Source organism: Battus philenor, unplaced genomic scaffold (assembly GCF_028537555.1).
Source record: "Battus philenor isolate CCGP_79_NKW_IND1 unplaced genomic scaffold, ilBatPhil1.0.hap1 SCAF_15, whole genome shotgun sequence".
NCBI classification, from domain to species: Eukaryota; Metazoa; Arthropoda; class Insecta; order Lepidoptera; family Papilionidae; genus Battus; species Battus philenor.
In genome coordinates this window covers 11,658,528-11,872,819 of record NW_027181677.1, presented here as the reverse complement: position 1 = coordinate 11,872,819, position 214,292 = coordinate 11,658,528, and the positions used below count along the sequence as shown (strand labels likewise).

The 214,292-nt window shown below is 33.5% G+C and overlaps 11 protein-coding genes across 15 annotated transcripts; 5 read left to right on the top strand and 6 right to left on the bottom strand.

The window, feature by feature from the left end:
• Positions 1-15,299: 15,299 nt before the first annotated feature.
• Positions 15,300-18,545, top strand: LOC137918764 (glyoxylate reductase/hydroxypyruvate reductase). The gene is made up of 3 exons (XM_068761661.1): positions 15,300-15,761; positions 16,451-16,712; positions 17,219-18,545. Exons 1-3 carry the CDS (start codon positions 15,607-15,609, stop codon positions 17,852-17,854), a joined length of 1,053 nt encoding a protein of 350 aa, XP_068617762.1. The 5' UTR covers positions 15,300-15,606; the 3' UTR covers positions 17,855-18,545.
• A 926-nt stretch (positions 18,546-19,471) lies between these two features.
• On the bottom strand, positions 19,472-20,954 carry bug (thioredoxin domain-containing protein bug). Its single transcript, XM_068761792.1, has 2 exons — positions 20,771-20,954; positions 19,472-20,341 (listed from the first exon to the last, which is right to left on the bottom strand). Exons 1-2 carry the CDS (start codon positions 20,820-20,822, stop codon positions 19,515-19,517), a joined length of 879 nt encoding a protein of 292 aa, XP_068617893.1. The 5' UTR covers positions 20,823-20,954; the 3' UTR covers positions 19,472-19,514.
• A 4,831-nt stretch (positions 20,955-25,785) lies between these two features.
• Scp1 (Sarcoplasmic calcium-binding protein 1) lies at positions 25,786-38,558 on the top strand. 2 transcript variants are annotated; one of them, XM_068761803.1, is made up of 4 exons: positions 25,786-25,916; positions 30,952-31,118; positions 34,359-34,592; positions 38,211-38,558. In XM_068761803.1, the coding sequence occupies exons 1-4, from the start codon at positions 25,856-25,858 to the stop codon at positions 38,331-38,333; spliced, it is 585 nt and encodes a 194-aa protein (XP_068617904.1). In that variant the 5' UTR covers positions 25,786-25,855; the 3' UTR covers positions 38,334-38,558. The 2 variants fall into 2 exon arrangements, with proteins under 2 accessions (XP_068617904.1, XP_068617903.1); XM_068761802.1 differs by having other exon boundaries at positions 30,952-31,130.
• Positions 38,559-43,664: 5,106 nt separating this feature from the next.
• Positions 43,665-146,853, bottom strand: Npc1a (Niemann-Pick type C-1a). 4 transcript variants are annotated; one of them, XM_068761835.1, is made up of 23 exons: positions 146,644-146,853; positions 118,717-118,836; positions 81,613-81,832; positions 80,266-80,345; positions 79,664-79,876; positions 78,265-78,457; positions 75,231-75,305; positions 71,168-71,362; positions 69,566-69,844; positions 68,011-68,197; positions 67,291-67,456; positions 65,964-66,225; positions 65,677-65,878; positions 65,103-65,303; positions 64,336-64,504; positions 62,989-63,211; positions 62,454-62,591; positions 61,502-61,974; positions 60,631-60,726; positions 58,062-58,253; positions 57,012-57,099; positions 52,555-52,637; positions 50,209-50,543 (listed from the first exon to the last, which is right to left on the bottom strand). In XM_068761835.1, the coding sequence occupies exons 1-23, from the start codon at positions 146,722-146,724 to the stop codon at positions 50,532-50,534; spliced, it is 3,948 nt and encodes a 1,315-aa protein (XP_068617936.1). In that variant the 5' UTR covers positions 146,725-146,853; the 3' UTR covers positions 50,209-50,531. The 4 variants fall into 4 exon arrangements, with proteins under 4 accessions (XP_068617935.1, XP_068617936.1, XP_068617934.1 ...); XM_068761834.1 differs by lacking the exons at positions 50,209-50,543; positions 52,555-52,637 and adding an exon at positions 43,665-45,362; XM_068761833.1 differs by having other exon boundaries at positions 50,209-52,637.
• A 455-nt stretch (positions 146,854-147,308) lies between these two features.
• LOC137918902 (uncharacterized) lies at positions 147,309-149,428 on the top strand. The gene is made up of 2 exons (XM_068761837.1): positions 147,309-147,599; positions 148,863-149,428. The coding sequence occupies exons 1-2, from the start codon at positions 147,390-147,392 to the stop codon at positions 149,322-149,324; spliced, it is 672 nt and encodes a 223-aa protein (XP_068617938.1). The 5' UTR covers positions 147,309-147,389; the 3' UTR covers positions 149,325-149,428.
• A 2,716-nt stretch (positions 149,429-152,144) lies between these two features.
• On the top strand, positions 152,145-153,125 carry LOC137918894 (G patch domain and ankyrin repeat-containing protein 1 homolog). The gene has a single exon (XM_068761826.1). The coding sequence runs from the start codon at positions 152,161-152,163 to the stop codon at positions 153,076-153,078; it is 918 nt and encodes a 305-aa protein (XP_068617927.1). The 5' UTR covers positions 152,145-152,160; the 3' UTR covers positions 153,079-153,125.
• A 623-nt stretch (positions 153,126-153,748) lies between these two features.
• On the bottom strand, positions 153,749-155,220 carry colt (carnitine/acylcarnitine carrier protein colt, mitochondrial). Its single transcript, XM_068761745.1, has one exon. The coding sequence runs from the start codon at positions 155,071-155,073 to the stop codon at positions 154,177-154,179; it is 897 nt and encodes a 298-aa protein (XP_068617846.1). The 5' UTR covers positions 155,074-155,220; the 3' UTR covers positions 153,749-154,176.
• A 618-nt stretch (positions 155,221-155,838) lies between these two features.
• Positions 155,839-171,382, top strand: Marcal1 (SWI/SNF-related matrix-associated actin-dependent regulator of chromatin subfamily A-like protein 1). The gene is made up of 14 exons (XM_068761688.1): positions 155,839-156,243; positions 156,568-156,683; positions 157,318-157,418; positions 158,306-158,440; positions 159,757-159,862; positions 160,091-160,174; positions 161,211-161,391; positions 164,597-164,747; positions 166,033-166,197; positions 168,397-168,553; positions 168,775-168,906; positions 169,513-169,638; positions 170,147-170,206; positions 171,023-171,382. The coding sequence occupies exons 1-14, from the start codon at positions 155,925-155,927 to the stop codon at positions 171,215-171,217; spliced, it is 2,028 nt and encodes a 675-aa protein (XP_068617789.1). The 5' UTR covers positions 155,839-155,924; the 3' UTR covers positions 171,218-171,382.
• Positions 171,383-175,074: 3,692 nt separating this feature from the next.
• On the bottom strand, positions 175,075-177,947 carry LOC137918869 (serine protease inhibitor dipetalogastin-like). Its single transcript, XM_068761796.1, has 2 exons — positions 177,861-177,947; positions 175,075-176,240 (listed from the first exon to the last, which is right to left on the bottom strand). Exons 1-2 carry the CDS (start codon positions 177,883-177,885, stop codon positions 175,591-175,593), a joined length of 675 nt encoding a protein of 224 aa, XP_068617897.1. The 5' UTR covers positions 177,886-177,947; the 3' UTR covers positions 175,075-175,590.
• Positions 177,948-199,792: 21,845 nt separating this feature from the next.
• Positions 199,793-203,032, bottom strand: LOC137918824 (serine protease inhibitor dipetalogastin-like). Its single transcript, XM_068761743.1, has 2 exons — positions 202,929-203,032; positions 199,793-200,466 (listed from the first exon to the last, which is right to left on the bottom strand). Exons 1-2 carry the CDS (start codon positions 202,942-202,944, stop codon positions 199,814-199,816), a joined length of 669 nt encoding a protein of 222 aa, XP_068617844.1. The 5' UTR covers positions 202,945-203,032; the 3' UTR covers positions 199,793-199,813.
• Positions 203,033-211,092: 8,060 nt separating this feature from the next.
• LOC137918841 (mitochondrial coenzyme A diphosphatase NUDT8) lies at positions 211,093-212,307 on the bottom strand. Its single transcript, XM_068761765.1, has one exon. The coding sequence runs from the start codon at positions 212,246-212,248 to the stop codon at positions 211,592-211,594; it is 657 nt and encodes a 218-aa protein (XP_068617866.1). The 5' UTR covers positions 212,249-212,307; the 3' UTR covers positions 211,093-211,591.
• Between the last annotated feature and the right edge of the window lie 1,985 nt (positions 212,308-214,292).

Below are 214,292 nucleotides of genomic sequence, written 5' to 3'. Positions count from 1 at the left end.
TTTTTTAAATCTAATAAGTATAAATATGTAAAAAAAAAATTATAATTTTGCAAAAAGTTGCAGAATACGGACTTAGCTTCCGCCCATATGCGGACAATCACGAATTCTTTGTAAAGTGTGTGTGGTTTACACATGACTGTAAAAATAAGATGTTTTCTCTCTGAAATTTCTATCGGAGCGATGATTGCAACAGATGATTTTTTCAAATGTATACACTATTAAAAAACCGATTGCTAATTTTTTTTTTTTTTCAATTTAATTCATGTAATTACTTGCTGGCTATCTGTTAAATACGTTCTAAATTTAATATTATTGTTAATAATAACATTTTTTCTACAAGCTTCTGTAAAATAGCAAACATTAATGTTACGTACAATTGTTAAATATCATTAACAAAAAAGTCCGTAACTAAAGTCAGTAAAAAAACTTAAATAAAAGTGAAAATATAACAATAAATTATAATCTGGGTATCGAGTACAGGTTTCGATTGTTTGAGATTTAATTTACATCTATTAAAACTATTGCATGATTCAACAAAAGTAAGCTGTTCTAATCTATGGCGAAACATACGCGTAGCAAATTACAGATGTGTTTAATTATGGACTATAATAACAATACTCAAATTAACATCTTCGCGGCCACTGAATACGAAACATGATCGTTTTATAACATCTTATTTAATATTTATTTTATTTAATCGTAAAAGTGTTAAAGAGAACAATTTTTTCTCTGCTTAAGGAATAATCAAAGTTAAGCAAAGGATAAAGTTTTTATTTTTTTTAGAATTCTATCCAATGCACTGAAAAAATACTGCAAATTTTTATATTTTCGAACCATAATAAAATAATATCTTAATGAATTTATTCATAGTGCTATGGATACCAATTTTCTTCATACATTACTACCACCGCAATATTGACTCTATCTAGAACCCGGCAAGAATTGCGACACTTACTCTTCTATAATTAATCTAATAATTCTAAGATAATAAATTTAGTAAACACACTTGTAAGAACTAATGGCGCATAATAAAGCCGTTATTTTTTACTATTAAGCATGTATTATAGTTTGAGAATGTTTTTTCAACTTTTTTATTTAACTTATGTAGCCCCATCCAACTTCACGTGTTTATTTGTGAACATGATGCATAAAGATAGTCATGAATAGCGGATTCCTCGCAGAGGCACGGAGTTCCAACTTTATTCTTCAAACCAAGACCTTAAAACAGAAAGCCAGAGCTTTTGAAACAAAAGGTTATACGACCAAATTAAAAAAGACAGATTTCCATCACTGTTATCAATACCTATGTAATACAGACAAAGCTTCTGGTATTTTCAAGGATTTTCAATTTGCATTTGCATTACACGGGTTCTATATAGCAGGGTTTAGAGGACGTCCATCCTAAGACTTGTTTTAAAAGAGCGAAGTTTGAAGACTCGTGGGAAAGTCTCAGCTCGGAACTACACACTACTATTTCATCAGAGTGGGAAGTCGTCGAGCTTTTAGATCATAGATAACTATATCTACAGGTGTCTACAGGTGGACACATATCTATCCCATTGATTTAAAATAGGACCGCTTCTTCCAATATTCTTCTATAAACAACACAGAAGTACCATTGGCGGTCTTAACTTTAAGCAATTTTTTACATACAACCTTTGCTTGGATCTGTGCTATAAATATGCTGTAATGAAATGTGCTATAAATAAAATATACTTTAACTGGTCAAACTCAAGCATAACGTAAACATTAACTTGTCAATAATTCCTTCAATAATTAGTGAAATGCTTTCTTTTTTTATTTTGTGCCAATTTTCCCCAGCCAAGCGCCGGTAGTTTGAGCAGTTAAAAATAACACTGGCATGAGAGATTTCGATTGGCTAACCTTAACCGATTAAACGGACTAAATAACGTTCGATCTGGCACGCAATTAGATTCTTATCCACTGGTCGCATTCATTAGGAGGATGTTTTATTTATAAAATGGTTATTGGTGTTACTAAGGAGGAATCTGTTTCGGCAAGCACAGCGCCTCTCGTCAAAGTGCGCATACGTCCTTATTAAAATCATTGGAAGATCCTAGATACAGGATGTTTCGTAAAGGTCTTATTGGAAATCTAAGGGGGAGTCTCACGATCAAAAATAAGAGAAATATTGTAAAGTCAGGAGATCGCGATCTTAGAAAAATTTTACCATACCGTGAGTATAGGCATGTTATAATCTCACTATTTTTCTTCTTTCATTCTTCTCGAGATCTTTCATACTTTTTCTTTCTTCATAACATCTTTCATTGGCATTCTTCTCTTCTTTTTACACATCTTCTTCCATTACTCTTCACCATTATCAAAATAGCACAATTTGTCTATAACTATATATTCTTATTTACCATCGAATTTTTAATGTTTATCTAGTAGATTCGTCCTAAGTAAGAAAGGGATTAATATATAGCTACTTCCGCTATGCAGCAGTAGTCAGCCCGCCAGCCCGCTGATAAATGCGTGTTTCACCCCTCAACGGGGCATCCTCAGGAGATGTTACACCGACCAGTGCCAAACACCGAGTCACGAAAAAGACTCTGAGAGGTGAAACGCGTGTTGAGTAAATTAACAGTTGTAGTTGTGTTTCGTATTGTTTGTCGCTCGCGCATTTATCAGCGGGCTGGCGGGCGGTGCATTTCATTGCACGACTACTGCTGCATGTCGGAAGTAGCTACATATTAGTCCCTTTCTTAATTTTTAATATTTGGTAATTTTAATTATTTATACCTCTTTTATTTTGACTAGATTTACAGCCTTACAAAAGTAGTCTGACCATCTTGTAGGTGTATGTCCCACGCTGCGCTTGACGGTTCAATGTCTCATCACCAGAATATTAAGGCCCCAACTGCCTTCTGTTCTGCACTCCGTGGCTTACCCACTGTCACTTCAATTTGCCAATGTATATGCAAAACTGGGAATCGCGAGCCACATGCGGCTCTTTAAACGATTATTTTTGACTCCGATTGATTGTCAAATTATTTCAATATTTAAATTTATATAACCTATGTCAGCTCCTGAGAAATCGAAACAAATTACTGGAACGATTATTTTTGACTCCGATTGATTGTCAAATTATTTCAAAATTTAAATTTATATAACCTATGTTAGCTCTGCTCAGCTCTCGAATTACTGGTGTGAAAAACTATTATTATTCCACCATTAAATTAGCGAATTCAAAACGCCGATCATAATTAACTAACCGGCATCTTAAGTATTATTAGTAGTGCTGTCATATACGTGTGCCATTATATCTAACTTCAATACACATATTTTATCCTTTTATCAAAAAATTTCAATAAATATGATTTTTGTAAAAAAAATATTTGTTTGCGTGTTTTAAATGCGTATTAAATTGCGACTCGCGAAAAATTCCAAATTTCGAACAATGGCTCAAACTATCAAGTAGCTTGGCCATCTCTGGTATATCGGTTACTTTCGTTTGTCTATGGATCTTCTCATTCCTGATTCGATCTCGTAAATAAATCCTAACCTTAGGCCTCACCCTAGCTCGAGTGACTGTCAGTTTGTCAGTAACGCTCGAAGTGAGAAACCACGCTAAGTGTAATATACACACATAATACACAGATAATACACTGGAGAAGCATTATTAGTGTCTCAAAATAGATTAAAGTAATATGCGACATCCGATATCCCACTGGACCCGCAAGGTTACAGCCCACACCCAATCAAATAGGAAGATTATGCGCCAACAATGGGAACTTGCAGGCATAACAAAACATTACACAGGTTTATTGTTTATACGTGTAAAAGCGGGTGACTGCACAACTCATATGCAGTCATTTAATGTATATTAAATAATATAGTAAGTATTAATATAGTAAGAATAAACCATTTTACAATTCGGATTAGTATATATAAAAATGAGTTATTGATTACTACATATCCCAGCAGACGTATTGCATAAAGTAATTACCCCATCGCATTCCAAAAGAGAAATAAATAGCGTCTGACTGAGTCATTCAAACCTTTTTATACTTATACTTTGTTTTTTACACTTTTTATATTGACAGTTTGTGTCGCGATGCAATTTTGCATTTTCATTTATTCTGCCAGTCTATTCTTACGTATAATTTCGCAAAACATATTTTAGAATGATAGAGACACAGAATGATTATAAATTGGCTGTAAAAACTTTAAAGTTTTTTCAACTTTAATCAATCACTAACGTATATTTGAATGAATTGGCAAAATGACCGGTAAAATTAATTTCAATATCAACAACATTTTTTTAAATTTCGTTAAATGATTCTAATTTTTTTGGCATACAGCCAAATTTTATTAAAAGTATAATATATTCTGCATTTATAAATAAAATCCAAATTTAAGTTAGTGACAATGCTATCATAGGTTATTAATTTAATAATACGTTTGTTGTCTATTATAAAAGGCAAATGGCACAACAATTGAAAAACGACGTTCATTACGGCATCCTATACACCGCAAAATCATTACGTCAATTGAATAGGGAATAAATTTTATTCATCCTCGTTCAATTGAAGGAATGAGGCATTCGGTCACGAGAGGAAGGCGTGTGACCAACTCGCATACGACATTAATAAAATGATTTAACTGGCGAAACTAATCACGAATGTCGTTTGCCGCCATTTTGTTTTTACAATTAATTACGCTATGTATTTAAAAAGCGAACATCTAATTTCTTTAGAGGTTATTTAGCTATAATTTATCGAAATGGTCGTCTAATATTTTCCAGATACTGTTTGATTATTTATAGGTGTAAAAGCTTTAATAATTTGACCTATTTACAATCCATGTAAAGTAATCATACATTTTTTTCTATGGGAATGCGAGAGGGCAATAACTTCTGCCAGTATAATCTGCAGGGACAGATAGTAAACAATGGTTTATTTTAATATGTTTCCAAATTTTAAAATTATTTTTCTTACTATATATATATGTATATTATTTCTGAAACATAATATGTGAACACAGTATACCATGCAGTATTTTACAGGAAATTAGCTATACATTCACTGTTTTAATGTTTTAAAGAGAGTATTTACAGTGATGACTGATCCAGCAATAATTGCAGCGATTATCTTATTGTTAGCGACCGAATTCAAATCGACGGTGGAATATGAATTTCAAAGAATTTTTAAATTAAGTCTAAAAAGTATTGATGTCTGTAGTGGCCATATATCCCACTCCTATATTCACCTCTTTCAATCATCATATAATCACCTGTATAGCAAGGATCGGGAACATTCTCAACGGCGGAAACACGGGACATATCTACTAGTGGATCATTACAAAATAGACATTATTACAGTACCAATATTTATTTATTCGATAAGCAATTTATTAACAATGGAAATATGCGTAATGTTTGCTTAGTTTATGAATCCTCTGAAAGATATATAGCCAAGCGTTACTTATTTTGTACGATGGTTCGTGCGAGCCATGTACCAATACCAGATTTAAAATATATTTATTAGCAATAATGTATTCGTTATATTGGGCTTTAATCACAAAATAAAGAAATATAGAGACTTTTGACACATTGATTGATTTAAGTAAAATAATGATTTGTCGATTACAATAAAAAATTACGTAAACATTAACCATTCACGTTTTTAAGCTTCCGTTTTAATTATTAGACTTAATAAATATAAGAAATTATAGGCATTTCTACTTCTATAAACAATATTACGACGTATGCTAGTCAAAAATACACCTAAAACCGACACCACGGACCAAATGTAGCGTAGAAAACGCACCCACAAAGTGGACAATCGATCTTATAGGTTCGTATAAGCCTGGATGTTATGATATTAAAAATCAATGGGGAGGCATATGCCCAACAATGGGCTTCTTACAGCTGAAATGACAATGACGAGACTTTTATAATTTTAACAACAATGAAATTTTATTATTTTGTGTATTTCACACGTATTGAGTATTGACGCTGTTGTCAATATGACTTTCTTTAGAAATGAAATTTTCTTTCTTTTAAAATGAATCTAAAGTTATCGAGCAGTCGAAGTCCAAGAGTAGAAGACTGAGATGTGCGATGCGGCAGCCCCATATAATTAATTCAAAGTGCGAATTATGTATCAGATCGTGTCTCGGGAATCAAACCCGCAATCTACAACCGTAAGTCACAGTTCTTTATCGCTGGGCTATCACTGCATTTACTTTAGGATAACAAATCCATCAGAGATTGTCTTATTGTAAATACAGTCAAAATACGCAAAAAGACGAAAGTTTTCCATTAGCTCTTTCTCTTTTATCTATATGAGTCATATCGATAAACTAAATCTGACATCTTTAATTTAAAATAAAACAACAGATAAATAATCTATAAATTTCGTCATTATAATCAACAATTGGAATATTATTCGTTATCTGTCACAGAAAACAAAGCGGGCGGTGACCGCACGGGTCGCTATGGGTCACAGCAATGATTTAAGCATCATGATGTCCTTTCTTATATAATGGAACATGCAACCGTACGTTTATTTAAAAATTTTCGAAGCGACAATTGAAATAATATTCGTCACACTGAACATGACCAAATAAAACATATCGTTACATTCAATTGACAGATATATTACGTACATATGTTTGACATGAAAATACGCGACATTTATATGGGTCTAAACGCATGCATATACTATTAATTTCTCAAAATATATTAGATTAGCTTAAGACCGTTCTCAGTTTTAAATTTAAAATTAAAATCTTATTTGTGAATAAATCTTATAACATTCAAAAGTGTTTAGATGATCGAAATGTGTGAAACTTGATTTGTTGATACATTTGCATTATTATATAATGCATACATCAAACAGTTTTAACTTCGTTTAAAAAGAACAGCTGTTGAGTTTCTGGCTGTTTCTCTTCTCAGCAGATCAGCATTCTAAGCCGGTGGTAGCTTAGTTCTAGATTTTAAAATAACCGACGACAACAGTGCTTGTAAATAACCACTTGAATAAAGATATTTTGTACTTTTAATTGAAATGGTAAGCTTTCTACTTATTGTCGGAGTAAAGAGCGCTTGGCGTAATGTTCACTTTTTTAAACCAGGACTTACATTGTCGTCTTATTGGTATTTACATGTATTATATTTGTGATTAATTTTCCTTAGAAATGTGTTTTTTTTTTAAATACATTCTCCTCCTAATAATCCTTTCGTTCCTACTAATTTTCGATTAGCAGCGTTACAACGTCCTGTGTGGTCTGAGTTGAGGTCTTACAAAATATTCGGATATCTTGCGAATGATGTAAAATAAACATTTTTAGAGGGCTATGTTAAAGAATTCATCTAAACAACCTGAAGTTTATCAAAATTTTACCGATTGTCCTAATAACTGCGACAAAACAATATAAAGATCGGAAGCAAAAACAAATTACTTGTTTCTAAGAATTGACTTCACCGATTCAACAAATCTATCTACAGGCCATGTATACGTTTTTACAATATAATTCCAGATAATGTATAAAAAGCTTCTATTACTAAATTTAAAAAAAAAAAATTAAGAATATTTGTATTCTAACACACCTTAGGAATAAAGTGTTCGTTAAAATATATTAAATTATGTAATTTAAAATTATATTAACATTAACGAATAGTCCCGTTGAGTCTCTTTCCCCTGTTTTTCTCAAGTATAAGAAATTTCATCGGAACAGATGGTAGTCTTCACGTCAACAAGAGATACACCATTATGTTGAAAAAAGAATTTCGGAATTTGAATAATCTATATTCATTTTTTATAACGACAATTTCCAGTATACACCAAGTATAAATAAAAACTATACACTAACACATAAATAAAATTAGGTATATAAATATATGGTATCTATGGTGCTACGAGCTGACCATATCATAGCAGTGACTATAGGTATAAAACAATATAAACAGATACGTATATAAAAACAATAAAAGCCTTGATAGAGACCTTCTGCAGCAAGGATATACGCACCGATGCTCTTCAGTCTGATATATGTACAACGTTTACCAAACATTTTATAACAACCATATTTTATAAGCATTAACAGCTACAATCCTTTGCAAAAACGCAAACATATTTTTGTCATATGTTACCGGTATTGTATTTGTTTGGCCATTTCGTGCCAAAACCACGCGTGCGTATGAAATATGGTTATGTACTGTATCTACGGTTACTTATTTAGGGCAGCCGGTAACATAAAACCTACGAATGTAACGTGAATTATAGACAAAGGTATAATACAAACTATAGCGATCTTACGTCATTCATCATCTCCATGTCAATCGATAGACGATCACTTCAATGGTCTCCACCAAAGATCACCACCTCGTCTGGTCTTGCGCTTCCCGTACACAGCGTTTTCAACGGCCTTAACAATGTCGTCAATTCACCTTGTGAACAACGACCTATACATCTTAACATGACTATGTTAGTTACATCCTTTCGTCTACTGATCGCGTCATTCTTGATTTCGAAGAGAAATCCCGATCATCGCCCGTATTCACATTTTGGATCCACTATACTTGTCACAAAAATTCGTAATCACGTAATACGTATCACTATCGATATATGAAAAAATCAAATAGCTAATGGCATTATAAATTTAAATGTTTTTATAATAATTTCACACATGACATCACACCAAAGAGGATATTTCCTTCAAGGTGGTCGCTTTTACTGCTTGATAAATGTTTGCTATTGAAAAGTAATCCATTGTACGTTGAATAAGGAATATTTAAGTTGAATCTAAAAAGACAATAATGTGATAAGGAACCAAGATTAGTTTATCCATGTAAGACCATAGCTCTGATATGTGTATTCCGCAATACCAAAGCACGCGTCACGCACAATTTGCCAAATCATTATACAACCGATACAGCAACTAGTTCGGCTAACAGTTCCGCGACCGTTAAAGCCAACGCTTTACGCACCGCAGTGTAACAAACCGGATAATCGTTACGTGAGAATAGGAGTAATGGGATTTTGGCGCGATCTACCTGTATACGTAAACTATGTTGTGTTTTTTTTTTTAAAGACAAACCAAAAAAAGACAAAGGAAGACGATGAAAGCAAGAAGGAGTGAAAGAACAAAATTAAAGATATTGTGATGGAAATAAGGTAAGAATAAAAGAAATTGAGAAGAATGGCAGTGAGTGAGGAATAAAGATGAAAGATCTGAAAAACTTAGTTGTAAACAAAATCCCTGATCCCAACTAATTAGGAGTACGAGAGGCCTCCAATAGCGAGAGTCGTTATAAATAAAGCATCATGAGACGGGTCATCGTGGCGATCTTTAGACAAGACCTGTGTCTTGCAGTGAGCATCTATGGGCTGACACGGTGACATTGGGACAAATTTTATCAGTCTGTTTGGTGTAAAAAATCCGTCATAACAAGACCGTCATAACAAAAAATGCCAGAAAAACCCAGTTTTTTAGAAATTAAAATAAGATTGAGCTGATCCTATAATGATGTCCTTCATCTTAACCCTTAGTAGGCTGATTCACGAAAGTGATTTTTTTTTAATATTCATACTACTCATAGATAAAATAAAACAATAATGACATTAGATTTTTTTTTAATTTCGTTGGAAAGAATATTATACAACAGTAAAATACGTACAGCCAACCTATAAAAAAAACTAATAGTAATGTGAACATTCGGTTTAAAAGATTGGCATCAAAATTGAAACTCCAGAAAAACTTTGAAACTCTAACCTATTAAGGGTTAAAGCTATGTCGATCCCGAAGCATTCATCTGAGAAGAACACACAGCAAACTCAGATGAATTTTGTTTTTGTGGTCACTTTTATAACACTAGCGATAAAATCTTTTAACCACTTCTTTGAAGTAACTAATCTCAAGGGATTGTAGCTCCCTCTGCTGGAGCAGTTACACCCGATTAGCGGGCGAAGTAGGGAACACATCAGTGATGACATCCGAATTATTATTTCACTAGAATCAAAAGGCACCAAGCTTCACTTATGAGAATATTTCATAGACTTGGACTTTGCGTTTAGCATTGCAGTTGTCGCAGTATAAGCTAAACATATATTGCATAACTTTAACCCACGAGCCCTGAATAACTACACGCTTTAATCGAAGGCGACTCCCTTAGCACGGCGACTTCCCAATCCGGTAAGATGGATATATAGAGGTCCGAGACGAGGTTCCCCCGGGAGCCCTCGAGGTCTTAGACTAGGCGGACTCTGTCCCCTGCCACCTCATGCCTGGGAAATCTGTTGGGTAGCTGGTAAGAGTTTAACAAAAAAAGAGACTCCCTTTTAATAAAGCAAGGAGGCGTGGTGTATACAAGTACACGCCCAGAAGTAAAAAAGTGCTCAAAAATAACCACACTTCATGTACTGCTTACCACATTAATTATGGATTATATATTATAATCACACTAACGATTATAAATGCCATTCTAGATGCTTGCGAGCGTACAATATATATAATAATAACTTTTAATTCGCGAGTCCTGAACGACGGTACACTGAACAAACTTAGTCTTAGTCTTATTCGAAATGCGCCTCCAAGAACGCTTCCGCAACGGACCGCGCGACTGTAGGATCCCTTCATGAAATTATTCCCATAAATTTATAAATCGGAATATAATAAGCATTCCTACAGGAACAGTCATTTGGTTCACTCACACAACTGTGTTTTATTTCAGCTACGATAGAGAATCTATCTAATACTTAAATATTCTAATTTGATGGTGCCGAAAGCTGAACATCGGCTTGGTACGTTGCTATTGTTATAATTTTGTTATTTGATAATTCTTACAAAACAAAGTTCTCGGAAGTTTTAATTCCGGAATGAACAACATATACACTTTTCTTAATTAAAAGCAGACGTGTTCGCATAGTGAAAATAATTAACACATAATTTAACTGTATATATCCGTTGAATATAAAACTGTAACTAATTAATATACAAACTTCTTAATATAGTACAACAAAATACCACATCATCCCCATCATCACTACTGATGGGTGCCTACTCCAAGGCATAAGCAACCTCTAAAGATCACCAGGAAGGCCTTCCGACGCGTTTACCGGCTTGTGGTCACCAGTCAAGATTTTCGACACCACGGCTGTCAGCTATCACTTCAGGGAAGCAATTCTTCGAGTTACGTCGATGACGTTGATTTTACTACGAATCTCCTCATTTGTGCTCACGCAGAGAAGCAATATAATATCACAATACAAAGCCTAAATAGAAAATTAAACAATATTGCTTAGGGATTACTAGACGGGACTTGTAATTTTAGCTCACTGTAGAAACAACTATAAAATAAATTTGAATATTTTTTTAATCGCTATATATTACTAATCCCGTTTACTGTTATATTTTCTAAATTAAAAGATAATTAATAATTTTCTTTTTACTGCGTTCTGATTTAATAAAAGAACGTAAGGCATCCACGCACAAGGCAAGACGAACTTGTTAAAGCTTTCAACCAGTCCTATTGGAAATCTATTAGGGGAACCGTCGTACTGCCGTGGACGACCTATGACTAAAATTATGATAATGACGAAATGTCAATGTCAAAACTACCGGACGTAATTGAATACGATGATATTTATCAATTTGTTTTTAAATCCAGTACGATGCTATGACCAGAACGCATTAAACACTCCCCTACTCGTTATCATAAGTACCGTAATAAAATTATAATATATTATACCACTATAACTATCAACGTTAATTGAAAACACAACTATACTGCAAAAAAGCGTGAAATAAAAATGTAAATCGTACAGATTAAAATGGCGGCCATTAATCTTGCATTTCCCGCGTAATCTTGTCGCATTGGTAAATAACATCAGCGTACTTTCGTGTGCGAATCTTCTAATTGCTAAATAGAAAGTAGGTGCGTTTTTATCAAGCTACATTGTTTCCGTGCGGTCGGGAGTTATTGCAGTGTTATTTTTTTACGAATTTATTTATTATCTTCGTAAATTATTCTTAAAAATATAAACGGAGATAACGTTTCTTAAAAAAAAGAAGAAAATGTCAAAGAAGTCAATGACATAAAAAATTTTCAGCCAAATATTCTGTACACAATAATAAAAATGTAAATAATAAATAAAGACCATGTTACTATGATGTTACAAATTGTAATAATAATTAATATTTATTAGACAGGAAATGTAATAAAAATAAACATACAAACGCATTATCGTTAAAGCGTCAAACCGTATGTGTAAATATTTAGAAATAACACTAACGAGATGAAAGTAACATTGGATAATAAATTCCGTGTGAAATTCCTGGCCGGCTGAATATCTCGAGTCTTCAGAATGAAAGTCTCGCATAAAACTAATCTTGTTAATTAATTTTCGTGGCGAAAATAATTACACTAGTTTATTACGACGCGGTAAAACTGCAATCGTAACTACGTAAAGTCAATTGAAAGAATAATAACTTGCGGTTCCGTACACATTCAACGCACAAAAATAATGTGCTTTTATTATTACATATGTATTTTGGAGATATAATAGCTATATTTTATATGTTTATAAAAAAAATAAACGATGAGTTTTTAATAATTTAGAAAAGAAAGTAATTTTTTTAGATACAAAGCCATGGTAAAATCACTTGCACACGACAGATAACTTTATTTGTTTTGTCTTTTTTACTTACACGTTGTTTATTATTCTGGGTGCCACTACAGTGGTTTATGTTATTTTTAATCACACTATAAGCAACAAAGTTGTGGATGTCGTTCGAAATATACGCCCACGCAAAACACTAGGCTCAGGTGGCATTATAAATTAGTTAGTTAAACTCCTTCCGACTGATGTCATCCAGATCTTAATCCTTATCTTTAACGCGGCCATGACCAATGGATTCTTTTCCAAACAAGGGGCACAGGTTTCTTAAATCCCTCTAAACCTGCAAACAACCCCACAATCTTTCTTCCCATTAGTCTCCTAAAGACTTTTGGGATATACTACCAAAGATTAATCCTCGTCCGATTTAGGATAATGTTTCAAACGAAAGATTTTCCTCTTGCCGAACAGTTTGGTTTTCATACCAAACTCTCCTGCATCCATCTAGTGCACCATGTTCTGGAGGACATACTCGATAAGCGAATTAAAGGTTCCGTCAGGGGAGCTGGCCTCCACGACGTGGCTAAAGCGTTTACAAAGGTATAATGGACTTACGTATAAGTTATACGAGACTTTCTGAGCGATTGAACGTTTCATTATTACGGCGAAGAAGTTTTTTCCTGACCACGACCAGTCCATGTGGATGCCACCAAAGGGTGAAGAAAAGCAACGTTAATGAACCTCAAAATTTTAAGGATTATGATGAAAATTGGTGATATCCATACTATAGTTTTTGCGGAAGTGATAATCAACAATGAGACGAGGGAGAGCGCGACTGACAAGACGCACACGAGATATTTAATAACAGATTGGCGTATCGCTCCCGCACACATTCTTAAGGAGGTGACTAACACTTGCTAGCACATTATTTATCTATTTGTTTACTTATTTTAAATAGGTGCGAAAAGCAAAAGATAATATTAGATTACATTAGTTTCGTATCATATTGTAGAAAGTTAAACATGTTTGACCGTTGTAATCTTACACAGCCCTAACCACATTTATGCTAGCTAATTAGCACTATAGTATATCGTTAAAAATATTAACATCCCCGGCGTTAAATTAGTTACTAACAACCAAAATATCTCAGTTTATTTCCAATAAATTTATTAAAATTATCATAGGAGAAAGAATTTTAAAGACAATATAGAAAAAAAATATATTATGTAATATATAATTTATAATAAATGTAATATCAATATAAGTCATCAATATAAAAATTGACTTTTAGCACTATATCTATTTCTACCGAACACAATAAAATAGCTAAAAAAGTGAACTATCATTTACAAATTCAGATAAATTAATTATACACACGTTTTCAGTTCCGAGGAAGAATACGATTTTTAATTATTATACAAATAATTAGTAATCTATGTAATAATAATATGTAATATTTAATATTCCTGACATTATGCATGTTTTAAATGTCTTATAATACCTATTAAATTAAATTTTAAAAGTATTTATTACTTATTACATAATAAATACTTTCGAAGAGTTATTATAAAAAAATCATCTAAAGGATTAAACTATTCTATCCCAGAATATTTTTTCTACTATTATTATAGATGCCCAGGAATTATATATTCCCAGTAAACCTCTTTTAATAAATCAATTGACTATGTGTGTGTAAATTATATTTATCTTTTTTATATGTAAAACAGAAGGAAACTGAGTTAATGCCTATTAAAACTAAACAAGGAATAAATTACTTAATACTGTTACAGATGTAAGCCAAAATTGGTTGCCCGATGTTAGGGATGTAAGCCTATTTTAAAAAGTAACTCCTTATCACGTCGACAGCTGTTAATGTCACGCCAGTTACGTCAATAGCGAAGCGATGGCTACTTCCATGATTACGATTCAGTGAAAAAATATCGAATGCAATTAGTCAATTTTAATTTCATGGAACAATAACAAGGTTTTTAATTTTTTACTGAATATTTGAAAATTGCCATTAACAACCCAATACAAATGCTCTTACAAACAGTTTACTTGTGTAGACAAATTATATTTCTACCAAAAAATAAGTAAATTATATTTTTTATTAATGGACGGTTCTGATAGTGTAAAGATAAAACAAATAAAAGGTTTTTTTATACATGGCGTATTAACGATTACAGCAGAAGAATGGTATTTCTGTTTATGCTATCGGCGTTGTATAGCAAGCGATAAAAACGGGGATTTCAATATCAAATTAAATGGGATAAAATATGAAAAAGTTTGTTTTAAAATTCTTAAACATTAGTCTGCTTAACCTGCATATTCAGTACCTACGAGACATTGTTTAATATATTTTACTAGGTGCAATCATAGTCTTTAATTTACCAATGGTTTTGAAACACATTAGCTAACTAGAAAACTTTGCTTAAGTCATAAATTCAGTTATAGCGCGACAATAAATATTTTACAAATTCGTAACTTTTCTATAAAGCTATAAAACATATTATACGATAAAGATTTTTATTGTTGCACCGTTCCTCTTTCCCTACTCTAAATCTTTCAGTATGTCGAAATAATTATTACTATAATTTTTCGTTGATTTAGTGTTTTAGATCGATTCTTTGATCCGATTTTTAATCAATAAAATCGATATTAAATCGCTGTTCTTGAAAGTTCAAGGCTACTATTATCTTTAGTATGTCAGTATAGTAGTGATAACCGTAGTTAACCTATTTTAGTTACCTAATTATATTTATATTAAATTTATATCTATTTAAACTACAGTATTATGTCTGGTTTGTCATTTATAAAATCTACCAAAGGCAAAGTCATTCTCGCAACTGTCTTTGCTCTACATCTTGCTATTTACGCCGCGAAACCGTCTTTTTTTAAAGAAGAAAAAGATAAAAAATCGCTACAAGCTCCGCCGAAATACTTGCCATAAACCAGAATGACCTTTCAATAGGATTGATACGGAAGTTGACGATTGTTATAAAAAGTTAATCGAAGTGTATTCATGATTTATAAAAGCATTGTGGCAGCAGCACCTTACTTATTTAGTAAACGTGTTCTAAACAATTCAGTTAGAACCATGAGCAGCGCTGGGAAATTCCAAGTCTACGTCACTCGATCGGATATGCCTCAAACTGGCATAGAACTACTTAAACAGCAGTAAGTTCCATTAACTTTTATAATTCCTTAACGCGATTTTACAATTTTATTCTCTAAGACCCCATTCCCTGAAACGAAACTTAAATGGACAAAATACTTGCAGTGCCTATTTCTCTAGCCTGAAAAGCACAATATAGTTTCAGTTATCATATTGCTTTCCATTAGACAAACAAATTCCTGCTTAGGATGTCGCTTTATTGAACAAATTAATTGTTAACATGACAAGAAATTTGGAGCAGTGTAGTTGTTAGGCTCTGCTACTTATCATAGTAAGTTATAGATTTAGATCGTGGCAGGAGCAAGTTCAGATTGTATAATATTGCCGCTGTTAACAAACACTACAACAAAATGTTGTTAAGAAAACCAATATATCCTAGAATCAAAAATATTTAAGTAGCTATGTGACCTCCACTGATCCAACTTGGGTCATGATGGTTAATTTATAACTCCCAATAAAAATAAATGTATTAAAAAGTAGGAATGGTTAGTCTATTTTTAAATTGTACAATATTTTATAAATTTATCACTACTCAACAAAAATTAATTCAATGTAAAGAGATATTAGGTGTATGATGATTTATAGTTTCATACACTTTTGTTGAGAAGAGACTTATGTGTAAATATTAAAACTAATCAAACAAGATTGAAACTGACATCCACTCTATTATGTATAATGTTTTAATTTTCAGATGTGACTTAAAAATCTGGGAGCAACCATCCCCAGTTCCAAGACAAGAATTCCTGAAAAGCATTGCTGGTGCAAATGGAATATACTGCTCATTGACAGATAAAATTGACAAAGAATTACTTGATGCTGCAGGGTCTGCTCTAAAAGTTGTAGCGACCATATCTGTGGGATATGACCACATAGATGTGAAGGAATGTAAAAATAGAGGGATCAGGATTGGATACACCCCTGATGTATTAACTGATGCAACTGCAGAGCTTACTGTAATAATTTTTAAATTATCAAATAGATATAATCATCATTTCAGCAGATAAATGCCCACTTCAAGTCAGGCCTTCCCCAATGATCATAATAAAAAGTCTTGTGCTTGCACTTCCAGTATATACTCCCCTTGACTTTGTCTATTTTGTTGGTCCACCTAATAGGGGGTGAACTCATGCCACAACTACAAGCTTTGGAAATATGCATAGGATATTATTTTTAAATAAATAAACACTGAAACTTAGCCACAATGCAATACTTAAGAACATTTATTTTAAGCATTTTAATCATATTCCACAAATTAAATGGTTATTAGATAATTTAAAAGTAATGCTTTATATTTAAGTAAAATTGTAATTAATTTAGCATTGTCACTTTTGAATATGGCAATTTCTTAACACTTTCTTTCTTCATCAATTTATTAGAATCATTAATAATAAAAATACATTTTATTGCTTGTCATACAGAGTGATATTCTTGTAAAAATGTATTTTATTTCTTATTGCAGTTGGCTTTACTGTTATCCACATCAAGACGATTGCCTGAAGCACAAAATGAAGCAAGAACTGGGGGCTGGGTTTCATGGGCACCAACTTGGATGACTGGACCAGGTCTTGCAGATTCCACAGTTGGGATTGTTGGATTTGGTAGAATAGGTCAAGCAGTAGCTAGAAGAGTAAAATCTTTCAATACTTCAAGAATTCTTTATTACAACCGTAGCGAAAGACCAGAGGCGAAGGAAGTTGGAGCAGTTAAGGTTAACTTAGATGAATTATTAGAACAAAGTGATTTTGTTATTTGCTGCTGTGCTCTTGTACCGGAGACCAAAGAAATATTCAACAAAGAGGCATTTGAGAAAATGAAGAAAACTGCTATTTTCATTAATACAAGCCGTGGTGGTACTGTAGACCAAAATGCATTGATAGAAGCATTAAAAAACAACACCATCAGAGCAGCGGGCTTGGATGTTACTACACCAGAGCCATTGCCACTAGACAGTCCATTATTTAAACTTCAGAATTGTGTAGTGCTGCCTCATATAGGCAGTGCTTCCATTGAGGCAAGAAACAAAATGAGTGAGCTAACTGCTAAAAATATATTAGCTGCTCTGAATGACACCAAAATGCCAGCGGAGCTTAAATAAAATTGTAATTGATTGAATTATTCAATTGTACTTGTAACATATGTACAAAATAATAGCAAATATATATTTATAGTATGTCACTAGTTTTATATTTAAAAATGTGATAAAAGTTCCATTCGGATACACTACTGTGATCAAAAAATAAAATGAAATTGTGATTCAAAAACTTCCGGGCAGTAGGTAGACAAGTCAATATTTTTCTATGTTGCCAAGTGTCTATTTTACAAGTTTGAGTATCATTTGGCTCAGCCCAAACCATTTTGAAGGATATTCTGTCTCAAACTTGTCAATCGTCTCAATTTGTCCCAACTCTACTCATATTATTCTGCAATTACCTTATTCCCCTGATTTAGCTCTTTATGACTTCTAGCTATTCCACAAACTCAAAAGGCCAATGAAGGGACGCCATTTCAGATGGAAGTGATAAAAACCAAATCTGTCATGAATATTATACCAGAATAAGATTGTTCAGATTCTTTCAAGGACTTGAAAAGACCATTGGCCAAAGGGTATTGGAAGGGGATTACTTTAAAATTTACCAATAAAGAAGGAATTTACATTTTATAATTAAACTTACTTTTTGATCATAGTATTATGTCTCAAACTGGACACCTGGTATGGTAGGTCATACAATGTGAATATATAACGTCGCCAAACCAAGTATTAGAAGTTATTATCAATAAACTAGTCTATCCATTTTATCAGCAGTAAACCTTTATGCTTTGATCATTCAACATATTTTAATTTTGAGGTATGATTGTATTAACAATTAAAAAATTAACTACAGTTACAAGTAGTGTCTCTACATAAAAAGGCTAAAGCAGATTAGTATGTAAAATTATCTCTTTGGTTGTAAAACATTGGAAGGTGTTGGATTCAAGTTGCTTCTTATTGGTCCTTTTGGAAATCTATGGCAGAAGCCTCTTTCCAGCAGTGGACATCTGACATTAGAAATATTTTTCCTTTTAACTAATACACAATCAGTCTGGAGACTATAAGCAGATATTTTATGTGGAGTATATTCATAGTAGAGGTGACTCAATTAAAGCCACTCTGTTTTAACAAGAGCTACATCCTTTTATGCAGCTACAGGTGATACCTTTCGATGATTTGGCGAAATTTGTGTAAGACTTTGGCAGCTAACTGGTGATGGCTGAAATGATATGTTGAACCCTATGCCTCAGACGTGCTGATATTTTTAACCTTTGGTACAACTGATTGGGCTCTCAGATATGTTAAAGGTAAAATTTAGTATTACTCAAACATAGGAAAATGTATTTCAAAGGTTAGTGACAAATGAGTAATCAAATTAGGCTCCCCACTAGGTGGACCGTTGACATAATTAAGGCCCTTCATCATAATGATTTTAGCAGTAGGTGTTTATGGACTGAAAAAAATATAGTCCCAAATGTACAGCACCTAAAGATTTAAGCATGTTTTTCTATTTTTTTTTTGTATAAATTCACTTACAATTTGCTTTGAAATTTAGAGGTTTGTATGCATTATTCACTGTAATGATTAAAGGAGGAATACTCGAATTCTACTGTAATCAACTACCAGCTAGGGATCAATTTATCATGTTTGTTATTGTAAAAATAAAAAATATAACAGAACAAAATAATTTATTAAACAGTCTTAATATCATAAAATGACTATTAAACTAGTCATTGTGTTCATGTTGTGCTTCAGATTCTCTCCAATTATTCTGCACCATCTCAACTATCATGTTCCACCATTTGGACTGCATGAAGTAATAAATCGAACATATTATGATGAACAACCATGACAGCACTAGGAAATAATCTGTGTCTTTTTCAACAACACTAGAAACGGGTCCTTGAAAATCTTTGGAAGTAACTAACAGCTCAAGTGGATATTGCCCTGTAATTGCATGAACAAACTTGCTGAATGACTGAATGTTGTATTCAGTGCCATTGAATTTACCAACCGGTCTACCATTATGAAACATTTTGAGAGTTGGTACACCTACTATTCCAAACTGCGCATTAATCCCATGATACTTTAATGCATCAAGTGCTACCATTTTAATGTTAGGATAAGCTCTGGCTAGTGCATTGAAGTAAGGTGCTGCATGTGCACTAAAGGGGCAAGCTCTTGCATAGAACAATACTAAGACACAGTCTGCCTCGACATCTCTGCTCGTAATGTCAGGTTTCACTTGTAAAAGTTTAGCCAAGTGTGTTCCATTAATAATCTCGACCTCTATATCCTCTGTTTCAACATAAACAATTTCCTTGCATTTGACAAGTTTTCTTGTTTCATTGGTTGTTTGTGTTCTATTCTCAGCTGTGATATTCGCTGATGTAACATGATTGTAAAGGTTAGTCAATGTTTTGTTGACATCTGATACAACATTTGAAAGTAAAGATTCTGAATCATCTACATTAGGAATGTCAGGTTCGTCAACTTTTTCTATATCAAGTTGTTCTTCATCAACATCAAATTGTCTTGTTAATATTGGTAAACCTTTAAAGTAAAAGAAAAATTTTCAATTACATATAAAAAAACAATGACAAAAAATAACAACAAACTATCAATTGAAATTGTAATTTTGTAGCATAAATTAGTAAACACTAAAGTATATAATTATTGTGGAAATAATATTACTCTTTTATAACAAAAACTATATTCTCGGCATACGCAAATACGGTGATACTATAAGATTCAGTATTTCATATCAAGAAGAATGACATGTCATGAAAAAGGTGTAATCTTTACAATAAGGTAAGGTGAACTGACTTGTTTTTATTTAATGGGATTAAAAATACCTCCTTCGAAACAAATGTAATCAATATTCCTACCAAGAGAGCTCGTAGTTTATTAATTTGTTAAGTTAATATGTAATATTAGCAAAAACATCCTGATAATTTAAAAAAATACTAAACAAATACGTACTGAACACTAATATTATAGACATAAACAATTCACTTTTTTTACTAATGTACATAATGGCGTAATTATCGATACTAAGGAATGAAAACAATCTTTACATTTATTTCCACCTTACAGTAACAATGTTAATATTCATGAAGGTTTTCTAATATGAATATTCCGTATTATTCACTTGGGTTTAAATATTGAAATGTCAAAATATTGGTGTGGTCAGACTTTGTTTAACACACCTACTAAAACCAACACTAAATATATTGATTTATAATCGGTTTTAGTAGGATTGTAGCAAACATTGTAGAAATTTTGCTTTGAATTTTTATTTTATGAACATTACGTCTAAATTAGAAAATAGATATTTTTAACGCATAAATCATTTGAAAATTTTTAAATTGATGTAATAATATTAATGAAAGTATATTCCCATACTTTCTTCTTCTTCTTTCTTGTGGCGCTACAATCCTTTACGACTCTTGTCCTACTTCTAGATCCTTTTCCATCTCATTTTATCTTTCGCTGTTTTTTGCCAAAATGCCTTCCTTTCGGTACTCGAGAGATCTTCGTCTACACATTCCAGCCACGTCTTCCCGAGTCTTTTTTGTTGCGAGATCCACTTGGAGATGGTATTAACAGCCCTGGTGTTTGTCGTTCTTTTCAAGTGGCCTGCCTATTTGTACCTTGGTGACTTGCAGAACTTGACAATCGTTTCGTTGTGAATCAAATCATTCAGCTTGTGATTAATTCTTACACGGTACACGCCATTATCTTTTCGATCGGGATGGAAATCGTTTTCAATATTTTTCTTTGTAACATTGCTAGTTTTATTTCATCTTTATGTATCATCGTCCAGGTTTCATACGCATCGGTCATAACTGGGCGGATTACCGTTTTATAAATGGCTAGCTTAAACTTGGCAATTAATACCTTGCTACATAAGTGATGTTCAGGAAGTTTAGATTAGATCTCGAGTAACGAAATTCATTCACAACCTCATTTGAAACCCAAACTTGGCGGAAACGGATTCTGGCAATATTCCGTGGTTAATTAGGCTTTGCTTGGATTGGCTAGTTCTTGCTATGTCGTCCGCGTATGCAACCGCCTGGGATGTAGTATAGTCTACAAGCCTGTTGAGATTGACATTTCGTGTGCTGGCCTACAGTAGTAGGTTAAAGATAACTGTCGAGAGGGCATCGCTGTTTAACTCCGAAGTATATACAGAAAGGTTCGGAGTGTCCATTTTGGATAGCCACTGAAGATTGAGAGTCCCATATAGTCGCATTTATCAAATGAACTGTCTTATTCGGTACTCCAAGTATCACGCTTTATTTATTTACGCTTTCAAAAGCCTGCTGGTAATGGACAAACAGATGATGTAAGTTAATATTGTACTCGTACGCTTTCTCATGCGTTTGTCGCATAAATGGAAATTGGTCTATGATGAAGCGGTTAGGTCTAAATCCGAACTGGTATTCGCCTAGAATTTTTTCGGCGTACTTCATCGGTTTTATGTAGATGATCCCCGAGAAAAGTTGGTATGCAGCAGATAGAAATGATGATGAAAATGATGTTGTTGCAACAGCCTGATTTATCACTTTATTAAATGTAGGTACCGAGGTCTACCAATCTTAAAGCGTCTATCTCTTCAGCTATCCTAATCTTTTTGATGAATAGTAAGAGCACTTCAAAATCACGGCCCCCAGCCTTTAGTGGTTCGGAGGTAACGGTATCTAAAGCAGGTGATATATTATATATAGTATTCAAGTGTTTTATGCGTGCTTGAACCTCCATTAGAGTTAGCTCTGGTAGTTCCTCCTCGACATTATAGTTAATTGGTACATCACAAAGTAGTTCTTCTTGGCGAACAGGTTGAAGTAATTTTAGAAAATGTTCTTTTCATCTATCTGTGATATCTTGTCTTTCCGTTAAGATGTTGCCAATGCTATTACATGCGCAGATGCGCAACTCTTGACTGGAATTTACCGCGTATTTCTTTAAGTTCTTGAACCCTATTATTATTGGGGACGCGCTTTTTCTTCCGTCTACACATTTCTTGTTTTTATATGTAATGCTTTTTTAGCGTCTGTGTCATTTTGTAGATTGCTATAGAATTTAAAAAAAAATCAGTATCAATTCAATGAAATGAATAATATATGATTGTTTGAAGTTAAAATTAATGTTTGTTTTAAGCTCAAATGAAAAACAGTGTTGTCAATATTATTAGACCCATTATTAATGATGATTAACGAAGTAGATAGAATTTGGTAAAAGTCATGCGAGTAGTATTATCTACTTACATGACATAATGGGCAATGGCCCATACTCAGACAACAATTTAAACATCACCTACTTATTTTAAAAGATGAACACCGCTGGCTTTTCGGCTTATGTCGTTTCAAAGTAAGTCAAATCACAGGGCGGATGTATTTTATTTATAATGGAAATTAACCCACTTTTATCAAAGTTATTAATGCAGATACATTGTTGCGAAAGACGTTATTTTAAAATCCGTAGAACCACTACTACAGCTGTATTGTTTCTTTTAGCATCAATGTATAGCATGAATGGTTACAAGAATTATTTATAATTAAATTAAAATATCTGAACATTAAAAATTAAACAAGTGTAGAATAGGTAAGGTTAATTAGACTTTTATATTTATTAGTTTTTTTTAATATGTTAAAGAACGTATTATTGAACGAGGACCTAAGGCAGTTTTGATCTATTTTTATTTATTATTTTTACAGCTTCATTACATTACCAATTTATGCAAATGTCATTTTCTTCAAAAAAATTTCAAATATGTATAGGGTAAACACGCTAAGAAATATTAATCCTATTTAATCACAAATAATTATAATTAATACGGAAAATGTTTCTGACGTGTTAATTCAAATGCCGGTCTAAGAGATAAGGTCAATTTACTCAAATATATATCACACTTACTTTTTCCCAATGATCAATACAACCATATTACGTATTATTATCATATTCATAAATAACTATACATTTATCGTAAACGAAATAGAAAACCACTTATTGTAATAAAGTAAAAACATATTCATTTTTTATCGTGAGTATATCGAGTAATTTAGTTAATATGCTCTTAATTTATGGCAATGACATTAATTCCGTCGACTCAAAAAATTATGTTGTGGAAGAGATATATTTATCCTAGGTGTTGTAGTGCGACGCGACTCGCGAATGCTTCTCCCAGTATTGTTTTATTTCGTATCGAAATCGGAGCTGAGCGGGCTAACTAGTGATGAGAAGATAAAAGTATCGATAATTTTTTTTTTAATATAAAACGGTATAACGTCACATTTTTATATACAAATTATCGTCATGTTTGCCGAAAGACGTCCACTGTCATGCAGACGAGCAATTCTTTAAGCTACATCAATGATTTACATTATGTTTTAATGCTTGACTATTTTATGGATATCATGAAATTTAAAATAAATTATAGGTTTTGTTTTTATCAGCCATTTTTTTAAAGAATATTTATGATATACACACAAAGCAGAAAAACTAAAAAAATAAGGTTAAATATTACTTTAGCATTTCATGCATTCACATTATTTATGTCCAAATATCTTTTCTAGACAAATACTATTCTAGTTTTGTTGTAACATGTCTTGTGGGCCAAAATAAATCCTAATTAATTTTAATGACTTTCATTGTAATATGCAAATAGCGAGATTTGACAGTTAAGCTATACCTTTTTGTGCACCAATCACAGTCTATTTTTATGTATTTATTTAGAAAAGTACAGATGTAGGTGCATTATAATTAAACAATTAAACTTTATAAAAATAAAAAAGGCTGATACACCTGCTCATTTAACGTGTACAACAATAATATTATTTATGATATACGACAGCAAATATTCAAGAAAAGTAGGTTATAATCTAATAATTAGGGCTGACAATACCGGGATCCCGTATACCGGACGATTTTTGTCCGGTACTCAAAACCGATATTTATGTAAAAATACCGCTATTTCGTTATTACATAAGTTGATAAAAATTGATTTTTGCACAATATAAATCCAACTTAAAATAATATTAATTAATTACAAGAATTTTTTTAAGATATACAAAGAATTTGATTGTATTAAAAAGTTTTTCAGGCACATTTATTACATACACCGAGCCGATGAGCCGAGTATGGCACCATCGAAAGCGGCGGTGCCGACAATACGAAACGATTGTTTATGTTTTACGTCTACGGTCCTATGAATAGATCTAGTTTATACAAATACATAAAGTATGTTATACGAAAATTATTTAATTATTTTAATTAGATTGTTTCATTTTTCAAATCAGCTGTAGTGTTTATAAGTAAAAAATAAACAATTGATTGTTTATGTTTTTGAAGAATTTCATAAATACTTTCTATATATATTTTATACGAGCCTATTATAGGTAAAATGTAACATAGAATTTAATATTGGATTTCATATATTATTTGTTGACAAGTCAATATAGCAACCGAGGTAAGTAAAAATATAACTAGTAAATTTTTTATTAATTATACCGGTATCCCGGTATTTCAAATACCAAATACCGGTATTAAGATTTTGGTTCGGTATTGTAAGCCCTACTAATAATTATAAGAATACCTAAATTATACATTACAAAATAAAACAATTTTTTTCCAATTTTATCTAGTAAATCTGTTATAGTTTCTTTTCGGAATATGCATATCAGGTCAAAGATGTCAGGACCAGGCGACTTAGCGTTGAGTTCATTATACAATCTGCATAATGTGAGTTTTGGAGAATTTAGATCTATGTTGGTATGGACAGATGGTTTAAGAAAAGTTTTTTGAATACAATATCAAAGAAATTCGTGTGGGACTAATAAATATATATAATTAAGGATATCACTGTATAGTGCCATTTACTAATTTTTAAATAAACATAAAATCATATATCGAGACTTGTTATAAAATCTCGATAAACTAAAAAGATGCACAATAGATATTTTGAGACCGCTGCAGGCAGTTCCCGTGCGAGCAGCGCCGCGTACGCCGGCCAAACGCGAGTTAAAATAATCTAAAATCATATCAGTCGTTTGGTATTTCTAATCAATGAACGGAATGGCTTCTTCGTGGGATAACAGAGTGGCGTTTGTGGTACGATATTTGTACGGTAAGCTGTTTTCACTTGTATTATTCAATTGTCATATAAGGGCCTCGCGAACAATTTAAAAACGAAAAAGAAATATTAATGAAATCTATGTGTTCATATTTAATTAAATACCAAACTATTATTAACTAAGTAATTCATAAACATTTTTTTTCTAAATTTACTGCATTAAAATTACATTTATCACGTACTCTTTTTTATAGGTTATTCTAGTCAAATTTAAACTAAAACAATAATAAATAAATTCACAAAATTATAACAACCTGTATTTAAAATCGTTATAATTTTTAAAAAAATTAGGATTTAATTTTACATATAATTTTGTGATGCAAAATCCTTCGTTTTAATTAATTTGCTTGAGATATAAAGTATGTTTGATTATAAATTAAATATAGATTTTTAATATTTTACTAAATCTCTATTTTCATTATTAAAAATATTCTTGTTTTATCAAAGTAAAATAAAATTACTAAAGAATTTGTAATATACATCTATTAGCTTTAAATATTCTTTGATTTTGAAGGACTGATGTTGATTTTCTATTTTGCACATACCTAATCCAACTAATAAATTTTGATTTATTAAATCGCTTTTGATTATCAGCAATAGATATAAACATAATTCAATACCCAAAAGCTTTTAATAATTTTACATCACGAAACATCCAATATATAACAAATAAACATACATTTACAAATGAATTACAACATAGGTATCTCTGGTATCATTTGACATTAATACAACGTAGTGTTAGTAAAATAAAAAAAATAAAAACTTTTTTTTTCTATTTTGACGATCAAAAGGGTACTGTTAATTGGTTATCCATATTTTATTGTTTAAATATTATCTAAACTTTATGCAATTATCAAAATTTTAGTACAATAAAGCGCATATCAAAGTAAATATATTCTAACTTCCGAAATATCTTATAGATTCACGTAAGACATCAGCTGACTGACGTCTGAGAAAATTGCATTTTATTTGTGGTTATAAATTTGTTTTATTCTTTCTGTTGATTTTGTGTAGGTATTATACATTATAACGTTGAAGTATACAAAACATTAGCGTGTATATACTTCTTTACTTTTAACTAGTTTAATGCTTGTCATGTGATGGAATACGATGCTATAAATATGTGTAGGATTGCGTGGTAGATTATGCATATGTGACGTCACCAGTGATCGGAATAGGTGGATTTATTTTTGTTCTTGATCTGTAAATTTTTAACAAGAATATGCATTTTTTTATTAAAAATAAATGGCGGTCATTTTTAAAAACTCCTATCTGTTTGTACTGCCAGAAGTCAATAGTTTGTTACGTTCCAATTAAAAAAATTAATTAATGTTATATGTTTTATAGTGATCACTTCATTTATTGATTAAGTGTTAAATAAATAAATTGATTTTGTAACCGATAAATGTTCATTGATGGAATTGTTAAGCGACAAAATAATTTTTCATTGTCTGAACTGTCAAACGCGCGAAGTCAATTGGGAAGTGTGGAACACTAAATTTATTTAATAGTTTTACATAATCTGCGCAATTTTGTAATTATTTTTTCTATTACAAACTTATTAAAAATTTTAAGGTATATATATAAAAAATGAATGAAATCAGTAAAGTCATTTAATTTCTAAACAAGCACAACAATAACAGTCACATGTCACCTTAATCATTAACAGTTTTTGGAACTTTGTTTTACAATTTCGTATTCCCCGACACATGTCATTATTAAGACATAACATCATTAGCAAGTCTTTGTTGTCAGATTATTATCTGTCATGTAAAACTTTTGGAGTTGACATTTTGACACTACACCAGCTTATTAAATAAATGATCGTATAAAAGAATGCATCACCTCTTTTACCATTACTATCCAGTTCTAGATCAGTTAGTTCAATGTTGCTAGTTGTCCAATCTGGATGAATTGGCGTAAATAATATAAATGTATATATATATTTATTCATTTAATTTTCTTTATATGTTATATGCTATCTCCAAATTCTACCCGGTATTGCGACCGGTGCTATAGGAAGTACAAGGAGACCTATGTTTATCAGCAGATGTTCAATCACTAAAATGATGATGGTTGCGATTTGTGAGCAGTAGCGGTCGGTCGTGAAAAAATAGAAAAATATAAAAAACTGGCACTGCAGTACGTAGTTCCCATTGTTGGTAGTTTTATGATATTATGCATTGTATTTGTTTTAAGTAAAGTCAAGAACGAAAATCTTTTTTCAACAGACTCTAAACACATTTTACGGTGCACTTTGGTCACTGACGAAGTAAGATCAACCATCGAATCAGGAGTCCCACCCCCCTAGAACTACCTCTTTCTTTATTAGTAGTTAAGTTAGTTTTGCGATACTTGCAAAAGGAAACCCGGCCTTCATCATCATCTAGGAAACTTTTTACAGCTGTATAACACTCTAGAAAAATATAAGATGTGAAATTTTATAAAGTCTCTTAGTAAATTTATGTAAAAATTATATATTATATTGTTATATTTTTTTTGCTAAAAAATTACCAAGTTTTTTTATGAAATGTGAACATAATCTAATGTTAACATAAAGTAATATGTTAATAAATCTAGTATAATTGCCTTTTGTCCCTCTGTCACCCCAAACGTCGTTGTAAATGCCAAAATAATATATCATATCTATGATATGATATGATGCGCTTATTTTTTAAATTGTTGTGGATCGATAACATAGTTAAAGTAATCAAAAGTCTTTGGATGTGGGCAGCGAAGAGCTGTCGGCGATCTTTGGGGTAGACACATGCGTTGCAGTCGGCATCTATCAGCTGACAAGGTGATGATATGATGATGACAATAGTTCTCCGTAAATCGTATTCTGATCATATTTGTGTTACAATTTAATTAATCCGTGTATATTTTGGCAGAGGGATTAATGAAGTATTACTGGGTATTGTTTCTCGTCTCAGCCGGCCAAACGCGTCGGTTGCGAAACGGTTCAATGGAGGCGTGGCTACAATGCCAGTGACGGCCGACGGTGCCAGGATTAGATCGGACTTGACCCGTGTCGTTTCTTTGATATTGACTTCTGGCAATATGACCGCTGTTTTTTTTTTAATTGTTACTCGTACTGGTTACATTTTAGTGTTGTTACATTATTACAGGAATCGTAATTCGTAAATCGATTTTTGATACTTGCACCGTGAAATTATAATATTAATATAGTCGATGTCAAACCAATTCATTTTATGTGTTTCGAGATGTACGTTTGATATTAAGCTAAGGTTTTAGACCCATAGTAATGCACGTGCTACTTCTGCATGCGTCTTCATGATGACAGTTTGACAGCTCCTGCTCTACCTTAAGAGTTCGAAGCACTAAGCCGACTTCTTTAAAACTGTGCTAGTATATTAAAGCGTTTTCATAGTTTTGACAAAATGTATCATAAACTGCCATTTTATCAGGGTTTTAACTAATATTAGTCTTATAAAACCCTTTCGTTGTGATCACAACAAAATGGTATCCCATGTAGAATTTCACTACGAGACAAAAAGGTCGGGCAGTGTTTAATCGGTGTGTTAGTGTGGTTATCAATTTTGAGGTTATGTTTCATTTGGGCACTCTACGATTTCTCTCCAAACCTGGAACAGATTAAATTACACATATAATATAGATCAGTATACCTAGTAAATTCTAATTTTTAGGGTCATTCACATATTGGTTTCCTCTCATTTATTAAGCATATTTATCAACATTAAATCTAAACGAGTATCATATTTTCTTCAAATTCAATATCACAATAGATTTCTATGAAAAACTACATCTCCAGTGAGTAAATTATATAAGAAAAGTGAGGTTTTTTTAATTTTACATAATTAACCTCCTTGCAACATAAAGTTAAAATAAAATACGTCGTGTTAATACTATGTCGTGTAGCTTGATGTTTTTTGGAGTATGAGCATTAACTTACTGAGTTTTTAGTCTGTTTTGATTGAAATCTGTCCATCTCGTTGGAGAACGTACAACAGATCGTTTGCCTTCCACTTTTCATTATACCGCGGCACGTGGTGATGTGCCATCTAAGTTCCGAAAGCTTATATAGCAGAGTTTGTTTAAAAATATTATACTTAGGATGTAAACTTTTTTAAAAAGTGTTCAAGCATCAACAGCATTACCCGGTAATGTACACTGGAAACAATATAACCGCGGACAAACGTTCTTTGATATATTTTATTTGGTATACTACCATTATTTATCAGCCTTCATATTCCTCACTTGAACGTTTCTGGCTATCTGCGTACTTTATATCGTCTTAAAAACTTTCTCCCTTTCCAAAACTTATGCAGTGCTTGTGTAATTGCTCATTCCTCCTGTAATTGGCTATGGTGATATGTGCCATTCTTCTGATTGTAGATCTAGTCAATTAACAGGACAGCTTTCTGTTTATAACATTCGATTTATTTTCAATCTCCGCAAATTCGACCATACATCTTCTTACTGTTCTTATCTAAAATGGCTGCCGTGATAGCGCCGTTCATTACGTGCACTAACTACATTTTTCTCTTTACTCTCCGTTTCCAGTACGTCCAAAAAACACTTCGCCCCTCGAGCAATATATACTCAATGTCCCTGCTATCATGCTGACTTCACTATCTCCTTCGCAATACAATCTATTCTTCTCTGGAACATGCTCCTACATGATATTTGGAGGATCAGGAATCAAGACAAGCTGACGAAAAAAAAGATAGTTAGATGTTACGTAGATGATACGTATTATATTATATTTACATATAATTATAGCTAGCAGTAGTCATTAGGATTTTAATATTAGGTGTTTTTACCTTCGATGCTTTTTTCCTGCTCATTTTGATTTTACTTTTATCATATTTACCTATTTCACCTACCTTCATCAGTTTATCTTTGCACCGTCCAAACTGTTAACTGGTAGATTATTCCTTCGGCGTGTTATATATGTACAATAACATATATATATATATATATATATATATATATATATATATATATAAAGCCGTTGTACATTAACGTTTTGTTTCTTTAACAGACATCGACTGCAACGGATACTTGGATGCGCATGACTTCCACTGCCTCGCGCTGCGCTCGTGCGTGCTGGAGGGTCGCGGCGAGTGCAGTTCCTCCCGGCTCCAGAAGTACCAGCACATCATGCTCAGTCTGTGGGAGGAGATAGCTCAGCTGGCGGACTTCGACAAGGTGCCAGACTATGTCGGTTATCAAGTCACTACATTGTACTGCGCTGTTCGCAAAGCTCTGCACACTGAAGGGATACAAGCTTTTGTAAATGCATATTATTTTATTATAAAAACAATAATACAAATTACAAAAATTTTTAACCATCTATTATAAATCAGAAGTTTTTCTGTACGTATGTCGTAGACGTCCATCATAAAATTTTTGTTACAATAACACACAGTGAAGGTTAGGCGTTACAATTACACAAATAAAACGTCAATCACATACAACCAAAGTATACATATCAATAATTCCCCTATTTTATATAAATTAATGAAAATTGAAATTTCCTGATGTAATTTAATATAATTTTCCCTTTTCACACTCTGTCCGGATCATTCTGTATTTAAGAAGGAACACTGCGATCTCTCTTTCAGTCTGCTACATTTAGTTTCTAGTTAAAAGTAAAATAAATAAACGTAAATAAAAAAACTAATAGGATAATTAAAAAACGATTAATGTATAGTTTAATTAATTGAAAGTTAGCAAATAAACCCAAAAAACTAATTAAACCTAGTTAATTATAATTTTGTAGTCTTTTCACGGTTGTACTCAAATTAATATATAACGAAGATGACAATGAACATAGATAATATATATTTTTTTGTTTTTAAACGGCCCTCTTTTCTGGTTCTAGTTCCCCCTAATTTTATTATTGGGACAGGGAAGTATTTCCCAAATAATTTCTTCATCATTATTTTTATTTACATTCTCTTCTATAGTCCTTTACAATATCTATCATTTTATCACGTTTCAAACTTTACAGTTTCTTACATTCTCTTTCTTTCATTCACATTCCTTATACACGTCGCCTCTCTTTCTTCATCAAAATCTTTGATATCTCAGTTGGTTACAATTATTTCCTATATTTATTTCTATTTTTTTATTTTTGTTTTTAATCATATTTTTAGCGTTTCGCTTTACAAACTTATTATTGACTTTTTCTTATTAATCACCTTCTTTAAAATTTTGTAACTCATATCTTAAGATACGATGGCGAGCTCTGTCTCCCTTTAGGGGGGCGATAGTGTCACTTCTTACCATGTATTCCAGTTCCATTTCGCACTAGAATCTTTCTATAGCAAATACGGAATAACAAACAACATAGATATTGTTCGACCTTTTTTATTATCACAAATGTACTGTAATACGTGGCCATACAAAACAATATTATACACGCGAAACACGTGTCCAAATTGGTCTGGTAATCGAAAGGAAGAAGGGGGCTTGTCTTGGCGCTCACAGCTGTCCCTTAAACAATTAAGTCCATATCTGGTTAATTTTAAAACAGCACACGTTCTAGAATTTTCACTTTTTAAATTAATCAACTGTTCATTTTAGGATGAAAAACTTAAGTGTTAGTAATTACGTATACTATTTCTTACACATACCGTACACAGCAGCGATACACACAAAAACAAAATACAAATATACAGAAACACACAAAATAAATGAACACACAAAAACTTGTTGCCCTTCAGAACGCGCCGTATCTGCATGTAACGCATGCGTTGTATATCGATGTGTTTTATGGTGGGTATAGATTAGACCAAACTCTTTAATTGTAAATGCTGTTACATTACAAAACAATTCCTCTGGGGACATTCAAAGGTCTTGGTGATCTATGACACACTCTTCGGTCGAAGCGACGACAAAAGCATAAATAGCTCACAAAGCATTTGCTACCAAACAAAAGCCATCCTCGCTTTGGGGGAAGTTTAACGTAAAGAAGGGAGACGACCATTGAACATTTTAGATAGAAGAATTCTGTTTTTCTCAGTTTATTTTCAAAGCGGTAAAATGTTAGATAAGCAATAGCAACCGACACGGTCGAAGTTCAACCCTCCCGGGCGTCTTTAAGTCCGAATGCTGACCACGTACTGAATGTCTGGTCAATATGGAATGGCCGCCTAAAGCATCTATAAGCTCTACAGTCTGGAAGTCTGTTAACATTGCATGTTATGCAATGGCTCGAGGTACTCGAGGGAGTCCTAGAGCATAGATTTGTGGACTAAATTTACGCTATGCTCGCGGAATCTGTAAATGGCAATAGTATAATAATTTGCCTGAATCCAGACCAAAAAAAGATTATACTGGCCAATAGTCACACAATGAGAAATGGATAGAATATCTGTATTCTTGTCATTATATTTAATTATTTAATCTGTAACGAAGTGATACAACAGAAAATTAAAGTTAATCCCACCCAGCTGTCAAAATGACCGCCGTCAAAGACAAGGCGAATACGGTCTGCCAACTGACTTATCTTGGCAATGGAGTAGAAGAGGTTCAAAGGAAAAGTCGCGTATGATATTTCTATATTTTTATATATTACATATTTTTATATATTACATATTTTTATATATTTTCATATATTCAATAGGCGCAAAATGTCTATTGAACAGACAGACTATACCAGGGTAGCAACAAGAACAAAATCAAAACAAGAAAATTTTGTTAGTATTTTTTTTAATAAAACCAATTTTTAACGGATGTCATTGATACTTGTGGAGTTTTTTTCTCTTGTATACATATGCTAGCTAATCCGGCAGCCGGTGTCTTGTCTTAGGAACTGTCAAAAGCGTGAAATTAATTCTTCTTCTCCTTTTCAACCGATGGACGCCCACTGCAAGGCAAAGGCCTCCCTCAAAGATCGCCACGATGACCGGTTCTGCGCTGCTCGCATCTAACATTTTCCCGCAAAACTACGTCGTCAGTCCATCTACGCTTTCCCACGCCGCAAAGTTTCTACGCGATTTTCTTGATTTTTCCATTAGAATCTTCAACACCAGGAAAATTAAACATAAAAAAGATGCATGGAAGGTAAAATCGTTCTCAAGTTAATGCATCTCTAGAAGAAAGGTGTATTAATTAAAATAAATGTTGCAACTGTCTCATATGGAAATCTTACCACAGTGTCCGACGATTGAGAGTTCTCAAGCCCTTAAAACGTCAGAAAAAAAAAGTTAAAAGTAAATATCCATGATATATACCGTTAAAAATTGGTTTTATTTCTCGAGTAATATTCGTGTAAACTCAATAATTTTGTATTGTATTAATAACATAGCATAAAAAATAAATATATTGCTTATGTACGTAGTGCTTAACATAAACACGCTGCCGCTATGCGCACGCTTCCCGCCAATTTGCATCTGTCAATTGTCAGCCATCTTGATTTGAGAATTAGTTTATTTTTTTTAGGACGGTATAATAACGGTGGATGAATTCAAACAGGCAGTCATGAATTGTTGCGTCGGACGACGGTACGAGGACTTCCCGCAAGCGATGAAGGCATTTATTGAATCAAATTTCAGGTTAATAGACCTGAACAGTGATGGGGTTTTAGCGTTAGAGGAATATAGGTACGACTGCGTACAGAGAATGGTGTTGGAGGACATCAAAATTATCGACGAAGCCTTCTATTCCTTGTTAAATGTAAGTTTGTTTATATTTTAATTTGCTTACATTCATTGTATGAACGAATTCATTGGACAGTCGATACCAAATAAATATATAACTTACTTCACTATTATCATCTAAGCCGTAAGATAATTACTGTTGGATATAGGACTTGTCCAGAATTTCACGATAGATCTAACCCGAAGCGACCTGCATCCACAGTCATCGATGTTATTTTATGGGTGGACATCTTACGTTTATTTTACTGGCAACCCTGGCTTTACCGGCAATCGTGCCGGCCCATGGTGTCCGTATCAAAACCTTATCCCCATCCATTCCGCAAAGGGCGTTCTTTAAACAATACAAGTATTTTTTTTTAAGTTTGGCTAGAATATTTTTTCTAGCATGTAAAAAAATTTCAAGAATGTATTTTTTGGAATTTCACCCACAAAAGGCAACACGAAGCAGGCCGAGGACAGCTGGTTTAAGGCACTTAAAGCAGAAATTTCTATTCGTTTTAAGTTACATAGATTTAATTGTTTTTTTTTTATTAATACTCTTCAATTATTGCTTTAGAATAAATATAGAACGTCGTATTTCAACGCAAAATAATAAGAAATAGTTTAAACGTAAAATTTATAATATTTTACAACAGTATACGCTCAAAACAGTTTTGTCCTGTGGAAATATACACGAGCAGTGGTAGCCTAGCTTTAGAGGACTTAGACTTCTTAAGTTCGATTTTGGGGGTACAATCTCATATAATTCACACTTTGTGCATTAATTATATAGCATTACTATTGGTCATAAACGAATTTCTAAAGGATATGTAGCAGTCTCCTACGCGTAACGTAATACCACGTTGCGATCGCCTGCTCGTCAGCCAAGCCTGGCAATTATGTTATATCACTCATACATATCTTTGGTAGGAGATCTCATACAGACATAATATATGTGCTCCCTATAAAAGAAAACTCATAAAATACTAAAATTAACTTCACGAGTTAATAATAAAACATTAAAAAATATTTTTATGTTGTGATCAAAGAACGCACAAAATAAATAGTCTCAATTTGAAAATAATTCAAAACCTTACGAAATAACTAGGAATTTCTGAAACGTATAAACATTAGCATTACTTCATAGTTTGAAAATACGAAAACTTTCCTGAGGTATACTGTTTAAACATATCTTTCGTCGCTTGAAGATTAAACTACCTCTCCATGAGAGTTGACATTTTTTCAAGTGTCATGATATACAAAGTCAAATCAATTTTTAAGTTGATAAGTGCGTTTTTTATACACCATACTGTAAAAAAAGTAACACTGGTCTCTGATATTGTTGGCGATCGTGTGGACTGTATAAACGGATTAAATAAATGCAAATGATGGTGGTAATTTAATTACAATTTTACAAAGTAAGTAATAGTAAAATGAAGCGTAACAATAGACTGTCGAAAAAAAAAACATGTAGAACTCATAGCAATACAAACTGTCAATATAAAAAATATAAAAAAAAACCAAATGAAAATGTAAAGAGATTTTAAGTATCCCAGACACTCGCTAAGGTATATTCTCGAATAATTTGGCAGACGACGTCATAAAGATTTACGACGGGTCAACTGGACCGTTTAATAAGTAATTTCATTTTATACATGCAATTAAGATGCGTTCACAGAACACGATATGTAATGCATACACGAATAGATCGTTGAAATCTAATTTTGTGAAGGAAAACACAAATTTGTCATCTCTAAATCTGAAAAACATATCCTCAAAGATATTTATGATGGGATATACTATAATCGCCACGCTTGGCAGGTGGGTTGGCGATCGCGATGTGGTATTATGGTATGCAAAGGACTTTGCCTTCTTCTAGAAACCTGTTTGTTATTTTAATAAAACTAAATCAAATTGAGTTTGAATACCGACGTAAACATTATAAATCAATTTCCATTTTGATCTCCTGACTTCGCCTTCAATTGGCAAACACTATTTCCAATAATAGACCATTGTTCCTAAAATAATTATCAGAAAAACACAATTTTTTTTATGAATAAATGATTTTTATCTGTGGATGCATAATATTAGCAAATTTATTTCCTTTTTTTTATCTAAACTTGCGATTAAATTTACAATTTGTAATTAGTCTGTTAACTATCTTTAAACATGAAATAAATGGAATGCATCTTATCTTTATACTGTATACATTTCATGTACCAGGTTGGTTGGTTGGTAGGTGCAAAAGCTTTGAAGAAGTATATACGAGTATATCATTTTCTGTCCATATTGTAAGGTATAACCTATTTAAAAATCAATAGTAACAGAAATAATAAATAACATTATAATAATAAAGTAATACAACGCCTTTTCAAAATTCGAATTGCGGCATATTTAAATCATTTATTATTTACTCTATCGCATTTCGATATAAAAAATAATTGACGTAACATTTTTAAAGCGATTATTTTGAATCGATTATGTTGGATCTGTATGTCAACACTGGCAACACACATTGATCTTCGTCTTCAGACATTGCGGTTATTTTGACCGTATTATGCATAGCTTATAGGTCAGAATTTTGTTAAAGCTTATACATCTATTTTCAATGACGCTGAATGAAGTGTCATTTTTCTTGTCCATATTCATTTTAATGCCTGCTTGTTTTGATGCTTTACGAGATTATGGAGCATTGTATCCAGGTCTTCCACGGTCCAGTTATTATGACTTTATGTTGTTGCCGAACCCGCTGTAGTCCATGAGCACATAATATTTTGCTGGTAGTCATTCTTAGCTATTCCAACAATAAAAAAAAATAACTTTTTGCTTTCTTTCTACGTGTTTAGTCGCGTACAGTCCAATAAAATTATGCAATCGAACGAAAAGTTGTAAACGAACGTTCTCACCTGGCGCGCGTCCAGCCGGGGACGTCGAGGTTTTTTTTACACAAATTCTCATTTTGAGATTATATCTACGTAATATTAACGACTTTTTAACGATTATTTTGTATTAATTTATGCCGAATGAAGTGATATCAATGAAATAAAAAATTCCATGCCTAAATATAAATTAATCATTACTAGATATCGTATTAGTCGATTGTGTTGCTTAAGTATATAGAACTGGATAGGCCACACGTTCAAAAGGCACTCTGATCACATATCGAGGTGTGCCCTAGAATGGAATCCTCAAGGAAAGCGAGGACGTGGCCGCCTAAAGTAAACCTGCCGGCGGATGATAACTTCAGAAGTGATGGCAGTTGAAATAACAGAGAGCGAAGTAAAGCGCGAAGTTCAAGACCGCTCGGGATGGCGACGTACTGTGGACGCCCTCTGCCTTATCTTGGGGACATAGGAATAACAGATGATGATGAATATAATCTTGATACGTTTTGGACATCTTTTGAATACTCTGGAAATGGTTTCAAAATAGCATCCATAAACATTTTTGCTGACGTACTGGTAAATTAAATAAGTAATCTTTTCATCAATAATATTAAGTATACTATATTGTCATAATAAACTATATTGCCTTAAATGATTTTAGTAAAAATTAATTTGGTATTAAATATTAGTAGCTTTCATTATTATTTAAATCATTCATTAACGTTTAGTTTAAGACTCTGCAAGTTTAAAAAATTGGTTTTAATTTTCAGGATGACGACAGGAGAAGAGGCGGTTTAACTCTCTCACGATACCAGGAGCTGTTCGCTCAATTCCTGGGTGACCAGAGCGAGGACTGTCCAGCGAAACACCTGTTCGGACCACTAGAACTATAAGTGCGTGTGTGTACGACAGTTTCTTCGAAAGTATTCTTATATCAATGGACGAATTATTTACCTACACTTTGTTATGACGTGCACTTGTTTTGAAATCGAAACGTATTTCGCATATTTCGAAAAGTTATCTATTTTTAAATTAAAAATTATTATTAAATTTGAAAATGAGATTTTCAATCAGACGTAAACGTCTTCCGTAATATAGCGCAAGGTATGTTGACTGAAGCGATGCGATTGTCTTAATTACAAATAAATTATAAGTATTTTTTATTTAATTTTTATTTCAACAAACTTTCAATGGAACACATTTTCGGATAATGTTCTAACATTCAACTAACAGCGAAACAACGCCCGAGATCCGAACGCTACGGTGGTTCAATAACAACTGTGCAGCCGGGAGTCATTATCCCCACCAACAAGACTAACAAATTTTCGCCTACCGTCAAAAATGAATAATTAACAAAAAGGTAATCTAAATCAGGTAAAATTATTATTTTAGGATAATGATTTAATAAAAAATGTATGGACATATGTATTTATTCTACAATTATCAATTTTTAAAGTCAAGTTACCTACATACAGTGAGTGTTACATGTTTATTTCTAATTCTAATTAATAATAGAATAAACATTTTTTTCTGTTTGCATACTGTTATATATTAATAATATATTATAAAGAAGTTTAATTAATAATAAATAAAATTGTTTGAATTATTCAGAAGGGTGTAGAAATAATTTTAATAAAAGTAAACGCTATATTTGCCATTTATCTTTTGTTTACTAAATTACTGAATGGTTAAAATTTTTATCATGTTGGGTTAGCTTTTTCATTTTTAATTAATTTGTATTCTATATTTGTCTGTTTATTCATATGAGTTTTTGTTCGACAATAATTTATTAACACACAATGATAGGTTAGAATACTTGACGGTTCTAGATCTGTAGGATACTAAAATTAACGTATTGATACTAAGAAATACGGACAGAAATAACCACCGCAACATCGCGGGTGAAAATAGAGCGTGATATCTATATTCGTCATTAACATATAAACAATTTTTATATTTCGCAACTAATATATGTTCTTGAATAACAATACACCTATCCCCCAATTTACACGGTAGATCCTGAGAAAAACGTGTAAATCGAAAATTAAAAATTTTCAAGTCAAAACCGTTTAAATCGAAAAACTTGCAGAAAATGCATGATTTTGCTATTTAACAGTTGTGATTTTTTGAATAATTTTAGGCGTACACAGAAATAAAAGAAAATACATTGACAAGTTAAAATATTTAATATGTTGCGGAAAAACTGTTTTATTTAATTACAATATATTATGCAGAAGAACAAAAAAGAAATTACTCTCATTCTTTTTTTCGGAATCGAAGGTTCGAATTCACTTTCATCACTCGAAGTTATTTGTGCCGATTCGATGTTTGAAGCAGAAATATTTACATTATGAGAGATGGTAATAAAATCGGTTATTAAAACAAAATAAAACTTATTTGGAAAACCGTGTAAATCGTGGGATAGGTGTATATTGCAAAATTTTTGATTTTGTACATCATGTACCACACTTTAAGCGAAGTGAAAACAATCGTCCTATTGACAGACAATTTACCAAGAGTAACACCGCGTTGGCAAACTTCTCCAGAACGAGCCAACAAGTCGCCTATGGAAACCTTTCACTTCACCACGTCACACAAGAGGGAAAAAATGAAACCATAAAAAATAGACAAAAGATAAAATGCAAACGGCAGTCGTTTCGCAGACGGCTATTTCTTCCAGACAAATATTAGATGGATTTTGTCACCAAAGTAATTAAAGTATAATGGTACTTAACTAACGAGATAAGAATTCAGCAGTGATTTTCGTGGTCCCACCAAAGGAGATCCATTTTCACGCACATAAGTCAATTATGATTTAGTATGGTGCTATAATACAGAAGTAATATGGATTACCTCGTGAATAAGTTATCGTATATATCATAGTTTACAAGTCATACAAAGTAGACAGAATGTCTTTTATTTTCATCATGTTAACTGATTTAGCCCAGATCAAAGTATAGACAATGATCAATCAAGGTATAGATCATCACGATCATCGGTGGGGTGAAACTCCAACAGGATCGACTATACCGTCTGTTCGTTCACCTAATAGAGGGCATACCGACGCATCGTCTATTTACTTGTGAACCCAACAGCTGTCGGTCGCACGAATGAAGTACTCCACCCATGATCAATTCTTACGAGCAATTCTTCTACAAACCTACCTACTTAGATGAAAGCTTAATTACTAATAAAGGTTAATCTCTACTTAAAGATATCCCTTCGCTTAAATAAAACCAATAAATGAATTTGACAGTTGACAATAGTTTTGACAGCTGTCATTATTGCCAATGTCACTTATTGTTGCAATTATGAGAGCATGTCGATTACTTCTGAGGTTTGATTATCTTATGAATCGTTGACAGATAATAAATGCGTCTTTATAATTTTGTTATTAAAATATGGGAGAGATAATTAATTAAAAAGTAATATATTCTTACTTATAAATATGAAAAGGTAAATAAAACAAAAATAAATTTCTGTTTATGTCATTTATTAAAAACACTATTACACAGAATTTATTAAAAGATCAATTTTCGCTTTATATACAGAGTAAACAGCAAATATACAAATTACAATAATATAAAACATCGGAGCGGCGGAAGTATGTACAGTTAAGTTTTTTAGTTCGAGAATTTGTTACACGTTTCATATAGAAACTATAAGGGCATGTGCACACTGACGACACATTTTTAGGTGATGAGAGACAATAATATATACACTGATAATTGATAGCTGTAGAACAAAAGTAGTGTGTTCAATGGTCACAATGCTTTTCGAACAAGCATCTCAAAAGATTTGGATTTTGAGATATATCTAAGCCGTGTTTACAATATTATAGACATAATTTCCAAAGATTTATTGATTGATTATTTCTTTAATCATCAACCTATAGACACTCGCTGCAAGACATAGGCCTCCCTTAAATATATTTATGGGGGGATAAACAATGTGGTCTTGTATTACTGCGGTACAGCGAGGATGCCCGGAGAGACACGGCTTCTCTCCGGGATGTGCTTTGATATAGCAGTGAGGTAAAGGTATCGAAGACGACCACCGAGGAGGTTTTAGTTAGTAGGAACCTACCACCACCACATGTCCTTCTCGCAGAGGGCAAGGTATAATGTGTCCATTCAAAAATTTTTCCCCCCGATACAAAAAACAGGCTTCCGCAAAAGCTGTCTATGGGGGATATATCATAATCATTACGCTTGGAGGGTTGGCGATCGCAGTGTGGTATAATGGTATGCAACAGACGCTGCTACCCATCTTCTGGTAATTTTTTGAGCAGTGGCAATCCAAAATATTAATGCAGTGTGTGCATTATACAAGATAGCATAGAAACGAACCCGCAAGCTACGATTTCAAGCTCGGTCTATTACTGGACTACCACTGCTCAGTTTTTCTTTCTCAGTACACATATTTGAAATATATTTTATATCATATTTTGTTTACAGACAATTATTATTTTGTTCGTCTATGATCTTTGTCTAAATGTTGTTGAAAATTCACTAATAGTACACCTGTTACCTTCCCACACAAAATATTTTATGGAGTCGCGTATATGTATTTACTAGTTTTATAATAAATCCGGTAATATAGTAGATTCATATAAAGCTGTTTACATACATTTGAGATGATTTCTAATATCGTTTTGTGTAAACACGAACTTATGTTACAAATGCAAGACAAAAGTGTATAGACAGATTATAAAATTTCTTACATACTAACCATTCACCTTCTATGAGAATTTTTCGTAAGAAAATTTAATTATATATATAAGCATGTTAACCGCCAAAGATCGCCGCCGTATCTGTGGTAGACTCCAATAATTTCTTACACGGTGTACACCGATCTAAAGATCTTATTGTGTGACATTCTTAATTTGATATTTATATTCCACGTTACAATAGACATGTAAAATGTATTACAGTAATCACTACAATATAGTCTAAACGTTCAATATAAAACGTGGAGTATATACAGTATATTATCTAAAAATAGATTCCGTTTAAGGCTAATCGGATATCAAATGCATACAAAATTTCCTACGACACAAAGCTATAAATGTATATTTCAAAATTGAGAAAATTGTTTTTCATTTTTTCTAATCAATTTACTTGTAAAAGCTGATTTGCACTACACAGTAAATTGCCACTCTGAAGAATCGTAATACACACATCAAACATTTTTATACTGTTCCAATTATTAACAAAATATACAGCATTACTAATTTAAAATCATATTAACATTATTGCCAGTGCAAAATTACATAGTCGTACCTATAAGTCGTTCGCGTTAATAATGTAGTCATAATTGTCCTCTGGCTTATATAAATCTTTGTACACAACTATTGCGTTCCATTGTATGTTTTCAAATGCTGTGTTAATTTTGAATTTGGAACGTTATTTGATTGGTTACGGGGCGTAGCTAGGCAAGCGGACAATATTAACGCGGACAATATGTTACGTCGTAAACATAATAATTTGGGAATTTAATTTGTTTATCGTATAATATTAAAACAAAAAATATACAAAATTTTCAAAACTTTTTTTTTTTGGTAAATTTTTGTTTTGTTATCACTTCTCACAAACGCACAAATGCCAAAGCAAGCTTTGAAAGCCTTAAGCTTTTTTATTTAAGTTTACTAACATTTACAATGACTATGATTTATATTTCATAAGTTAATTAAATAATTGTAATTATTGAAATAAACTTTGGTCCATTTAAAGTCGATCGGCAGTATTAAGTTGAGGCCGCGAACATTTGACCGTAAGTAAAAATGAAAATTTAATGTCAAATAGGACTATGTCATAAAACATTAGAATTTTTTTTTGAAAATTATGAATTTTTAAATCAATACTTTTTATCGAAATTCTAAATACAATAGACTATATAACTACAGTAGACATTATTATATTTTTATTAATAGTAACATCAAGGTATAATACTTTCAAACAGTTTCACAGCAATGATATTTTAACGACGCTTCGGTAATATCACGAATAATTCATACATTTGTTATTGATCAAGATAATTTCATACATTAAAACTATTTTTATCATTAATTACCTCATAGATTAACTTATTGATTTTCCTAGTTTACGAATAAAAAAAACATTTATATTAAAATTGCCATCAAGATACGATAACTCCCTAAAAGCAATAAATTTAAAATAAAAATCTTTTCATTGCTATTAATGAAAATTTATTTCAGCGTATAATATTTCTTCAGAGTATTTATATGTATCAAAATATCGTATGTCATTAATTTCCTAAAATACTTCGAGACTTTAAAATGGCAACATTAATAATACTTAAAGTATATTAAGTGGAGGTAAAGTATCTAGATGGGTATTTACCTATAGTTTACGCGTTGGCGTAATATGGAAAAGGCTTTTGTATTAAAAAAATTCTCGAAGTACAAATGAGGATTCGCGTCTACGGCGACTTTCTGTAGTAATGCATAAATGCATGTTAGTCGCATTTGCAACGCGCTACTGCTTCACCACGGGGAGAGAATGAAGGCAATTGAATCGCGAGACAATATCTCGTTTGCAACGCGATTAAGTCATGGGTGACCGTCGATGAGGGGCCGGAGCCTTAGTGGATCACTGTTTAGACCCCAAATTACACTAATTTTTGCACATATGGACTCCGAAAAGAGTTCCTATTGTTATCCTCAGGTTCTATTGTTATGTAACTGACTAAAGCCGATTCCATATTTTTTTAGCCACAAGCATAGATAAACATCCAATTGTATATAAGTCCTCACATAATAAGAAATTAAAATAACATCAAAACCTCTAATTTGAATTTCGTGACTATTTTTACATCCGGAAGACATGAAATAGCGCCGAAAATTTTAATGAAACTGCTTATCTAGCAAACACATTATTTATACTTAGAATAAATGTAATATTAGAATATGATTTATAATTTAACCATTAGATAGATATTTGAAACGATTCTAGATAACGACGTACCTGATTAGTTCCATAGGCAATGCTTTTCTTTGCACAATTTCAATAATTTTCTTCCAGCTGATCGTTGTGATCACAGAGCATATAAACTTGACTTTAATATCACTATGCACCATAGTCTAGTCCATTCACATTTCACTAGATGTCGCGATTCGCAATTGCTTAAAACTTATATACTGCATTAATATATTCTACGTCACGAAATCATCGTGTTACTAAATATAACATATTTATTGAATATTTTATAACACTTAGTGTTTTTTTTAATTCAATATTACCTTTAATTTTAATACTATTATTAAACTATAAATTTCTATATAAACGAAGTTACATATTTTATAACATTATAGACAATATACTTTTTTTATTTTAAAATTCGAATATAGCTTGCATGACATCCCTATATCCGGTAAATTCCCGTTTCGGGCTGTAATAATTGTATAACAGACGCCGCCATTTTTGCAATAATGTCATCGTCTGTCAGAAATTCTCAAATTCAAAATATCTTTATTTAAGTAGGCATTTACACACACTTTTGAATAATAAGTTTTTATTTTTATTTTAAAAAGTAGTGAGTTCGTGGGTATACTGAAAAGATCCAGCCAGTACCAGTAGCACATATCATTTCTTTTAAGGTTATGTTTCATTTGAAACTTTTTGGTATAATAAGTTTATAATTTGTAAAGGCCAATAATTGAAACAAGCGTGTTATGTGTAGATTGTCAAAATGGCGGCGTCTCTTGAAATGTTATCGATAATTATTTATCTACACGTAATTGTTATTGGTTAGCGATTGCGAACCGCGAGAGCACCGGAGTTACATCTCGTTGGTGAGGGGCTCCGCGCTGCCGGAGGGCTGGGGCTCTGGCGTCGTGTCTAGACTGCCGTAGGTGTGACCGCGTCCCGACAGGCGCCAGCGTCCCCTCCGCCGGGTTATGCCTGCCAACAGTCGCATTACACTCACCATCTTATCAACTCCTACATTCACATCACACAAAGTTTAATGACGGTATATAGTTTCAGATGTGGTATGTCCACAGCTGGACTTAGGCCTCCCTCAAAAATTACCAATAAAACCGGTCCAAAACTGACAGCATCCAGGTCTATCAACCGTGTGGGTGGAGGTTCTATATTGTTACCGTCACTTCGAGCTGAAACTATAGTGCTACCGAAACCGCTGTACCGCGCTTAAAAAGCCGCGGCGGGGAGGGGTCGAGGAAAAAGGATAATGAACACTGCCGACTGCCAGAATGTGACATCCGACACTACCTTCATTTCGCTGCGCGTTACCTAATAAACGGGATAGAGATTTTAGTAGCAGTGTTAGGCCATTATTTCCAGAGGCGGTTTACAGAACTAGGTATGTTTCTGTATGTTGGTAAAGGATGTGTATATGTTATTGTGTCCAGTATTAGTGCATCGTGTCCAATGTGATTATTGGACTAATAAGGTGTACCATCTCAAATCATGACGACATGCTATTGCGATAAAATTTTGTACCACTGTACCAAATACATCACTTACCACCAAATTTGGACACTTCGTCTTGATACATTTATATAATAAATACAAAATTTTATGAGAGGTATTGTTGGATATTAAATTGTTCGCATGACATCATACGTGACTACTTCAAGTGACTAACTAAATATACGCGTAACGTTATCTCTAATTACGAAGCCATTAACAATATATATATATATATATATATATATATGTATATATATATATATATATTTATACATAAATATATGTGTGCATGCAAACATCGACTTGCTAAGCGAATATCTTTGCATTGTATGAACTGGCCCACCACCCAAGCATGGATGGGAAAGAATGAGGGTTTGGCAGGAAGGACTATACTTACCGTTAAAGATCAAATCCGAGTATCATCATCATTATTTCAGTCGTAAGACGTCTACCTCGACATACACCTCGCCCAAAGGTTTCGAAGGTTATCTGTGCAGCTTGCAGAACGTCATACGGTGCGCTTGCCGACCCATGGTCTCCGAAACTTCAACTTGCCTATTCCTTGGGCGGCGGATAATAACTTGACACCATAGTCAATCAAGACTTACTACGCAGTGATTGTAGATACTAGTTCTCCTTACAAAATCTGACCTTGAAGAACTTGAAGCCTACCAGTATTATTACATTTCCAAGAATACCCTCTCATTATTGTGAGAGATCACGATTATTCGAATTGAGAATGAGGTAAGGACGAGGAGATGTGGGTGAAGCTGCGTGACTACTTTCCTATTGGCGAAAAGTCAAAAAATTATTAAGTAAATATTATCTTCTAATGTCGCTATCTTTTTACAGATTTCACACAACTATAGGCACAGTGCTAATCACGGAAAGGGAATAAATGTAAATAAATTGCTATAAGATTATATAAATATATTAAATAAAGAGTTATTATGCTAAATTTATATACGTGGCATATTTTTTGTGTACAGTTATTTTATAAATAATAACAGTTGTAGAACATTATTCAAGATATCATATATAAATAATATCATTATGTTCCTCCGTATAAGCACCATCAGCGCAGTATCACCTCAAATATGGAGTAACAGTAAAAGCCAAAGTACAAATGAAACTGAAAATAAGTTGTACTAATTAAAATAATTTTTATTTTTTGACCAAATTGTCAGAGGAGTGGTATTATTAAAATTCGAGATGTCCGATGATGATTGTCCTAGCGATCGTGCTGAATGGAATTCTTGCCGCATTCGACCGATCGTCAATTTAACACGGCCAACTACCGCGAACTACCAGTGTACCAACTACCATGCATAATCTGATCTAATAAGATAAACCTCACAATATACACGGCATTCCGTAATAGTTTTGTGCATTCGACCGATCGTCAGATCAACTCGGACCACGTGCTATGAACGACACGTTTATAACCTACCACGCAGATATAATTTTTGTATTTTGTAAGAATAGCATCACAATACATACGGAATTTCGTAAAGAAAACTTTTGTGCACTCGGCCGATCGTCAGTCTATCTCGGCCGGCGTACCGCGAACAACTCATATGCAAACTACCATGCATCATCTGATCTAATTTTTATATATTATAAGATAAACTTATATAGTTAATATAGTAGTAAATATAGTTTTGTATAGTACAATCGAAAGAGAGCACTATGAAATGAAGCCAAATTGAAGTGGTCATATGATGCATATGTATGTTATTTGTAACTAGTATCCGTAATTGATATGTCACTTAAAAGAAGGCGTTCACGTGTAGATAAGATGTTTATAAATAATGATATTTCGTTATCCGCATCGATATTTAAGTATTTCGCCCTTGTTACTTAAATTATTGTGGTAGCCGAGCGGTAGACCAGAGACAAGCGATCGTAGGCTTTTGGGGGCCTCTCGTTCCCGCTACCTTATAGCTATAACACAGAATTTGAGCAAAATTTTTATCATTTTGTTTTTATTAACATTCTTTCTTTACGTACTTCAATATATCTTCTGTTCTATCCTCTTTCAAACATTACATTTTTTACTCTCTCTGATAGCATGGTTACTCTATAAATGCGACTAATAAGAAGCGACTCGGTGGGAGAATTTTTTAATTATTTTTTTATTTACATAGGAAAAATAGAGCAGATGGTTATCACGTGATAATCTTTAGATGTAATAATAAGTATAGTATAATAGTAAGTTGCTATTATGAAATCGAAGATTTTATTAGAAAATTAAATTTAATTTAAATTATTTAATATGACTACATATATGCATAAGGAAATATTTAAACCTCAATTTCTCTGTCGCTCAAGAAATTAAACGTTTATATTGCAATACTACCGTGCATTACCTATGGTAGCTAAACATAGACTTTCGATCTCAAAGTCAGGAAAAACATTCAGATTACACAGAGAAGAATGAAAAGAAATTGTCTCAGTCTAAAATTGAAAGATTAGTTAAAGAACGTTCACATTTGAAAAAGGAAAATGAAGACTTAAGGACTTAAAGACTTTTACAAGGATGACACAAGAACCCTAAGGTCAGTAAAGTGGTCAGGGTCAAGACGTATCAGGTCGAACAAATGGCAAATGGGCCGATGAAATTATAACGAATGCCGTCAAAAGATGGCTGGAGAAAGAAACGTTGCATGCCTTGGGGATACCTTTTATCCTAGAGTCCACATGTACACTTTATAAATAATTAAAAATTAAATAAAATAATAACTAAAAAATTAAATTAAATTATAATTGTAACTTAATAAATATCGTTTATGTACTTATAATTTTATTGTAATATTTTACGGAATTAAATAGCTTAAATAAAGGTAATATGAAATTCAATAATATATAATTTGAATATTTTTAATGCGGAACTCTAAAAGATAAAGCTTTACGCGGAACTAATATTACGGAAGAATAATTCTTGTTAGTAACATTGCGCCATAATAGCAGCTGAGTGGTTGCTGATAAGAGATAAGGAAGCATGTAAAGTACTTTACATATAGAATACCGGTGGCATTGTGAAAGGTTGTGTGTAAAGTTAAATATTCTTTTTCAAATACATCAAGCTCGCTTCACCGTACTGTGATGGTTTCATTCGTTTTTTTTCCACACTCTTTGGATATAACCAGGTCTTTTTGGCACTTTTTTACGGGCATCTTATTTTTTTTAAATTTTAAGTCCATACATATCTGTACCATCTTCCCGTACCTCTTGCTTGTTTTATGTGAAAAAAAAATTCAAACTGAATATTTTTTTTTATAATCTAAAATTAAACGATTTTAATCTATTAAAGATAATTTTAACATTTTTGTAAAGGTTACGTAAACTCTTTTTAATAACGCTTTTATTGGTTTTGAGGCAATATTTTATTTCAGCCTATTAAAGCCCTGGTCATAACGATTATCTTTTTAAGCTTTATAAAAAAGACAAAAATAGAATTGTATGAATAAAACCATACACTGTATACAAATTGTGTATATATATATACATACATATAATATACTATGTTCACCTGACAGGAAGTGCAGTGCTGATAAAAATGCACTTTTATAAGCGAGTGAAAGGGACATATGCTTATAGTGAAGGTCAGCAATTGTAAAGAACTTTTAAGATGCGTTTACACATGGCTACAGTTTAAAATGTTTCTTAAAAAAATACAAAAAAGCATCATAATCAGGTTCAGTGTTTGATAGCTATCAGTGTCTAGGTTATTCACGTTAATAACATATTATTTTTGTCTTTATATCTGTTTATTTATGGTACAACGAACTTTATTTTCAGTCAGTTTCAATTTCAGTCCAAAAACACAAAGAAAAAAAGTCAACGCGAGGATTTATACATGACATTTTGTAAACTCATCTTTAACTTATTATCATTAAACAATGCTATTATTTGTGCAATTCATTGTATCAACCCTGTACGGTGAACTTAATATAAATGCTTTTCAAAATTTCTGTCAGCTTTTAATCCTGTACTTCTAATTATATTGTTTTTAATAAATACATTTCTTACGTTGTCGTGACTCGTACAAAGAAGCTCCTTTAGTATAGAAATAGAAAAGAAAAATCACATTTTAGTGTTCTACTAACCAATCTATATATATATGTATATTGGACCTTTTATATACAATCAGAGTCGTAATTTTAATAATTGTTCCCCAAACTACAGTAATTATTTAAGAATCATTAATAAAGATACCGCAGTAATATGCAGAACAAGCAGAGAGCGTAAAACTAGCTATAGGTGTTTCATACCATGCAGGTGTGCTTTAAACTAAAAATAAAACAAAATTAAATAATCGAAAAAGCATTATTTTTATTTCTATTACAATATATATGCTATTACAACATTTACCATTAACTTTGGACATTTCAAAGACCCCTATAAGTACTTATTTTAAGTAGGAGATTCCCGGATGTGTTCTATTGAATTGTATTACAAATTTTTATTTGTTAATATTCCAATACATTATTAATTATTAAACACAAGGGCACTACATATCTCTCAACTGCATCACTCACAAAATACTATTAATACAATAGAGAAATCACATATAAATCCAATAATGTGAAATGTATGTCTAAAATAAATAATATTTGTTCTTAATTCCCAATTGCTTTACAGATGTACCTGCAAGAATTACATGTCCTTGGTTATATGTGAATAATATTAATAAACTCGCCAACACCGCCATGTTTTTACATTTCAAAGTGCCCATAGAGTTAGTAAAGAGACAGATAAAAAAAAATATTACCATACCGAACCTTTATTACAAAATAATACGAGATATTAAACGCTAATGCAATAAGACATGCTCTGTGGTCCAGAGATAAATAAAAATAATTTAATAATACCACGGATAGCAAATCACATAAAGCAGTCTTATTTGCTAAGCGTCTTAAACACTGATCATTATTGAAAAAGGAAAAAAAAATCTAAAGTGCCATGTTAAATTTTAAAGATAACAAAAAATACATGTCAGTCTATGTCGGACTTTCGTGCCTGCCAGTGTGATAAACAAAAAAAAAAAAGCCAATAAATATTGAATTAAATTGTAATTTTCAAAGTTTCTTTTTTAATTATAAAGCAATTTTTAATGTCCAGTAATATTGATTAAAATAGCCATATATAATTGACATATATATTATCATTTTAAAAATTTATTACAAAGATGTAACAAAAATATTTTCATTTGAAATGATTACTAAATTTAATAATATATATTTTATCTATAACTTTACAATTCGAATAAAATGTAATCACAAAAATGTCTATTCGAAAATATATGACTAAATGTAAATACTCCAAAATTTATTTCTTTTCTCTAGAAAACATATTCACAAAAACACGACACCATTTGCGCACGCTTCCGCCAAATATACAATGATATTTTATTAATGGAACCATAGAAATAAAGATTAATACACGAATAGCCTAAGTAAAACAAAAAGTATTAAGAATTAATCTGCAAGGTATTTCTACCAGCGCCAACAGATGGCGTTCTTATCGTTTTTAAGTACTCAAAATTAAGTATCATAATAAGTAAATGTGCAATTAACAGGGCAGTGGCGCCCGAAGCGAAACTAAAAATCAATAAAATAAATAAATTCGAACAACATAGGAATGACTATTACTATACAGCTAAACATTTACATGCAAATCGGGGAGAAAACTATAAAATATAACAGCGTGTACCTTCAACCAAACATTGGTTAGAACCACACCCATCAAATGTTTTGAAATCCGTTATACATTCATATGTAACGGATTCCTAAACGGTTTAATATAAATAAATGCATTTTACCACTTAAACGGGAAGAGAACTTGAAGAAAACCCTTTTAATGTTAACGCGTAAGGCAATTTTCACTGTTTCTAGTCATGTGTAAATTGCCTTACAACGTAATTACAGTTACGTTTCGAAATTACCGATTGAAAAACCAACCCACTACCGGTAAGTTAGTAATCGATACGAGAGTAGACAATGCACATCACTACGCTCCATCCAGGCGCACAGATTATTTATTTCAACGAAAAACGATCAATGTTAGAGTTGATGGAGATGTATATTCTATATATAGGAGAGATATATGCCTATATACTCATCACGATATCTCTGAAGGCATAAGACATAGAGACTTGGAATTTTAAAGGAATATTCCTTTAACAGAGTAGACGTCAGCTAAGAATTTAATGAAAATTCAACCCGCAAAGGAATTGAGAGAGCATTCATTAAAAATGTATATTTTTAAACTATAGCTTGTATAGGTAATATATTGTCAAAATAATTTTGGTACCTTAAAAATTACGAAGGATAAATTTTTTTAAATTATACCCACAAAAGGCAGTGCGGGTGACGCGTGGAGCGGATATGGGACAGCTAATACAATACTCGTAAAACATAACAATTAGATAAAAATGAAAATTATTAATACTTCAAAAGGATGTAACATTATTATAGTTTTGATCGATAGATAATTCAATGCTTTAATAATATTAATCGAAAATCGGGTAATATTAATAGAACTTCCCTGGATGGATATCGCATGATCAAATATTCCCCATAGTTACAGAGTCGAATCTCGCACGCTCGGCAAGCTAGTAGACAAAGTTATACTGCGTATATGTCTCCCCCTGGCTTACTCGTGTCAATGACGTCTCCGCGACGCCCCTCTCGTTCCCCCGCAGGAGGTGATTGGCCAGCTTCTGTTTGTTGACTGGCGAGCCTGGAAAGGAATCAAGTTACCTGCCTGACGGGTCAATGAATTTTACATCTAATTTTAGAACATATTCATAATCCAAATAAAACAGTGGTTCTCAATCTAATATAGATTCACTATAAAATTATATCAAACGAGTATTAAGTTATTTCACTTTTAAATACTTCAACAGCACAAAAGTTAATCATTTAACAGTTAAAAAATAATATACAAATCGTGATAATATCGCAAAACTCACACAGACAGATATTGGATATTAATATGTAGGGGTGAATATATGCATACACGCCTTTTGACTATTTAAATAATAAAGCTGTGTTTACATTCACCGATTGAAGCTCTTTAGAAAATACTAATGTAGCATTTTCTCTGATTTACAAGGTAGAATGATAACGACATTTCGTCATTTATTTAACATATATAGACAATATATATGGTACCTTAAATCCGTTGAAACTTAAGCATCAACAGTTAATTTACATCATAAACAAAAAATTAATCGTAGAAAAATCATACGAAGATTTTATTGATTTATTTCTTAACCCTAAATAGATTGAGAACCACTGTTTGAATATATATTATGTTAAAAATAAATAAGTGCCACCTTTAATTATTACCTGATTATTGTGTTATACATTCATCTACTTAAGCCCAATATTATAAACGTATAAGCAATATTACCAATAAGTTAGTTGTTACGAAATTCAACTAAAACTTTGTATACATAGGTTTCATATCTAAACCTATAACAGTTTGGGTACTGTCTGTACACAACACACATGAAGTTAATTATTCAATCAATAGATATTTCTGTATTGATTTAATTAAATGAGTAGAGACTTTGTTATGACCAGTGACGTCTAAATACTGTAATTTAGGGTCAATACAACAGTGGTAACCTAACGGTAGAGGATTGAAACTTGCGATTGAAGGTAGCGAGTTCGATACCCGGGATACAATCGCACATAAATCACACTTTGTGTATTAATTATAAACAATTGCTACTGCTCACAAACATGTTTCCAAAGTAGCAACAGCGTCTTTTGCGTACTAAAATACCACACTGCGATTGCAAAGTCGTCTGCCAAGCGTGGCGATTACGGTTTATCCTCCTATAGATATCTTTGGGGGAAGCCTATTGTCTTGCAATGGGTGTCTATAGGCTAAAACGACAAGAACAAATAGGTAAGCTTGACGTAATAATTTTTTTTAAATGTTAATTACTAATTACAAAAATATTAATAAAATTTCAAGATTTCGATATAATTTTCTAATTGTTTACTTTAATTGAAATTTAGTAAATAATACATACATATGTATATTATATTTAATTCTTGGGCAAGGTTGTCCCGTATTATACTGTATTGTTTCTGAAGATGTTAATGCTGTTAGCCCTAAGGCTTTCACAGCTTCATCGGTACTGAGTTCAGTTCAGGAGCGGAAGGGTCCGTGAACTAGATTGTTGTCTCGATAGTTTAGACTTATTTATATGGTATGGAAAGTCATGTTGTAAAATGCCATCACTTCTTTTCAGCCAATAGATGGAAGGTATAGACCTCCCCCAAAGATTCCCATGATGATCAGTCATGTGCTGCCCGCATCCTCCGACTTCCCAGGATCTTAATTATATCGTCGACGTGGTATACTTGGATGGTCTACCGTATCCTGGTCACCACTCGAAAACCTTTCGATTGCACGAGCGATGTGTGTGATGAATCAAAGGCTTTCTCATAGTCCACAAACGCTAATCATAGTGGCCCTATAGCATCATCACTGAGTATATTGATATGTGATTTACCAATTATAATAATTACATATCGACAAAGTTCTATTTAGACGTCAATGGTTCAAAATAACTTGGTCTGTCAATGAGTAAATTCCTTAATTCCGCTGTAAATAGCAGTCTGTAAGAGTTTATATAACAACATGTAACAACTTTTGAATTAGAATTTTGTGTTACATATATTAATGTAAATAGTACCTCTTAACATCAGGTCTTGTTCATAAAAATATTACTTAACAAATTAAAAAAAAAAAATTTCAATTAAAAATATTAAATGAATAAAAAATATATACACTTCACTATTTTTGTGATTCATAATAAGAGAGTTTTAAGGCAAAGGTATCTGTAGTTGACTGCCACATGTAATTCTAAATTTAACTGTGAACAACGGTTAAATTTAAATGTGAATTTAGTTAAGCACATTATACACTTTAGAAATATGCAAGTATTTATTTAATTTTAAATAAAACTACCATTTAAAAATACATATTGCCTGTTCGTATGTTACGTACATATATTTGCGATTTGTATTTATTAATTATATTTCTAACGATGGACAACTTAAGTTCTTTTAAAAGTATTAAATACATTTATTTCAACTTGAACATAATAGTTGATTAATTGTTAAATAACACCAGTTTCAAACTATTATAAATATGGCTGTCAACTATTGATACCTAAATCGGCATTAAAGTCATTTACATTGGTCGTTAACTATCGTCTTACTGCATGTGGGGATTCCCCGAAAACTGACTTACAACCAATTAAATTCATATTTGGTATAAAACTGAGGTGTGAGGACTTGAAATAATGAAGAGAACAAAAATACAATCTGCAAACAGACCCCATCGATTATTAGAAATGAAATAAAAAATAATTAAAGGTTGTCTCATATTCCTATGGCATGCATCAATCCTCCTGATCCCGTATGCAAGCTCTAACGACCAATGAAAATAAATCATAAAGGTTAGGTTATTAATATAAAGCTAACAGATAAACCAAAGTTAGTGTTGCCTGTGATTAGTGCAAAAAAAAAAAAAACAAAAAAAAGTTTTTGTTATTAAAATGACACTATCCCAATTCACATTAATATCATGTTAGTTAATATACGAAAAAAGCATTAAAAATACGACACAAACATGTTTTTGTAGAATTTGAAAACGTTTTCCAATTGAATTCAAATTCTCAATTACAATTCAAACAAAATAAAAAAAAAATCAAAAAGCGCTTGCTGCAAAAAAAATAAAATAAAACAGCCTACTCTGGTATTTCAAAGGTCCAATATACAAAAGCAGATTACAATTAAAATAAATATGCATAAATAACGAAATAATAAAAAAAAAGTCAAAACAACATAAAAAATGAAAAGCATGCAAAGAATTCTGAAATGTTTTTAAAATAAAAGATAATGATTTATGAAGGAGAACTTTTATGAAGTTCATTATACAATAGGAAAGGTTTCTTTTAGTTGATAATAAATACCAACATAAAATGAACTTTTGCTTCTTTTATCTGGATACAACTAATGTAAAAGAACATCCAGTATGCACAATACAGTTTGTACTTGGTCCACGTTTTATTTATTTATTTATAATCTATATTCCGAAACCAAAACATCTAACATTAAACTTTTGTCTTTGCAAATGTCCCGAACATTGGGGGCTCTTATCAAAGTTACCTTTGACGTTTTTTAAATATAGTAATAGTTTAGAACTACAACATGGTGAGCATATTGCAATTTTTTCTATTTATTTATTTACATTTACACATTGTACGCTAAAACTCTATACCAAAAATAAATAGAACAAAATAACAAAGGTAATAACTAAAAAAAAAAGAAAAAATGTAAATGCTGGTAAAAAAGCGGTCTTATCGCTCGAGGCAATCTTTACCAGACACCCATGAATATATAGAAAATGAAATAGCAGATATTTCACTTTATTATCTCCACTATGTGTTTAAAAATGGCTTTGGAATCTACTGTTACTATATATATATCTTATAATGTCTCAGAACTTAATTATGCAACTTGGTATGAAAATGCACTAAGTTTACAACTTTTGTCGCATTTCCTTGCAGACCTGTTAGATTTTAAACAGTAATTAAATCAAAGAATAAAGAAAAAATAATAATAAAAACAATGAAGATTCCTGCTAATATTCTATATGTTAATATCAAAATTCATATATGTAAAACTTTTTTTACATATTTCGTTCATTTTTCGCAATAAATAATATTATTACATGACTTAATAACATAAGGAAGAATTTTTTTCTAAGCATTATTGAATTTGAGTACCTAATATGAAAACTAGGATTTATTTGGATTTAGAATGTTGCCAAAATTAAATTAAGCAGAGATCAAAGAATCAGACATATTAATGTTCATAAACCAAAAATGAATTTTCAACTTTTTTTTTACCATATTTATTGTAATTGCTAAGCATTTTGTGAAACAGCACTCTAAATTTTACTTTAAATGCTGTGCTATATTGGTTACTACTTATTGCGTATGTGTGTTTCAGGGTGTGGTGATGAGATATGGGATACAAGGAGCGGAGAGTCTTTGGGTGTGGGTAGCGAGGGTGTGGAACTCACCGATATAGCTGAGCATGACGGGCAGGAATATCAGGCCATGCGCCGCTCCGAACAGCACGATGCCCAAGTACATCCGGAAGTAGAATACCTGTTATATATGTATTTATTTAAAAAGCATTATATTAGGCAAATTTATTTTTTTATGGAACTTTGATCAGTTGGTTTAGCTGGGAGACCGCAGAGGGCGCCTAGCCACAAGTTCAACTAGTAGATTCCTTGGGGGTTTCGGTCCGCTATGTTTTACTATTTCAGCAGAATTAGGAGCCGCCGTACTCTTAGGTATAAGGTCCCCCTGGAGGGTACCCTGACTTCGGCAGTCGCTCTTCGATAATACCCGTTCAGCATTTGGACAAGGGTGTACGTGACAGTCGAACCTCGACTTGGTCGATTGATATTACCGGTTTAATAACACTTCTACCATTTTGTAAAACGCTGGTAGAATTTGCGGTCGATAAACTTATACTCATTGGCATTATCTACCAGTCATCTTTGAGCGGTGCAAACGTAAAAAAGTGGAGTAAAATACATATAGCATTAAATGGTCAAAACAAATACAAAGAATTAAAATTAAAAATACCAAAGTTATATGACATCTTAATAAGCTTTATATTCATACTATATGTTTCTGTTGGTGTTATATGTAGTATTATAAAATTTTATACATAGTAAACCACCAGCTTAGTGTCCGTATGTCACTGGGCTCATTACTGAAATCAGTGGTGGGGTATGGGTAAGGCTGTCTCGAACCATAGCGATGTCAGCTTCGTATAAAACGCATACCCTGGAACTGGCTATCCAGAATAAAACAGCGCAAGGGATTGTGGGAAGAATAAAAAAATCTTAATTGAAACACTGAAGTTACCCACACGTTGTAGAGGACCATTGTGGAGGCTTTAGCGAGTAGTAATTCCATGTATCATATTCAAGATTCTTCCCTCCCCAACAAACCAAAAAATTAAGAGTTTTTCACCACAAATTACATCACAAATTTTTGCCAAGTGTAATCAGAATGTATATAAGTGTATGTGCGATGTTTGAGCGCAAGTGTACCTGGAAGATTTGGCTCTTGGCGGTAGCGAGCACTATGATCCCGCCGAACTTGGTGAGCGTGATGCCGGATAGAACGGAGGTGCCCATGCGCGTTAGCGACGCGGCCGCCCGCTCGCCTCGCGACCCGTGCGCCACACTGAAGCTGTGCACCAAATGCGAGCAAAACTCCACCGCGATACCCACCGCCATCACCTGCAAACGAACCCATGCTTAGCAACCTAATCAACGACCAACAACTATTTAAAATTCCTTTCAATGTATAACAATAATAATAATTATCTTAATTAGGAACAAATATAATGAATAAGAAAAGCACCAATATTTAGCCACTTCCGCACATGCAGTGGTAATCGTGCAATGAAATGCATCGCCCGCCAGCCCGCTGATAAATGCGTATGCGGCAAACAATGCGAATTACACAACTGCCACCACCAAATTACTCAACACGTGTTTCACTCCTCCACGGGGCATCTTCAGGAGTTATGTTACACCGATTAGTGCCAAACACAGAGTGAGAGTGAGAGTGACTCTGTGTTTGGCACTAATCGGTGTAACATAACTCCTGAAGATGCCCCGAGGAGAGGCAGAGTGAGAGTGAGAGTGACTGCATTTCATTGCACGACTACCACTGCATGTGCGAAAGTGGCTAAATATTGGTCCTTTTCTTACTTAGGATGGACTTCCGCGAGGTAACGCCTGATTCCATTAAATATAATCAAGTCTCTGGATACGAGCAGCACAAATCTGGTCATGGTCACGACCTTTGGATAGGTCCATGCCATACAGTGGGCGTCTATGCTGGTATTATAAGGCGTAATAAAATCGAATAAATTCAATAATAATAATAATCATTATTATATATAAAATATTACATAAATATATACGATAAATACTAACCCGCAGTAGTTAAGAACTCTGTATCGAAATCAACTGCCTATACCACCAGATAGGAACAAGTATACAAAAATTAAATTTAAAAATAAGCATTTAAAAAGAATTTAAAAACTATAAGCTATACAATAAAAATGAACAACTGTTAGTATACATGTGTATATATATGTGACAAAACATCTAGTACAAAGGAATAGGTATCTACCAGGGGTAGCCAGCTCCTTGATAGTTCGAGCCATTGCTCTAAATTTGAATTTTTTCGCGCAATTTAATTTAATACGCATTTGAAACACGCAACGAATATTTTTTTAACATAAATTATACTTATTGAAATTATATGACAAAAGTACAAAATATGTGTATTGAAGTTAGATATAATGGCTCACGTATATGACAGCACTCCTTATAATACTTAAGATGGCGGTTGGTTAATTATAATCCGTATTTGGATTTCGTTAATTTTATAGTTGATTAATAATAATATGTATTCACACCAGTAATTTGTTATTTTCCGAAAAGCTGACATAAATTACATAAATTTAAATATTGAAATAATTCCACGATCAATCGGAACCAAAATCTAATATATAAAATTCTCGTGTCACGGTGTTCGAACTTGAACTCCTCTGAAACGGCTTGACTGATTTTTACCAAATTTAATATGCGTATTCAGTAGGTCTGAGAATCGGTTACTATCTATTTTCTATACCCCTAAGTGATAAAGGTTGTTCACACTTAAAAAAATTTATTTATTTTTTTAACGAAATTTTTTGTTTTTATTTTTTTATGATACAGCATACAAGAATATATACAACCATAAATTTTCACCCCTCTGCGATCAACCCTTATTTTTTATTTGTAAATTAAAATATCAATTTTTTATCGCAAAACAACGTTTGCGGGATCAGCTAGTATAGAATATATATATAAAATTCAAAGAGCCGCACGTGGCCTGCAAGCCGCAGTTGAGCTACCTTTGGTATATACCAATAAAGTAGGCTTTACTACATTCATTAGTGGACATGAATCATAAGCCACTATTTTTTTTAAACTTTATTTTTGCTATAACATGTGCATTTAGATTTTAATTCACAAGATCTTGTGAAGGATGAGCGTTCACTGACTACTGCGTGATGCGCGTTCCAGTGACACTTAATTCTGTACCCTTATTCTAAAACAATACCTACTAGCCAAATTTCCAACTATTATTATTTATATTTACAAAAGCCTACCTACCTGCTACTATTACCAAATAGAGCCTTTATTAAACTTAGTTACTGCGCTCCTTTACCGTGCAGACATACTTTACATTTAACATCAACAATTATATAAAAAAACTATGTATATCTCACATTTTAAACGATCTTTATAAGTAGTTTGCGTGTTTACAGACATAATATAATAAGGCTAGTGTAAATATTAAAAAACATTTTAATACCATTTTTTAGAAATATTTCATTAATGAACAGACAAAAGATGCATAAAATTTAATTCAAACCTTAAATACGATTGGTTTCTTTTCAAGCACAAAGTGAATGGTATTACAAATTAGGCTATTAATATATATCATATTGTCACACCTTTAAAGAAATAAACAATTAATAATTACATTTTTAATGTAAAAAATCAGTACAAAATAGTGGAGATACTTTATTTGATAAATCACAACATAACTCACCAGATTGACGAGCGAAACGGCATTCAAGCTAATACCCCACCAGTACATGAGTCCGCCGAGGTTCACCACTATCATTGTTATGGTGATAACCACCACCTGGAAAAAAAGGTCATTACTTGTTTTTAAACTTCTTCTTAGAGTGCCATCTTTTCATGAAGGTCAACAAACTACTGGCGCAAGTTTTACAGGATATTTATCTTCTACCAACACTTCACTTTCCGTGAATCTAACATTGTTCTTTCATTAAGTTATTATAGTTTTTTGGAGTTAGATCTCATTTATATGAGACCGTCGGTATAGCTCGAGCTAAAATTTTTATCCTTTTCTGAAGTGTGATCAATGCAACTATAGCGAATTGAGGAATATATACAAGCATTATTTTGAGAGTATAAAAAGGTCTAAGTAATTAACAAACATCATGATAGCGTGCTGCTTTAATATATCATCACCATCATCATTTTAACAGCAGGACATCTCCTGGACACAGGTCTACCATGTAGATAGTCAATATGACTGGTAGTAAGTGCTCTACATCCGTCTTCCGAAGACGTCCACTATGGGAACGTTACTCCAGAACCTAAAGACTTCAGGTGCTAACAGTTGTTCATTATTTAAAAAAAGTTGTAGATATTATTGTCTCATTGGCCAGTACGGCCATAATATTTTGTTTTAAATAATTCTTGCATGGATTTGAATTCGGATGCTGACCATTTATGTCGATGCCATAGAAGAGTCATGTAAATTGTAAATATGTATATGTACCATCTCACTTCTAACACCACATTCACCTCGCCTTCATAAAAAAAACCACAGTTTGTATCCCACCACCATTCGCTAACCTCATATAGATATATAATAATAAAAGACTTACCAGCGCTGAGAACAAATCAAATCCCATCAATATGAAGGTAACGATGAATATAGACAGTACAGATATGCCCATACTCTTCAGCGTATCAGGCCACATAGTTAAATACTGTTCATAGAAGACATAGAACACGGAGTAAGGGAACACGTGAACTGTGGTTGTCTCTCCCTGTTCCTTCAAATGTCTGTTCAAGGTCTCTGTAAGGTTCGCCGCCACAGTCCTAGCTGCTCGCAGAGCTGAATAATAGTCATGACTTGTTTTAAGCACTGTATGGTATCCTTGGTAGAAGGTGGCACCGACTTCTGCTAATGAATTGTTCACTTTGTAGTTAACTGCTTGCGCGTAAGCAGCGTGTCCGCCTTTGGAGCAAGTGGGCGTCGGATTATCCTGAAGGAAGAAGGATACGTAGCGCTCGAAGTTGATTGGACTTGGCCGCTGCTCAGGACCTTCCAGTGGAATGTTACATTTCTTGCAGCCTGTAATATATTTAGGTAATAAATTACGCCTTTAGTCTGTAATGTACTTTAAAGGGAGACCCTTTTAAGGTCGCCTGAAAACCTTTAGTGCCTTTAGGAAGCATATGGGGGAGGCCTATGTTTGACAGTGGACGTCCTACAGCTGAAAACGCTACAATTTAGGTATATGCACCTGAAATTCCAATCTCTGCGGATCATATACAGGATGTTTGGTGATTTGACTCTGAATGAATGGTACAACTTAAGGAAATACCATGGATATATTAATACTTTTCACTTTTTTTAATGGTATTCACACTTTTTTACACAAATTATACAATTTGCAAAAAAAATTACTTTCATGGAGGTAAGGAAATCGGTTTGCTTACGGTTTACTTACTCTGTGTTGAGGTGGAGCCTGCCACCCAATGGTGGGAAAGGTAGGTTAGGTTGACATACATTACAAGTTTCTTGTGTTAAAATGCATGCGAAAATCTTACTTGAGAACGTGTTTGGACAGAAGCTGGAATTTCCCGGGAAGTATTTGCAACAATTTGGTAGCGACGCCCAGTCGAGGAAGTCGTCGAGCCATGAATTTGGAGGCTGCGCAAGATACGTTTCGTTTGACGAGAGGAATGCTGTGAAAAATTATATTTGTCAAATTTAATGAAATATACAAAAGTGTACCCGACATATAGCTATGTTGTTCGGTTTTGTAGAACGTTGTCTTTATTGCATAGTGGCTTAATAATTGTGATAGACCAAGATAATACTACAAAGCAGAACATGCAGTAATTTGTTTCCCAAGTGCCAAATCAATTGCCAGGTACTATACAATGATTTATGAATTGGTTTAAACAAAAACATCTGTAAGTTTATTAGACTTTATGTAAACGGAAAAAAATTATATAAATCAAGACTTAATTTTTTGCATTTTCGATATGATTTTAAATCAAAAGGAGCGTTTTTATATTTAAATACATGAAACTAGTAGACTAATCACCGTTATATTAAAATTAATAATAAATAACTAACCGGAATACAATTGCATAGACACACTGTCTGAGTTGCAGAATCTTGTACCGCAGACCATGTTTTGGTCTTCCTTCTTTGAGTAGTTGAGTCCTTTGGTCAACACAAAGTATACAGGCGGGCCGATGTTCAGATACCGATTCAGATGCTGGAAGTACTTCAACTGGAAACTGTCCTGTGGCATTGAAAGCTCTTGGTCCAAACCTATCTCTATATGTGGAGCCACCTGTAACATTATTATCATGGTCGTTTCAAGAACTCTTACATATATCTCTTATATGACGAAGAAGACATTTGGACGATATAAAGAGAAATATGAAGGTAGGTGAAATTAATATGTACCATAAAATAGAAAGAAAAATGAATTTTCTTATTTCTCTAATGGGATAATATAAATATATTGTACATCAATTCTAATTATATAAATGCTTCGGTAGTATGTTCCTTTAAGATAGGGATGAACAACACGTGGCCCTTTTAACATGTTTATGCAGCCTTCCAAGTGTTTTAAAAATTGCATTTATTTTCTAGACTTTTTCTCCCCAATACATATTTATAAAATTATTCAAATTAGAACGGGACGAGTTACTCACACAGATATTTTTTTTCTATTGAATTTTAAATGAAAATATACTAGTTTTACTACTAATACTATGAATACTAACTTTTTTATTTCAATTTAAGGTATGTCATAAACATAGGTTTTTAGCCAGCTAGCGTTACTTTCTGAGCGGCCCGTTAACAAATTTAAAAATTTAAATTGTCCCATTGAAAAAAAAGTTGGTCACTCCTGCTCCATGAGGTCTACACTATGTAAAGTTTGTTTGATCCAAACATCTCCAAGTAAGTCAATTCAGCCAAAAGGATATATAAGAAAGGACAAATATTTAGCCACCTCCGCACATGCAGTGGTTGTCGTGCATGAAAGTGCACCGCCCGCCAGCCCGCTCGTAAATGCGCATGCGACAGACAATGCCAACTACACAACCGCCACCGTAAATTCACTCAACACGTGTTTCACCCCTCCACGGGGCATCTTCAGGAGTTGTTACACAGATTAGTGCTAAACACCGAGTCGTCAAAGGATATATACTTAAAATATTTATTCAAAAGGGAACCGTCTGATTTTAGGATAAATTTTCATTAATTTAATTACATAGAAATTATAAATAAATTGTGTTATAGGTTAAAAGAGAGATTTTCGGGTCATATGAATATATATTTCATGATTACAGTTCGACGTTTGATGTCCAAAATGGCTGTTAAATATATTAATTAAAAACATCATAAAGTAAACAGTAATTTTTTATGTGTAATTTAAATGGATTATCTTAAACAAGCGAGACTTACAGCGACAGAAGAGCAGAGCCACGCGAAGAAGATGATCATGACGGAAGCTCGAACTTCGCGCTTCATGAGGAACGGCACATACACGTGGCTGAACAGCTTGTACAGTGCACCCTCGCCGGGGGACTGCGCGTCCGCCTTGCTACCGCTCAGGCAGCACAGCACGTCGAACCTGAACGGGTGTACAGCGTAATGTTTTATTCTTCCTTGTACACAGGGTGATTGATGCCTAAATTTCGTCTCAAAAAAGTTACAAAATCCTCCATCGGTACCTATATATAATAAACTTTCATGACATATTTTAGAATCAATACTAAAATTAAAAGAATACTAAATCATATTTATGGCATTCAAAATGTTTTTGTTGATCAAAATGTTTTGCAAGTTTCATTAATAGGTTGGATATGATTTATCTCTTTAGTTTTTTGCCGGCCCTTCTCAACAGATCAGCATTCCAAGCCAATGGTTGCTTACTGCTTATGTCATAATAATTAACGATTTCAAAACTGCGTGTCAATGCTTACTTAGAAACAATATGATTTCCAAATACATGTAAAAGCTTTAATAATGTAAATGTGTTACTTATTTGTCAGTTAATACAACCTATCCAAACATAGGAGGTTTCAAAGGAATCATGGATATGATAATTCGAGATAAACTTATCATAAATGACGTAATGTGGAAATATCCCAATAAGTGAAGCTTTATTTTTTTTACACATATCATAGCCTCAAATCTTTCCCGTCTTACTATCGTGAACGATTAAATACCTGTTGGCATTCTGTCTGTGCGTGTCGATAGCGAGCAGAGCCACGAAGCAGGTGACCTGCAGCAAGAAGTCCACCAGGAGCGCAGCCCCGGCGTACAGTGCGAAAGCCCGCACGGCCGGCATGTCGCTCAGGGCGCCCAGGAAGAAGCATACCGACTCTGACACCGATGTGAGGAACATAGACGGACCGACTTGTCCCAGCCTGTGGACAATTTAATGATTTATTTACTTTTACAGACTTATTTCTACGGTCTACCTACACCACGTCTTATCTAGATGAGAACATATCGGCCCCAACAGCTGTCGGTTGCACGAGTAATGTACTCCGTCTATTGCCATTTCAGACGGGCAATCGAGGTACTGATTCGGATCTCACAGAGAAACTGAGCATAGCCCCTCTCCATTGCTCTTTTTGAGCAAACGTATTTTATTAATGACCCCCTAACATGTGCTTAAATTTTTTATCAAAACAATTATTATGATAACGATTAGGAATATAAAATTTAAGAAAAATTTTCATGTAAAATGATGTTCCCTCTAGTTCGAAAAATAAAACAAAGTAATATATCACGTACGTTCTGCCGATGTGTTCAGCGACGGTCTCGTTGGGACGACGCGGCTCTCGCTGGCTGGTCTGCACCAAGATGAAGATATTGTCTACTCCCACCGCCAGCACCAAGAACGGGATCACCTCCACGATAATCAGCGTGGCGGCCACGCCCGCGAACCCAAACATGCCCACGGAGCACACCACTGATGCCAACACGATCATAACGCCTGACAATAAATAATTATTTATTGCAGCAAATTCACAAACCAAAAATAAGATAAAATAGAATCGGTTATCTGCAATAAAACTAACCTCCAAGACCCAAGGTGACTTTACTATCGATGAGAAGCCTTGAGCACGTGGTGAAGCGTCCGAGCGAGATGGCGATATAGGCGAACATGATGAAGTAAGATACGAGGATAGTGGACACGTCAGACTGCGATTCCCTGTCTAGTTCATCCTCTATCGAGCGCTCTGACGTGTACGCGATGTCCATAAACGACGGCATCTCCTGTTCCGTGTAGTTCTTCATGAATTCAATGAACTCCTTCTCCCATTTGAGGGCCGGTTTTAGCTGTGAAGCAGAGAAAATAGTTTTTCATAACACCTCATACAAAGGTGATGCGCTTATGGCGAAAAGGCAATAATCAAAAGAAACAAATTATATTATGATTGTGATGAAAATGGAGAACAGTTTAAAATAAAAAAAAAATCACATGGAAAGGAGACACTGAGACTAGCCGACAGAAACTTGAATTTTAAAAAGTAAATTAAGTAAATATTTTTATCACTCTCATATGTTCACATAAAAGATCAATTTGAAACAATTACCAATTGAATAAATGAGGGAGACGCATGTCCAGCAGTGGGCGTTCTATGATTAAAATGATGTTGATGAAATCAAATAAACCCAATAAAAACTTTCGCTTACCTTTCCCTAGAATATTAATATAAATTAAAATTTGTATGCGTTAGTAAAAAATATCATTTTTAATCTGCTTCTAGTAATAAATTTGATAACGTAGAGATTTTAAACTATATAATTTTAGATAAAATTTAAGTTAGGCAAAACCCTGAAAAAAAATGTCGTAAATAATAAATAAATAAGTGAAATATAAATAAAAATGTTGTATTAAGTAACCATTAGAGATTATGACCGATGATAGAGGTTAAAAATGGGAGACAAAAGCTTTATCAAAGGATTACAGAAGCTATTATTGAATTTTAGCTGTCATTGTATCCTATATATTAATAATTACTCTATAATCTATGACATAAGAAAAAAAATCACTTTTCAACATTGGAATTTTTAGTAGGACTCTTATTGATCGTCAACGTACTATTTTTTCAATCTATTTTATTTTTGTCTCTACTCTACTTCACAAAGTGTTATAGTTGTGGAAAAGAAACAGGAAGAAGTTGATGTCATTAACGTGTTTGATTTAAAACATAAGATTAACTGTTATATGATATATATTGTAAAATCATTTAAAAAAGAGAAAATCGGTAATTGTTTTATAGGATGATTACAGTTGTGACAGTATTTCAAAACTAATAAAGTAACTTGGGTTTAAGTTACAAAATAACTCCTAAATTTTAAGTTGACGAATATAAATGATTTGACTATGTAAATACTGACCTGGTTCTTATCGTGCTTGTTGTTGACTATGAAGGTTATGATGAGCGCAGTGGCCTCGTGGAAGCGCGAGGTCTGAGTGAGAGGCTCGCCCGGCGTCAGGAAACCGCCCAGCGCCACGCCCGGCAGCACCGGTCCACCGTACGGCGCCAAGCACGTGTACGGATTGCTGACATAAACCAAATAAATACAATTATAGATATTTAGCGCAATAACATTTCTTTGCCAATAGCAGTATAGCACAGAACAGGTACAAATGGAACACAAAAACACATACGCGGACTCGATTCCATTCGGAACAAATAGGGAATATTTATGCGAATTGCTACTATTACTTTATGGAGCCTAAAAGAGGGTATTTCTTTTTCAAGTTTTCAGCCGACAGACCCCCGCTGAATAGCATAGGCCTTCTCTAAAGATCACCACAATAGTTGGTCTTGCGCTGTCTGGATCACGTGACTATTATTTTTTTATTTTAGGGTGTAAGACGTTTTTCACACATTGATTGTTGTCTTATCAGGAAGGGAAAGATTAAAATGATCTAATAATACGCATTTCAGTACTCACATGGGATCCAATGACTTACTATGGAATCCTTGTGTTCTATAATAGTGAGTTTTAGCATGTTGTCCCATAAAAACCAACAACTAGAATACCTAAAGTTTCAGTCTTTATCTATAATCAGTTCTTGTTCTAGGCTTGTGCCTAGTCTATTTTCTGTACCTTGAGCAGGAGAGTATGGTGTCGAGGTACTGGTTGTCCTCAAGCGAATCTATGAAGTTGTCGATGTTGTTGTCCCACCAGCCGTACACGGACTGCACGGCGCAGCGGTCCGGGGACATTGGCTCACTAAACGGAGACGTCAGCGGCGAGAAGCAGATGTCCTGGATCTTGGTTACGTTGTCTAGGGCTGTGAAGAGATTTTATCGCACGTGATTATATTGTTTTTATTTATTTTAGGTATACATGCAGTGACAAAAATAGATAAGTATATAATAACAAGTTCCCGTCTATACTTCGACACAAATATTTAAAAAATATCACTGAACAGGTCAAAGGATTCAACCGCGGCATTTAGTTATTAAACTAATAGTATGTGATATGTGATCCGCAACTGGAAGAGGTTTATTTGGACTCTGTGTTTGGCACTAATCGGTGTAACATAGCTCCTGAAGATGCCCCGTGGAGGGGTGAAACACGTGTTGAGTGATTTGGTGGTGGCGGTTGTGTGATTCGCATTGTTTGCCGCATGCGCATTTATCAGCGAGCTGGCGGGCAGTGCACTTTATTGCACGACTACCACTGCATGTGCGGAAGTGGCTAAATATTGGTCCTTTTCTTACAGAGGTTTATTTGTTGATGTAGATGGCTAGAAGATGGTCATCAACTCGCTGAACTGACGCAGTTACAAAATACAGAAAAGTCTGGCGAAAAATTGTAGTCGAGACGGAGATGTTTGACCACGACCCTTAGTTACAAGAAAGCGACCAAGGAGAAGATTTGCGATTAATAAATTTTTAAATTCGCTTAATAAGAAGAGTCTACTCTGTGAAGGTGATCTACAAAACATTGTAGTGTCTCTCCCTGCGTAATTGACCCAGCGACTACGCGATAAATCCAAGAAATTCTGACAAGTAACATCTCTATGGCTCAAATACAGGATGATTAAATATAGGTGAAAGATTTATTGAGAATGTTTAACATATTTGATGTCAATTAATATACATTTTATCTAAAAACCAATGATTCCAGATATAATAAATAACTTAATGATAATATTTTTATGCTTATTTATTATTATAATAATTGTTTATTGTCTACACCAAATAAATTATTTAAAATTTGTTATTGTTGTCTGTCTACACATTTCGCACAGTCAGAGGTTACTACGGTTTCGTACTTCAATAGAAAAAGATGGATTAATGTAACATATTTTAGAGTAAGACAGGAATTGACCTTGTACCAGAAGTACATGTAAACTTCTCTTCCATAGGACAACACATAATTTCACTTCTTCGCCATGACTTTAATCTTACTTTTCGTCACAAGTTTTTATTCGCGGTGATGTGTCTTCTTTTTTCATTAGAAAAAAGATAATGAAGTGTCATTTTAGAGAACTCTTTTGGCAATGGCAATATCTACAGGGAACAGCGTTATAAGTGTCACCGAAATCGCTGACCGTGCATTAGGTATGCTCATTAGAGGTTTCGATTGCACTATAATAAATAATAAATCTATAATAATAGTGAAAAATTAAATAATAAAATTTAAAACTTACCCATAATCCGAGTCTGCAAATTAAACACCTCAAGCATGAAGGTAGAGTTAAAAACTGGTCCAAAGTAAACAGTGCCGGACGGCGTCTCGTGTTCGATCTTCGGCAGACCCTTCGAGCTAATGATAAGCATCTCCGTGCGGTAGAACGGCTCGAAGTGAGAGTCGAAGAAGTTGCGCTCAACTCGCGAGCGGGAGTTAGGCGCCGCCCACAGCTCTACCGGGTTGGTGGTCACTTGCATATACTTGATGCCGTGACCCAAACCCACCACCAAACATAGACCTGGAAAACGTATTTCATTTAATATCATCTATTTTTATCATAGTGGTAATAACAACTTTGGAGTAAGATACAGATGTACAAAGCCAAAATTGTTTTATATTACGTAGTGCAAATAAATTATTTCGGCTCTCATGTTATTTAACCACTTACACTACCAAAAAAAAGCGATAATTAAATACAAATCTTATAATTCTACGCTGCTTCCCAACAGGACAAAAAATAACTTCACAGTCGCTATATGTATCAGAATCGAAACTAATAATTAATCGCGTTCTCCTTGTAATTGTCAAAACTATGTAACTGAGTTCTCCATTTTACAATATGGGTTGATGTGAAAAAAATAAAATAGATTTATTATTGTGTTACGCCGTACATTCTAGACATTTGTACTCGGAATGCCAGTACTGCAGTGCAGGCATGAAGTTTTATTCCGGCAACTCGGGTTGTCAGCAGTGGTAGCATTAAGTTTTATTTCGGATATTCGAAATGCAACTGTTTTTTACGGCTGAATTGTTGAGCAAAGTTGTTGCTGAACAAATGCTTATGTAACAAATGTTATACAAAGTAGAAAAAACTATCAAAATCTTCTATTTCGATACAATGGAAAAACGTTACGGAATGTGAAATAAAAACACTCTTCGGTGTTATTACGAATATGGGTCTTATAAGAACTCCTTAGTTCACTAAATTATTCGATAAACAAATTTTTATCGAAAATACCTTTTTTAAGGATACACTCACGTGATCGATTTATGCAAATATTTTGGTCATTACATTTAGCCCAACTGGCAGTGTTGGACTAATTTTGCAACCCATTTGCAATTTTAAACCATACAATATTTATATATTTAATTAAAAATTATTAAATATTTTTCATGATAAAATATATATATCATTATAGAGTTGTTATAAGGAAAGGTGAAAATAATCTCAGAGTGTAAAGGGCTAGAGCTGTATCACGAGAAATAAACAATCTCGTTGTTAGGCGACATGTGCCACCACGTTATTTTCATTTTTGCGTAAAGTGCTCAACCGTGGTGTACACGTCCCTAGCTATTTTGAGACAAAAATATACGTACCACGCATGTCTTTTTTGCGCAGGTGGTTAAACCTTTATTTATTCTGCTATTTAGGGATGCATTCAGCTCGAAACTATATTCTTAGACCTTTATATCTTGAGTCCATCTAACGGGATGAACTTCCCACGCTAATTCTACCAGCTCCTGATTGCACTTATCGGTGATCACCTTATTTTTGGTTCGATATAGCAGCGAAGCTCGGATGACTATGCTCTCCGAGCCTTTGTACATATGTCACACTCACCAAGAAACAGTACAATCCAGGGCCGCGACGCCATGATACATCCCCACCACTGGAAGAAGTCCTCGAGTTTAGTTTCCGTCTCAGCACCCAGCTTCTCGAAGAATGTCGCGTCGCTGATGCCGTCTGGCTGGTCAACCCTCCATCCGACGGACGTTGGATTTGTTGTCATCTCTTGATTTGTTTCAGAAGCTACACCTGAATCACGAAATTCAATTATAAATTTAACTATTCTAACGAACCAAAAATATTACAACCAACATATTTTCTTTTCTACTTATATAAGTATATCTGTTATCGTTAAACTTTTTTTTCTAAACCAGTCCTATCTGATGTTATACGGCCAGTCTAAGGTGTAATTTCAAATATAATTCACTCTACGAGATAGATTGTGCCTATTGTAGTGTTTTTTAAGCTGTTTTAATATAATTTCGTATAAGTAGGAAAATTCTAATTCTAATTTTTCTTTGTACTATTATTATTACGTCTCTCGGTTGTACAGACATACAACTTATTTCTTTTTTTATATACCTGTTCCCCGCCTGCTTTGCGTTGCACACACTGATTTTTGTGGGTGCAATTATATTGTTACATTACAAGAATTTTTCTGAAATCAAATTTGCCTAAGTTACTCCTTATTACATTAGTTACCTGCCAGACATAAGTCGCGTCAAAATCAATCCAGCCGTTTCAGAGATTTAACGGAATAAACAGATTGACGAAAATTTAAAATAATGTAATTTTGGCATATGTAACATATACATATTTTATTATTGTCTTTTTTAAATAACGGCTTTTTGAATGTTACATACAAACACTGTAAATTTATTTATTTGTATAGACATAGTCGTAATAAAAGCAAACTCTTCAGTAATATGTAGTCATCTATCCTTTTGGCACGCGTGCTAGATAGAGCTTTTAGCCAGGGTTGAAAACCCATTTTTAAATAAAAAAAACTATAGTGTTCATGCAAGTACTTTTCCTAATACTGTCGTTTGAACTTAATCATCATTTCAGACGGCTACTACCGGACTTATGCCTCCCCCAGTGATTTCAATTGATTTTTTTTCATAAACGTAGACTGACATTTGGCCTCCAATGTAAACACATCTTTACCTCGTTATAATTAACCAACGATATGTTGTGCATTTAATAGTATTCTTTGGCGAATATAGTATCCCTACATTACCTACCTCGAAGGCCTTATGAATAGACATTACAAATAACATACAAAAAGCTTAACACAAATGACATTGTAAAAAAAACAACACACTCAATGATAATGGCTTGAACGTAGCATTGCGAAACAACATAAAGCTTAAAGTTAAATGAACACGCAAAAGATCTTCTTCGAATTCTAGCATACTTAAAGTTTCGTAATATTTAGTCAACGGTTCAGCCCATAGACTAACCCACTGCAAGCCAAGGCCTCCTATATCTATGGGACGATACACCATAATTGCTGTGTAGTTTTGGGTGTAGTTATTAGTTGTGGTATCCCGTAGAGGATTGAGATTTGCAATCGTAGGTCGCGGGGTCGATTTCCGGGATGCAATCTTATATAATTCACACTTTGTTCACTAAATTCAACTGCCACTGCTCATAAACAAGTTGTTAGAGAATATAGCGAGACAACAGCGTTCTCTGCGTATAATAGTGTATCCCCCCAATAATATCTTTGGAGAAGACGCATGTCTAGCAGTGAGCAGGAGCATTGGCTTAGGACGCTACATTCTACTTTATTAACAAGTTAGAAGGTCGCCAAACTCTTAGATCGCTTAGGGGTACGCGCCTTGGAGTTGCCTGGCGCTGTAAACCAAGGCGACTTTGGTTAGGGCTGTCACTCAATACCAGTTTAGCATTTCGGTCCAAGGGTGCCCGAGATGGCCGAACCTTTATTGCCTGACGAACATTACTACTAGTCAGGAAAACGTTAGCACTGGGCAGTAGAAGTCGCGTAAAGAAGTTCCAGTAACGCTTGTATCTGATATTCGGGAGCCAACAAGGCCGTTTAGTCACTAAACAAATATATAACTCTTCATACAAATATTTGACATGACCTATAATAAGCAGATATGTTTCGGCTTAATATCTAAGATGGACTCTATATCTTTTTTCTCCATTTTTCATGACAATAATCAGACCCAAAAAAACAAATCGACGTTATTACTATAAAATTTATGTAAAGTTATATATGAATAAATTTATTTAAAATATATAGCTTTTTTGAGGGTACGGGAGTTCTTGAAAGTATCAAGTCCGTCTCCCTACTTCTTGCCACTGTGCTTTAAAGGAAAATCGAAAAAAATTGCAAAATTTTCTTCAAACATATATTTTACGGTGACTAACAAGTCAAGCTGTACAAAATTTTGTATTATTTTCAAATACTTTCTTTTTTAATCAATTTAAACGCGAGGTACGAAGATCGATATTTCTTTCCACGTGCCCCAACATAAAAAAGTTCCTGAGCTTATCCAATATACCTCGTCAATAATTCTGTTAGTGTATATCATCCATGCAAACTCTGGGTTAGCTGAACATGCAGTTACAACCAATACAAACACTTGCAAACTACATACATAAATCTACGATCAACAATTTATTAAATAACCTAGAAATTGGTTATGTATTGTCATTGGAGCCAGTAATTGTTGATCGAAGACAAAAACATAAATGTGTGTTGAAAGTGTGAACCCAGTTTCCTTAGCCGTGTTAGGTTTTGTAAAGACATTTGGGCCCATAGATACATACAATGAAATACAATATCAACATTTTTGACACGTTTCCAGAAATATGTTTAATTATTAGATTAACACTTAAGAGATAAGATCAGTGGTAGCTAGCTTAGCGATTCAATTTTTGCAAGAACCACATTTTTTTATGTAAAAGTATGTTATAGTTTGGTGGTTCATTTTGCAAATAAATATTATGGTCCAGTGTGATAAATTACGACATAAGGGGAACTATATGAATATGATGTGATGAATTGTGAATTTATAACTCTTTTATCAGCAAAAACTTAAAGATTTCTAACCTGTTTACAATGACCTATATGTGATCATAATTATTTTTTTTTTATTGGAATGCGACAGGCAAATAACATCTGGCAGTGTACAGATAATACGCTTTTCAATGGACGAAATAAGTGAGATCACTCACGGGATAGTGTGAATTTATGCAACAGAAATCCCTCGGAGAGAAAGTAATGACGGAGGACTGTAGTAAGAGAGCAACAATCAACATGATCACGTGAGCTGCATACGTCTACACCACTTGTACCCTCGAGCATGAGTTGGTGATACATGTATTTGGTACAATCATTATTGTAGTTACAAATATCCTAAACAAGAATACAATACTTATGCACCCGTCAATAGAGATTGTCTGTTTTTGATACGAAATCATAAGCATGCAACTGAACAAGCTGTGGTCTATTCACGGACATCTACGACTTAAGCGAATCAATACCAACAAATAAGAGAGATTAGAAGACGAACAGAAGTAACTGAGATATCCCAGCAAATTAGTATTTGAAGTAGAGAGAAGTAGAAGAAGGCAATGGGCCATAATAACAGATTGCTACAGAGGCCTTGAGGTAATAGAGTGACCTACAACGACAGTCCTATATGTTAAGATCGTCGGAAGACGCTGAATGCAGGTCGCTTCTAACCAGACCTGTCAGAAAACAATGGGAGAGGGTCTCCAACAGAGAATGGCCAACGAAGGACAAGGACAAAGATCTCATGAGGACCAAGGGATCATGATAACGTAAGCTCTGCCAACAATATTAGTCAAATAATTTCTCTAGCTACGAGACTTCCACAGAGTCTACAAAAGAGAGTAAGTGTCAATGATCTGATAGTGTGACAAAAGTAACCGAACAAGCCATTTCGGCCATCTCGGATATCTTTAACTAAAAAGCGCCATTCCGAGGAAAATCTATATATAAACGAACAAATAGTGACGTCACAAAAATGATTAAATGATTGTGACAATGTATTTTGGTATGTATCACATAGGGCCCAAAGTCGAGTGTGGTGTGGTGTGGTGCGGTGCGGATACGTACTAGATCGGTGGTTGTGCAGCGGACTGGTCTCGGGCCCGCCGCCCCGCCGCGCCTCCGCGCCGCGCACCCACCCGTCTGTCCCCAAGCACCACGTTAGCACCGTCGAATTCATACGCTCATTGCCAGACCGTTCAATAATCCATCTTATTTGTATACCCATAAAGCATATAATCGCCCGCGCGGTAAACTCTACCACAGTTTTTAATTAATTTAGATCGTCATTTTCGTTCGCAAACTGTACCAGAGCTCTAATATAATTTTCATAACATACGGAGACAAAGGTTTGCATATTTGTCTTAAGTTATTTTTTGTAAAATGTATGGAGACGGCTTCAAAGAGTTGCTAACAGATAAATTAACAAAGTAAATAATTTTCAGAACTATCAGACACTGTGATATTCCTCATCGCAACTAGGATTTCATTTGCTACACAAGTGCTTTACATATGAAGTAAAATTTAAGCTAATATTTATCCGTGTATCCGAACTCAAGAGCCGTAAAGATCAACTCTGATCATCACCAAATATAACTCAAAATGACGTTATTCATAAAACTTGTCAAAATAAACTCCTAAATTAGTTACTAAACTTAGGATGAAACGGGTGATTTGCTTATTTGTCAGCAAAAAGCTATTAAACTTTTTTACCTGTTTTCATATACCTTGTATAAAGTGATCAATCTGAAATATGGTTAATTTATTTATTTTTCAGTATTATTTTTTGGAACGTAACATGCCAAATTGGCCTGTCAAAAAGTGTGCAGGGACAGATAATAAACAATTATTTATTTAATATGGAATAAACAAAATTTTGAAAATATTTTTTTTGCTGTATGTATTATCAGCAATTTATTTTTTCTGAACTATTTGAATTTGAATAGGGTAAACCACATAATAATTTACACTCATAAATAATCACTCTGTATTTATAGATACTAAATATAGGTAAAAAATCAAATAGTACAAAATAAACCTCATTGCATAACTAACACAGTTCCAATTGTTTCTGTAGATACATAAGTTACATACATAAGATTAAAATAGGAAAAAAGTTGAAAAGAATGGTCGCTACAAATAAGATGGATCTCTTAAGGTCATGTCCTCACTAAAATTACTTAAACTATGTGTCCATGAGTGTCCATGCAATATATTTGGGATTACATAGTTTTTGTATGTAATTAATATAAACATCAATAGCCGAATGTGAGCTTATACTATAGTGCATGGCATCTCATACCCTCCACCGGGGCAGGTCCACATTAAGTATATCATTATTTTCCTTTACATACCGATATATATGAGATGTCAAGGTATTAAAATATTAAATCTAGCTCATATTTATAGAACAGACCAATATTACAAACAGATAATTATTGAATTTTATGCAATCCATTGTTTTGTATAAAAACTATTTATCTATATACATATTTTTTTATTTTTTGATGCTTGGCAAGTTTGTATTATTTTTCTATGTATTTGTGAAAACTTTTAAATAGCCTTCCCATGACCAATTTGTGTTTCTAAAAATTTTGTACCATTTTTCTTGTAATCAGATTTCAAAAAGACACTTCCTGCACAAGCACAGATGGATTATTCATTTCTACCACACTTCTAGAATGTCATAGATAGTTAGTCTTCTATTCCTGAATTGAAACACCTAAAGGTTAAGCAGATATTTAGTATGACAATGCTACCAGTTCAAACAGTACTGGCTTGATGCCAAGACGAGGCTTGATCACTCTATGGGACATACTGTGCTGCATAGTGTATTTAGTTCAGTCGGCTTAGATGTCTTCAATAAATTGTTAATCGATAAATTAACATATAACGGTCTATCTTGTCGTCTCTCTCATACAAGCGGATACAGTTATCTGTCTCACTCACCTATTCACATCCCGGGTTTTTCTCGAGACAAAAGTGATTTCCATACTAAGCTAACTCTTCTTATTTAGATTAATATGTATTCGATTAATTAAAATATTATATATGAGATTAATTAAAATATTTTAATTTAAAATTATACATCAATGTAATATTGTTCTGTTCTTATATTTACTCGTGCATTGTTAGGTATTGGTAAAAAGTCAGATTCCTTCACCTACCTAACATTCTCATAAAGCATTCAATGCTAAACCTTCATTGTCATATTAAAGGTATATGTGAAAATGTTAAGCGTCTCATATACCATATAATAGATATATACATAAATATGTACATATAGTAAGATATACCAGTGTTATCGTGTTAATATATTTGTGGTGGTATTCTGAAAATTAAATTTAAAATTATATATAAAGCGATTTTTTCATATTAAGTGTCTTTTTTTACTTTTAAGTATTTGGCCAAAATATCCAAAGGAGATACAATATATTAGACGAATTAATTTTTAATTACTTATTTTAATAATTAACGATTATTTCTTATTGATTATTACAATAACAACTTTTTAACTTTTGTTTGAGTTCCTTATTTTCATATGGCATGTTCCACCGAGTATAACATAACATTAATATTTTTTTCTTTTCAATCTATTAAACTTAGATAAAATAAGATTATTGACCTCAACCATCTCTATACTAAGTCAGTTTCACTCTGTTGACATGGGATGGCATGACATATCAGTTTTATCAGCTTTTATTCAAATTAAAAATTAAAAATATCTTTTATTCAAATAAGCATTTACATTCGCTTTTAAATCGTCAACTATTATAACATTATAACAAGTTTCTGAGAAATGCCGGCTAGAAAATCAAGGTAAAAATAAATAAAATTTACCAATTTTTTATCATCAACAATTTAAATTCCACACGTTTCGATCAACTAAAAACTCTTGAATGCTATAGTAAGATATTATTAAATAATATACTTTTAATTTTAGATTTAAAACTAAGCAATAGGGTTTGACGAATGTTGTGAAACTTTAATATTTATGATACACACAGACTGGTTAAGAATTTGTTAATTTTTTGAAGACAATATTTAGGCGGTTTATCCATTTATATTTTTTTTTCGATATAGAGTAAGAGAAGTCACTTACCGACAATGTTCTCCTGAGGGTTGCAGCAGTATACGCCGCTAAGGAACAGTGTGGTGAAGATGAGGAAGACGATAGCCATGACTAGAGCGTAGCCGTCCACTCCGAGCATCGTGAAGGGACGCGGCGGCGGCGGTCGGGGCGGAGGCACCGGACACGACGCTCGGCAGTCCAGGCACGAGCAACCCGGTTGCCCCTGGATCAACAACCAAAATATTTCCACTTAAATCTTCAACATATAACTTGTGGCAATGGACGTATAGACGTAAAGTATACATATATGTAAAAATAATATAAAAATCAGGGAGGAATCAATAGCCTCCCTGATTAGAGAAGAAGATACAAAAGAAGAGTTCCTCCTACTGTGTAGATAAATAATAAGCATATTGATAGATAAAAATTAAAACCTATAAAAATGTAAATAACCAAAATCAATAAAAATAATGTGATAATGTAATAAGCTTATAAAGAAATAAAATAAAAATATAAAATAAAGAAAATGTAAAATAGTAATGAAGGATGAATGATAAGCGTTACAGAGCGAAAGAGAATGACAGAAGAATTGTGGTAAGACAGAAACGAAACGAACGATAGATCATATGATGCACAAAAGAAGAGTGAGAAAATAAAAATGTTCGTGAAAAATTAAATAATGTAAAATAATCCCTGTCCCACACGAGATAGGGGGGTACGAGAGGCTCCCAATAGCGGGGGCCATTATAAAAAAAAGTATACATATATGCCTGCTGATTTAAAAGTACCGTCCTAGCAAGAATAGTTATAATAAAAAAAAATATTAACTAGTTACATTAAAGTGCACGTCGATGCGAACGCGGTGTTATTATATAATAATTAGGATTTCGTATTAAAAAATTGTGTACCATTTTTCTTGTAATCAGATTAATTACCTTCTCATTATATTTTATTGTGTTATTTTTTATATTACCTGCGAGCTGGTAATCGGCTTTATTGAGGATTATTTGAGTCCTCAGTAAATATTGCTAGTGCAGTATACGAAACGTAACAACTCTTACGTAATCTTAGAAATATATACATGTATTGAAGATTTTTTACTTGCGGATTCACAATTAACTGTATAGATAAATAAAATTTGCAATACAACCCAGATAACAATATAAAAAGAAATAATGTGTAGGTCATGTCTACTGAACGCCAGATGAGGTTCGAGTTGATGATTAACTTTTTTTTTGAAAAGTAAAAATCGATACAAAGATGAATATCACCGAGGACGTCCCAAAATCTAAAATTAAAATATATGTATATAAGACCATTAATTGTTATTTGATTTGAAAGCATAATAAACGACTTCAGGATGGTAATTACGATAGAAAATATTGTTGATCCAAATTAAATTATTTGTATAATAATCAATCCGTCTTACGTTGATGCCGGCACTGCAGGGTCTTGTGGGCGGCTGATAAGGAGTGAAACCATCTACAGGCTCGTCTCCAGAGATGTAGTTGATTTGGAAGGGCACGAAGGCGGTGGACGCGTCGCCCATGAAATCGAACCACCGCTGCGGCGTGCAGAAGTCTGCGCTCCACGAGCCGCACATCAGGTCCAGAGCTCGCTGGTTGCTCGACGGCATTTGTACCTGAAACCATAACCGTTACTTTGTGTCATTCAAATCTTTCCTCATTCGATCATTCGTTCCGTAAAAACATGCATAATACAATCATGTTTTCAATTGACACAGTAATCATTCTATACCCTGTATCATACGATCGTTCATTCATCTGAAACAATAATCAATTATTCCACATCGTGTCGGTCAATCGTTCACTTACCTTTCATTTTATAAATCTTGTATCATTCAATCATTTAAATGTAACCAACGATAGCTTGTTTGTTTACTATAAACAATTCACTCTGTTGTAAGTTTTTCTTTTAATTATACGGTTTTTTTTGTTGTGTCTTGTTTTTTGCAACGTTGCAATCAAGATGTATGAGAATATCGATCCATTGTATATAAACATAAGTTACCTGTATACAAGAATCGAACGTAGCATTCATGTAGGTTGCGCCGAGGTGGAAGTCAATCTCGTCTATCTGTTGCGTTGTGGCTGAAAGTAGAATATTCAAATGTGTAACATTTACCGAGAGATTTATTTGTAACTCTAATTTCTTTATTTTATTTTCATAAGCTCGTTTTTACATAAAATCTATAATATCTGCTGTATAGCTTGATTGGTGGGTGTAGAACCTTTAAAAATGAGAATATATACTTCATTTGTCCGCAAAAGGCTTTAAAATTTTATACCTATTTCCAATCACCCTGCATAAAATGATCTCTCGGAAATAAGTTATATTTTTTTTGTTTTTCAATGCGACGGACGAATAAGTTTTGATACAATGTCTGTACATAATTCGAATTTCGAAGATGCTTACTATAATTGCGTTACTAATTATTTCTGAAACCATTAATTTTTGAATAGGGTGAACCAATTGACAGCAAATGAGCTAAACATTCACCCATTTAAAGCCTTGAATATTTAAGAATGTATATTTTGTTGTATTAATGTCTTGCCCCTAATTATTAAAGATTATATAGCTGTTTATGAAATTTAAATGAAAATATTGTTATTTAATGGAATCAGGCGTTACTTCGCGGAAGTCCTTCCTAAGTAAGAAAAGGAACAATATTTAGCCACTTCCGCACGGTGCCAAACACAGATCGATTATTGCCAAACACCGACTCTGTGTTTGGCACTAATCGGTGTAACATAGCTCCTGAAGATGCCCCGTGGAGGGGTGAAACACGTGTTGAGTGATTTGGTGGTGACGGTTGTGTGATTCGCTATGTTTGCCGCATGCGCATTTATCAGCGGGCTGGCGGGCGGTGCATTTCATTGCACGACTACCACTGCATGTGCGGAAGTGGCTAAATATTGGTCCTTTTCTTACTGAAAATATTATTGTTAACTTTATCTACATTATCAGACTTAAAACTATCGGCGGTCAGGGATCGATATATATATATACGAGATTTATATATATTAAGATATATATATATTCAGGTTTACATATAGCGATCCCCGCGACATAGGACATCCAGTCCAGTCATAAACCTTCCACATGAATTTCCAAGTCCTTGCAAGAACTTTAACAAGGTCGCCTGTTCACCTTGTGAGTGAACGAACTTCGCTGCGCTTTCCCGTATCACGTCTCCACTTCAGAACGATAAGGCTCCGAAAATCATCTGTTCAGCGCGTTATATATGTATATGTTATATATGTGTAATTTTATGAATTTAAAGTGAGTGGAGGTCGAGCGATACGCTTGCCGTTCGTTGGTCCGTGACCTATAATATTTAAAACATAATTTAATTACCATTAAATGGAGAGAGTTTGACCGGTTTGAGGTATTTGCTGTGATCTGGAGCGCAGGTCATGCCGCAGATGTGCTGGAGGAAGTTCTCGTAGCAGGCGGGGCAACGCACCAGTAAGTTCTCCGCCATTTCGATCTTTGACGCGAAGTGATCCAGCTGTTGCTTATTACAGCAGGACACGCCGCCCGCGGCGATAGCCGGGCAGTACTTCTGGATAATTGGCTGTGGACAAATTGATCTACTTAGACTTCAAATATTACACAAATAATTAGTTTGTTTTGAAATACGTATAATTGGTCACTTTGAAATATTTATTCTTTCTATTGGAATGCGAAAGACCAATCACCATACACTAGCCAATATATAATCATCGGAATTTTTAAAACGCTTTTTCTTACTATTTCATCATTACATTATTTATTATTTCTGAAACTATTAATTTTTGTTAGTATGTAACATATATTAATTGACAGCAAATATATTCAATCATATTGAATATATTTAATAGAATTAGGCGTTACCTTGCGGAAGTCCAGGAAGGAAGTAAGAAAAAGACCAATATCTAGCCACTTCCGCACATGCAGTGGTAGTCGTGCAACAAAGTGCACCGCCCGTCAGCCCGCTGATAAATGCGTATGCGGCAAGTAATGCGAATCACACAACCGCCATCGTCAAATCACTCAACATGTGTTTCACCCCTCCACGGGGCATCTTCAGGAGTTATGTAACACCAATTAGTGACAGAGACTCTGTTTTTGGCGCATTTATCAGGGGGCTGGCGGGCGGTGCACTTTGTTGCACGACTATCATTGCATGTGCAGAAGTGGTTAGATATTGGTCTTTTACTTATATTGTATATAGTAAGTCCCGTGAATATAGGTGACATAGAATTTTTGGTTATTTTTTTTGGTTTAGTGGCATTGTGCGCCTGCTTTATCACTGGATTTCGGCTTCATATTGATTTATGGAATATTTTTATGCAGTATAGTTGACCCAATTCTAGACATGGAAACTATTGGCCTTGGTGGGTTTAGACTGAATGTAAGGGATAATTGTCGTCCTTCTGATAAGAGATCAAAGCTGGTCCATTGTTTAGACGGGATTTGATGACGTAGCATCTGTGCTTTGTAGAGTTATCATTATCATTACTGTTTTCCCTGTATTAGATAAATCACGCAAAATGTTCACTATTTATTGTAACGATTTTTAAATATAAATATAGAAATTATCAATTTATTTATTTATTTACTTTATTGGAGACAAACAGTAACAAAAGGCAGTAAGAAAGTACAAACTTAGAAGCTTAGAAATATAAAATTAAAATTGTTACCTTATAACTATCTTACTGAGAACATATAATGATTTATAGTCAAACAATGAAAAAACATAACTAAACAGGGATCAAAGATTATGGTTTATATATTTATATTATGTTTGTTTATATATTTATATTATGGTTTAAATTGTATTGTATGTACTCAATAATTTCGAACGAAATTGTCTTTTAAAAGATACGAGAGAACACGAGAATATATCAATATCACTAACATATGAATTGTGGAGGTCACACTTTCTGTATAAGGGAGCACGTTTACCGATATTTGTCCTAGCCGTTGATAATAAAAGAGAGATCTAGAACGCGTTCTTGCTGCAAGAATTCGAAAGTTTACCTCGGACAACAGTTCCGAACAGTTAACATTACCACCACAAATATTTTAAAGTGAAGTGGCCATTAGAGAATATCGATCCTTCGATGATAACATTCGGTATCTGTTTAAAAACATTTTATAAGAATTAAATATGTTTGTGGTCACTGGTCAAAACATCAACTCTTTTCTTTATCACTCTCATAGAAATCTAAGAAAAGGCTTGTCACCGTGCTGCTCTCCGTATACTGATTAATACTTGGACCTTAAGAAATGCGGACAGATTACGCGTCAAAAAGTCGTCGTGAATGGTACGAATTCCGTAGACTGCTTGCAGAATAAACACATCGATACTAATGAAATTTGGAGTGTATATTCGCTATTCCAATACGCAAACATTTATTTTTAGTTTTTGTTGAAGTTGCAGTGTCTTGGCCATAAAGCACGCAGAAGAGAAGACAACGTCGAATGTTCATTCGCAAAGTGGACAGACGATCTCAAGATAGTCTGAAGACGTATGCCTCTTCCAACTATAGCCGGACGTCTTATGGCTGATATGATGATTATGGTGATACAATATAAATAAAGAGGACATCCGAATCAAACAGGAAGCCTTCAATTGAACGTACACCGTTATTAATCTGTTATATAAACGATACTGTTATTATTTAATCAAAGTATCAGCTTCCTATCTCGTCGGTTTCATTAAGGAAGTAATAAGCGATGTTTTTGTTTTATATCAGGTTGGTGTGACGCATCGACGATTTAACGTGATATATCTGTATACACGAGTCTTATCACGAGTTGACCAGCTGCGCCGAAATAAACAAAATACACCGAGAGATACTAGAATACATCGTGTTTTTATCGGTACGACACCGTGTCTTACTTAACCAAAATGAAGTTTCACGACTGATCAAGGTACATTATGTCTTAACGATATCTTAACAGACTTTGAACACCTTACAAACATGTATACACGTGCACAAACTTATATTTTATCTTATTATGACGTACGGTGAATACCGCTATTAACCTTTACAGATTTCGAGGCTTTTAGGGCGCAAGTCACATAACCTAAACCTTGGTTTTAATAGCAAAGTCTGTAGGCTCGCATACATGGGCATGAGCCATCACTCAGAACGCGTTTAAAATTCCAGCTCGAGGATGCCCAGAAGTAGAACTTTGACGTGGTCGGTTGCTATTACCACTTTAGAAAGAGCTGGGAGAAGTGACGAAATAAACTCTAGCAACGCAGGCTACCTTTAATAATTGGGAGGTTGTTTTCCTTCGTAATTTAAAGGTCGATCTCTCCGGCGAAGGTGAGCTGTTCTTGACTGGTTGAATTACTTTAGATATTTGCTTATTTTATTTTTAACGCGTTGTTCAAAAACTCAAAGTCACGTCTCAGTTTACGGCAGGCGCGACCTTCAAAAGTCTCTGAAGGTATTCTGTTGTAGGTAATGACCCCTGCGTGCTACAGTGCCATCATGATTATCATACTACTTCGAGCGATGCCGGTGCCGTATTAGCTCATAAAAGTTGGACGGTAGGCATCACGCGCCGGCGCGAGACCGGCAGCTTTGTTGTGTATGACGGCAGAGCACATAGTTGTCTGTTTTATAAATTAGGTTATTGTAGCAATGTCCAGGTCTACGTGGAGGTCTTCAGTTTTTCATCACTTACGAACCAGGATATATCCTCATCTTCTTGAATCGTTCTGATTGATTTATTTGTTTTGTTGAGTAGTTTAATCATATTCTATGTCCTATTCCACCTGTCGTGTTGTGTATGAACCAAAACATACCTTACCATAATCATATGCCCTGATAGATAAGCACACACCTGTGATAATTACACAAACATCGATTATCTACATTACAATTATTATCATCTCTAATAGATTAAAAGACAAACTAATTATCAAAAGTAAATCTACATTGATTTCAAATTGAAGATACCTACATTCGACAAATGTCTGGAATTATTGTTGAAGAATCAATGGTGATTAATTGTATGCATTCTTAAAATGTGGACATATAGACGCATGCTGTCCATAAGCTGGACTCAGAAGGTGACTAACGTCGAAGTTCTGAAACGAATCGGCCATATACGCGCACTAATGCTCACAGTAAAACGAAGGAAAATCGCTTACTTGGGACACGTTCTTCGTCACCAACGATACAATCTCCTTCAACTTATCATGATGGGAAAGGTCGCTGGTAAAAGGAAGGTTGGTAGGAGAAAGAAGTCGTGGCTTCGTAACAGAGTGGACCGGAATCGCCAACGCTGCTGAGCTATTACGCAGAACCAAAAATAAGGAAGAGAGCAGGAAGCTGATAGCCAACCTCCACTAGTTGGAGAGGCACTTCAAGAAGAAGAATTCTTGCACACCTATGTTATATATAATTGTAAAAGCTTTAAAGGAGTATATGTACAACACATTTGCTGTCAATAAATGTGTGGTCCGTATCCAAAAATCAGAGTTTTCAGAAATAATAAACGACGTAATAATAATATAGTAAGAAAAACTTTTTTGTTTTCAAGATTATGTCTGTACTGCAAGAAGTTATTGGCTAGTGGCATCCAAATAGAGTTTCAAAGTCTTCAGTTGATACAAGCTGATTGGAAACAGGTGTAAAACTTTTAAAGCTTTATACTCACAAATGAGATATACATTCCTTTTAAAACTTTTACATCTGCAGTCAATCAACCTGTTTACATTTGTTTATTATATTTCAATGTATAACAAAGTAATTCGATGAAGAATAATGACCCTCGTATTATGTTTAAGGATTACTGGCAAACACCTGATTACTTTACTATAGAGAAAATCGATCAGGAGTATATTGCTATAATTTTATGCTACATTATAACTAAATAAATTCAAAAGAATGTTTGGCTTATCAGTCATTATCATACAGGTTTATTGCGCCGTAAAAATTGTTATGGACGTTATATAAACAGAACTATTTACGATAGAACATACATCTAGAGTTTTTGTGCTTTTAAAATAATTTACACGGACATCTTTATGAATTTTCTTATATTTTTTAGATTATTTCTTTTAGTTGTGTTATCTGACATCCTAACCCTCTAGATAATCATCATTATTTCAGACGTCCACTGCTGGACATAGACCTTCCCCAAAGATTTCCACTAATACCGATTAAAAGTGAACTGTAACTAGCGTTTTCCGCCGTCTGCCCTCCACCTCAATGATGTCAGAACATTAAAACCATTCGCTAAATCGCATAACCGGTTAATGTAATATAATCGTGTTAAAGACATTTTTTGCCGTAAACGACCTTCAGCGATTTTCCTAGTAACCTTCAATCTGGGGTTCCTTAAAAAGGCACAGAAAGCACTCTTTTTATAAGTAGAAAGTTACAAAGAAAGTTAGTTATTTTACACAAAATTGTAAAAAATAGTCCATTTAGTAAGTGAATACATCATTCGTATGACATATACATACGGAGTAACGAACAGAGAAAATAAAGCATTGAACAGTACTTAGGATATTAGGAAGCAATTGAAAACGTCACATTTATACTAATCAATGCTCATGCTGATCACCATTGCTCTTGATAATGTATATTACTGTGATCTAAAAGTAAAATAAAATTGTCAGACAAAACTCCCTAGCATTATAAAGGAAGGTAATTTTTTTTTCTAGGTTAGTAGAATTGTCTATAACATTTCAAGCGCCTGTTTGTCGACAGGTTTAATTACCTCCGAGTTGCACGTGTTTTTGTCAAAAGCATCGAGTCTCGGTTGGTGCCAAAATCGTTCAATTTTTTTGGAAAAAAAGGCGTCAAAACTCGTTCCGCGTTGACTACGTGCGATTTCTGATTATTCAGCAAACTCAAAAGGCCGCCGGAGACGCCATTTTGACACGATTGTGGAGATAAAAACCGAATCGAAGGAGGTCTTGAAGGCTATACCGCAAAAAGACTATTCCGACTGTTTTCAGGACTGGAAAAAGGGTTTTCAACAGTACGTTTTGCTTGAGGGGGTTTACTTTGAATAGGTTGAAATTAATTTGAAATAATAAATAAACAACTTACATTTGATAAACAAATTCACTTTACTTTTTGAACACAGTATTATATATTTCGATGTATTTCATATTGCTAAGAAACAAATAAGGCTTATTGTAACAATATGTTGTTAAGTGACTAAGTACATAACAGTACACTAATATGTAGAAATAACTTTAAAGCACTAAATGTCATATCTATTGATACAGATTCGGTTCAGTTACCTTCACCATGTTTGAATAGGGGCGGTATCGATTTATAAAATGAAAACAGATTTAGAGTACAACACTCGTGACGGTGGCGTGTCGTATAATTGTAGGCATGCTCGACGTTCAACGAAAACTATTTTAAGTGAGATTGTGATTTACAATTGGTTTCACCGCAAACGTGGCTTTCATTTTATTTATTTACAGTTTTCATTCTTTGTGCACCGGATTTAAGACTTTATAGATGTTCCTTACTAGTCAGTCTATAGTAGTACAGAGACAACTAGTAGGCCGGTGTAAAACACATAAAATACTATGTACTAACTACATATAAAAATCGGTAAAAAAAACTTTTAAGTTAAACGGTTTTATTTGATACCCATATTGTGGTGGTTGTGGAAAAATATGTACGTATTCCGCCATATTGGAACGGCGTCCATCTTGAATTTTAAATTTTGACATAATCATCGTGTTTTACTAGTGTAGCCCTTTCATTTGATACCCATATTGAGGTGGTTAAGGAAAAATATGTAATCCGCCATTTTGTATCGGCGGCCATCTTAGATTTATAATGTTATTGGTTTTATTATATTGTATTGTCATCTAAATTAAATGTGTGTACCAAATTTCAGATCAATCTGACAACGGGAAGGTGCTTAAATTTCAATTTCTAATTTTGACCCAAATAAATAAACAAATAAATTCCGTACGGGTCGAAATAAATAAAACCGTTTAATAATAAATAGAATTTGATGTTTGATGAGCAATGGTAGCTCAACGTTAGAAGACTGAGACTTGTAGTCACAGATCGCGGATTCGATTACCGCGATACAATCTTATGATTCATACTTTGTGCATTAATTATATTCGATTGTTATTGCTCAAAAACAAGTTTCCAGAGGACGGGCAGCAGGGTTCTCTGTGTAACATAATACCATACTGCGATCGCCAACCCTCCTACCTATAGATATCTTTGGCGGACGCCTATTGCCTTGCAGTGGGCGTTTATAGGCTGAAACGCGACTACTATGTATGCATAATAATTACTATACCTAAGATTTAATTATTAATAATCATTTACAACAGAAAATAATATAGACATATATATACTCTATAATTTGCAAGTACAGTGAAGATGATTACGTCAATTTTCTTTTACTGATTTAAAGTTCATTCAAATTAGAAGTAAGTGTAATTGAATCGTATAAATACATTAAATAGTAGAAGGATGTGATAATAAAACAGATTATGATTATTTAGAAATACTTTTGTTAACGTTTTTTCAACTATTCATATCATGAAAATGTACCACTAACTGCTCTACTGTTCTAAAAGTGTACCCGACGCAGCTTCGTTTCTTAGAGGTTTTACCGCAATTACTAAAAAACTTAACACCGTGAACTAAAGTACTAATAACAAATGTATCTACAATTTTTCTTGTATAACACAGTCAACACTCAATACGTCAAGTGTTATACGATTTTTGTTATGACTTAGGTATTGTTGAAGTTAAATATTTTAAAAAAATATTTATTATCTATTCTTATACAAACTCTGTAAGGGCTAGACTACGCGAAACGGTAGGTTCCGGCAAAATATGACAAATTTTATTCAAATTCATAATATCTTTATTCAAGTAGACAATTTTACATGCGGTTTTAAATCGTCGATTATTTTACCATTATGAGTAATAACCTACTACCGGCTAGGAATGTTTATCTGTTTAAAACATCCGACCAGAAATCAACAGCTGATCCCATTAATGAAATTTAACAATTTTAGATATATACAATATGAGTCATGTAAATGAATTAACAAAGTTCCAAATATTTCGATCTTGAGTACTGGAACAACACATATGATTTACATGTAAAAAATATTTATGTACATCCTTAAAAGCAAAATTGGAATTCTTTTACCAGATCAAACGTTTGCGAAGAAAGCACTTTATACAGCACCAACGCTTGCTTATCTATTCTAGCTTTGGTAGCAGCTAGGCAATCTTAGCTTTGACGATACTATTTAACAGAATTCCACTAAAATCGCTTCAGTTAAGAATAACCTTTTTAAATATCTGTTGACGGTCCACCTCGTTGGAACGAAACTAGTTTAAAGCATTATACATAATTATGATCATAAAAAACAACAAAAAATTGCCATTTTTTGGTATCCTTTTATCTAATAACAGAGCATTGAGGCAACATGATATAAATCCTAGATTCCTATTAGGAAAATTGACATTGAAGAAACTCTTTTTTGTCTTATAAAAATGTTTTTCGTAACTTATGTTTCGTTTTGAATTTCGTCGTCATTACAGTCCAAAGGCATAAATCTCCCCGAAAGATATCTACGAGGTGATGTCCCATAACTGTCACGCTCGGAAGACAGGTTGGCGATTGCAATGTGGTTTTCTATGGAAAGCAGAGGACGTTGCTGTCCATCCTCTGGAAACGTGAATATGGGCAGTGGCAATCCTGTAATTACCGCGCAGTGTGAATTATATAAGATTGTAAGCCTAAGTCTTCTATCGCTACCACTGCTCGAATTTGAATGTATATTCGCCTAGATCAAAATGGCCTAGATAGATCTCCGGGGATCCACGGACGATCCGACAGGGGTATACTTTGGCATGACAAAGAAATCAGAGTTCACAATTCGTAGCGAAATCCATAAAAATGTATCTGCTTTCGTTATTGATGAACTAAGCCATTAGCTTGACTTCACTTATTAAAGTAAGCAGATAATATTTCAAAAAGCTCTGCTAGTGTTATTTGTGAAAAGCACATTCCATATTCAAACCGCAAAACAAGTTTTCAAAGTTAGATTAATTTTGACACTATGAGCATTACCGATATGAAACTCAATCTACACGATTGACCTCTTTAACAATCCCATGTTCACGCCACACAGAAGGCAGTCTCTGTCTATAAACAGTAAATTTAATATGCAAACACCCCCAGTGGCCCGGAAACATTGATATGAATATTCATAACGGAATAAGTAACAAGTAGAAAATATTTCTATTAATGCTTAGATATCGATTCTATCGAGACTTACAATGACGCGTGTTGACACCGAGATTAATACTTAATTGTACGAATGTATTAGAATAATCTAAAGTTGTATAATAACATCTCCGTATAAGATAATATGTAGGAAGAATCCTATTGTAAGAAGACCAGATGTTCGAATGACAATGGCGCTAAAATGAAGTAATGTAGGATGCTGTTGTACGAAGAAAAGATGTATGAGTAAATGTCGGTTGAAAAGAAAGAATCTCGTAGCACTCTACTTATTGTCAGTGCAGTTCGGCCCGCTTATCATGAACGTCACGTATTTAAACCATCGCTTAAAACATTCCTTCAACGCGCCCTCGCGTCCGTTTACGACCGCACACACCGGCGACTCAAATCGATCCTCCTACAACTCTGATATTGATTCAGCTAAAATGTCTTCGGAAAAAAAGATAACACCTTTCTCCGAAAGCCGAGTAGATATCATTTAGTCAATACTATACGTCAGGTAACGAATCAGACGAAGATTTTTTAAATTTATGACTGCGGATTTCGGATCCGCGAGCCCTAGTCTGAAGAAGCTTGGCTTAAAAACTTTTTACGAGGAATTATCGTGCAAATAAATGCCGTGATGTCTTCAAATTTAAGGAATAAGTCACAAAAATTACTAACAAAAAGCTATTCGTGTTATATTTAAATAAAAACAACAGTAATGATAATTACCCACCTATACAATTGTAAACTATTAGTTTTTCATAATATAGGTCACTAATGAAATCCAAAATCTATAGATAAGCCATATAATAAAACTATTTTTTTCATTTCCGTTCAAAAAATCTTCACTAATTAAAGCGTAGGAATGTTAATTAAAAAAATTAAATACGCACGCGGAAGGACATTACGTCACACGGCACGGAGAACTCTATCCTTAACCATCCTAATTGAAGTTTACGCAAGTTCATAATTAACGCGCGGACTACATCAAAGCATGCCGAATATAACTAGATGAATCGACCAGTTTACATACCAATATACCATATCAGATTTTCGTTTGAAGTTGTTCATGTCTGTGTAACAATAAACTGTACTCACAATTTACGTCTGATAGTATCAACCTGATAACTTATTTATATACTACTTCGATAAATTATCAGGGCAAATAGTATTAAAGTTGAGTTTAAATCATATGTACGTGTATAATATATATTGGATTATAGATTGTCTTTTGCCTCATGTGAAGTTTTTGCTGTTAGCCTTGCGGCTTTTACAGCTTCATCAGAAATGAGTTGACGGAACGGAGGGGTCCGTGAACTATACGATTATAAATCTAAATCTCTTTGTATATATTAGAGACTTCATGTACCAACTCATCGGGATATCTATGAAACTTATCTTGGAAATTGGTAAGAATATTCTTACACCGCTGCGTAGATGTCAGCCAAAAACGGATTTTACGAAATTACATCCGTTAAGAACGACTGGATTAAAGTCCTGATTAGGCTTTCAAAAAGAACGAATATTTTAAAATGATATCTCTTAAAGGTTTCAAATTATTATTTACTGTATTTAACACCACTACAAATGAGAGCAATACTATTTGATTAACGCAAAAGTGTGTATTATATAAGATTGTATCTCGGGCATCGAACCCGCGATCTACAATTACTAGTGTCATTCCTCTACCACTGGGCTACCGCTGTTCAAATAATTAATAATTGAAGAATTACAATGACATTATAATCGCATTATTACTAAAATCTAAGTAATCTTTATAATTAAAACATTAAATCAATGTAATCACTCTTATATACATTTTATTGTTCTTTTTCTCTTGAACTGTACCATGCCTATTACTTTTCAAAGAACGAAGGCTTTTGGGACAACTGGATATTCAATATTTTGGCTTGACCGACAACTTTGTAGTTATGGCTGTTAACCCTTAACTTGGCAGATTTTTTTTTAAATATTACATTAATATTCATACCACTTGACTTTTAAGACCCAAGGATGCCAACAGAAAAAACTGAACAAGCGTACATTCACGTACAAATGATTACTTTGCGTTCAAAATTGATGCCACTTTTTTTTTAATTGTGATGTATCTCTACAGATACATTATCAAGAAAAGGGTTATAAATATTCAATAACTCATACGTACGCAATAAAGAAATTGATTAGAAAGCTGCAGCGGCCCGCAGTTATATATACAATAAAACGTAAGATTGTGCCGCATAGCCTGACCCCTTCCGATAATCCATTACGCTTACTGATATGATTGATGTACAGTCGCAAACAACAATGCTTTGCTCATAAATTCCTATGGCATGACTATGACATACCCATGATCCTTCGTCTACCGTGGCAATAGAGGTTATCATCACCGGACATAAGCTTCTTTTAAAGATTTCAAATATGACCGGTAGAAAGAGACCTGCAACCGACAACGTGGTTGTTTTAATTCTACAACAAACGAGTAAACAAATGTACTTGTCGACATAATTTTGACATATGGTCGTAAAGAAAATTATTTAACAAATTTCGCGCCCGACTGTACAAATTTTCATACTCGCTCGGGCTTTATCTTCATTTGCCGAGCTGCCGAGTCACGCGTGAGTTGTACACAAACAATAGTTTGCAGTCTATAAGCCGCGATTACAGCCCCGCGATGCGTTATGTTGGAGCCGCTTTCAACGATAGCGACGTGCGTAATGAGTATAAAGGATGTAAACATGTACTAGTTTTAAACAGTTGTTGGTTTTCTGGGAATGACTGTGTTGAGGGAATTTTACTACACATTTTTCGCTAAATGCGATATCATTTAATTTAAGTAGTGTTAAAAATTTATAAAAAAATATTTAATTAACCCTTATCGGTCGTAGCATTTCCTTATACGAAACGTTTTTCCAATTTTGCCAAAATGATATCGCGCATAATTCTTTCATATAAGTTTGCGTTATAATTTCCGTTATGAGTTCGCCAGTAATAAATTTTTTGAAATAATCTATAGGCTCCTGAATATTTACAAAAATTTGTCGATTGAAATTTGTAAAAGGAATCCTAGTAGGGAGACAATCATCATCACTCTTGATTTCGATCCAATCATCGTCGGAACTATCAACATTTTCTATTTCTACATTACTTTCTTCTTCACTTGAATAACTTATAGGCATAATTCTTCTTCTTTTAGAATTTTTAAAATCACTTTGAGAATTATTTTCAAAACATTCACTGCCACTATCTACTGGGGCCGAAAAGTCCTGAGAAAAAGTCCTCACTAGGATAATCTGCGACATAATCAATGTCGCGAAAAGTCATTGGATACGGGCTCAACCTCGGTCATCGAGGCGATCTCTGGAGAGGCCTATACCTATAACTGAGAATGCTTTATTAACGCCATATTTAGACGGAAACACTGAAAAACTATTCCACTCCTTTATTGCAATAGACGACAAAGCAACACTTCTAACAGATGTTCCGCTTTAACTCAAAACATACTTACCATATTGCACCATCTTCCAACAATTTATATTCTAAACAATCGAGCGGTATGTACATATGGTTATGGTTACATAAGCCACGACAGCAAGTGCAATTACATTAACTAGTTGCATAATCTAATTGCTTATGTAATGCTGACGTGCACGCCAGTGCCTTCCTGGGGGAACTTCGGAGACCAGTGGTCGGAGTAATTGCGATGGAAAGAGGAAATACGTAACAAACTCGGTAAAGCCGATGCTTTACATAGAATAATCTAAAAAGATTATTTAATATTTTCTCATTAATAATCTTTATTTAATACAGCAGAAGAAAATACAAGACGATGGTAGAGCATACGGAGCATTTTAAGACGTACATTATTTAAAAAGCATAAAATTAATTTTTATATTTAATAACAGAAATTGAAACAATATATAAAACTCTTAAATTTAGATGTCATTTAAAAATATTAACTCTATGGTCCGAAAGTAATGTCTTTTATAATCGTCTTCTACAGATTTCAGTAGAACCATTTTTTTACGCATATGATCAGTTCCTGAAAGTGTAAAATGAGAGAAAACCAAAACTGTGCGTTAAATTATTAACACAATATATAACACATATAGGTTAGGTTACACATATTTCGAAAATAGCACGGCGCGAGGAAAGACCGCGTGGCGATCCCTGACCGGGAGATACCGCAGTCCCCCGTATAGCGCAGACGACAATCACCGGGGGGGGGGGGGGGTTTAGTGGGTAGGAATCCCACATACTCCTGTCCTCCCCTCAGAGGCGTGGCACCTTGAACGTCCGGAAGATCCCCCCCCCCCCCGAAACAAAAAAAAGGTTACACATATTTTCTTAATAAATGTATCTATATAACGCTATTATATATGTACCTCTTTGTCTTACAAGTCTTTTCCAACCATTTTATGCCATGCCCTACCTTAGCCTTTCTAAAATTCTTACACCCTCCCATTTAACAAACATAATTTTTAAATTAATGCGAAAAGGTTAAAGTCGTGCCGAGGCCACTTTCAAATTGCCCCCCTTAACAATGAAATAGCTCCCCTGTGGGGCGAGGGCCACAGGTTGAGAAACACAGGTCTATATCGTACGAAGGTTAGGAATGTTAAAACCTGTACGTCATAAAATTTAAAAATTAATCAATTACATTACAGAAACACGGCATATTGACGCACTTCCTAATGCTAGATTGAAAGTGTGATGAACATTGTGTCTTCCGACTTGTGTATCCTGCTTGACTGTTTGAATGTTTATTAAGAAGACACCTCCGATAAATTTGAAAAAAAAATCCCAAATAGCAAATTATTTAAAATTAGAATGTGCAAAAATTCGAAGGCTGAATTTCGATCATCGGTATAAATAAACATCTATAAAATAGTCTCTTGTGTACACAACAATACGCAATTCGGTTTGTTGACAGTGAGAAATTTGTCTTGCCTATGAATGGGGGTAATGACTTGAGTGTTTTCTAGTGACGTCATCATTGTGTCACTTGTGGAAATGCATCCGCGAGAGCGTACGACAGCATATATCTACACAATACAACGTTACTACTGCCACCGTTAGCTAGATTCATTTTCATCAGCTATTTTTCTGTATAGAATACAGTAGGTCACATGGTACTACAAAGTGTTAAATATTAAAAAACGGGGATTCTTTGATACTTTTAAACACACCAAATGTTTGTAACAAAAATCAATTCGTTCAAGCTTAATAAAATGGAAAAGTTAGGCCAGTAAACATTTATAAATTTGGAATACATGGAAACAGAATAGTTTATGATGATTATAAAAATGTATGTCGTTCGACGCTGTGTACAGCCCGCTTCCAATCTGTCTTATTATCAATCTCTGGGAAAAGCCTTTATCTAGCAGTGGACATAATACGATTGAAATTACGATTATGAAACAAAAAAACGGTCTCTGAGCGAATAACGATTTATAACGACAACAATTACCGGAAATGAAATAATCATTATCACAACTGCAAACATCATCAGGATACACAACCAAAATACGTCTGTGGTCAAGGTCCAAGCGGCAAGAAAATATATAATTATTATAATATAAAATTTAAACACAATGGTAGAAATGATATACAACTGTGTAACAATCGAGGTTTGTTCAATGCCACTAATATTCATAAATAATGCTATTATAATGAGAGGATGAACAAATCACACACAACTTTATTGGGTGTAAATATTTAAATATAAAAACTTAATAAGCTCTTGAAAAGTTTTATTCTTCTTCATGCTGCACAGACATCGTACTTTCAATTGTAATGGTCTTTCGCGGTTCAATGGAAACAATAAATAAATTACGTATTTAAGAGTTTTTAATTTGATTAAGGGCAAAGCATATAACCCATGGATGCACAGACCGCGGCCCGCCGGTCGAATACTGGTGGCCCGCCAACAGCAAAAATAATACTCTCGTACATTCGAAAAATATTGAATTCTATTCCAGAATAAAACCAAAAAAATTTAATTACCTATACTTCTGGCGGCCGGTCCGCCATCAGGTCATGATTTGCCCGAGTGGCCCCTAGTATTAATGAGTCTGTGCAACCATGATATAACCTCTGTCTCGCCTGATATTAAATGATGAGGTCTACGATGCTACATATTTGTCTAAAAGACAACTATTCACTCTTGACTTGAAGTCTACTTTGTTATTGTCTCAATAATAAACAATGAGAATAAAATACGTTTTGTATTTCATGTTCTAATAATCTTAATAACTGAATAAATAAATCCCCTTTTTTGTTTTGAATGACATCAAATGGACGGCCAAGGTTAGGTATTCTAATAAATCTATGAACGTATTTACGTCTTGAAACTGGAACGCGACAATGATATAATTCCCATTACCAAACTTTGGCAAAAGCAAAATGGCCAGCCATCAGTAATGTAAAAACAGATTTAGATTGAAAATAATGACATTAAATTACTGTCTGATAAATAATGTAGTCAAAACATGCAATTAAGGCTTTATAAAAAAGTGGTATGCTTGAATAAAAACGTAATTGCAGGAAAAGCATCAAAATTTAACATAAGATCGTAAGCGATAATATTCCAAATGAAGGTCGTACGTCATTTACTTCAAACATATTTTAATGAGACCTAACAGATTTAAAATGTTACATAAAGTTGTCACTATGCAATTTTAATACAACGTAATAAGCTCAGAGGGACTTGCGATGTGCAAGGAAAACGGGTCTTAAAATCCACCGGCGAAACTCGTTTTTGACCAATTTATTTTGGCCGGGTTTCTCTTTTAGTTTATTTACCTTACCTGAACGAGGTGATTTGGTAAAAATTGATGTTTGGTAAAAAGTGGTCATTCAAAAGACTTCAAATTGAGTCTACCAACTGTTTGGATGATAAATTTCTCAGAACGTAGAAGAACATGCAAAGAAGCTTAACAAACATATTATTTTTTATATCGCATTACATATATTTAATAAGCAATTAACCCCTAATAGCCTAGAGTTTCAATTTTGATACCGATCTTTTAAACCGAATGTTCACATTATTATTAGTTTTTTTTATTGGTTGGCTGTACGACATTTACTGTTGTATAATATTGTTTCCAACGAAATTAAAATAATATATATTTTTCCCTTCATCTAGACCCTCAAGCAAACACAGTAATATTAAAAAAATCACTTTTGTTAATCAGGCTATCGAGGGTTAAATAGCTTGAAGACGAACACGTCATTTCGAAACTGTGCTATCGTATATGAAACAAAACATCACATAAACGTTCTTTGAATTTCTTTTTCATCTCTCAATGGACTTCCATTCTGAACATTATCTAACACCCCAAAATCTATACAGTGCTCATGTATAGATTTGCTAGATGAAGTAATTATACACTATACTTGTACAATATACGTATAAATAAACAATAATAATAAATGGCCTGCTACAAACTACATCGGGCAATTCGAAACATCGAGGTCTTTCTAAAATTGATATTTATCACTTCAATTATATTCCTCAACGTCTAGGCATACGCATACGTATATAGTGACAATATTGGCCAACTCACTTTTGCTGATTGAAACGAGCCAATAGTATTAATAGCTGGTATACAGGGCATAGCAACTACAGTTGCTAAGGTGGACATGTGATACATCGATTGTACATAGTATACGCCCCGGCACAATGTACAATATCAAATTATTTATTATTATTTATTTACTTTATTGGAGATACACAGTAACAAAAGGCAGTAAGAAAGTACAAACTTAGAAGCTTAGAAATATAAAATTAGTTACAGTTGTTACCTTATAACTATCTCACTGAGAACATATAATGATTTAGAGTCAAACAATGAAAAAAAATAGGTTCAAATAATAAAATAAAATGCATTTCTAACGTGTTAATTACAAAAATGTATACAAAAATAAATCTTTTATGAATAATTATGTGCCTAGCAACACTAAAAAACGTGAACAATATATTTTACTATATTACATCGTATTACGCCATATTTTATTTTGATCGTCAGTTATTTAACAGCTACGGACATATGTTTCAATTTGCTCTATGTTATGTTTAATCGAAATTTTCCAGTTCTTTTTCTCTTATGAATCTTACTCGGTGATACCGTGTATCATACCGTATTGATTGAACAGTTTCTTCTTTTTTTACCAGGGTTACACTGCTGACCAAGTAGCATTTGCAAAATATGCGGATGCGATAGGAACGCAGATCACATAGGTCGCTTAGCCTAAAACTTTTAAAACAGCGAAGCTTGTTCTCTGGGGAGATACGTTTGCACACATACTACAGTTTCAATATATTGAGAGACTGATATTCTCTTAGAAAGTTTACGTGGACGCTTTATGCCGTGGCTAAGTTCGAGCGACCCCTTAAAGGGATCTCGGATTCAGTGGGAAATGCCGATAATACTCGTTTAGTATTCTAATTAAAGGACTCCCATAAGGATTGTATCGTTTTCATCTTCTTCACTTATCACATTATAAAATTCATTTCGATTAATGAAACCTAACAAAACCTTTATATCCACGTAAAGATTTGTGTTGTTAGAATTTTGTTGTTTTGTTATTTCACAACTTTTCTTTTGAAAAACGAAACTCGATTGGAAATAGCAACATATATTACGTTTATTAGTAGACTAACATGCGGGGCATCCTAATCCGCTTTGCATTTAAGCCGGCAAGCTACTTAAGAATATTAAGAAAAATGTTAGAAAATCAATAACGTTATACAGAATGAAAGTATAGCAGTAACAATAATTCAATTATAGCAATTTATCGATCCGAGCAGATCGGGAAGCTTTCGATCAGAATGCTAAAGGTATAATCCAAGCCAGAATCCTCTAGTGAACATTAAGCACCCTGGAACGCCCACTTTAACCACCTAAAAGCTTGGCTGACCTCTAATTCGCTAATGTAAGTGATTTTCATAACCCAGGACAAAGATAAGCACGCGGCGGTACGGAGGAAGAGGGTGAATCAACCGCTCTGTTCCATCATTTCGCCTTAAACATTTTCAACGACACGACCCTCCCGCGCCGCCGCCCTTTCCTAAGACGCGGTACAGCGCTATTAGTAGCATTATAGTGCATTTTTGGAAATATCTAGTTTACCGAGTAAATATACTTAAGCAAAAAATTTTATATATCTTTGTATTATATAATGAATTTAAATCAAAATTCTTTTTATCCTCATAAGAGTTGAACGTTTCAATCAATATCTAATTTATACATTTTACTACGACGAAACGCATGCCATTATTGAAACGTCGAACTTTTCAACCTAACGAAGTAGTGAATTGAACGAATGCTCACGATAGTTCGAGTGAACCCGTTTTAATGGGTTCACTTCTGTTGCAGACGGGCACGCTAGTCTCCATACCGAGTTAAACGTTTTGTACCTAAAAATATTCAGGACAGACTGAGCAAAACAATACCAACTGACTAAAGTATTTACATTAGAATATGTTGATAATATTCAAATGTTTTAATATAAACAAAAACTAATCTAATTTTTTCTAAGCAAAAAAAACTTAAAACCGGTCAATCGAATCGTCATTTTTTTTATATTCCTAAGAGAAAAATATAACATAAATAATTTGATTTCTTAAAAAAACACAGAACTATTAGAATAACATTATAGCTAAAATCATAATTAATCGTTGTAGTACTATATCCAGTAGTGGCCATCCTGTAGCTGAAATGACGATAATTAAATGTCAGCCATAGGAGTAGAGTAACTACTATCAAATATGCTAAATAAATGTATATAGACTATGAAATATATATCTGAAACGTGGTTGCTTACGATTGGCCTCATAACAAGATTCAAAGTCACCCAGAGAGCAATAGAGTTATCCTCGGAGTTTCGCTTCGAGGTCGAATCAAAGACGTAGATCGAATAATTGAAGTGGCAAGCTTTTCCGAAGTGGCATTGGGCGGGCATAACTAGTGCAACCGACGATTGCTGAAGCCTAAAGATTCTTAAGCGACGATCACGAGAAGGTAGACGTGACGTGGGTAAACTCCCTATTAGATGGAGCGACGACATAATCCAGAGCGCTGGAAGTCGCTAAATGCAAGCACCGCTTGTTATCGTGGCGATCTTCGGAGAAGGCCTATGTCGTCTTTCGACTGAATGAATAAAGCGACAGGGTAAATGTAAATTAATTGCAATATGTTATTAAGAGAGATAAGTTATTGTATAAATCAACAATTTATTGAAAGCCATTTGTGTCGTTGACGAACAAAAGTAGAAAATTCGCTTGAAAAAAGTTTTATTAAATACATTCAATTTATTTCTTTTGTTTAGTACCAACGTACTTAAGTTTCTATATTAAAATAGCAATCATACATGTATCAAAATTGTTTACTACATCTTTAAGAACGAATACGGAAATAGGGCGTAAATTTAAAAGAGATAAATTTAAATTGGTACGTTTTATTTAGTTATACCGTGTTTAAAATATTGACAAATATAATCATTTAAATAAATACAATACTTCTCTTGTCTTGTCTGAACGGAAAGCGACACTGCGCTCATGTTGGGGACATTTATTCGACATTAAACGAAATAAAACTGGAATTTGTTTGGAATGCTACCATAATTTTGATATATCAGAATTTAAAAATAATTCTCATCAATATGAATAAATTAAATACCTCATCACCGGCCCCGTTCTTTATCTGAATTTCAAATTTGCTTATCAAATGAAACTACGTTTTATATCGCGAGACAAAGAATTTGACAGAAACAAAGGAGCTTGTTATCTTTTCTCGAAAATTAAAAGGACTTGCGTACAAAAGAATTCCCTAATATTTATAGAGTGAAACAAAGGAATAAAAAATGCTTAACGAATCCTCTGACGAGATATTCGGGCAAACATTTTTTTACTCTGCTGCCCAAATGGCGTTTGCAGATTTCGCGGAATGCTAGCTTATCCTGTAACCACACGATAATACTAGTTTAGCATTCCAAACCTCGACTTGGACGGTTTATATTACCTGGCTAAGAATTAGGGTTGGCACAAAAAATGGCAGAAGAAACTCCAGCAACGCTTCTGTCTAGATAAATCGGGTTTTGACGACCCATACAAACTGCGCACAAAATAAGAACAAATCAGAAAAACCTTTTCCAGACTAGAAGAATACCTGTCACTTTATTCTTTATATTTTATCTCTCAATCACACTTCAAGAGTATAGTATATAGTATAGTATTTCTCTTCTTGTGACGTCGGACTTATTCTCTTCTTGTGCAGACGTCGGACTTTGAGCAACGGCCAAAGTGCAATAGGGCTATGACTCTTGCGACTGTCGGAACTCAAGGTTATTATTCCTATAGATATATAAATAGCAATGCAACTTTGTCAACACAAGCGTTCAGCAATATCGTTCCGTATGGAACATTCATGCGGTTTAACTCATATCTCGTCTTACATTTCAATTCGGATAGAAAATCTTTATATACTATGGTTCCCTTCAGTTAAAAATAAAATTTGTCAGAGTATTCTGGTAGCTAACACCACAATCATTAAGTCTATAATGGAATACATCTACAAAATGTGTAATATTAAACGAGTTAGGTTATAAAAGACGAAACACAAGATCAGAACCGCGATTAAACCAAAAGCGGGTCTCGAGTTTCGTCAGCGGCCGTTGTTTGACAACGCGAAAGCTGATAATGTCCCGCCATTTTATATTCTGTGCCAAGAACACACAGATTATAATGGCGGTAACAGATTATGCAAAATTTTCGTGCGTCGACCGATCCTTTAATACAGGGATTACAATGTAAACTATATATAACCACAAAACTTTGAACTAGTAAGTCTAACGTAATATATACTTTTATCTCACATGGTTTAGCAAATCTATATTTAATTCAATAAAAAAACCCTTTGTCAGTAATATAGAAATGAACAACTTTAGTTTTTTTTTTGGGCTCGGGCTTTCATCGCTGCCCCAATGTCATTGGAAGATTCTGCGTATTCGAGGCGGCGTGGTTCAGATAACAAACCAGCCTGAGACCTCTTTTAAGATAGCGAAACTAGAGGGACCACGAAATAGCCTCGATTCGGGCTGCTATAAATACAATACGTACTACTATTTCACCGGATTGGGTGACTTAGATCGCTTGGACTGACGCTCTATGATGAGACTTCGCTCAAACCACCACGAAGGTACCTCGAGCTGTCCTCTTCGATATTATCTTAGCTTAGCATTCCTACACAAGGAGAGAATGCTCAAGAGGGCTGAACCACAGCCTCCCTTGCCTGGCTTATAACACTCCTATTTCTTCCGAAAGCGATAGCGTTCGCAGAAACGGCGGAAGATATTCTAGCAAAGCTTCTATCTAATATAATGGGGGGTTGACGTCCCCTATGATATACGATCCGGCCTCGTTTCCGACGGCGGTGCAGTGTCGTTCTAAAACTCAACTACGTGTCTTGGTCTAGTACGGTACGGTGTTTACAAGCTGTAATTATTTTAGATCTCGGCACCTACAATCAGTGCATTCACTTTTATTTAGACAAATATTTTATCTTTGCTATGAAATTCCGTCCTCACCTTGTATCCAAATGGAGTAAATTACTGTGATGTACTTTACAAGCATTTACTTTAAATTTTTACCTTATTTTAATTTTGTATTTGCTTATTATTTGCTGTCTAAATTATTCCGAATAAGTGTGTAAGCGCTATATTATTGTAAATTGTGACATATGTGGGCATTATTATTAAAAACAATAGAGATATATTCAGAGTAAACATTATTTATGTCATCGACAAAAGAAACGTGTTCTTGGAGACGTGTTTGTCTATGTATCTTAAACTCGTTTAAAAATATTTCCATCATTTCGTCCACCGCTATTTACAAAACAAATCCAACAATAAAATTAACAGCAATAACAACAACAACAACTCAATTAACGTTCGTATTTTGAGTTTAAGGAAATAATTTATAAACATGAATATTTTTATCACTACGGCGCAATAAAAGCTTTGTGTTTATCACCGTTTCATCCGCAAGACTTCTTCTACTAGTCATAGACATCACCTATTTCCAGACCGATTGAAAGCGGCCTGCAATCAGAAACTTCCGACGACATTAACAAGGTTATCCACAGTTGCCCACAAGAGTTTCACACGAATTTTTAAAATGTAACACTTCAATTTCGAATACATTTGATATATCGGCATTGACGTTTCAATTCATTCTTCGTATAAAATTATTAAACCCATTATTTGAATAAATTTCTACCATATTCGCCGGCACAATAGATTTCCACGAAGTCCGTCGCGGCGACGGCGTATCACAAATAATAAACAGAGAACAACACTACATGCCAAATGTTAGATTTAATATGCAACGAGAGAAAGGGACGGTTAAACATTTCAGACGTGAAATATGTAGACAGGATAAGGACAGAAGGTTCAGACATCGATCTGTAGTTTTAAACGTCTTTTGTTTTTGGTTTGGTGGCCAAATTTTACATGGCATGCCTTTCTGTTGCGGAAGCAACTAAAGGGTTATGCCAAACTCTTATCGGATAAAACCCTTCCTTCTTCGAAGCCTTTCATAAAGGTAAATACTACAGGAACGCTTTCGCATACTACTGCGATTTTAAATGGTTTGGTCTAGTGCAATTAGTTAGTGTTCCAGGACCTTAGTCTTGACGAGAGTCAACGTTGACGTGACAACAAAAATGAGGGTTCACAATTCTTAAGCAAGGGTCTACAAAATTTTATCTATTTTCAACAGAGAAGAACTAAAATGTAACTTTAAAACTTTTGAAAACTTCCGCTTTCCATAATCAGTACAGTGTCAAGACTTGCAAAGTGCCGCCGTCCGCAACGCACGTTCAGACTTGGTGAGAGACGAAAAAGGATCAATTCTCACTTTTTTTTTTACGAAAACTCAATTCATTATTGGAACTCAACACAAATTTCCATAGAACTATTTTATATATTTTTTGCAAATGCACGGTGTGATCTGAAATTTCCAAAAATTTTGAAAGTGAAATAAAGTCTGCAAACCTCTGGCTTAATGCATCAACCTTTAGGGTAAAGCCGGATCTCTCCGACAATGTCAATTGTAAGAATAAATTAGGTAAACATCGATGTGGATTCAAGTGAATTCACACCGATATTTACCTCCTCGTTAAGGAAATTGTCTGTATGTGTTAACGCAGGGCGTTAATGTTGTTGCATGTTTGTCTTGAAGTCTGCATGGCGTCATAACTTAGCAACATTTTATGTTTACTTTTACTCGCCGACTCCTAAGTTCGTCAAAGCTGTAAAAGCCGTAAAGATTAACAACACGCATCTTCATTTCAACCATAAGACGTCCGCTAATAGGTCTCGAACCCACATAGTAAACTACGATTTGCTCCCTAATTTTGAGAGTAATTTTGTTCAAAATTGCTACTTTTACTCTTTAGACAGGAAAAAAACATGGTATGATTTTGGCATGGGAGGCGTGAGGTCCCGGGTTCATATCTCGGACGAGCCCCCAATCGCTGTTCGTCGCAAATAAACAAACGATATTCATCTTTCTTTATGACTACTCGAATAACTCGATGTTACAATAATCGCAAATGCTTATTGCATACGAATATATGAAAAGTACGAAAATAAATGTACCAACAAAGTGAATAGTGGGTTTTCAAATACTTGTCTAAAGTAGCAGTGGGTTAGACAAATAGCTCATGCAACTGACAACCATTGTAGACGAATGGTTCTCAAGTGGAGAAGGCCTTTCACTAGTTGAACCGACGTCAGTTAATGTCGCAGGGAGTCTCTGGATGCGAGCAGTGCATGGCTAGTCCTCGTGGTAATCGTTATTATGATCACAAATAGGTATTCTGAAACATAATATTCCCCAATCTTCACTCATATTCTCTTACTGACAGAAAGCTAATTCGTACATTAAAATGCTAGCAAAAAGCCAACGATTTTGCACTCGGACATTAGACCTCCAAAATGTACACAAGTACATCTGCGAAATAGGCATCGCGCCAAGCGCTTCATCGACAAATCATATCGGCTTCCGAAAGCGTTCATAACAAAGTTTATTTTTAACAAAGTTCCGACTGCACGGAACGCAACGCATTCGAATAGATTTAATTTCGCCTACAGTTTGTTTTGATTCGACAATACAACAACAAAGACCGACTGTCGTCACTATGCGCAAATAAACATATCATCGCATTAAATAATACAAGTTTAAATAACAATCAATATTTTAATATAGCATCATACCGACATGTATTAAGGATTTCATCATCATTATAGCAGTAAGCTTCCACTGCTAGACGAAGGTCTACCCATAGAATTCCAATAGGAGCGGTTAGAAGCACTCTTCTTGCAGCGTTTTCCGAGGAACTTCAGAACGTCTCAGCGCCTTGTGAGTGGACTTCCTGCTCTGTTTATGCCGATGGTGTTAACTCGAGAAGCTTACAAACCAAGAGACTGTCTATTCCAAACACTATGTAGCCTGTTCACTTTCAATGTCATCACTGGGTTAAGTCGGCTTGTTTTGACCCTTAGTCATTTATAAGTAACTTCGTATTGTTAGGATTTACTGGCCTTTCACAATCCAGATGGGCTTTAAGGTGTGGACGTCCAACCATACAAGTTGGACAGGCCACTATATAAATACTAGATGCAGGTGCACACGTCAAGCATTAGGTTGACCGGAAAGTAATGTCGTTTTTTTTCGACATTTTACACAGAAAAACCGATTGATTTTTCCCGCTCTGGCAATGAAAATTTGTATACCAGATGGCAAAAGGTTGTTAATAACGAAGTCGCGTGAATTTAACTTAAGAAAGCGACATTTCTTTCCGGTTCCCCTAATACATAGTTCATATATAAAGAACAAATTAAAAATCAATGTAGGCTAAAGCAAATATAATGAATTTAAAAATACGAATTACGAAACCAAAAATAATAAATAACCTATGAAATGTATATGGATGCATAAGTATGTGTATGTGCGAGTGTGAAACAAAGCTAATAAACAACGGAGTAGTATAAGGAAAATATAATTAATGCACTCCATGTTAGTAATTTGTCACAATTGCTCTAACCAGATCGCATGTCGACATGTATTTCAAGCAAAACACTAAAAACATTTCGCAACTGAATAACAAATGTAAAAACATTAGCCGTTTTAAACTCGTACCAACTGATATAACCTGTTTTAAATTTACAAATTGAACCTTACCATCGCTATGTTTATTGGACGTATTTTAAAATATGACGTCACTCGGTGAGATCATTAATACGTAAATCGATAACAGCCTTCGTATACATGTGAAAATATAGGCTGTTAAGGAAATAAGGACACGTTGGTTTTTGGGAATTCTCAATTTCCTCTCAGTATTGAAAAATGATTCACCTTTGAGTTTGTTACAGTTGACTGATATATATTATTCATTTCTCATCGCCACTGAAATATATCTAGGGGGGAGATATACCATAGTCGTCACACTTAGCAGGCATCGACAACAGATCGCAGTGTGATATTATAGTAAGCAGAGGATGCTGCTTCCCATCCTATGGGTACTAATGTGCAGTGGCAATCCTGTATACGAATACATCCCGGGAATTGAACCCGCGACCTACGATCGCAAGTATCAGTCATATACCGTATAGCCACCCCTGCTTATGTTCGTGTACATATATAGAGCGAGGACGTTTCGAGAGATGTATTTATTATATGTGTGTATTAACACTATTCCTACCGACACTTAACGTATACCTATTCCTACCGCGGCTGGTCAAATGACCTGTGGCGTGCATATCGGCAGTGCATGCGGCAGTGAAACAGATAAATAACAGATGACGCCACAGTAGACGCAACGAAAATCTGCATCGCGCTGTTGAGAGTGGTCTCGGCAATGCATGAAATACCAAACAAGTAAAGTTCGGTTCGGTCATCACAGGAAGAAGCAACCGACGAACAAGAAGCAACCGACGAACAAGAAGCTACCGAAGAACAAGAAGCTACCGAAGAACAAGAAGCTACCGAAGAACAAGAAGCTACAGTACTACGACCACTCCTACAGACCGGTCTTTCACAACTTATATTTTTCAATATTGAATGCAGACCAATAGCCAACTTACCAGTATAATAATATATTTTCTTTTATTCAAGAGTACATAATCTACATTCTATTCTTTTTCGTCGCATTTTTTACAAATGGGCTTCTCAACTGTACATTTTCCGCGTACGTACTTTTTACATTTTAGACAGATTTTGTTCGTCTTAATATCTTTACCTTATCTGACATGTTTTCCATTCACGAGAACCTGCACTTGTACTTGTGATGGCAAGTTCTTCTGCCAATTGAAATAGAAATTCCTGTCTTGTAATTTCTTCTCCCGTAGTTTCTTTATATAACACCCATGCATTTATCCCGGCTAAATCCAAGATACTAAAAAATACTTGCAAAGGCCATATCCGAGATTATTTATTATATATTTATATTTCGATTTTATCGAAAAATTTCTGGCCATTTGGTCGGTTACATCTACGCCAAACTAAGTGCAATTATATAATTGAATTGTCTCCGGTGTTCGGGTGTCATTTTTTTCAATTTGTACGGAGTTGTGCATTCCATACCAAATTTGTCCGGTTTATTAGGCATGTATTGAGTGAATCTACATCTTGCTTTCGTTGGAAACAATTGTTCGTCAATAGTAATATATGATCCTGGTTTATAACAATTTTGACTGATGTCAATAAACTTGTACCAAACTTCGGAAATCATAGAAAATTTATTGGTTTGTAACCGTTGGCTTCGTTGATTTCTGTCGTCAAATCGAATAAATCTCATAATCTCCGTAAAGTCATGTCTACTCATAGTATTTGAAAAAAAAGGAGGGCCCCACTTTTTATTCCATAGAAGTGCTATATCTATATTCTTAGCCTCATATGCGCCGCGTGCATACAAAATTGCAAAAAATGCATATGACTTTGCAGTAGACAGTTCCCATTTATATCCCAACACTCTGAATGCCTTTGCCTCTGTGCACTTTCTTATAAGTTAGATTATATTCTTATCAATTATCACAGAAAATGCCGTCCTAACTTTGCCTTTCATAATATTACGTTTACTATACCCAGTCGGGCATGACTTTTCCCTAAAAATATTATAACCAGGTGCTCTTCCAGGATTAGACCCTATTTTTACTTCCTGCCAAACAGTTCCGTCCATCGCAATTTCGCTTACTTCTTCCTCATTCTCACTATCGGAACTAACTAAAAATCTCCTTCTATTTCGTCGTCTTCGTACTTTCGAAATTTTCTCTTCGTTCTCATCGGTGTTCGAATCTGTTTCAAGTGGATCATAATTTTCCGTATTGTCATTTTCCATATCCATAATTTCCTGATCATCTTCAGAACATTCTGCATCGATATCATTTATACTCTCGATTTAATGGTTATGGAATTGAGTTTTAAAGAGAAACTATTACAAAAATGTATAAATCGTACTACCGGTCAAATGACCGGTCGTGGAAGGTAAGACAGACTACAAATTTTTCTCATGGTGAACATTGAAAAATATATTATACATATATATGAGGAAAAGTGGTAAAGTTTAAAGGCGATTCACATACGTTGAATGTAGGAAATTCCAATTGAAAATTTAAAAACGGTCATTTGACCGGTCCTGATAGGAATAGTGTTAATAATAAAATTATTTTGAAATTTTTGCGTTATTTCTCATTTTTGCTCTTGACGTTTAACTGACAAGTCGATGTAATGTCACGATATATATTGAGTGAAAAGATTGTTACGCTGCTAAGAATAAAATAAAGACTTTTGTTCGTTATATATATATATATATATATATATATATATATATGCATGTTTTGTAAGACTAAGCACCTTCTTGATTAAAAAAAAATTCTTAACAATATTTACTTTTTCGTACCTCTTAAATTTGAAAAATGCATTTATAACAGAAATATTCCACAAGTAATCTCCGTAGCCTAATAACATTAACAAACTAAAGTCATTACCACTTGACTCACGATTTTCACAACCGCACATTTGGTCGTAGATAACGATATACGTAAACTGTTTCCAGTAAATTATTTAACTTTATCAGACGACGGGCGTAAATCGAATAGTTGACTAATAAAAACGTAACGGAACACGCTATCATTATACAATATTAAAATTATTTATGTGATAGTGATGAATGCCGCTATCTGTAATGACGAAGACATCTTGAAAATTAGTGATCCTATAAAAAAACTTAAATGACTAAACCTCATAAATGACATCACCATCAACATTCCAGTCCATCGGAAGTTCACTCCTGGACAGAGGACTGTCCCATCGTCTTCGCTACAGCCCGTAGACGCCTTGTGTTGTTCGTCAGGCAATAATATCCGACCTTGGGCTCCAGCTCTAGGTCACTCCATGGATTCCAAGCCTAAGCTATTTAAGAGCAGGCGGCCTCGGAATCCAGTAATATAGTAGAAGCCAAGGCTCCCGTAGGAGCCCTCTAACTTACGTCGCCTTTTTGCGATATTACGGTAAGCAGAATATCCTGCTTTCCATGCATTGGAAGCTTATTTGCGAACAGTGGCAATCCTATACAATTAACAAAGTATAAAGTATGTAAGATTATATCCCAAAAATCGAACCCGCGACCTACGATTGCTAGTCCAGAGAGAGGAGAGAGAGTAGAGGACTCTATCGCTCGGCTACCATTGTTCAGCTTCAACCTGTCCTATACGACAGACTTATAACAAATAAAAAAAGGTTTCATTGTCAAAACATGATAAGGAAAACGTGCAACAAATAAACGTTTCTTTTTTAATTTAAAACGACTTACGTATACGTTATCCTCCTACGGCGCTTATTAATCTCTCAGTAAAGAAGGTAAATATTTAAACCTACGATAACATCAGACGCAATCAATGTAACAGTCTAGACTTTTTAGAACATTTGAAAATTGTGATTATTTTCGAAATTCAAAATAAAGCGATCATCGATTTATAAGCAAAGAAGGTTCGAGATCTATTCACGGAAGATTTTACGTGATGTATATGTAAAAATCTCTTCAGCCCGCACTATGCGTTTTGCTCATACCATTATATTGCGAATAACTGAGGAATATAATAGCCTACCAGCACGTTGTTTCCAGCTAACTATTACTTGAAATCCTTCAAGTTAAGGATGAATAGGTATCTTCTAGGCAAGCATGTAGCATCGTAGACGCTTTCATCGCTTAACATCAGACGAAACAGAGGTATTTGACCTCTTGCTCTAGCTTTGCCTATTACTAATAATAAAAATGAGTGATTTGTATCTACATTATATCCTCCTATTTAAGTTTTGTTAATAATATAACAGTGAGAGTATTTAAATATTATAATATCTTCGTCATTTCAGCGGCAGTACATCTACTGGTGGACATACTCCTTACCCATAGATTTGTAATAGAACCGGCTGAAAGCGTTCTGCGATACGTATATGTGATCACAACATTGACACACCTCTCTACATGTAATTTCATCACCACTCTGATTAACTACTAGAGACTATCTATAAGGATTTAAGCCCGTCGTGTAAATGTGCTAGTTGAATTTGCCAGGATATATCTAGATATACATATCAAGATATATATATATATCTATTCATTATTTACCTCACAAACAAGTATTAAAATAATCATCACTTATTTTAAAACATATCAAGTTTCTAAACCACTGCCAAAGTCCACAAAACAAACATCTATTAACAACATGAACGAAGATAAACAATAACAAGTTATGAGCTGTCAACGTTAGTCGAACTGTTGACTTAAGGAAGTGACGTCACAAACGACCCACTTTCGCGGAGGCTTTGTAGGACGAACGCAAACGCTGCTTTCATTCTACAATATTTCACTTAGATAAATTAATTCATGATCATCATTTTGAAGACTTTGTTTTCACTCAACCGATAGATGACCACTGAAGGTGTGGCCTTATCGAGAGACCTGGACCATGTCGTCTGTCAACCCAAGGGGGGGGGGGGTCTACCCACGCCGCGTCTACCTACCGACTTGTGATACTTCTGGCCACTACTGCCTTGTCAACCTGCCACTTCAGACTTCAAAGGCAATTCTCCAAGCTACTTCGGAATGAAGCATTAGTAATATAATTTCTCGAATGTTGTTCTAAATTACGCGAGATTAGTTTTGTGAGTAGTGGATCACTTCAATGACATCATCTATTTGTTCAAAACAAAACAAACATATACCGATCCTACTGGATCTATGAGTAAGGCCAAGTAGAAGACTTACGGCTGAAATGATGAAAATTTGAAACCAGTTAAGATATAAATTACAGAGTTGATATGCATACGACGCGGTAATAAATACCTAGGCACAAATAAGTAATAATAATTGACATCGACACTATGTAATTATTATCAAATAGTTGACAATGATGATTTTTAACTTTAACCATGTTTACAATATCGACATACATACCGGAGTTATAAGAGAATCACAACGCATCAGAAACTACAATGTAGTTATCTTACAATGCTTTCTTTATTTCTTTATGTTATTATTTGCCGTTTCTATGTGAACCTTACCACTGTCAACCTGCAAAAGCTATCTCCCGCTCGATAACAGACATTACAATGTATTAAACATTAATTATTTAACATCTATTTACGTGTAGATGACGTTAATGTAGGGATTTAGTTTAACACATTCCACGACATTTGCAGTTCTCAGTGAAAAACAAAGAATTCTTAAAAATAAATTGTAGGGTATATAACTTCACGTATGCGCGTACGTAATGCATATTAAAATTTATAACTTTTTTCCGATAATTATAGCTTTACAGTATTGAAAAAGTGTAAAGCATACGTCTTAAACGACTTTATATAATTTTAAAAGTATGGGTCGTATACGTCCAACGCGGCCTGAATGTAAAATCTTCAAAAATTGAGGCAAGAAACGTGTTAAGTAGTAGTAAGGTATTGTAATGTAAAGAAGTTGGTTTTAAAGAGATTTCTTACTGAAAATTCAAACATTCGATCCTTGCTGTATATAGTCAGTCACACCATACAGCATCCGTCTAGGCAACCTCTTAGATTTTAACTCAGTGGTTTCTAAATCCGCAAACTCATTTCTTAAATGCAAAGTCTAGACCAAGCGTATTCATCTCTAAATATTTATCAACGCCAAAAAAAAATAATTCTATTTTTATCAAAAGAACAATAAAACCGACACACAACCGTTATCTCTAGTCTGCAGATCTCGCAAATAGAGTCATGTGGGATATTAAAAGAATCTGGTGTGTCATGACAGATAGCGTATGTGAAGACTACACAGGTTTTGATTGTTATTACGCAGTTAACGAAGCGTGCAATCTTATAATGACTTCGCCGGGGCTTCTAAGCCCCTTCTAGACGTATGGTAATTATAAATCGCATTTATGTGATCATATTCCATGACTTAAGGAAAAGTTGCTCATCGAGTGACAAAGACAGCTATATCATGCTCAGGATTATTTTGTGAACTTCTCTCTAAGTAAGAAAAGGACCAATATTTAGCCACTTCCGATCAGTGCCAAACACAGAATCACTCTGTGTTTGGCACTAATCGGTGTAACATAACTCCTGAAGATGCCCCGTGGAGGGGTTAAACACGTGTTGAGTAATTTGATGGTGGCGGTTGTGTGATTCGCATTGTTTGCCGCATACGCATTTGTCAGCGGGCTGGCGGGCGGTGCACTTTGTTGCAGGACTACCACTGCATGTGCGGAAGTGGCTAAATATTGGTCCTTTTCTTACTTAGGATGGACTTCCGCGAGGTAACACGCCTGATTCCATTAAATATTTAGAACTTCTCTCTATTTAAAACATTAATGAAAGTAACCGTCATAGCTGCGCGAATTAGCTAGATGAAGTGACAGTGGGCAGTTAATATGGCGCGCAGAACAGGTGGCCGATTGGACCACTAGTAGACAGACGACAAATACCTTACTATATTTAGACCACTTCTATCCGGTCCTACTGTATGAGGCCTAAGTCCAACAGTGGACTGAAATAATGTATGATGACAATTAAATATTAAATATCCTCTTTTCAAACATTATATTCCTTTGGGCCTACACACGTCCAATATTTTGTTTTAACGCGTAAAATCTACTTCGTCAACATCATGTCCATACTATAAGTAATTTTCTACAAACTTAAATAAAAAATAAACATTTCTCCAAGGTTAACTGCGAGTTCGAAGCCCTTTTAGTGTAGGTGACACAGGTTGACGAGCGAGCTTAGCTTCATACCATAAACAATAAAACTTTATGGTTAGAACCACAAACACTAAACCTGCGTTTATACAGCTGTTCAGACGGATTGTTCTAGACATATATGTAAAATATATATTCATTTACTTCATTCATTGTTTCATAATATTTTCTATTACAAGTGAGCACTCGTGTAAGCAAAAATGAATGACAAGAGTCTAATTTCAGAGAAACTATGATCAAATAGAGATCCCCATGATGAATCGTCTACTTAAAAATGAAAGCTTCGAGGGTACGAAACGCGTACTAGTTTCAAGAAGAACCTATTAAAAACTGAGTACCATCATCGTCGTTTCAGCCCTAGATACACACTGCAAGGCCTCGGCCTTCACCAAAGACATCTATGGGGACATATATTAACAGACGGGTAGTACGCAGAAACGGTGTTGCCCATACCCAGGAAACTTTTTTATATAATTAATACACAAAGTGTGAATTAAGATTGAATCGCCGGAATCGACCCCGCGACCTACGATCGCAAGTCTAAGTCCTCAACGACTAATCAAACTCGGTGTACTTCTTGGAGTCTTGAATGCTAAATAACAACTATTAACTTTTAAAAATTGTAATTATCGTAGGGTAAACATATATTTTTAAAATCACCCGATTAAAAATTAATTGTTGAGGTCGTATGAACATTTTATATTGTATTTTTGCATAAATAACGTAACATCAGTGGCATAGTTATCGATGAACAGTGTAGGCGTTCAAATCACTCGAGACATTACTACGCCGCTTGTTGAAATAAAAGATTCTCTGAAAATCCGTTAGAAGGTTATCTACAAAAATAATTTTAGAAATATCAATATTTAATGGAATAGAACGGCGACGGAGTGAGCTCACTCTGTTTGGCACTAATCGGTGTAACGTAACTCCTGAAGATGTCCCGTGTGAAACACGTGTTGAGTGAATTAGCGGTGGCAGTTGTGTAATTCGCATTGTTTGCCGCATACGCATTTATCAGCGGGCTGGCGGGCGGTGCACTTTGTTGCATGACTACCACTGCATGTTCGGAAATGGCTAAATTCATTGGTCCTTTTCTTACTCAGAAATATCAATAACACACACCGTCATTTATCTGACATAACTTACGTCCTTTCGACACGAAATGTTTACACTATCGAAGTAATCTTAGACAAACAAACACGTTTTCGCTAACGACGAGCCCAATGACACGATGAATGAAGCATTTAAAGTCTCCATGATAAGTAATCTTTACGATAACTTTTACAAATTCGCGTGATACAAAACGTTGTCGAATCGTCTTTGTGTCATTTTTAAACAATGATAACAGTTTTAGCAATTCAATGTAATTCCAATTTGATTTGTAAACGCATTGTTGATAATCTGAAAACTTAAAAATTCCTCTAGATATTATTCAATTTATTTTCGGGGACGAAATAACTTTTGGTTGCTCATTTGACTTTATTTAGTTTTAAAGGTACCTCAGTCAAATCTTTATAAAATTACTAAGCTTGAACTGCCACTGTCGGGAGCATCAGCTCGAACTGTTACATTAATAATTGCATGAAATAAAAGATATGCAGGATATTTAATGGAATCAGGTGTTACCTTGCGGAAGTCACTCCTAAGTAAGAAAAGGACCAATATTTAGCCACTTCCGCACATGCAGTGGTAGTCGTGCAACAAAGTGCACCGACCGCCAGCCCGCTGATAAACAAACACAAAGTCAAATAAGTCTCAAAAAAAGTCTCTACTTAGTACTTAGATATGCGGGAGTAATACAATTAATCGAGATAAAACGTGATAGTGTAGGATTTATGGTGAAGGAAGATTCGTAAATAAGTTTAGATTGAAATGTGAATGAGAGGAAAAAATTCAGAACAAAAAATTTAAAAACCGAAAACTAATAAATTATTAAAGGAATCAAAGTTCCTGTTTTAACTATATAAGAGAAACGAAATAAAAAAAAGATATGCGGGTACAAGTAATTTTCCGGATTTTTCATCGCACCTATTATTTATTTAAAGTATATTGACCACGTTATGACGAAAGAAAAATGGTCGTCTAGAGTGCCTTTAGACAAGAATTAAAACTAATGTGTGTTACCAATAATTCTCTCTTTGGGCGGCACTCGTCAAAGAGGGTTATTCTCGGAATTTAGAGGAATGAGGACATCCGTAGACCAATAAAAGTAACCGATATAGCCTATTACATATTGACGGGTTAAAAACATTAAAATGAACAAGACGTAATAGTACAGTAACTGGTCAAGTAAGCAAAGCAAATAAAAAGAAATACATTTAAATAGAAAACTAAAAGTCTAGTAAGAAAAAAATGTGATACACATAATTAGTAAAATTAAGTGGTGATAAATTAGTAAATAAATAATGAGACTATGATAAAACTACCACCTGTATATTCAGGAAGCGGAGGGAAGAATTAGAGATGATGTAAAGACGGAAAATAAATATGGAATGAAAGATCATGCGAAGTGTGTATGAAGAACAATTGAGAAAGATTAAAAGAAGAGTGCAGAAATATACTGAAAGTAAAAAAAGTTATTGATGATTGTAAAAGGCCCTGTTCCTTTCGCGATATGGATATAAGAGGGGGGTAATAAAAAACTGATTGGTAACTTAAAGTGATAGTAGTCTTGTGGCTTCGTAGTGGAAAACTACGGACCCACCACAAGGTGACTGACGACTTTATTAAGATAGGATAACTCTGCCATGCCTATGTCCAGCAATGAGCTTCCATAGACTGTAATGGGTAACATATTATTCATTTAATCGTTATTTTAATTTGAATAAATTCAAGAACTCTCGTGCCGGTTGCACCACTGTCAATATAAAACCATAAAAAGTTAGCGCTGGTATCCGGAGCGGTACTAAAATTAAATCGGCCCGGGTCAAGTTCCCGGCGCCCCGACAACAACTAGGGCTGACGTGACGTAAAGCCTGCATACGAGAGCTAAATATAGCGACGGACGAACGCCAACCTCACCCCGTGACCCACTTAGCCGCCCTTGTGCACCGAACTCTATATAAATACCTTTTCTCTTATGTAAAACGACGAGACTACCGGGTCGTTCACCTGTCGGCGCATCACCATGTACACCTACAGGTGTTACAGTGACCTAGTATTTTTCTTAAATTCTCGCGCCCCCCTATGTAACATATATTAATATTTTAAAGAGAGAGGCTTAAACTCGTGTCGAACTGCCCCCATAACAATCAAATTGGCCCCACGTTAGGAAACACTGATCTAGAAACTACTAACTACGTGCCTTGAAATCATCAAAGAAAAGATTGCAAACTCCTTGTACTTACACGGCGATTGTTTATAGATGTAAAAGCTTGAAAAGTTTAAATTACATATAATTTATAGCTCATTGTTCAGCAACATTCACCCTTTATACCTTTTATACCTACTTCGATATGTAACATTAATTTATTTTTTCTATTGGAATGCGACAGACCAATATCTTCCGGAAGCACAAAGCCTGCAGGAATAGATATTAAACAGTAATTCCTTTTATTATTTACTGTTTGTTTTTTATTTTTATTTTATATTATTACTATGTTATTTATTATTTTTGAAACCATTGATTTTTACAAAGTGTCATACATTAATTGACATCATACGTGCTATATATCTTTTACACCTATAATCAACCACCCTGTATAGGCAGGAGTTAAAAGGAGTTATTATAAGTATTATATAATAGCAACAAAAAGTAAATGAATGTGATTTTTGTTATTTTTTAAATAAAATATATTTGACAATATTTCGTAAAAATCCTTTCATAAAAACTGTTTATCGTATTCATATTTATTCACTGCAGCTTATAAACAAAACCAAGCAAATTAATCTGGCACTAGACGGAAGCTAAAAAGGACAGCGTAAATATTTTACGGTTGTTTTCCACACTAGTAGTACTTCTCGGTACAGTTGACCTATTTGCGTTATAAATTATTTTTTTTAAATACACGACATTTAAATCTTGCATTGACAAATATTTTTAACAGCCTATAAAATGACTACATGGTTTTATCTAAAAAGTTTTTAAAGTATTCGTTCTTTTCAAAAATAAAATGTAAACAAAGAGATTATATACTCTCAATGTCTTTCCTTTGATACATATTGGGAGGTCGACGACGCCGAGATAGCGGAGTTCGATCGAGACGCGATTACTACGCCCGTATTATTATCTGTTAACCTCAAACACGAAAACATTGTGTTGTTGTTTGACACGACTCGCAAAGTAAAACAACGTCACTCTTATTGCAAAAACCAACTGTCCCTAAAATGTTTATGTGTTTATTTTAATTGAGAAATTGCCTACGATTATCTATTATATAATAGTTAAGTTTGCGGGAAGTCACCGGAATCGGGATACGCAAGACCAATCCTGATGGCGATCTTTGGAGGAGGGTCCATAGTCCCCATTCCTGAAATTATGTTTCAGGAGTGGGGACCATGCAGATATCTGTTCCGTGCGCTGTGCTGCCTGCCTGTCTGCTGCCACGTCAACTTGCTAATCTTACGTTAATCACATATATATTGTTACATATATATAATTACTGTCAACCTATGAGTTTTTGTCACTGCTACTCTATTAAAAATATAACTATCTAATAGATTCAGGCGTTACTTTGCGTTAGTTAGTTATATCCTAAGTAAGAAAGGGACTAATATATAGCTACTTCCGCCGCCAGCCAGCTGATAAATGCGCGTGCAGTAAACGATGCGAAACACAACTACCACCGTTAATTCACTGAACACCTTATTCACCCCCCCCCCCCCGGCGGGGCATCCTCAGAAGTAATGTTACACCGAGTCAAAAAAGGAAAGGAAAAGTAAGTTAAAAAAGGAAGGAAAAATATGACTCACCATGGCGTCGGCCTCAATCGGCTTGGCGGTGCCATTGTAAGCGCAGTTTCTGATCTTCGGTTTCTCAGTGCACTCGCCGTACCACACGCAGTGGCCTTCCTCGGACGCGCCGGTCGGTACCTGAAACACATTGAATTTTTAATCTCTGCGATTTCAAAAAATTTATGACATATTATATCGGCGCATCTCTTCATACCGTTTTAAAAAAAATTACACATTAAATGTTTAGGTCAGCTTCATCATACAATAGAACGCTGGACATGTGTTAGAGACATCGGTATAAAGGTAGCTTAGGATAGCGCTAAGATATATATCTTTCTGATATTTATATATATAAAATGTATATATATATATATATAAATATATATATATATATATATATAAATATATATATATATATAAATATATATATATATATATATAAATATATATATATATATGTATAAAAATCAGAAAGAATTTTAACAAAAACACAACTATTTATTTCATGCATTTTTTTAATAATACACAAGTAATATAGTATTTAGTTTGTATCTATTTGCCGTCAGATTGTATTGCTATAGAAGATGCTATGGTGGGTTTTGTAACCCCTACATCTGTCTACACATGTACAAAGATATATTAACATAATACCAGCATGTCTCGACCTCTAGATATCTCATCCACATGGCCAACTAATTCATTTAAAAAATATTTGTTCATGTTACATGAAATCAATATAACCATAGACTTTCAATATAGTAAGTAACCAGGCAAAAGAATTATATAAATGTCATCTAAATGGAAATAAATAAACGATGAACGGACATTATTCAATGTCATCAAAAGAAAATATAAAAACAAGTCAATAACATAGAGAAATGGAAATGTAGGCGTATGCATTATACATACGTCGCATGAAACATATGGGGCGCGGGAATAATAAGAGAGGGGCCCGTTATTCCAGCTTCCACGGCACCGGGGTATTTATGAGACGCTGACGTTTTCAAAATACACGCGAAATAGGTACATGCATAATTGACATTGACTGAATATAATCAAAATAATGTATATCACATTACATAACGCGACTTTATACTTGTTTTTTGCAAGCCTTATATGGACAGACAAGTTGATCCTAATTTCCGCAATTTTAAAACCGAAAATCATTCTGCCTATTTAGGATACATCGGGTAATTACTTGTTGTTGGCGAGGAAAGAAAGAAGGTATAAAAGAGCAAAACGAAAGATATTGTGAAGGACAAAAGTAAAAAATGAAAGATATTGTGACGTGTGTAAGAAAGAGAGATAAATAAAGAAAAGACAGGAAAAAAAATTATTAAAAAGTCCCTGATCCCAAAAAGTTAGGGGTACGAGAGGCCCCCAATAGCGGAGGCCATAAAAAAATTACTTGTTCTTGTTCTACGTCATCTTTTAACAATTTATACAATAAATAAAATTTGCGCATAAAAGATCTATGGTTTTATAATTATGAAGATAAATAATATCTCCGGATTTTAGAAAAATCTTTTAGCACAAAATTGAAAAAAATCAGCACCAGTAAATTAAAACAGATTCACTAACATAATACTATAATCACAATAAAAGAAATACAAGAGACAATAAGTAAGAAAGGTAGGAAAAGATCCAAAAAATATATGTACACAATATATTACGAAAATAGACAAATATAAAATCATTGGTCACCTTTATCTAGTAAACGTGTGGCTTCTTTTTGGAACTTGCATAGAAACGGAGCAAAGATAGCGAAATCAAGCGATTTAACGTGATCATTGCACGGTAATTATCTTAAAATGAATCTTTCAAAAAAAATTATTGTGTTTTCCTTTTATTTAATATTCTTTATTGTACACGCTAGGATACATTTAAACATTTTCATAATAATAAACATGAAAGTACAATTGGCGGTTTTATCACACGAGGCAATCTCTTACAGGCAACCATAGTATGGAAAATGTAGAAGTGTAAATAATAGATAGTTAACATTATATATGATGTATTGATTAAAAATAAAACTCAAAGAAGTACTTTATATCGATAGACAAGCGAACAACTCTAAATTATACAATTATCAAAACGTCTAAGGGTTATCTGCCTATTTCCGAAACATCAGATTTGTCCGATGTTCAATGTCTTTCATTCGTTCACGTACATAAAAAATAAACAGTTTCTTCATTTTTTTTTAAATTCATCTTTATAAATAGTTTTAATAAACAAATTAAAGATAAGGATTGATCGTAGAGGGGTGATATGTATGATATGTAAGATTGTATATATTTTTGTATGCTGTATCATAATAAAATAAAAACCAAAAAATTTGTAAAAAAAATAAAATAAAAAACTTAGGGGTGGACCACCCTCATCACTTAGGGGTATGGAAAATAGATAGTAGCCGATTCTCAGACCTACTGAATACGGATATAAAATTTGGTAAAAATCGGTCAAGCCGTTTCAGAGGAGTTCAAGTTCGAACACCGTGACACGAGAATTTTATATATTAGATAAGCTATCTTTATATAAATTAAAAAAAGAAAAATTTAGGAGATATGAAATATTAGAGAAGTTTACAAATAGTAAAAGAAGTAAATACAGTGGAAAAATCTCGATCACCGACAGTGACCTCTATCTTTATCTCGTCCATAATTCAGGAACGGTAAATCTGACTTCCTGTATCGACTTATTCATACAACCGACGCCATCGACTGGCCGACAAATGCATAACAAATTTAAAAAAATTAACATCGATTTCAAAATCGATTGCATGCAATAAAACAGCGGCTGTTTTGACATAAACAGTTTTTTGAAAACAAAAATATAAGGACATCAGAGATATGATTTTACGCTTGTATACTATCATCTATCCTATTTAACCAGAACTTAACAGAGCTCTATAAATTTCGATTTTGTGAGTGAAAGGGACAGATGATTGTGGGCGTTTACCATTTGAAAAGATTTAAAGATTGGTTTACATGCCACTTTTTAAAAAAAACATCTTTCGGTAATAACATAAAAACTTATTTTCTTATATTATTACGGATAGGCTGGAATGGATATTATACTTCGCCATCGATTCCGTGAAAGCGTTTCAAAACGGACATGACCTTCAGTAATGAAAAAAAAATTGTGAAAAATTAAAAAAATATTTTAGTGTAGAAGAAGAGAAAAGAAATACATCACCTACAGTGTACAATAGTTACAAAATGCATATTTTTTTAAATTAATTCTTTCATCGAACAACCATTCAACTCTAAATATAAACACATATATGTATTAGGTTAGTGTTAGGAATAGTTACTGACCTCCTATATTAAATTGTTGCTTTAAAAGCATAATAAAAAAAATAAAGGTATTGGCAATTTACATACAACAGAAACTATATCAAACATCATAAACTGAAGTCATAATCTATATAAATTAAATTTCAGTGCGACAATAATACATTATACACAATTAAAATAAGGTTTGTCGCAAATTTCTACAGCATTTCCATTTAATATGTAGAATGCCAGTTTCAAGAAATCAGTTCAACTTTCGGTTCGTTGCTCCCGTACAAAAGTTTCTAGTACCCCGTGGGCGCACCGAGCGTCCTAGCATTAATTTACTTTTACTGTGATTTCTCTTTAATAAACACTACCAGGTTAACGAACGTTTCTGTTTGAAATACAAGCGAAAATGACCTTTAACAAAGAGCAAGTTATGTGATATTAAATTCATTTCCCTTGAGTCGTGAGTAATTTGCGACGCTCGCAACACTGCTCGGTTATTTTGCACGAATATCACACGTAGCATATCAAAGTTTGCTACAAAGGCTTATCCTAATGGATATATATATATATGTGTGTGTGTGTGTGTATTGGTTACAGGTGAAAAGCTTTAAAGAGGTGAATGTATAGTTCATTTGCTGTCAATATATTGTATACCTTGCCCAAAAATCAATGGTCTGAGTAAATAACATAATGAAAAAAAGCGTTTCAAAATTCGTTTTACTGCATATAACAAATAAACATGTATTTGCTATTTGACCCTGCGCACTTTGTACTGTCAAAAGATATTGTCTTGTTGCATTCTAAGAAAAAAAATATGTAACATATTTCAGAGAGATGTTGACAAGTGAGCTATCTATACATTCACTCTTTTAATACTTTTACACCTGTAACCAGTCTTCATATGTACGTACATATTCTATATGAATTGAGAATCTTGGCATACATAACACTAATATTTGGTTTCGGTTGAAGTTGAGGTTCTTAGCCCGGGAGATTTTCACAGCTTCGTCGGAATTACGGACCCTTACCCGCTCTGTGAACTTAAAAATAAAAGAAGCTGGACAGACGCATTCCAGTTGTACGATGACGTTCGCATGTAGTAAACCGCTCTACTCGAGTAGAGACGGCAGCGTGGACCCCAGACGAGCCAAGTATAGATCCGGATCCAACCTTGGTTCGCCCACGCTGTTCGCGGCTAAGGAGCGGGCGGCCTTAACAACGGATGTTGTGGTGTGGTGAGTAGTGTTTTGTTATATTGTGAATAACGCGGGGTCCAGTGCGGAATGTCGCAGGTAAAGTGGTCGCTGGTGCAGTGTTGCAAGTGTCTGAAGATAGCTGTGATAATATCACATGAGCGCCTACCTTTCCATTTCATGGAAGTAAGGTACTGTACTGCATGAAGTAAGCGTATTTATAAACAATTATTTTCGTACTAAATGCGTCAATGGAGTACTCAAAACTCGAGTGCAAAGAAATGTGGACACAGTTGCAACGGTACAAACGCTACATTTACTCGCACTATATTTTTTATTACACCGCCTGGACGATGTGTTATTTCCGTATCATATCAATTTATAAACATTGATCTTCTCATATAATATTCAAATAAATGACGTACCAGAATTTAAAAAAAGAAAGAGTTTTCTTTTCAATATTATTTGTTCCACTACCATTCGTGGGGCAAGGACGTTACATACATTTCGGGTATAAATAATTCTTCAATTTTTTTTTTATTCTTGCTCCTTTCTTTCCTCATTTCCGTCACAAAATTTTTCATTCTTCACGTCCCGATCTTCTTTCACACATCGCCGTACTTCCCTTATCTACACTGCTGATCACCATAGCTTCTTATAACACAGCAGATTTATACTTTATTTTTTCCATAATCAACGATAAAGGTTTTATTAATTTATTTACCTCATTTTATTAATAAAATTAATTATCTCTTTTGAAAGGTCAATGTGCAATGTTTATCGCCGGGTACTGCAACATAGTTTATTTTTAAACAAAACAACTCATGTATTTCGTTTTTAAACTTCTCATAAACCATTCAATGTAGACTGCCTGTAAACATGCTTCGACGGTAAATCATTGTATGAACTACTCCGGTACATGAAGTCCGTGTTTCCAGGTAACACACCGATGTACTTGTGACGCGGATCAATTAAAACGAGTTTTCAAAAAAGGATTTATTGAATTACACTTTAAATAAGCACTTCGAATATAATATAAAATAAAATAGAATGTATCATTGAGCAACTATTGAATAAGATGTTTAACGACGAACTAGTTTCCAGTTTCTCTTTGGTTTCCATCAGAAGTCGACGCTGTTATCCTGGTATAGCTTCTTTAACCATAGGTCATGCTAAAATTTAAATTTCTCTCACTATTAAATCTGCCCGTCCCGGTAAACCATTTGGATATTACTTGGCGCATCTGTGTGACTCGAGAACACTGTTTCTTCATCCCTCCCGTTGTTGTTAGGAGGAGTATTTCTCTATTCGTAGCTGTTGCCGTAATTTTGGGCTGCTTCCGTTTCGTATGGAGACTCAAGTAGGCCGTATACTTAGGCGGCCATCCTTTTCTCGAGAGGCAGTTCCAGTTTCATAGAGTGAACTAACAATACATTCATACATTCTAAAGGTGTTTCGAAACAATTAGAGAACAGACGGTTTGAACACGGCTATTGTTTCTGAATCATTCTTTAAGGATGTAAGTTATAATTTATTCGATAAAATATAAACTGTTATAAAGCTAAGAACAATCTGATGACAAAAGAATATGCACGAGTGTGTTTGCCAAAACATGCACGATCCATAACAAGCTCCGGCGCGAAAAATACTAACATCTAATTACAGACAATCAATGCTTACAATGTAACGAAGCATTTGCGCACAGACACTCCACGATATCCATTTGTAATACACCTATCCCCCGATTTATAGATACGTTCCTGAGAAAAACGTGTAAATTGAAAAATTAAAATTTTCAAGTCAAAACCGTGTAAATCGAAAAACTTGCAGAAAATGCATAATTTAACTATTTAACAGTTGTGATTTTTTCCAATTTTTTTGGTGTACACAGAAATACAAATGAAATGCATTGACAAGTTAAAATATTTAATATACAACGGAAACTCTTTTTTTTATTTAATTACAATACATTAAACAGAAGAACAAAACATAAAAGAAAAGGTGTTTTATTATCCTTTATCACTGTCAGAAATTACTCTCATTCTTTTTTTCGGAATCGAAGGTTCGAATTCATTTTTCACTTTCATCACTCGAAGTTATTTGTGCCGAATCGATGCTTGAAGCAGAAATATTTACATTGTGAGAGATGGTAATAAAATCGGTTATAAAAACAAAAAAAAACTTATTTGGAAAACCGTGTAAAAGCGAAAACGTGTAAAACAAGTACCGTGTAAATCGGGGGATAGGTGTATATTAGCTATGTTCGCAACTACGTCTACGTGAGTTACATTTCACAAAAAAACTATTTCGTTTTTCTAAAATAAAATTAGCCTAGTTACTCCTTATTACATCAGCTACTAATATAAGTCCCGTCAAAATTGGTCTAGCACAGATATTTCCACATTTGTGCCATGCCCCACCTTATTCTTTCCAAAATTCCCCCTTCTATTTTTATATTAAAGCAAAAGGGTTAAACTGATGCCGAGTCCACTTTCGAAATACCCCCTGTGAGACATAAGCCCAACGTTACGAAACACTGGTCTAACCATTTCAGAGATTATACAAAAAAAAATTTAAAAAAATATATAATCTTGATTTATGCATTCATATGCATGCTAAAAGCGGTTATTTAAAAATTACAAACAGACACTACAATATTATTTATTTGTATAGATACATCTGAAATACTAAACTACACTGTGAATTATCTAGATTTATATAACAGACTTGCTGTTAACAGACTTCGTACTGTTAAGTTTTTTTATCTTTATTTCTTAAGAGAGTTTTAATTTTAATACTGTACACCCTTAGAACTACTAAAGTATAGTTAACACAATATCTACAAATTTTTTTTAAATAATTTGAAAAATATTGATAGTCTTTTAAACATATGTCTCAGAATATAGATTTAATATACAAACGCACGTGCGTACGAACGTATTTTAGATCGATCACTTATATCTTTAGGTACCACGGTCAATTTACTATTTTTAACCCTATATATTCCCAAACGCACAAATAATGCGTTGGTTAACAGACGAGAAACAATTTTGCACTACCGTTGATATAACGCTTTGATTGATAATTGAAATTTAACTTGTTTTCTGAAGCACGTTAGAAAAAAATTCCCTTACTATAGAACACAATCTTCATTTTGTGCTATCCAAAGCTCAAAGAGGCAATGTACGTTTCTTTCAATTAGTTTAAATAGATGCGAAGCATTTTAAATGCCCTGCTAACTATTATGCTTACAGTGGAACCTTATTGCATCTACCCACTTGCCAGAAGCTTTTTATAACTGGACAGGTTAATTAGCGCTTTACGACAGCCAAAGCGAAACGCTTTGTGAGAAAAGAAGAGAATAGTTAAATGAGAATAAGTTAAAGGAACTAAATCGTGCAATTTTAATGCACTAACCTACATATAAAATTCATAAAGAACTACAACTGTCTAGTATAATTAAAGCATTTGTAGTATTAGATTTCGTTTAATTTTGAATTATAAAGCCGTTACAGTACTCGGCAATAAATATTGCACATAAACCTTTGGAAAGAGACAATCGGCTAATTTCGGCTTTGTAGAGCATTATTTCTGTCTCACACTACCTATGCGAAGTTTTGTCAGTTGTGCGACAGAGATAACGTTCTACCAAGCCAAAATTGGCCGATTGTCTCTTTCCAAAGGTCGATGTGCAATATTTATCGCCGGGTATTGTAATTCTCTATATTCATTGTTGCAGAACATGCATTACATTCAATGTGTATTAAATACCTCTTGTCATTGGTCGTCATCTTGATGAATTTCTAAAAGTGTGGCTATATATTTAAATATGCAGTGGGCCTCTTATATTATAATGAGACAATAACATAATTTAAACCATATTCTGTAAAATGATAACTTTGTGTAACAATTATAGACACAAATAATGCATTCGACGTACAAATCTGGAATTTCCGGTTCGATGTACGAACTGAGTCACCGACAGAGCGTGTAACCGATTCCTAGTAACGCAAACTGAAGTTACGTCAATTGAGTGCACGCAACAATAAGGAGCTGTGCTATAACAGGATTGCGTGGTCCTCTACTTAGACAAGAGATTCCTGATACATTTGCCACACGTTACAACATTATTATAAATAATAATTATAAACTCTAACAGTAACTCCCTATTGATTACATGTCCCTGAAAGGATGGCAGGGGAAGCTTAGGAGAAGCAACAAACGTACTTTTTTTAGGACCGCACTTTCACTGCTGCCCGAATGGAATTTTCAGATTCAGCTACTTTGAATTAGCAAGACGCAGAGGGCGCTTAACGTAAGACCTCTTTTAAAGTATCAAGGCTCGAGGGAATTCGATTCCCGGGAGAATTTTGGCTCTGGCCTCTACATACTACCATTTCACTGGATGGAAGGCAAGACTTATTCTATCAGAAGTATATATTATGAGGAAGTAATCATAAATGATGTGTTAATAAGTCGTCACCGTTATCATCACTCCGTAAGGCCTCCAACATAGATTTTCAACAGGGGCCTGTATACACCGCTTTCCAGAGCCCTTGACAAGTTAATATGTCTACCATGTCTTTTAATGTCTAAAATCAACCACGATATAATTACATTAAAATTAGCTTTATTTCATAAACATACGTACACTACTACACAACCCCCTCTCCTGTAATGCTATATGATGCCATCATAAAATCATTACTATCACATTTGCCGCGGGTTGGGTAAATACTTGCAAAGGCAAATGTAATAATAAAATTATACTTCGCTAGAAGCATTTTCATTCAAATCTGTCCGATCAAATCGTCATCAAAATAATATTTTGTTTGTAAACTTTTTAGATATAGCGACTTTTTGTCTAATATAACTAGTTATTCAGTTTCACTTTTGTTCATCTAATTCTAATTCTTCGATCTATAGAGAGATATAGATCGATCTATAGAGAGATCAATAGATATATTCTATTCGATCTCGTAGATAATTTCGAAGCATAGCCATGGATAAACGACTATGAACATTGTAAACCACCTCCAACGATTATAGAAAACATTATGTTCAGCATCTTAATGTTATACTATTTGCACATGGCACCCTCCCATGGGTTGTACGTTTTTCTTTGAAATGTTAAAACGCTATTTAAACAACCATGAATGGTAAATATATAATTTATAGCTAAAGAAGTCAAGGTTACACTACGTCATTTATTTTTGTTCACAAAAAGACGTAGCAGTCTTACAAGAATTTTGATGTGATAGTATTTTTTTTTATATTTATAACAGCTGCGTAATGTCAAATATTCAAAGAACTGTATCTGGAATATTATCTTCTTTTCGTTAGATAGGCGCCCACTACTGCATAGACCCCCCCCCCCCCGCCCCTAAGATAGCATCGATCACCGGTCTTGCGCTGCGATCTAAACTATGTCGTAGATCGTGGTCGCCACTCGATGTCGGCCCCAACATCATCTACATATACATTAATAAACCGAAATTTTTTTTTTTTTTTTTTAATTAAATCGATTAAGAAACATCTAGAATATTGAAATCATCGTATTATAGTATTGACTTCACATCGACACGCATTTTTAACAAACGTGACGTCGCACATCGCTTAAATTTTTATATATATATATATATATATATATATATATATATATATATATATATATATATATATATATATATATACGAACAACTTTTAACATTTTTAAAACCGATTCAACAATTTCCACTAATAACTGTATTTAGATACCATTTGTGATACAGCTCGCGGGTTTACTAAGAGTCCGTTAGAACACTTACAATGTAAATAAACGATATCATAACAGTTGAAACGTACAGTTTCATCCTTTGATGTGAACAATTCTTACAATCGGAGCATTTCACTGTGCGAATAACAAACCAACAACACGCCTCGCCTTTGTATTTCCGTCCAAATGTGACGTACATTTAATAGAGATAACTAAACCAATGCAATAATAAGGAAGACTACTCGCCTCTTGAGAAAAAGATATGCTTGACCACAGTCGTATTGTTATTGTTGATATACCATACTACATATGAAAAATGCGCATCTGATTTTGACAGTATATACGACATAAATATCGGCGTTTCCGCGTTGTAAAATCGCATAAATGTTGAAAATTAGTTATTGTTGGTTAGGCCTATAGACATACAATGACAATTAGTTGACAAATTAGATGCCGGTCTCGCGCCGGCGCGAAACGCGGTGTATAGAGCGAGGGGTTGATCTCGCGCCGGCGCGAAATGCCTACACATCAACTTTTATAAGCCAGTATGGCGCCGATGAACGAAGAAACTTAAGTAAGTAATAAAGTAAGTGAAGTAAGTAGTAGTTCATTGGTATTTAGTTATCTTTTATAATTTTTCAGAAAGGGTCGACAACATGCTAAAAAACGCGATACCCGGCACTGACATAGAAAATTCCTTTCACACTGCCGGTCTTGCCTCGGTGATATTTTTGATTTCTTATTTTTTATTTTAATTACCTTATATATGCAAAAGTATTTACTATATATATAAATCCTTTTTAAACAAATAAATAACAAAAAAGAAAGTTGGCTTCTGACTGTCTCCCATGACACTGAATAATACTAAAAAATAATTTTATCTAAATAAGAGTCAAAATTTTAAACAAACGTGACATCCATCAATAGGCACTGCCCCATTAATTCCATGCCATGTAAGGGTCTGTACGCACTCTCGGAAAGAAATATTGTATTATTAATATTGTAAATATTATATACAACATTCTCATATATTTAAGATATCTTTGTTGTACTTATCTAAATGAAGAATATTCACAGACTTTCCGAAATCATTACAACCACACTTATGGAATTGTTAAATTCAATAAACAAACTAATTTAAGATGACCTCGTGGTTGTCTAATATCTTAACATGATACATACACAAAACACGGGAAAACCTGTTTTATGACGCTTTAATACGCTTTGAATAGATTACACGATATAATGTATTTTACAAAAAAATTGTTTAATAAAAAAATCTTTTTTAGTAAACCTCGTTATCTCGGGGCTGTGACGTCAGCAGTATGGGGCCATTGCAACTGTTTATTATTTAATTAAAACATTTTTATTTAAAAATATACAGAATACGTTTTTAAACGACAACATTTATAAACTTTCATTTTAATTATTCCACTTTAATGATTATTGACTAAGTATGAACTATTTATAATTTTTTCGATATCATTTTCTCATTATTAATACTGTTCAGACTAGTAATAAATTTACAATAAATATAACAGTATCCCAATTGACCTGTTACTCGCCTTGATTTGTCTCCTTTGGACATTGCTTACTTAAAAAAATTATTAGGGGGCCCGGAAAGTAATGTCGCTTTCTTAAGTTAAATTAGGCCAAAATGATATATTCAGAGGTATAGCAACGAATAAAAGGTTGAGAAACACTGTCTAAAGCATGGTTAAAACATATAAACAAATTCGGATCGGATTAAATATTTTCTTTTTACCCTCATTGGCCATGAATCACTTATCTCGTGTATAATTCGTCCGGATTTCGAAATCAATAACACGAGCGACATTTTGAAATCGACCCGAAATTAAACATGAACTTGGGTAACTAAAAATGAATATATACGACTGGTAACACCGCCAACGACGTTATCGAATAAGATACATATAAAAGTTGTTTTTTTTTCTGCCTTTTACGCATAATAAGGTAACGGAGAGATGTCATAAATTTTCCAAATAAAATAACAAGATTTTTTCTAATAACATTAAAGTCTATTATTTTTAGTGTCTATATAACGAAACAACCAACCAATAATTTAAATCAATAAACATTTTTAAACTTACTGAAACTATACAATTCTGACCTCTTTTTATCGCTTAAAGTGTATAAGTAATATATCGTTTTTTTTTTAATTTATTATTGTATTGCGTAGCTAGATTCAGCGCATTACTAAAGAAAGACGCGGCATGGGCAGACCCCCCCTCCCCCCCTTCTAGATGAACCGACGACAATCAAGGTCGTGAGTAATCGCTGGATGCGAGGATTGTGGCGATTTTCAGGGGAAGCTTGTGCATAGAAATGGGCGTCTATCAGCTGACATTAATGAAAATTCACAACTGCAACCAGCCGTTCCATGTAACCTGCAACATGTTTATGTTGCAACTGGGATGTATATACACACTATCTTTCATTTCTTTTTTATCGACAAATGGAATATGAATATTTTGTTTTGCGAAGTAACCATGTGACATTGAATCAACAAATCTAATAATAAAACTCTCGTGTCACAGTGTGCGTGATTGAACTCCTCCGAAACGGCTCGACCAATTTTCGTGAATCTTAGCGTGCATATCGGCCAGGCTGGAGAATCGGACATCTGTTTTTCATCCCCCGAAATGTTAAAGGTGGTCCACCCCTATTTTTTTTTAAGGATACAAACATACATTTTACAGCATACAAAAATACATACATCCCTAAATTTTCATCCCTCTACGATCATCTCTAACTTTTTATTTTTAATGTTTCCTACAAATAACATACATGGCAAAACAACATTTGCGGGATCAGCTAGTGTCTATATAAAATGTTTATAAAATTCGAGACTGCTGCGGAATACATAGATTTTTAAAACATCTAATGAATAAAAAATGCGGCTTTAAAATTTCAAATATGATTATAAATACGTCTAGTGTTCCAATAAACTCTTAATGCTAGGTTTTTAGTTAAGTAAAATAACGTGATATCATCTTTTGATTTTAGAAAACAATATATAATAGGGTAAAAAAATTTCTGAACAAATTCACGGGAAGCTACGATATCATCATGTCAACTAACAAACACCTACTGCAAGACAGGCCCCCTGCAAAGATCGCCACGATGATCCAGCGACCTACTGCGACTTACTGTATCTTCGGTCTACCGAGTAAGACGCCTGTCCACGCCGCGTCTACCGTCTTATGGTAGCCGCTCGAGTACCTTTCGGCCACAACGGCTATCGGCTGCACGAGCGGTATACTTTGCTCATTGCCTCTTCATGCGAGCAATTCTTCAAGCCATAACAGTTATCTTGATTTTTCTGCGGATCTTTCCATATCTGATTCGAACTACGACATATTTAGACTCATATATCTACAATACAGTACATTTTCATCATCCATAGCATAATCTTTTAGGTTATATTTATAATTTTTAAAATGACAACTGCGTAGTTATTAACTCATTAAATGGAGGCTTGAGAGGGCGTGCATTTAGTTCGCAAAGCGGGTTAAGGGTAAGAAATATCTGCCCATTGATATCCAAAATGAAAGTTCGAATGCTGTTACTTGATAAACTAATTTTTATTAAATAAGTACTTTAGTTTGAAAACAAAAATAAAACATTGTTTCTTAAGAAAATTATAAATTGGAGCGGATTTAGAAGTATTTAAGAACAGAGCATTATTAAATGAATATGCTTTTTACTTTAAAAAATACATTTATAATGAACTAGCAGATGGACGGAAACATCCATATGGCTTCGTCTCCATTGATTTTATGTTCATTGAAGCCTTAAAAAAGCAATGAGTCATTGAAAAAAAAATTGTAAATGCACAGACTCAATATCAAACAAGTTTACATTGCACTACAATGCCATTTAAATACCAAAAAAATAATTTTTAAATTGTATCGTATGCCAATTTTAAATGGAAAAACTTCGCAATAATTTAACATAGTAATGATTTATATTAATCTAGCTGCCCCGTCATAGTGTTTACTATCAAAACTTTTAGTCTATCATAGTCCAATAAAGGATAAATATACGACAGGTATTTCAGTGACCATCATATTTAACGACGTCGTTAATAATTACTCGTCTCAGGTGGCAGTAAGCGAGTTGCACAGCCTCTAACACGAAGTGGATAGGTCCTCTACTGGATGGACCGACGACATAATTAAGGATGGCTGCGCAAGACCGATCATCGATCCTGAACGTCTATCACCTGATAAGATGATGATTATGAACGATGTATCGTAGAGACATTCGATGTTAATTTGAAAAAAAATAACTACTATTATTTTATCCAATCATAAACTTGCCGATAATAATATAAATAAAAAGTTCGTGTCGTCATGTTTAAAACACATAAAGCCTTCACTACTAGAAGCCTTGACCGCATAACATGGTCTACAATATACCGTTTATTTTAATACTCTTAATGTAATATAATATATTAATGCCCTTAAACTATTTAAATGTATACAAAAATCGAATACGTTTTAATGATTTGAAACATATAGCCTATACGTAACAAGTAGGATGAAAACTTCCTCCCAGGGTCGAGCTTTTTTACGAGCTTCATATAATATAACTTATATTACAACCTTTTTTTACCTAGAATGCATTATCTATGATTTGAATCAAAAGAACCAATGTTCTTCACACATTTTCACGTCAATAGTCTATCGTTGCGGCAAAAAAATAACATTCTCCAATGTAATACTAATTACCGAGTGTCATGATCCCTTCCACAGATGCTTCCTTGGAAAATCGATAAATGATAGGTTCCCGCTTCTTTCCACTCTCAGACTTTTAGGGTCATTTGGGTGATCTAAGCTCACGTACCCGCTTCTTGCTTTAAAACGAGGAATTTTCGGATTACTTGACCATTGTCCATACGGCCGGGTTTAGTCTCTCCCTGACCATCATACTTTCTCATCAGGCCATTAAACTAGCACGATGCAGGATATTATCCTATTAATCTATTCAATTTGCTGGATAATATCCACCTCAGCCAGGTATAGTTTTGGCTAGATCCCGAGATGGGAATCGAGAAGTGAGTGTGGTTTACAAATACGGTAACATATCCGGATATAAGGCAGCCAGCTTATCTGGAGTCTCGGACGAGAATCGAATCGTTATTACGTTCTTGGTGACGGGAAGTCAGTGAGACTTAGGTCTCCATTACTTGCTTGTAGGGTCAGGTCTTGGAGGTCAGTGCGTTTTTTTACGAGACACGGCACGGGACTGGTTTACTATCCTCATTTGTATTACCTACTAGTTAGAAACTTTGGGAACAGTATAATCAACAAGGAAGAAAAGGACCAATATTTAGCCACTTCCGCACATGCAGTGGTAGTCGCGCAATAAAGTGCACCGCCCGCCAGCCCGCTGATAAATGGCTGGCTGCACTGGCGTAGAACACGTAGAACGGTTTACTACGTGCGAAAGTCATCGTACAACTGGAATGCGTCTGTCCAGCTTCTTTTATTTTTAAGTTCATAGAACGGGGAAGGGTCCGTAATTCCGATGAAGCTGTAAAAAGCCCCCGGGCTAACAGCCTTAACTTCAACCGAAACCAAGTATTAGTCTTATTTATGTCAATGTGCTCGATTCATATAGAATATGTAGGTATATAGGAAAACTGGTTACAGGTGTAAAAGCATTAAAAGAGTGAATGTATAGCTCGCTTATCAACATGTTTCTGAAATATGTTACATTTTTTTTTTCTTGGAATGCGACTTAACAATAACTTTTAGCAGTACAAAGTGCGCAGGGTCAAATATTAAATACATGTTATTAAGTAGTAAATGTGCGGAAGTGACTAAATATTGGTCCTTTTCTTACTAAGGATGGACTTCCGCGAGCTAACGCCTGATTCAATTAAATATTTATAATCAACAAATTAGGAATTTGCAAAGAGTGTATCTGTCCTATTTATCATCATTTAAATCAAAAGTGATTAACAAAAAAAAATACATATTTTTGTAATTCCAGTGATTTATAATATAAGGCGGGGTGAACACACGCAGTCATAACGCCACATTATCCCATATCACGCAACTCCAATCGCCCGTTAAATCGAAACTAATGACCGATTATTGTGATAAATCATAATTAATGTGATAATATCCGCAGACATTAAATAATAAAATATATTTAACGTGAAAAATATCATACAGCAGAGCTATTTAAAATCTCAGATTCTGAACTCCCTTACAAAACTTTTTATTTACGAGTACCCTCTCTTTCCAGGATTTTAAAATTTTAATGTTCTATACAGGATGATTAGTTATAGGTGTAAATGCTTTAAAGAGGTATATGTGTAGCTCATTTGTTGGTAGTTGATATGTGGTTCACCGTATCTAATAATAAATAACGAAATGATATTATAGTGATAAAAAGCATTTTCAAAATTGAATAACATTTATTAAAAATTAATAATTTTTTACTGTTTGTCACCTCACATTTTATACTGCCAGAATTTATACCTGTCGAATTCGAATAATATGTATATATATGTATGTAATAATGTTAACAAATAAGCTATACTTTCACCCCTTTTAAGCAATTACACCTATAACCAAACACCCTATAAAGAACTATAATTTTAGTAGGAAATTATAATTTTAAAAACAAGTTGTTATTTATTTAAAACAAATTACTTATCGAAACTTGAGTAGTATAAGATTTTGCAATAAAAATAACACATTCATATCATCGCATTAACGGTATTTCCAACTAGTTAATAAATTACAAATTAAAACAAACGAATATATAGGTAAACATATAAACTAATAAAAATATTTGATATAACAATTTGCAAATTATATTAGTGGAATTATCTATTACGTAATTTAAATTACAGATTATACAGTCTAATGAAATTCTTAGCGAGCGCAATATTTCGCTAGGAAGCGTCTAACGTAACACGTAGCGCGATCCGTTTAGTTGGGCGATAATTATTAGCATGCAGAGTGGAAAATTACTGCTATTAAATCGGCATACGTAATGCGGCATCCTTGATTCGAAAACATTGACAGCCAAGAGCAGAGTGCAATTAACAACTAAATTATTAAATAACTGAAAAATATTGAATAAAATCGAGGTCTCAACAGAGTGGAATTTTTTTGATAATCGAGAAATGCATACTCGGCAGCTATTTCCGCTGGCAAATGTTTAAAAAATACTGTTATCCAATTATAATGCTATAGAAACCGCTATACCGCGACATACAAATGTGCAGCGAGATGGAAAGCTGTTCTTTTTTTACTCGGCATCTCGGCCCTTTCCAATGGAGTGGTACAGCGGTTTTGGTAGGACTATAATAAGACACGATACAACATTTTTACCGTAAATAAGTAAAAGATACAGATGATTGTAAAGTAGAAATAGATATTAAAGACAGTCACAGTTGTAGGTTCGATTCCTGGCTACAATTACTATTGTACTGTCATTCAATAATTCATACCGGACCCATTTAGTGCATACAATCCATACGAGCATTAAATTTATATAGATGAAACTATCTTAAAAACAAGCTTAAAAACCTCTGTAATAAGAACTAAATAATCAAAAATTTCTTTGTGATGTCAGCAAAGCAGCTCTTTTAAAAACTATACTTATGGTATTTGTCCTATATATATTCCTAAATATTAAATGAAAATTTTGGTCCAAAAATCGACTATCAGTAATTTTATAAACGATGAACACAGCTAAAGTTTGTTTCTATCCGTTGTCGTCATTTTACCCAAGTCATAGACGTCCCCCGAAGATATCTCTGATGGGATATACAAGAATCGCCACACTTGGCGGACGGTTTGGCGATCGCAGTGTGGTATTATCTTACGAGGAGAATGCTGCTGCCCATTCTCTGGAAATTTCTTTATGAGGAATGACAATCCTATCTAATTAACGTACAAAGTGTGAATTATATACAAAATTGCATCCCGGGAATCGAACCCGCGATCTGGAATCGCAAGTCTCAGTCTTCTACCGCTAGGATACCACTGATCAGGTCTTGACCGTGATCTTGTAGTGTTCACTACCCTACGTTGTTTCTACATAAAATGTAATTTTGGAATTTATGTTTTTAAAACAATTACATTTCAATCATATTAAAACTATGCGATTTAAATTTAGAACAATGTTATGACACCGCCGAGCTATAGAGTGATTAATGGTTCAGATGGATTACGTTACCTTGCATGGGTAATATTTAAATCAATGAAATTGTTGTCGCATGATTGAACAGAGAGTACTTGAAATTGAGCGCAATCATTCTAACATTTCTTTAATAGTCGAATATACAGAGATATTTTACTACCTATATTTAACTTTTCAGCCATAGGCATTCCACTGCTAGGTACAGATCTCCACCACAGATCTCTAACAGGACCTAGCGTCTTTCAACGACCTTTAAAAGACATTCTATTAACATTCTTCGCTGGGCTTACCAGTTCGTGGTCTCCACTCCAGAAGCTTATCGCCCCAGTAACCATCTCTTCAGCACGCTGTCGCTATCAATATAGAGATATCCTGGAAATTCGTCGTAATTATCCCTAGTTATACATTGCTGCTCTTGTACGATAGACAAGCCGTGTGTAATAATATACATTTGCGTATTCCAAAGAATTACATGCACAAAGTGAAGATGACACCTTCTCCTGGTATGCCGTCTATGGCGTTTGACGTGCCCTACCAACAACTCTTATGGTTTAGTCAAGAAACACGACTATTATCTAGGCTATTTGTACTTCAAAATCGACTCACTTAGCAAGTTGTTTTGAATTTAAGTTTTTATACAAGTTTATTGAAGGAATTTTAAAAACATTTTATCTTCTGTAACCATTAATTTTTGTAGTGTGTAAAATAAATAAAAATTAAAAAAATATACCATTTATTTGTAATACAATTTAAACTTTACTGTTGTGTATCTGTTACATTATATTCTTTTTAATTAAATAATTAATAAGATATATTTATTATTACGCCGCACCCACCCAAGGAGATAAAAAACTAAATATTGTTTATATCTCAAAAATTGATTCAATTAAAATTTTAACCTTTGTATAGTTTGAAAGCTAATTTTATTTCGAAAAATCTTTGAATATTTATATTTAAAAGAATGCTTTGCGTATAATCTTTATATTATTGTTCCTTTACATAATAAAACAGATAATACTTTTGTCTATCGTCGCCATTTTTAAAACCCAATTAAAATGATAAAGGCGATTGTGATTTCTTCGGGAGTTACGATAAGTAAAAAAGTATTTTATATTTTAAAAGAAGTAGTCGTCTGGCGTAAGCCTGTCCTAAATCCGTGCCGCACACATCCATAACGATCCCCGTCTCTGGTTAAAGATGTCATTCCACCTTTTACACACATCTTCTTGTGGCCATTCTATTACGCGTTTTGCTCATCTGGCATTATTCATCCTACAGACATGTCCTGCCCAATGTCAGTTGCCAGTTGAGTAGTCTCTCTCTTTTCCTCGCGTCTAATATTTCAGTTCTTTTTGCTGATGCTGATATTGCTGACCTTATCCAACCGACTTATAATCCGATCATGCTTCTTTCCATCTTACGTTGTTAGACGGCATAGAATTGCTACGCGATAGTGTGTGATTTTTTTTGAGCTAATATATATATATATATATATATATATATATATATATTAGCTCAATCATCCTATATTTTGCTCATGAATTTGTACACAATTTTGTATATTACCATCTAATAATGTTATTACTCTAAAATTAATTCAATAATTATTCATATAAAGCAGACACGAGGGAGAGATTCGCGGCCTTACTTTACAAGGAAGAGAGACCGGTAGGTTTGTCATATTTGCATTCTGAACACACGCGAGGTGACGTTGCGTGTGCGCAGGCCTTGAGGGTTACGCCTGTTACAATCTGCCTGCACCGAGATACTTATTAGCGTACAAATCGTAGTAAATTTTTCATTTGCAAGACATACAGTATATGTTAATTTTTATATAAATTTATCCTATCTATTATATAGAATTGATAAAGAGGAGATCCGTTGAAGAACCAAAGTCACCAGGGTAGCTCGAAGAATTGCTCGTTGAAGGACACATCGCTCCTGCAACCATCGTTGCGAATATCCAACCTTATTCGCTGCCAATGTATGGTACACCCTATCTAAAAATCAATGGCTTCAGAAATAATAAATAATGAGTTTAATTCTAAATAATAGATGTTAAAATTAATTATTGTTCACTTTGTGTCCCTGCAGACTTTGTTCTACTTTTATGGGCCTGCCGCAATGATAAAATAAATTATCGTTACATTTTTCAGAGTAAGAAAAGGACAAATATTTAGCCAAACACAGAGTCGTAGGCACTAGTCGGTGTAACATAACTCCTGAAGATGCCCCGTGGAGGAGAGAAACACGTGTTGAGTGAATTAACGGTGGAAGTTGTGTAATTCGCATTGTTTGCCGCATACGCATTTATCAGCAGGTTGGCGTGCGGTGCACTTTGTTGCACGACTACCACTGCATGTCCGGAAGTGGTTAAATATTGGTCCTATTCTTACTTAGGATGGACTTCCGCAAGGTAACGCCTGATTCCATTAAATATATTTCAGAGTGCTGTAACGATTTTTGCTGACAAATGAGCTATACAGATGTTTAAAACTTTTACGCCTTTAACCAATCACCCTGTATTATTTGAAGCTTCTTTTATATTTTATTCTGAACAAAAAATTTGTTCAAACAGTTATATAACGAGCTGCAATGGTATAAAACGTGATGAAATGCAAAAGAAACCACAACAAAAAGCCGACAAAGCAAGTCACGGATGGAAGCCGTAGAAGTCTTTATACAGCGCTGAATCAAAGACTGTGAAGCACGTGTCAAGTGCTCACTAGAACTGTGCTTGCCAAGTTAAAACTACCTACAAGTTATATGCATACGTATTGAGTACATGGGAAGTTGGGTACGGAAAGAATGATCACATTTAATCAGACATATGTCAACCTCGCTGGTACGATCTGTGTTTTCGTAGAAACTTGGTTTTGTACTTAGGTAACACAGCACTATATTAACAGTAATGCCTCTTTCTAGATAACTATAACAATGGCGACTAAGCTGTCGGCGTTTGATTGTACGGGCGGCGTGACCTTCAGACAGGCACTTCTTCAGATTATGTCGGTGATATTGGTTCTTCTGCGAATCACCTCATTTCTGATTCGTACCGTAGGCCTCGATCGCAACTACAGAAACTTTTGGTCCCAACAACCAGCGATTACACGAGATTGTAGGTGTAAAAATATAACAAGGGTGAATGCATGGCTCTTGCTGTCTATTAATGCATGAAATCAACCTGTCAACAATCGAGTTTCTTAAACCATAAATAACGTAATACTAATATTGTATGTAATATTAGTAGTAACATTGCTATCCTTGCAGACTTGACTGCCAGAAGTATTTAGCTTCTGCACCTAATATCAATTACTATGTATATAAAATTTCTGCACGAATATCGATGGGATACTTTTGCAGCTACATTAAAAAAAATAGAGAGAGGGGAATCCCCTACGTAACTGACGGAAAAGCTCAATAGCGGAATAGCGGTAGTACGTAGTAATTCCGTACGATTATACATCCTCATCGTGCTCCTGTACGACAGGGATGCATATTATCGTCTTTACAGTTTAACCAATATTCTAAGTTTGTAACACAAATCACTCTTAAATACTAGACCGTCGATGTTATGATTCATCATCGTCATTTTGTAAGGCGTGCACTGGCCACAGGCCTCTCTAATAAACTTCCAATAATACCATCGGGAAGTCGAAAACTGTTGTATTAGGAGTGTGTTGTTATCATATACTAACTTATTCCTAATTTGTAGATAAAGTTGAAGTTCCCAAACTTTGGGTCCCTATTTACAACAGGCTTTGCCTCCACTGCCTCTGACAGCAGTATGAAGGTGAGTGCTACGTACGCGATCTCACTAACGTTTCAATCCTCGCTCGGGACGCCAGATAAACTGGATTCCATATCATCAGAATATGATACCCAAGTTGTAGGCACACTCACTTCCCGATTTCCATCACCGGATCTAGACTAAACAACTCCTGGCTGATATGGGTATTATATAGCATATTCCTCTAGTTGAGCAAGCGAAGACAAGAGCTGCGGTAGTTCGCCAGCCAGCAAGCTACCTCCAATGGTCTCCTCTAACCGCGCATTTATCCACCATGCGCCGACGGCCTGGCCAGTGTGTTGTGTTCAATTTTAATATATAAAACGCTATTGAAGCTATTTCGCCAACATAAATATACCGGCCAGTGTTACTTCATATTTTTTAACAAGCTGAATATTAGAAAAATAAGCAGAGCTATCTGCTATATAGCAGTAGCTCACAAATGTGACAAGCAATAAGTCTACAGTCCGAATGAAATGTCGAGGGGACAAAATTGGAGAAATATCGAACGAAAATCATGAAAATTATTCATGTCCCCGACACCAAATATTAAATGACGTTTAACTTGACCTTAACCTTAATTCTCCAGCCCAATGTTAACATTACACGCTAAATGTATCTTCGTGAACGCAGCGAAATTTTAAATGCTATTTCAAACCCTTGGCTCGATTTTTCAACGTCTACTGGAAACGTTTGTTTACACTTAATATCTTATTTACGTAAATACATTAAGATTCAAGATATAGACAGATGCAGCGCGATACAAATTTTAAATCTTTAAAGTAATATAGTACGCCATATCTGTAAATCAACGGTTTCAAATAAATGACGCAATGCATAAAAAGCGTTTCCAAAAATTTGATTACTACAGATTAAAAAATTATTATTGTTTCATATCTGTGTCCTTTTATGTTGGAACATATTTCAAAGTGAACTTTATACAGGTTGGTTGAAAATAGATGTAAAATCTTAAAAGCTTTTTACTAACAAATCGGCCCCTTCAAAGGTTTTGCACCTATAACCAAACACTCTTTATATTTATACTGGCCGTATTTACCACATGTAGGGTATGCCCTCGTGTTCCTTCAATGAAATAAAATATTTAATATTCGAGTTCCGTAAATGCGTCCATGATTCAAGCGCTACTAAATCGAGACGTGCGGTGTTTTTTTCTCGTCTATAAGGAAAAGTCCGCATTACGACGATAAATTTGAGGCCAATAGTCTATTATCCTAAACCAAGGATGTTATTTGAATAAAACTGACGTATTTTGTCAGTTTAAATACCGTATTTACTTTTACCGTATTTATTTATTTGTAACAATAGCTAAGGATATTAACCTATTCTGTTTTTTTTTTTTAATTTTGAAAGACTCGACTCCCTAACCTAGACTTAGAATAAGAATATTAGAAAATAAGCAAAATAATTGTAACAGAGCCGACGGTGGGGGGTTTTAGTCAGTAAAAGTCTGACACTGCCTGGGCCCTCCATTCCCATGCGTCCAATGAGGATTCCCCCCCCCCTCCATCTAGAAATTGTAATTTAGTAAATAAAGGCTCTGACAATACTAGAGGAAAATTTAAAAAAAAAACCTAGACTTAGATTAAGATTCACTTACAAAAAAAACAAGTAGATTTAAATTGAGTAAAAAATATATATATAATTCTGTATAGGGGTGGCGAAAAGCTTTGAGCCCATGGTCGACAAATTCCTAAATCCAACTCTGGCTTAACCACATACCACTGAATAATTGCTTACGTCATATCATTGGTTGATTGTAATAAATAATAAATAATATACATAGTTGACCTCAGCAGGATTTTTATTAACCTTTTCACGTTATTCAGGTTTAGGCCGCCTCGCGTGACTACCAACTAAACCTATCGATCTTCGCTTTGCCGCAGCACTCGGCGAACACCTGACTAATGAGAAGGTCGCGGCCGTGAATACCTATCTTAGGTCGACATTATAAGGTTTAAAGCATAAATATATAAATTATCAAGCTTAAAAGTAATAGAAAGCTATATTAATTCAGTCTTGACTTAACCAACTTAAAGGTTTCGACATTATAAATGTATTCCTTTGGACTTCAGAAATGCAGATATAAAAACTTTCACTGTTGTTAGCTTATAAGCAAGAACTCTTGTTCATCAAGTGCATCTAATATTTTATTAAGACTATATTATTATATTTCATGGTTTTAGTAGTTACTTTTAATTTCCTTAAATTGATTTACTGCTTTTTTGTTGTTAAAGTAAGGGTCGCCTGAAGGATCATAGACCACCTCCTTTATATTTCTTCAATTCTCAATCTATCTCTGATGTTAACCATGATTTTCTGTAACTTTCTTAATAAGTCAATGTTATATGTAAGAATAGCGATAATAAAGATAGGAAATAGAGACAAGATAAAAAATACAATAAGAAAATCAATGCAAATAGTAATGATATAGTATCAAAGGGAAGGTAAGCAAAATCAAGGGACACTGGAACTATTTGAGAAATAAAATTAAAAGTCCAAAAGAAGAAAAAAATGGCAGATGATGTAAAGCATATTAAAAGAATAAACCAAATATTTAATGAAGGGAAACTTTAGGATAAAAATAGGAATATAAATAAAATATATTAAAAGAATAGAAACATCTCATATAAGAAGGCATAACTAGAGGCCCCCTAAAACAGGCAAAAAGAATGAGAAGACAAAAAGAGACCTATATAGTAACTTGAGTATATAAATAAATAATTAGCATATTTACCATTTATATATTTCTATTACTACCATTTACCATGCATAGTACAATAGTACATAGTGACAGTCATAATTTTTCTCATCTTATTGTAATAATAATATGTGGGTCACATGCCCTGAAGCAGAGATGAAAATTGGAGCAAAAAAATTACGGTTGAAAAGCCCGAAGAAGGGAGGGCTAACTAAGAACAAAGTTAAGCTCCATGCGGCTCACGGTAGCAGCTGATAGAGGCAATGGAGGAAATTGGAGGGGACCTTTGCCATAAGGCACACCAATACAAGAGATAATGTAACTTAAATTTGTTTTGGTAATAAATTATTGTAAATTACTATATTAATAATATGATTATTTTGTAATAGACTTGCAATTGACACTATTCTATTGATAGATCAAACTCAATACACATTTAATGCACTTCTTACTTACAGAACAATTGTTATAATAAACTACGAGACCAAAACTTAAGAACTTGCATAATAGTTGCGAAAAAACATAATAAAAAAAAGACAAATGGACATAAAATTTTCATTGCACATTTTCTTCGAAAAATGTTAACCACCACTATTATATATGGTTAGTGGAGTGATTTCGCTGCCATAATTACACTTCAAACCACAATAGGGTAGACTTTAGTTCTTCAGATTAATTCAAACAAGATTAGGGCTTTCCAGATATATAGACTTCTAGTTAGACAATCATGATAAAAATATCAAAATACTTTTCTTTTCATTTTCATTCTCTAAAAAACAAATGTTCTAAAAAAAGTTGTACCACACATAAATCTTATCAAATTATTTCAATATCCTATCTAAACTGCAAAAAAATTGCCAATTTATCTTCCTATAGTACCAATTAGTATAATTAAAGTCAATATAATGTGCATGTCAATTGCAATATGGTTCCCCTAAACTTCTAGAATCAATTGAGAGGCGCATTTCGTTATTGGTATAAATTAATCTTAATGGAAGCACATGCTCTGTTGATTGATGACCATAGTGTCCATAGGGGAAACAGTTAAGGATTGCTAATGGACTAAATAAAGCAAAGAATTTACAGCATTAGAGATGGGTAGCTCGCAATCTAAAGACGAAAAATGTAAAATATGGATTTTCAGATTTGTTTTAGTTTTATTTGGACTTCATGAACAAGTCATAAAATCCTTAACAGGAAGCAAATGCAACCAAAAAACCTCACTAATTCACCATAATTTTCAAGATTCCATTATTATAATTTCACAAGTTTTATTCTACCTTACTGAGTTCTAAGTCTGAGCTAAAAGAACCAAAGATATAATGGATAGATATATTTTTAGTCTTTGCTGCCTTATTCTCTCTCTGAACTGTACTGAGCTAAATGAGTTAAAGATATAAAAGAGTGATAGATATTCCAAAATTGAAAAGATATATAGTACTCTTTTCTTGTGAGGGATATGTTTTGCCCACCTCTTTACAGCATGATAAGTTAAATATGAAAAGGCTTTAACAAGGGGAATATATTGTTCATTTGCTGCCAATTAATGTATGGTATATTCTATCCAAAAATCAATGGCGTTGGAAATAATAAATAATGCAATAATAATGAAGTGAGAAAAAGCATTCTCAGTTTAAATTACTACTTATTAAAAACAATTATTTATTTACTATCTGTCCTTGTAGACTTTATACTGTCAGATGTTATTGACCTGTTCACAGTTCACCCCCCTGAAGCCATTATGCCTATAATCAATCATGCTGTCTAAATGTACATGAGTAAAATATAATTATTCAAATTAGGTTTTATTAATATTACATTCTGAAATATGCCAACAATTATTGAGAGTTCTATAGAGATTTGTACAGATCTCGACTGAATATTTTTATTGCTTGACAATAGATTAAAAAAATTGTCAAACATAATCATCACTTCCAATTTAGGATGACCAATGCTGGGCATAAGCCCCTCCCATTGATAATTAATAGGTTAGAAGAGGCCTGCATCTAGCCTCTTTCAGTAATATTTGTCAATCTACTGATCATTTGTAATTTTTAAAATAACTGTATTATTATAATAACTAAGATGCAACTTGCATAAATAAAGAAAATGATACTAAACCACCTTATTATGTTATAAATGCGATGTATGAATAGATTCATTTATATTTACAGCAATTATAACATTACTAATAAACAGCCTTAAATATTATTGTATGTATAAGAAATCTGAAAATATACTCAAAACAAGAAAAGAATCAATTACTGTACTAAAAATTGAGCTACTATTTGCATAAAAGGATACTTAATATGTATTTTTGCAATACTAAAGTATACTTTTTAAATTATTGATAGACTAATTTTTTGATGTTTTGTTCAAAGAACATTTAAAACCAAAAGGAAAATCCAATAAGATTTTTTTTAATTAAAAAAATGTATTTTGGTCTTGCCTTAAAAATTACCAATGTATGTATGTATTTTTAAGGCATGCAAATCTGCTTCTCAAGTTAACTAATGTCTACATTATAAAGACCTTGAGTGTGATATATTTATTTTAAATATAGGGCTAACGAGTATATTGTGACATTTAAAATTGAAATTATAAGCTTAAGTCAAAATTGCTGCTTTAAGCAAGTTTATTTTTTATACAAGCATATACATGCATCAGGTAAATGAGGCATTTAAACTATTGAAGCCTTTTATAAATAATATTGTAGAAGTTACAATGATCATGATGGTTACAATTATAGAAATGTTAAGTTTTATGAGCATTATTTTTACTATTAGATAAAGTAGGGAACTGATATTTTTTATTTGTCTTACATTTTCCCGAATACGCAGTTGCCTTGTGTCAAAAAACTGACAAGGCGAATGTAGGTAAATGTAAAAACTTGTATTCCAAATATGCCTCCATATCTAACAATTCAACTCTGACGAATTGCAGTCGATGTGACTTTCATGTTACAATAATTAACAGTGCGGAACAATAAAATGTAATCATTCTTTATGACTTACGTATTCTGCAAGGCATATCAGAAACAGGTATCCGAAGATTGAAAGTAATCTTGTCGAGAATCTTGCACCGACGCCAGCCATAGCAAAGCACTTATATTCACTTTTTATAACTAAGGTTCGTATTTTGTCATATCATAATTAAACTAGAAATGTATTATAATGGAGAAGACACCAAACTCTGCAAGTATTTGGAACACACCCTTCCCTCTCCACAACTTACAATCGAATGACCACAGAATGTATAATAAACATAAACGTCTAGGACGAGGACAAATGACGTCATCCTTTAAGCTCATTCTAACGGGCGGTTCAACAAAGATAAACGCTAACAACTTAATAAAATTGTTATATCAAGTCTTGAAGAAGGAATTTTAATGTTTATATGTATGTCTTATAGCGAAATACTAATTTTTTGAGACAAATTTAATAAATTTTATTAAATTTATCAAGAACATTTTTGAAACGTTCAAATAAGATTAATATTACAAATTTGGATATTACTAATATATAAGTATTGCGAGATAATATAAATTTTTTGTTCGTTTTCTTTACTAATTACAAGTTTCAATGACATATTATTGAGGCTGTATGAACTTAACTTTTGACTGTACTTTTAGAGTAAAGTAAAAAAAGTGATTATGTTATTGTTTCTAAATCGTGTTGACAGTTATGGAATACGATTAAATGCAAGTTTAAATTCCTATTTTATTAATGAATTGTTACAAGCAGTCAATAGTTTAAATATTATGGATCATAGACAAAAACGAAGAAGTATTTATGTTACGGCCCGTCAAAAGAAAAAGCTTATTGAATTGATGACAAAACATCCAGAGTTAATATCATGTAAAGTAACTAATGACTTCAAGTATAAAGATTCACAGACAATTTGGCAAAACATTGCCAACGAATGCAATTCCATACCAGGGGCAAAGAAAACTTGGAGACAATGGCGTAAAGTACGAATGTTTTTTTATCGATTATGGTAGAGTATATTTAATGGTTATAGGATGGCTTTAATCTAACCCACCGAACACCTCGAGGGATCTCAATAAACCTAGATTTCGCCGGCGATTTGGGAAAGCACGGTTAATTGCGGTGGATGGCCCGCTATGATGGTACCTCCATACACTGGAGTGGTACGTGACTAGCAGTCTCCACATCTTCAGGGCTTGTCCTGGGCAGAGGACTATCTGTTGCACCTATAGTAAACAGATGTTTGTTAAGATCCTTGTCACCAGATTCAGTTTGGTCCTAACTGACAAAGCAGGTTATTGGAGAGCCAGCTTATGATAGATGCTTCCTCTTAAGATTGACTTTGCTCTGTATGGTTTGTACATTTGCAATGTCTGATCTTACTGAATAGTAGTGGAATGTCATGGTCTCGGTCATGCTGGAGCCTATGATGTAAAATTGCATAATTTTTATAAATGTTTGTCATGTTTTGTCTGTGCCATAATCATTGAGCAAGAGCTAATATATTTTATAATAAAAGCATTTATTTTTTGATAACTATTTGGCACAAATTTTTTACCAACAGACCTTAACTAAGTCAAATACTTTATATGCAACATTCAATATAAAAAAAAAAAACTGAAAACATGTAAAAGATAAACATCATAGAGGATGTGATAAAATGTTTCTTCATAAATATAGAGGTATTGAATATTGCCCCCTATTTAAACCCACTTCCAATAAACCTCCAACCTCTCTGAGGGATTATACTGAGAGAACCTATCTTCTTCTTTGGCCTTTCAGCCGATGTATGCCCACTGCAAGGCATAGGCCTCTCCTGAAGATTGCCATGATGACCAGTCCTGCACTGCCTGTGTCCAGTTACTTTTTGCAAACTTAACCATGTCATTGGCTGTCTAGTTTGGGGCCTACTCACACTGCATCTACTGGATCATGGTAACCTCGAAAACCTTTCGGTTCAATCGAATATTGATTGCACAAGTGATTTGCCTGCTCACTACCACATCAGACGAACAATTCTTTGAGCTACATTGGTAATCTTTGTTCTTCTGTGGATCTCCTCATTTCTGATTTGATCTTCCAGCAAACTCCAAACATAGTTTTCTCCATTGCCCTCTGAATGACCTTGGGCCTTCTTATGAGACCATTTCTCGGATGTCATTACTGACAACACACATTGGTACTCGAATCAAACTACTTAGCTGATTATTAGTATCATTATTAATAGCAATTATTTAAAATTCCAGACATGGCAGGACCTTCGTTCAAAAACCAAAAAAAAGCATGCTGAGACCAATGGAGAGTTTACCAGATCTTCAATAATGCTCACTGAGGCGGAGCAGAAAGTTTTGGGAATAAATAATGTAGGAGACATTGAGTCTTTAGAAAAAATGCATGAAGATAATTTTGATGATGATTCATCAATTGAAGAAGAGTCTCTTCCAGAAGAGAAAATTGGTATTCCCGTTCCTGAAATAGATATGGACTTGCCTAAATTTAAGAAAAAGTCTAAACATCATTCTAAGAATTCGGATTCAAAATGTAATTTAAATTGTGAGATAATAGTTCTACAAGAACAGAAGAAGCTGGGGCTTAAAGAAGACTATTTAAATTTCAAAAAAGAGTATCTTAAACAGAAATTAAAATTATTAAAGGAACAAAATGATGCACTCAAAAGTATAGCTAAAGAACTGTCAAAAATTAAGTAAATATTTTAGCATTTATTGAAAATATTGTTATAATGTAAGTTGTAATAAGTTATTTTTATTCATAATCAGCTGCCATAAAATACTCTGTCAAATTGTCATTATTGGCCATTTTTAGTTATGACCAATTTACTAAAAAAAATTATACAAATTTACCATGATTGGAAATGTCTAATTGGTGGTCTATAATACAATATAATTATAATAAACAATACAAGCTAAGTGCTATGATATTTTTAATCTTTTTGCAGAATCAAACAAAATATATCTAAAGAATTATGTTAATCAAAAATATATAACTCTTTTGGCCAAACTCTTTAGTAAAACTAACAGCTGACAAATTGCTTGTACAAAATACAATATTTATAAACTTTGCTGTAGGTGAAGTTAGTAAATTTAATTTAAAAATAATTTACAACCACAATTTATTTAAAATAATTTCATCATTATCATCATATAATCTGATATACACTACCTCCTCATAGTTTCCAATAGGACCTATTGGAAGCGGCCTGCATCCAGCGTCTTCCAAGGACCTTAACAAAGTCATCTGTTCTCCATATGGTTGGACATCGCAGAGTTGGACAGGCCAGTTTCCACTCTAGAATCTTAAGACCCAAGCAATCTTCTGTTGTGAGCTTTGTATCGCCCCCCTCAAGTATTGCATTAGTGAAGGCATATACCTCCTTATATGTTGTGAGTCTGCACTAATTTAAACATGGACTTTAGTGCACCGAGGTATCTCTGGAATATAGGTAAAGGAGGAGGGAAAAACTTTATAAGCCATGACGGGTGCAACTTTGGGACTTGCTTTGGACACCATTGGCTTAGCCACTAGTGGCACAGTCGCCGAATCGGTCGCCGTTGCCACGCTGTACAATAAGGTGGGAAAGCCGAGGGTGCTTAGACTTGGAATCTCCTCAGGTGAACCGCCCTCGCAAAGGATAGCAAGACCCGTTTGCCAGAGAACATAAGTTGGGGGTCCAAAGGTCGGCAGAAGAAATTAGACTCGGTTCAGAAATGGATGGTGTAGGTGTGAGTGCCACTAGGTAGTTCTGGTTCAAGTACTTTTGTGGGCATGAGAGACGTGGCTGTAAGGCCGGTAATGTGCGATTTTTTTGGAATATACCACTTAAAACTGTACATATTCTATCTCCAACTAAAAATAGGCGCAGAAGCTTTCTTCCGACACAGAAGCGGGGTCTCATGAGGAGACAGTGAAAGCGACCTGCGAGGCGTTATTCGCGTCCCCGTGGGACGTCGGGGTGACAGTGCATCTAGCGCACTCCTTGTTGGGATTACATCTCCCTCCCGAACTTCGCGATTCTCTAAGAGAGAGACATAGATTTACAGGGCTTGCTTAAGTCAATTTCGTGGTTACCTAACATAAGGTATCCGTTAACTTTCAAATAAACCAATCACGCGCAAAAGAAACACCTACTACTCGTAGTGTAAGCTACGCTCCGCAGTATAACCTACTAACGTCAAAATTTCTTTTCTCCAAAGTTTGTACCGAGCGGTGAACGACATTAAGACAATGTTAAAAAAATAGAAGTCTTTCCCTGTTATTCCACCATTGAACGCATTCAATAATGAATCTGTCCCCGCTCCTCGATATATTGAATCCTATCTCAGTGGACAGTATTACGTCCAACATAGAAACTTGTTAGCGAACTACACGCGATATTACGTGTTCAACTGTTTTATGAAAGGTCTTTACATGCGATATTGCAATTGTGAAAAGCAATTAATAAAAATTAATTTAATTGGTACATATCTTTATAAATTAAAAACACAATTTTCTTTTCAAGAAACCAACTTTATATAATTATTTTGATAAAATATAAGAATTTTTCAGTATAAGCCTTTTGATTTTTTTTCCTCCTATGTTTCTGCTTTGCAATTTAGTCGTCATATTATAGTAGGCAAGTTTTGACCTGTGATCGTGCAATAGAATTAAGAAAGCCTTTCATTAGAAAATAGAATACACATTTATCACGAAAAGTCGATGACATAATTTGATGAATACTGTAACTTTAAATTTTTTAAGAAATTTTTAATGTCATAATATCGTTCAGAATTTGTAAACGAAAGTTATATGGCTCTCCATCTTGTTTACTACATTATACGTATGATAGAAGTGAAACATGTACGAACATAAAATTACAGGATATTTGCATATGGTTCATTATGTATCTAAGGAAAAATACAAATAGTCTTAAGGGGTCTAAAAATTAACTAAATGTAAAATTATTGATATTCATTGTATTACATCTTTACCAAGAACCAACAAAATAATAGATAAAATTTGGTTCCTCTTAAAATTACGTATCCCCATTACATGAAAAATTTATTTATTAATTTAACTGTGGCGCTATACTTTATTACATAGATAATTTAGTTGAGTAATAATCATTGTACGCTTTCACTTGCCGATATATCAAAAGGTGTCTGCCGAACTATCTTCAACTATATTTACAATGTTTTGTACAGTACGTGTAATTTATTATTATCATTTAAACATTTTTATGCAAAAATAATAAATGCATCATTATAAAAGAAAATTTTAAAAAGAATTATAATAGAAAAAATTCAAATAGTAATATAAGTAATGTAATTCAATATATATTAATGAATTAACATTGTAAAAAAACATTGAATATTTTTAAAATTGGGATGTGGATGGCATCAGTATAAGCTGTATTGTCTAAGTTTTTCTTGTCTTAAATGTCAAAGTCAAAAATACAATATGTCATATTTGACAATTTTATTTAGAGTAGAGATGTTATTAAAGTGAATAGTATCATAGCAATATTTAGTGATTAATAAAAGAAAAATTATGGAGCCAAAATTGTACGCAAATTTTGTTCGACCAACTTCACCTTCGGAATCAGTGGCTGCTATACAAAAGGCTAAGTTAAGTGGAACTGAAGCTAAAAAACTATATCTAGAAGAAATAAGAGACGCCAGAGATACCAAACCAGCTGTCTGGCAGAATTCCAAGTTTGATTTACAAAAAAAATCAAAAACCAAAAAATTTGAAAAACCTAAACAGTTTTGTGAAAAAGAATTATTTCTTTCAGTGCAAGATAATGACCTTGATAAACTAGTAGAGATTTTAGATAAATTTCCAAATAAATTAAATATATTAGATAGTTATGGTTGGAGTTTACTGATGATGGCATGTCAAGCCAATGCCACAGACATTGTTAAAGAGCTGCTAATGCGTGGTATTGATACATCTGTAAGAGATAAAGCAGGAAATTCTGCCTGTACTCTAGTAATTAAAAATAAAAACTACATAATTGCTGATTTGCTCCTAGGCCATAAATCTATTAAATCAAATGTAGAGGAACCACAAACATGCTCAATAGAAGAGTATACATGCGAAATATGTAACAATAAAAAATTTCTTAACAAGCAGCAACATTTATCTTCAACAGTTCACAATATTAATGTTAGCAAAGGAAAAAAACTACCAACAAATTTTGTCATTCCGGAGTCAAATAAGGGTTACCAGATCATGTTGAAAGTGGGATGGGATAAAGAAACTGGTTTAGGTCCAGATGGTTCCGGAAAAAAATATCCTATTCGAGCAATTAAGAAAACTGATAAGACTGGATTAGGGCATAAGAAGAAAACAAAAGAGAAAATTTTAAATGAAGAACATGAGAAGATAAGAACAAAGAATTTAAATAAGAGTAATTACCACAAAAACAGTTTAATGGAGATAAATTTTAGAAGAATGTTTTATTGATTTGTTTATAAATATTTGAAAAATAATTTAATATGCTTTGTATATGTTAATGTAAATATATCACATAAGGAATCTAATGTTCTTTTATTTAAATTTGTTTATAGTTTATGTAAGAATTAGTATAACTATACTGGGTGATTAGTAACAGATGTTAAACATTAAAACATTTTCCAGGTATAGCTCTATTACTGTCAATTAATGTGTGGTATGCCTTGTCCAAAAATAAATAGCTTTATATATAATAAATAATAACAAATATAGTGAGATTGTTTTAAAATTTGCATTATAACTTATTAAAATTTATTGCCATAAGTCCTGCAACCTGTACTGCTAGATATTATTGGGCAGGTCACACTCAATAGTTTCAGAGTGAATAGGTGCAAAAGCTTAAAAGCTTTTTGTTGACTAATGAGCTATACATTTACCCTGTTTAAGCTATTACACTTATAATTGATTACCTGTATTATATTAGATAACCAAAAATTAGATTTCTAAGAACTTTTCAAAGTGGTGAGAGTTGACTCAAACCACACAAAGGGCTTATTTATTAAAACATATGTGTACTAAAATTCAATAACACAATATTTCAAAAATATTACCTGTTTAAGGAAAATTGCTAATGATGGTTGTGACATATGTTTTTGGTTGCATTGTTAGGGAAACACATAAGGATAAAATAGTTATTTATTGCAAAGTAATATATAAAAATTGTTCAATGTGTCATCTTGTCATAACAAATACATACTATGCTAATAGTTTTAAAATATCTACACATATAACATTTCTCAAAATAAAATAAATAAATTCAACATTAAATGTTTAAGTCTTTATTTAATAAAAATAGGACAACCATGATTAAAGCTTTTAGCAAAACTAGTTTAATCATCTGGTATTGCTATTTGCATTTAAGTATATTTTTATCAGCGGCAGAGAAATGAAATTTTTCATTTGTCAAATATAATAGTTATTGATTATCAACCTACATAAATCTGTGCTTCAAGTAATTGTAATAACAATTATGTAACAGACTTTTCATTTTAACTTACAGAGGGTTACTATCTATATAATCTATACAATGATATTTTCTTATCAACAACATCAAAGATTAGGTGCAACCCAATCTAAGAATTTGACTGCTAGCTCAAACCCTACAAAACATGCAGCGTTTGCAGGGAAAGCTCGTAACATTACAGGAGTTACTCCCTTATATAAAGCAGTTGGACCTTCCTTCTCCATTAGTTGTCTGAATACATCTCTGATACCATTTGGGTATGTTCCCTCAGGTGCTGTCTGGAGTCTGCTTTTTAATACGTCAGCTGGCATGGCAACTAGCCAGTTAGCTATTCCAGCACAACCACCAGCTATTATAGTAGCTATCATTTTTAATTTATTACTGGCATCTTCAGGTACAAGAACTTCTTTTACCCATTCATAAGTCATAAAATACATGCCACTGGCCGGAACATCCCTCAAGATAGTGGCAACACTGCCCTTGTAAATGCTCCGCATACCACCCTCTCGATACAATTGTTTGGCACAATCAACCATGCCTTTGTATTTTTGCGGAGCATTACCACCTTGTTGTATTTGAAGTAGGCATTTGATTCTTTCACCAGGCGCCATAATAGAAGTCGTGAATACTCCTGAAAATGCACCAGCCGCGAATAGTTCTGACTTGGTAAGAACTTGATTTTCATCGGATTTAATTAATTTTTTGCCTAAACCGAAACCAAAAAAACTTATTGCAAAGATTGGCGCTACTCCAGTTAAAGGTGCAGACATTCCCTTATAGAGGCCTCGGAATCCTTCAAGTTGCACCGTTTTCCTGAAACAGTCCCATGTGCCCCTGTACAAGATAGTTTCTCCCGGTTGCGGAAGAGGCATCGTCTGTAATCTTACTTTTATCGTGTCCATAGGATGTCCCGCTAATACGGTACATACACCACCAAAGCCACCACTTAAGAAATATTTTATCGGGCTACTTTTTTCAGACATTTTTAACGAATATTTAAAAAAAGAGTGAAAAAGAGAAAGGAAGGTCGGTCACTTCCACTTACATTAAATTTAAAATTAAAATGTCAAAGTCCACAATAGTCGTTTACCAAAGTATCACAACTTTAGACAAAGAGTAAGTACATACAGATTAACTTTTTGTATACCGATACGTACCTCCCCGAGTAACATTAAAGTGGTGAGAGATTAACATCTTTATGCCGTTAACTAATCTTTGCTGACGAAATATAATATTTTATAAATACCATTAATAAGTAATGTATAGAACCGTATCGTTTAATCGTACAATTTAAGTAAAAGAACAAAAATAATACATCACAAGTTATCGATGTAATGATTAAATATTTAAAATTTTCACAATTATAACTATTAATGATAATTGGCTGAACATAGATAAACTGTACTTATTCCTACCGTACTTTTGAAATCAAATAAAATAACTAATGATTGTTATGTGCGTTAGCAAATTATAAAGGGATCTTAAGTTGCAAAATTCGTGATTTGAATTAAATTTAAAATTTTAGAATTTACTTTCTGTTTATGGGTTAATCGTAGTAACAATGAATTTTCAATTACAGTTTGTAACGATGTTCACATCTTGTTTCTCTTGTTTTGCTTAAAATACCGTTCAACTGTATATGTAGAAAGTTTATACTTTTCTAATTCTTTAAGATGAAAAGTCCCATTGACACAAAATTAAAAAATAACTTATCTATGGCGTTCCGTCACATTTCAAAATAAATATTTTGATTATAATCATTGAAGGCTTTTATTAATTAAAATATATATTTTACTAATGTATTGCTTTCATGAAGATACTGTGATAATTTAAAATGTCGTGTTCCAAAGAAGAAATTGAGAGGAAACGTTTAGCGGCGATACAAAAAAGACAAAATAAAGTTGCTTCTATCAATAATTTTGAAAATAAACCATTTGTTTCAAATTTGAAAAGCCCCTCTTCATTAATTAATGAACAGCGGAAAGTTTTTCATCCTTATAAGAAACTTGAACATAATACACCGGAAATTATACCCAGTAAAGTAGTAAGCGGAACAATATATTTAATTTCGGAAAACAGATTTGAAGTAAATCCATCAGAATTTTGTACACCTCTCATTAATATATTCAAGACTATATCATCTAGGATTTATGGTAAGTCGAGAGACTTTATTAATTGTCTAGATGAATAGATCCATACAGCCAATCAATTAAATATATTTCTAAATGTTTTATTAATAACAATAATTATATAAGATAAACAATACAAAACTCTGGACTCAAATATTTTCAGAAATTTCATTGCCAACTAAATAATAATATAAAAAATATAAGGTAAAACATTCATGTTAAAATTTCATAGCATATGCATTGCCCTTTGCTTAAAAGTATCCTCAGAGTAAATTCAATGAATTCTTCAATGAAGGTTTTGAATACTATTGCCTTGATAAATACTTACCTTTACATTTATTATTTCAGATGCCAATACAAAGTTGTGGAATTTTTCAATTGACAGCTATGAAGAGCTGATGTCCAAAGTTGCTCCCCTAGCACCACATGTTGTTCTTGGTGGTATACCAGCATATGTACTTAAGGTACTCATTTGTTGGTTATTATTAGAGATTCAATAGTTGAAACTTAAAGTTGGAGCTGCCCATAGAGCCGCCACAGCCCAGCCGATTGACAAGTTAAACTGGGAGTATGCAGGCCATATATCGCACAGAACAGATGGCAGCTGGTGCCCTTAGGCAAGCACAAAGATGACCTTAACAAGTTTGTTGGACAATGCAACAACTAGTCCTTTTGGAAATCTATGGGAAAGCCATTGTCTAGCTGTGGACATTTTATGGCTGTAATGATGTTGGTGATTTATGATTGAAAATTAGACCAAAAAAGTCCTAACTATAAAATCATATTAACTTGTGTAAGTGGATGACTACACTTGTTCCTATGTTAGTTGTGGCATCAAAAATAGTTTCTTTTGTTTATTTATTTGTTTGTTGGAAACCACTATTTAAAAGGAATAAAAAAACATTAATGTACCAACAAATGTAGAGTAGGTTGTCTGTTCACAGAGTTGACAGATGACCATGTTAAGGTTGTCAGAAAACAGCGATGCTTGCTTTCAACTCGTCTGAAAACTATAGAGTAGGACCTCTGCCTGATTTTGTTACTGTATATAAAAATATGTCCTAAATATGTGTTAATTTTTAATGTTATTTTATCTAGATATTAAGAGAATCAACTGTGGATCCGGATAAAATTGATTTGACACCTATAGAATCAACATTAAGACACAAACTAATGCCATTTCAGGAGGACGGAGTAAGGTATTTTTTATTTATTTATGTACTTTGAACTATTTTAATCATTATTTTTACCACAAGATAAAAAAAAGATGAAAAAATGTAAGATATAATAATATGGTGCAAAACATTCTGTATCTTAAATCTGTGGTGGCCAAAAAATTAGCTAATGGTAAATAAATTATTCAATTTGGATCACTAGCAATGATTGTAACAAGCAGAGGAATTCTTTTTTGTTTTTCTTTAATATTACTAACTACTATACTATTCCTGTACTTTAATGTTACTAACTTGTTATGACATGTTTTTGATAAACTTTTAAGTTATTAATAGATGAGTAACAGTATGAATAAGTAGTAAATATTGAATAATAAAATGAATAAAAACAACAATTTAAAATCTTTATTTGCAGTACCTTTTGTATAAACATTGTTGATTCTAGTTTCTATGAAATTTTGCTTCTTCTTTTCAGCCCATAAGTCCTCCCCAAAGATCGCCATGATGACCAGACTTGCACCTCTCCTCATCCAGAGACATTCCATGTCTGTGACTATGTTGAGTCCATCTACTGGAGATTGGGGACTTACCCACGCCGAATCAGTCAACTCCAACTGGATGCATGAGTGATGTGCCTCGCTCACTGCTTCTTCAGACAATCAATTCTTCTAAATACCTCAGAAGCCTTGGTTCTTCTACGGATGTCCTCATTTCATTCGATCTCCCAGCAAAATTCACAATATAGTCCTTTCAATTGCTCCCTGAGTGACTTTGATCTTTGTTGAGTCCCATTGTAAGCAACCATATCTTAGATTTATATGCCATCACTGGCAAGACATATTGGTCAAAGACCATTTTCAGACATTTCTAAGAGGATGGGAATGATGTGATTTAATGAATATACCATGTTTTAGGTTTGGTGTAGCACATCATGGCCGATGTATGATTGCAGATGACATGGGCCTCGGGAAGACTTTTCAAGCATTGGCTATAGCAAGTTATTACAGACACAATTGGCCAATGTTAATAGTTACTACATCATCTATGAGGTATTTAAATGATTCTTTTTGCGTTTACAATATCATCAAAGTAAATCTCGTTAAAACAAGAACTAGTAACTTAGAACATTAGTTAGAATTTTATCAAAGTTAAATACTTATACACTAGTGTTTTTGTATGGAAAAGATGAGTAGTTTTTAAAAATAGTTTGCAACATTATTAAAAAGATATTTTTATTATGCAGTGACTAAGGAAAACTTAAAAATGTCTCATGTAGAAAATAACTTAAAACCTTAGAAAGTAATTAGAAATTGCTAAATCATAACCACTATCCCTCATAGTCTTAACTATATGTGATCTTTCTTGTGGTAAACTGGTTCATCGTTTTCATCACCTCAAAATACCACCTGTCTCTTGTTAAGAATTGACTAGTTTTCAATTACATTGAAATAATATAAGTATTTGCGACTACTAGTCGCTTTCTTAAGTTAAATTCACACGACTACATTTTTAACAAATTTTTATTTCTTATTAACAATATATTCACCTTCGATATCAACAACCCTTTGCCGTCTAGTAAATATTCAATGCTGGAGTGGTAAAAATCAATGGGGTTTTCTGTGAAATATGTTGACAGAAACGACATTATTTTCCAGTCCTCTTAATGTATTACTTTGCCCAGATATATAAGAAACTCTTTGCTAATTTTTTTTAATTGAATATCTCGTCAATTATTTTGCATATATCATGCAAAGTAAGACCACAGACAAAAGATATGTGTGTATTTATATGATACATAAAATTCATCAGGCTTGTTTTTTATTTGTACGAATTTAAATTATGTGAATTTATTTAAACAACATTTTTAAATGCCTGAAAAGATATATATTAATAACATCTTGTGACTATTGAAGCAGCAAAAGCTCAGAAACAATGTATATTCTGTTGTTTCAACAAATCTAAGTATCCATTCTTTTAATTTTATGGGAAATTTAGGGTTTGTTATACGGCATGGTTTTGTTACCAGTTTTCATCACGATTATCATCATCATGTCAGCTTATCACCCTGCACGGCATAGGCCTCAAAGATCGCTACAATGACCTGTCTTGCACTGACCACATTCAGCGACTTTCAACTATGAACAAATCTTACACAGTGCTTTCTCCTGTTATTCACGTAATTTGAGATATCGGATATCGATATATATACAGTTGAAGAACAGTCGTCTCCTGACAGGATTGCCAAAGAATCAAGCATCGAAGAAATGTGCAGGCCCAGTGTGACCTTCATTTATTATTTTTATCAGAGATTATATACTTGTTAGTTTCAACTATAATATTTCATAAATAATTCTCATATCTTCAGAGAGACCTGGCAAAGCAAGATTCATGAATTGCTTCCATCGGTGCCTATGATGAATATTGTAACCCTCGGCAGCAGTAAGGACTCCCAGCTTGTTGCAGATAAGCAGGTTAATCAACAAATAATATAAGCATAATGTATATAAAGGCTGTTTTAAATATAAGAATGCATTTTAAATTTTACTAAGTTGGCTAGTAAATAAAGCATAAATTGTTCTTCTAATATCAAAGGCCACATACAGTGGGCAAGAAAATAAAGTATGAACTGTTCTTTTAGGAATAAACAATAAATAGTATTTCAAACAAAAACAGGCTAAAAACATGCATTTGATTTTCAGACTGAGGTTGTAATAGTAAGCTACAAGATCGCGACAATGCACACGGACTTGTTGAAAAGTAAAAAATTTGGAATTGTTATTATAGTAAGTATATTTGTTTTTGTTATTCAAAATATATCTTTAATACTTGTGGAATGAATTGCAAGTAATAATAAAACGCGCCAAATTGCCGTCAGATTTAAAAAAGGTAAAAGAGCTCTTCCTTAACCCCTAAAATAGGATATTTATTGTCCATACTTTTCCCTGTCCGAAAAATCATTTGACTATCCGAAATTTACTGTCCGAGTAGTTTTACATATAATAAATTTGATAATAGCAGCTATGTAGTTAGATATCAATTAATAAACATAGTACGTGAGGTGAAATGAGAAATAATAGGTAGAATGAAAAGCATCTTTGCAATCTTTGTTACAATACAAGACATTTATATTTAACTTAAAAAAAAAAACTCCAAAACAGTCGCAGAAAATCAAAAATATATGTTGCAGCTCCAAATGTTCTCGCAAAAAACCAGGAGTGACATGGAGCAGACTGGCCAGAGGTAGAGTAAAATGGAGTAGGTTTAAGATTTCTGGTAAAAAACTGTGATGATTACTTTTCGATGACCTCTTTAGATGTTACTCTGACATTAAATAAAGAATTCTGAAGAAACCGAAACAGATAGAGATCTGAATGACCAGATTAGAGCATAGCGGATGCATTATCACCTTCGTGCCAAACTCTTAATATTTGCTGAGTGGCTAAAGATGTGTGTCGTCTAGTGTTATCATGATGAAAAGTCATACCCATTCCAACAATTTCGGCAGATTTATCTAAACTTCTCGCGTTATTTTTTTTTAAAAAATTATTTCATAACTAGCCAGATACAAGATTACAGCGAAATAGATTTTATTAAAAATTTGTGTATTCTTTTTGCAACAAGGCTTTTCCCCGACCATAAATTATTTATAGTTTTTTTTTTTTATTTTCATAATATCACTTGGGACTTTCATGATAAGCGATCAGTATCAACCTAGACACTGTGCATATTTTATTTCTGCCTACTTCGAGCTTTTACGAACAAAAATAGATATATCAATTTTAAAATCGATGTGTTTGTGTAATGGTACTGCGATTCCAGGACGAGTCTCACTACCTGAAGTCGCACAAGTCGCAATGCACTTCGTCGCTGGCTGCTGTGGCGAAGACCTGCGCCCGGGTGGTGCTGCTGAGTGGGACACCTGCGCTCAGCCGCCCCGCAGAACTGTACACGCAGCTGGCGCTCATAGAGCCGCGCTTCTTTGGATCCTTCACAGAGTACGGTGAGTACAATCACAATTGTACATTCTAGTCTAAATGTGTACCAGTATTTATTTTTTTAATGTAATATTCTTTATTATACACCCAAGAATACATATAAGTATCTAATAGATTCAGGCGTTACCGTGCGGAAGTCCATCCTAACTAAGAAAGGGACTAATTTATAGCTACTTCCGCTATGCGGCAGTAGTCGTGCAATGAAGTGCACCGCCCTCCAGCCCGCTGATAAAAGCGCGTGCAGCAAACAATGTGAAACACAACTACCACCGTTAATTCACTCCACACGTGCTTCACGCCTCCACGGGGAATCCTCAGGAGATGCTACACCGACCAGTGCATAATGTACATATAAATAGTTTCAAAATAATAAATCAGTACAATGGACGGTCTTATCACACGAAGCAATCTCTTACAAAAAATCATAGCATGGAAAAGGTAGATGTATAAATAATGGGTAGTAACGCGTAGAAAACATACATGTATACAAACATACGTATATATATATATACATATATATATACATGAACATACATATATAGTATTTATATATTTGTCGGAAATCTGTAGTTTCGGTTGGCGTCGACAGATAGCGCTAGTTGTTCGTAAACGTATAAAAGGGTCACCGCGCAGTAAAATCGATATCAATAAAAAAGACTACAACAACACGACTATTTTTATAGTATTAAATACTTTTAGTAGTATTTTGTTGAATTGACTTGGGAAGAGGCAGATTGAAACATTTTAAATAGCCATTACTCAAGTTGCAAATCAAAAAATCACTAGAAAACCATAATTCTTAAGACTAAAAACCTTAAGTTATACAATAGTTACCAATCCACGTTAAGCCTGCGAATTGTAATCCAAATTTATATAGAGTAATTAGTTATAGGTGTAAAAGGTTTAAGAGCGGAATGTATAGCACAATTGTTGCCAATTAATGAATGGCAGAATCCAAAAATTAATGGTTACAGAAATCATAAACAACGTAATGAAAATATAACAAGAAAAAGCGTTTACGAAATTCGGGTTATTTAATACATATTAAAACAGAAGTTATTGGCGATATTGCTATAAAGGAATAAATTAATATGACATATTTTAGTGATCACTGTATACAGGGTAATTGAAAATATGTGTCAAAGATTTACAGCTTTTTAATCTATGACTAATCCACTTGTATAGTGCCTAGTTTGAATTATTTCTTCTTTAAGGTATTGTTACGTTTCTTTGTTAGTAGATCTAGAGGAGCGAGAGAAATATTTTTGTATAACGATATATAGCAATAAAAAATAAAGTATTATATATTGATATGATTGATGAAAATCGCAATATCTATATAGTGCTATTTTATATAGCAATAACAGATAAAGTATGTTGCTATATAAAATTTTATGTAGCAGTATAAAAATGAGAAAACAAATACAGATAGGTACTAGCAATAAGTTTTAAAATTCCAAGGTTAGCATGTTAAACAGATAATGAAAAAAAAATAATACTAGTTACAACTTTAGTATTAGGATGCTACAGAGAAATAGCAATGTAAAAATAAAATATATTACAATTTTTTATGGCAATAAAAATAAACCATATTAATACTAAAAATAGCAATATCTAAATATTGCTATTTGTGTATAGTGATATATAGCAATAAAAATAAAGTATATTGCTATATTATAGCAATATTAAAATGAGGAAACAATAGATACTGATAGGTACTATGAGGGTGGATTGAAAAGTACTCGGCCTAACCAAGAAAATAAACACATACTAAATCAGTTATATTTTTATTTTTCTACATAATCACCATCAAGTTCAATACACTTTTGCCACCTCCCCTTCCAAGCATTTAGACCGTTGAAAAAAAATGATTTTTCCTTAGAGTCAAAATATGCGTCTATAGCTGTTTTGTCCTCGTCGAAAATCTTTAACCTCCCAAGTGCTTTTTTAGGTTAGGGAACAGAAAAAAGTCTGAAGGTGCCAGATCAGGTGAATACGGCGGATGCGGTAACAGTTCAAAGCCACAGTTGTGAATTTCAGCCATTGACTGTACTGACGTGTGCACACGGGCGTTATCTTGATGAAACAGCACTTTTCTTCTGAGCATTCCTCGACGTTTTTCTTTTATTTCCTCTCGTAAACGACGTAGTAAGGTGCAGTAGTAATTAGAGTTTATAGTCTGACCCCTTTCAAGATAATCAATCATAATCACACCTTTCGAGTCCCAGAATACTGAAGCCATCACCTTATTTGCTGACAAAATCGACTTAGCCTTTTTAGGGGGTGGTGAACCAGGTCTTCTCCACTGTTTTGATTGTTGTTTTGTTTCCGGTGTACAGTAATCAACCCATGTTTCGTCCATAGTAACAAAACGATTCAAAAAATCATCTGCATCGGCTTTAAATAACTCCAAACAGTCGCGTGAAATAGTCAATCGCGTCCTTTTTTGTTCAACTGAAAGCAGTCGCGGAACCCACCTCGCAGACACCTTGTGGAAACCCATCTCGTTGACAATGATGTTTTGAGTTCGTTCATAAGAGATGCCTATAATCTCGGCTATCTCTCTAATTTTTAATCTGCGGTCTCCCATTATTAAATCAAGTACTTTTTTAATATTTTCGTCAGTAGTTGACGTCGAAGGCCTTCCAGAGCGGGTTCATCTTTCACACTCTCTCTACCACGCTTAAATTCTGCTATCCATTTTTTGACGGATGAATATGACAGAGCACAATCGCCTAATGTACTGACCATGTCATCATGGATGGCTTTTGATGATAGCCCCTTCTTATGGAGGTACTTAATGACGGCACGCTGCTCGATTTGCTCCATTCGCGGAAATTATGTCCGATTACTTTCTTAATAAATTTATAAAATCACAACTAATTATCGCACACGTTTCGAACTTCACACAATGAACTAGTCTGAACTGAACTAAATAATGTGCGTAGATTTGATTTTTAGAATTGAACGGATCTGTGTTAGGCCGATTACTTTTCAATCCACCCTCGTAGCAATAAGTTTTATAATTCCATGGATAGCATGTTAAATAGACAATGGTAATAACGAAATCAATTATAACATTAGTAATAGAATGGCTTATATTGGTTAGGCGGTCGCCATTTCTAACCAGACTAAATATCTTAGGCAATGCACAAAATTTCTTTCTTTCTTTTATTTCTTTCTTCTTCAACATTCAAATTTCTTTATTAGGCAAGAGATACTGCGCGGGTAAGATGAGTAACTTTGGCTGGGACATGACGGGGCAGTCCAACCTTACAGAACTACAGATAATACTACAGAAGAAGTTTTTAATCCGGAGAACTAAGGAACAGGTGTTGGTTAAATTGGAAGGTAAAACTAGGTAAATCACGGTAAATTAATTAATTATAAACATTTATAACACCTCTAACCATTTTTTTTATAATATCTTGTTATAATTTCAATAATTTAATACATAATTTACTTCTAATAAATGTAACTCGTAAATGTAAAACAATAATTAACATTCTTCCTTTCTCTTTCTTCCTTCTTTTTGAAACAAGGTTAAATAGCTTACTATATTTGTAAATTATATAGGTTTTAACACCAGAAGGTAATGAAAAAATCAAACAATTTTGAAGTAGGCAATTTGCTTAATTAAAATTTAGGAATTTTCATTAATTATTTTGTATGAAAAATTTTAGTAATTCTTTAATTTAAATTGGACAAAAATATATAGTGTTATATCATTGTACAGCCCTAAAAAATTGACGTTACATTTAATTTTGAAAAAAAAAATATTCGTCACAATGTTTTTTAAAATTTTATGCAATAAATCTGCGGTTACAAGGTACAGAGGGCGTGGTATTTAGCTAATTTGAGACTAAAAATCACAATAATTACACCAAATTTAAAAAATGCAAATTCTCTATATCAACAGAACCACTGAAAATTGCTGAACATAAATAGGTGGCTAAATTGATAGTTATTGAGCCACGTTCGATCCACCGGTCGTGTTACACCCTGTATAGAGCAATTGCTTTACATATAAACAATTCAACTCATCGTGGCGTAATGCGGGCTTGTAAAGATAACGACTGTGGGTGTGAATGAAAGAATAGATAAAAGACAAGTAGTGTTTACTTTTTTTTTATTAAAGTGTTAGGTTACAATAACCTCCTCTTGACAGCCAAACAGGCTTTCCTAAGGCACGATATAGCGGTTTCACATGTAGACGATTTATTATATACAAAAAAGGATGAAATTGATAAAATTTCGTTCTCGAGTTATGGCTTGACCACGGGAAATATGGATCACTTTATATACATATAAATATATGTAAAGAATGTATATGTAAAGAATTTTTTGGAAAGAAAACAGTTTTATTCAGCCTTATTATCTGATGAAAGGATCGAATAAATTGGGTCTGGTTTTAATATGTTATTTTTTTAATGATAGATGTAAGCTTCTTTTATTCTTCTCTGGAACGCGCTCTTTCTCCATATTAGGATGATTAGGATTCGTTGCATTCAAAGCGAAGGTTCAAAATCTGATGCATGACAGACTGACGGAATTATTACAATAACTTTATCATTTATTATATTTATATGAATAGAAAAATACAAATTGTTTTAAATAAATAAATAAACTTCTTAAATTCATTGCAGAGAGTCGGTATTGCTGGATCAATCACTACTGCAGTTCACGACGGAGGAATGCAAGGATCTGTCTCGGATGGCCGAGACGTACAAAACCACCAGATCCGCGGACAAGCATTCAGCTCTTATCACATTTTTCAGTGAATCTGCAAAAGTCAAGATACCCGCTATATGGTAAGTTCTATCTCAGTGTCTAGGTGTTGTGGTTATTATAAAACTTTGATGACAGCAATCTATCAAGTAGCAACATGAAGGCCATAAACAAATTGTAAAGTAAGCTAAAGAATAGAATAAGAATAAAAAACAAAATAATTTAAAATTGTCGTGTAGTATTTCTGAGTGTGGCGCAGTGAAGTGAGGCGCAGTGGATTGAAACTATGTTAGGGTGGACTCAGGAATTTCTTTGGTTTTTTCACTTTTTTTTGGAAAAAAAATTGCTTATGTAAAATTGTTTCTTTATAGGAAACGTTTGCATTCATACAACAGTGCATTCATGTAGTATAGTACCCAGGCTTTAACGAATACAAGGTTACGAAGGTGGATCGATTATAACTTGCTAGTAATTTGCTTCTTTTGGTTCAGCCCCACAAAAAAAAAACAATTTTTTTGGCCTAGATTTACAAAATATAGGTTACAAAAACTATAACGATAGGTTTACAAAAACATTATATAAAACAACTTCGACTTCGAAACCTTAATGGTTTACTAGGTATGTCGATTGGTGTTAAAAAATCGAAATATAAAGCAAAGAGAGTTCTGTGTCCTTCTTACCGTGGTTTCGATTCACTGTGGGAGGCGATGCATAGAAGGAGATAAAGTAATGGTATGGTAAAAGAGCTTGTGATAGATAAAGAGGAAAGAATGTGTGATATTGAGACGAATAGAAGATGAGAGTGAAAATAAAAAGATGAAAATGAATTTTGTCAAAATAATCCTCTGAACTATGACAGAGTATGAACGAGAGGTCCCCAAAAAAGGGGCCCACAAGAAAACATGAATGCTAAGTGCGTTTCAGTCAACCCATGCCGAGTTCACTTTTACAGTGTCCCTTAGGCCCAGTTTTCATATGTAGGTTGTTTTCAAATTTTTTTGTTACTTATTATCTAGGTCCATCCTAGTCCATATAGCGTTTGCTTAGCGACTTAAAGCTGTTGTTCATGACAAAGACCAAAAACGACTATTTAGGAAGAAAGTTTCATCAAGAAAAAAAAAGACGATCTGTTTCTACTGCAATCTTTTTCGGGAAATAAATGAGAATTGATTGTATGTCAAGTAAAACGTAACTAAAAAGTAGAGTAGGCCAAAAAAAAAGCGATTTAATCCAAAAAAATATCATCAGCCTTTATTAAAGGTAAAGATTATAAAGAAAGTTCTTCACTATCCAAAGCAGATAAATTTTAACGGATCTTTGCTTATTGATTGTGAACTCCCATTTTTTTTGTTACGCCAATGCCAACTCCCACGAGTCTCTTTTGAACCCTTGACCATTTTGGCAACTAAAGGTCTAGAACAGGGGTGCTAAACTCGCGGCCCGTGTTGAACCATTACAAAAACTTTTTTTCAACTATTTTCAAAAGTAATCTCGGCCAATAAAATTTCTATCGAAACAGGAAAGATAATATCAGAGAATAGATGTCAAGTATCAGGACGTAAATAATAGTTTAACTTTATATATATTTATAACAACGTACTGGTCCAAATAAAAATATGTTTTTGTATGAACGTTGGCTTTTTTGCGGTCCATCTAAAGTTTTTGAATGTGACCGCCCAATCTAAAATGTTCTCTCACTTTTGTCTTATTCCACTACTTGGTATATTTGTTAAAAATGACATATGAAAAACGTTCAGTCCAGTGATCCCCAAAGTGGTCTATATCGATCCCTAGGGGTCTATGACAACCAGCAAGGAGTCTACGTCAGCGAAAAAAAATTTGGGGGTCCATGAAATGAAAATGAACTCAACAAATACACTGATAGTACCTATGTACTTACATCATACTATCTTATAATATCAAAACATTTACATTACTTATAAAAGTACCTATGAAGTAAAAAATTATTAATATGTTACGTATATTTTACATAACAGATACAAAATTATATTATATATATGAGTAATTATATATTTTGAGTAGTTTTAATTTAAATTCAATTAATAAATGTATAAATTAACAGGTGTTTTTACTCTAAGTTTTTAACACTAAACTTCACTACAGTTAGAAATTTACAGGAAATTAATATCAGGTAAGTAGGGGGTCTACCCAATACGGAAAACCATAGCAAGGGGTCTACGACACAAAAAAGTTTGGGGAACTCTGGTTTAGTCAGTCGAGGTATGTCCACAAAAATGCTCATTGATTAATTCCCTTTGTAGCAAATACATAAAGCAGTTGCTGAAGGAAGATGGCTGTGGAAAGTTTCTGGTGTTCGCCCATCACCGTAACATGGTGGAAGCCATCTGTTTGACCTTGGACGAGGCAAATACCAACTACATATGCATCGTGGGCTCCACGCCGGCGAACACAAGAGCGGTAAGTCTTTATATATGTCACCTCTTTCCAATTATTCTAGCTTCACAGTTTATACAGGTGATAGGTTACAGATGTAAAAGCTTACAAAGGTAAATAAAACATTTACAGTCAATTTACGGTACACCATATTTGAAAATCAATGGTTTCAGAATTAATAAATAACGTAATGATAAGAGAGAAAAAAAATGTTAACCGTAGTAAATAGGATGTTACCATTGTAGGATCTGGTGGACAGGTTTCAGCATTCGGATTCGTGTAGGTGCGCTGTGCTATCGATCACCGCTGCCAGCTCCGGTCTGACTCTGACCGCTGCCAACTTGGTGCTCTTCGCTGAACTGCACTGGAACCCTGGCGTGAGTTACAAATGTCTTATGTTCTAGTTCCTCACCATCTTTATTAACCTCGTAGGACGAGTTCACTGACTTCCATTAGGATTGGTTAGAAGCTTGCATCCGTCTGATCCACTTTATGGTCCCTATGGTGTCCACTCATGGGCCCTTGCGGAGAACAGTTGAGCGCTCTATATGCCATACCCACTGCTACTTCAACTGGTTAATTTCTAAAGAAGAAAAAAAAATACAGCATATGTATTCAATGAAAAGAAAATTGGCCATCAAGGGTCTACAAGGGATTTCTCGACGAGATGGAATCAAGGATAAGGAGACAGACGAAACGAAAGTAACTAGAGTCCAGTAGATTGGCCGGTTGAAGTAGCATTGACCAGGCCACATAGCGCGAAAAATTGGCTTTAAGGTTTTGAAATGGAGACGACATGGACAGCAGCGTAGTATGTCTACTAACGTTGGACAGGCGAACTGGTTATGGTCGTCATAACACCCTGAATGCAGGCTTCTTTCAACTGATCCTATTGGAAATCTATAGTGGAAGCATATATCCAGCGGACATATGATGATCATTGACGTATGATGATGATACTGATGTAGAGGTGGTGTGTGTAGATCCTGACGCAGGCGGAGTCACGAGCGCATCGCATCGGGTCTCGTGGCGGCGTTCGGGTTCGCTACTTGCTGGCGCGTGGCACCGTGGACGACCACATCTGGCCCATGCTTCAGGATAAACTCAATGTATGTCCCATGCAAATGATTCTGTTCCATTGCAACCTCTTTTATATGAGGATATGATACCAAAGGTCTAACTATAAAATAGTATGTATGTTGTGTCATATGATGTTATATATGTTAGATTATAAAATATCATTGGAATACAGGCATTAATATCGGATCAAAATATATACAACACTATAATACATTACCCGGCGATAAACATTGCACATCGACCATTGGAAAGAGACAATCGGCTAATTTCAGCTTCGTAGAGCGTTATCTCTGTCGCACGAAATACAAAAAGTCCGGTATCTATTAGTAGCTGTTAAAACAAGTATCATTTGCTTCGCTATACGAACCGAAATTAACCGACTGTTTTTTTCCAAAGATCGATGTGCAATATTTATCGCCGGGTATTGTATATCACCCGCTATTATATATTTATTAATAACTTTAATGGACACTTCTTTATAATTATGTACAATATTTAATTTGAGCAATTACATTGTATGTATAAATTAAATTTTAGGTGCTCAACAACGTGGGTCTGAGCGTCGACAGCTTTGAAGACACCACCATGACTCATCAGGTAGGTGTATATATCTCCACTTTACCAAAAATAAGTGTTTTCCACAGATATTGTTGTCTCTTCATGTTTTTTTAGAATAATTAATTAATTAACTTTCCGCAAACTAAATTTTTTGATTTCATAATTTCATGTTTAACAAACAAAATTTAATGGTATTCTATGCATATTGTGATATAATTTTACACGAGATACAAACTTGAACTGGCCACTGATAGTCCAGAAATTGAATCTAGTTTTTTTGTTTGTGAATATATTTACTCCAATATTACAATCATTTATTTGTTGACTAGTTTATTTCATTTGTGTTTTTAATGGAAAATAATATCGATTTTATTATTACTAATTAGACTAGTAAATTTAAATCGATACTATCATCATTATATTAGCCAATAGACATGCAAGGTCTCCCCCCAAGGTTTTCACTATGACCGATCTTTCGCTGCCAACATCTGGCGACTTCCTATGACCTTAGTACGTTGTTAGTCCACCTAGTGGGGGGGGGGGGCATTATATTAGCCGATAGACATGCAAAGCCTCCCTCCAAGGTTTTCACTATGACCGATCTTTCGCTGCCAACATCTAGCAACTTCCCATGACCGTTAATACGTTGTTAGTCTACCTAGTGGGGGCTACCTATGCAGCTTCTACCGGCTGGTGGTCGCAATTCGACAACCATTCAAAGTTGATATAATAATAATAAATATCTTTAATAGTTTTTGTTTAGCCTGCAAACTGTGCTTTTGCAATATAAAAGCATTTTTTTTTGAAATAGTAACAAATTCATGGCATATATGTTTAACATTATGTTGTTTACAGGCAAATAAAAATATATCACATTACCTATCGCCAAAATGCAGTAAAAATAGTCACGACTACGTCCCTGGCACCAACATAAGGAAGGTCCCCTTGCAGCCGCAGACCAGCAACCACTTGGTGTCAGAAGCAAACGCGGAGACCTCGTTCCTTGAAGACGACGAGGATGATGAACTTATGGCAGACTTGGAATTATGACGAACGATTTACTGATCTTTATTTACTTGTGCTTAAGAATAAAATAAAATGTACTGTGTTATATCAGAGGTTAGCAACCTTTTCAATAAACGGGGCCAATTTAAATTATAAAATTATTTGCCGAGGCGCTCATAGAATTAGAAAATATAGATATCTTAATGCAACATAAAATATAAGAACGAAAACGTATGTACTTGAAAATTTAAAAAAGAAATTTGGCACATTTTTTTTCTAATAAGCTGTATAATACGAACACTGCTTTCTAATTGTGCATCACTTGGTTTGATCGGTGGTTATAATTAATTAGCTTGTTTGGTTTAGATTATTGTTGATTAATTGTTAGCTTAGTTAATTAATTAGAATAAAATGGTGGTACATCAACATTTCAGAAAGTCGATAAAAAATCAATTTTGGAAATGCGCTGCCGGCCGCTTTAACGTGTTTAAAGAGCCACCTTTTGCTCAACTCTGATTTAGATTTCATCACATTTTGATGACGAAAAGACCAATATTAGCTATGAATGTTTGCACCGTCATCACATAATTATTTCGATCTAATTTACTAATATTAGTTATTTTCGGCAAAATTATTACGGAGGTAACCTCAATGAAGTACTGATATAAATAAAAAAGAAGTATTTCCGAAGTCTTTGTAAGTTGTCACACACTGTATCCATCTCACTCGCACATTCCCAACCGGGTATTTTTAGTAAAAGTGCTTTCCATAATAAGTCAATACTTCAACTTTAAGTAAATATTTATCAGATCTTTGGTTATATCAAAAATACGACCTTTTTTAATATATTCGAATCATTAGGAAAAATGCATGAAATTTTATAGCATAGTTTTCGAATTTATTTTTCGTTCATTTTTCAAATTTTTGAATCCTTAATGAATGTCCATATTAAGGAATACGGTCGGTATCATTTCTCGTACATCATTATTCGCATCGATTTAATATCATATCGCAAAAGCATTTTTAAAATAATTTTAATTAAAACGATTCTATTTGATTTATAGAAATTCCTTTTTCAAATATGCAAACTGATCTATAAGCTTCCCTGTTATTTATAAAGCAAGGTTAATTAAATATAATATATTTATATATATATTCCTAAAAACCTAAGTAAAAATCTCGTATTTGTTTATTAGAATTAGTTTGTCACGAATTCACTTATCAATGTTTTTATAAGTTTTGCCTTTGACATGCTATCAGTGCCTTTCTAATTTCATTATCCTTATTGATCCTGGTTATGTAATGACATTTATAGACAATATTTATATATAACAAGTGTATTTAAATGTAAAGTTTGTAAAAATGAATATGATTATAATATTGTACTGTTTGTTTTTATCTACCATTACCCATGAATAAAGAATTTGCGCGTTTTAAGAAGTGTAAGTTGTCGTGTTCACGTGATAATATAAAAAATTATTGTAGGACACATTTTTTAAATATTGAGGGTAGATGAAAAATCGATTTTTATAATCTTTAATTATGTTTGGAGTTTTATTTACGTTTGGATATGACAACCCCATTATGACAATCATAAATATTACCATTACAATATTCAAAAATGTATTACGGAGATAAGATGGCGAATTTGCAAAATCGTTTCGCCGCTTCCGACTTAGATTCTGATAAAATAGAATGCGCGGTGCCAATATTGTACGGACTAAATTTCAAAAGCCTTAACAGTAATTTTCTCTTCGGTTCTTGGCATATTCCAATAATAAGTTATGCACATTATCCCCTGTGCTACATAAAATATAATAAGGAGAGTCCGGTTTTTGCGTCTAATAAGAAATTTTGAAGAAAGAAATAAAAACAAAGTAGGTAAATGAAAAGAAAGTAGAAAGAAACAAAAAAAGAAAGATTGAATTAAAAGTGAGTTATCGCTTAAACCGCCGAAGCGTTCGGTTACTTGAAATCATCGTTACGCTGTTAGTCGAATATGAGACTAAAAGTGTATTGGACATGTTGTACTCATAAAAATTATTTTAGTGGAGCTATCTTTTCGACTTAATAGTTTTATATAACTATTAAAGTGAAATTCGCTTAGTTGATTTTAGGTTATGTCGGCCAACGATAATAAAGTATGAAAGATGAATTTTATACTCCTTTAATGAATTTAATTTTAAGACTTGAATAAAAATTAAAAAATAAAGAATATTAAAAAAGAAATTCTACACAAATATACATAATTTTTATATGCTTTTTATTCAAAAATATACGACATTTTTAAACGACGCATTTTTTATACGAATTTTCGTTTAAAACCTCCAACAACATAATTCCAAATTATTGGTTTGTTACACATAAGTTTATCTGACTAAACATTCCGAATCGTTATTGGATCTTCAATACAACTACAAAGACATCACCAAAGAACAGTGCAGTGCTAGATGAACTGGAAAGGCTTATTATAAGTATCAAAACCTTAATTGGATGAACTGAAAGCCTACAACAATGTGTCTTTGTACTTTATTTACGTAACTGACTGACAGAAACATTGACTTGGGCTGTCACTCTTGTGTTTAACATTTCGACCTAAATGTGGTAGAAAGGGCCGAAACATTACTAAATCTGTTACTTTTAACTGGCTACCATTACATTTTAGAAAGAGTGAGCGTTAGAAATAGCGAAAGAAATTTCAGAAACACTTTGTAAACTAGCCCATTGTCGCTTCAGCCCATAGGCGCCCATTACACGGCATACGTTTCCCTAAAATACAACTAAATCTGAATCATGGGAAGATATACCATAATCGCCAGACTTGACAGGCGTGTTGGCGATAGAAGTGTGGTTTTATGCAACGCAGAGGGCGCTGCTGCTTCTTCTGGAAACTTGTTTTTGGCAATCCTATAAAATTAATGCACAAAGTGTGAGTTAACAATTTATCCCGGGAATTGAACTAACGATTTACGACTGTAAATCTCAGTCCAGGAACCACCCAGGTAGGTGGCTTGTATACGAAGCTTTATAAGGATGAATGCATAGCTCATTTGGTGTCAATTAATTTATAGTACACCCTAGAAGAATTAATGGTTTCAAAAAATAATAAATAATGCGTAAAAAGCATATTCAAAATTCGAGTTACATCATATTAAAATCAATTATTATTTACAATCTGCTTCCACAGATTTTGTACTGCCAAAAGTTGTAGTCTGTCATGTTCTAATAAAAAAAATAATGTAACATATTTCAGAGTGATTAATACAGGTTGGTTGGATATAGGTGCAACAGCTTTAATGCATTTGCTGACAAATGATCCATTTATCCATTTCAAGCTTTTAAATTTATAATGAATCACCTTTTGTAGTTTTGTTTAGGTTATTGATGTAGCGACATTCTAAAAATCGTCATACATGTTTGAATATTCCTAGAGATTGTTTTTAGTTACTATTGATGTTTTATTGACCCTTTTGGTTTTAGCTAGTCCAGCTTTATATGAAATACAGAATGGTGCAGGAATATTTCAGTGTTATATTATTTAGTTATTACCCTAGTTCCGGAGTGGAGGCCACTGGCAACCGCAGCGTATCACGACCTGATCGATGACGAACAGATGCAGATTGAGTTACCCTTACTTTAATAATGATAATAATTTAGCATAACCATAAATAAGACAAACTTCTGAAGTGACCTAGAATAAATACCATGTTGCAATGTATAAGGTAAGCTTTATAAATGTATTGATTACAGCTCTGCGTTTTCGAATTTAATTAAATTACAACCTTAAAAAGCAGCGCAGGCCTCGCGACTCAAGCGGGGAGTGATCGAATGATGTGGACAGTCCGTTTATTACTTTTTATGACTCAATTGGTACTTTAAATGAAAACTACATATGTTTAATTAACAATTTATTATAAAAAATTATGTGTAAAACAATAACTTATAGTTTAATTTTTATCACAAAGTATTTCGCATTCGGTAAGTATTTATGCGTAATGTTTAAGAATTTCCACGTACCGCACGAGACATTCCGATGTCTGCCATAACAACGACCCTGCATAACTTATCTGTCGTCGTTTTACTTCTGTGCGATTTACAAACAATGTGCCTCACGAGTAAATTTAACATCGTTTATGTAAGTTGAATCACATTCTTTTGTACGTTATATTATAACACTATAATGAACGGATATAAATAATTTTAGTAATTTTAACGAATTAAAGCTTTCATATTTCATTTTTATAAATAAGTAATCTTAAACTAAAACATACAAGAATGTGTAACAAAGCATTTAAACCTATAATTTTCTCCCACGTGAATTTGGCAAGCGCTTTTGCGATGTTAAGCAAAATCGATTTGTAATCATCGCAACTCTGTATTTAATCGCGATGACGAATTTATGTATGTTTATGGTAAAATTAAATTTCATCGCAGGAGCCGAATCCCTTTATGGTCAAGTGATTTCCCGCGCATTTCATAAGACATTTATTGCTGTAGGTGACGCCATCGGAGGCGCAAACGAGCTGCAAGTTTCTAGTGCAAGCGCAGAGACGGTGCTTGTTGTGTTCGATCTTTGTATCCTCGCAAGCGTTCACATGGAGAATGTGGAGGTCAGGGTTTGTCTCCCGGGCGCAGTTCAAAAGACATGGGTTGTTGTACGTGAAGCCGTCAGTTCCGCAGACTGGTTTAGTTTCACGATCCTTGCATCCGCAAACATCATCAACTTCTCTAACGTTTCTGCAAGCACCGCGGTGGCTGATGTCCAGACTGGGTGCGGTTCGTTTCGTGCACCATAGAGAGCACTGGTTGGGATAGGTGACTCCGTCGGTACCGCAGACTGGGCTGAACTCATAGGTGCAAATGCAGTTGGTGCCTATACCCTCGGTGCCACTGCAGCTGCCAACTCGGACCATGCGTATGTCGGGGTTGGTAGAGCGCGCACAGTCGAGCAGGCACTGGTTGTTGTAAGTCCTGCCGTCGGAGCCGCAGACGGGGCGTCTCTCGCGCGTGCACACACAAGGTGGCAACGCCCACGTCTCCGACAAGTAGCCGACGACGAAAATAATTCCTGTTAATAATTAAATATTTATATAAATACTCATTTCGTTATCTAAAGCTCTCAATTATAATAACAATTATTTATTTTGGGTTAAAATTATGTCTGTCTATGTAAGTAACTACACCTTAAAAATTTTTTAAGTTAACCAAAATTTTTTATAATTTATTTCCATACAGTTGGTTTTTTTAATCTCCCGTTAACCACAGTGCTGATCAAAAGCACAAAGAAAACCATAGAGCAAATCAAAAATCTTCTTTTTGGTCTTTTAACTCCATATTTAAGTTATACTATGATACAGCTCATTATATGAAATATTGCAATATAAAATATTATTATAATATATTAATAAACTATGCCGTTTGATAGTAGACAGCAATATTTTTGGGACTGGAATATTATTTAGTCTTTTAAGAAATAAGTACTGATAAAATTTCCTGGTTAGTAATTTCAGTTTTCCAAAATCAAATTGAGAATATCCTTAATCAAGTAGACTTTTATAAGGTCTTTTGAATCGTTTATTATTTTAACATATGAGACAAAATGCCGATCTACTGAGAAGACCTGGCAAAAAACACAACCGTCGCTCTTTGTAAATGAAATTTAACAATTTTTGATTATTGAAGTTCCACATATTACGATCGGGTATATACGTTTTGTTTTTCTTTTTGATCGGGTTGTTTTATGGTTCAAATAAATTCTAAATTCAGATTAAAAACAAAAGGAACGTCTAAGAGATCTTGTAGTTCTTTCCTATTATTATGTGAACACACAGACCAATGAAGGATTTGTTATCTTTCTGAATAGTGAATTATAAAGTGATGTTGTGATTGAAATATCTCGGTATAAAATTCAACCTTAGCGTATTGCGATTAGAATAATTATAATCCTAATTATTATAATTACTTTTATCACGTAATTCAATCTTGTATCGGATATCGCTTACAGTTACGACCTGATCTCCTTCAATGTTAAGGTTAGGTAAGGTTAGGTTTTTCCTTTATAGACAGTAATATCAGATACGAATTGCGTGTAAATTGTTTCTCGTCGTAAATGTTCTCTTACACGTTAAAAATTTATTCTAATTATTTAGCTTGCTACTGCTACATACAATCGCCCTATTATTAAAAGTATGGTATAACAATAGGGGGACCGGAAAGTAATGTCGCTTTCTTAAGTTAAATTCACACGATTACATTTTTAGCAAGTTTTTATTTCTAATCAACAATATATTCACTTTCGTTATCAACAACCTATTGCCATCTAGTATACAAATTTTCATTGCCGAACAGTAATAATCAATCGGTTTTTCTGTAAAATATTTCGTCAGAAACGACATTACTTTGCGGTCCCCCTAATATAAAAGCATGTAATTAAATTACTAAATGTTTATTTTCAATTTAATAAAATTTGTCGAATATTATTTATTAACACGGGTATTCGTTTTATATACATTTGAAATTAAATTATTATTTCTAATTTCTAATCTATTGACTAATCAGAAAAACTTTATTTTTTTAAAAATAAAAGTCAAAGAAATTTTTAATCTCTTATAAGTCATATATTTTATTTAAATTATAAATGATGTTGTATTATATATCAAATTGTGTTATTAATAAAAAAATAACTTACCGAATAAATATGATGTAGAATACATTTTGAAAACAAATGCTGCAATATTAAATGAGATGTCAAACACGAGCGTCACTAGGGCACAGTGATACAATGGTGGACTGAAGCGGTTGCTTTCGTTTATATATTCAACAACTCGCCAGCCGTCGACGCCGGCAAGGTTTGTCGTGCGACGTAAAACCCCCCGGGTCTGACGGGGACACTAACATGCAACTGTATTTCCCGAGCCTCCGGAAAGTGAATTAACTTCATAAAAATTAAAATGTGCAATCAAACATACTAATCTAAAAATCTCATGATCAACTGTGCTTGTACAGATTTTTTAAAAATGTAAAAGTCAGCATGTAAACCAGCAATTCTTGGAACCAAAAACTTAAAGATGTACGACAGTTACTAATCCAAGTTAAGCCTTTGTTTTATATTTAATCTATATTTATTTAGATAGGGTTATTGAATATAGATGTAAAATCTATGAACTGAATTCAGCTGAGTTTATTTCTTGTCAATTAATGTATGTTACGCCCTTTCCAACAAATCAGAAATGATAAGTAAAGTAACGATAATATATTAAAAAAACGTTTTTCATATTCCGTTTACACGTTTAAAATATTAATTTTTTATCTGTCTCAACATTTTGTATTGCTGGAAGTCATTAGCCAGTCGTATTCTAATAGAAAAAATTAATTTATGTAACATATTTCGGAGTTATTACTTGACATATGAGCTATATATTCACCCTTGTAAGGCTTTTACACCTATTACAATTCATACTGTATAAAGTATTCTTATTTAAGCGTAGAAAATTATATTAGTCTATCATCTCAGCAAAGGAAAAACAGACGAAAAGGAGTTCGAATTTAAATTCAAATTGCAACGGCCTAAAAGTTTAACGACCTCTTAATAAATTGAAATGAATTAAAATACGACATTAGCCAAGGTCCCTAAAAAGATCTTCGAAATGAGTTGCTGTATACGGATTTTGTCTAAGCACTATTGAGATCAAGAGATCTGACATCTTGAATCCAACGAAAAGTTTTTTTTTTAAATAACGATTTTTTTTTAAGTCGAAGTGGAATTTTTTTAAAGTCAGTAAACGAACTCGATCGATTTTAATATTCATTTATGAATTTACAAATATAATTTAATTAATATTTTATTTACAGTATAAACATTATATAACACATGTACGACCTCTAAGTTCAAATCATTAACCATACGTCTATGAATAATTATCTAGGTCGGTTACTATTTATCTAGGTATTGAAATATAGTATATTAATAACACAACACGATGAGGGCGATTATGTTGTCATAACAATGCAATATTATGATTAATATTTTTCTAATATGTATATAAAGCCATTTTATGATGAACAAGGAAATCTCATCCATGCCATAGTTTATTTGACATATCATTAACATAATAATGGCTTGGTTCATTCGCGCTTCATTAAATGATAATTTTATAATTTTCCTTATCAATAACAAAGCGTGAGAATATATTAGTTCTTTTATGTTTCCCCGTGATTCAAACAAGGCATACTAATTTTAACGCGAGAAAAAAAAGGAAATCCCCTCCAGTGCCCACATATAATAATTTAAGCATTGCCAGTTAATACAAAATGTGCGTAGCCTACTTGAATTTTTAACAGGATATATTTTTACGGTGATACAGTGGGTCTTTTAGCCATTTTTCTAGAGGGAAAATTAAAACGGCACATTAGTAATCGACTTATTTGTTCTAAATTTTATTTTTTATTTTTGTAACATTTTCTTTTTATATATAAAAAAAAGATATTTAGATATAAAAAAAAATTTACATCATCATTTCAGCTGGTTGACGTCTATTGCTGGACTAGCTTCACTCTATCTCACTAATTTCCTATTCCATCGGGTGAAAGTGCTCTTCATCCAGTTTCTTTTGACGACCTTAACAAGGTTGTCTGTGCACCTTATACTCGTACTCCAAATACTTAAGATCCTTGCGGCCATTCCTCTTTACTGCCACTTCAAATTGCCAATCACCTGGACCAGAGGCGGCTCTAGCTCGTGTAGCGCTCGTGTGCAATGAAACCCTGGCACCCCCAAGGCTTGACCCCCCACCCCGCGGCTATAACTTTTAACTTTGCCGTCTTAACAAGAAAGTTTTTTTTTATATTCCACGAGTTATTTTATAAACAGGTATAGCTTACAGTATCTTATTAGTGACGGACTTTCTTCTAATGACGGCAGAATAACACTAAATCTTTTTATGCCTGTAGCACATCTCTGTTGCGAAACTAAGTGGCGAACTGCGATAGGTCATGTTTCGTCCTGTGTTTTAAGTGTTATAGATAGTGAAATAGAAGCGAAATGTACGGCGGCGCCCGTGTGCATTGCACACCATGCACTATAGGTTAAGCCGCTCCTGACCTGGGCTATGTCTGATACATTCGTTCGTCTACGAATCTCCTTATTTCTGCTTCGATCTCACACAGAAGTCCTGACCACAGCCTTCTCTATTGCTCGTTGTTCCAATGTGAGCTAGTCAATTAGGCACAGATTTTCTTAAGGCTTCTGCGAAAACTGTATACGTTGAAACATTTCTAAATTTCTTATATCATGGTTGAATTGTTACAAAGTATAATCTTAATTTGACTGAAATACACTCATAGAAATATAAGCTGTATATCGAATAATATATATTACATTATTCTCTGTTTTACTTGTTTACCGTGAATAATTTGTGTTAATGTTAGATATGCGTAAAGAAATAAAAAAGCCTTACGCATATTGGCGTGTGAAGAAATTTAAACAGAATATATTAATCGACGTTGTAGTAATCGTTCAATTGTTACTAATTCAAGCCAAAGTAACTCCTTCCCGTTTTATGTGAATACGTAACAGTGACACGAGGACGTTAAGCAAGTAGCCAGAGTGGCTCCAAACAGGATCGAATGGAAGCAGTTGGAGGTCCTTGCCGACTGACAAACAGATTTTCATAAAATTTATGAATAAGACATTTTAAATTACAATAGTTTTTAATCTTAGTTACTAAGCGTGAAATATTACTTTTAAAAGATTTGAATAAAGGGCACAATACTTTTTTATTTTTCTTTTTACAAATATTTTATTAGCCATTATTCTATATAAAATAAATACGCTAATAAAAACTATCTACATGAGTCAAGATAATATATTTACTCCATTTTGTACTGTTTAAGTTCTCATGTTTTTTTTCTATTTGTCTGCTTTGATAAAAAATTAAGTCATATTAAAATGTCAATTATGACAAAATTCGTTAACGTGTTTTTTTTTAAATAAAGTATTTCCAAAAAAGTTTTCGAAGAAAAATCAATCAATAAAGAAATCTAATTTCAGATCTCTATATATTACGTATATATTTATAAACGAAATCAAAATTTTAGATTTTGTTTTACACATTAATTCGCCGATTGTGCTGAAATTTTTTGAAAAGTTTGCATTGATATTAATAAATGTAAACAATATACAATAAATGGTATGAATACAATATTAGTATATTTTTCCGAACTTAATATCGCTTAATATTTTATAAAAAATAATTCTAGTGTTGCTTTTAGCATGGCTATGTACAACATCGTGTTTGCAGCGTTTTTAATTTAAGTCCAGCTTAGAAGCGGTCATGATTCTAATATTTAATTATAATTCATAATTATTAATAAATTTATTACCACTTTTGTTTATAACAACAAAGTACCTAGTGCAAGAGTAGGTAAGTATAGATAGTTTTGCCTAATATACAGTTGTTTGCCCCTATATGTGGATGACGTATCGTATGAGTAAGCAGTAATAGATTAACAAGCGGAGCACGATTGATGCCAGAGCTTGTTACTTCATGACACAAAAAGAAATATCAGGATTTTTTTAATACGCGCTCATGTCCCTTAAAATGTTTATTCTACACTCGACATAAATATTATCCTGCAAGGTAAAACCTGAAGTCATTCTTATGCAAATAATAAAAAACTAAATCAAAATTTGACGTCACAAGAACGAAATTTATTATGTTAAATTTAGCTGAATTTAATAAAACATTCGAAACCGATTTACGACGAATAGTTATATATAATATATGATTTCATAGATATCATTCTTTTTTCTTTTTCTCGTGGCATTTGACGCCCTCTCATTACAGATTTTTTTTAAATAGCGTCAAAATAAACGCTGCCAGAGTTATAACAGATAATATATAGTTGTTGTCAAACATGTAAGAGTTGTCATACTATAAATTTTGAGATTTTAAATGAAAAGTAGTTGTTTTGTAAACTGACAAATTTCTGATGCAGTATTTTAAGCGATAACATTATATTTATTAGTCATATAACAGTATTTTTATATGTAATTTCGGGTACAAATTTAGTCACAATAGTCAAAAAGTAATTTTCCAAAAAGTATACCACATAGCAGAATTTGTTTGATAAAAACGATTTAGTTTTTTGGTAGATAAATCAGTAAATCAATATTTAGAGGGAAAGTTGATATAATATAGAAATGTCTCGGATGAAAAAAATTTTTTTTCTATTTTCTTGGAACAACAAGGGCAGTGTTTTTAGAGATCGGACTATCAATGTTATCCAAATGGCATTAGCAGATTCGGCGGGTACGAGACGGTAGGGTGCAGAGGGCGCCTTACCTAAAATCCTTTTTAAGGTATTGAAGCTTGAGGGTCCTTGGGGAAGTTTTGGCTCAGGACGCCCAAAGGGGCTAACTTTTGACTTCGCGGTTTGCTATTGCCTGGCTAATAACGCTACAACTTCGGAAACCGATAACGCTGGGAGAAGAACCGGCGTAAGAAACTCAAGCAAGGCTTCTATTTAGTATGATCGGTGGTAACTTCTCCTGTGATAAATAGTGTATCGTTCAAACATACGAGATCGTTTTCAATGAGGCGAAATGGTTATCGAATGGCAACAATGACGATGTGCAGTGCTATTGTAAATAGCGCCACATAAAATCAGTGAATTGGTGTGTTGAGCGGCAGTCTAAATTATAAATCGATGCCTGTTTTAGGAGCTGGGCGATCGATAATACTTCCAGATCGACATGCAGGTCGTCATTGCGTATGTACCAGGACGCACTCATGGACCTACGCATGAACTTGTTCTGTAAGACCTGGAGTCTGTGGTTGACGTGAGGATTAGCATGTGCGAAACACTAACGACTTGCGTATGTAAGGACGGATCTGATACAGTTTTATAGAGTGTCACATTATTTCACAGTGACGTTTAAGTTCCACTGTTTAGCAATGGATAGGGGCGAGCTTTTTTTCGCGCGCTTCCGACTCGTGTATTGAAAATGAATTTGTCTAGATGACAACAACCAGCGCATTTGATTTACCCATTACATTGGACTGTCCACGGGTGAGCTCCGAGAGCTACGGAAGTCACATATAAATATATTTTGGATCCAAACACTCACTTCGTTTGTTAAATTACATATATTTTTTGTCAAGGTTATATCAACATAAAGTAGATTAGAAAAGAAGCTGATCATAAGGTCGTCTTATTATGGAAGTCGTCGTGAGTAATTGCATAAATTGATTGAATATAATTGGATAATCTATGAGGATAAAGATAGATCGATCTATCGCAAAATAAAATAGTTAATTTTGAAAGGAAAATCCTGTTTATTGATATTAATAAGTTTATTAATATCTTAAAATATTACTAGTAAATGCTCTGACAGACTTCGATCTGCTAAAAGTTAAAGACTGTGAAAGAACAATATAAAAAAAGTTAAAAACGTTTTATTTATTCAGTTTAAAAATAATGTCCTTATTAATTAATTTATTGTATTAATAACAAAAATCTATTACTTACAAAAAAAAATTGTACTCTGCAAGATTTAATCCTAACACACCCGTTTTGGTTTGCATTTACGTCATATGTTGCATAATTTTTTCACCTCCTGAAAATGCTGTCGAACAATAGGCTTATTTAGTTTCTAGGCTCTTGCTGGATTCATAAATTGAACTTTCTTTCCTTTGCTTTTCTTTCCTAACTCATAAATTACAATCGTTGGATAAGTCAGTAAATAAGTTCTTTGAAAAATACTGGGATCAAGAGGTTATGAAATTTATGTAACGCAATCCAACCAAAAAACTTAACAGCGCTCGTTTCAAAGCATTTTTTTCTAAAGTTTGGGCTAAGAGTCTTACACCTGAAAATATAATGAATGGTTTTAAAGCAATAGTTAGTAGTAAACCCGCTTAGGATTTAAATTTTTTATTAAACTAACTTTTTATCGTACGTTAAACGTACATTTAGACATCTGCATTACGATTGGCACAGGCCTCTCTTACGTAAGATATCGGAGCATGTATTATGGATTGGTTTGTTGCGCGATCGTGAGCGGAGCGTGCCTTTTAGCGCGGGAAATCGCCTTTTTAGTTGCCGCTACGTCAATGTTATTTCATATGTCAAACCTATTTCTGTTATATACGGTTATAGAAGATGGCGACATTTTGACAGTTACGACTAGTTCATAAACTAAATTTAGGTTTTAAAAGACCTACACTTTTCGTTGTAGCCCTCGTCTCCCTTTTTTGGTCGGTTTTTCATACACTGTCGCTTTCCTTGCCGGTCTTCCGTGTTGTCTATCGCTTCGGCTACATTGGTACCAAAAGTGGTTCGGAACTGATTGAACCTGCTCACAGGACTGCGGTCCTATATGGACTTTTTCGGTGATAAAAAGTATTTCCCGGTTGTCACTGTCTTTTTTGACTATGTGACTGGTAAACTTAAACGCTCGCTTTCTTCATATAGTGAAGACAAGTGGATACTCCGAGTTTCATTAACATCGATGCGTTGGTTCTACAAGCAGGTCTACACATATGTGTCTATGTAATGTCTTTTTAAGTGATTAAGATATTCTGTGTGTATCGGAACTTATTTAAATTTTACAGAAGTAGAAGATACTTACGCCTTATCGATATTTGTGTCAACGACAATTTAAAATATCAATATGTAGGCACTTTCGGAAAATATTGCTTTTAGAAAACGCCGGCAACTCTTTTAGAACATCATGAAGATGGCCACCAATGACAAAGGGTCTTTTAGTCAGTCCGAAAGGCCAGTAGAGATTTGATCTTCTAACGTACTGTTCTTCAAAAATTTCGTAAAGGTAATATTTGGAATAAATATCAAAAATAATAAATACATTTAAAGTGACGTTTTATTGTTGTAAATGTGCAACAATTATAATACTTAACCTATTATATCGTAAGAGTATTACGTTAGAGTACAACAGTTCCTCTTTCATTAACCAACGCATTATTTGTGCACTTGGGAATGGACGAAGCTAACAGTAAATTAACGCGAAGAACCTACAATAGAATCGAGAAGAATGTATAAACAATCTAAATTAATAAGCAGCTAAAATTAACAATGTTCAAAATAAAGTCTCTATAGTAAAACACAAAAAAATTGCGAAAAAACATCTCTATATCAATTACTATCATTTTACGATTATGAATCACCTCTAATACGCAGTACGGTCATAATTTCAGCTGTAATATGTCCTCTGTTGAACACATGCTTTCACCATAGGTTTCAAATAGGACCCATAGGAAGCGGCATCTAGCCTCTTTCGATGCTGCTTAAAAAGTTGTTTTTCCATCGTGTGGGTTGTCGTCGTACGCTGTCTTAGCATCTCTTCTGTGCGATTTGGGGCCCGCCCACCGTCTTTTTAAACGGTTTTATTTAGTTCGACCCGTACGGAATTTATTAGGATCAAAATTAGAAATTGAAATTTAAGCACCTTCCCGTTGTCAGATTGATCTGAAATTTGGTACACACATTTAATTTAGATGACAAAACAATATAATAAAATCAATAACATTATAAATCTAAGATGGCTGCCGATACAAAATGGCGGATTACGTATTTTTCCTTAACCTCCTCAATATGGGTATCAAATGAAAGGGCTACACTAGTAAAACACGATGATTATGTCAAAATTTAAAATTCAAGATGGACGCCGTTCCAATATGGCGGACTAGGTATATATTTTTCCACAACCACCACAATATGGATATCAAAAAACCGTTTAACTTAAAAGTTTTTTTTAATGTATTTATTGCCAATCCATTGGGCTATAATTACTTTCGCTGATTTGCGGATCTCTTGAATTTTGATAAGGTTTCGTAGGAAAATCACGTCGATAACTCTCTGCATGGCTCGTTGAGCGACTGTGAGTCTCAGGCCACAGTGAGAGACCTTCTTTCACCAGTTATTTAAAAAATAAATATATAAATAAAAAAAGAATAAAAAAAATTATTACTTAAATAATAATTAGTCATTAATAGTTTCTCAGGGAGTATAAAATAAATATTAATGTGGTTATTTATCAGTTACCGATTTTCTACGCTCGTCCATCTCTTGTAGAAGTTATGAAATATCTGAATCATAGTAAAAGGAAGGCCTGCAATATAATCAGTGATTACAATTGTACTTGTTAATTATTCAATTGTCTTTCCTGAATCATGCTCGCAGACTGACGTGATATGGCCGATAGTGAGTAGATCCGGCACAGATAATACTATTACAGGCTGTTTAAAAAACATACACGGGTTTAAGTTTTAAAGTCTAAACATATTATTTAATATTTGGAAAGTAATATTAATGTAACATAAAACTAAATAAAGTAACGAAAAACATACCATCTCAGAAGTCTCTGCGAGAATTCACTCTGTGTAGCATCCCGTAAGCATAATAATAATAATAATAATAACGATAATAATAATGATGATAATGATAATGATAATAATGATAATAGTAATGATAATAATATAACTTTTTTATGTCATACCAAACAAATTTGCCATAGTTTACATATTTAAACACAATTAAACTCGAATTAAATCTAATAACATTTATTTATTTTGTTTCTTATTTACTGGTATGAATCCTATTTGGGCCTCCCCCAACCTGTGTAAAGCCTCTCTGTCCTGGGCCTTTTTCATCTGGTCGAGCCCAGCCAGTGCAGACACATCGTCGGCCTACCTTTTTTGTGGTTTACTAGTTTGCATATATCACAATATAAACCTGAACACAACATGCTGAGTGGTATTTTTTATTAAATCATACCTATAACTGTTTTCATTAAACGGAAAGGATTATTTTGGTAATAGTTGTTTAATTGGTTTCATTTTATTGAATTAATTGTCAATGATACTTATTAACTTATTTTTTTATAATTTTATGGGTGTCGCCGAAGTGTAACTATTAATTTAATTATATTCAAACGTATTTGCTTAACGTGGCTTTTTTATCTCGGGGAGACTTCTGAATGTTCCAGATGCCTCTGGTAAGAAGATAGGGTTATATCGATTTGGTAACATTGACATTTACCAGCGCTTTGCTATTGTGGATAGCCCGTTCCGGGGTATGCGTTGTTCGTGCTAAGCTATCACGATGGTTCGTGACCACGTCGATCCATCATCGGTCTCTTGGTTGTTGAAAATGGGAATTTAGGGCTCCCACCTTAAATACCCGCGACTACGAAATCCACGTTTATGGTAGGAGAACTCAGGACAGTGTCCTGCTGACAGTGTCCAGGGGTGGAATCTATCCTCTGTAAGTTCAGAACCATGACAGTCTCATAGATGGAAGCTACGACTTTCCACGCCGATTGTGTGATAAAGATAACATAGTTCTTAATTTATTTTTATACATACATATATAATTATTCTTGACCTAGATTGATAAAAAATCTAAATTATTTATGTGTCATATTTCTTTCTTTTCGCTAAGTAGCTGCAATAAACATTATGTTATATTTTAATTATAACATACTGCTAATGTTAAACTATATTTACTCAACTTCATACATACAAATTTTTTTAAACAACTATTTACAATATACATTAATAAAAAGTCGTAGTATAAATAATGGTTCTGTTGTCCCTTTAAAGGTGATACAACATTAAAATTTACTACTTGAAAATTTTTGAGGCGCGCAATCTTTTTCAAGGCGGTGCTTAAAAATTCTCAATTAAAATTACAAGTCAAGTTATGGATACAGTGAATTATAAATGTGTTTTTAAAGAATTTATAATACCCGCGAAAGACGATCTCGTTTTTCGGCACCAGGTTAAATATTACTGTGGTCACACCTACTGGTCATATCCGCCAGTTTTTTTATTATTCGTTATATGTGTAATAAAAATATTGTTTGTTGCACTTGTGATATTAATATATATATATATATATATATTTGGTTTAAAAAGCTTTACGGCATTTCAATCAGTACATAATGTAACAGCCGAAGTTGATGGCGACTTACTGAGTAATTTTAAAACCTCTTTGTATTTTTTTTTGTTTTATATACTTTTTTATATTGACATGTGTGACGATGCATTTGTGCATGTTCGTTTGTTCTGTCAGTCTATTACGTATTATTTTACTGTTACTTAGTTTTGTAAAATTATAATTAAATTACCACCATCATTTGCATTTATTTAATCCGTTTATACATTTCACACGCTTGCCAACACTGATATAGTTGTAAATGCCAAAGGACAAATAGCATTTGTTAATGATAATAAAGGTGGTAATGAAATGACTGGACTACCGGTCTTAATTGTTTCATGCAACCTTCAATAAATGATATTCAATGCGAAGGCGGTGAAAACTTGTAATGATTGTTTACCTGCGTGACACAAGGGCTGCTTGAAAACCTCGAGGTTCATTCATGCGTCAATGATTTGTAAACAATTATTAATAAATGTGTGTATGTAAAACAAGTGCGTCTGGACATTGTTACTGACCAAGAGGTATGGTAACCTTGATATGTAACTATGAATATATTTTTCGCAACACGTTAAAAGGTAAAGAAAAGCTTGAAAAAGTTTCACGTAGAAAATCATTCAAAGCTATACGAAATAACTAGGGATTACCAAAATGTTTATTCGTAGTCCGATAAAAGGATATTTTTTTGTGGTAAACTTGTAAAAAATATGTTCTTCAATATTACAAACTAACACTCGTTTAGTAAGCTGACTTTTTACCAGTTATCATGGTTTGTTGATTAGATTTTGTTACAACAAAATTAAATTAAAAAAATCTAAAAAAACAGTGACAGAGACATTGTTTGACTAGTTTAGTTACATACACATCCGGTAGAGGCGCTGCTCACTATAAAAATGTTTACAGAAACAATTCGTGTAATTTTTCGCAAGTTATTTGTGCATGCCATCAGTGTGACTATTCAACTGACAGTCGAGTAGAAGCACTCAATATATAATAATGAAATAGATATCTGCTCTTTAACAGATACACGCTAAACCTTCATACAAGTTTACTTTAAAACCGCCCGGTTTTCATCAGAAATTGTAATACTAGAACCGAAGTGTTTAGCTTAGATGCATCTCAGGTTAAGCTATTTAACTGAGTGAAAGAATCGTCATTTTTATGCATTTACCTCGTAACGTTTTAATTTTATATGTTAAAACCCAAAAGATCTTTATATACACTATTTCTCTACCCTGTTAAGGATGTATATGACTTCTCAAAAACACGGCTTCTAGATTCAGGGTGCGTGTGGATCTCACTTAGCTCTAAGCTGAAAAAGATAGGTTAATACAATATTATTTTTACATATGGCCCATTATTAGAGACCTCTTGTTCACCCCTATCTCGGGAGAGACTGCGACATTATTTTTCAATTTTGACTTTATTTTTTTTTATTTATTCTTCTCTTCCAGGAATCATAATTTCTTTCGTTCTTTTCATCTTCCTTCCATCACAATTTCTTTCGTATTTTTTTCTTTTTTTTCTTCGATTCATACTTTACCTCACTCTCTTCTTCACAATAATTTAAACTTTAAGAGTACCATCGCAAATGCAAGTGAAATCTTAATACAAGCATACAGTTCGTAAGTACCATTGATGAAGAAAATAAATGAAATAATTATAATTAATAAAAAGGTCTGATGAAAAAATTAATACAAATATAAAAGGTCCCTGCTATTTTCAGGCGGGGGTTTTCAAACATGAAAATTAAAAAAAGTTGAAGGAGACGATATGAGAAAAAGGTGTTATTTGTGACATGAATTGTTGGGCGATTAAATTCAGCATTTTAATATAAAAAGATACACACTTTATAATTATTTATTTATTTTATTAAACTGTAGCAATCATAATTGATGATAAATCAAGATTTTTATCACTTTATAACATATATTACATTGCCATAGTTTCTCGCAATGTTTTCCTTAAGCGTGCACGTGGTAAACAGGTTATAGGAGTGACAAATTAGCGCTAATTTTAGCGCCTAAATGGTCCAGTTATCTCAAGGAGTCTGACCTTCCGGAGAGGAAACATCATGTCACGGCTGTTACGCTCGTACTTGAGCTGTTGTTTGTTATTATTAATACAAATAACACTTAACAATGACTCGTTTGGGCGACTACGCTATGGTAGGATATATTAACAAGATTTATGAATTATTTTTTTTAAATTTCGTTAGATTTTGGATAATTGGTTGTAGAAGTAAAAGCTTTAAAGCCGTGAATATATTGCTCATTTGTTGTGAAATAATATATTGTACACTTAATTCAAAATTTAATGATTTCATAAATACTTTATGACGTAATTATAATATAGTAAAAAATGCCTCTTCGATATTTAGATAACACATTAAACTTAATTTTATGCTACAATATTGTTATCTGTTCCTGGAGACTGTACTGCCGGAAGGTATTGGCCATTCCAATTACGCATTCCAATAGAAAATATGAATTAATGTACCATATTTCGAAGTGATCACTTTATACAGGATTATTGGAAATAGATGTGAAAGCTTTTTCCCGATAAATGAGCTACAAATTATTTCCTTTAAAGCTTTTACAACTATAACCAATCAACCAAAATAAAAAAAAAATGATATTTAATGATGATATCATTAACAATTTAATTATGTAAATTTTAGCATTATTAGTTTATTAGTTAAAGGAATCTGTTCAATACTCAGTATAAAATATATATAGCTACCAACAGACCGTGAGTTTATTAGCAAGAATTGAAATTATACGAGTAGACTACGTGACATCTTTTAATAATGTCTCTGAACTGAACACTGTCCCTTAAATCTGTAGCCCATGCGAATATTTTAATTGTTATATCAATAATATAATAATATTTTTTATTAGCATAACATCAGAATTATAGTAAGACTGTAGTAAGTTTAACAAAACCCTATGCAAGGCACAAAATATCTGGTAAAAAAAATTAGGTTGAAATATTTTGAATTGTGCAGCGTCAGACAATATTGAAAGAAGATTAGGTAATAATAAAGAAAAATGTACAGACTATTAAAACTAATTTAGAAAATACAAAGATACAAAATTAAAAAAAAAATCAAAACAAAATTTAAAATAAAAAAGAATTATCAGACTACATTATTATAATAACTTGGTGCTTTAAATAAAATGTTCGGATTTGAGAGTAATTTTTTTGTGATGTTATTTTTACCTTCCCAATAATTAGGGTTATATATTTTAAAGTTTCTTAAATTTATTATATAAATAAGAAATTGTATAGAGTTTGATAGAGCAGTGGTATCCCAGAGGTAGAGGATTGAGACTTGCGATCGTAGGTCTTAGGATTAGTAGGATTGTCACTGCTAACAAACAAGTTTCCAGAGGATCGACAGCAGCGTCCTCTGCGTACCATAATACCACGATATATACTGCGATCGCCTACCCGCCTGCCTGGGGAAGTCCTTGCAGTTGGTGTCTGAGGGCTGAAAAGAAGATACAGATAGAAGTAGAAACGTTGAGAAAATATTGTTTGGACGGGAAGAACTGGTATACGAAAAATAGTCGCGAGGTTCTTGAATTGAGAACGGAAAAAACTTTTCTGTGAGATTTCTATATGTGACCTAAGACTGAATAGTCCGCTAACATTAAGAACCTAAAATTCTTTAAAACTTAATTGTCAGCGGAATCGGAATTATTTTAATAAATCTCTGCTCCTCCAGAAAATAAGAAAAATCGGTGTTTAATATAGGAGTTACATGCGGTCAATACTATATAATCATAGTTGTATGAAAATCGTGATTATATTACACAAACATTTTTTTCTCTTTATAATATTAATATAAACATCGATTGAAATATTAGTTTTGTGAAGCAAAGAAAATGATGTTCGGTATTTAAATTTTATATACACTGAACACATATCCGCGGAAATGGTGACTATTATAGCAGTTGTGGTAACGAGTTTTATGCTAAATTTACAAACGCATTGTGCATAGTAAGGATAAATATTCTTAAATAAACACGTTATTTTGTTTAAGTTGTAAGATCCTGGCCGTCGATCACGTCATTATTTACGGTTGACGCACAATGAAATATTACTAAAGACTACAAAATAATTTATTTGGTTCGCAGCTTTTACTTGAGTTTACAGCTTTGCGAGTATCGCGGTAAAATTATTGGTTTTTGAATACACAGGTCCCAAGATTATGAACGTGTGGATATGACATCACATAAACCATCATCATCATTAATTCGGCCATAAGACGTTCACAATTGGACATAGACTTCCACCTTTACATACGTTTTTTTAAACAGTGTAGTACTGTTACATCACTGACAATGAAAGTTTTTAATTTCAGCCAGTTTATAAACAATATTACAAAAATATTTTTAAAACTCGAAAATAGAACTCTTTAACCTTTTTACGTGTATGACAACATTATGTCAATTATTTATACAAAATGGCGACCCAGTTTAAAAATAATAATATTATAATAATTTTAAAATTCAAAAATAGAATTTTTCATATACTTTTTACGTGCATTGCATTATGTCAATAATATTTACAAAATGGCGGCCAAATAAAAGTTGGGTGTCAGAGTTATTAGTGTACATTTTCGTAGTACGATTAAGAATTTTTACGAATTTCGTTGCGGTTTCAGTGACCAAGAGTCATGATAGACATTGGTCAGCTTCTACTGATGATACGCAACTGTATTAATAAGTTCAAATGTAGTTGTACTACTCTCAATAAAAATTCGCGAGAGGGACATCTTTACTAAACGGCGATTGACAAGAGAGAGTTTTCACCAACAAATTCAAGCGTACTTAGACATTGTTATAAATCTGTGGGATTCTTCATAGGGCTGGTAGGTCTTTAAATATTAACAACACGAAGTCCGAAGTAGAAGTGTGTGCATTCGACCTTCGCCCGTATTTATTTTGACGTAAGTAAATAATTTTGTTTCCCTACAAATCAAAATCAAAATATATTGCACAATCGTTAAGGCCTTAGAATATTTTGAAAAACAATTAATAATTTATAAGTCAATACTCAGTTTTGGCGATCTTAAAACATTATTATTAGCAAGCACCTTTTTGTCAATAAGATTGCATGGAATTCATAATAAAATTATTTAATTGTTTATACGAATGGTATGTGCTAAGTTTGACATCAGACTTTAAATACAGTTTTAGATTCTGTTATTCAAGTTTATAATCCTAAGTTGATAAGATTTTTTTATATTACATTTTAATTTAAATTGTTCAAAATATAAATGCTACATAATAAGGCAATATAACTATTGTTTATTTATTGTAATCTTGTATTAGTATGTAATCTTATATTCTTTATTTAATTAAAAACCATTATAATCAAAAGTCTTTCGTCAAAACCATCATAGATTTTTAATTTTAAAGGTTCAATATATTGGATTGGCTCTCTACAGACCACTGTTTCCCAACGGGCACCCACAGGGGTGTATTTCATTGTAAAAGGGGGCAAGTTGAAAGTGGACTCGATACACGTTTTACTCTTTCGCTTTAATATAAAAATATATATGTTACATAGGTGATCGTAAGAACTTTAAAGAAGCTAAGGTGGGTGTAGCATGGCACATATATGGTTGAAAAATACACATTTAGACGTTCTTTGTCGTTAAATCGCATGATCGAATAATTAACAGCTGAATGTCGAGAAATTATGCTATTGGGATATTTGTTTATCTATAAATTCATAATTTTTGTGAATCCACGTATTAGTGACATTAAAAATAGAGCGCTTTTGTTGTAAAGCCTTGTGTTATAAATATATTATGATTATTATAACAATACGAGAGATTCATTACAAAATGCTATTGCGTTTCACTGATTAAAAAAATTGAGTATTTAAAAAGAAAGATAAAAAGGTCACAACGAGTTATCGTGAAGTGCTTGTTTTTGTTGTCATACGAATTATCGAATTTCAAATCTCTGATCGCTCATTAAAATTTATTTTTTATACAATCATTATATACATAGTATTGTTTACTTAACTTTTTGACTACCATTTCTGTTATTCTGGTGTAGCCATCATTTATAAAATGCACTATTACCGTACATTGTCTTTGGCTCCATGAACTCATTTCCGACGAAGCTGTGAAAGCCTTAGAGCTAACAGCACTAAAATCTCGAAATAGTACAGTACAGTACCATTGCCGCCATTTCAGCCACAGGTCGTCTACTGCGCGACATATACGTCTTTCTTAGATTTCCAATAGAATCAGTGCGAAACAATTTACCACCGGCTTTAAGTTTATCGGTTTATCCTGTGATGTTTTTACCGGTTTGAGATCTCCACCTGAGATCCTCAAGGCCCCAGCTGCCATCTGTTCAACGCGCTATTTACCCTGACCATTACCAACTTGCCAACCCGCTGGACTATGACAGTTAAATTCATCCATGTCATATTATCTCGTCATTTTTAATACGATGCCATAGCCTAAACTCTATACCAGGGGTGGCCAAGCTCCTTGATAGTTCGAGCCATTGTTCGAAATTCAAAATTTTTCGCAAGCTGCAATTAAATACGCATTTAAAACACGCAAACGAAAATATTATTTTTAAATTATATTTATTGAAATTATATTACAAACATGTGTATTGAAGTTAGATATCATGGCACGCGTATATGACAGCACTCCTAATAATACTTAAGATGCCGGTTAGTTAATTATGATCGGTGTTTTGATTTCGCTAATTTTGTGGTGGAATAATAATTATTCAAATCAGTAATTTGTTTCAATTTCCCCGAAGCTGACATAGGTAATCTGAAATAATTCGAAAATCAATCGGAGCCAAAAATATTCGTTCGAAGAGCCGCATGTAGTTGCGAAGCGCAATTAAGCCACCCTTGCTCTATACCCATAACAGTGAACGATCGTTGTCACTCTGATTAACCATCTCGTTTATTTTCGTATTAAAAAAATTATTATAATAATTAAAATTCATGAATCAAAGACCGAAATGTAGCGTTAATATTTTAAATTAAGAAGCATGGTAGTATGGGCCAGTTAAAGTAAGCCCTTCAGAGTCTACCTCGTCAGCATCATTTCCAGCGTCAACAAGGTCAGATGCGGGGAGAGGATGTTGTTAAACAGTAGTTCAATAAACCATTATCTAATGTTACCCCTTTTGCGTTTCTTATAAAGCCCGCATAAAATTTACATTAGATTCCTAAGTTCAGCGGAAAATTTGTCGGAAGTAAGACATGTATTATATATACAAAATAGTAAATAATTTACTTTTTTTATTATAATAAAAGCTATTTGTCTTTGCAAACTTTGTACTCATTGTTTCAGCCCATAGACGCCCATTGCAAAGCATGATCTTCCCCTACAGATATCTATGGATATACCATAATCGCCACACTTGGCAGACGGATGGGCGATCACAGTGTGATATTATGATACCAGAAGACGCAGCTGCTCATCCTCTGGAAACTTGTTTGAGAATAGTGGCATTCCTATATGTTTAATGTACAATTTTTTTAATTATTACAATACAAATTATATAAGATTGTATCCCGTGAAAGGAACCCGCGACCTACAATCATAAGTCCCTGTTTGTTACCGCCGGGTTTCTACTGCTTAAAAAGTATTGTACTGCCAGAAGTTACTGGCCTGTCACATTCCAATAACTAACCTAACCTAACATATTTCAGAGTGATAATTTTATTTACTGATATAATGTGAAATATGTAAATAATTGTTATTACTTATAAATACTGGCCCGTGTTAAAGGCAGCTGTTACTTGACAATGCAAATTTGTGGCGCATAAACATTTTCAGCGCAATATTCTTTTTTTATGAGAATATTTACTACATTATTATTAAACCAATAAAAAATCGCTAAAGTCAGTTTTTATTACTTTATTAATGTAAATAAGGATTCATTTTCTGCAACATTAATAAAATATAGTATTTATTATAGTATACACATGCATCGTAATTCTAAAATAATCTTTAATTGTATATAATAAAAGGTCCCTTTATAATAACTATGTTAGACAAGACGAACGAAGCAAGCTCCAAGTAAAATCCTCTCTGTGACATTGTACTTTTCCTCTGTAGTTTACACAAATATTGTGTTATTAATCCAATTTAATGTACCTTGAATATCTACCATATTGAATATGGAATACCGAACCCACAATATGAGACCGCTGTAAAATTTATTACCAACACAATTCATAATATTATGACTGGGAATATAAAATTCTTATTTGGAAATTAATATTGTGTAACAGTGTTGCCATGTGGCACTAAGTTTTTGGGCCAAACTCGTTAATGTTTTTATTCGGTTTTAACAGATAAAGCCCGTATGCGATATGATTTATTTTGGTGCGAAAATAAGTCGCCGCATTTTCGGAACACGAAAATTTGAAGGATTCGTTTAAATATCTGTATAAAGCATACATGAGTGAAACACACAAACTGAAATATTTAGAATCGATGTCCACAGGTCGTATGGATTGATCTTGTTTTCCTATTAGCATTTATAGTAACCAGATTTGAAGTAGATTTTATGGTAATTGACAAAAACTGTTTCATCTCTTTCTGGACGCCGCCTCGGCCTACCACGAGCTTCGCCAGATTGAGCTGAACACGGTTCTGGACAAGATGTTCACAGAGTAGGGGGATTCCCGAATACCTTCATATGTTTAAGCTAGAGGAGAGTCCTATGTGCACCAGTAACGTAAGCATGAATCACATAATCACCGAATATCCTGAATTTGGCGCAGAACGAACAGATTACTAGTTTCGGTTGCAGCAAAAGGATAGAAGAAAAGAACATAGCCTCGTTACTTAGTCAAGAGGAAGGACGCCAGATCTCTCTGGAGTACTGTAGGAATCTTCATATTATATCTAAATCAAAAGAAGAGAAATAAATATTTTGCAATAAACTGTAATAAACCCGAAATAAAACTGCGATATAGATATTGATAATAGATAATAAAAATGGTGGATATGAAACAAAATTTAAATAAATAAGTTATAAAATAAAGATAAGAAAAAATGTAGAGTCATTACAGAATTCTGGAGGGAGGGCGAAGGAAGAGAGGCGATGTATGACATTGATGTCATGACATGTATAATATGATGTACATGATAGTAAACAATGTGTAGAAAGGTAATAAGAGAATAAAAAGAAAGACAAATGAATGAATGAAAGATCTTGGAAAGACATAAGAAGAGCGTGAAAATAACAAAATTCTGTGAAAAAATATTATAACTAATTTCCCTGCGGACACATGGTTGCGGAGTACGAAAGGTTCTCAAAAACGGAGGTGATAAGAAATACTGTTTCATCATCATCATTTCAGCTGTGATACTGCTGAAAATGGGCCTCTCTTGATTTTCAATAGAACCGGTCCGAAGCGGCGTGCTTCCAGCGTTTCTAATGACCTTAACAAGTTCGTCTGTCCACCTTGTGGGCGGGTTTTATACATTCTTAAAACTGTTTTTTATAGACGTTTACAGCTTCACCAGTTTTTAAGTGCTAAAGCGCTGATCTAGCCTTAGTTTTTTTTTACTATAGCTAAACATGAAATGAAATCCGGTAAATTAGTAGTTGTGTCGAATGCGAAGATGACTGGATGTAAGGAATTCTGTGAAGGGATCTAAGCTTGTGCTTTATACTGTCTCGTAACGTACTTGGCATGCCAATTCAAGATTACCTAAGAATTCCGCAGCTTCATCTGTTCATCATTTTGGATTCATCATATTGATCTGTTCATCATATTGGACCTCTGTCCAATGCTGGACGTACACCTTCATCATAGATTTTCTTGAGGGTGGATGTCCTTTGCAACGCTTTCCAGTCTGTAGCCTCCACTTTAGAATCCTGCTTATTGCGGTCATTAGTTCTGCGCAATGTAGCCTGCCCATCGTCAGTACAACTTGTTTATTCGCAAAAAATCTGCAGGATTACTTATTCTTGCTTTTTATTTTGTTAATTACTTATATTGATAACAATCTTCATACGCAACAACGCCCTACGCCCAATTGTTTGATATAATAAAAAGTTATGTCTTTGTGGGATTCTATCCTAGGGCCGGTAGGTCTTGAGTGAATAAAGAATCATATATCTGTGAAATTCCCTTTTTCGATGCGCCGCTGACGATGACGTAATGTTGCCCTTACATCTTAAAATTGGCCTTTTCGTGGTTTAATTAAAGTTGTGTAATGACGTGTAGTGTTTAAACTTGCAAGCAAAAAAAAACAGACCGTTGAGGTTATACTAAAGTACTATACAGAGTGATTGGTTTTAAGTGTTTAAAGTTTTAAAGAGGTGAATGTATAGTTAATTTGCTGTCAAAAATCAATTGTTTTGACTAAAATGAATAACGCAGTAATATAAAAGATTTTAATAATTCGGATTACAGCGTATTGAAATTGATTATGGTTTACTGTCTATCCTTGCAAACTTAGTACTGACAAAATTAATTATACTGTCGTATTCCAAAATAGTTTTAGAATGCTCAGTTTATATAGAATGATTTGAAGTAAGTGAGCTATACACTCACACGTTTAAAGCTTTTCGACCTAAAACCAATCACCCTATATACACGTACATACGCATTGATAAAAACGTAACGACACCAGCGTTGATCTCATCTTATGTGTCCGGTCAAGGCCGTATTTAACTGCTGTTTATATTTAAACGTTTATGTCTGACTTTATGTTTATCTTACTTGACCCGATGCATTGGGCAATAAAAATATTATAAACATTAAAAGGAAACTTCGCAAGAAATATATTTATAAAAACGTTAAGAAACTATCTTGTATTTATAGTTAATAATGATTTAATAGAATTAAAGATTAATGCCTGTGACTACATTCAAGATATTTGAAAAAAAAACTTGTCACTTATTACACTTTGTAATCCATCAGTTTTTTTTTTATTTAGGTATCAGAAAATTAATTAAACTTTTCAAACATATTACTAATGGGTTCGTTAAAATTAGAAAAAAACGAATAAAAACATGTGTTTCTAATTATAAATTTATTAAACACTTAAAACAGGTCGTATTATAATAATATCAAAGATGGCCGATTTAGTTTGGAACACAATATTATATATAGACATTATTTTATAAAATTTGTCAACAATAAAATAATGACAAGTTTAGATTTTTTAAACGTCAACTATCTGTCTGATAGAGTCATCACAGTTTATCTATATCGAAGATCTTATTTGCATTGGTATCTCACAGATTGCGAGAAAATTCTTTAACATAAATATACAGACTTAAAATAACAAAACAAATATTTTAGAGCAGTGATTACCAACCTTTTTTCGTTTGTTCTAGAAAATTCATTTATTACGGATCAATAGGCTAGAAACTTAAATGCTTCAACCATAAGTATAAATATATTTCGTAAACTAAGAGGTCAACTACTTGAGTGGCGAACACGAGTCGGTAGATTCGCGGATTGCATCTCTGCTCCACCAGGCGGGCTGAAGACACTGTTTTAGCCTTTACCAATAAAATATTCTAGCTCTCCCGATGGGAACCTACGAAGCAAAGGTTGGTATTCTCTGTTCTAGAACATTCCTTTAACACAGATCAAATTGCAATATAAACTTTAAAAACTACTACTACTACAAGTACTAAAATTGTTAGTAAACTAACAGGGACCCTCGCTTTGTACGTATAGATGGGTGCCGGAACATCGCATCAAGCACTCGTTCGTGTAAGTGACGCCATTGGAGGCGCACACAGGTCTGACATTCCTGGCGCACGTGCAAGGCGGTACGTTTTCGGCCTGGTCTATAACCTTAACGCTGTTATCGCAGGGGCCGGCGTGGAGCATGGAAAGTCCTGGGTTGAAACCTGCCGCACATTCGAGAACACATGCGTTGGAGTAGGTCGCGCCGTCAGTGCCGCAGACGTTTTTGGCGTCCCTCGGACAGGTGCAGTGGGAAAGGCTGCCAATATTTACTTGCCTCTTGGCTCTACACTCTCCGCGGTAGTTAATTCTGAGGGTTGGGTCAGCTGATTGCTGGCAGCGGAACTCGCAATCGTTGGAATAAGTTTCCCCGTTGGAAGCGCAAATAGGATTGTTCTCGAACGTGCAGAAACAACTCGGGGCTTCCCGTTTGCATCTGCCAGCGCTTTCTAATGTGATGAGGGGGTTGCTGGCTTGAGCGCACTTCAGCATACACTCATTGCTGTAGGTGCGGCCATCGGAGCCGCAGACTTGTTTCTTCTCGCGCGTGCAGACGCACGGCGGCAGCGCTGTGGTCGCGGTGAAGTAGATCGCGACCAATAACACGAAACCTGTGTCAAAAATTGTCTCTATTAGACTTAAATGTTCACAATTTTGGGCCACAAACCTATATTGATAGGATTATCCTTATCATGGATTGGCGAATGGTTCTTTGCAAAGTTTGCTTAAACAATAAGCCGGTTTTGCTTATGTAGTAATTCATACAATTTAGACCCGACTGCAAATGAGCCGAGTTACGTGTTTTTTATTTTTATATCTTTGAAATTATTGTTTGTTGGTTGCATTTAATATGCCCATATGGCAGAAAAGAGTTTAAAAGCTTTCCGATCGTCTATTTAAAGTGATCACTCTGTTACATTATTTTTTTCTTCCATCGGAATGCGACAGGTGAATAACTTCTTGCAGTACAAAGTTTGCAAAGACAGATAATAAATAATAATTTATATTAAATATGCCGTAAATCATATTTTAAAATTTTACATTATTTACTATTGCAGAAACCATTAATTTTTAAATAAGGTGTACCGTACACTAATTGTGAGCAAATGAGCTATACATTTGTCCCTTAAAAGCTATCATCATTTATATGCTACGAATATTATTTAAATGCTTCATAAATATTCGCGTCATATCGAAATAATTTTGTGTGATTACATAGGAGATTCTAATGTCTGTTAGAGATTTTATTAATAATATCTGCAACTATTAACTACAGATCGATGATTTTGTCTGTTGCTATAGACAAATAACCAGCCAACAAAATATAGAATGGTATTAGCTGAATAATCAACACTTATATAAAAAAATTTAAAAGAAAATCATATTCTATCGTAGATGACTTGACACATTGTTAGCATACATGAATTGTATTGTAAATATTGTTTTCACATAGTGTTTTAGAACAGAATACATGTTCGTTAAGACCTTTAGCTTCTAGATTTCCACGAAACAGCAAACGCAGCGTCGGATGTCTACCAAGACAGGCAGATAATCTTGTTAAAGCCGTCGAAAACTTTCTTAAACTATAGGCAAGTAGTGGTGATGATATTTATCCATAACAATGTCGTCAAACACTATGATATACACAATACTCGTGAGGAAACCCTGCATGGTATACCGTTACCCTGCGAAAGGTGTTATGTTGAATATCTACCGCCGATATATGCGATAATAATCATGATTCAAAAAGTATTATCGTTAATTTAGAATTTCGACTCGAACACTCGAAATCTAATGCGAACATTCGTAAAAAAAGTTTTTTTTTTAAATTTCTTGTGCTTATCGCGGCTTTATAACTGGCCATCATATTTAGATGTCATTTTAAATATTTATATTTTGAGAAATAAAAACGATACTCAATACCATTTAGATAAAAAGTTACGAAAGCTTATATTATATTTAACTAAAGACCGTTGCCTAGTAACTGGTTCTAACGTCACATTAACCTTCAATAGTTCTATGAATGTTTTTATATTAATTCACATAGTTGCATACAAATATTTGTTAATGATATCACACGATCGCAGTGGAAGCTGGTGAAACATTTTGAATGTTTACTTATTGTTATATTGTTAGTTCCGTGTTTAAAAAAAAGAATCTCTGACAACTTAAGAACAACCTGTTTCTTACCTGCTTCGCGTTGCCCGCAATTCCTTTTGTAGGTGTAATTTCATAAAATTTATTCTTGGACATTTTTAGCTTAATTTATCTTTAATAACTAGCAGCCAAGTAATTACATAAAGTCTGTTCTTAGATATCCTCTATTTGGCAAAACGTATATTGCTATTTCACTTCAAGTCCTTGGGAAGTTAACACAGAACATTATTCAAGACCTTAGCGGCTTAACACACCATCAAAACATTTCTCAGGTCATTAGTGTGAAATTTATATATATATATATATATATATATATATATATATATATATATATATATATATATATATATATATATATATATATATGTGTATACATATATATAACTAAATTAAAAATAATTCATATCACATTCCTATTTACTATGTATTTCCATATATAATAGAATATATTCTACATATAATAAATAATTATGATTCTAAATATTTACTATATTTAAGCCACATAATTGAAAGAATATTTATACAATCAAGCGACAATAGCTCGAACTGAAGTTCCTGTGGGATCTCTCTAGTATAGCTCCTACAAAGAAATTTACGATAAACTTATAGCACAAAGAAAACTATTTTTTGGTACAAAATATTTATAGAGATAGAAACAGGGTTTAACATGGTTACATTTAAACTATTAATTTTCATAAATATATAAACTAATAGCATACTATTATATATCAACTAGGAAAACGTTTTATACTAAGAAACCTTTATGAAAATAGCTTCTAAATTCTCTCTTCCTTAAAATCATAAGTCATATACATAAATAACAAAATTAATCCAGATAAAAAATTATGTCATATATATTTAGTAAACAATTAAATATGTATTGCTGAAAATAAATATGTAAATTATAATAACTCACAGAATTGGTGAAACATCTCGAAGGCCTCTTGCAGCTGCGATCAATATTTCTTATCGTGTGCTGTCGACTTGTGACTCGCCTATATCACAATGATGCTTCACACCGTACGTCGATATTTATATACTAACAAAATCTATGTCTCCCGCACGGGAACGCTAGCGTCTTGTGTTAGTTTAGTAAATCCCCGTTGACGCAGTGTCTAGCGCAAACAAACGTCTGATCTTCGAAGAATTCGAAGTGACCTGACGAGTTTTATTTTGACTTCGCAGTATAAAAAACTTATTTCAATTGATTGTTCAATAACTATAATTTAAAATTATATCCTTATTAAACTACGCTTTCAAAGCTGACATTGAAATGTCTATGTCTTTTATTTGATTAGTTTTATCTTTTAGAAACGGGGCGTCATGTACATGGGGCTTGCTCAGTGCCTGCAACCATATGCAGTCCTCTCCTTTTTCTGTTTACAGCCTTAGTTACGTCGTTACATTTGGTAGAAACGCTCTTCATCACTTCGTTTTTATATAACCTCAATTCCAAGGAAATTCTTCTTCGATATCGAACGAGTTGCGGCCGGCCTGTTGCAACTTCAGATTTTGAAACCTATGTCGACGATTTTTTTTATTAAAATCGATAAAGTTCATTTATTGTGATTATTATAATTAAAATTAAATGTTTAAACAATTTTAACATTTTTCTTTCTCGGAACTAAAATCCACGAACACTTAATTTGTCTAAAATATTATTAAGGCTTCATGAGTACATAAATGTTTTTATTGCCCTGTTTTTGTTGCCTTTCATACCCCTATCATGTTCATGATAAGGACCTTTTTTATTTTAAATTATTTTTTCAGTTTGTGTTTTGCTATCACTGGTCACTTCCGTTATTCTCTATCTCTATTATTATCTTTTCCATTCTTCACATTTATTTTCTTTCTCTTCCAGTTTATTTACATTCCATTCACACTCTCCTCCTTTGCTTCACCCTTCTGGTATATTATAGTACTGTTTTAATTTTGTATACGAAATCCGCAGAAGAATGTCAAGAGCTTGTGAGTGCCTTTATTTATAGTCCTCTTGGCAAAGGCCAGTACTACCCGTACGTAAGGAAAATACGCCAGGTTTCGGCGCGTCCTTCCTTAGAAAGAGTGGGGTGGATATGTCACCTTTAAGACGAGGCTGAGCGTGTCGACGTGACATTTCCAGATTACAGATATGGGCACAACGGTGCCTGGTTACTATGTCCGCTAGCAGTGAACATATAACTATATACTGGTTCACGATCGAACCGTGTCCATACTGTTTGTTGATCTGTGACGATTACAGATATGATGTTACGGAACTCTGCTTCAAGGAGTTCATTACAACAACTTCTGCTGAACGCATACTTTTGCGTATATATAACCTGTTGATGGCATTTTTATTATTAAAAAATCACATATACTAAGTCAGTTGCTAGGTATTTCTCATCATTTTTAATAAAAGGAATTTAAAAAAATTAATATAATTTGTTTTACTTTTAAATTTAAATGACCTCTCGAAGTAACATCATAAATAATATTTACGTTAATGGATAATAACAAATGTTGATATTTCTTTTACTCCAACAGTTCGTGTTTGTAAAAACTAATTGAGGAAGGCGTGCTGATGATGACGTAATTTTGTCTGTCAAATCTAAAGGTCTGTGTAACGTTTCACACGTTTTTACGAATTCACCACATAGTTAGTGCTTGATAATTGTTTAGAACGTACGGACATATTATACTTAATATGTTAATAAGGTGACATAAACATTCGTAGATTGTAACTTAAATTATCTAATGAGGTTGTGAGTATATCATACTTTAAGTTTTTTTTTTAAATTGTTCATTTTTTTGATGTTGGCGTATCTAAATATTCTGTACTGGCTGAATAGAATTCTGAATTTAAACGCAATAAATACATGGATAGGGTTGTCAAGGTTATTTTATATTTGTTATTGTTTGAGAGGTAACAGTTATAAAATAACAATAGAAAGATGGAGCAGTATCGACCACAGAGTCCAAATTATAGTATTTTTATACATTAAAATTTGTAATCTTTGTGAAATGCAAGTATATACAAGAAGAGATTATATCATGGTAGTTTCAACACAGTATTAGTAACATCTTTGAATTGTAATGCTTTAAATTTAAAAAGTTTATGAAACAAAAGCATGTAAAATAAATGCTATTATATTGTGAAGGTTCCTATAACAGTATAATACATTTTTCAGTGGTAATAAGGCTTATTAACGAATTGCACTACTGCTGTATTAAGGATGTTGTTAAGGTTACTACAAAAACACGTCCGAGTTTGTTGTGAATGTTTCGCAAATCAAAAAAAGATCCTATTATAGTGGAGTCCAGTTTGATTTTAGTCTGTATCAAATTGGGCTAGCTTTCTGGCTCTATCAAATTGGCTAGTTTTTCATAATCATCATCATTCCCATCATCCCTGCTGTAAACGTCATCTGCTGCACCCAGGCCTCATACACAGACTAACTACAAAAATAAAAAAATCTTAATACTGATCCGTAACGGTTTTTAAACCCTTTTAACAATAGTCAGCTTCTCAGAAAAGCTGTGGTAACTTTCAGAAGGTAGGGAAACTGGATATCGCAATATTTTATTTTAGCAATATGTAATCAAAATTATGATATAATTTACGTAAATAAACAATAAATTTGATTTTTTAATTAATAGAACAATAAACGTTTGTATAATAAAAATAATATTTCAATGCCGGAACTGCCAGTTCCGGATGTCACTCGTAGCTTACTATCGCTATTAAGTGTACAAGAGCTCTTGTAGTTTTAAAATGATCAAACATTGCACATTTAAAAGATATAGACAGTAAATACTTTTTGATGTGGACACAAAGGTCAAATAATTTATTTATCTGTTTAAAATCAATTGTCATTTTAAAAAAGGATTTAATGCACACTTGAAAGATATGAATAGTAAAAAAATTAAATACTTTTTGATATGGAGACAAAGATCAAATAATTTATTTATCTGCTTAAAATAAATAATCATTATAAAAAAGGATTTAATTAATTTTGAACAAATTAACTAAATTGTAAAAGCCTTAAAGGGGTTAATGTACATATCATTTGCTTTTAATTAATATATGTCCGCATCCATTCAAACATCAATGGTTTCAGAGATAATACTATATGTATATGTAATGAAAACATTTTGAGAAAAATCGTTTACATAATTCGGATTACTACATATTACAATTAATTATTGTATATCACCTGTCACCGCATTTCTGCCAGAAGTATTGGCCTGTCCAATAGAAAAAATAAGTACTTCATAGTGATCACTCTATACAGAGTGGTTGGAATAGGAAGGTGCAATAGCTATAAAGCGTTTTGTTTGTTTTAGCTATACTCCTTTAAAGCTTTTACACCTATAACCGTTTATCCAGTGTATGAAAAAAAAATCCGAATTAATAAAAAACATCAACATCGACACAACTGAATTTTCAGATAGCCCAGGTTCTTCGTAATCAATAAAGGAAAATACAATTCTCTTAACTTGAATTACTAAATATTGCTTGTTCAAATGTAAAACATGTGACGCGTTAAACAAACTGTTCACACAAGTTCCCGCTTCGTTCGTAGAACTGGCGGTTTGTTTACAAAACACCGATTTGTTGTCACCTTTAAGTTTTAATTTTATCTATTAGATATAATTTTTGTTTGCGTTCCGTTATAAATACATGCTGATGATTTTTAATTTTAAAACTATTAAAATAATAATTATCAAGAAGATCAATACATTTCGATGATTTAATTTTGATCGATGTATATATTTATACTAAAGTAAACACGAAAAATGCTAAAATTTAATCTTTTGGAATCAAATATTAATAGTATAATTGTGCTCTCATATGTAAGAAACTCCCAACACCTGACAGTGTCCGACGGTGTTCGGTGTACGATGTCCAGTTGGCCGTCGTAATAAGGTAGTTACTGTTGACCTGAGGGCTTTTACAGCTTCATCGAAGCTGAGCTGAAGGGTCCGTGAACTTAAAAACAACAAAAGCCCAACATGGGCGTATACCAGTTCCATGAAGACATTCGCACGTAACAAAACGCTCTATTCGTGTAGAGCTGTGTATTGTTTGTGTTGGTGTTGTATGTATGCGGCTGGGGACAACAGCGTGGACTACAGGCGAGCCAAGGAGGGATCCGGATCCAACCGGCCGGTCGGTCGCTTTCTAAAAACGGATGTTGTGGTAATAAGATGGTGTTGCTCAGAAGTTTGTAATGAAAAATAGAAGAGGTACCCAAGACCTCAACAACATTGCTTATCACCTTGGGACTATACAAGATAAGTCTCAGCAGTGCGATAATTTTGCAAGCTACGGGTCCCAAATATTTACCTAAAGTTTAAGTGTTTGATTACTATGGAAACCACAATAGCTGCCACAATTTAAGCTACGTACAATCGCTTGATTCTGAAGTTGTGCAACAAATCGATGTTGATATAACGGGCTACTCATGCGTATTCTCCAAGTATATAAATAACCATGTAGCTTTGTCTATACAAGCTATTCCTGAGCGCGCCAGAAGGGCGGATCCGTGTTTCCATTCGATCGCCGAGTAGAACTCGCCGTCACCTCTAGTTATAATTTTACTTATACTCTACACCTCAAACAACATTAACACGAGTTTAAGTATTCGGCGAAAAATTTTTTAATAAGTTCACAGACCACTCTGTTCCGCGAACTTAGTACTGATGAAGCTGTAAGAGTCCCGTAGGCTAGCACCGGTTTCTCCATTCGAAACCAATCTACACATTCATTCCGTATGGAAAAATCATGCAGTTTACTCAAACCAATATATATCCGTATCCTATTAAAGACAAAATATCAAAGACGAATAATATTTTCTTTTGTACGCACGATTTAAACAAAAGAACGTTAAATAACTTCAAAAACATGTATTTTTAGGCCCAAATCATCCTTAATATACTAGTGATGGAAAAGAAATTGCAAACCCCAATATAAAAAAAATACAGCCATGAAGATGTCCCATTACGACGATTGATTGTTCCGTAGCCTTTACAGGCAATTACGATGTGTGAAAAAAAAGCATTTATTTTGCATTATCCGTTCTGAAATTGCCAATCGGAAACTGTTTGATAGTGGATTACGTACATATATTATCTGTGAGCAAATGTAAAAGTTTATTCCAGTGTTTAACTTGACAGGTATTCCCGCCAATGGATCACAGAGTAGGTAATAAATTTTTTTTGTAAATATCAGATTAGTTTCGTTGCATCTAATATTTGAATTCAACTTTTTATTTAATTAAAACTTATTTTTCTACTCATATGTTTTGATTCAGCTTAGTTACTTTCCAATATACAAGTTGGCAGAATTCATTTATGTATTAATTTTTTTCTTTTCCGTAAGCATTAGGCGGGAGAATAATGCGCGTTCGCACGCCGAGTTTTGTTCCCTGCGCAATTTTCGACGATTACATGATGCTCGAAGTCAAAATGTTATTCGTTTTTTTTAGCAAAAAATTTTAAGTCACATATTTCCAATCATTCTGCATAAATTGATCATTTTGATATAAGTAACATTACTTTACTTTTTCTTAAAATGCGACGGACTAATAAGTTTTATCGCTACAGTCTGTTGGGGCAGACAGTAAATAAGACAGCAAATGCTATAGATTTGCCTCTTTAAATCTATAACCAATCACCCTATATAGTAAATTAAAAATAATATGTTAAAAACTCTTTGATTATCACAAATTTGTAAATTAGCGGTCTGATTCTTCATTATTTAAAATAAAATAACTTAGTTTTAGGAAAATGTCTATTTTTAAAAATAGACTTTTTCCATACCGATCCCTGTGTCATAGCCCCAGATCTTTGTTATAGATTTTTTTTTTTAAATTACTGATCAGGCAAAATGTCGACTGAAACTTTTTTTTGATTTTATTAAAATAAAATTCACCTTTAATTCACACTACAATGACATCTACACAACAATTAAAAGTATAAAATGAAAGGCAAATCCTGCACTAAGAACAAAATATATATAGTAATATAAAAAAGAAATTTATTAATTGTCAGAATACATTAGCAGGTACAAATAATGTCACATTAGCAGGAATTGGGTAATACTAAAATAAAATTCAATATTTCATTATGATCACTGTATTTACACCACAAAATACCTTAATTAAATAAATAGCAATATTCATTTGAAATAAATATAAAAAGTGTAATATTAAAAAAAAAAGAACACAAAATTATTTATCAATATCGATCTAAATTAATTTGCACTTTAAAAATCGTGTGATTGGAATAGTTGAAGTAATTTGTTTCATAGTCTATCAAATGTCATTAAATTAATGACTTGGTAACTAATAACATATTCAGTTAATTAATATTTAGTCTTCATTGTTCTAGTCAATAGAAGCCCACTAGCACTGCAAGGCATAGGCCTCTCCCAAAGATATCTATGTGGGGTATAACATAATTGCCACACTTGGCAAGTGGGTTGGCGATCTCAGTATGATATTAAGGTATGCAGAGGATGCTGTTACTCATTCTCTGGAAACTTGTTGATGAGCAGCGGTAATTATCTATAATTAATGCACAAAATGTGAATTATATAAGATGGCACAACATATGATTATCTTCGTCCTCTATTGACAACTCTATTGACTATTGACCCCTGTTCAATTCATCAAATTAATATTTATTTAACTTTTTATTAAAAAGTTACTAGTTTACATTGATATTCTCCATGGACTATTCATTCTTATTTTACAATGAAGACATAAAAAGATCAAGATAAAAAAAATAGTTATTAATTTACTTAGAACATAGGGTTTATAAATTATTTTTTAATGAGACTGGATTTAGATATATGTTTTACCTCATTTCACATAAATTGCATATTTCATTACATTAAACAAAAGGTTTTATAAATTACAATTACAATAATTTTAAAGTTCATAGGCTACAGCTCATTTGTCGGTTTAAATCTTTTAAGCTTTTTCACCCAATCACCTGTATAAAGTGATCACTCTGAAATATATTACATTAATTTATTTTTTCTATTGGAATGCAACAGACCAAACATGCAGGGACAGAGAGCAAACAATAATTAATTTTAATATGTAATAACAGAAATTTTGAAAATACTTTCTCTTACCATATTATCATATTATTTCTAATATTATTGATTTTTGGATAGGATGTACCATACCATAACTGACAGAAAATATGCTATTTATTACCCCCTTTTTAAAATTTAACACCTATAATTAATCACCCTATAAACATATGAAAAATAATTATTTATTTATTATTTTCTTTCAGCTATTCTTGCATTATTTTTAATTTTTATTGGAGTGTATGCAAAGCAAAAGCCATGGACAGATTGGTCAGAGCGGACCTGCCCCTGTACTTTGGAGTATGATCCTATTTGTGCAAGTGACATGAGAAGGTATAGAAATATATGCACCTATGAATGCAGAATCCGACACCTCATAACATATGATCAACAAATGATAAACTCGGTGAACTGCAGCCTCTTGCTAGCATCAACACGAAATTAATATTAGATCTTCATCATTATCATGTCAGCCGATAGAACCTCTGCAAGTCATATGTCGCTCCTAAAGATTGCCTTAGTGAGCAGTCTTGCGCTACACATCCTGCAACCTTGTCTGTTTTAATGGTTGAATCTTATTAAACTTAAATTTAAATATCAAACACAATAATTTTAAAATCATCCCTTTAAATACCTTATATAGAAAGTTAAAAAGTTGTTAATATAACATGACCAATAAGAAATTTTAAGATGAAATTTTCAAAATAGATTAAAGACTTAGATGTTTCTATTAATTCATATCAAGTTTTGTTAACCAAGGGGTCAAGTATTCAATGAGTAATAAAACTTACAAACACACACAAACTTACAACTTTCATTTGATACAGATTTCTTGAACTAGAGAAAATAATGTTTGTCTGTGATATGTAATTCATGTATCAAGATGATGAATGCAGTTATACTGAAGTGTATGGCACTTAGGGGTACTAATAACGGACCTCATATGGAGTTTCGCTCTAAGATCAAATCAGAAATGAAAAGATCCACTAAAGAACCAAGATCACCAACAGTCTGAACTGCAAGTGCAACCAATAGCCGTTGTGGCTGCTTGAATGGTCATCATGGCAATTTTTGGGGGAAGCCTATGCCTGCAGTAGACATCCATTGGCTGATAAAAATAAGTAGGGTACTTAAGGTGTTATGGGCGGACTTAATTACTTTTCCTTGAATGGACACCCTGTTATTCTTATTATATTAAAGAGATATATTGATTTTTTGAAATCAAAAAAGATCAATTAAGTTTTTTTTATTATAAATATGTAAAATTGTTATAAACATAGTTAACAAAAATTGTATCTAGTTTATACAGCTTCTTAACAGAACAACAATGTATACCAGTTTAACATACAATAATAACTTGTAATTAAAAGTATAAAGAGTCAATGAAATAAATAGTTACTTATATTATTTACAAATTAAGTACTGAATAATAACAAAATATACTTGTGACATATGAGACGGACTTCCTTTGGTGATATTTAGTTTAAATTATGTTAAAGCTTGGAAGGCATAAGTTCATTTAACTCAAACTTCTTTCTAAGAAAGTCTACATTGTATACATCAGATGGTAAAAAGCTTTGTAAAAACAAATGAGTAATAAGACCAGTTATGCCCCAAATTTTGTGTCTATCATACAAGAAAATAGGTAGTGGGTGTTTCTTAAATTTTAAATGTGCATGATTATTTACATTGCATAGTTCTTTCATAGACACTGTAAATATTTCTTCAACCTCGTCAACATTAGGCTGTAAACTAGCTGGGTCGAAATTAACTATTTCACCAATTACAGGAGTGATGAGAATGTCTTCGTTCCGTCCCTGCACTGGAGGCATCTCACACCATATATCAATTTTTTTCCGTTCGATGCCTATCTCTTCTTCAGTCTCTCGCACAGCAGTTTCGATCACACTCTCACCTTCATCACTCATACCTCCCGGAAACGACACTTGTCCACTATGATTCTTAAGGTTTGATGATCGAAGAGTGTATAACAAATGTACTTCACCATTTTGCACACATAGAGGTATTAAAACAGATGCATTATATTTTGGTTTTTTGGTATTGAAGAAAAACGCTGGTATCTCTTTTATGTTAGCTACACAGCGTTCACGAGCTGCGGTAGACAATAAAATTTGTGGAGCTAAAGACATATTGAATTTCAATATTTTATTATTGACATATGATTTTATCACCAGAGTTCAAAGTTTATTGTAATTAGTGATCATTTTAATCTTTTTGGTAATTTTGCGTCAAATATGACATTGACAGTGACAACTGACAACTAGGGTTGTTTTAATATGTTACACGGATAAGGCTGAGCCGATTATAATTTATTTTATTAAAAAAAACTTATTCAGGAAAAAAAACTTTTACGTTTATAATGTAACAATAAAGTTTTCAAGTCCCTGAGGCTAAAATTTAAATGAAAATAATGCGAAAGCTACCAAAAATCTTCATCAAATATAAGCTTTTTTGAAAATTATTATATGCACAATACTGAAGTTATGTATATACAATTGTTATTAAAACTACTATTCCCTTTTTACCGCTCATTACCTTTAAGTTATAAACTTTTTTTAAATCAAAAACAACTTCACAAGAACGATAACATGTAAATAAGAAGTATACAAATGTCTTTACTCCTATTAGCTAGACTATACTACATAGGTTTTTTTATGGCTTCGGCTATTGGGGTCTTTTCTTTCCACCCCTATCTGGTCGGGAACAAGGATCTTATTTTTTTTACTTTCCATATTTTTTATTTTCATTCTCTTCTTGCATTCCTAACAATATATATCTTACTGCTCTTTCATTCTACACTTCAATCTACTTACTTTACCACTCTTATATATAAGAGATATCATCCATCACCAGTTACTGCAGCTTTTTTCGTTATTTTACGTCTTATACTTAGATATCACAGTTCTCTTATTTTCAATATTAGTGTTTACGTTTCTAATTTATTTCTATTATAATTTAGTTCTAGTATACATTTTTGTATTGCGCTGTTTAACTTATCATTTGTTCTTATTTATTGTTGTTTTGGCTACTGTACTGCAGAAGTTGAAGAAGGTTTCTCTCCCTTCTTCCTCTTTAATGATGGAGGCGATAGATGCCTCCTCGACTTTTTTCCCTAGTCTGCACTCGGTACTACATAGATTGTAAACGAATTGTAAACGAGATTCAAATCTCAAGCTTGAGATGTTGAACGGTACACAAGATGAATATACTTTTCGACAAAATCCGTGTATTTCCCTTTGGGACACGTTTCTTCTACAAATTATACGTTTATCAGTATTTGTCTTTTTTACCTTTTTTCTTTATTTATGTCTAAGCAATGAACCAGCCTGGCAAAGACCCGTATCAGATCATTATTCTTTAAATAAAAATGGTTTGTTGATAACAATAATCCATAATCAGATTTATTCATAATCCGACATAGCATCGCATTGGTCAGCGAAATAAAAAACAGTAGTCTCATCTTATTATGTAACATTCTGCATTGACTTTGGGTTTGGAACTAGCAATTTAAATTGTATAATAGATTGATAATAATATATCAAGTTTGACATTCGGATCTTGTTTCCATTTAGTTAATGACCTAAACATATGAAGTACAGTTTTCGAAAATATTTTTTGTTAAAGTACTAAATTAATAGTGATTATCATCTGCATTGTTATCATAAACGCCCACTGCAAGATATAGTAGACCTTGCCTGTAGGTCATCACGATAATTAATTTTGCGCAGTCCACCTGTAGCGACTTCCCACGACCTTCACTATGTCGTCTGCCGGCTCGTGGTCGAAACTAGAGAACCTTTTGGCCATTATGGCCGACGATGCCATAAGCAATGTGTCCCCCCTACACAGGCAACTCTGAGCGTCGGTAGCCTTGGTTCTTCTCTCTTCTACGGAGCTTTTCATTTATATTTCGATTTCACAGCGAAGCTCCAAGCACAGTCCTCTCCATTACTCTCTGCTTAACCTTGAGCCTTCTTCATAAACTATCACAGCACAGATTCACATGTCAACACATTTCTTAAAAAAATCATAATTACGAAAAATAATATGATGTAATATTTATTAACGGGGATATGAAAAACAAACATACTTAGATTTTTTATTAAATTTATAAAAAGCTACATATCACAATTGCGTTAGTTTATATATCATATTTTGCCACATCAGTCAATA

Coding starts and splice junctions, on each gene's coding strand:
- LOC137918764 (XM_068761661.1), top strand. CDS start 15,607: ATGATTTATAAAAGCATTGTGGCAGCAGCACCTTACTTATTTAGTAAA. Junction 15,762..16,450: donor ATAGAACTACTTAAACAGCA/GTAAGTTCCATT, acceptor TTTAATTTTCAG/ATGTGACTTAAAAATCTGGG. Junction 16,713..17,218: donor ATGCAACTGCAGAGCTTACT/GTAATAATTTTT, acceptor TTCTTATTGCAG/TTGGCTTTACTGTTATCCAC.
- bug (XM_068761792.1), bottom strand. CDS start 20,822: ATGTACATTAGTAAAAAAAGTGAATTGTTTATGTCTATAATATTAGTG. Junction 20,342..20,770: donor GTCTATAATATTAGTGTTCA/GTACGTATTTGT, acceptor TTTACTTTAAAG/GTTTACCAATATTAACAAGA.
- Scp1 (XM_068761802.1), top strand. CDS start 25,856: ATGAACGGAATGGCTTCTTCGTGGGATAACAGAGTGGCGTTTGTGGTA. Junction 25,917..30,951: donor TGTGGTACGATATTTGTACG/GTAAGCTGTTTT, acceptor TTTCTTTAACAG/ACATCGACTGCAACGGATAC. Junction 31,131..34,358: donor TCGACAAGGTGCCAGACTAT/GTCGGTTATCAA, acceptor TATTTTTTTTAG/GACGGTATAATAACGGTGGA.
- Npc1a (XM_068761833.1), bottom strand. CDS start 146,724: ATGGCTGGCGTCGGTGCAAGATTCTCGACAAGATTACTTTCAATCTTC. Junction 80,346..81,612: donor CAAACTCTCTCCATTTAATG/GTAATTAAATTA, acceptor TTCTACTTTCAG/CCACAACGCAACAGATAGAC. Junction 75,306..78,264: donor CCCTCAGGAGAACATTGTCG/GTAAGTGACTTC, acceptor GCTTGGGGACAG/ACGGGTGGGTGCGCGGCGCG.
- LOC137918902 (XM_068761837.1), top strand. CDS start 147,390: ATGGATCATAGACAAAAACGAAGAAGTATTTATGTTACGGCCCGTCAA. Junction 147,600..148,862: donor CTTGGAGACAATGGCGTAAA/GTACGAATGTTT, acceptor TTAAAATTCCAG/ACATGGCAGGACCTTCGTTC.
- LOC137918894 (XM_068761826.1), top strand. CDS start 152,161: ATGGAGCCAAAATTGTACGCAAATTTTGTTCGACCAACTTCACCTTCG.
- colt (XM_068761745.1), bottom strand. CDS start 155,073: ATGTCTGAAAAAAGTAGCCCGATAAAATATTTCTTAAGTGGTGGCTTT.
- Marcal1 (XM_068761688.1), top strand. CDS start 155,925: ATGTCGTGTTCCAAAGAAGAAATTGAGAGGAAACGTTTAGCGGCGATA. Junction 160,175..161,210: donor AATTTGGAATTGTTATTATA/GTAAGTATATTT, acceptor CTGCGATTCCAG/GACGAGTCTCACTACCTGAA. Junction 170,207..171,022: donor ACACCACCATGACTCATCAG/GTAGGTGTATAT, acceptor TGTTGTTTACAG/GCAAATAAAAATATATCACA.
- LOC137918869 (XM_068761796.1), bottom strand. CDS start 177,885: ATGTATTCTACATCATATTTATTCG. Junction 176,241..177,860: donor TTCTACATCATATTTATTCG/GTAAGTTATTTT, acceptor AATTATTAACAG/GAATTATTTTCGTCGTCGGC.
- LOC137918841 (XM_068761765.1), bottom strand. CDS start 212,248: ATGTCTTTAGCTCCACAAATTTTATTGTCTACCGCAGCTCGTGAACGC.